At 44.2% G+C, this 286,324-nt stretch overlaps 8 protein-coding genes across 22 annotated transcripts; 4 read left to right on the top strand and 4 right to left on the bottom strand.

The window, feature by feature from the left end:
* Window positions 1–6,626: 6,626 nt before the first annotated feature.
* DIS3L (DIS3 like exosome 3'-5' exoribonuclease) lies at window positions 6,627–42,724 on the top strand. 4 transcript variants are annotated; one of them, XM_079907591.1, is made up of 17 exons: window positions 6,627–7,051; window positions 8,615–8,768; window positions 17,445–17,573; window positions 19,403–19,538; window positions 23,386–23,562; window positions 25,159–25,237; window positions 26,241–26,402; window positions 27,211–27,380; window positions 28,706–28,867; window positions 32,122–32,369; window positions 32,938–33,030; window positions 35,695–36,228; window positions 38,352–38,506; window positions 38,607–38,785; window positions 40,016–40,161; window positions 40,569–40,743; window positions 40,831–42,724. In XM_079907591.1, exons 1-17 carry the CDS (start codon window positions 6,913–6,915, stop codon window positions 41,137–41,139), a joined length of 3,147 nt encoding a protein of 1,048 aa, XP_079763717.1. In that variant the 5' UTR covers window positions 6,627–6,912; the 3' UTR covers window positions 41,140–42,724. The 4 variants fall into 4 exon arrangements, with proteins under 4 accessions (XP_079763717.1, XP_079763720.1, XP_079763718.1 ...); XM_079907594.1 differs by lacking the exon at window positions 6,627–7,051 and adding an exon at window positions 7,513–7,627; XM_079907592.1 differs by lacking the exon at window positions 6,627–7,051 and adding an exon at window positions 7,768–7,840.
* Window positions 42,725–42,746: 22 nt separating this feature from the next.
* Window positions 42,747–56,813, bottom strand: TIPIN (TIMELESS interacting protein). 3 transcript variants are annotated; one of them, XM_079907629.1, is made up of 8 exons: window positions 56,764–56,813; window positions 53,914–54,054; window positions 53,711–53,789; window positions 53,434–53,509; window positions 50,618–50,740; window positions 50,333–50,396; window positions 45,717–45,923; window positions 42,747–42,949 (listed from the first exon to the last, which is right to left on the bottom strand). In XM_079907629.1, exons 2-8 carry the CDS (start codon window positions 54,044–54,046, stop codon window positions 42,759–42,761), a joined length of 873 nt encoding a protein of 290 aa, XP_079763755.1. In that variant the 5' UTR covers window positions 54,047–54,054; window positions 56,764–56,813; the 3' UTR covers window positions 42,747–42,758. The 3 variants fall into 3 exon arrangements, with proteins under 3 accessions (XP_079763755.1, XP_079763754.1, XP_079763753.1); XM_079907628.1 differs by lacking the exon at window positions 56,764–56,813 and adding an exon at window positions 56,571–56,741; XM_079907627.1 differs by lacking the exon at window positions 56,764–56,813 and having other exon boundaries at window positions 53,914–54,135.
* A 1,644-nt stretch (window positions 56,814–58,457) lies between these two features.
* Window positions 58,458–58,799, top strand: LOC307182383 (H/ACA ribonucleoprotein complex subunit 3-like; the record flags this gene model as incomplete). Its single annotated transcript, XM_079913614.1, has 1 exon — window positions 58,458–58,799. The coding sequence occupies one exon, from the start codon at window positions 58,458–58,460 to the stop codon at window positions 58,707–58,709; it is 252 nt and encodes an 83-aa protein (XP_079769740.1). The 3' UTR covers window positions 58,710–58,799.
* Window positions 58,800–76,333: 17,534 nt separating this feature from the next.
* Window positions 76,334–154,501, top strand: MAP2K1 (mitogen-activated protein kinase kinase 1). Of its 2 annotated transcripts, none has more exons than XM_079912487.1 (11): window positions 76,334–76,835; window positions 110,794–110,890; window positions 112,283–112,429; window positions 120,033–120,110; window positions 120,686–120,737; window positions 146,576–146,700; window positions 149,348–149,549; window positions 150,811–150,875; window positions 153,203–153,264; window positions 153,668–153,713; window positions 154,363–154,501. In XM_079912487.1, exons 1-11 carry the CDS (start codon window positions 76,756–76,758, stop codon window positions 154,474–154,476), a joined length of 1,068 nt encoding a protein of 355 aa, XP_079768613.1. In that variant the 5' UTR covers window positions 76,334–76,755; the 3' UTR covers window positions 154,477–154,501. The 2 variants fall into 2 exon arrangements, with proteins under 2 accessions (XP_079768613.1, XP_079768612.1); XM_079912486.1 differs by having other exon boundaries at window positions 110,794–111,004.
* A 3,554-nt stretch (window positions 154,502–158,055) lies between these two features.
* On the bottom strand, window positions 158,056–160,515 carry SNAPC5 (small nuclear RNA activating complex polypeptide 5). Of its 4 annotated transcripts, XM_079912490.1 has the most exons (4): window positions 159,654–159,915; window positions 159,386–159,569; window positions 158,969–159,058; window positions 158,056–158,198 (listed from the first exon to the last, which is right to left on the bottom strand). In XM_079912490.1, the coding sequence occupies exons 3-4, from the start codon at window positions 159,032–159,034 to the stop codon at window positions 158,076–158,078; spliced, it is 189 nt and encodes a 62-aa protein (XP_079768616.1). In that variant the 5' UTR covers window positions 159,035–159,058; window positions 159,386–159,569; window positions 159,654–159,915; the 3' UTR covers window positions 158,056–158,075. The 4 variants fall into 4 exon arrangements, with proteins under 4 accessions (XP_079768616.1, XP_079768615.1, XP_079768617.1 ...); XM_079912489.1 differs by lacking the exons at window positions 159,386–159,569; window positions 159,654–159,915 and adding an exon at window positions 160,342–160,506; XM_079912491.1 differs by lacking the exon at window positions 159,386–159,569 and having other exon boundaries at window positions 159,863–159,925.
* ZWILCH (zwilch kinetochore protein) lies at window positions 160,187–205,838 on the top strand. Of its 5 annotated transcripts, XM_079912481.1 has the most exons (19): window positions 166,733–167,072; window positions 170,239–170,290; window positions 173,463–173,558; window positions 176,376–176,494; window positions 180,070–180,269; window positions 180,791–180,861; window positions 181,522–181,677; window positions 182,963–183,034; window positions 187,382–187,475; window positions 188,015–188,064; window positions 188,722–188,827; window positions 189,358–189,437; window positions 190,629–190,785; window positions 191,294–191,322; window positions 195,695–195,831; window positions 197,109–197,204; window positions 201,234–201,355; window positions 204,476–204,593; window positions 205,699–205,838. In XM_079912481.1, the coding sequence occupies exons 1-18, from the start codon at window positions 167,020–167,022 to the stop codon at window positions 204,562–204,564; spliced, it is 1,779 nt and encodes a 592-aa protein (XP_079768607.1). In that variant the 5' UTR covers window positions 166,733–167,019; the 3' UTR covers window positions 204,565–204,593; window positions 205,699–205,838. The 5 variants fall into 5 exon arrangements, with proteins under 5 accessions (XP_079768610.1, XP_079768607.1, XP_079768608.1 ...); XM_079912484.1 differs by lacking the exons at window positions 166,733–167,072; window positions 205,699–205,838 and adding an exon at window positions 160,187–160,217 and having other exon boundaries at window positions 204,476–204,909; XM_079912482.1 differs by lacking the exon at window positions 205,699–205,838 and having other exon boundaries at window positions 201,234–201,346; window positions 204,476–204,909.
* On the bottom strand, window positions 161,633–166,519 carry RPL4 (ribosomal protein L4). Its single transcript, XM_079912485.1, has 10 exons — window positions 166,472–166,519; window positions 164,915–165,086; window positions 164,618–164,724; window positions 164,115–164,253; window positions 163,524–163,648; window positions 163,120–163,249; window positions 162,707–162,863; window positions 162,333–162,416; window positions 162,103–162,223; window positions 161,633–162,019 (listed from the first exon to the last, which is right to left on the bottom strand). Exons 1-10 carry the CDS (start codon window positions 166,472–166,474, stop codon window positions 161,726–161,728), a joined length of 1,332 nt encoding a protein of 443 aa, XP_079768611.1. The 5' UTR covers window positions 166,475–166,519; the 3' UTR covers window positions 161,633–161,725.
* On the bottom strand, window positions 205,315–224,314 carry LCTL (lactase like). Of its 2 annotated transcripts, XM_079912478.1 has the most exons (14): window positions 223,394–224,314; window positions 222,414–222,469; window positions 217,265–217,428; window positions 216,574–216,661; window positions 216,155–216,264; window positions 215,375–215,503; window positions 215,177–215,272; window positions 213,518–213,572; window positions 213,263–213,424; window positions 209,776–210,050; window positions 208,937–209,063; window positions 208,564–208,763; window positions 207,621–207,684; window positions 205,315–205,976 (listed from the first exon to the last, which is right to left on the bottom strand). In XM_079912478.1, the coding sequence occupies exons 1-14, from the start codon at window positions 223,813–223,815 to the stop codon at window positions 205,861–205,863; spliced, it is 2,064 nt and encodes a 687-aa protein (XP_079768604.1). In that variant the 5' UTR covers window positions 223,816–224,314; the 3' UTR covers window positions 205,315–205,860. The 2 variants fall into 2 exon arrangements, with proteins under 2 accessions (XP_079768604.1, XP_079768605.1); XM_079912479.1 differs by lacking the exon at window positions 222,414–222,469.
* Window positions 224,315–286,324: the final 62,010 nt, after the last annotated feature.

Here is a 286,324-nt window from a genome sequence, read left to right as displayed (position 1 = left end):
AAAATTCATATGTTGCAATCCTAACCCCCAAAGGTGATAGTATTAGTAGGTGGGGCCTTTGGGAGTTGCTTAAGTCATGAGGTGGAACCCTCATGAATGGAATTAGTGCCTTACAAAGGAGGCTCCAGAGAGACTCCTAGCCCTTTCTGCCATATGAGGATTCAATAAGAACTCTGAAACCCAGAAGAGGACCCTCACCCAACTATGTTGCCACTGTGATCTCCAACTTCCAGACTCCAGAACTGTGAGAAATAAATTTCTCTTTTTTATAAACTACCCGGTCTGTAGTATTTTGTTATACCAGCCTGAACAGACTAATAAAGGTAGGCAGGATTCTAAGATGGTCTCAGGATTCCTGTGCCCCAGTGTACACACACCTTCCCCAGGTTACTCAGTTAAACACTGATCTAGGTGCTGCTGTGAAGGGATTCTGCAAATGCAATTAAATTCTCAAATCAGTTGACCTTAAAATGGAAGATTATCCTCAGTGGCCCTTAAAGGAACTGGGTTCTCCAGGTGAAAGAGATTTTGAAGTGTGAAAGGGCCCATGGAGGGGCCACATGGCAAGGAACTGTGGGTGGCCTCCTAACATCCAGCCCATCTTTAGAGCCCTGCCTAATATCCAGCAAGAGAAGAGGGGCCAGGGTCCTACAGCTGCAAGGAACTGAATTCTGCCAACAACTATGTGAGCTTGAAAGAAGACCCCAAGCTTTAGAAGGGAATCAGCCCAGCTGACACATTGATTTCTGTCTTGTGAGACCCTGAGCCAAGAACCTAATGTGGCCATGCCCCGGCTTCTGACTCCAGAAACTGAGGTAATGAATGAGCGTTTGAAGCTGCTAAGTTTATGGTAATTCGTTATGCAGCAAAAGAAACCTAATACGAACAGATATAGGCCTTGCTCTGGCCTAAAATGTAAAGAAAGTTAAGTATAATGTAATTTTAACTTTTGGCCCTCATTCTTCTTCCTTTAGAACAAGATAACAAATATGTAGTTTAACATGCCTTTTGACTATTAAGTAATTAGATTTAAAGTTTAAAATCTAATACTTTGCTTATATTTATCCAAAACCTGGAGGATTTCCTAGAGGTTAGGATTATTACTAAGTACTCCTTATTCTCTTTTCCATTTTTTTCACAACATTTCTACTGTAATTATTAGGTTTTAGAATTCAAAGTTTATCATTGTAAGATATAAAATGGAATTCACTTTCCCAAATTCAAACATACGCAGTAACAAAATAGTAAACTAAACAGGAAAACTCCTTGTAATACATTCATCCAATGAAATAACTCTTCACCATGACTGGTATTTCACTGGTAATAATAATCCTACAAGACGAATGAAAACAATTTCATCAAATAACACCAATACAAAAAAATTAAAATGACAGATAGTAACGTTTCTATATTTGAATTATAAATGGCTATCCACATAACTGAATTTTCTTTTAGTCTGCTTCAAGACTTAACGGATTTTCTTTTTCTTTTCTGTATTAATCATTGAAGCTTAGTTTCTAATTAATTTTGGAGCATCTGGATCTTTGAGCTCCTTGGATGAAGGTATTGTTTAATGTTAAGGTTATTTGCTGGTTTGTTTCTTGTCTCAAATAACTGGTTGCATTTTAATGGCAACATATGAAAGGCCAAATTTCAACAGCTCAGATACCAGCGCAGAAGGTACTTTAGCTGAAGCACCCTCCCCGCAAACAAAAATCAATGAAACAGCGCCCCTTTGTGGTAGAAGGGCAAAATTATCGGTACGTTAACAGTACAGTAAAAATCTTGGCGAGATACAATTGGTAAGCACAAAATAATTTTCTCTTTTAAAAAATTAGAAAGAGTTAAGCAGAACATTTTAGAGTAATCATTGCAAAGTGGATTATGGGGATTCACAGGGTGTTTAGAAAGCCAAAAGGGAGTCATTGTATCTGCTGAGAAAAGTGAAAATCAAGGATTAACAGCCTTTAACAGATAGGAAATTAAATTATCCCTAACACAAGTAGCAGAGCAATCTCAGCAGCAGTTTGTCCTCCAATGACTCTTCCACTGAGATGGAGCACAAATGAAAGTAAGCTGATTCTTCAGCTAAATGGGATAATGTTAGACATTTACATGACCCTTTAGAGTCATTGACGCGTTAATACTGATACTCAGCAACATCTGTTTTGCTAGCTGTATTTTATAATTGAAATCACTAAGGCCCAGGGAAGTTAGGAAAGTAGTAGGGTCAATATTTGAAACCCATTGTTTCCAATTCCCTAAACTAAAATAACTGAGTTTATCCAATGGTCCGCTACGAAGAAAGTACCCCATTCTGTACCTGGCTGTTTAGCAGCTGAAAGGTGCCATGGCTGGGTCATCACTGCCTGGACTCTGTAACCAAACTGCTTGGGTTCCAAGTCTTGCTTGAGTGTGTGGCCTGGGGTAATTATTCAGTCCTCCTGTACTTTGGTCTCCTTGCCTGCAAAATGAAATTGGTAACAGTATTACAGTCCAGGCATTGTTTTGAGGATTAAATGAGAAAACACAGGAAAAGTGCTTAGAGCAGGGCCTGGCACCTAGTAAAAGCTTGAGAAACATTAGCCGGTAAGTAGTTGATGCTGCATAGATTGACAAGCTCTTCAAAAAGTTGCCAACTTTGCCTTATATTTAAAGACTTCTAGGATGCATATCAGATATCAGCAGTGGTAAATTACTTGGGAGAAGTAGACTTTGCATGCAAGCAGAACTTCACCGTTTTTACTTGGCATCCTTCAGAATTGTTGGAATGTGTTGCAACAAGCAGGTTAATAAATAAAGACAGAATATTTCAAAGCCTGCTTCAGTAATCCCCTCTAGCCCTTGGAGCTCACTGTCCAGAATTCCTTTTGTATACTTAACCTCCCTGCCCTCTTAGCTCTTTGTAAAGATGCCCCACCCTCTCTGGGCTAACCATTGGATGAGTCCTTTTGATAATAATCCAGTGGTTGCTGATGTCTGCACTCCCAGGGCGCCTCTGCAAAAAAGGCAGGCAAACACTACAAACTCCTGCAGCATAAGCACGCTCGTGTTCAGCCTGAAGGAGACTGCAGTCAGGCACCAGGTAAACCAGACCACAATCAGAGATTTCTATCAGCAAGAGAGCACTACAAGCTGTCACAGCATTATGCTATCTGGGCACCAGGTTGTCCATCTGCGCTCGGATTGACAAGGAAAGGGAAAACTGCAAAGGAAGCAGGCCACCAAGCATCCTTCCCAGTGTGGCACTGAAATTTAGAACTGCTGGAGGATCCTGAAGCAGTTTCATCAGGACTTTTAATATCCAGTGAGGAGTTTTTAAACAAATGGGCAAGTCTTCGGCAAGTTCCTTAATCTCCTTTGTAAAGTGGGTGTGTATTCCTTAGGGTAACACAGCTGCTATAAGAAAAGTTTATTTCTCCCCTGCAAGAGACCCCTGTGGATGCTCCTGGGTAGGCAAGGCAGGGCTGTGCTCTGCACAGTTCTTCAGGGAACTATAAACAGTTCCCTGAAGAACTGCACTGTTGGTGCGAGGGGTCGGTGTGTGCTGTCTAACATGCAGGCTTCCAAGATCCCCTGGGCTTTGGCATCCATTCAGGAACAGGAAAGAGCAATATCCATGGGAGGTTTTTAAGGGTCAGGCCTGGAAAGGGTGCCATTCCATTCTGTGGCCACACCTATCTACGTGCAAGGGAGGCTGGGAAATGTGTTTCACCTGTGCCCAGAGGAAAAAAGGACATGGATTTGGTTAACAGAGAGCCAGTCTCTGCCACAAGAAATCACATGTAGATCAGCACTGTAAAAAGAGGTGAGACCAGAGTGGGCCGAGCTGGAGTCGTCATAGGTACAAGTGCTGAGGTGATGGTAGAGCCAACTGACTTAGGGCTGAGGGGTCTGAGTTAAGGACAGACAAGGAGTCACCAGTGCCGCTCACCGAAGGGTCTCAGCGCACTGCCTTCAAGCCAGGAGGGAGCATCCGCACTACGCAACACAAGCACCCCACCCCACACTTTTTCGACCTTGGATGTGTTTTCACGTGACTAGCTCTGGCCAATAGGCAGAAGCAACATGTATCACTTCTGGACTGAGCTTTTAATTGCCTTTGTGGGCTGTCTCGAGGGCTCCCTTCCCTCTGCCAATGAACAGCAAACAGTGTTCCAGTGAGGACTGGCTCCATCAGCCTGGGCCCTGGAGAAAGAATACAGAATGGATCCTACAGGTACCCACGCAACATCTTGTTTTAAGTCACTGGTATTTTTGAAGTTGTATATTACTGCAGCATAACCTAGTGTATTCTGACTGATAGAGAAACATATTTGTATCTACAAACGAATCAACAAAAAGGCATTCTTGTCCATTTTAGATCATCAGCTCGAAGAACTAAGGGAGCATGCTTTTGAGAACATACTTTGTACATTATTGCTGCCATGCAAGCAAAAGAAGTGCTTGATGGGCCTTGGATTATTTTAAATACCGATAACATCAACTTTCAACAGGCCCCAGACATACTCTCGACCTTAAAAGATCATTAGTCCCAATTTAGAGAAAGTTTAAAGTTACGAAATGCTAAAGAGAGATGTTAAGGACATATAATCAGAAGTAAAAGAAAAATGAAAATGGGAGAGCTTTGGAGGGAATCATGGGCAACTGTTAGAAGCATTTTTATGTAGGGGTCAAATCCTGTTGCTTGTCTGTCCTCTGGGGTCTCTAGAACTGACCTCCTGCACTGTTGGTTGCCTATGGGCCCTCCTAGTGCTCTGGTCTGTGGACCAGCACTGTAATGTTCACCTAACTTGTGAAATTCTGTCTCAGATCTCACTCATATCGTCCCACACTGCAGATAACTTGACATTAAAATGCAGTGAGGGGAGTTCCCTGGTGGCCCAGTGGTTAAGAATCTGCCTGCCAGTGCAGGGGACACGGGTTCGATCCCTGGACCAGGAAGATCCCACATGCCACATAGCAACTAAGTCTGTGCTCCACAACTACTGAGCCTGCGCTCTACAGCCTGCAAGCCACAACTACTGAACCCATGTGCTGCAATTACTGAAGCCCACGCGCCTAGAGCCCAAGCTCCGCAACGAGAAGCCACCCAATGAGAAGCCCATGCACTGCAACAAAGAGTAGCCCCCTCTCGCCGCAATCAGAGAAAGCCCACACGCAGCAACGAAGACCCAACGCAGCCAAAAATAAATAAATATTTTAAAAAATGCAATGAGTGAGGGAACATGACTTTTTAATATGTTCCCCTAGAGTAAGTGATCAAACAGGATACTCTAGTTCTGCTCACTTTAGCATAACAGGAAGCGTCAATGTTCCCAGCCAGCTGGTTGAGCTTCCTTAACTATTCCTCAACAAGTTGACTAGAAACTCCTTGGATACAAGAGCTATATTTTATTCATCTGTGAATAGCATGGTAATTAGTGAAGAGCCTGTTTTGGATTCAGCCAGATTCTGTCTTGAATATTGATTCCATCATTTAATAATTGTGTAATCTTGGACACTTAACCTCTGTAATTCTGTTTCATCGTCTGTAAAATGGGGATAATAGTGCCTGACTCCACTGACTTGTTGTGGAAATTAAATGTGACACTTCCTTGTAAAGCTCCTGATGCAGCTCAAAAGTCTTTGTCGAGAGCTTGGCGGAACAGTGGCTTCCATCCAGCCAAGAGTATGATCTCAGAAGAGACTGTGTGTTAGTCTCTATAAAATTTAAAGGAAAATTCCTTTGCCAGAGGCTGCAAACGCCATCATGTTGAGGTTGAATAGATAATGTTTACCTCAGAGGAAGAGATTAGTTTCCATTTTATCTGCGCTGTTTGAATTTTTATATGGATTAAAAATACAAGAAATTAAAAATAAATACAGCTTTTTAAGGGGGAAAAAATGTTGGGCTGGCAGGGGTGCTGGCTTATTTGCTGGCTCTTTTAGCTCTTTCAGTGATAGCAAGAGCAACAAACAGAACGTACTAATAATTGTCTATATTAATACAAAACACTAATAATTATCCATATTAATAAGGCAGCCCCATTCCCATATGAACCTGAGGGTAGAAACAAAGTACAATAATCCTTCAGAGTTGCACCAAATCTTCGCAAGACTTTAAACTAGCTTCCATGTACAGACGGTTCCGACTTCCCATGGTTCCACTTACAATTTTTGGACTTTGCCACGGTGTGAAAGTGATACCCACCTGGAATTTTTATCTTTTCCGGTCTAGCGTTACTCTTGCGTGATGCTGAGCAGGCGGGCAAGTCCCAGCTCCCAGACAGCACAGGGTAAACAACCGATACGCTTGCAACCATTCTGTTTTTCACTTTCAGCAGTTTTCAATAAATTACTTGAGATACTCAACACTGTCATAAAATAGGCTTTGTGTTAGATGATTCTGCCCAACTGTAGACCAATGTAAGTGTTCTGAGCAGGTTTAAGGTAGGCTGGGTTAAGCTGTGATGTTGGGTAGGTTAGCTGTGTTAAATAAATTTTCAACTTAGATGGGTTTATCAGGACGTAACCCCATCGTTAAGCGGAGGAAGACCTGTATTATGGTTGTCTCCCTTAAGTCTTTTGCGTGGTTTCCACCCCTCCCAGGCAATTGTAGGAAGGGGAGAAACTGAGGCGGGGTTGGGGGGGAGACTGTGGGCCCAGCTGCAGCGCCCACACCGCCGGCCTCCTGCTGCTCGCAACCCCAGGGCGTGGGCCGTTACGGCGGTTTCGGTGCGGAGCCCGGAGCGGTTAGGCCGCCGCCAGGAGGTCCCACCGGCCGGGAGCTCCGCGGAAACCAGGCCGAGGGGGCGGGCCCGAAGCCTCGGCCTCGCCTCCGCCCGCGCCGCGCTGCGCCCGCCGCTTCCCAGCCGCTTGCTCCGGGCGGCCTCGCGGGGCCCGGAGCTCTGCCCGGGGAGCGCCGCCAGCATGCTGCAGAAGCGGGAGAAGGTGCTGCTCCTGAGGACCTTCCAGGGCCGGACGCTGCGGATCGTGCGGGAGCACTACCTGCGGCCCAGCGTGCCCTGCAACAGCCCGCTCTGCCCGCAGCCCGCCGTCTGCCGCAACGGTCAGGGCAGGGGCTGGAGGCTGGGGAGGGTGGGCAGACGAGGACCGGCGGGAGCGGGTTGGCCCGGGCGGGATCGCCGGGGGCCGAGACCGGGCGGGCGTCAGGGCGGCGGCGCCGGGGTAGAGCGTCGGCCGTGAGGCGGAAGGGCGCGTCCCAGAGGCGGAGCGCGAGGCCGTGGTGTTGACGAGTCCGAGGCCCCCGGGCCTCCGCCGGCCTCCAGGCATCACCTCCGGCCCGGCTGCAGGTCGGGCGCGAGGGGCCGGCGGCTTCCGAGCCGCGCCACGGCTCCGCTGTCGCTCCACAGCGACTCCCGACTGCTCTGCCCGGGAAAACGGAAGGGCCGAGAGGCAGGCGCCCCCGCAGCGCAGAGGGCGCGGTTTGGAGCTTTCCGAGGGGCCTGTGGGCGCTGGAGCGTCCTGCCCCCAGGCTCGCCGCAGTGAAATCCGGTGGACCCGAGCTGTGGGCCCTGCAGTGCGAGCCGGGCACGCGGATCTGCCGCTCCTCGTTGTACATTTCTTTGCTTTGCTCCCTGCCAGCACCTAGGCCTCAGACAAACAGTGGAGAACCCTCTTGACTGTAGGATTTGTGGATCATCTGGGCCCTCATTGTACAGGAAGGTCATGGGGAAATTGGATTTGGGTCGGCTGCCCACTACACCTTCCTCCACTTGATTTCTGGGCTGCTGGGGTGGCCGACTTAACGATGGTTACTGGTTCTCTTCCCTATGGTGGGAGAGGAGCGTGGTGGTCCTTTTCAGCGAATATTTGGGATCCTCAGCTTACGGTTCAGGTGAACATTTCAATTACAGCTTGACTAACCAGCTCCGAGACGCGGGCTAGGTGGAAATGCCACCACCGCCCCTGCTTGCACTGAGCATCTTTTCTAGTCAATTCAGTCTTTTTGGCCCTTGGAGACTTTTGAACACGTTCACAAGCTTGAGACACAACCGACTTAAAATGGCTGGGCATAAACAAGTGGTTAACGTGTATTTGGGGAGCCCCATTGGAATGTGAGTGTAGGTCAGTGGGTTAACAATATATAGTTAAGTTGTGCTGAAGATTTGGTTGTTTTTGTGTGTTTTTTTTTAATCCGTCATCTTTTACATTACTGGCAACACCATAAACCACGTTGAGCTTTTATTATCACAGCTTCAGAAAAATGAAGGTGCTGAATTTACCTGAACGTTGGGCCTCTACCAAAGTAGATTTGTCTTTTAAAAACTACACAGTGGGGCTTCCCTGGTGGCGCAGTGGTTGAGAGTCCGCCTGCCGATGCAGAGGATATGGGCTCGTGCCCCGGTCCGGGAAGATCCCAAATGCCACGGAGCCATGGCCCGTGAGCCGTGGCCGCTGAGCCTGTGCATCCGGAGCCTGTGCTCCGCAACGGGAGAGGCCACAACAGTGAGGGGCCCACGTACCGCAAAAAAACAAAACAAAACAAAAACTACACAATGTAGTTAAGATTGGAAGTTGTTCTGCACACTGGGGCTCCGTGACATTGAAATCATAATAAACTAAGTTTGCAAACGTTGTCTAATCTCTTCTGTTTTGAATTATGCTTCAGATGGGAAACTCTTGTCTAGTGACGTGACTCATTACATGATCCCAGATTGGAAAGTCGTTCAAGATTACCTCGAGATCCTTGAGTTTCCTGAATTGAAGGGAATTATTTTCATGCAAACGGCATGTCAAGCTGTGCAGCATCAAAGAGGCCGGAGGTATCTGTTTTGCATTATTTATTTTTCTATGGTGCGGACTTTTTTTTCCCCCTTTAGAAGAGGTTCCTTGTTGGAGAGAAAGGGGAGGAATTCATTATTTTCGTCAGAAAAGACTTTTTGAACTAATTTGGCATTCTTTTTGCCAGTGAGGAATGCAGTAACATTATTTTATATTTCTGCTTCAACACCTGGCCAAAAGGTCTGACTGCAGATCAATAAACTGCAGTGTGCCCACGATGTGGGTATTTAAGATTCTTGCCTTTTGGTTTGCATTTTTATAGTAGCAGAGCTATTGCCTATATCATGTTGAAGACTGCATGTTATTTAATCTTCTTATTTATAGATATATTGTTTCAGAAGCTTACATTTTTTTTCCCCTTGGGAAAAAGAAAGTATTTTAAAATTTGAGGCTCCTTTATTGTGGAGGCAAGTTGTACTTGTGGTGATTTATTCAATGAAACCAGAACTAACTTGTTTTATTTTTAGATTACTAGTATAACCACCAACCATAGGAATTGTATTTGCGAAACAAAGAATTTCTGATTGAAATCAGTCTAAAATGCTTGCCTTGTACCTAAATGAAGAACAGTTGTTCACCTTTTAAACAAATACTCTATAAATGGTTTTGCTTCCTTTACGTTGGGAGAAGATCTGTGATTTGAACTTGAAGACTGTATGGAAACAGCATATTAGAATTATATACCCAACCTCTTAACACCACAAGTTAAGCAGAAATTATGTGTTTATTCTTTTTCAAATGTTGTGGTTTCTTCAGACCTTGGTAGTAAAAGATGAAGTGTGTTTATTTGTATATGAAAATGATAAGTTGTTCTTATTATATGCTCAGTTCAAAAAAATATGCATTAACTAGGTTGTGTGCAGGTTTTTCAGATAGAATATTTTTATATGAGCTTGAAGTTGATTTTGTTCAGACACAAAGATATAGATGTTTATACACATCCAGGTTTAAATGCTGTTCCAGGTGTCGTATTTCAATTTCTGCTACTAAAATCAATTTGTTGTTATCATGTGGGTTGCTAAGCCTTTTCAACTTCTGTTTTCTAAAATGTTTTTAATATTAAGGATTGTTTTAAAAATCAATTCCTGGGGATATTCAAAAGCAAAGAATTGGAATTTAAATGTCTTTTTTCCTGAACATTTCAAAAGTAGTTAACTTGATGAAAAACGATTGGTTTTCCATTGCTTTACCGTGTCTCTGAATGCACTAAACGTGAAAACAAAAGCTGAGGAGTTATGGAACAGGCCCACAGGATAATACTCTGGTTTTGCCATTGGTGAGCACTTTTCGAGTTCCTAGTTCCAGGCCTTCTGGAGTACAAAAAGAAGTCTTGTTCCCTCTCTCAACAAACTTGTTGTCTTGTTGGGATTAAATGCAAGAAGCAAGAGGGTAATTATGACATACCTTGGACACATGTAAATAATTTAATGGGGACTATGTAAAGTGCAGAAGTAAACATGGGGTGTGGGGATTTAAAAAGCCCTCCGAAGGAAATAGGTTTGAGACTGGTCTTAATGCAGGGAGATGAACATGATTGATGAAGAGGAACAAGAGGCAGGAAAAGGAATCAGCAAGTTGGGGACTTTGTGCTTTCTTTACCTGTTAAGCGACCAGCAGGTGTATTCAGGTTGAAACAGCTAAAGGACCACAATTACCTAAGCCCTGGAAAGTGTCATATATTAAAAGCTAACTTTAAAGTTGATGAGAGCCATTCAATATGTAAGATCCAGGAGATTTGCTTGATTAATTTGGCCTTCATAAGTGTTAAGCATAAGTCATCTGAGTTTTTGTATTTAACCAAAGGTGGCCTAGCAGAGCCTCTCTGGTGCTTTGCTTCATTTAATATTGGAAAACATTTTGTTTTTCAGTTCTTCCTCCGAGATTTTTGAGATGCTGGTAAATAATTCATTCTATTTTATATGCTTTTAGGAATATTATTGCTTAGGAAAGGTTTGTCAGGTGAAAATACCTAGTCTGGTCTAGTGTCTGGTAGAAGGATGCCTTGCTTTCTCCTTTTGACCCCCTCCTGAATGCCTTCTGTATAGCTTGAATCTCAGTTTCTTAGTACATAACATAAGACTGGAATCAAAATATTATAGTTGGAGAGGACCTAAGAGGTCAACGTGATCCCCATCCTACATCAGTGTTACTCAACATGAGTAATGTAGTCGACTTTGTTTCTAAAAGAAAAAAATTCTCATGGATACCCAGTGTTAATTTAAATTAATTCATTATATTGTTACTTAAATATGTTTCAACATAAATCTAGGCATAAATCCTCATACCTAAGTACTTAATGCAACCCTAAACCCAAATCAGACCTTCAAACTAAACAAGGCTACAAATGAACATTAATTTAATGTGACCAGTGACATTATTTTACTGACATGAAATCACCAGAGTTGGGTTTAATACTAGAAAGACACAGCCTCTATGGCTACAGGCATAAGCTCTATATTTAATATGATTTTGTAGTTTGATTTCAATAATATCAATGCAGAAAAATGTCCTCATAAGTATATTATACAAAACAGTATGAAAAATGTCAAGTTTTTGATCAGGATAATCACACATTCTGCTATCTAACAATCCTCAAGTGCTTACTTACTGAGGGCTCGTGTGATCTCCCTGTAAGGGTGACCTGTCCACTGCCTTCAATCATGTGTTCAGCTGTTCATCTGTGTATCTACAGATATTTATTGAGAGGCTCTATGTGCCAGAAACTGTGCTAGCACTGAGCATACAGTGGTGAGCAAAGGCAGACACGCTCTTGAGGGGGAGACCGGCAGTAATCGATAACCAGAGAAACAGATGGAGAAGTGAGCTGTGACAGGCGCGCTGAGGGAGGGGTGCTGGGCTCAGGAGAACCCAGACTAGGCAGGGAGGAAAGGCTTTCCTGAGTGAGATGCGTGTGCTGAGCTCTAAGGGATGAGTGTGAGGAAACCAGGCAAAGAAAGGAGAAAAGCTTTCCAGGCGAGGAAACTGCTGTGCAAGGCCATGGGGAGAGAGAACGTGGAGCATGAGGGAGGAGAGAGCCCTGGATTGGACTAAGGTAGGCCCCCATGGGCCTCAGGGATGTGGTGAAGCGTTTTAAGTAGGGGCATGATCAGATTCCTGTTTTTAAAGGATTACTAGGCTAGTGGAGAAGAGGCTTGGAGAAAAGAAGAGGAGGCTTTAGTTCACATGAGAGATGTTGGTAGCTTAGAGATGGAGAGAGAAATAGACATTTCTAAAAGCTGCTTAGTAGGTAAGATCCATAGAACTTCCTAAGTATATAGCAAAGCGAGTTGAAAATATGTCCACACAAAAAGCTGTGTGTGAATGTTTGTTCATAACAGCTCTATTCATAATAGCCAAAAATGGAAACAACCCAAACGTCCATCAACTGATACTGGTTACACAAAATGTGGTTTAACCATACAATGAAATATTATTCAGCCATGACAAGGAATGAAGTACTGATACATGCTACAACATGGATGAACCTTGAAATTATTATGCTAAGTGAAAGAATCCAGCCCCCCCACACACACACAAAAATCATATATTGTATGATTCTGTGTATATGAAATGCCCAGAATAGGTAAATCCAAGAGACAGGAAGTAGGTTAGTGGTTGCCAGGGGCTAAGGGTCAGAGGGAATGGGGAGTGACTGCTTAATGGGTATAAGTTTCTTTTGGGGGCTGACAAAAGAGGAGTTAGATAGTAGTGATGGTTGCATAATGCTGTGACTACACTAAAAACCATTGAATTCTGCATCTTAAAAGGGTGAATTTTTTGGTATGTGAATCATATCTCAATAAAGCTGGGGGTTTTTTTATGTTTATTTATTTATTTATATTGGCTGCTTGGGGTCTTAGTTGTGGCATGCGAACTCTTAGTTGGGGCATGCATGTGGGATCTAGTTCCCTGACCAGGGATCGAACCCAGGCCCCCTGCAGTGGGAGTGTGGAGTCTTAACCACTGCGCCGCCAGGAAGTCCCCCTGCTTAGGATCTTAGTTGTGGCATTCGAACTCTTAGTTGGGGCATGCCTGTGGGATCTAGTTCCCCGACCAGGGATCAAACCCCGGGCCCCCTGCATTGGGAGTGCAGAGTCTTACCCACTGGACCACCAGGGAATCCCCACTGTTTTTTTTTTGTTTTTTGTTTTTTAATCTATAGGACTTAGTAATGGCTTTAGGTAAGTGAGATAAAGGAGAAGGTGGTGTCAAGGATGACACTAAGGTTTCTGGCTTATGTAACTGGATAAAGAGGGGGAACACTGGAGAAGGTGGGGGGTGGGAGGTCATGAGTTTGAGGTGTCTTGAGGCTTCCAAGAGGGCAGACACTGACACCAAATGGCATTGCAGCCTGAAGCCTGGTCCAAAATATACTCCATTAAAAATGTTTTAAGAATATCACCTCATATAAATGGAAATAGAAACTTCTGAAATTCTTGGAGAAAACTCAAGGACCTCTGAATTTAAGTCTAGGAGACCCTAGCTGGGTTCTGCAAAAACTGAAGAAATGCAACATTGAGTACAGGACTCACTTCCTTGTACCTCTCGCCACTGGTTGTGGGACACCCACTTCTAATCCCCAGAGACTGTAGTCAGCAGGGGGAAGGGATGTTGCATCTGAAGGTAAGATCACCATTGAATAAAAATAGTAAAAAAAAAAAAAAGATCAGTCTAGAGAAGGTAAGTTTTGCTGTCCCCCTAAGAAATTGTCTGAAATGTTTAGATAATGGAGATTTCAAAAACACTTTAGCCAGACCAGGGAAACTAGGGTTTTTCTGTAAGCCTGGAATTTTTTAAACCTCAGATAATTTTATTGTACTTGACTATCTGAAACTGTTGTCCTGTCATTCAGGCCAGACTTGTTCAAGGCACCACGATGTTCTTTGCTGGCTCCATGCAGAATACTCATATATCTAATTCCATCATATGCACCACCAACCCTAACTAGCAAAAACTACGACTGTGTTGTATGGATGCCCTATTAAATTATAGCCGTAAGCCCACTGCCTACAAGACAACCCGACTGTCACACTCAGAGTGATTCACTGTTTGTTTCCTGCTTTCCCCATTAATATTCTTGTGCCATTTGTTCATTTGTTTTATCTGGCTGATAGGTAGCTGACAAATGGAAGCACACACTAAAAGTCTAAGGAAAATACATGGGAGTGAAACTGAAAACTGAGAAAATTCTTTTTGTTAGGTGATATATTTTTCTAAACATTGGCAAGGATTGTCATTACTTTCATGTGGTGGTAAAGCGCCCGGGTCTGGCTTGTGGAGCATCAGTATTCGGAGAGGACAGGATTCGAGAAGCCCCAGGTTTAAAGTACGGGTGTGCTGACCAATGCAGTGATGTATGTGAGGTCTAGCAAAAGAGTAACCGGGCTCTGAAAATATCAGTTTGTCCCAGGACATTTTTATCTCGTATTTGGATCACTGTTGTCACAAAGGGTTGTGAGTTCATGGATTCATTTGGAAAATAGTTATTGAGCGACTGCCATGGGTTAAGTACTAGAGATACAAGGAGGAAGCCTACTGTCTGCTTTCTTGAGCTTTCTGTCCCCTCTCTCTCCTCCTTTGGGCCCTTTGTCTACCTAACTCGTACCCATCCTTCAGGTCCGTTGCCTCCTCCTGGGTGCCTCCCTTATCCCTCCCATGTTCCTGTCACACCTTGCACTTTTCCTTTCATGGCACTCATCCCGCTGAAATGGGTGGTTCTATTTTTTTGTTTGTTTTATTTTGTTATGACAATTAGTATAGCTATTTTTTTAATTGTGGTAAAATATATATAACATAAAATGTACCATGTTAACCATATCTAAGTGTACAATTTGATGGCATTGTGTACATTGACACTGTTGTGCAACCCATCTCCAGAACTTTTTTCATCTTCCCAAACTGAAACTCTACAGCCATTAAACACTCATTCCCCATTTCCCCCTCCCCCAGACCCCTGGCAACCACTGTCCTACTTTCTATCTCCAGGTGTTTAGCTACTCAAAGAAACTCCTATGAGTGGACTCATACAATACTTGTTCTTCTGCGACTGACTAGCTTATTTCACTCAGCATAATGTCTTCAATGTTCATCCGTGTTGAGGATATGTCAGAACCTCCCTTTTAAGGCTGAATAATATTCCACGGTATGTATATACCACATTTTGTTTATCCATCCATCTCCCGACAGACACTTGGACTGCTTCCACCTTTTAGCTAATATGAATAATGTTGCTCTGAACATGGGTGTACAAATATCTCTTTGAGACCCTCCTTTCAGTTCTTCGGGGTCTAAACCCAGAAGTGGATTGCTGGATCATATGGTAGTTCTAGTTTTGCCTTTTTTTGAGGGATGGATGGTTGAGTTGCATTCACCATGAGCAGGACCACGCAGACCCGAAGGGCAGCATCGGGAATGTCTAGGTGTGTCCCCTGAAGGCACTCAGTGGAGCACAGAGGAGGAAGTTTGTAAACAAATACCTGCCCTGGGTTCAGGTGCTTTATTAGGGGCATGGATAAAGGGAGCAAAAAGTGGAAAAGATCAGGAAAAATAGTCAATATTTTTGCAGTGTTTTGTCTGAAATAATAAATTTCAGATGTTTATAAAGCTTCTTCTAGAATCTTTTATTGCTTAACCAAAAAAGTGCTCTTTTAAAAAAATTCATGCATGACAGAAATGCGTAAAGCAGAAACTGAAAGTCCTTGCCTTTCCCTCCTGCAGGGACGACCCTGGTAGCACGGTGATGGAGACCCTTGTATGCATATTCTAAGAGGTTTTGAAAAATGATTTTAAGTGTATCTTTGTGAAAGTGGGAAAATTACAAACTTAACGTGTTCTAGGCACTTCTGCGGGTGGGGAGGCAGCTTTTATTTACACAAGTGGAATTCTGTTAAGGAAAGCTGCCATTCACAGAAATGAAACTGAATCCCTTTGTTTATTAGGACATTTTGTAAGTTGTTGTTACTTGATGATTCTTTTTAAGGTGGCTCAAAATTAGAATTACTAAGAAAGTAAAATCAGTGTTTCTTGTTTTCTGATGAAGTGTTGAGACGACGCAGATACTGGTAGTTGGCATTTATTTAGAGGGGATAAGTTAGAGAGTTCTGCGTTTGCTTTAATGAAAAGACTCATTTTTAAAAATCCGTGGCGGCAGGCTGGAGGTGGGAATGGAAGGGCACAAATGTTATTATGTTAAATGCCAGTTATCTATCTTGGATAATTTATATGTTAATTTAACATCTGGTTTAATATCAATCCATTTTTAAATAAACAATTGACTTCCTTTAAGATAATTGTGAATATTATGTATTTCACATTATCTAGACAATTGAAAAGCACCTTCTTAGAAACTGACCCATATGAGACTTCATATGTTATTTTCTTTGGCCAAGATTATTGGAAAGATCTCCTGATGGGTTCTGAAAAACCTAGGGGCAGGACAGGAATAAAGATGCGGACATAGAGAATGGACTTGAGGACACAGGGACGGGGAAGGGTAAGCTGGGACGAAGTGAGAGAGTGGCATGGACATATACACACTACCAAATGTAAAATAGATAGCTAGTGGGAAGCAGCCGCATAGCACAGGGAGATCAGCTCGGTGCTTTGTGACCATCTAGAGGGGTGGGATAGGGAGGGTGGGAAGGAGACACAAGGGGGAGGAGATATGGGGATATATATATAGCTGATTCACTTTGTTATCAAGCAGAAACTAACACACCATTGAAAAGCAATTATACTCCATTAAAGATGTTAAAAAAAAATTGAACATCTCTCTTCCATTGTACAAGGGATTAGAAAAATTGTATGTCCTAGTTTGATAGAGCTACCTGTTCACACTGTGTGTTAAATATAATTATTTTAAAACATAAAAAAAAAAGTCTCCTGATGGGGAAAAACCTTATAACTTTCTGTTAGTTGTCTGATAGATGAAGCTAGCCTTCATTCATGTAAACCATGCGGCTGCATCAATAAAGTTCACAGATAAATTCCCAAACTTACATGTTCTTTCCTAGGGCTGCCAGCAGAAAGTAAAACATTAATGTCTAATACCATTTACAGAACAAAGTGAGTTACAAAAATAAAGCACTAGGGCTTCCCTGGTGGCACAGTGGTTGAGAGTCCGCCTGCCGGTGCAGGGGACACGGGTTCGTGCCCCGGTCCGGGAAGATCCCACATGCCGCGGAGCGGTTGGGCCCGTGAGCCATGGCCGCTGGGCCTGCGCGTCCGGAGCCTGTGCTCCGCAACAGGAGAGGTCATAACAGTGAGAGGCCCGGGTACCGCAAAAAAATAAAAAAAAAATAAAGCACTAAACTCTGCTTGCCTCATTGTCCTTTGTGAGCCTTTGATGAAGGGGCTGTGTGGGGCAGGGTTGTATAATTACATAATAAATAGCCAGAAAGGGAGAGGGGAGTAGAGGAGTTTAACTGATCCACAAACTAATTAATGAGGCCCTGCTCCAGCACATTCTAGCAGGCAAAATGGAGAAACAGCAGCCCGAGAGCGCAGCACACATTTAGGCCAACGTAAATAAGTGTTTCTCAGGTTTTAAACAATCAATCTTTCGCTCTAAAATACCTCATCTTTTCTGAACCTTAGCAAGAGGTGGCAGGAGATGAGTACCTGCTAGATTAGATTTACTTTTCTCCTCTGTGTCACAGACAGTATAACAAATTGCGAAATCTCCTGAAGGATGCGCGTCATGATTGTGTTCTCTTCGCTAATGAATTCCAGCAGTCCTGCTATCTCCCTCGGGAAAGAGGGGAGTCCATGGAGAAGTGGCAGAGCAGGTATGGCCCTGAATAGCTGGGTTTTCACACGCTCGTCTTCTTTAATTTCTTTAGCATTGGTTATTTGGGAGTTGATCTAAATAGTATGGTGGAACAAACCAACAATTTTTCTGGAACCGTGATTAATACTGAAATGCTTAATGTGTCAATATTCTAGATATGTCATTTGACTACATATATTTTAGAAATTGTAATTAAGGAGCTATAGGTGCCCAGAGTAAGTTTGCCCCAGACCTCTAAAGGCTAGTAGGATCATTCATTCCAGTGATCCAAAAGTCATACATAGCTTTAATGCTGTGTGAGTGCGTGCGTGCGTGCACGCGCGTGTGTGTGTGTGTGTGTGTATGTGAGAGAGAAAGAGAGAGCGGCAGGGACACGTCCTACTTTTAAGCTAAAGTCATCTCACTTTTTCTGGTATAGGTTGCTTTAATATCCCAGCCAGTCTTATTAAACTGAAATGGGTAGGTTAATTCTAGTAAAGCTGTTTTAGGAAGTGCGGTGTCCTAATTGAGATCCACCTAAAAGCAGAACCTGAAGCAAGGATTTTGGAGGTGAGTTGTTTATGTGAGAAGCAATTCCCAGAAGCAGGAGTGGGGAGAGTGACCCAGAGAAGGAGGGAAAGCAGTAAAGGATGTATTACTGCTGAGGGAAACTGAGGCTCAGTCCTCTGGGAGCCAGGTAGAAGCCATGTAGAGTGTGCCTCAGAAGTCAGCTCCAAGGGTGGAGGCGAGGGCATTTAGTTATTTACCCCTTTAGCTGAGGGCCATTCCCCGGGGGTGTTAACTCCAGTCAGTGGGCCATTGATGAGGGATGGAAGTGCCACCCAGATGCAGCTAAAGTCAGAGGTGGGCTTAGGGTACAGGTGCACCCATAGCCTCTGCTTCAGTCTTCTGTAGAAGGCAGAAGAGACCTTAAGCTTTAAAATAGCTTATCCGTACAAAACATTTACATCATCTTCTTCCTTATAATTCTTTATCTGTATAGCCATTAAATATTTAAATTCTCTAAAGCAAAATAAGCACTGATATATACTGAGTCCTTAATAGAACCCAAGTTCCCACCAGCAAGGGAAAGCAAATCTTTCCCTAGATTGGGTCATATGTGAGTACTCACACTTACTAACTACACAGTCTTGCACACAGTCAGTACTCAGTGAATCTTTTTTTAAATTCTAGAACTAAAGGAACCTTACATAGCATCTTAATTTGCAGAAAGGGAAACAGATGCCTACAGAAATTGACTCTCTGAGTTGATCCACTTCACTGGACACATGATCCTTTTTTGAATACATGTCCCCAGACCTAGACTCCATTTTCCAATTCAGCTTCTTTTCAGGAAGATTTTCAGACATTTCATATTGGTGGTGCCACATTGGATTTTGTCTTCATTGGATTATGATCTTCAGCTACTTGCAGCCTAGTTTTTCTCTTAGCCAAAGACTTGTTTCTTCATCTTTTAAGCCTCTCTCAATTTAGCTTATCATCCTTGTGGTGCTGTGTGGCCCCTCCCCCCAGTTAAAATGTGTTAAAAGGTGGCAGAGCCTCACGGTTGCTAGGCCATATCAAGAAATGAAAGCGGTTTCTGTGGTGGTTGGATGTCTTAGAGAAGAAGAGATGTCAAGCATTTTCTGATTCATCTTTGTATCCCCCAGCGTACCCAACCCAGGGCATGTTTATAATGGGTGCTCAGGAAGTATTTGTTGAATGAATGAACGAATGACTGTGTCTATATAAACCAAAGGATAAAAGATTAAAAGCCAGGTGTGAAGTTCTGAACAAGAGCTTGGGTTTGTCTGCCTCGGGAGGGCTCACGTGCCTCTTGCTTTCTAGGAGCATCTACAATGCAGCCACTTGGTACTATCACCACTGCCAAGACAGGATGCCAATCGTTATGGTGACAGAAGATGAAGAGGCAATTCAGCAGTATGGAAGTGAAACGGAAGGAGTGTTTGTGATTTCCTTCAAGGTATTTCCAGCTGGTGTGTCTATATAAGTATGTGTGTGTGCATGAGTGTGTGTGTCTGCGTGTGTTCATTTCCATAGTAGTGCCCGTGAGGCTCTAGATGGCTTTGGCAGTACAGAAAAGGGAAAATAAAGAATGAAGGAAAGGAATAAAGACACAGACCTACTAGAGAATGGACTTGACGATATGGGGAGGGGGAAGGGTAAACTGTGACAAAGCGAGAGAGTGGCATGGACATATATACACTACCAAACGTAAAATAGATAGCTAGTGGGAAGCAGCCGCACAGCACAGGGAGATCAGCTCAGTGCTTTTTGACCACCTAGAGGGATGGGATAGGGAGGGTGGGAGGGAGGAAGACGTGAGAAGGAAGAGATATAGGAACATATGTATATGTATAACTGATTCACTTTGTTATAGAGCAGAAACTAACACACCATTGTAAAGCAAGTATACTCCAATAAAGATGTAAAAAATAAAAATAAAACGTGAAAACTGAAAAAAAAATAATAGTTTAAAATTTAAATTTAAAATAAATAAAAAAAAGAATGAAGGAAGACTTTAAGAAGTTCCATGTCTTCATCACTCTCCAACTAATTAATCTTGAGTTTGCCAAATTTGGGCAAACTCCCTGTGACTGTAAGGCCTCCAGTATCCAAGACTGCAGCCCAATAAACTCCAGTTCATAGTAAATTCATGTTTATAGTTATAATAATAATACTAGTAGTAATGATGATGATGATAGGTTGAATCTGATAAAACTGCCAATATTCTGTTGTTTTTGACTTACAAAATGGCTATTCTACATGGTTCCACCTAAGAATAATACCCAACGTTGATCTATGCCAGGCACTGTTCTGAGCGTATTATTTCATTTAATTCTTGCAACAACACTATTAGGCAGGTGTTGTAATCCCCATTTTATTGGTGAGGAAGCTAAAGCACAGAAAAGCTAAGCAACTTGCCCAGAGTCACAGGGAGAAAGTGCTGGAAGTGTGTTAGAGCCCAGGCAGTCTGACTCCAGCACTCTGAACCACCATGCTGCCTCCCAGACTGTCTTTCTGAATACGCACAAGACATAGGTTTTGTTTTTTAACATCTTTATTGGAGTATAATTGCTCTACAATGGTGTGTTAGTTTCTGCTTTATAACAAAGTGAATCAGCTATACGTATACATATATTCCCATATCTCCTCTCTCTTGGGTCTCCCTCCCACCCCTCTAGGTGGTCACAAAGCACCAAGCTGATCTCCCTGTGCTATGCGGCTGCTTCCCACTAGCTATCTATTTTACATTTGGTAGTGTATATATGTCCATGCCACTCTCTCACTTCGTCCCAGCTTACCCTTACGCCTCCCCGTGTCCTCAAGTCCATTCTCTACGTCTGGGTCTTTATTCCTGTCCTGCCCCTAGGTTCATCAGAACCATTTTTTTTTTAGATTCCATATATATGTGTTAGCATACGGTATTTGTTTTTCTCTTTCTGACTTCACTCTGTATGACAGACTCGAGGTCCATCCACCTCACTACAAATAACTCAATTTCGTTCCTTTTTATGGCTGAGTAATATTCCATTATATATATGTGGCACATCTTCTTTATGCATTCATCTGTTGATGGACACTTAGGTTGCTTCCATGACCTGGCTATTGTAAATAGTGCTGCAGTGAACATTGGGGTGCATGTGTCTTTTTGAATTATGGTTTTCTCAGGGTATATGCCCAGTAGTGGGATTGCTGTGTCGTTTGGTAGTTCTATTTTTAGTTTTTAAGGAACCTCCACACTGTTCTCCATAGTGGCTGTATCAATTTACATTCCCACCAGCAGTGCAAGAGTGTTCCCTTTTCTCCACACCCTCTCCCAAAACATAGTGTTAAAGGCCAGTCTTATTTGTCTACTGTTCCTCACTCTTCTCTACTTGTGACCATGGGTGGAGGTCAGTAGGGATAAAGGAAGGGGTGATATGTGATACTACTTATGTGAAAGCTGTTGGACCAGCTTGGGGTACATGTAACAGATAGAGGCAGCATTATCGGTGACAGTTTTCTGAGCTGTCTTAAGGACACAGCTCTCCTATTTCTTAGGTACCTTTTCAGAGAGTAGGATGCCTGTTAATCTCTAAATAGATTACTGATCTCAAAACAAAAAAACAAAAAATACATTACTGGTCTCTTCTGCCTGCCCAGTTGGTCAGTCAGGTTCCAGTGGTTGATATTGTTTTTTGATTCAGAAACTAGACGAAGGCCCTCCATTACCCCTGTCAGTTTACAGAAAGTCTAGTTGGATTTTGAATTGTAGAGCCTATGAGGGTTCCCATGTGCATGCATTGCTAAAGATTTGCCAATAGAATTTTCTTGCCCTGCTATAAAAAAGTGTCTGGCATGCCAGAGAATTCCAGGGGCGCTGGATATTAATGGCAGTGTCACTTATTTTTTCTGTCGCAATACATCATGTCTTGTTCCTGCAGAGGACAGTTGACTAAGATTATATTTTTCTACTTTGTATGAAAATTACTTTTCTCTGTAGTCTGGCAGCACCGTACAGTTTGATTTTGTAGAGCATTTCCTAAGCAAACTGTGTGACCGAGGGCTTCATAGAGGTGTATGACAGCAGAAAAAAAGAGATGCTGTGAAGTTCAGATGAGCAGGAAGTCCAGAATTTTCTGTGGAGACTTGAAGGTAGATGGGGAAGAGTGAGGACAATAAATCCCTCTTGAAGAGTTGGTTCGTAGTGGCAAACATTTGGTGTTGATGAGTGATTAGTGACCATAGAATTGCAGTGATGTTAGCACAGACAGAACTTCTGGAAGGACTAGAGAAAGAAAGGAAGCAGTTTGAACAAGACCCTGAAATTAGTGGGAGAAGTGCTGGAGTTGACAGTAAAGATAATTAACTTCATTTTAGTTTGAGAAAAGAGAATGTGCCAGCCTGTAATTTAGGCTTAAAGTAGAGTTAAAATCATGCGTAAGTTTGATTTTATTTAGTGAGGGTGCACCACGCGAGGGCATGTATTCTGGACACAGGAAGTAGATGGAGCACGGTCAGCCTCACCACACCAGCCCCCTGTGGGTGGTCGCCTTGGTGTCTTGTCTAGGGCCTCTCTGAAAGTTACACCAAGAAGTGCAATAATATTCAATAATGTTCTCCTTGGAGGGGACCATGACACTTGTTTCAGAATTATGTTTCGTACTGGGTTGTCACATTGACAGAGCATCAGGTGTCCCCACATGAAAAGTGTGACTACATCTGTATAGTCACAAAAGAAGACGCAGTCCTTGGGGAGTTTATGAGGCTGGATAGCCTAACACCAAAGAACAGAAACATCTTTCCCCTTCTCTGCCCCTCCAAGATTGCCAGGGGGTTGGGTAGGGGAGACACTTCCTTATTACACTTTACTCCTTGCCACTTTTTGCCTGCTTGTTTAGGCTTCTTATAATTTTCAGATATTTCAGGGTGAAAAAAAAAGAGACAGTGCACACGTAGGAGCTTTTCCTCTCCATTCACTGTGGGCCGTTATCTGCAGCAGTGAGATACGTGTAAAGACAGGCATCCCGGCCGTGTGCACGTACACGCGTGTGTGTGGAGAGGGAGATTTGAAGGTGCAGAGTAATCAGGGAGGTAGAAGCGTTCCACAGTAGGAATGGCCTCCCTGGGTTCCTTTGGCAAGGGTGCAGGGATTAGTGAGATGGTAGAAATGAACTGGTAGCAGGAGGCTTGGGAGGGTAATGCTCATGTAATACTTCTTCAAAACTGCATGCCAGCAGTTCCTGTTCAGGACTTTTTGTAATGCTGCTATAACAAAGAATCATTATCTTCTGACCATGTTTCTCTTGTGCCTTTATTAAATGCAGAATTACCTGGACAATTTTTGGCCTGATTTAAAGGCCACCCACGAGCTTTGTGAGTCTATCCTTCAGTCTCGACGAGAAAGAGAGAATGAGAGTCAGGAGAGCCACGGGAAGGAGTACCCAGAACATCTACCCCTGGAAGTGTTAGAAGCCGGCATTAAGTCTGGGCGCTACATCCAGGTGAGGGTGGTAATGGGGAATCGGCGCCAGGATCAGCCAGTGTGTTTCCTTCTCTTTACTTGCCTCCTGTCACAGGCCTCTGATTTCAAAGGCTGTCAATGAGACGGGCCTCAGTAGGCCAGGGCTGTCGATGTTCAAGGTGATGTGGGAGTCTCCTCTGTAGACAGTGCCCTCCGGTTTGGACGTACTCTCTACTGTTCTTTCTTTTTTTTAAAAAAATTAATTAATTTTATTTTTGGCTGTGTTGGGTCTTTGTTGCTGTGTGTGGGTTATCTCTAGTTGTGGTGAGTAGGGGGCTACTCTTCATTGCCGTGCGCGGGCTTCTCACTGCGGTGGCTTCTCTTGTTGCAGAGCACAAGCTCTAGGCACATGGGCTTCAGTAGTTGTGGCACGCGGGCTCAGTAGTTGTGGCTCATGGGCTCTAGAGCGTAAGCTCAGTAGCTGTGGCACACAGGCTTAGTTGCTCCGCGGCATGTGGAATCTTACTGGACCAGGGCTCAAACCCATGTGCCCTGCATTGGCAGGCGGATTCTTAACCACTGCGCCACCAGGGAAGTCCCTCTAGTGTTCTTAATTAGGTTACATACCGAGCATTACACAGTACGTTTAAATGCCTCCTGTCACTGGGAAAGAATATATTTTTGAATCAAGGTCTGGAGGTTTGGCAAAATTTTAAAGTTGTTGAAATTTGGCTTCTTCAGGCCTTTGCCATTTTCCTGCCTCTTTCAAGGTCCCCTTTGTGATCCCTCAAAACCCAGGACCCACGTGCTGTCAGGGTCTTGAGAAGGAATCAAATAAAATTGCTGTTCAGATTTCAACAGCTTTATATGCACTCGTGTGTGTGTGTCTGTGTGCACATAACAGTTTTATCACATGCATAGATTTGTGTATTCACCACCACAATCAAGATACAGAACTGTTCTACCACGAATTTTACATTTTCTAACGAGCAACTCAGACGATTTTTATGCAGTCTGAAGGTTGAGCCTACCACTGTAAACTCCTTCCCTAAAATGTGGGTGTTTTAATGAGTATATCTATGGAGAGGCTAATGCTTCCAACTGGTAATGAAGTTTACAGCATTCCTGGGAGGATATTTTGAGGTAGAAGATTTTTTAAAGACCGCTCATCACTTAGGTAAGATAAATCCTGGCACTTGAAGCACTTGGTATAGCTAAGAGTATGTCAAAATCATGGTACAGGGGCTTCCCTGGTGGCGCAGTGGTTGGGAGTCCGCCTGCCGATGCAGGGGACTCGGGTTCGTGCCCCGGTCCGGGAAGGTCCCACATGCTGCGGAGCGGCTGGGCCCATGAGCCATGGCCGCTGGGCCTGCGCGTCCGGAGCCTGTGCTCCGCAACGGGAGAGGCCACGACAGTGAGAGGCCCACGTACAGCAAAAAAAAAAAAAAAAAAATCATGGTACATTCTCTGGAGAAAATAAACTTTGGTAATGAATTATTATTATTCCTAAAGAAAGGGATCACAAACCTTATAAGAATATAATGGGGATATTTTCATTAAAATTTTTAACTGTACTTTTTTGAGGGTAAAGCAAGCAGAAATTTTTCACATTAAATGATTTTTATTTTGATTTTAGGGAACTCTGAACGTCAACAAACACAGAGCACAAATAGAAGCTTTTGTTCGACTTCAAGGAGCCAGCAGTAAAGATTCAGGTTCAGTGTAAACCTTACATAAATTTCCGTACCACTTTTTTATTCTGATATTACACATTGAAGAAAGCAAAGTTGAAATTGTCACATCACGTGTGCCATGTCAAATATCCCTACCTACACTGGCTGTGTGGGATCGTGGGTTGGTTTTTTTTCCTCCCCAGCTTTTTGTCTATAATTCCTGATTTTATGGTAATAACTCTAAAACATGGTAATAGCTAATATTTTACTGAGTGCTTATTATACATCAGATACTGTTGTAAGCACTTCAAGTAGGTATTATTATTGTTTACCACCTTTTACACGTGAAGAAACTAAAATACAGAGAAGCAAAGTGACTTTACGAGGATCACTCACCTGGTACGCGGCGGGGCTACACCTGAGGCTGAGGCAGGCAGGCTGTGACTTTAAGATTTTGCCCTGTACTGCCTCACTGAGCCGTATTGCCTCATTGGAATTGTATAAAAAGTAACATCAATGAAAAAAATGTGTAAATAAGTTTTATCATAATAGAGTGTATTGTTAGTTCTGCAATGACAGGGTGAAAGTAACCCTGATAGATAGTCAGGGGCACCTGGCGAGGTTGAGGCGAATGAGAAGCAGTGGCTTACCCCGGGCTTCTGCTCATCAGACTTCTCCCTGTCAGTTCTGCAGTGTCCATAGTTCAGCAGCCCACTGACCGCTCCCTGGCCGCAATGGCCCCTGAGGTTATGGGAGAGAGTCCCAGTGTGGGCTTACATTGCCTCATGCAGGGAACCTACCTTAAAAGATGGTTGAGAGTGGCCTTATGAAAGTGCATTATACAGCATGGCATAGCAGCAGTGTTTCTTCCTTCCTAACCGGCGGAACAAAAGTTTGACTTCGGTTTAACTTCACCTTTGAAAGGAGGGAGCTTTTATTTGCAGGAATGCTGATTAGATCTCGAACGTATTATGTTTGAAAGACCTCACTGGTGTGGCCTCCCCCTTGACGTTATGGGGTTTCTCTGTACTGCCCCCCAAAACAGGTCTAGTCAGTGACATCCTAATCCACGGGACGAAGGCTCGAAACCGCTCTATTCACGGGGACGTGGTAGTTGTCGAACTGCTCCCTAAAAATGAATGGAAAGGAAGAACCACCGCCCTGGGTGAGAATGACGGCGAGTCCCCGAGTGAGCCCATGCCCACAGGTGAGCCAGCTGTAAAGTTGCCTGGTCGTCCATGTGGAATGTTTATTTTTCCTCTCTTTAGTCCAGAAATATTGCAATTATTAATATATGATATCATCTCTTTTCCTACATTGTCAGTTTCCCCTCTCTGGTTTATTTTATTCTCATCAGCACCCAAATATGCTATATAGTATGTCTCATCTTAAAATAAAAACCCTCTTAGGGGGGCTTCCCTGGTGGCACAGTGGTTAAGAATCCGCCTGCCAGTGCAGGGGACACAGGTTCGAGCCCTGGTCCAGGAAGATACCATATGCCATGAAGCATCTAAGCCTGTGCGCCACAACTACTGAGCCTGCACTCTAGAGACCGCAAGCCACAACTACCGAGCCTGAGTGCCACAACTACTGAAGCCCACGTGCCTAGAGCCTGTGCTCTGCAACAAGAGAAGCCACTGCAGTGAGAAGCCTGTGCACCACAATGAAGAGTAGCCCCCGCTGGCTGCAACTAGAGAAAGCCCGCATGCAGCAACAAACGCAGCCAAAAATAAATAAATTTATTTTAAAAATAAATAAATGTCACACCAGGCCCCACAAAAGAAGGGGCACACTGACAATGTTAATTTAAAAAATTATCTATCTTAAAAAAATGATCCATTTAATAATAAAATAGAAGGAAGGCAAATGTTTAAGCATCTCTCAACTTGTGTGGATGTGCTTAAAAAAAATGGGATGTTGCATTTCCTGTTTTCTTCCTCACTGCTGAACTGGTCAGAGTCCAGATAGGTGACATCTTACCAGTTAAGGCTTTATTTTGTTTTGTTTTCCCAAAGGCAGAGTGGTGGGTATCCTTCAGAAGAACTGGCGGGATTATGTGGTGACATTTCCATCCAAAGAAGAGGTCCAATCGCAGGGCAAAAATGCTCGGAAAATCCTAGTTACACCTTGGGATTACAGAATTCCCAAAATCCGAATTAGCACTCAGCAAGCAGAAGCCCTCCAGGTACCTTTACTCTTTGCCTCTTGTCTTTGCCAGCTTTTGAGCGGTACCAGGAACTGTTAACTCCTTTGCATAGGAAGGGATAAATTAGTGATGGCATCTGGTGTTCTGAGATCCTGTTTTCTAAAACTTCTAAATATATAGAACCATCTGTTAAGTAGTCCTTGGTTAAAAAATGAAGGCCAGAGAGAAACCGTCCTAGAAAGAGCTGTGTAGGACAGCTAGAGAGAACATCCATTATCCAGCCATCCAACACAGAAACTTTTCAATAGATACACTTTGCCAACACTAACAAGCTTTCTTTCAGCAAGCGATATAGAAATACGATGGCTCTGCCCTGTAGGGATGATATAGTGGTACTTCACAGAATCGATTATCCTTAAAGGAATAAGAGCCCTGGAGAGAAGACATAAACAAGAAAGTTAGAAATTAACCTTTACTGTGGCGAAGGGTGTAGGCATCGCCCAATTTGATTTGCCCGATGTTTTGCAGTTTGTAAGTGAGACACTGAAGCAGGATGTCCCCAGCCAGTAATCTGGTCGTTGTGTACCTTTCCATCCCCAAAGCCTCACCCAGGCTCTCTGAGGCCAGTTGTAACAACTGCTTTCCATGTCTATGGTTTGCCGGAATCCGGGAGCATTGGGGTTCAGTTCATACGGATAACCTTCTTCTCCACCAAAAGATGTCTTAAGAAATTAGAAAGTAACTTTAAAGAAATTAGAAAGTAACTCCCCCACACAAAAACATTGAGATTTTTTGTTTTGAAATTTAATTTGGACTATGCATAATTGGGTTTTTCCCTTGTGTCACAAATGTTAACTCGAATGTGTCACAGTTGGCTTTCTGTCTCAGGCTACACTCTCCCTCCCACTTATTTGGTGCGGAGAGGTAATGCCTCCCTTCAAAGCATTGCACTAATCATTTACCTACCATCTGGCAATTTAGTAAAACAGGAAGAACCCAATAAAAGAATAGAAAAGGGGCTTCCCTGGTGGCGCAGTGGTTAAGAGTCCGCCTGCCGATGCAGGGGACACGGGTTTGTGTCCCGGTCCGGGAAGATCCCACATGCCGCGGAGCGGCTGGGCCCGTGAGCCATGGCCGCTGAGCCTGCGCTCCGCAACGGCAGAGGCCACAACAGTGAGAGGCCCGCGTACCGCAAAAAAAAAAAAAAAAAAAAAAAAAAAGAATAGAAAAGAAAGAAAAACCGCTATTTGCAAATTGGCCACTCTCTTTGGAGCTTGATGCTGTTTATCGCTCGTTTGTTTGGTGCTGCTAATTGACCCATTCGACTCCTGGCGCTGGGCTCATGTTTCCCCTTCTTTGTTCAGGACTTCCGGGTGGTTGTGCGCATTGATTCCTGGGAGTCGACATCCATGTATCCAAGTGGACATTTTGTGCGTGTTTTAGGAAGAATCGGAGACCTGGAAGGGGAAATTGCAACCATCTTGGTGGAGAACAGCATTTCAGTTGTCCCCTTCTCAGAAGCTCAGGTCAGACTTCCGCCAGTCCTTTGTTCTGATAAAAGACTTTTTCTACTTTTCTTTTTTTTTTTTGCTTCTGTTGTTGTCCGTTTTGTCATTAAGAAAAATCTTTGTACTATGTAACAACCCACTGTCTAAAACCACAGATAATGGAAAAATCTCACTCTTCTTTATTCTGTGTTTGAGCCAGATTGAAGTCAGCTTCCAGTGCAGAGTTAGTTTCCTGCAGCCTCACAGCTCTCAAATTTTTACGTTTTCCTACTGTGCTTACAAATGGTATGTCAGTGTCTTACAGTCAGTATACGTCCATCCCCCGTGGTACTACACGGGTACCTGGTTACAGACCCAACTGGGCTCTGGTCCCTGTCATAATCATTCAACCAGAGGCCTGCAGAAAGCTGCAGGGAGCAGCTTCTTGGGTTCCATACATCTCTGACCCATGGGTCAAAAAATCATGCTCATTATGAAACTGTTTTTGTAATCTTTACAGAAAACAAAAATTCCGTGAACATAAAACGTCAGCTATTTTCATCACTTTATGATCTTTTAAAATCCTTGTAAATCTTGTTTATTATTCTTGCATAGCTATACTCACAGTGTGCACAGTCTATTTTCTGCTTCTTTCACTTAAGAATCATTTCTCTGTATTGACATAGCCTACTTATTTTTAATAGTGGTGGCAATTACTCTCTAGTGATGTACTCTAGTTTGCTTAAGCATTCCTCAATTGCTGAGCGTTTGGGCTCTTGCATTTTTCAGTATTATAAAAGGTGCCACTTCAAACATTTCATAAATATTACTTTTCTTTTTTGATCATTTTCTTCTGGAATGTAATCTTTAAAGTGAGATCACCAAGTCAAAGGGCATAAAAAATCTAAATAGCTTTTGCTATGAATTGGCAGATTGTTCTTCAGAAAAATTGGGCCAGTTTGCACTGCCATCAAGAGCATATGGGTAGCAAGGACTTCCCTGGTGGCGCAGTGGTTAAGAATTCGCCTGCCAATGCAGGGGACAAGGGTTCGAACCCTGGTCCGGGAAGATCCCACATGGCACGGAGCAACTAAGCCCGTGCACTGCAATTACTGAGCCTGCGCTCTAGAGCCCGTGAGCCACAACTACTGAGCCAGTGTGCCACAACTACTGAAGCCCGTGAGCCTGGAGCCCGTGCTCCGCAGCAAGAGAAGCCACTGCAATGAGAAACATGCACACCGCAACGAAGAGTAGCCCCCACTCACTGCAACTAGAGAAAGCCCATGCACAGCAACGAAGACCCAATGCAGCCAAAAATAAATAAATAAATAAATAAGGTAAATTTATTTTTTAAATAAAAGAGCGTATGGGTAGCAAATGAAGCAACTGACAAAGGATTCATCTCCAAAATATACAAGCAGCTCATGCAGCTCAATATCAAAAAAACAACCCAATCCAAAAATGGGCAGAAGACGTAGACAGTTCTCCAAAGATATACAGATTGCCAACAAACACATGAAAGTATGCTCAACATCACTAGTCATTAGAGAAATGCAAATCAAAACTACAATGAGGTATCACCTCACACCAGTCAGAATGGCCATCATCAAAAACTCTACAAACAATAAATGCTGGAGAGGGTGTGGAGAAAAGGGAACCCTCTTGCACTGTTGGTGGGAATGTAAATTGATACAGCCACTATGGAGAACGGTATGGAGGTTCCTCAAAAAACTAAAAATAGGGGCTTCCCTGGTGGCGCAGTGGTTGAGAGTCCGCCTGCCGGTGCAGGGCATGCGGGTTCGTGCCCCGGTCTGGGAGGATCCCACATGCCGCGGAGCGGCTGGGCCTATGAGCCATGGCCGCTGAGCCTGCGCGTCCGGAGCCTGTGCTTCGCAACGGGAGAGGCCACAACAGTGAGAGGCCCGCGTACCGCAAAAAAAAAAAAAAGAAAGAGTCATGTACCACAATGTTCATTGCAGCTCTATGTACAATAGCCAGGACAGGGAAGCAACCTAAGTGTCCATTGACAGATGAATGGATAAAGAAGATGTGGCACATATCTACAATGGATATTACTCAGCCATAAAAGAAACGAAATTGAGTTATTTGTAGTGAGGTGGATGGACCTAGAGTATGTTATGCAGAGTGAAGTAAGTCAGAAAGAGAAAAACAAATACCGTATGCTAACACATATATGTGTAATCTAAAAAAAAAAAAAAAAAAAAAAATGGTTCTGAAGAACCTAGGGGCAGGACAGGAATAAAGATGCAGACATAGAGAATGGACTTGAGGACACCGGAAGGGGGAAGGGTAAGCTAGAACGAAGTGAGAGAGTGGCATGGACATATATACACTACCAAATGTAAAATAGCTAGTGGGAAGCAGCCGCATAGCACAGGGAGATCAGCTCGGTGCTTTGTGACCACCTGGAGGGGTGGAATAGGGAGGGTGGGAGGGAGGGAGACGCAAGAGGGAAGAGAGATGGGAACATGTGTATGTGTATAACTGATTCACTTTGTTATAAAGCAGAAACTAACACACCATTGCAAAGCAATTATACTCCAATAAAGATGTTTAAAAAAAAGAGCATATGGGTATTCTTATTTTCATTATAATTTTTGATAGTAAAATACTTTAGAATATTTTACATTCTTAAGTTTTTATGTTTACCGTTAGTATCTGGAAATTATTTGTTGACTTGTTTTGACAGCTTAGTGAAAATGTTAGAGCAAAATAAAGCGTGGATTAGACTTCACAGGACTAGAATTCTTCCCTTTTAGCCTACTTAACTGCAAATTGATGGCTTGAACAGGTAATAATGCAGAGAAAATGCTCGAGATTGATCCTGCTTCAAAAAGGAATATGCTTTTAATATGTGGGACATGTTGGTTTTTATCCGGGCTTGACTTGAATTAAAAGCTCAAATGGATCATTTGAAAATGGGGTGGATATTGTACTCTTTATAAGCCACCCATTCATTCTCCAGCCTCCACGACTGAAGAGGCTGTAAACACCCTGGGACATTTCCTGTCCGACTGTAGCGCCTTCAGGGGCATGGGGATTGTGTCTTTCCTATTGACTCCCATATTTCCAGAGCCTAGCACAGCTCCTGACACATTGGAGGCACCTAATAAATAATTATTGCTCAAAAAAAGCAAACATAGGTTAATTGCATAAGGTAATGGGTAATGAATGGGGTTTCCATGAGGTCACATTGAGAATGTTAGAGAGTGGATTTTTATAGGAAATTTCTGATGCATGAATTGCTGAATCTGGGGACTCTCCTTGTACAGATGTGTGAGATGCCAGTAAACACAGCCGAAAATCCCTGGAAGGTGAGTTCCGAAGAGGAACGAGAACGTAAAGACCTTAGGAAAACCCATCTGGTATTCAGCATTGACCCCAGAGGTTGTGAAGATGTGGACGACACCCTCTCAGTCAGAGCCTTGGATAACGGCAACCTAGAGCTCGGGGTCCACATCGCAGACGTGACGCACTTTGTGACATCGCATTCTTATATTGATATTGAAGCTAGAACAAGGTAACGCTGTTTGAAATCAGCACTGCGATTATGTGTGACTGTAATGTATTTTGTAACTGCTAGTTTCAGATTTTTAAAACAAAGATTTCACAGTTGGGAACAATTCTGAAGATCTCTTCCAGGAAAAAAAAAAAAATTGAGGTCCACTTCCCCTTTTCCTTTAGAAAAGTAGTTCCTTGATCAATTTACCTTTCCTTTTTTAACAGAATCTTTTCATGTGTTGTTTCCTTCTGAATTGAAATGGGTTACATTTTTCTTGTAGTAATATCCTATTTTATATAAATACTGGATCATTACACTCTAATTTTTCTTGTACAACTAAGATTCGTACCACTTTTTCTTTCTCTTTTATATCAGTGGAAGAATATTCAGCCCAAAGCGGTATCACTTAGAAAAGTGGGAACATGGGAATAGCTGTATTACCCAGTCTGCTGCACTTGATGAAAAAGCAACAGCCTTGGGCAGTTTGTGCTGAACTTTCGGCCATTTTCCTCACTGCAGCCCGTACCGTCAGCAGTCCTGCTTCTTGCTGCTGAAGGTCATGTGCCTGCATGTGTGTCATTCACAGGGCCACCACTTATTACTTAGCGGACCGTCGCTATGACATGCTGCCCTCCATCCTCAGCGCTGATGTGTGCTCCCTCCTGGGAGGCGTTGACAGGTGAGTTTGTTCATTACTTTTATCATCAGAGCTTGTCTTGCCCCTTCTGTGGTGACTAGTGACTCTCGCTTGTGGCCTCTTCCTCGTCTTCTTTCTGATATACTCTCCTGCCCGCCTCCCCACCCCTGCTTTCCCCCTACATCCTCTACACCCTGCTGCACCATTTATTTGGGGGCAGATTTGTTTCTCTCACCTTCCCTTCCCTTCCGCTCCTCTTTCTCTCTTCTTTCTGTCCAGCTGTGAGGCTGCTTCTCCATCTTGCTGGCTTTTTAAAGTCAAAGTCTAGGAACAAATGTATATACCTTTGTACATATGTGTTCCCTGGTTGAGGCTGTTTTGCAATGAGGATCATGATCTTAGGGAGTTTTTTGTTTTTTTGTTGTAAAGTTTATGTCTGTCTTTGAATAGATAATAAAACCATGTAGCCCAAAATTCATACGTTCGAAAAGATGTTTAGTGAAAGGCTCCCACCTGCCACTTTCCCTCAGTTACCGATTTCTTCTGTATTTTCCTAGACATAATACTGTAACAAAAAAAACCCTCAGTTTTCCACCTTCCTATGTAGGGAAAAATCCAGCTCTTCCCCGCTACGTCTTTCTTTCCTGTGAGTCTCCTTTGCCTTTACAGGGAACACGTCACATCTGACACTTCTGGTCACCAAACGTGTAGAGGTGTTTCTCTACACCAAGCAGTTCTCTGCAACCCCAGCTGGGTGTCTTACAATTTAATTCAGTTCTGATACTGTCTGCCCAGGACGGCATCAAGTTCCACAGGGTAAAGGACTCAGTCCCACAGGACTGTCCCCACCCCTCAACTTCAGACACCATCACAAGCCCAGATTGTCAGCATGCTTCTGAACGACCAGCTGTAGATTAGAGGTTCCCATGACCCCCTCTTTAGACTTCAGATGCCAGTTGCAAGTCCACATTCTTACCTGTACTTCTGACCAACCGACTATAAATCAGAGGTTCCCAGACCCCCTCCTCAAGTTCAATTAATTTGCTAGAGCAGCTCTCAGAACTCAGGAAAACAGTTTACCTACATTTACTGGTTTATTATAAAAGTATATGATAAAGGATACAGATGAACATCCAGATGGAAGAGAGGTGTAGAGCAAGGTATGTGGGAAGGACACAGAGCTTCCAGGCCCAAGGATGCCACTCTCCCCAGCACCTCCATGTGTTCACCAATCCAGAAGCTCTCCGAACCTCACGCTTTGGGGATTTTATGGAGGCTTCATCACGTTGGCACGATCGATCAGTAACTCCATTTTCAGCCCTTCTCCCTTCTCAGGAGAATGAGGGGCAGGGCTGAAAGCTTCTAATCATGGCTTTGGTCTTTCCAGTGACCAGCCCTCATCCAGGAGCCCACCCAGAGTCTCCTCCTTAGAACAAAAGACACTCCTACCTCCCAGGAAATTACAAGGGTTTCAGAAGCACTGTGTCAAGAGCTAGGGACAAAGACCAATATCTATTTTCTATTATTTCAAAAATAAACACACACACACATGCATACCTATGGACATGTGGTCTTTCTTTGTTATACAAATGGTGACCATATGTATGTATGTGTATGTGTGTGTGTGTGTGTGTGTGTGTGTGTGTGTGTATATATATATACACACACTGTTCAGACCTTGCTTTTTTTTTAAATTAACAATGTATCTTGGAGATCATTAATATGGAAATCATTCCATATTAATAAGTTATCTGTGGAAATATAGATTGTTTCCAAACTTTTGCTATTATAAACAAAACTGTACTGAATTACTTGGAATATAACTCATTTCACATTTTTAAAAGTACAGTATCTCTGGAAGATAAAGTCCTAGAAGTGGAATTTCTGTGTCAACGGGTATATGCATTTGTGTTTAAATAGATAATAACCAAATCGCCTTCCACAGAGGTTATACCAATTATATTCTCTCCGTCAATGTATGAGAATGCTAGTTTCCCCACAGCCTTGCCAGCACAAATGTTGTGGTTTTTTGTGCCTTTGCCAATTTGAAAAATAAAAATGGTATCTTAGAGTGGTTTTGATTTGCAGTTTTCTACTATGAGTAAAGTCAAACATTTTTTGTATGCCTAACAGTCATTTGTATATCCTTTTCTGTGAACTATTTCATGTTTCTTGCCCCTTTTTCTTTTGCTTTCTTGATCTATTAATAATTGATATCTAAGAGCTCTTTATACATTAAGAAGTTAGCCCAGTGTTTTTTATGTGAGTTGCAAATATTAGCGTGATTTGGTGGTAAAGTGATTCTTTACTAAGTGAACTTTTTACTAATGAACCTACCATCAAGGCTGATATCCTAGTTCACTGTCATCCTGTAGCATTCGAAAGGCTTTGCTCTTCTTTGCTAGCGAGCCCAGTAGACTTAACTCTATCAGTGCTATGCTGTTCTAAGGAAAATGAAGAACCATAAAGTCAGGTTTGTAACATTCCACGTGAACTTATTTCAGATTTGCTCAGAGCTCCCCAGAACCTAATCTAACCTTGTTTTAATTTTAAGTACCTTTTGATTCAGCAGTGGAGTGTTGGATTGAAACATCAGACCAGAGCCCTGTAGCAATGTCATTTTTTTAAATTACATTTAGGGTCTAGTTCTGTTTATTTCAAAAATGGAAGAATTAAATAATGATGTGAGTGTGACTGGTTTTGTAGGTATGCTGTAAGCATCATGTGGGAATTGGATAAAACCTCCTATGACATTAAGAAAGTATGGTATGGCAGAACCATTATTCGATCAGCATACAAACTATTTTATGAAGCAGCCCAAGAATTACTGGACGGAAACATCGACATTGTTGATGATATTCCAGAATTCAGGGACATGGATGAGAAGAGCCGACAAGCCAAGCTAGAGGAGTTACTGTGGGCAATCGGAAAGTTGACGGACATAGCCCGCCACATCCGAGCCAAACGAGACCGATGCGGAGCCCTGGGGCTGGAAGGGGTAGAGGTTCGCATCCAGCTCGATGAGAAGAAGAACATTCACGACCTCATCCCCAAGCAGCCCCTGGAAGTCCATGAGACGGTGGCTGAATGCATGATCCTGGCCAACCACTGGGTAGCCAAGAAGATCTACGAGAGCTTCCCTCGCCAGGCCTTGCTGCGCCGGCACCCTCCTCCACACCAGGAGTTTTTTTCTGAACTCCGAGAGTGTGCTAAAGCAAAGGGCTTCTTCATAGATACACGGTAATTCCTCTTTTGAGGGGGCAGGGAACTGGAAGGGGATGCTGTGCACTTTTTGATCTTACAGTAGTTCTTAAAATGTGACAGCCACATCTTTGACCAAAAATAGAAAACTTCTTGGCTTTCTTCACTTACTATAATGTAGGTAGAGAGGCTTCAATTTTTTTTTTTTTTTTTTTTTTTTTGCCACACCACGTGGCTTGTGGGATCTTTGTTCCCCAACCAGGGGTAGAACCCATGCCCCCCCTGCAGTGGAAGCTCGGAGTCCTAACCACTGGACTGCCAGGGAATTCCCTAGAGACTTCAAATTAAAACAAGTTTATTTAGGCGTAATTTTGACCCACTACAGTTTGTAATATAAAAGTAAGGAACCTGTTATCCTTGATTTAATTTCATCTGCCCCTTAAGCAAATGCAAAGACTTAATCCTCTATTTCAAAACTTTAAAAATGCAGCCTATCTCTGTGGCAATATCGTAAGACACCACACCGATGGTAAATTTATACCATCCCTCCGTAGAATGAGACGTTTTTACTCCCCACCTCCAGGATAAAATATTTTCCCTGTTAAAAATGATGTATAAAGGGGATTCTTTTTTCAATATTTTGTTGTAACAGGTGCTAACTAATATATCTTTTATTCATTTATGAAAATGGATTTTTTGCCTCTCTCTTTAGGAGATAGTGTCTCTTAACTGGTTTAGTCCGTGGTTGAGCTCTGAGTGCGTGCCAGACGCACATGCTAAGGGCTTTCAGGTGTTAGCTTGGATCATTCATTCATCTTTTACAGATAGGGAAATTAAGTCTGGAGAGGTTAATTTGCTGATAATTTAGCAGCTGGTTAGGGCAGAGCCAGGATTGGAATCCATGTCTGTCAGACTTGAAAGCTCACATTAGTGCCCACTCTGTCACATTGCTTCTCCTTTTATCATCCGCCGTTCTCCTTCCCCATTTCTCTTGGCAGGCTATGGTACAAAACTGAATTATATACTATATTATTAAATTGTTAATATAAGTCTATATTTCCTGGGTTTTAAAAAATTACTTAAAAGTAAATAGAATGCTTCCTCTCGCCCTCTTTAAAAAAAGAAAAAGGTTTTCTTTTTCTGGGTTTCTTCTACTTGTGTACCTCAGGTTTAGTTCTGTTTTGTTTTTTAACTCTCTCTGGCTCAATAATTTTTTTTTTTTTTTTTTTGGCTGTGCTGCCTGGCATGCAGGATCTTAGTTCCCCGACCAGGGATCAAAGTGTGGAGTCTTAACCACTGGACCACCAGGGGAGCCCCTGGCTCAATAATTCTTGATTTAAAAAAAGAAAAAATCCATTCTTTGACCTGTACAGGATGTTTAAGGTTAAGGGTGTTAGGAATTTAATTCAGCAAGTACCTGGCCACCCACTATGTGCTGAGTATAACTTCATCTCATAAGTTCAGCACATTACTCTTCAGTACTTAAGAAACGTATTTGAAGGAATTCCCTGGTGGTCCAGTGGTTAGGACCTGGCGCTTTCACTGCCATGGCGGAGGTTCGATCCCAGGTCGGGGAACCAAGATCCTGCAAGCCACGCAGCATGGCACCAAAAAAAGAAATGTACTTGAATTCTGACACTCTTTGTTTAAACCTCAAAAGCAAACTAGTTTTCTTTTTTTTTGGCTGTGTTGGGTCTTCGTTGCTGCACGGGCTTTTCTCTGGTTGTGGCGAGCAGGGGCTACTCTTCGTTGCAGTGCGCAGGCTTCTCATTGCGGTGGCTTCTCTTGTGGAGCACGGGCTGCAGGCTTCAGTAGTTGTGGCATACGGGCTCAGTAGTTGTGGCCTGTGGACTCTAGAGCACAGGCTCAATATCTGTGGCACACAGGCTTAGTTGTTCCGTGGCATGTGGGATCCTCCCCAACCAGGGCTCGAACCCGTGTCTCCTGCATTGGCAGGCAGATTCTTAACCACTGCACCAGCAGGGAAGCCCCACAAACTAGATTTCTATAGTTGAAAAAAGTTGCTTCTGAAATGTGTCCAAAATAAATTTAACTACTGGCAGATGAACGTATTCAGATGATGAGTGAAGGGTTCCCCTCAGAGTGTTGACTTGTAAATTATTGCTGGGGACTAAATAAAAGTTTTTACATTTTTTTGTCAGGTCCAATAAAGCACTGGCTGATTCTCTGGATAATGCAAATGATCCCAACGATCCCATTGTCAACTGGTTGCTTCGATCAATGGCTACACAAGCCATGTCTAACGCACTGTATTTCTCCACTGGATCATGTGCCGAGGAAGAGTTCCATCACTATGGTGAATGATAAAATTTTATTCTGTGTACCCATAACCTTGAGCAAGTTGTTTAAAAAGTATATCTTTTTGTTTATTTTGATTTTTTGGTTTATTTTTGAAGGTCTAGCATTAGATAAATATACTCACTTTACCTCTCCGATAAGAAGATACTCAGATATTATAGTACACCGACTGTTAATGGCAGCCATTTCAAAAGATAAGAAAATGGAAATTAAGGAAAATTTGTTCAGCAACAAAGATCTGGAGGAATTATGCAGACATATCAACAACAGAAACCGAGTAAGAGGGAATTTTTAATTCTCTTACCCATCATCTCTTTTGCTAACAGAAAAGCTTTATTGTATAGTGGAATGAAGTACCGTATATTCTAGCAAATTAAACTCTAGAATTATTCCAACCAACGAAATAATATGAAAAATCATAAAGTTTGTTGAGTAGCTCTCAATACATTTACAAATGTTCTGAAGTGACTTAATGTGGATTTATGAGATTTACCACGGGTTAGATGTTTTTCCCAAAATGTAGAAATGTGAAAGATTATTATTATCTTACTACCCAAAGATAATAACAATTCTAGACAATTCTTTTTATTTATAAAATTATCCAATCATACCTGCTGTTTGTAATCTGCCTTTTTTCACTTAACATGTTATTGATAGCACACCATGTCAATATAGTTACATCATTATTTTAGAAACTGCTTTGTATTCTATTTTATATTGTTGCTAGTGGCCATAATGTTGTACAGCTTAGAACTAGACCATTTGGTGATACATAAGATTGGAAGCTGCCTAAATGTTTAACATTATTTTCTGTATCCAGGGTTCTAGTTTGATACTGTGCAACATTATAGCCACTAGTCATGTTGGTTTAAATTAAAAATTCAGTTCCTCAGTCACACTAGCCACATTTCACGTGCCCAACAGACATGTGTGGCTTGTGGCTACCTATGGGACAACACAGATACAGAACGTTTCCATCATTGTAGAAAGTTCTGTTAGGCAGCACTGTTCAGGCAATCTAGTTTACAACCATCCTTGTGTATACACTTTTACAGACTTCTCACATTTTGCCTGGATAAATTCCTGGTAATAATGAATTGCTGAGTCAAAGGGGCTGCACAAATAAAACTTTCATACCTATTACTAAATTGCCCTTCAGAATGGTAGTTCTAATTTGCACTTCTACCAGCAGGATTTTGGTAGGACAGACTTGAAAATAAAGGTAAGACATAGACCTGGATACTTTTCCTCTTCCTGTATGAACTATAGACAGTTTTTAAATAACAAGTTGTTTTCTTAAAAGAATTTTCTAAGACATTTTTGAGGGAATGATAAAGGTCCCTCAAATTTGACTTAATTCATAATAGAGAAGAATGTTTGTATTAATAGTTTTCTAGAACCTAGCCTTTTTTAAAAGTCATTGTTTCTGTGGGAATATGAATCCCATGTTTCTTCTGGGGATGTCAGGGAAGTCCATCATCATGCTTTGGGGTTGTGCTTCTTACAGGCAGCACAGCATTCTCAGAAGCAGTCTACAGAGCTCTTCCAGTGCATGTATTTTAAAGACAAAGACCCAGAAACTGAGGAGCGTTGCATAGCTGATGGGGTTATTTATTCAATTAGGACAAACGGTGTGCTTGTGTTTATACCAAGGTATGTTATTTCTAACACAATAGTTATTAAGAAATCATGGTTAACCTTAAAGTATAGACATGGTATATAAATGGTACATTAGATGTAATTTATTAAAGCATTTATTTTAGCAACTGTTTTGTAGTTATCATATGTACAATACATAATTCATTATGTAAGTAGAAATGGATATTAGAATCTAGTACATCTGTATCAGTCTTAGAGTTTTACTTTGTTATTTAGTAAAACATTTTGTTTCCATCTGCTCAGTGAAATAGATATTTGGAGGTAAATCAGATGAAAAGTTCTTTTTTTTTTTGGAAAAGTTGTTTTTAATCTGTAAGAAAAACTAGCATTCTAGATAAGTATACAAAATCTGCATACTAAGAATATATTATCTCTGGACTTTTATTCTGACAATGATTCAGGTTTGGGATTAAAGGTGCTGCTTATCTAAAAAATAAAGATGGTTTGGTGATCTCATGCAACCCAGATGGCCATTCTGAATGGAAACCAGGATCCCTTCAACGATTTCAAAACAAAATCACCTCTACCACGACAGGAGGGGAATCTGTTACGTTCCATTTGTTTGACCACGTAACAGTAAGTCTGTATTTATGTTAAGTATTGCTTTCACTGCAAAGAACAAAGACTGTGATTTAGTAATATGCATTTTCTCCTCTATGACAGGTGAGAATATCTGTACAGGCCTCACGTTGCCATTCTGATACAATAAGGCTTGAAATAATAAGCAACAAACCATACATGATGCCAGATACAGAACTTTTTCAGCAGAGTTCCCTCTTGCTAAAGAGTGATTTAGTGAAAGAAGTAACTAGATCAATGGAGGAAGCTCAGCTTGCTCAAGAAGTCAAAGTAAATGTCATCGAGAAAGATTATCAAAAATATTGCCAGACAAAGGGAAGAAGCCTGTACACACTTCTAGAGGAAATAAGAGACCTGGCTCTCCTGGATGTTTCCAACAGTTATGGAATATGAAACTCTTCTTACTTCATTAAAAGACCTTTGTCTTACGTGAATGTTTTACCTTCTTTTAAACATTAAGATGTAATTTTCTGCATCACCCCATGTCACCCAATCCCTGAGTGGGATTGGGTAGATATTTCAGATATTTGTGAAATGTTTTCTTATCATTAATTTAAGTTGCATGAAATAAAGTACAGTTAGGTCACTAAGGAAAGTGGTTTTTCAGAGATAAGTAGATACTGAATCCTGGCTCTGCAAATCATGTTGCTGGTCTTGCTAATAAACCCAGAATTGACTTTTGGTTAGCTTGTCTCAAATCCATTCTTTTATAGTATTAATTTTTCCAGTAATTGCTACATTTGGGTCATAGGCCCCTCTGACATCTGCCAGATTAACTTTTCAGTCACCTTCAGACAATAAGCTCCGTCCTGTCCACGTATCCACTTTAAAACTCCCTATTTTGTATTTGACTCAGTCACCCCTGCTGTCCCCAGCACCAATTGGGGATAGGGCTTAGGGAGCCGGGTGGGCTGCACAGGGTAAGGTCTGTTCTCTCAAACCTCCATTCCCACCCTCTCCTTGGATGATGAGTTGCATTGGACTTGCCCTTGCTGGAGACTTGTTACTTAGCACCATCACTCTGCCAGTCTTCCCCCAAAAAAGCAACCTTCCCATGTCCTAGTTTGTAAAAACTAGCTTTGCCTTTCCCTCTCCCCCATGGGAATCTCCTGCCGAGAACCAGACCAACCTCTAAACTTGATTCTCAACGTGGTACTTTCTATCTGCAACTACCCTTCCACCAAGTTGATAAACTCAGGCAGGAAAAACTCCAGTTAGGTCCTCCCACCACGTGGCCCTAACACTTCAGCCTCACATTCACCATTCCCAAAGCTCTCATTTCCTAGATTTTCATTTCTATGTTATTGTACATGTTCTTCCCAATCCTTGGCATCTCCACCGAATCCTCCCTACGTGCTCTGTGTTCCCCATTATACTTTGCAAGTTTCTCTCCAACTAACTAGTCAGTAAGGTACCAAGGAGCATGTGAACTACCCCAGCACCTATGCAGGCCAGGCAATGCATCAGCTTTTCACGTGACCCTTTAAGTATTAAAGTGACTCCTCAAAAGACATGTAAACACATAACAACTGTGAACATTTTACCAAAAGTGTAAAGTGTAGAACTAAATAGCAATGAGAAACTTTTATAAAGCCTCTAGGGATAGTTTGTGAGCTTATTATTTAAAAAAAAAAAAAAGAACATTAGCATTTATTACATATTTACATCTTAAAACTCCACCCAATTTAGTAAAAACAGGGCATTCAATGGCACACTAGCAGTTGAAGCTACTTATTAACTACTAATCATTTTTACAAGGTCATACCCATATAAAAATAAACACTAAGGAGAATAAATAGACAACGAAAGTGGATAAGAAACAAGTATAGATAATACCAGATTTTAAACAGGAATCTATAAAAGTTTCACTATATAAGGATTTTCACTCAAAGTAGGCAAAATGCATAGTCATCTCAAATTTGGAAGATAGCAAGTTAATAGATTTTCTCATTTGAGGCCTATCCAACCTCAGTAACATTTCAAGATGAAGCTTTAACTTACTATTATGTATTTTAAAAGGACTGGTCCAGTGGCATTTTCTCTATTTTTAATTCCTCCTCTTCATTTACAGTATTGGCAGCAGCATCATTATGTGGATTGTCTAGAAGGTCTTTGTTAAATCCATTTGATTCTTCCTCCTTTTGCTCCTCACCTGTACTACCCTCTTCAGGTGTCTGTGTACTGGGTGTGTTCATTAACAAGTCTGCAAGAGAAATCATTATTATTCATTACAAGCACCTGATCCAATCTTACCTAATACAAACTTCACGTGTTTAAATCAGTAGAGATGAAATCTATGATCACTTTAGTTAATGTTAATTATGATAACTTTCTTCCAAATAAAGCCATTTTTATACATATATAAAATCCATTCAAAATGCAAGTCTTGAACTCAGACTTTTGAATCAGTCAAATGCAACTGTTCTCATTTAAAAAATCACAACTACTAGATAGAAGTTTTTAAAAATCAAATGTTCTTATGAGATGTATGTCAAAGTAATCTACAGTAAAGAACATTTAAGATACTCATTTCTAGTGAAAAATTTTAAAGTCATATATTATAAATATCTTTTGCTTAATTTTTATTTTTTTTGGCTGCGTTGGGTCTTTGTTGCTCTGCACGGGCTTTCTCTAGTTGCGGTGCGTGGGCTTCTCATTGCGGTGGTCTCTCTTGTTGCGGAGCACGGGCTCTAGGGCGCATGGGCTTCAGTAGATGTGGCACAAGAACTCAGTAGTTGTGGCTCATGGGCTCTAGAACACAGGCTCAGTGGTGTGGCGCACAGGCTTAGCTGCTCCATGGCATGTGGGATCTTCCTGGACCAGAGATTGAACCCATGTCCCCTGCACTGGCAGGCGGATTCTTATCCACTACACCACCAGGGAAGTCCCTTAAAGTCATATATTATAAGTAGAAGATGAGCCTTAAAATGCTTATTGCCACGTAAACTTTGATAATGACAGCAAGGAAGAACTGTCATCAACAATAGTTGTATCTTCATTAAATTTTTCACAAGGTAGTACAAAACATCCATTTGTTAAGTTAAAAGTTAAATTCATCCTGGACTTCCCTGGTGGCACAGTGGTTAAGAATCCTCCTGCCAATATAGGAGACACAGGTTCGATCCCTGGTCCGGGAAGATCCCACATGGCGTGGAGCAACTAAGCCCATGCACCACAACTACTGAGCCTGTGCTCTAGAGACCACGAGCCTCAACTACAGAAGCCCACGCTCTAGGGCCAACGTGCCGCAACTACTGAGCCCACGTGCTGCAACTACTGAAGCCCATGCACCTAGAGCCCATGCTCCACAACAAGAGAAGCCACTGCAATGAGAAGCCTGTGCACTGCAATGAAGAGTAGCCCCTGCTTGCTCCAACTAGAGAAAGCCCACGTGCAGCAACAAAGACCCAATGCAGCCAAACATAAATAATTAAAAATTTTTTGAAACTTAAAAAAAAAAATTAGTGCTTGCTTCAGCAGCACATATACTAAAATTGGAATGATAGAGAAGATTAGCATGGCCACTGTGCAAGTATGACACACAAATTCGTGAAGCATTCCACATTTTTAAAAGAGTCATGTACCACAATATTCATTGCAGCACTATTTACAACAGCCAGGACATGGAAGCAACCTAAGTGTCCATCGACAGATGAATGGATAAAGAAGATGTGGCACATATATACAATGGAATATTACTCAGCCATAAAAAGAAATGAAATTGAGTTATTTGTAGTGAGGTGGATGGACCTAGAGTCTCATACAAAGTGAAGTAAGTCAGGAAGAGAAAAATACCGTACGCTAACACATTTATATAGAATCTAAAAAAAAAATGGTTCTGATGAACATAGGGACAGGACAGGAATAAAGATGCAGACGTAGAGAATAGACTTGAGGACATGGGGAGGTGGAAGGGTAAGCTGGGACGAAGTGAGAGAGTGGCATTGACATATATACACTATCAAATGTAAAACAGCTAGTGGGAAGCAGCCACGTAGCACAGGGAGATCAGCTCGGTACTTTGTGACCACGCAGAGGGGTGGGATAGGGAGACACAAGAGGGAGGAGATATGGGAATATATGTATATGTTTAGCTGATTCACTGTGTTAAACACCAGAAACGAACACAACACTGTAAAGCGATTATACTCCAATAAAGATGTTAAAAAAAAAAATCATTCTAACTGGAAAAAAATCATAATAATACCACTGAATAAGTTTCACTTGAGAATTTCATTATTTTGGGTGAAACTTGTTTTACAACATATAATCTTCACTACTTACTGTAATTCCTATTTTCCCATTTCAAAAGGAAAAAACTGGATTGGAAATTGACAAAGATAAATGTGACTGTGCGTGCTTCATTCAAAACCAATTTGCAATTATTTTTAAATATAGTTTTAACAAAACTTGTCTAGTTTCCAAACCCACAGTCTGTTTAAAAAACAGCAAATTTTAAGGCAGTTTTAAAAGAGCCAAGGGAATCAACAAGAAATCAAACATGATGGCTCACAACAGAAGTGAAACGCTGCAATAAAAAGCATTTTTGGACCTATTCATGTCACAGCAAATGGCTCTAAAGTCCTCAATGGGTACAAAGAATTTTATATGTTTAGGAAAGTACCACAGTAATGTTTTAATTATCATAAAGATAAAATTGTATGTCACATGTTTTAAGGAGTCAGGGAAGAATATGTTTTCGAAAGATCCAGAATCAATTTTAAATGATTAAAACAATTTTTTAAGAGACACTCAGCTACCCAGAAAACCATCCTGGACGCATATATTCTTTGAGGATTCCAGCTAGCTCTCAAGCCCACTCTCTCTCAAATATACATAAGCTTAATATACTATATCACATTTGTCTATTCCTAGAGGTATTTTATTTTGGGGAAGAGTAAAGAAGTTAAAATTTCTAACATGCCCTTGATATATTAATGGTAGCACATAAAATCCAGCATAAAATTTACCATTTCCTAGGGACTGACTACTACTCAGTAGCTTTGCCTGTCTTCTTTCCAAGGCCAGTTGTTTATTTCTCTCAATTCTTTGTTGTTGTTCTTCTGTTAGGCTTCTACTCGACTCAGAAGCAAACTTTGCACTTTCAGATGAGTTTGTCAGAAAGGGATCTAACTCGGTAGCAGTTACATCATGGCCATTATTTTCCCCTACTTCATCTGCAGTAGAAAAGAAAAAATTAGTGCATCTGTAGTGTTAAATTAGTTAGAAAAAGAGCTTATGCAGCTATTAACTGAAAACCAGTTTAAAGCAACAAGGTGCCAGACCTGAAGAAACAATTTGTGAGGTATGAGAATGTTACAAATACATGCTTGATTCAAACAAGTAGAAGGAATATTTATTAATCACTTTAAAGAGGCATTTTAAGTCAAATGGAATACTAGTTTAAAAACATGCATGAACAGAAAGCAAAAGTTCTTAGTTGCTAAAAAAAGAACTTAAAGAATCCAAAGTATATCCTTATTGTGTTTTTCTTTTAATTTATTTATTTATTTTTGGCTGCGCTGGGCCTTTGTTGCTGTGTGCAGGCTTTTTCTCTAGTTGTGGCGAGTGGGGGCTACTCTTCCTTGCGGTGTGCGGGTTTCTCACTGCGGTGGTTTCTCTTTTGTGGAGCACAGGCTCTAGGTGCGCAGGCTTCAGTAGTTGTGGCTTGCGGGCTCTAGAGCACAAGCTCAGTAGCTGTGGAGCACGGGCTTAGTTGCTCCGCAGCATGTGGGATCTTCCCGGACCAGGGCTCAAACCCGTGTCCCTTGCATTGGCAGGCGGATTCTTAACCACTGCGCCACCAGGGAAGCCCTATCCTTGTTTTATATTAAAAACATTTTAGTAGCTTGCTATATTGTCTGTATGATACACAGTAATGATTTTATATAGGCTATTTTTTGTGTACAGTAAAACTGAGACACAAAGTGAAAAAGGGGAAGAAATTTAGATCTGTGGACATATTTCCAAGTTAACTTTTTAAAAAATTCAGTGCTCTCTACATGATTAGTCTTAATAAATTCTTAAAGTTCTGTACACCAGTTATCTCAAAGTAGGATGTTCCTAAAATGATCCACAGGGTATGAAAAGTAAATACTAGATCTTCCATTTATATTTCATTTAAGAATTACGAAAAATTAAGTTTTACTAACTTATATTTAAAAGAACTGGCAGTGACAAACTATCACTTATCTATATGACAGCTCATCATCTGGTCTGTAAGCTACCTTCAAGACAGCAAGCTCATACTGCGGAAGGGTGGAATTGGGTCCTCACTCATTTTTTAATTTCAGCATACAATGATATATAGCTAATTCTGACTACCCAGTTAAGCAACCTGACATACTATCTATTTTAACCAAAACAACCCTAACAAAATGCACAAGTGGTAGCTTTAAAAGATTTCTGCAAAATAACAAAACACCTGTAGGTAGAAGATAACAGAAGTACAAGCAAGAACTAAGAAGATGGCAAAGCTGACACTTCACCTTCTCTCTGTATCATTCACATTATGGTGTTAAAAAAATAATAAATAACCTCATCAGATCTGACAAGTAGGTAAAAAAAAACTTCATTATCACCAAGACCACCATTGGAAATGAGTTTACAATTACTCTCCTTGTCCTATGCACATATTGTACAGTGAGGTATTAGCTAATGCCAGTAAAAACCATCACAACTAGCAAAATATTTAAAACATAAATACAAACCAGTGAGGTTTAAAAATCATGTATTTAATCCAGCATTTTACAATCTAAGCCCCTTTTGAGGTTTCTTCCTTAATAGTGAAAGACAGAAAGCCATACACTTTTCCTTCCTGATATGGAAAAAAATGTGTCAAGAAACTAAAATACATTCCTTTGTCAGGAAATATTGATGGAGTACATTTAGAAAACATTGCTGGAAAAGTTAAGAAACAAGTATTAGAACCAATTATGCAATATACAGGATTTCTAATATGCTTCACCTTATAGGGCTTATAGGATTCTGAATTAATAGTAATGAAATACATAAAAAACTATTCAATACTTTTCTGTGAGCCATGAAAGGAAAGATCTCTTCAACAGTAAATGACCTCTTTAGTACAAACAATATCTTAACAGAAAATCCATGTGAATATAACCCCTTTTGACTAGGATAAAGGTGGCATTAAAAAAAATTAGAACCACACATGAAATTCATTCACTGCCACATTCATAGGCAAGCTATTGTGGCAAAGAAGCTAAAGCCAAGAATAGTCAATGTGCTACAGGATGCCATCACTCTGGTACATATAAACTAACAGATAAACAAACTACATAATAATTAAAGGGAAATAAGAGCTATTTAAAAAAAGCATAGTGAAATCAGGAATGGGGCTGGGGGTCCAATTTTAACAGTGTGGTAGGGGAGACTTCACTGAACTGACATTTGAAAACAGTTTGACGCGGGTGAGAGAGTTAGCCATGCAGATTTAGGGGCAGGAGGGAGGGCAAAGGACAGTGTTCAAGGCAGAGTGCAAAAGCCTTAAGATAGAAATATGCCTGGAAGGCTGAAGGAATAGCTAGGATGCAAGTGTGGCTGAAGCAACGGAATAGTAAAGATACCGTCAGGGAGGCAAGAGGAATGGGATAAGGACACAAAAACAAGATTCTATAGGGCCAAGTAGGACAATATAAAGACTGTGGCTTTTACTTTGATTGAAATAAAGAGCCACTACAGGGCTCTGAGCAGAGGAATGACATGACAACACGTGCTAAAAATATAAAAACTGACTAATTTTAAGTAAAACGAGCGAAAAGGGGCAGATGAAAATTTGCTAGTAAACTTCAACAAAAGTCCTTGCACTGGTGAATGAGACTGGAAGATGAATACCAAGATTTACTAAGTGCAGTTAATGATGCTCTACTTCCATTTGGGTTTACGCAACTTAGAAAGGTTAAAACCAAGATTTGGGAGAAAAAACTGAATCTACAACCAAACCTTCAAACCACTGATCAAAAAGTATTAGCCCAAAATTTTTGGTAAAAATTATTCAGTAGAATATTCAATCATATTGTTCTTACTTTAAAACTGCAATGTTAAGGTCAAAAATGTACGTTATATATCATATCAGTACAGCAGTACATGTATTAGAAAAATAAAATGTTCAAAACATTTTTACTGTTGTAGTGCCTCATGCAAAAGTCTGGAGACTATTCTCTTATGATACAAAGAAAACAGATTCAACAACAAACAAGGCTCTCTGATACAGGCCTCCTCTATGTACCCTATACCGCAACTTGCCTGTAATTCCATGAATGGTGCCATGTTCATTTATGCCTCTGCATAAGTGGCTGCCTCTATCCAAAATCACCTCTGCCTAACTTCTACTGCTTATCATTTAAAGTACTTGTGATACCTCCTCTGTGAAGCTTTCCCCTCTCCTACCAAGCTTTCCCTTCCCCTAGGTAAAAGTAACTGTGTTCTCCTTTGCCCCGTACACTATCCCCTGTTCATCTCCAATTTTAAAAAAATATCAATTAAAAAACAAACAAACAAACAAACAAAAGTTCGATAAATAAACTAACTGACCCAGTAGTATATGCTGTGGGATTTAGACTCTAATAACTAATTCCTTTCCATCTATCAAATCCCATGCCATCAATTCGTACCATACCTTACCAAATAATTAAATCTTGGATTATTTAAATCACAATCCTTCACACTTTCAAAAGCAGTTTATAAATAATTTGGGGGGATTCTATATGGAGCCTGTATTTTCTGCTACATCTATTAAATTTTTTAAAAACAAAAAACAAACATGTATGGAGCCATCGCACAGAAAATCTGATAACTATACAGACTCTGTCGGCAGGAACCATATGTTTTGATGTGTGTGACTGCCTATGGTTGCATTGTACAACTAACAAATGCAATCAATACCAGGAACAGTCACATAGGTCTAACTAAAGTCCTACATACAAGATCTGTACTCTTGTGTGAGATGTGACCTATTTCATCATCAAATTGTTCTGCCTAATTCCTCAGAGCCACTTTTTTTTTTTTTTTTTTTTTGTGGTACGCAGGCCTCTCACTGTTGTGGCCTCTCCCGCTGCGGAGCACAGGCTCCGGATGCACAGGCTCAGCGTCCATGGCTCACAGGCCCAGCCGCTCCGCGGCATGTGGGATCTTCCCGGACCAGGGCACGAACCTGCGTCCCCTGCATGGGCAGGCGGACTCTCAACCACTGCGCCACCAGGGAAGCCCCAGAGCCACTTTTTTATAATGGTGGACATGTATATGAACACTGTATCTTGTCATATATTTTTATTAGCAAGCACTACAAAGGATCAATGGGCCATCATCATGAGTTCTCAAAAGCTCATGTTCTGTGGCTAAATATATTTTACAACATCTCTTAATGGCATACCACCATGTCTTTAAGAAACAAATATCATGTACAACATTCTAGACATACCAAGGCATCTTAACTCACTCCTATTTACTGTACTTTAATTATATACTCAAAATAGACTAAGAACCCAGTCCTGTAACACTGCCTACCCCAACTAGATCCATTTCTAAAAGCAAAATTATTATAAAGTAGATAAACCTATATTCTTACCATTATTGCTAACAAAATCTTCATGTAAAATAGGGAGATCAAGTCGAATTCGTTTTAAACAGGTCTGAAAATAAAAAACATTTTTACATTTTCACTTAGATTTGGGGGAAAACGGTCATTGATTTTACTATTAGTTTCAAAAAAAGTTGTTCAAATAGCTATTATTAGTTCCTTCTCTCTACTAAGACTGAAAATGAAGACCCCCAAAGAACTACTTAGCCTCACTAATCTATCCTTATACAATTTAGCATTGTGAATGATATTCATAATGATCTCAACACCTACCTGAACTTCCTTTTTATTTCCCAGATATTCAACTCTGTCAATAAAATCTTCAAATTGCAGTTTAGGGAATAGCCTATGCGCCCAGTGCTCCATGTGTCTGATTAGTGTCTTCAAGTCCTCAGCCTGGAACATAAAAATAAAAATGCTAAATAGAAGACTCATTCTCACAACTGACCTTGTCAGCAGATTTTAGAACTGAATAATAGTAACAAAGTCACGTGTCCTTTTATATTTATAAGGTTAATAAACTTTTAAAAGAAACTTTAAGAAGAAAAATATTTATCAAGGGCTTAGAGCAGGTGTCCCCAACCCCCGGCCATGGACCGGTCCACGGTGGGTTAGGAACTGGGCCACACAGCAGGAGGTGAGCAATGGGCGAGCAAGAGAGCGAAGCTTCATCTGCCGCTCCCCATCCCCCACACCCCTCACCACCCCTCGTCCCCCGGGAAAAACTGTCTTCCACGAAACCAGTCCCTGGTGCCAAAAAGGTTGGGGACTGCTGGCTTAGAGGACTGCAGTCTAATAGCACTGGATAGATTTTTAAAAATCAGAGGAAAACAGAAACCCAGTATGAAAACTTAATAAAAGTCAAAAGATAATCACATGTGTCTTTTCAGACCTATAAATACTTGAAAATAAACTTCAATAAAATATGGCAAGATATCTTTTTGAAATAACTATACAAACTGACAGGTCTCTAAACAATATACAGAAAGCACTGAGAATCAGCTCTGTGAAAATATGTTCAGAAATCCCAAGGGCAAAGTACCAAAGACTAGCAAGAACAGTGTAAACATTCTCAGATCACAATACCTCTCTATATTTGAAATTTCAATTTAACATTAGAAAAATTTTTTAATGAAAATGAAAAACAAAGTTTAATAAACTAGAGTAATAAATGAAAAAAGTTTCAAATTCCTGATTTTACTGTACAATATTTTTTTATTTTCTTATAGTATTTTAAAATAGGAGACTGGTTAAAAGCTCTGGATCAGACTGCATAGATTCAAATCTAAATTCTACCACTTAATAGCTGTGTGACTTTGAACAAATCACTTTACCTCTGTGTGCCTTTTTCTTCATGAATAAAACGAGAACATACATACCTCATTGGGTTGTTAGGAGGATTAAGTAATACAAGTAAAGTGTCTGACACAAAGCAAGTCCTCAAATGTTGGCAATTATTGTTTGTGGTGGTATGTGATCTTGTCTAAGAAGCTAATGGTTAAAATAATCAACTCTACCAATAACTCAATATGTAATGCTGAGAACATAATGTCATTTCATTCTCATTCTGATAAAAATAAAAGTTCTTTCAAAAGTTCAATCATCGGGCTTCCCTGGTAGCGCAGTGGATAAGAATCTGCCTGCCAACGCAGGGGATACGGGTTCGATCCCTGGTCCAAGAAGATCCCACATGCCGTGGAGCAACTAAGCCCGTGTGCCACAACTACTGAGCCTGCACTCTAGAGCCTGTGAGCCACAACTACTGAAGCCCACACGCCTAGAGCCCGTGTTCCGCAACAAGAGAAGACACTGCAATGAGAAGCCCACGCACCGTAACAAAGAGTTAGCCCCTGCTCGCCGCAACTAGAGAAAGCTCGCGTGCAGCAATGAAGACCCAATACAGTCAAAAATAATAAAATAAAAATTTTTTTAAATTAAAAAAAAAAGTTCAATCACCTATGACCATTTTCCAGTTGTTGGGGTAGCTGATCAGCCACCTCACAATATCACATTACACCCAAGGGACAGAGAAGAGAAATACCTAAATACAGTGTGAAGTCCCAAGTCATACATGGAGAAAAAAGCATCGAGGATTCAACTTTGTTAGAAAATAGTAGAATTTTCAAAGGCAAAGTACAGAAGACTAGACAAACTCAGAGCCCAACCTCACCCAGTGAAGGAACACAAAATATTTATCCTTTGTATAAGTTTAAAGTACTTATTATGAAAATGATGAAGAGGTCATAAATTCAAAGCATCAATTCATCACTACTACCTGAAAATTTCAATAAGAGCAATGAATTAACCGAGCTGGGCATGGTTTTAAAGTATCTTGATTTATGTTTAGTTTTGTGGCAAAATAGGACACAGACTTATATTCTCCCTTCCTGTCCACCGAAACTAAGCAAGTGTACTACAATTTTCAGCCTCCCAGGTTTGAAATCTTGGGATTAATTTTTACTTTTGTACCTCCCAATCACCTCCAAGTATTATATATTGTTCATCCCTCTACTATTACCCTATCCAGGCTATTTCACCTCATTCTGCTGGTAGTGAAATAGCCTCTGAATTGCTATCTGCCTCCAGCTGCTTCCCTCTTTCCAACTATCCTGAATACCACACCAAGATCATGCTCATGCTGTGTTAATGTTACTCTAGCTGGGCCGTGAAATGGAAAGTCGAGGCTCTGCCCTTAACCACTCGCAGTGGAGGCTTAAAACTCTAAAACTCTGCTTCCTTCACTAGATAACGGGACCAACACCTACCCCAGAGATTGATAATGAAAGAATATAATTGAAAATACTTCATAAACTGCAAAGCTCTACAAAGATATCATCTGCAAAAAATTGTATCTACACGCTACACAATTCAAAGAGAATTTTTAAATGTACGTTTGTGCAGAGATTTACAGTTCCTAAATGTCTTCAAATAGTGTCCTTTCTACTACATCATAGTTTCTAAAGAGATATGATGATGAATGATGGTATCTGTGAAACATTCTAAGATTCCTAAGAACATGATAATGGGCCCACAGTCTTATTGATATTTTAAAAAACAAAGGTCTAAAATAAAAATCAGACACTTCTTACCTCATGACCTTTACCTTTGAATTTTGCCTTATCAAACACATGCCTTAATGCTGGAAGCCCTCTCTCTGAAATTAATCTGTGAATAGAAATATGTTTTAAATTTCAAGTTTTCTAAAGCCATCAAGGCCAAACCAAGACCATAAGAAGAAAAAAATATTAACTACTGAACTGAGAAAAATGTCTGATCTCCAAATCATCCCAACCAAAAGCCTGTAACATAAAAGGGAAAAAATGATGGAAAGAAAAGTATAAATATTTAAGGAAATAGTAAATGTACCTCTCAGCATTCAGCTTGGGTATATTCCTTTTAACTGTTCTCTTTGGAGGTACAGGAACAGGTGCTCCTCTCCCTAACTCTGGTGAAATATACCAAGATTTAATATTACTTAAGTAATTTAAGCCTCATTTATAAAATGTATCATTTCTAAGCTGTTAGATGGATAGCTGAACATGGACACCACTTTGGAACCCTATACAGACCTTCTTCAGGTTCAGCTCCTTCACCATCTTCTCTCTCTGGAGAGGCTGGAGGTGGGAATGGAGGAAAAGTTTCATCTTCTGTCTGCTCATAATCTGGTAGGTCAATCAAGCCATTCTCCTGTGGTTCTAGCATCTTTTCCTCTAGGGGGGAAAAAAAGTAAACATGTTTATGCATCCAAGTAGTCTTATTACACAGTTAAGTTCCACTTGCAGCAAAATGCATGTGTTTCAGTCAGTTAAACCATATTTCAAACTCACACATCATGAACTGAAGTGAAGAAGATAAGTTATGGAAAAAAGAACAAAGTTAGAAATTAGAACTGAGTTCTAATGTAGACCCTACCACTAAATAACAATATGATTTTGAGCAAATAATTTTACCTCAACTGTTGAGTTTCCCCATCATAAAATGATGATTTTAACTTTTCAGAGGGTTTCAAACTGTGGTCCAAAGGGGTGTGAAATAGGCAGGGTACAATACTTCACCCCCACTTCAACCAGAGAAGCTTTTTAAAAATACTGTTGGGAATTCCCTGGTAGTCCAGTGGTTAGGGCTCTGCGTTCTCACTGCTGAGGGCCCGGGTTCAATCCCTGCTCCAGGAACTAATATGCCATAAGCTGTGCAGGAGGATCGAAAAAGGAAAAATAAAAATACTGTTTACATATTGGTTTTCTAGTAAGGTTTCCTTTGAAGAAATGGAAATAATCCTTAAGTTGGTAACTTGAAAGAATGTTTTTCAGTACCATCTTACTTGACCTCTCAGAAACATCTGACACTTCTGATCAGTTCCTTTTTCTGGAAAAGTGTTTTTGTTGACTCCTGAAACACAGTACTCAACTGGCTTTCCTCCCTTCCTGGACACTCCTCCTGGATCGTCTTTGCAGATTCATATTCCTCTAACCTGGTCAGTTAGTATCCAAGACTTCATCCTAGGCCCTCTTCACTCAGTTATGCACATGGTTTTAATTTATAGATGACCCATTAATTTTTTATCTCCACCTGAGCATCAAATCTGAGCTCTAAATCCCTACTTCTCATTTTACAGCTCTAAAATTTCTCAAAGGCACCTATAACTCATCATGTATAAAACCAACCTTCTAAATTTTCCCAATTCAATGAATGACACCTATCCAGCTATATATCAGAAACCTGCAAGTCATCCTTAACACTTCATTCCCCCATCCTAAATACCCTGTCCATTTTACTTCCAGATTAACCCTTGAGTCCGTCCATTTCTCCCTATTTCCACAACCACTTCCTAACACTTCTTGTTTGGATTACACCATTACTCCTATCCATTTTGCCCTTTCAATCCATTCTCCATATTACAGTTAAACTGAACCTTTGGAAATGTCAAGCTGATCACATTACTGCTAGGCTTAATTACTTCAATGGCTTCCTACTGCTCTTAGGATAATGATAAAACTCCAAGGCCCTGCAGGGTTTAGCACTTTCCTACTTCTCCAGACTTATTTCACACCATTCTCCATGCTTTTTCTTTCTATCCCTCAGGCCACTGCACAAATCCTTTTTTATGTTACAGTGGCATTTTTACCTTTCTTGAAATAACAAAGCATAATTATGCCCAAAGTGTTGCTTTTTGTCTTCCATCTTCAATATCAAAATGGCTACACAAAAATTCACCAATTTTGATAAGTTTTTTTTTAAATGCACATTGATATCTCATTGTTTCAAATGAAGTTAAAGACAACTAAGAAGCACTACTAGAGCCATCTTGCAGAAAAAACGAACTTTTGGGTCTCCTTCTATCAACAGTTAAGCCTTCTGGGAAGAAATGGGGCTCACACCTTTGAAGCCAACAGGGAGCTATGAACGAGATAACAGGGCACAAACTATATTAAGTGTAACGATGCAATGCAAGGAACCAGACAAGCCTGGGGTAGGACTTGTCAGGAAACTTGTAGTGAATAAGATAACTCTGTCTTAGGCTTCCCTGGTGGCGCAGTGGTTGAGAGTCCGCCTGCCGATGCAGGGGACGCGGGTTCGTGTCCCGGTCCGGAAAGATACTGCGGAGCGGCTAGGCCCGTGAGCCATGGCAGCTGAGCCTGCGCGTCCGGAGCCTGTGCTCCGCAACGGGAGAGGCCACAGCAGTGAGAGGCCCGCGTACCGCAAAAAAAAGATAGCTCTGTCTTTAACTTCTTGACAATGGTTGCCTAGTCTCTTTTTAGACATTGATTAAGGTCTCTTCACTTCCTCCTCTAGTCCTCAGACTCGCAGAAGGGTGAAGGTAACAAAAAAATTTAATATCCAAATTCGTTCCCAGACCCTTAGGTGTCCAATGCCCAACTTTTTCTAAGTCACCAAAACAGAAGTCCCTGTCGCTAGGAAGTCCTACCAAACTGACTCAATGACCTCCTTGCTACCCAGTCCTAAAACCACAAAACTTCCCATCCCATCCCTCTTCTCCGACCTCCCTTCATCCTCACTCCCCTGTCTGTCCTCTCACTTCAACCACATTCATTCATTCATTCAACATTCACAGGACGCCTCCAGTGTTTAGAAGCCCCGGTACAGAAACTGGAGATATAAAGATCTATCTGACACACGTTCCCTTACACTAAAAGGCCTGGTTTAGAGAGAGACAGACCCGAAACGTAAACAAGAAGTAAAAGCGCCGGCCCTGGTCCCCACCGACCTCCTCTCCGCACAGGTCGCAGCCGGTCAGGCCTCCTTCCTCTCCAGTCCCGATCAGCCCAGGTCCGTCTCAGTCATGTCCTCCTGCTTTCTCACTCCCTCCTTGCGACTTCCCGGCATCCCCGCTCCCCAGCCTGACTCCTTCGGCCGGCTCTCCCCTCGGGAACCCCACTCTCCCGCCAGCCAGCTCTCACCTCGAGCCGACTGCTGTAGGCACAGCACAGGGATCCGCGCGGCCGGGAAACGGTGTATCTCGCGAGACTCTCGCGAGAAGAGTCCTTGGCTTTTGGCGCCAAAAGCCTGGGCGGTGCCTACCGGACCCACCTCCCCCAGGTCCCGCCCACCCACGTCTATCCCCACCTTTCCGGCGTCCAACCCATCCCGCACTGCTTTCCCTACCGCTTACGCCCTCACGAATTCTTCCGAGGAGTTTAGTCTCCTTGTCCGCGTGATGTTCGTGTTCGTTATGCTCTATGCACTTCAGACTTTGGAAGCAGATCTCAGGTTTTTAGAAAACTGGGTTGTGGATGGAATATAAATGATGGAGGCAAACAGAATTTGATGAGAAACTACCGATTCTTCGGAGTTACTAACAAAATTCCATGAACATAAGTGTTCTATTAATTGAATAATGAGCCGAGAAAAGAGGCAGTAAAGAGTGTTAGGATTGTGGGCACAAAGAAGAATGTCAAAAATGTGTTACCTTTAATTTTTTTTTATGTGAGTCCAAATATATTCGTGCAATATATATTTGCTTGCACACACATGCACACAAAATAAATATATAAGTAAGTGGAGATGGGAACTGGACATACGGGACAGGGTGGGATGGGGACTTAACACCATACTTTTTTGGAACATATAAATGTGTTAACTATTCAGAAAACTAAAAAAAGTTACCTTTAGCACCTATAGCATCAAGATTTGACAGACCAAGAAGATGAGTAGTGTTTGCTACATTCGTTCTCTACTTTCCTGTAGCTTGAAATATTTCATTAAAATTATAGAATAAATATGTGAAAAGAATAAGAGAAAGTAAATTGCAAGCTCTAAAATTATGTATGCAAATATGTATATGTACCACATTTTCCTTAATTTTATGGTTTTATTTCTATAAATGCAAGATAAAAAATATTAAGCAATTTACAAAATTAACATTAATTTAAATGGGAAATATGTTAACTTCAAGAGTCCGGGTAACTGAGGCAAGAGGCATTCTTCTAATTATCCAGATAACAGTCTATATTCTCTACTTTATGTCTAATAAAATAAATATAAAAGCACTTTGAGGGAACTCTCTGGCAGTCCAGTGGTTAAGACTCAGTGCGTCCACTGCAGGAGGCATGGGTTTGATCCCTGGTGGGGGAACTAAGATCCCACAATCTGCCTGGCCAAAAAAAGAAAAAAAAAAGCACTTTGAGAAATTAAGAAGTTATATGCCACCCCGCCCCCCCAAAAAAGCCCAGAGCTGAAGCTCTGAGGGTTTGAATCTCAGTTTCATCATTTACTACTTGTTGACATTTGTGCTTCAGTTCCTTATTATTAATAATAGTATCTACTTCATAGGGTTATGAGGAGGATTAAATGATAGTACTTAATAAATGTTACCTATTATTATCCATATAATTTGTAAATTGTTTGACCCTTTTAGAACATGTAAAGGCTTTGGTAATTGATCGTAAGTCTGTGTGAATATAACTACCACAGTTGTAAGGCACTGGCATATTAATGTCTAAGACTGTCCTCTTTTTCATATGTGAGGAATACTAGAAATATATTTTCCTTAACAATTGCACCAGAAATATAAAAAATAACTTTCTCATAGACCATGTCATTAAAACTTTTAGAACTGTTTGATGTTTTTAAAAGTGAATAGTGTTGAAAACACATGAGGCTGTCAGTTAGAGGAGCTACAGATGGAATTGGAACCTCCGGCTTCAGTGTGGTCGGGTTTCTCCAGTATTGCCTCAACGAGCTGGGAGACTGGGTCTATATGCTGAAGAAGTTTGACCCTATGGGACAACAGACCTGCTCGGCCCATCCTGTTCGGTTCTCCCTGGATAAATATTCTAGACACCAAATCACCATCAAGAGACACTTCAAGGTGCTCATGACCCAGAAACCGTGCCCCATCCTCTGAGGATCTTCGAAAATTTCATGTCTCTTCTGCCTGCTAGCCTTCGAGAGACTTTCTGAAACCAAGCTCTCCAATCCGTGAGCCTTGAAGCCTTCCTACGACCCTTGCTCTTTGGAATCCAGTCTCATCATTGCCTTTGATCATGCTTGTTGTGAGGCAATGATGGTAGCATTCCCTTTAAAGGGAAAATGTTTGAATCTTTTCATACTTCGAATCACTCCCAGGTTATTAAAATGATTTGAAAGAGCTAAAAAAAGAAAAGAGTGAATAGTGTTAAAGGAAAAATAGACTATCAGAGAACAAGGATTGAGTATGGAGTGTAAAAGTTTTTCTGGAAAGCTGGAAACCCAGTCCAGAGGTGAAGTTTGAAAGAAGAAAAATGGGGTAAATCTTTTAAAACTAAAAGACCATGAACTATTTCTAAACCACATTTGAAAAGCAAAGTCTCTGTGTCTTATCTATTGTCTGGTGTTATTTGGGCTTATCACTTAGGTAAGTACTGGACTGGCTGGTGGTAGTGATTTGCTATGTACTTGAGGACTCCATCTCAAGACTGTGGCATCAACTTGCCCCTGCCTTGTACATAACATGCCCAGGTTGGGATCGTATCACCCAGTTGGGTCTGCGTCAGCATTAGTAATCAAGGTGACGAGCCCAGGGATTTTTTTTTTTTAACAAGCAAATATTTTGGTGTGTCTTTATTTTTATTTTTTATTTTTTTAACATCTTTATTGGAGTATAATTGCTTTACAATGTTGTGTTAGTTTCTGCTATATAACAAAGTGAATCAGCTATATGTATACATATATTCCCATATCCCCTCCCTCTTGCATCTCCCTCCCTCCCACCCTCCCTATCCCACCCCTGTAGGTGGTCACAAAGCATGGAGCTGATCTCCCTATGCTATTCGGCTGCTTCCCACTAGCTATCTAATTTACATTTGATAGTGTATATATGTCAACGCAACTCTCTCACTTCGTCCCATCTTACACTTCCCCCTCTCCATGTCCTCAAGTCCATTCTTTACATCTATGTCTTTATTCCTGTCCTGCCTCTATGTTCATCAGAACCATTTTTTTTTTTAAGATTCCGTTATTTGTTTTTCTCTTTCTGACTTACTTCACTCTGTATGACAGACTCTAGGTCCATCCACCTCACTACAGGTAACTCAATTTCGCTTTTTTATGGCTGGGTAATATTCCATTGTATATATGTGCCACATCTTCTTTATCCATTCATCTGTCAATGTACACTTAGGTTGCTTCCATGTCCTGAGCCCAGGGATTATTAATTAGGATCTGGTCAGCTACAAATAACAGAAAAACTAAAACTAAATACACTAAAATAACAATAAACAAGGTAGAAAGTTTGTCTCTCACGTACAAGAAGTTTGGAGGTAGTAAGTTCATAGTTGGTATGGTGCTCCATGGTGTTAGGAAACTGGTGTCCTGTTTTCTTGCTTTACCACGTGAGCATTCCATTCTCAAGTTCACCTTATTTTCTGAGATGGCTTCTAGAGCTCCAACTGCATTCCAGTCAGCAGGAAGGAGGAAAGAGAGAAGGGCATGACTCAACATTTTAAGAATGTTTCCCAGAAGATGCATACGACAATTCTGGTTACATCCAGAATGTAATCTCATGGCCACACACAGCTGCAAAAGAGGCTGGGAATATAGTCTTTATTCTTGGTGGTCATGACCCAGTAAAAACTCAGGGTTTCTATTACTGTGGAAGAAGGGGTGAAAAGATGTTGGGGGAAAATTAGTAGACTGCCACATACAATAAAATAGAAAAAAATAAACGAATGTTTTTATTTTGCAAATCTAGAACTTTAGAGTGTTTCCAAAAATATTAAGAATGTGAATAACTAGTACTTTCACAATAAGGCACATAAGCAGTTCTCGGCACAAGAAGACTATTACATCACTGTACATTGTATTAGACCTTTGGGAATCTTTCCTGGACTACATCCGCAAACCATAACATCAGCTCTACTAAGAACTAAAAGTCTGACAACAATCAAATCACTTTATTGCTCTGAGTCTGTTTGCTCTTTTCTAAGACAGAAGGTATGGATTAGATCAGTGGTCCTCAACCTTTTTGGCACCAGGGACTGGTTTCCGTGGAAGACAATTTTTCCACAGATGGGGGTGGAGTGGGGGACGATGGTTTCTGGATGATTCAAGCGCATTACATTTATTGTGCACTTTATTTCTATTATTATTACATCGTAATATATAATGAAATAATTATGCAACTCACCATAATGCTGACAGGAGGCGGAGCTCAGGCGGTAATGTGAGCCATGGGGAGCAGCTGTAAATACAAATGAAGCTTTGCTCGCTTGCCGCTCACCTGCTGTGTGCCTGAATCCTAATAGGCCATGGACCGGTACCCATCCATAGCCCCGGGGTTAGAGACCCCTGGATTAGATGATCCCAAAGGTACTGTTTTAATGGAGGATACTGAAGAGTAATAAATCAACAGGTATTTATTGAGTGTTATGTGTTTTAGGTAATAAGCCATATTGGTAAGATAAGATAACCTTTGAAACACCCTTTCTATGTTTGGAAGCTCCTACTTTATGAGTTCATTCCTAAGATAGAAGCAAAAAACTCATCTTCTCAGGGTTGCACACAGCTAGATATATCCTGGGTACCCCAGTTCCACAACAAAATGAGACTGCAGGTCAGAAGAGGGTGAAGTGAAAATGGAGGCACTGCTTGCAATGCATTCTGGCAAAAAAACCACCAGCTTCCAAGGGCAGCAGAGCTAGACATGCTAGGGGTCATGTTCAGTGTCCAGTGTCAGTGGTGAGAATACAAGTGCACTTTTGCCCAGTGGTGGCACCAGGAGAGTCTCCACTAGAGCAACAGAACAGCACAGTTTTGGCATCAGCCTGGCATAGCTGCCAAGCCTCATTTCCTGCCCACTTGGAGATTCTAGGAGCCATCTGTATCCTTTAATAAATTTCTTTTCTGTTTAAACTACTAATGAGACCAGATGCTGTTATTTGCAATGAAGAGCCCTAACACACATTGACCAATTATAAATGATAGAAGACAATATACAGTTACATGCTGATTTGCTTGGAACCCAAAAGTTGTTTAAGTGCTTGAGGAAAGAAAGATGAACAAGAGCTGCAGAAGTCAGGGAAGACTTCTGGAAAGATCTGGAACTTGACCAGAATCTTGGAATTAGGTAGGATTTGGATGGGAAGGTGCCCTAAAATAAGAGAAATAACAGAAGCATAACAAATATTGGGGAAATTGATAAATAAAGTTAAGATAGCTATTTTGAACAGAAGGATCTCATCATAGTTTTTTTTCCATAGCTCCTAAAAGGTTTTAAATATTGTTTTTATATAATATTTGATACCTACAGTATAATATATATAATATTTATGTATGTTATAAAGCACAATAGAATATACATACTTGTGAACATACCATCCAACCTAAGGACAAGCCAACATCTTACATCTAATTATTTGTTTATCCCTTCTCTGATTCCCCTTCCTACTGAGATCACCATTGTCCTGAATTTTCTATTTATCATTTCTTTTAAAAATAGTTTTCGTGTATAGGTATAGGCCTAAACAATATAAGCAATATGCTGTTTACTATTGCTTGTTTTTGAGCTTTATAGAGATGGTATCAAACTGTATGCAATCAGCTTGGGCTTACTTCCTCCCTTCATATTTTGTTCTGTGATTCTTCCATGTTGTTTCACACAGCTGTAGTTTAGAAAATTTTCACTGCTCTGTACAATTCTTTACTGAACGTACCACAATTTATTTAACTATTCTCTTGTTTGATAAACATTTGAAATGGTTTGAGGTTTTCTGCAACTCTGAACAGAACAGTGGTACTATTTAGTATTCTTATACATGTATTTTATATATGCATTCTTAGATATGTATTGTTACATATGTATTTATATATGTGTGTGTGTGTGTGTGTGTGTGTGTGTGTGTGTGTGTGTGTATAGGAACAAAGACCTTGAGAGGACAGGTGGAAGGGATAGCCTTTGATGGCAGCACTTCTCTCCATTCAAATATGAAGGATGAGGTGTTTAGATATAAGTGTGTTATTAGGTTTTTGATAGGAAGTTAAGAATCAGAGAAGATGACTGAGTCACTCCGTGGCTGAAGTTTTCCCAGGTAAGTGCAATGGAAGGAAAAAGGAACAAGGGACTTGAAGTATTTTCAGGAAGTGATGGACCTTGGAATCTGAACTGGATAATCGAGTAATGACAGGAGGAGACTGAGTGAAGATTTAAATGAAGCTGAGCTCTGGATGGGGCCTAAAGTTTGTTTCCAGGAGAGCACTTGAGCAAGTAAGCGCATTATGGTCAAAGGGTAGTGTGTTTAAATTTGTGATATTGTCACTTCCACTTTCTGTGAAAGTTGAGGGCCTTCCCAAGAGTTTTATATATACCCAGTGAGACCTAGGTTCTCAGGGTCATCTGGGCCTCTGAGCTCCTGAATCTCATATGTTATTTCTGTTCTGAACTGTTTCAGATTAGGCCCTTTCTCCAGTTACCACAATAAAAGTCACTCATTCAGTAGATGTACCCTACTTTGTGGGGCTCCTAGAGAAAGGGTTATATCATATCTGGCAAAGCCTTCATCTCCATGCCATTTTCCCTGCTTTTCTCTCTCCTTCCCATCTCCTCTGTTATGGAGACCATTTTTCCATCTTCTTAAGCTTGGAGCCAATTGACACCCTCAGGATAGGGGTAGGAGGCAGTGTAGGTGGGTGCTCACCAACCACAAGCACTTATTAAAATACAGTATTCTTCCCAGCAAGAGCACTTCTCTCCCTAAGAGGACTTCGGTGCCATCCATTAAGGTAATAAAATGCTCTTAACCTCCATTCAAATAGAATTTCATGGAAACAAAGGGTGATAAGAAAATATACTCAAGGTGTGGTGAACTAGAAGCAAGCCATCTGAGGAACTGAGACCAGTACTATTTGACTTTCAGGTCTCATGTTTTTAAATTATTTCTTCTGTGTTCCCAATAGTAAGGTATTTTGCACTTCTGAAAAAATATTTGATAAAAGGAAAAATGCTTTAGATCACTTTTGACGCTTTCATAATTTTAAAATGTTGTAGGTTCAAATGCTTTAAAGCGCACTCTCACCAGATGAGGGAGCCGGGGAGCCGTTCCTTAAGTGTTTTCATGACCAAGGAGCATATTTTGAAGATTCAAAGTTTAAGAGATGTTATTCAAAATATGAAAGAAAATTTCCCTGATGGCATTTGAATGGCAAAATTTCCTAGATAGAATACAAAACACTATGAACTGCAAAAGATCAATAAACTGGACTTCATCAAAATTAAAAACTTTTGTTCTTCAAAGAAAATGAAAAAACAAACCACAGGCAGGAGAAAACAGTTGCAAATCATATATTTAACTAAGGATTTGTATCTAGAGTGTATAAAGAACTCTTAAAAAAAAACAAAACAACTCAAGAATAAGACAAACAACCCAGTTCAAAATGGGGAAAAGAGGGACTTCCCTGGTGGTCCCGTGGTTAAGGCTCCGCCCTTCCACTGCAGGGGGCACGGGTTCGATCCCTGGTGTGGGTACCAGGGTGGGGTGGGGTGGGGAATGGGCAAAAGATTTAAACATTCACGTCACCAAAGAAGATATGCGGATATTAGATAAGCATATAAAAAGATGCTCCATATCATTAGTCAGTAGGGAAGTATAAATTAAAACCACAGGGAGGTACCAGTATGCATCCAATAGAATGACTTACATTTTAAAAGACTGACCATACCAGATACTGGCAAAGATGTAGAACACCTGGAATTCTCCTACACTACTGATGGGAATGTAAAATAGTTTAAACACTTTGGAAAATAGTTTGGAAGTTTCTTTAAAAGTTAAACATACACCTACTGTATGACCCAGCCATTTTACTCTTGGGTATCTCGAGAGAAATGAAAACATATCCATATAAAGACTTGTACACAGATGTTCATACAACTTTATTTGTAATAGCCAAAAAACTAAAAGCAATACAAATGTCCATCAGAAGGTGAATAAACAAATTCTGATATAGCCATAGAATGGCTTGCTACTCAGCAATCAATGGACTATTGACACACACAGTACGGGTGAACCTCAGTAAGTATGCTCAAAGAAGCCAGACCCCCCAAAAAAGCATGTTAAAGAGTACATATCATAAAATTCCATTTATATAAAATTCTAGTTATGTATAGGATGGATAAACAACAAGGTCCTGTGATAGACCATAATGAAAAAAATATTAAAAATATATGTATAACTGAGTCACTTTGCTGTACAGCAGAAATTAAACACAACATAGTAAATCAAATATACTTCAATAAAACTTAAATAAATAAATAAAATTCTAGAAAATGCAAACTATAGTAGGGCAATGGGCAGATGAGGGAGGGATTCTAAAGGGGCACAAGGAAACTGTTGGGAGGTAGTGGATGTGTTTTATTATCTTGATTGTGGTGATGGTTTCTCCACATATGTCAAAACTGTTCAAATGTCCTTTCCACATATGCCATCTATCATATGATTATGTCTCAATAGATCTGTAAAAAAAGGTTCAAAGTATAAGAGATGTTTTTTAAATACAGAAGAAAATTCCCTCAATAGAATTTAAACTAATTTGAATGTATTTATTGAGTTCCCAGTTCTCAAGGGTATATAGCACTGAATTTGGGACCTGTTACCTTACAGAAATTGAATGAGTAATCACTTTTTTTCTTATTATTATTTTTTGTGTTAAAAAAATAAATAAAACCAAAACAAAACCAAACAAGGGACTTCCCTGGTGGTCCAGTGGGTAAGACTCCGCATTCCCAATGCAGGGGGCCTGGGTTTGAGCTCTGGTCCAAGAAGATCCCACATGCCATGGAGCAACTAAGCCCATGCACCACAACTACTAAGACTGTGCTCTAGAGCCTGCAAGCCACAACTACTGAGCCCACATGCCACAACTACTGAGGCCTGCATGCCTAGCGCCCATGCTGCACAAGAGAAGCCACCACAATGAGAAGCCCGTGCACTGCAACAAAGGGTAGCTCCTGCTCACTGCAACTAGAGAAAGCCTGCGCACAGCAACAAAGATGCAATGCAGCCAAAAATAAATAAATAAATAAATATATATTTTAAAAGGGTCATGTGAATTAACTGATTATTTTATTTTATAATCGTTCTCTCCCATAGTCTTAATCCTTCAAGGTGAGAATTTTTTTTTATGTTTACATTGCAAATGGCTAAATGTCTTGAAGTAAAACAAAATAATTTCACGTGAAAAAATTATATATTTTTTATTGCCTATGAGGGCAGAAAAGTTAGGACAAAAAGTTTTGAGTAAAAGCCAAGAAATATTTCTTTTTTATAAGAAGGCACTGCAGTACATTACAGATGTTTTTTTAGAGACTCGCTAAGGATTTTTCCTTTTCTAAAACAGGATGATGCAACAGATAGTTTTACAGAGTATAGAAAAACACCTGAAGAGGAAGGATTCTTTGGGTTCAGGGAGTTCTCAGGCAGTTAACACATTGCTATGGAAAGAGCCTGGGCAGGTGAGACACTAGATCCCACATGCATGCCGCAACTAAGAGTTTGCATGCCACAACTAAGGAGCCCATGTGCCACAACTAAGGAGCCCATGCCACAACTACTTTGCCGCTGGTTTATAGTATAAACCAAACTTTTCTGGTTACCAATATCTTCTAAAAACAGAGATCATACTGGATCATGCTGCTTAACTTATATGCCCTGGGACTTTGTTTACAGGGTCTGGCCAGAAAGAGAAGGTTTATCTATTCAACAAATATTTATTGATCATCTGTATGCCAGGTATGGTTCTCAGAGCTAGTGATGAAATGGCGAGCATGACAGATGAGGTGAACCAACAAGGAACCAAAAACTAAACAAGTAAATAAACAAAGATAACGAAGGGAGAAAACAAAGTGGTATTGTGACAAAGAGTGACTAGAGGGACAATGTACTGAGGATGAGGAAGTGACACCTGGGCACAGTCTACAGAAAGAAGTAGGCAGCCAAGCAAAGGGTGAAGACTGCTCCACACTGAGTAAACAGGAACAAGTAGGTGTGTTCAGAAGGAGGAAATAAGGTCACGGTGGCCAGAGTTTGGTGACTAAGGGGGAAAGTAGGATGAGGTGAGGTCTGGTGCAGGCAGAGCTGGAAAGTTCTTTTTTTTCTTTTTTTAAAAATATTTATTTATTTATTTAGTTGGTTGCACCGGGTCTTAGTTGCAGCAGGCAGACTACTTAGTTGCAGCTCATGGGTTCCTTAGTTGTGGCACGTGGGCTCCTTAGTTGTGGCACGCAAACTCTTAGTTGCGGCATGCATGTGGGACCTAGTTCCCTGACCAGGGATCGAACCCAGGCCCTCTGTATTTGGAGCACAGAGTCTTAACCACTGGGCCACCAAGGAAGTTCCAGAGCTGGTAAGTTCTGATGAAGGTTTTGGAGATGGAGCCACTGCTGGGCCTTAAGTGGGAGACTAATGTTTGTTTTTGAAGATCCTCTAGCTGCTCTATGGAGAATGGACTATTAGGCAGCCAGAGGGAAAGCAGAGGCCCAGTTAGGATTCTTATATTTGGAAGATAGAACTTAAAGGCAGCCCCACTCCTGATGTTTGTGGGACCCAGGGCAAAAGGTCAAATGGAGGCCAAATACCAAATGCTTACCTATGCAAAAGTGATAAATTAAGCTGCAGTTCATGAAATAAAATATGTTTTATCCTCCTATCTTGAAAAATATACTTTCACAACAACATGGAAGTCTAAGATGGAATTGAGATTTCTCAGATTCCCTGGAATGCCATAATGCACCTCGGGGAGAGCTGGTCCCCCAGCCTTCCTCCCTCTGCTCCCTGTTTTCATCTCCCCTCCAAGTCCATCCCACACTGCAAGGGTTTTCACCCACAGGTGCGTGGACTTCCAACCCATGAGCCAAGCTCTGTCCACACCTCTTTCAAATAGTTCCTTGGCCATACTTGGGCCTAGGGGAGTCCATGCCTGGGTGTAGTGTGCCACTTTGTTCTCAGGAGGATGGACCAGGGAAAGAAGCCCTGCAGGCCCTGCACTGTTTAGACAGGGAATTCTGGAGTCTTGGGTGACCAGAGAATGGTCTAGAAGCTGGGGCACAGGCTCTGTGCAGGCATGACACTTTGGCCCTGAGGACTCCTCATGGTGTGGTGAGGGTGTGGCCAAACAAGGGCCAGAGTGGGGGGACTTCCCTGGTGGCACAGTGGATAAGACTCTGTGCTCCCAATGCAGGGGGCCCTGGTTTGATCCCTGGTGAGGGAACTAGATCTCACATGCGTGCTGCAACTAAGGAGCCCATGTGCCACAACTAAGGAACCCGCCTGCTGCAACTAAGACCCGGCACAACCAAATAAATAAATATTTTAAAACAAAAAACAAAACACAGGGCCAGAGTGGAGGCTCTGAAGCCCAGGACCAGAGCAGGACTCTTCAGAGTTTTCTGACAGTTTGGATGTGGGTGGTGCTGGGAAGAGAGAAATCAAGATGATTAGAGTGGGGTGAGGGAGTGGAATCAAGTGCTCCAGTTGAGATATTTTGAGTTTGTGATGCCCACTGAGGCATCCAAGTAGAAATTCCAAGGAGGCAGTTGGCTGTGTGTCTGAAACTCAGGAGGAGAGGTCTAGACCAGCAGTAATAAAATTGGGAGCTCATCAACATATAGATGGTGGAGGTCACGTAAGCAGAGAATGTAGACAACAAAAGGGACTGAGTCTGAGGCACTATCAACTAATAAATGCTCACCAACAAAATCTGGAAAATACTGAGAAGCACAAAATAAAAAAGAAAATAGTCTCACCCATACTTTTACCTCCTAAAAATAAACACTGTTAACATCTTGAGATATTTCCTTTGTCTTCTCTCTCTCAATCTCTCCCTCTCTCTCTCCATCATATACATTTACACTGTATTTTAATAATAAAACGGTGCTCATATGTACATAATTTTTATAAGTGCTTTTGTCATTATTTTTGGAACATTTTCCCATGCCATTACATTACTCTTTTAAAGAGAGATTTTTAAACTGATGCATTAAATTTCATCATGTAGATGTATCATAAAATCCTCTATTTTTGGACATTAATTTTTTAAGATAATATAATTTATTACTTTTTTAACACAGAGAAATTCAAAGAAGGGAAGCAAGAATTGCCCATAATCTTCCTGCCTAGGAAATATCAGTTCATTTATATGAACAGAAAAATCTAACAAAATACCAAAAGGTACAAAATGAAAAGTGAAAGCTTTTCTTTCCACTCAGTAAGCCTTTCTTTCTATAGGTAATTACTGTTAACAAATTCTTGTATTTTCTTCCAAGGGGGAAAAAAACAAAAAACAAAAAGCACTGAATTCAATAAAAGAGAGCAAACAAATTGAGTATAAAAGAAAAATTAATTTGTGTCTACAGCTTGTTATTATGAGGAATGCTGAAATATACATCTCTGTTGTATATGAATCTGTTGTGCACATCTCTGATTATTTCCCTAAAATAAATTTGAACTGTATGCATTATGGACATTATATGAAATTTTTTTTTCAACAGTTTATAAACTAAGTTTGAATGATGTCTAGATTTGTCAGTTTCTAAGTTTGGCCCCAGATTCATAAAATTTAAAAGAAGTGTGGATTATGATCTATTCAAATCTATTGAACTTACGCCAAATATGGTTTGATACCACCTGAAAGTGAAGGTATGTATCAAAATTAGAGAAAGGGCTGGTAGATAAAGGAAAAATAATTATATTATTGTTATTTATGGCATGACCAAGATCTTTAGTGTCATTATAACTGGAGATACTTGAAAATGTCACAGCCAAACAAACTTACCTGACAACTATCAAATAAAACGAATTTTACCTATCTATTATTTGGCAAGGTACCAAGACATTTTAGAAGATCATTAGCCTGGCAATTAGAAGATGTGTCCCTGTTCTACCCCTAACTAGCTATGTAACCATAAGGGACACCACTAAACACACCGAGGCTCAGTTTTGCTATTTATAAGATGGGGTGATTGGATACCCTGAGCCCTATGGTCTAGCTCTAAAATTCTAAAATGAACTCAGTCTCCCATTCTCTTTACACAGAAGCCCCATATCAGATACTAGACTAGGATCTAGTTATAAAGGTCTATCTATTCAGAGAAAGCACATGCAGAAGCAAGAATAAATAGCTGTATGGCTCAGTAGTAATTCTAATGACACAACAGTACTATCATTATAACGACAGTAACAATCCTTTATATTTTATGAGACCGTACAGTTAAAACAATCTGGCACATCGCAGAGAAGAGATTCCTTGCTCCATGGGAGTATATAAAACTCCAAAACACGTTGATGTATCAATCAATATAATTTAAAATATCTTAAAATATACATAAACCCAGATTACATGTCATGCACAGTTCATTGCTGGAGATGACACTTTTTTTTTTTTGGAGATGACACTTTTTAAGGCAAATTCTAAACTCTCTATAAGGTGACCTGACCTCTGAGTAAGAGTGTGAATTATAAAAAGATTGACAGTCAGATGTTATGATGGCTCTACCCATGTAGGCCGTATATGCTCTTATCACAGCTCTCAAATCTCTGTAGATTAAATGGTCACTTTCATTTTAAATTTCCTGCTTGTAATCTTTGCAAAGCACTTGGCAGGAAAAGGATGACTCAGGGGTTTTCCACTGAGTAGAAGAAAGCATGGAAAAAAAAAAAAAGTCCAGTGATGATAAGCATTCAAATAAATGTCCTGGGAAAGATTTGTTTCATCTCAAACCAGATTAGAGATTAAGAATGTCCGGGATCCTGGACTGTGATTCCAAAGGAAGTCAAGACTTCCTTCTCCACAGCTGCCATCTAGGAAGCTAGTATGTCCCAAGTGTATCTTCTTTCACTGTGTTCCCCAAGGGTGAAAAGCAAAGTAACGCATCTCCTCTCTCGGATGCCAAGCCAGGGCGAGTTCCCAACACCCACTCCCCTCCAAAAAAAGGTGCCAGATCTGACATCCTGTCTGGTTGAAGCCACATCCTTAGAGAGCAATTGAAATTGCATCAGCCCTCACCTCGTTGAGGCAACTTTTCCTTTAAATGAAGGGCAAGTGACCTTAACAGTGGCTCCCAAAATAACCCAGTGGTTTCGTTGCATTTGGAGCGTCTGACATCCAGAATCGGGGAAGCGGATGTACCTCCTCTGAAGGAGGAGGGAAGGGCAGTGTTACCCTTCCCACTGTGACCCTTCACTCAGTTACTCAATAGGAACAGCTGCCAAACTCACAGGAGCTTAAAAATCTAGACAATGGTTTATATTCCTTAGCTATTTATTTAAACATTAAATAAAAATCGGCCCCACCCTGAACAGAATGAATTACAGGCAAAGAGAGTTAATGGTAGTAAAAGCCTCTAATAAAGAGTCAGAGTTCTCTCATGACTCGAGAATAGAAAAATGTGGTATTAAAATGAAGAAAAAATGTAAGGTAGAATTGCTTCATATGGATTAACTTCTGTTGACAATAATAACTTTTTTTAATTTTGAATTTCCCAACTGAATTTGTCATAATAAGAGAATAAAAGATCTTAATTTGTAAGAAGAAAATATGGACTTGCCTCTAAAATAAAACTCATAAATTGATAATATCATAAAGTTCACTGATCCTATAATATTAACTGTGTGAGCATGGCTAAGATGAATGAACTCCATAATGAAAAGAGAAATTATCATTGAGTAGTGTATCATGAATGGTTCTTACTATCTTTTTTATACTATTCTAGTTTTTTTCCCCCACATAATAAGCTGATATTAGTTACATAATTTTTTAAAAACCCACAAAATTTGAAATAAAGCCCACAGGGACTTCCCTGGTGGTCCAGTGGGTAAGACTCTGTGCTCCCCATGCAGGGGGCCAGGGTTTGATCCCTGGTTGGGGAACTAGATCCCACATGCATGCTGCAACTAAGAGTCTGCATGCTGCAACTAAGAAGTCCGCATGCTGCAACTAAGAAGTCCCATGCTGCAACTAAAGATCCCACGTGCCGAAACTAAGACCCCGCACAGCCTAAATAAATAAATAACCCACAAAATACTCAGAAGACCTAAATGCTTTAATGTGAGAAAGGCTGATATTTTCTTTCAATCTAAAAAATGAAAGATAAATAAAAATACATTTCAGTCAGTCTGACCTATTTTTTGAGGGAAAAAAAGTTTTCTCATGACTTCTTTTTTCCACCTGCTTTATTGAGATATAATTGACATATAACATTGTGTAAGTTTAAGGTGTACAATATGTTGAATTGACACAGCTATATGTTGCAAAATGATTATCACCATAGCATTAGCTAAGCCTTCCATATTGTCCCCTAATTACCATTTCTGTTTTGTGTGAGAACATTTAAAATCTACTCTTAGCAACGTTCAGTTAAATATATAATACAATATTATCAGCTATAATCAATCACCATACTGTACATTAGATCCCCAGAACTTATTAACTATAACTGGAAGTTTGTACCCTTTGACCAATATCTCCCCATTTCCTCCACCACAGTCCCTGGTAACCTCTCCTCTACTCTCTGTGTCCCTGAGTTTGGCTTTTTAGATCTCACATACAACTGAGATCATACTGTATTTGTTTTTCTCTGTCTGACTCATCTCCCTTAACATAAGGTCCATCCACGTTGTTGCAAATGGCAGGATTTCCTTCTATCTCATGGCTGAATAATATTCCATTTTGTCTATACACCAGGTCTTCTTTGTCTATTAATCTGTTGACCAACACTTAGGCTGTTGCCATATCTTGGCTCTCATGAATAATGCTGCAGTGAACACAAGAGTGCAGATATCTCTACCAGATAGATCTGGTAGACCTTTTTTTTTTTTTTTTTTTTAATTTTTGGCTGTGTGGGGTCTTCCTTGCTGCACGTGGGCTTTCACTAGTTGTGGCGAGCAGGGGCTACTCTTCATTGCAGTGCGCGGGCTTCTCATTGCGGTGGCTTCTCTCGTTGCGGAGCACGGGCTCTAGGCACAGGCTCGGTAGTTGTGGCACACAGGCTTAGTTGCTCCGTGGCATGTGGGATCTTCCCGGACCAGGGATCGAACACTTGTCCAATGCACTGGCAGGCAGATTCTCAACCACTGCGCCACCAGGGAAGCCCTGGTAGATCTATTTTTAATTTTATGTTTTTTTGAGAAACCTCCAAAATTTTGTTTTTTTGATGTATCAATTTGCATTCCCACCAAAAATACCCAAGGGTTCCCTTTTCTCCATGCTCTGCCAACACTTATGGCTTGTTCTTTTGATGATAGCCATTCTAACAGGTGTGAGGTGATAACTCATTGTGGTTTTGATTTCCATTTCCTTGATGATTAGTGATGTTGAGTAAATTTTTTTTCCTCTAGTAATTGTTTTATTGAAGGGTAACATAGATCCAGAACATAGATTGTTTTACTGAAAGATAACATAAATCGTAACTGGAACACTCTTTCCTGTGATCTCCCTCCAGATCAAGAAAGCAAACATTACCAGTACCCTAAAAGCCTACTTCAACTCATCTTCCTGTTACTTTCCTCCTCAAGGATAATGACTATCCCAACTTCTACCACCATAGATTAGATTTGCCAGTTTTGAGCATATATATATATATATATATATATATATATTTCTTGTGTCTTCTACTCAACAGCATGTTAGTGAGATTAATTCATATTGTTGCAAGTAGTTGTAGTCTATTTTCACAATGCTGTATTCCATTGCATGAATTTACCACAATTTATCCATTTACTGTTGATGGACATTTGGGTTGTTTCCCTAATAACTATTATGAATAGTGGTGCTATGAATGGTCTTATACATTTTTTTTTGGTGAACATATATATTGATTTCTGTAGGTATATGTCCAGGATCAGAATCTCTGGGTCATAGGATAGATGTTCAACCTTATAGTACATACTACCAAACAGTTTTTCAAACTGGTTGCTCAAAATTTATACTCCCACTATCAGTGTAAGAGAATCCTGTCCTAGTTGCTCCACATCTTACCAACATTTGATATTATTTGTCCTTTTCAGTTTAGCCAGAATAGTAAGTGTAGTATTATAGTGTTTTTTATTATTATTGTGGTAAAATATACATAAAAATTTTACCATTTTGACCATTATCAAGTGTATACTTTAGTGGCATTAGGTACTCACACTGTGGTTTTAAGTTGCATTTTCCTGATAACTAAAGAAATTCAGCCTCTTTTCATGTCTTTTTCTAGTTAAGGTGTAGGAGTTCTTTAGACATTATACATATGCGTTCTTTTTCCAATATATGTTGCAAATGTCTTCTTTCTTTTTACCCCCACTCCCTTTTTTTTTTTTTTGCAGGATCTTAGATCCCTGACTGAAGATTGAACCTGGGCCACGGCAGTGAAAGCACCGAGTTCTAACCACTGGACCGCCGTCTTTTTACCCTTTTTGAAGGTCAAAATAATTAACTTTAATATAGTCTAATTTATCATATTTTTCCTTTATGATTTGTGTTTGTGTGTGTGCATGTATGCCTTGTTTAAGAAATCTTTGCCTACCCTAATGTCATGAAGATATTCTCCAATATTTTCTTTTAAAAGTTGTGTTTAGTTCTATAATCCATCTAGAGTTGATTTGTTATGTATGATGTGATGTAGTGGTCAAGACTCATTTTTTTTCCCATATGGATGTTCAATTGACCCAGCACTATTTATCCAAAAGGCTACCCTTTCCCCCACTGCATTGTATTGTTATCTTTGTCATAAATCAGGTGATCAAATACAGATGGGTTTGTTTCCAGACTCTATGCTACTCCATTGGTCTATTTGTCTGTTCTTGTGCCAGTGTCTTAAATACTGTCTTAAATACTCAGTCTTAGATGAATCTTGATATATGGTAGTGTAAATCCTCCAGCTTTGTTCTTCAAGACTCTGTTAGCTATTTTATTTTTCCCCTGAATTTCCTTGTTGATGTAGTGGTTGTTTTAATAACAGCTTTATTGAAAGACAATTCACCCATTTAAAGTGTACAATTCAATGGTTTTAATAAATTCACAGAGACGTGAAACTATCACCACTATCAACTTTAGGATATTTGCATCACCTCCTAGAGAAATTCTTTACCCTTTAGCTATCATTCTATTATACTATTCCTTGCTCAACTGTCCCACCAAACTCTAAGCAATCACTAATCTACTTTCTGTCTCTATAGATTTGCCTGTTGTGGACATTTTATATAAAAGAAGTCATAAAATATGTGGGGTTTTGTGACTTGCTTCTTTCACTTAGCATAATGTTTTCAAGGTTCATGCATGCTATAGCATGGATCAGCACTTCATTCCTTTTTATGGTCAAGTTATATTCCATTGTATGGATGTACCACATTTTGTTTATCCGTTCATCAGTTGATGGACATTTGGGTTGTTTCCACTTTTTGGCTGTTATGAAAAATGCTGCCATACATTTGCATAAACATTTGTATACAAGTGTTGTATGGATATATGTTTTTCATTTCTCTTGAGCACATAGGAGTGGAATTGCTGGGTCATATGGTAACTATATTTAACTGTCTGAGGAACTGCCAGATTGTTTTCCAAACTCTCTGCACTGTTTTACATTCTCATGTTAATCTTTAAACAATTTATAAAAAATGTTTTAAATCGAGCACTTTATATACATAATAACAAAACATTCAAACAGTACCAAGGGCTACAAAATGAAAAGGGAAGCTTACTCTCTATATATTGCAAACAGCTGGGTGGCTGATGCCCTGCTCTGGACCACCAGGTGCAGAGGCTTACACTGTTTTACACACCTAATGCCTTTAGGACTGAATACTTTAGGAAGGGAAAAGGGAAAGAGATGGACTGAATGTGTATTCTGAATCACCTGAATCATCTTTTATCTCATTAAGCTCTTTAGTCACATCTTATTTCTCCAAGTTTTATAGAACTGGAATTAGTGGTCGAAAGGGCTTTTTTTCCCAAAGGCTTTAAAAATACATTCCCAATCTGCTCTCAGAAAAGGTTGCCCCAATTTAAAGTCTCATCAGCCCTGAACACCCATCTCCCTGTACCCTCGTCAGTAGACTAGTACTGTGTATTACCGTTTTATATGTATCTTTCTACTTGCCTGTTCCTTAGGCACAAGGAGTCTCTTGACAAGTTGTCTATTCCTCGACGTTGCCTCTAGAAATAAGAAGGGGTCCTTTTCTTTATTCGTTTTATTATTTCATCTCCATCAACGTGACTCGGCCCGTGGGCTACAGTCACCTCAGCGGAGGAGACCGCGTGGCGACCAACTCGGTCCAGGTCACCTCCGTTCCCGGTGGGTCCACCTGGGTGCCTCTGTGCGGCAGAGGGCGCAGTAGAGCCAGCGCCGGACCCCACCCCCAGGGTAGCACGCCGCGCCCCGTGACGTATTTCCGCGTCATCTGCCGCCGAGGCGTGTTCCCATTGGCTGCCGGAGAGGCAAAAGGGGCGGAGCCGAGTGGGAGTGTGGAAAACGCAGCTGCCCGGGGGGGGGGGCGGGGGGCAAGGCTTCCCCCTTCCCTATCCCTCCCCACCCCTCCCCCGCCCTCCAGGCCCTCTGGGACTACTGCGCCGAGTCGCTTGGAACGCGGCAGTGGCGGCGGCGCACTTTCCCGGGCTGTGGCTGGAGCAGCGCTGTGGTGCGCGCGCGGCGGGGCCCCTCAAGCCCTGGGGACCGGTGGACTGAGGGAGAGCGGGAGGGAATCCCGGGGCTGCGGTGCTGCGCCGGTGGGGAAGCCCTTCGGTCCCCTGTGAGCCGAGCAAGTGGGGCGGGGGTCTGACCGCCACTGGCCACTCGGCCCTGACGGGACCGCGCAGAGCGCGTCCCCCGAAGGCAACCCCCGGGCCCGCAGCCCTGATTTGGCCCCGCGCGGCGGGCGCGGGGCAGCTCAGAGGGAGGAAGCAAGAGGGGCCGCCCTCCCCTCGGAGTTGCGAGCGCCTTCCCCGGGTCCAAAATGCCCAAGAAGAAGCCGACGCCCATCCAGCTGAACCCGGCCCCCGACGGCTCCGCGGTTAACGGGACCAGCTCGGCGGAGTAAGTCTGGGGGGAGGCGAGCACCGGGGCCGGGCTGGGGAGGCCGCGGCCCGGGCTCAGGAGCCGAGTCGGCTGTGCGCGGCGCGCGGGGCTCCGCTCGGGTCGTCACGTACGTCTTGGACTGCCAGGCGCGAGGAACTCCCGGCCGCAGAGGTATCGGTGACTAAGCACTGATTGTGCGCCTGACTCAAGACCAGTCAGTGGACCCAACGAATCGCGATGCCCCCATCCCCACCCTTTTCCCGACCCTTTCACCCATCCCTGATCTCTGGTCATTTTCCTTCTCCCTAAAAAGTAAAAACCGGTTCATCGCCCGCCCCTACCCAGCTCTTTCCCCCCAGATCCTCTGCATTTCTGGCCTGTAACCGGGAGAAGGGAGCAGATGTCTTGGAAAAATTAAGATCGCATCTGCGTCTTTGAGACCAACTCGGTATAGAGTGTGGAGTTGGGACCTGTGAGCAGTCCTCACCTTCGTACCTGACACCTGTGGGCTGGGAGTGCCTCGTTGCGGCCGCTGCCTGGCCAGCGGGGGCGTGTGTACACCGACATCACGGTGGATTTTCGCTTGTCGACTTTGGGGGCTCTCATTCCTTGGCCTTCCTGGAAACTCTCTTGTCTCGAAGGGAGCGGTTTTTCTTTTCTTCATCTGACTTTTTAATTCATTCATTCATTAAACAAATCTCATCAGTGTCTCTCCTGGCTGTTCCTTACTTGACCATAAGCCCTAACTTCCGACCTGAGACATGACACCATGGTCTTGGAAATCACACACAAGGTGCTCCATCTCTGCAGCTTACAGTGTTGCTCACAAACCAGTCAGTACTTTGTTTCGTTAAACAATGATGTGGCTGTTTCATGTATGTTTCTGAGTTCCCGCAACTCTTGAGTCCTGGGTAAGGGACAAGACTGCCTGAGGGAGAAAGACCCGGCGAGTTGGAGAAATAACCAGAGAAGATTTAGTTCTTAATCTCTTACCTGCACACTGGAGACTTTAGGAAGCCAGCTGATGAAATGAATAGATTAGGCTTGGATCTTCTACCCTTTGGTGATTTCTGTAACCTTCCTTTGACTCTCTCAATTTTAATCGCCTGGGGACCTGTTGGCTTGGTGGCTCTGTCCATCCCTGTAATGATCACAAGGCCAGTGGTGGACAGACCTGTGATGTGAGCTCAACCACATTCCTCAGACAAACTCCTTTCTTTTTTTTTTTTTAAATTAATTAATTTTTGGCTGCATTGGGTCTTCGTTGCTGCGCAGGGGCTTTCTCTAGTTGCGGTGAGCGGGGGCTACTCTTTGTTGCGGTGTGGGGGCTTCTCTTCATTGCAGAGCACGGGCTCTAGGCGCTCTGGCTTAGTTGCTCCGCGGCATGTGGGATCTTCCCAGACCAGGGCTCGAACCCTTGTCCCCTGCATTGGCAGACGGATTCTTAACCCCTGGGAAGTCCCCAAACTCCTTTCAATACTGTAGTGTCTGTTTTGCATGATATTAACTTGTACAGGTTAGTGGATTACTTTGCAAAGATTGGTTCAGTTTTAGTGTGCAGAATTTTATGCCCTTAAAATAGTATGAAAGCCCCCCAGGGCAGGGAAGGACAGGACAAATTTTGAATGTTGTGGCGTGATCATCGTGCTCCCGTTTGATTTGGAGGAGGGTACTGAGTGGAAGTACGTTCTGTTGTTAATTGTGACACCACTGCTGTGTTCTTGCAAAGGGGAGGAGTTTCGTTATAAGAAAACAATACAGGGAGGAAAAGAAGAAATTCTCCTGGAGTTAGTTGGTGGCAGATACGCTTGGGTGGGACTGGGAGATTCTAAACAGTGGTTAAGAGGTGGGATTCTGGAGTCAGGCTAAGTTTGTGGTTTTGTGACCTGGGACAAATGTCTCTCGGGCTTAGGTTTAGTTTTTTCATCTGTGAAAATGGGTCTAATGATAGAACCTATTTAGAGCAGTTGTGAAGATTAAATGAGCTAATAGTAGGAAACCCTCCATGAATGTTAGCTGCTGGTACCTTTGTTACTGGGTAGAGAAGCCTCAAGGAAGCTAGAAGGTAGTTTCCAGTCGTGGCGGTGGATATGTGTGTTAAGGTGCCTTAGCTTCTGGATAAACGACTCTCCCTTGCTCAGTTTTCTGTGCCATGTGCACCTACCTCCATGACTCATTGCTGTGTTACAATAGGAGGCATCTTTGTGTAGGCTGCCTGAGACAAACAGGGACTGTTCCCCTACAGTTCCTGCCACTAATGGGGGGAAAGCTGTATACATCTACATTCTTTTTTTTTTTTTTTGCGTTACGCTGGCCTCTCACTGTTGTGGCCTTTCCCGTTGCGGAGCACAGGCTCCGGACGCGCAGGCTCAGCGGCCATGGCTCACAGGCCCAGCCGCTCCGCGGCATGTGGGACCTTCCCGGACCGGGGCATGAACCCGTGTCCCCTGCATCGGCAGGCAGCCTCTCAACCACTGCACCACCAGGGAAGCCCACATCTACATCTTTCACCTTTTTCAAGCAAAGCTGATGTACTCATGATTTCTGTGATTAGACTAGGGCACAATTTTGAACATTATCATACAGTGTAAACGAAAGAAAAAAAATCCATTGACATTAAAGAACTCTTGGTACTAAATTGGCAAGGTTGCTTCTCTGTGGCTTTCTGGCACCTTGAGACTGGTCTCTAACATAGCACTTACCCCTTTCAGACAGAGCTGGGTTATGCATAGACCTGATGTCTATGCAAGTTCTGGGGGTCCTTGAAGAAAAAGAATGCAAAAATATTTCTTCTGCAAGTCTGTAAAAATATATGAGCATATTGCAAGGGTGCCAAGTTAGAATGAAATAAATTGGAAATAAGATCATATCATTTCCCTGTTTAAAATGTTTTCATGGTTTCATCGCCTTTAGAATAAAATTCAAACTCCTTATATTGGGCTATGAGCCTGCTGCTATCCCCCTCCTGCCTGCCCCCCACTCCATCTCTTTAACCACATTTCCTGCTGCTCCTTTCTTACATTACCCTGGTCCTCTTTCACTTCCTCCACGGGATGGTCCATACTCCCTCCAGACCCTTGCATATGCTGTTCCCTTTGCCTGGAATGAATCATCCCTTCCTGTTCCCAAGCTAGGAAGGAAGCAATCTTCACCTCTCTGCATAAATGTCATTTCCTCAGAGTTGTTCACAGACCACCTAATCTAAAGTAGGTCTCTCTTTCTCATGTCACCTGATTTTTTAATGACATTTCTTCACTGTCCATAATCTTTTTTAGGGTATTTTAAATATTTCTCTCTTCTGTACACCATAAACTATAAGCATAGGACTGCCCTTTTTGGATTCACTCTTCTGTAAGTAGTACCTAGAATAGTAGTGGCACATAATAAGTGCACAAATGTTTGTGGAGTGAATCAGTGAGTGAATGAAAGTTCTAATATTTGCACGTGTTTAACAAACCTTTTAATACCTTTTCATTTTTTTCTCTTATTTTCACCTTTACTCTCATTCCCCCTTCCCCATTTACCTTTTTTTCACAGGCACCATCTCACCCACTCTAGGTTATTTAATATATGGTCTTATAATTCCACCCGTTTGTTGGCTATACGTGTGCCTTTGGAAGGTATTCAATAGATAGTATCGTTTTGTGTGCTTAGAGTGCTGAATGATACTGTACTATTATTCAGCCTTAAAAGAGAAGGGAATCCTGCCATTTGTGACACCATGGACGGACCTGAAGGACAGTATGCTAAATGAAATAAGCCAGACACAGAAAGAAAAATACTGCATGATCTCAGTTTATATGTGGAACCTAAAAAAGTGGAATACATAGAAGCAGAGAGTAGATAGGTGGTTAACCAGGGGTGGGGAGGTGGGGGAAATGGGGAGATGTTCGTCAGAGGATACAAAGGTGCAGTTAATAGGAAGAATAAGTCTAGAGATCTAATGCTTAGCGTGATTACTACAGTTAATAATACTGTATTGAATACTGGACATTCGCTAAGAGAGTAGATTTCAGGTGCTCTTGTCACGCACACACAAAATAGTAACTTTGTGAGGAGGTGTGTATGTTAATTAGCGTGTCTGAAATAATCATTTCACTGTGTGTGTATATTGAATCATCATGTTGTGTACCTTAATTATATTCAATTTTTATTAAAAATCCTATTGTGCTATAAATCTACATCAGTTGGAATAGACTAGAAAATCTCAGTAGTTTGACATGCTTGCAGGTCAGTGGGAGGCTCTGTTGATTGGATTCCATCAGGGACTCAGGCTGACGGACACACCATGTCTGAAATATGCTTAATGAAAAGGGAATCTTGTGAACCACATTCTGGCTTTTAAAGTTTCTGCCCAGGAGTGACACATGTCACTTTTGCTCCCATTTTTGTAAAGCAAGTCACATGGCCATGTTGACCTTCAAAGGGGGCAGGGGCCTTCTTGGAAGGAGGATAATCAACAATATTTGAACAGAAGCAATGACCACCCTAAACTTTTATTTCAGTTTCTTTTGTTTTAACCAAACACCATGTTTCTGCACTCTGTTCATGCTGTTATACATGTGTCTAGTTCATTATTTCTCTCGGTTGCAGAGCAGTCAGTCTTGTGCACGTACCACATTTTACTTATTATTCCTCTAGAGAAGACAATTGTGTTGTTTCCAACCCCTTGCTGCCTCAAACAGTGCAGCCATCGCCATCCTTGTAGCGACTCCTTTTGGACTCTTGTAAGAGTTCCCTGTGGAATGTACTCAGAAGTGGGATTGCTGAGTCTTAGGGTACCTTGCCTCTCCTTCCATGATAAGGCACATACTTAATCTCTTTGTGTTTTAAAGGAACGCTTTTAATCTCCACAAGGAGAAGTGTGAGCCCTGAGTAGAATTCGTGGTGGCAATGCAGGGTACTTCCCGAGTCCTCACTTTTTCTTTGACCTTAGGCAAGTCCTTTGTACTTTCTCTCTTTTAGTTTCCTTATCTGTAGAGTGAGGATGAGAATGGTCTACCAAATCTTTGCCTTAGTGGCCTACAAGGCCCTGCCTGATCAGGTTCTTCGTTTTCCTCCACTGTCCCCTTCACTTATGTGCTCCAGCCATGCTGTTCTCTGTGCTGTTCCACAGTCGGTTGGGCACATTCCTATCTCAGAGCTTTTGCTATTCCCTCTGCCTAGAATTCTCTTCTGCCAAATACCCACATGACTTGCTCCCTCACTTCCTTCAGACCTCTGCTCAAATGTCTCTTCACAGAGCCCATCCCTGAGCACTCTAATTATAGCACTCTCTGTCATGCTCTACTCCTTTATCTTGCCCTATTTTTCTTCATAGCACTTACCACTAATTAATGTTGCATTGTCCATAAGTATTTACTGCACCTCACCCCGCCCGCACTAAAATGTATGCTTCATGAAGGTGAGGGCTTGATTTGTTCCTTGCTCAGTGAGTAGATCAGTATCTGGCCCATAGAAGGTACTCAGTAGATATCTGTTGATTAAATGATTGAACCATTACCACCTTGAAGGAGTATCATGAAGATTAAACAAGATAACACATACAGAAGTGCTTTGAAGGCCATATGGTGCTGAATAAACAAGAAGGTGCATTGCTTGGCCTTGGCGGCATCCACAGCTTTTGGATTTGGGGCTGAAACCCTCAGACTTAATTATTGCATTCATAGCATCAGCAGTTTCTGCCACGTTTGTAGGGACACACATCTGTTAGTGTGAAGGTCCTTAAGGAAGGGGACAGAAACATTGAGACAGGTTGTTGTGCTTTTGGGGGATCTCTTATGGCCTTACCTGGGATGTACACCGTGATAACTAGAAGCTTTTGAAGTGGTTTTAACTGATTTTGTCGTTCTGAACTTGGATGCTTCTACTGGTTTGTTGCTGCGATAACTAATACTGGCACCGTCTTTTGAGAACAACTTCAGGTGAAAAGTAGGGCCAGCTGAAGCCCGTGTCCTTGGGAAGAATGTCTCTGCTGTTGTTGTAGCAGATACAGAAATGGCAAAAAGGTTCATAAAAATGACTTAGCCCAGAGCAAGGAGATGTGTGGGGTGCTTGTTTGAACATAAACACATACAACATTTTACTTTCACTTACTTATGCATCTTTGAAAGAAAGGGAGAGAATACTTCAGTTAGAGCTACCCATCCAGCTCAGTTTTTCTCTGCCTGATCCCTTTATTGTCCTCCCATTGCCCCAGCACACTGCTTCTTACCTCTGTCCGGTCTTGCTCACATGGTTTCCTTTGTCTGGAATGCCTTCCTCCACTTTCCTGTGTGATTTTATTTTTGTCTTGTATTTGCCACCACACTTTCAGTGAGGGGAGGGACCTTGACTATCTTGTATACTGATATTTCCCCGGCGTCTCGCCCAGTGCCTGGAATGAATGAATGCTGCCCATCTTTCAAGACCTAGCATAGAGTTCATCTCCCATGTAGCCTTTTCTGAGTAACTCCATGCTATTCTAGGACCTGAGTTCCAGATCAGTTATGCCCCTTCTTAATTGTTGACCTTTGGCATGTCATTTAACTTCACTGAGCCTTGGTTTTCCTCATTAGTAAAGGAAGGATGATAATATAACACACCTGTGAGGGAAGGCGGGCAGGTGCGCATCATCCAAAATAATGTGTATGAAAGCACTTTATGATTGTTGGAATGCTATCCAAGTGGGAAGTGTAGTTAGTGGTGCCCGCTTTGGTTTCTTCCTTCTCAGCTGACTATTACCTTTTGTTCTTAATGCCAAATTGTAAATGTTGATAAATCATGTTGATTTGGACATTTTATATGCTGCCTGTTATTTAAAGTTTAACCCAAACCTGCATCTAATCAAGGCTTGAGATCTAACTTCCTGTTTACAGCAAATACACGGATGGAGAAACAAATTAAATGATACCAGGAGGAAACAAGCATGCAAATTCAGGATGTGCAACATTCTCTAAGACAACTGAGCCAGTCTCTTTAAAAAGTCAGTGTCATGGGGGAAAAGTAGGGGAGTGGTGCTGTTAGAGAATTAAGAGACTAAGGAGACATGTCAACCAAATGTAATGCATGAACCTTGGTTGGGTACTGAATCAAAAAATGCGATAGCTGTAAAATGAATTCTTGGGACAATTAGGGAAATTTGAGTAGAGAATTAGGGTTAATTTTTTAGATGTAATAATGATATGATTATGTAGGAGAATGTTGTTGTTCATAGTTGATATGTGAAACTTACTTTGAAATGGTTCAGGGAAAAAATACACATACCCACATGGTAGATAAAGCAAACAGGGCAAAATTGTTCACAGTCGTTTAGTTGGTTAGTGTGTGAGTTTCACTGTTCTATTCTTTCCATATTTCTGTGTTTGAAAAAATTCATAATAAATTTTTTAAGAGTACCCAAGGATTAAAATTCATCCTAAGCCTTAGGCCCCTTTTAATTTTAACTCACGTTTTCTCTCTCCCCTTTTGTATTCTGGCCTATATTGTGTAACAAACATCACATTAAATGCAATATCATTTTGAAGTCTTATGCTTTCTTATTCTCTAAATGTTCCTTATGTGTCTTTTTTTCATTAATTTGATTATATGGGACCATACCTTTTTGAACCCCTGGGTCTACATCACTACACTCTTAATATAGTAAATCATTATTGGTAGATTGGAAAAAAACAAAATAATGTTTAAACAAAACAAACCACCACCAACAAAAAACCCTTCCTTGCGAGCTTCCCTCAGTCTGAATTGGTAGTTATTTCTACCACATCCATAGGAAGTACAGGTCAAGCAATGGTGAATCTTTCTGACATGTTGAGAAAACCTGGAGAACCCACAGACTGGGAAGAAGATGAGGTGAGCCTGAGAAGAAAGCTTAGCGTCCCAGTTTTGTTTCTTTTGTTCCCTTCCAGAAGTTGCCAGTTTTGAAAAAATCATCTTGGTCTCTTTTGGCCACTTGATTGTGTTTTTTCTTCATGTCCTGTTCTTTGCCTGAAAGCCCATGAGAGCTGTTTGAAGGCTCACATACCTGTTTGCTAAGTTAACACCTCCCGGAATGAATTGCATTTTTGTTTTTAAAAGAGGTGTTTTCTGAATCCTGGTGCAGGGCCTACTGCTAAAAATGCTGATCTCTGCCTCTCATTTCTTGGTGAAGCTCCCAGGGGTATCCTACTTTGAGTCAGATTAAGAAGAGGTTACATGGGGGTTGAAGAAAAATCGGACAAAGGTAGAGTGATTTCTTTTCCCCCCAACTCCTTTTTGCATATTTGCCTGCTCAAGTACAACTTCAAAAGAAAATTGAATGTATCAACACCTTTTTAAAGAAACAACCTCAGACATTAAATTTTCCAGTTTAACTTTTGGTTATTCCATTATAGGCATATATAGATAGCTGTGATCAGTTGATGGGTCTCTCCTCCCCCCCATTTCTACACATAGACATAATTCTAATGCTTGTCATTTATTTTTGGCTAAAGAATAGGATTTGGCTTCACAAATGACACTTTGTTGATTATTTAGGTGGCTTTCAAAATTTTATTATTTATTGTTACTCTTATGAATGTTTTAAACCCATTTGTTTTGTTCTTTGAGATTAATTCATACACAGAATCAGAGGCAATGAACCATGTTATGGCTTTTGTTACATATTAACTGAATATGTTCCATACAGAGACAGAACCAATTTACAATGTATGTTTGAACTGGTCCCTCAAGCTTCAGGAAGTTGGCTTTTTTTTTTTGAAGTTTAATGATTTTTTTTTTTTAGAGGGGGAGGACATATTACAAGCAAATGATCCTCATTTCAGTCCCTTCTTTTTTTTCTAAATTTATTTATTTATTTTTGGCTGTGTTGGGTCTTCGTTGCTGTGCGCGGGCTTTCTCTAGTTGTCGTGAGTGGGGGCTACTCTTTGTTGCGGTGCGCGGGCTTCCCATTGTGGCTTCTCTTGTTGCGGAGCACAGGCTCTAGGCGCGCGGGCTTCAGTAGTTGTGGCATGTGGGCTCAGTTGTTGTGGCTCGTGGGCTCCAGAGCTCAGGCTCAGTAGTTGTGACGCACGGGCTTAGTTGCTCCGTGGCATGTGGGATCTTCCTGGGCCAGGGCTTGAACCCGTGTGCCCTGCATTGGCAGGCATATTCTTAACCACTGTGCCACCAGGGAAGCCTTAGTGATTTTTTTTGGATAGTTTAATAGGACTCCTCCTCAGTCTGCTTTACTTTAATTGTTTACTAGTCTGTATTTTTGAAATGGGATTATTTTCTGTATTTCATCGATTCAATCTAAACTAATATTTAATGAATGCTTACCAAATGTAATTTGCTATGCTGGATGCTGTAGGTGGTAAGATTGCCTCCAAGGATCTTAAAATCTCGTATGGGAGGGGAGGGAGAGGTTGCAAAGACACAAGAAGAAGGAAACAGATGGCTGCAGAGTAAGAAAAGTGCCCCAGGAGAAGAGGTACAAAGAAAGTACTGTCAGAGATCATTGAGAGGAGGAAGAACGCACATCCAGTGGGGAAGATTAGGAGAGCCTTCACAGAGGAGATGACATTTGAGCTGGGTCTTGAAGGATGGCTAGGATTTCCATGGGAATGGGGGAGGGGGGGCATGGCAGGAAGAGAGCTCAGGATGAGCAACTTCACACAAGTGGGAAAGCTTGGGATGTGTGGAGGAGCCGGCAAGTAGTTTAGTGTGCTGGGTGCATCACTGCAGGTAGCAGGAGATGAAGCTGGAGAGGTAGGTGGGATGGTTTTGTGGTATCAGCTGAACATTTTGAAAAGTTTCACGCAAACTTTTCTTCTCCTCTGACCCTTCTTTAATAGATACGTCTATATAGCTTTGATGTGCTTTGTATTTTATTTATTTTTTGTTAGTTCATGTCTTTTATTAGCCAGTACACAGTTACTTGTCTTCTGGTTTGTTGAAGCAATAGATCAGTGTGCTTTGTATTTTAAAGTTTTATAAATTATGTGGCTACTACATTGTCCCACTGCAATGTTTTCCTTTTATATTGTATTACTTAGGAAAAAATACTTTTTTATTTTGCAAAGCATGCCTTTTGTATGGTGTAGGCTACTTTTCTTTAGTATTAAGACATCTATCATCATGTCATAACTAATAGGAGTATGGGGCTTCATTTTCTTCTAGACTTTTCTGCCCCTTATATGGTCCCATCTAGGATTAATTAATGTTCTTGGTGTGAGGTATGGGTCTATGTTAATTTTTCTACATAGTGAGTTCTAATATCTTCATGGAGTTTATTAAATAGGATTTTTATCTGTTGTATTTTCAGGTTTACTTTTATTTGGTCTTTATGGTATTTTTATCTCTTTCTAAAATCCCTTTTTAACTCTTATTTAGTTTTGATAGTCTTTTTTTTTCCCTTTTCTTTTTTTTTTTTTGGTACGTGGGCCTCTCACTGTTGTGGCCTCTCCCATTGCGGAGCACAGGCTCCGGACTCGCAGGCTCAGCGGCCATGGCTCACGGGCCCAGCCTCTCCGCAGCATGTGGGATCTTCCCGGACCTGGGCACGAACCCATGTCCCCTGCATCGGCAGGTGGACTCCCAACCACTGTGCCACCAGGGAAGCCCTTCCCTTTTCTTAAATTGGGTAGGGTTAAAGAAAACTTTAAGAGTTGTCATGGTTTATCTTTCCATTTATTAATGTCTCCTCCTCTTTTCCTGTTATGGTTTTATAGTTTCTTTTGAATAACTCTCTTGTGTCCTAAGTTAATATTTTAAATACCTAACGTTTTGATGCTGTTGTGATTGAACATTTTTAAATTTGTGTTTTCTCTTGACTGTGGTTTGATTTGTATGAATTGTTTATATCCTGCAGCTTTTTAAAATTCACTATTATATCTAGTAATTTTTTTTTTTTTTTGGCTGCACTGTGCGGCATGTGGGATCTTAGTTCCCCGACCAGGGATGGAACCGGTGCCCCCTGCAGTGGAAACACAGAGTCTTAACCTCTGGACGGCCAGGGAAGTCCCATATATCTAGTAATTTTTTGACTGAATATCAGTATTTCTAGATTTACTAGTGTCATCTGCAAAACATAACTTAATTCTTCCCTCTCAATACCATTTCTATCTTATAGCCATGTCAGCTTGCATTGCTCTCAGTAGCAGTTCTCATGTCCCAGGGGACCACTTTTAAGTATAATGAGGCTTCCCAGGAACCTTCTGGGCCAGGGGCTTTTCTGCTGTCTCCAAGGGGTCATGAAAATAGGAAGCAGCCGCCCAGTTTTATAGAAGCAGAGCCTGTTAGGGCTGGATGGGACCTTACAGGTCCTCCAGCCCTCTGACTCCTTTTGCAAGATGAGGAAACCAGACTGGGGGGGGTGGGGGGAGCAGTGGGGAGAACTTGCTGGGAGTTCACACAGCTGGAGTGGAAGAAGGTGCTTGAACTTTTATCCCAACTCAGACATATTTTCACTTGGGATACTTACTTGGTTTGAAAATTTTCCAAGTTTACCCGACACTGAATTTTGGTAACTTTACCTAGTACTCTTAAAAATGTTTAAAAACCTCTTTTCAAGTAATAATCTGAGACACTGGAAAAGGCTGTCCCTCTATATCACCACTCTCCTAAGGTGTTTGAGGGAAAAGGGAATGAGGAAATGGGGGAAGGAAAGGGTATTTTATTTTAGTCCAGGATCCTTAGTAGGAAGGCCTATTTTTAAGCTTCATAATGTCAGTTTTTAAAGCAGTGGCTTTCAAAATAACCACAGAGAAAAGTCCCTCTGAAATGATCACCTTTCTAGACTTGACCTGTTTTGAGTTTACCTGTTACCAAGAAAGGTTCAGAATTTCAAATGCTCTTAAGTGCATTTACTTTTCAGAAAAAATGGAACAATTGAGTTGAGTGAATGATCCACATCAGTTCCAGATTCCAGTCAAATCTTGAAATTTGGGGAGTTGTGAGGAGAAGACAAGACTAATCAGCCACATTGTCGTATTTACAGGTTGTCTGGATCCAGGTTCATTACGTTTCTTTATTGAGTTATAACTTACGTATCCAGGTTATTTTTTAAAAATTAGATTAGACCCTCACCGCATTTGAGAGTTCAGAGTCAAAATTATTTGCCCTGTTTGATTTCATATCATCCTTCAGTAAATAATCCTTCAAGAATGTCCTTGTTGGGGGAGGCCTCAGAAGTTAGCAGGAATTCCAAGCTAACTGTAAACCTTTTGTCTAATGGCTTACTCAAATCCAGATCGAAATCCTACCAAAATGCTAGCCTGTATTTCAGCTCTTCTCTCTCTCTCTTTCTCTGAGTCTGAGGAATGCTAGAAAAACAAGAAGAAGAGGGTAGTTTAACATCCCAATAATTATTAACAATAGAAAATATATCCTGCTTATCTTAGGCATCCATTTGTGTCCACTGATAAAACTTGGGCATTGGAGCCACGGAAAAGTTCTATTCACCAAAGGAAGGACCAGCGGAACATTTGGACCAGGTTCATAGCGCATTATATTAGTTTAGATAGACAGTGCAACACTTTTATTATTTTACTGAAACACTCCTTTTAAATATAGTCTTTTGCCTTGTTTTATTTTGGTAACTAAACTAACGCTGGGTTAGCCATAAGTGTAGCTTGCTGCATTTTTATTTCTGAGTATTCTAAATCACTGAGCAATTATTTTAAAAAAGTCTTAAAGCATTTACAAATAAAAAGCTATAAAATATTGACTAGGGGAAGTCAAGGGGAGAGTTAGTGAGGAAAGTACCAGAAACCACTAACAGGTGTTTTGGCTGCACTGAACAAAGTTTCAGCTTGATAGGCAATCAGGGGGAAGGGTTTTGTGAATTCCTGAAATGTGAGGTGGAGGGGACACAGGGTAAATCAGCAGTTCCGGAGGCACAGAGGACTTGGGTACTGGAGGTGCGCCCCAGCTGAGGATCTGGAACAGTTCCTGAGCAAGTGGCTTTCTTGAAAGAGAAGCGCTTTATCTGTAGGACCCAGGCGTGGGGTGATAAAGTATGGGTCCTAGATCAGGAAGGAACAGTAGGACGAAGGCAAAAGACATGAAACTTATCCCTGAAGGACATCATAACTGGAAAAATTACCGTTTATTGAGGGCGTATCTGATCTATTTTCATCCATTGTCTTGAATTTGCACTAAAAATCTGTGAGAAGGTTCATAATATTCTATTGTACAGATAAGGAAGATGAAGTTTAGGGAAGTTAAGTAACTTGCACAAGGTTGCATAACTAGTAAGTGGTGGAACTAAGTTTAGAACCCAGGTCTGTCCTTCTCTAACACCCGTGCTTTTCCCACATAGCCCTCCAAAGATTGCGTAAAATGCTGAAGGTCTTCTTAGAGCTACACTCACCAAAACTATAGCCACTAGCCATATGTAGCTACTTAAATTTTAATGAATTAAAATTAAATAAAGTTAATAATCAGTTCCTCATTTACACTCGCCACACTTTGAGGACTCAATGGCCATGTGTGGCTAGTGTTTACTGTATTGGACAGAGCAGATTACAGCATTTTCATCATTGCAGAAAATTCTATTAGCATCTAGAAGTCATCCAATTTTACTCTTATTATTTTTGCCCCTTTATTTTGCAAAGGAGAATATGAAGGACAAAGGAAGGAAGTAACTTGTTCAGTGTCATACATTTAATTAATCCAGGCCTTTGGACTTATTGCCTGGTGGCTTTTCCTATGTTCCACCCTCTTCCTTAAAAAAAATTAGCAGAATAGAGATGGGCAAAAGGAGTGACTCTTATTCTCTTGAGCTTTGCCTGGCCTTCAAACTAGATTCTTCCTCCCAAAGTACAGTCGTGAGTTTTCCCAAGTTCAAAGGGCATGTTATGATTAGCCCCGCAGGGAAATGAAGGATGTTTGTTGGAAAGGAATTCCATGCTTAATGTATGAAATAGCACTTTGATTCCCCTGGTTCTTTCTCTGCCTTCCTACCAAGAACTTTGTAATTGAATTTGCAGCTGCCAACCATTTGTCTTCCAAAGAAGGCCAACTTCAAAACAGTTCAAATGACAGAGGTATATATACTTTGAATGCCAGCAGCTGCTTGTTATTTGCTGTTTATTCCAATGACATTTGTGTTAGGGTCAAATAGATTTAGATTATGACCAGAATTACAACCATAGATTTCTAACTTGTATGTTTAGAAGATTAAGATGTATTAACATTCATTTAACTGATATTTAGTACATATCTAATATTTACCAGGCACTGGGCTGAGAGATGGACAAAAAGAAGTTTTGCTGAAAATTGGAAAAGATGCCAGTGTTATTATGACTGAGTTGAATGCATTTTAAATATTCTGAGTTTTATTGTCAGTATTTGCTATCCACATATCTACTATTTAGTCCTAAATTTCAGTAAAAGCTCCAGTTTGGATCATAGCTTTGAAGTAAAGGGAAGAATCACATGGGAATGTCCTTTTAGTAGATGCTATTAAAGACATTTAAATTATACATTCCAGTGTTTAAATGATAGTCTAAAGTGTATGTGTGTGTGCTTGGAGGGTGGGCATGTGGGAACAAAACCAAGGCATTGTGCTGGGGTAATATTTTTAGGAAGCCTAAATGTGATGTTTGATTTCAGTCTGACTCATGGTTTAGAAAGTTGTCTTTCAGAAACTGAGAAATGAAAGTTTTGGGCGCATGAGTATGCTCAGAGAGATTAAAAGCAAATCTGAATGTTGGCAAGGTGTCCAGGAGAGTGCCTGTCTTCCCTGAGAGTGCAAAGGTAGGGGCAGCGAGGACTTTAAAGATGGTGGGGACAGCTGGAAGGGATCCCAGGAAGCTTTGACATCTGGTCTTTCTGTCTGAGATCATAGGGGCAGACGGGCGGGGGAGGCAGAGCACCCAGAGGTCTTCCTGTATTGTTTTTTAGAGTAGGGTCTAATTTCTAGAAAGTTTTCATATCCTTGAGTCTGTCTCCACATCTGTAAAATGGGCACAACAACCCCTACCCAGCAGAAAGGATTCATATGTGTGTGTAAACTGCTTTTGATGATTAACTGGGCTCATGATAAGGGCAGGACTAGATTCCCAGCCCAGGGTGCCTTATTTTCTATCAGGCAAGAAGGAGAGAAAATTCCCACCTCCCAAAGAACTTCCAGTGATGAGGCTCTTCAGCTGTTCTTTATCCACACAGACTTAGAATAGAGACAACGCCGGGCATACTTGCAATTTCTGGGGATGTGCAGGAAGCAAAAGAATTATTTTCAGTGAAACAGGAGGCTGCAAAAGGTGCCTAGGAAACAACTGCCTCAGTACAGCCTAATATAGACTCCTCCCAGCTTCTCTAGGCCGCCATCTGCCTGGCAGGCACCACCCAGGAAGCTCAGCTTTCTTCTCCAAGAGTTTAAAGAGGATTTCCTGGACTGCGCGTGCGTGCATCTGTGTGTGTGTGTGTGTGTGTGTGTGTGTGTGTGTGTGTGTGTGTGTGTGTGTGTGTGTGTGTGTGTGTGTAGGAATAGGGAAGGGTAGTCACTGACATAAAGGGAAGGTAACACTCCCTTCCTGTGGCACAAACCAGATGTTGAGGGTCAGTTCCAGGTAGATCTAAGGTTCAACTTCTCCTTCATATTTCTTCCAAACATCTTCCTCAGTGGGCCCTGGCCTCTGCTCAGACTGTGTCTTCTACTGGGGATTCCCTTCTCCACCTTCAGTGCATGTTGAAATCCTAATCTTATTCAATTTCTAGGTCAGCTCTTCTGTAAATCCGTCACAGACTTGTCTTCCACCCCACTCCAGGTAGTAGTCATCTGCTCCACCTTCCAGAGCACTCTGTACATATCCCGTCACGTGTTAGTTGTTTGCATAACTCTGTCCAGTTGGACTGGACTTGAGGAAGCTTGGGACTGGGTCCTATTCATCATTATCTCCAGTGCACATCATGTTCCCTAGCACCTGGTTTGGTAAATTTTTTTTTTTTTTTTTTTTTTTGCGGTACACGGGCCTCTCACTGTTGTGGCCTTTCCCGTTGCGGAGCACAGGCTCCGGACGCGCAGGCTCAGTGGCCATGGCTCACGGGCCCAGCCGCTCCGCGGCATGTGGGATCTTCCCAGACCGGGACACGAACCCGTGTCCCCTGCATCGGCAGGCGGACTCTCAACCAACCACTGCGCCACCAGGGAAGCCCTGGTTTGGTAAAATTTTGTTGAACGACTTAAGCCTTGAGATGACAGAGGGCAGAAGATGCTCCTCTCCCAAGGTCGAGACTCTGCTGATCCCTGCGAAGTCTGACTTTGACTTAATTAGTGGTTGACTATTTTCAGTTTATAATATCTTGGCACAGGAGGGTCACAGTGTTGGTGGTAATCATAGCATTTGTTCTGCGAGGCTCTGTGTACTCTTTATTGTTTTTACATCTATTTATTTCCTCATTCAACCACATGAGGCAGGCGGGATGTGTGTTATCTCTACCCAGTAGATGAGGAAACTGATCCTGGTTAAGGGCTGTGTATGTCACACAGGCAGTTAAGTGCCTGTAATCCTTTGTACTGCCTTTTCAGTCAATAGTCCCTTCCTAGCCCAGTGGGGAAACTGGCGGTGACATTCTGTGGTGTTCCCTCAGCCCCATGCCTGGCACAGAGGAAGGCTCAGGGAATGTTTGGGGCTGGATGGATTGGCAGGCCTCTTTTGCATGCTGAGCTGAACACTTATTCCCAGCAACTGCTGGGCTCTTTGATGGATATGTGACATCGGTGACTGAATATACACGGCACCTGTGGCTTTTCACACTCTCCCCCCACGCCTCTCCAGGGATTGGGATAGGACAGATGGCCACAGACGCAAGATTCTCAGCTCTGCATCCTCTCTGCAAATCATATTTGGGGAAAAGTTAAGTTTGTGCAGTAATACAATTTCAGTAACATGGTTTCATACTGCTGGTAAGTAACACTCTGGATAAATCACACTTCAGCAGAACTCATTTGGGAAAAGAGTTTAATTTCACTGTAGGTGGCTGTGATTCCCACCCACCAGCCCTCCTGCACCCCCACCCCAATAAATCTAGGCTGATAAGGTGAACGCAGCACTAGGCCAGGCCATTTCCAGACCCAGGATAGCATTATGTTATATTAATCATCCTTTTCACCATCAACACCTTTCATTCCCTCTCCCCCAAGCACAGCCACCTGTCTGTCCTTATATGTTAAATGTGGAAAAGATTTTGATAGTTCAGTCTCCTGGATGTGTTGTGAAGAGATTGAGGTCCAGAGAGGCTGGGAAGCTTACTTGGTGTTGTACAGCTGGTGAAGACCTGAATCGAGATCCGAGGCCCCTGACTACTCTTGAGAGTGGGGCTGTTTTCTGCCCTGTCCCAATGCCTGCGCTTCGATCTGTCTTACAAGTAGGGCAGAGTCTGTATGTTCGGTTTAAAATGAATAAAGGTGATCAGTTGCTCATTGTTAAAGGCCCCCAGCACAGAGTGAGTTCATTTCCTGTTGACCCTCACAGCCTCTCTTGACATACCTTTGGTAACGGCAAGTATAGTCTTGACAGATTTCTGTAGAGTCAGTGCAGCCTAGGGGTAACCCTGTGTGGTTTTGACTAATAGGATTTAACTTTCAGGAAAAAAAGAAAAAGAGGGAAGGATGATAAGTATATGTGGAGGGAGAGAAAAAACTGTTGTTAATTTTTCTCTTCATGGTATACCTTTTGGCTCTTTGGATCTAGAAATCATCTGATTTTGATGTTTCAAATATGGCGAATAGATACATAATCCAAAGTCAGTGTTCAGACTGCTGAAGATTAGTAAAATGTAACAGTAGGTCCAAGTCTGGAGCGTGAAAAAAATAATACTCATTTGTCATAGAAGCTTCAGTGTTCTACATCTCCTGCCAGCGGACTCGGGGATGCTTGGGAGCTCAGCAATTGGTGTGCCGTCAACTGGTCTCTCGTCCTCCCTTGTTAGGGGTGGGGCCTATTATCTGAGTCGGTATTTTTGGGAGGGGCACACATACCTGGCCAGCCAGAGGGGCCAGTTGATGATGTGCACTGCGCTGGATGATGTGTCTAGCAGGAAGCCCAGCTGTAACAGCAGAAGATAACAGTTCTCTGCATAGGATTCACTTGTAGTAGGTGGTCAGTGTTTATTGATTTCTTGATTTAAAAATATATCTGTATCTTCCTCTATTTTCTTTACTACGAAGATCTCAAGTCTCTTTAATTTAGGGGAAGAAAGGAGCTACTGATGCCCTGCTCCTCTTTTGATACCATGACGCGCTTCCCCACAGATACAAACTCTGTTCTGGCTCTTAGTGGGTGCTCCTTGCTCTGCAGGAGTGTGAGCTGCAGAGGCAGACAGCTGAGGTTGCAGTCCTGGCTCCACCCCTAAGTTGTTGTGTCGATTGGGCTCATTACTTAACCTCTCTCACCCAATTTTATTGCCAATGTTTGGGAGGCTACCCCTCCTTGAAGGCTGAAGTCAGATATTATTTCGACCGTGAAAGTTTGCGTGGTCTTCCTTGGAAAGGCTCCAGTGGGACTGTCCATGAACTACTCAGGAGACAAACCACTTGGGGGTGTGTGTATGCGTGGTGATCCTCACACATGTCTGTTGTGTTTTACCACCTGCACTGTGAGCTTCTGGAGATCAGGAGTTCAGTCTTGATGCCCCATCTTTAGCCCAGGCCTGGTGCATAGTAGGTAGTCTCTAAACATGGAATGAATGAATGTCGGTGTTAGCTTACAGAGCTCATGTGGGACAGGAGATTGGCTCCACTGGGCTTTCACTGATATCAAACGCAGTGTTACGTGCATTGAATTTCTTGATACCTGTGCTTGAATCATTTCTACTTTTTGTCCTTTTTAACTGATTAAGCAAAGCTGGGCTAGTTGGAGACCCCAGATAGGACCAAGAGATGTGGCCTCTGCCTGACTCTGTTGTAGGTAAAGTGCTTAATTCCATGCCAGCACAAAGAAAGTTGGGAGTATTAATTATGTGATCAAATAGAGTCTAGTTACTAGACTGTAAATGATGATGGTGGGCAGGGATGTCCTAAATGTCCTAGGGTCTGGGGGCCTGAAGGAGTTAAAGCTCCTCTCAGAATAGCCCAGGCAGCTCTTAGGAAGTAGCTTCTGAGGCAGGATGTGGCAAACCAGTGAGTAAATGAGAGCCATTCTCCTTTGGAAGAAAAGAAAGTGGGTGGGGAGAAGTGAAGAGGAAGAGCCTGGTGGACAAATCTTTTTTATCTTCTGCTGTAAGAACATGCTTCTCTTTTGAATGCCAGGCAGAGCCTGCAGAATTTTAACCTAAAGTGACCAAGGTCCAAAGAACACTTAACAAGGCTGTTTTTGCAGTTGTCTTGTTTTTCTCCACAGCTAATAACTCAAGTTTAATGTGCAGTGGAGTACCATCTTAGTAAATTTTGTTTTCTAATCTTAGTCATTGGCGTATTCTTTAATGCTCTTTGAGGATTCGCAATTAATGTGAGGTGTCATCCACAGTCACACTCTTTTTTAACCAAGAATAAGTTAGAAGAAAGGTATTTTTGTTTGTTTGTTTTAGAAAGTGTCTTGTTAGTGTGTTCAGCTATTTGTTTCAGAACACACTCTCACTGTGTGTGTAACAGTCTTTTGTAACACAGGACAAGAGGATGCTTCCATTTAATGCAGGTGAGAGATCTTGTTCAAGGATGGAAGGCTCCAGACCCGGGTTAATTCCACAATCTTGGTGTCTTTTGTTAAGAGCATGGTTATAGATTGGAGGCAAATTATTGACAGAGGGTGCAATTTTGCAAATAAAAATAGCCCTCTGGAATTCAGTAATGTGTATATGAAATGAAATAGGTGAACTGAATTTGTTGAGTTTCAAGCATCACTGGAAAAGCAACCATCATTTATAACTGTATTGCATAGATAGCAATAATGTAAATCAGTGTTGGGTTCAGGAATTGGCTCCAGGACTGTGGTTTGTTATGAGAGAAACACTTCTGTCCTTACAATGAGCTGGTATGCATGATGGACTGGATTTGACTTTACTGTCAAAGCCTTCTATAAGCCAGTCTTTGGACCAGGTAATGAGAGGTTAATTATCTAAAAGAGAACTCCGCAGTGGACTTTCAAGGACCTGGAAAGCTGAACTCAGCAGTTTTTAGACTTCAGGTTTCTACACACTCTTTCTCTCAAGGAAGCCAATATCTCCTGAGTTGTGCAACTCTTGATTCTATTTCTATGAAGGTTCCAAACTGGAATTTTTTTAAATTGAAATATAGTCGATTTACAATAGTGTTAATTTCAGGTGTATAGTGTAGTGATTTGGTTTTTTGACAATTATATTCCATTATAGGTTATTACAAAATATTGAGTATAATTCCCAGTGCTATACAGTAAAGCCCTGTTGCTTATCTGTTTTAGGTATCGTAGTTTGTATCTGTTAATCCCTTATTCCTGATTTGTCCCCTCCCTTCCCTTTGGTCACCATAAATTTGTTTTCTATGTCTGTGAATTTGTTTCTGTTTTGTATATAGATTCATTTGTATTATTTTTTAGATTTCACACATAAGTGATATCATATAGTATTTGTCTTTCTCTGTCTGCCTTATTTCACTAAGCTTTATATTCTCTAGGTCCATCCACGTTGCTGCAAATGGCAATATTTTGTTGTTTTTTATGGCTAATATTCTACTGTTTACACGTACCACATCTTCTTAAGCCAGTCGTTTGTTGGTGGGCAATTGGGTTGTTTCCATGTCTTGGCTATTGTAAAGAGTGCTGCTGTGAACATTGGGGTGCATGTATATTTTCAAATTAGAGTTTTCTTTTTTCTGGATATATACCCAGGAGTGTAATTGCTGGATCATATGGTAGCTCTATTTTTCATTTTTTTAAGGAACCTCCATACTGTTTTCCATAGTGGCTGCACCAATTTACAGTCCCACCAACAGTGGGATGGAGCCTGGATGGAGTGCTTTTCCCTCTGTTGCAACAACTGGTATCTTTCAGGTCTAAACGTGGACATTACATTTTCTCACCTTCACTTTCCCTTCCTCATCTTAGATGGAGTTGTCTTTTTTCTGTTCCCATACCCCACTGTGCCCACCTCACTTTCAGCATTATTGTCTCCCTTACCCCGTAGCTGTTGCTGTACTTGTTAGTACCATTCCCTGTTTTTGGCTTGCACTGTGATATCTCTCTCTGTCTCTCTCTCTATCATCTCTACATCTCTGTCTCCCTGTGTCTTACACACACACACACACACACACACACACACACACACACACACACACACACACACACACACACACACACACACACACACTGCCTGGTGAGGGCAGGGACCTTGTCTTCCTCATCTGTACCTCCCTAGCCTCTAGCGTAGATGGTGCCTGTCACACCATGGATGCTCCATAATGAATCTGCATTGCATTTTCACATCTGTAGACATCACAGCTATAAGCTAGATGTCTGCTCCAGTTCCTTATCCCCTGCACTCCTCTAGATTAGAGCAGTCTTGGAGACTTACATTCTCATGGTCACTTCTGCTTCTTTGGGGCTCACATTTCCCTTCCTGTGATTTTTCTCTTCTTGTTGCTCTGTGTTGAACAAACTTGGAATTTGGCCCCCTTTCTCTGCTTTCCATCAACAACAGTAAGAACAAAATATACACAAAGCTATTTGTGTGCATGGCAGATTGGACTGAAGGTCTGGGGTGGGGAGGATGTATTATAGCAATAAAGACAACTTAAAATCTAGTGGTATTAGGTATCTTTGGGCTTAAATGACCTTTGCCACTCTGCCATGGTGCATCCTTTTCTTCCTTTCTTGCTGCTTCACAGCCACTCCCAAAAGAAGTCTCTCCCATTTTATTCTGCAACGTGATTCAGCTCTCCAGCTCCACCTCTGCATGCTGTTCAGGCCTGCTTCTGCCTATGCCAAGGCTCAGAAGCAGGCCCTTTTAAACTATGGGCCAGCCTTCTGGTCCTCTGGTATCCTCTGCTCCGAGGGTGTTTGTTCGCACAAACACTTATTTCCCCGCCCTCCATCTTCTTTTGTAAGACTTAAGCAAGCACTATCAGTTTTAGTTTTAATTAAATTTCATTCTCTCTGGTGCATGATGTTACTTCTACCAGCTACGTTTTGACCCCACGAGACCAACTGCTCTTAATTGGAGAGCCTGACTAGTAGTTTTCCACACTCTAGTTTAAGAAGTTGAGTGCCTAAGTGAGCACTTGGTTGGACTTCTAGCCCTGATCCTGATCTCAGGATTCCCTGAGAGTTGCTAGAAAGTCACCTAGGGAGTGGGATTTTCCCCAGAGGTGATGGGTGCTCAGAGGAGAGGTTTGCTGACCTCTCTTGTGTGTAACTTTGGGCAAGGAGAAGGGCCTAGCTGTAACAAACATGTTGGTCGTGTATTTAAGGAGGGAAACAGGTCTGGAGAATTGAAAATTTCTCAACATGGACTAGCACTGGAGACGTGTTTTGAGTGCTGTGTTTTTCCTGACTGCATCTTACTGCTCTTAGTTGTGCTTCTGGGCACTAGCTGTTGGTCTTTTTGCCCTGGGGACTCAGCTGTCCTCATGGTTCTGGGTAAGACTGTGGTCACGTTGGGTCCTTTCTCCCTGAAGAGCAAGCTGCACCTCTCCTTCACAGAGCAGCATGGACCATTATTACACAGGGAGTTTCTAAAAGGTCTTTCTCTAGAGCAGGGAGTGGGTAGGGTCAAATACATCATCTTAATAAGGCCACAGTACACCAGCTTGTCCTTTCAGGAGCAGTCAGCCACTCGCATTCTGTGGCCACCACCAGACCCAGCACTGCCTTTGTTTTTCTGATGGTGACCACACGTTTATTGAATTTTCCACCTGGGTTATCCTTGGTGCTTTCTTCCTTTCAGCACTTCCTGCCCCGTCCCTGCCAGCTCTCTTATGCCACCAGACTGTTTACTGCTTGTCCCGTGTGCTTCACCTGGGCAGTGTCCTATTGCTTCCCTTCCCTCCCCAATCAAAATGTATCAGCCAGGCTTCCCCAGTGGTGCAGTGGTTAAGAATCTGCCTGCCAGTGCAGGGTACGCGGGGTCGGGCCCTGGTCCAGGAAGATCCCACATGCTGCGGAGCAGCTGAGCCCGTGCACCACAACTACTGAGCCTGTGCTCTAGAGCCCGCGAGCCACAACTGCTGAAGCCCGCGCACCTGGGTCCATGCTCTGCAACAAGAGAAGCCGCTGCAATGAGAAACCCATGCACTACAAGGAGGAGTAGCCCCCGCTCGCTGCAACTAGATAAAGCCCGAGCGCAGCAACAAAGACCCAACATAGCCAAAAATAAATAAAAGAAAAATAAATAAATTTATTTTAAAAAAAAGTATCAGCCTTGGATGTTCCGCTGAAAGAATTTCCTTTTTGGGTAGATTTAATTTGTTGTCCTCTCAGGGATTTTACCTTTTAGCAGAACACAGGTCTTACCGCAAAGGAGTAGGTCACTAATGGGTAATTATCTGGTGTTAGGGATGAGCTAAGTGGGAGATTTGTTTGAAGGACATGAGCTCTTCAGCTGATGTGGAGAAAAGAAACTTTGGAATTCCAACTCTAGCCTTGGGTAAGTTACTTAACTACACCTGGCCTCCATTTCCATATCTGTAAAATGGGAACAACATGTCTATTTTTTGCTGTTGTTGTTTTTTAAACTATTTATTTATTTATTTGGCTGCATTGGGTCTTAGTTGCAGCACGTGGGATCTTAGTTGCAGCATGCAGGATCTTTCCTTGTGGTGTGCCGGCTTCTTTCTAGTTGTGGCCTGCGGCATGGACTCAGTAGTTGCAGTGCGCGGGCTCTCTAGTTGTGGCACATGAGGGCTTAGTTGCCCTGTGGCATGTGGGATCTTAGTTCCCCGACCAGGGATTGAACCCACGTCCCTTGCATTGGAAGGCAGATTCTTAACCACTGGACCACCAGGGAAATCCCAACATATCTATTTTTAAATGTTGTGAGGAATAAATGAGTTAATGAGTGTACCATGGCTAGCATTTAGGAAGCTCATCTTTTAACTGCATCTAAATTTTCATTCTTTATCAGACTGTTATATCCCTCTTTTCTCCCTATTAAGTAAAGGTGATGCATCACTTTTTGTCCTCTGTCTTATCTTTTTTTCTCTCTCTCCAAACTCCATCACTTTTTCCTTTCCTTTTTGTGCTTCTATGGAAGACTGGTCCTTCAGGAATTAATTCACATGTGGCTAATATGAAACAAATTTTGCCCACTGGGGTGGAAGGAACATAGGCTGTCAGTTCTTTCAAGCAACAGTATGACACCCCCTCTCTGATTCAGGATGTTGTTCAGTATTTGAGAAGAGTCTATGCGAGTGGGTGGTCCTGTCACTCCAGAGGTTCCTTTGTGTGTGTGTGTGTGTGTGTGTGTGTGTGTATGCATGTGTTTTTCAGCGTGTCTGTCTGTGGAAACGTGCAGTGGGAAGGTAATTTATATGATTTCAGAAGGCAGTTTGATTCCAAGGACTAAGTGGGGTTTTTTTTTTGTTTGTTTTCTTAAAGGATAGGAATACAGGATTCTTATCTCTTTTTTTTTTTAAATTAATTTTATTTATTTATTTATGGCTGTGTTGGGTCTCCATTTCTGTGCGAGGGCTTTCTCTAGTTACTGTGGCAAGCGGGGGCCACTCTTCATCGCGGTGCGCGGGCCTCTCGCTATTGCGGCCTCTCTTGGTGCGGAGCACAGGCTCCAGATACGCAGGCTCAGTAATTGTGTCTCACGGGCCCAGTTGCTCCGTGGCATGTGGGATCCTCCCAGACCAGGGCTCAAACCGTTGTCCCCTGCATCGGCAGGCAGATTCTCAACCACTGCGCCGCCAGGGAAGCCCCTTATCTCTTTTTAATTGAACTCATCCTCTCCACTTTTCATTTGTTTATTGGCTTGGAAGCTAGTTGATTTAAAATGAAATTAAAGATAAACATCTGTCCCAACTCTCATTTTCTGATTTTTTTACTTTTTTTTGTTTTTTTAATTTGGCCGCGCTGGCTTGTGGGATCTTAGTTCCCTGGCCAGGGATTGGACCAGCACCGTTGGCAGTGAAAGTGTGGAGTCCTAACCACTGGACCGCCAGGGAATTTCCTGATTTTTTTACTTTTAAGTTTTATTCCTCCAATACTCTTTGCTTCTAATATTCTTACTCCCAGTTCTATACCACTGTCTACGTTGTAGACCCTGTTGGAATGCCCTTTCTCCTTTTTTGCTATCTAAATTTTATATGTCGTTCTAGACCAAATTAGGTCTCAAAATCCTATAAAATTTACCCTGATTGCTCAGCATATCCTGAACTACAGAGCCATCTGTGTCTGAAGCCCTTTGTGAGAATTAGGGGAACTGTGGGACAGTCATTGCTCCAGTCTTTTTTGGGAGTGGTGGTGAAACCAATTAAAGACAATAAAGGTAGTATTTAATTACATTGTGCATTTTTTCTAGATTACTTATTTATTGCATGAAAATGCAGGAATCTCATCAGTAAAGTGGGGCTAACAGTGGGAATTACGTCATGGTGGTATTAGGCATTTAGGAGCTCATCCATATTTAGCAGAATAAGTGGCATACAGCAGGTATACAATAAATCAGTAGTAGGTACTATCAAATCAAATCTTATTCTTATTAACCAATAATTACTTGACAACATAAAATATTAAAGATCACTTTTGGTGATTCCAGCTTTTTTTTTTTTTTTTTTTTTTTTAACATTGCACTCATTTAATCTCTGCAGTCACTTTTTTTTTTTTTTTGCGGTACGCGGGCCTCTCACTGTTGTGGCCTCTCCCGTTGCGGAGCACAGGCTCTGGACGCGCAAGCTCAGCGGCCATGGCTCACGGGCCCAGCCGCTCCACGGCATGTGGGATCTTCCCGGACTGGGGCACGAACCCGTGTCCCCTGCATCGGCAGGTGGACTGTCAACCACTGCGCCACCAGGGAAGCCCCTCTGCAGTCACTTTTATTTACCATCACATCATTGTCTTAAACTGCCCTTAGCTGTCTGTATTCCTTTCACTATTTCACTAAGCGTCTTGTAGTGTCAAAATGCATGCATTCTCACAGAAGACCTGGCAAGATGAAACAATTGATTTAGTATCAAAGGAAAAAGCAACGAGGATGGGATAAGTGTCAGTGGGGTTTATATGTGGACAAGAAGTAATGACTAGGGTCTCTAACCATACAACACGGGAAGCCAACCACTGTGCTTGCAGATGTCTATGGCCTTGGTACTTAGCTGCAGAGTTCTATCCTTGGAATACTACAGGAAGAATCTGATATTAGGATTGGAGAATTTTAACCCTGAAATGGACTTTAAACACCACTTAGCTTAACTCTCCTATTTTACCTATGAGAAAAATTGAGGGAAAGTGACTCACACAAGTTCACAGACCAAGTTACCATCAGAGTTGAACCCAGGTCTTCTGACTCCCAAAGGCTTCACACCTATTTCCCAAGCACAGAGTGTCTGGTAGCCACATGCATGTTTTTTTCCTTTCAAGTAGTTTCATGTGCCATTGTGAAAGACCAGCGCTTTACTGACCCAGAAGCAGCAGATTTCCTGTATATATTTCTGGTCCTAGAAGTGGGTCTGGGGGCTACTTTCAAGAACAGTGACTGTGAAGTTTTTCTCATCTACACATCTGTCAGCAAGCTTAGAAGAGTAGGTGCCCAAGATGTGAGCAGCCAGCATCAAGGAAAAAGAAAAAAATAGTTCTGCTAAATTCAGTGAAGCACATTATAAACAATACAAGAGAATGGCTGCACTGAAGCATTGCTTCCCGTAGCTGCTTTAGAATATAAGCCCAAAGCTATGCTCAGCACCAACAAGCAGAGATCTACAAAGGTCTACTATTGCTGGAGGAGGTATAGAAAACTTTGTTCTACCCGAGAACTGCCACAGACATGTGATAGAGTTTGGCTGCCATGGAGAGGAGGGGAAGTATATGCTCACAGGGCTTGCTTAAGACTAACGCTGGACAAGAGAGAATTTCTTTACCCCTACCATAAGCCTAGCACTAAATTAAAGTAATTGCAGTCTACCCCTGGAAGAGGGCCAAGAGCATGGAGAAAGACCCCATTCTGTGGCCAGGCATTAAGGACAATTCAAAGCTGAGGGAGGAGTAGGAACACAGAAAAAAACCTATGCAGCTCAGGCTTCACTCTAAGCACAAGGTACGACCCATCACTGGAGAAATTTGTAGCCTGTGGTGTTAACATTAACAAGAAAACCCCAACTCAGCTCAACTTTGACTAATAGCCTAACACACACTAACAGTATGACAGAAGAGTATGTCCATTACCAAGTATAAAGATGATTACCTCAGTCTCTGTTCCATCACAATGTCCAGCGTTTAATCAAAAATCAAGAGAGAAAAAAACCAACCTATTATCAAGAGAGAAGGTAATCAGCAGAACCAGACTTAGAGATGACCCAGATGTTGGGTTTATCAGTCAGGGGCTTTAAAATAACCATGATTAATATCTTAAAGTTACACAGCATACATGGACAAATGAGAAATTTCAGAGGAGGTGGAAACTAAAAATAGATTCAAGAAGAAATTATAGAAATTTCAAAGAATATGACATCAAAGGTCCACAGGCTCATCAGCAGACCGGACAGAACTGAGGAAAGAATCAGTGACTTTGAAGATGAGTCAGTAAAAATTATCCAAGGTGAAACACCTAGAGGACAAAAAAGAATAAAAGGAAATCAGAGCACAGCTTCCAAGACTGATAGATTGATCTGACTATTGAGAGATACTGAGATTGAGAGAGAGAAAGGAGACAGACAGACACTGACTGGAACTTTTAAAGGAATTGGCTTATGGGATTGTGGAAGCCTGTTAAGTCTAAAATCTTCAGGTTAGGTTGGCAGGCTGGAGACCCATGGAAGAGTTGCACCTTGAGTCCAAAGGCAAAATCTGCCGGAAGAATTCCTTCTGCTTCAGGGAGGTCAGTCTTTGTTCCATTAAGGCCTTCAACTGACTAGATGAGGCCCACTCATATTATGGAGGGTAATCTGTTTTACTCATAGTCTACCAATTTAAATTTTAATCTCATCCCCCCCCCCGAAAAAAAAAAACCCAAAACCATTTTCATAGAGACATCCAGAAAAATGTTGATGAAATATCTTAGGCGCTGTGGCCCAGCAGTGTTGACACATAAAATTAACCATCGTATGCCCCCTTCTAGTTACTACCCTCCCCCACCAAAGTGTGATCACTTTTTTACTTTATTTTTATTTGTTTTTGTTTTTTTGTTCTTGGATTTTTTAAAATATTGAAGTACAGTTGATTTACAATGTTGTGTTAATTTCTGCTATACAGCAAAGTGATTCAGTTATATACATTGTTTTTCATATTCTTTTCCATTATGGTTTATCACAGGATATTGAATATAGTTCCCTGTGCTATACAGTAGGACCTTGTTGTTTATCCATTCTGTATGTGATAGTTTGCATCACTTTTTAACTTTATAATGGCCTAGATCAGTTTTGAATTTTATATAGAGGAAATGACATCGTATGTATTCTTTTGCATCTGGCCTCTTTCACAGAGGCTGTATACATAATCCTAGAATTTTATTGCCTAGTTAGTTAACCAGCCCTTCGCGGAGTGGCCTGTAGGGTTGAGGTGTGAGAGGGTATAAGCCCCTCTCCACCATGTTGTCTGGGGCTGTCCCTGGTTGGCACACCTACACTCTCTAACACAGATGGGCTAGTTTAGTTGGAGTCTGGAAGTTGGTAAGCTACACCTTTGGCCCCGTTGCCTTCCTCATTCAGGCCCATTCTCCTTTCCTTTCTTATTACTCTTTGTAACGCCTCCCATCTCCTGCTGTCCGTGGTTTGACTGTATAGAGAACCCTGATGCCAGTTCTTATCTTTTCCTCACATTCTCCCCCTCTCCCCTCACCTACCCGGTTGAAGCTCCTCAACCTGAATACACCGTCAGCCTTATTCTGCACCTCCGCAGCTGGCTGTCACATTGACAGACTTCCTTAGAGACATCTAGACAAACTCCCCACCCTACTCCCCATATACTTTTTTTTATGGGTATGGAAACTAAGGACCAGAAAAGGAGGTAACTCCCAAGGTATCTCAGATGGGAATGGTATAGGGTGTAGATCAAAGGGTTGCAGCCTTAGTCTCTGGGTGCTGTTCCCTCTTAGCTTGGGTCTTTCTGCCTTTCCTTCCCTCTTTCTTCCCTGCCCTCTTGCCAAATGCCACAGGGAAGGGAGAACTTCACAACTCCTGGGCTCTCTGGTGAGGAGACCCGCCTGCACTGGGACCCTTTCTCTCCTTCCAGCACAGTGATGTGTTGTCATCCCCTGCTCTTCCCTCTGTGCTTCCTCCCGGTGGAGGTGGGGCCTGCCACCTGTAGCAGCCTTGCTCAGGTTGGTGACAGACAGCTGGCTGGTGTTTGGCATGCATTTGTGGCCCATCTCTGGTGTGTGGCAGTTTGAAGACCCCATTACTTGGTCTGGACATCGCGTCTCTCCCCCTTCAGTCATTCCTTTAGGTCAGCTTCCCGTTGCAGTGACCATCAGAGTTGGAGGTGGCAGTGTGGCACCTTGAAAGGAGCTCTATTTCAGGAGTTGGGAGACCTGCCACCAATAAGCTGTGTGACTTTGTCCTTTCTGGACCTCCGTTTCCTCACTTGTAAAATAGGTTGGATAGGGTGGTCTTTAAGGTCCCTCTCTGTGCTGCATTTTATACTGCTCCTTGATTGGAGCCATTGAGCCACGAATGAAAGATTCCTGCTGTGGTGGTGTAATTAGGCTGAGCAGATGGGTGAGATGAGAGGGAAGGAGAAGCTCTTGCCCAGGATCATCCTTTCCCCACCCGTTTCATTGTGCCTTCCTGGTGTTTTCAGAACACAAATGACAACCTGTGTTTTTCTCCAAGTTCCTTGTTTTTCCTCTGCGTTCCCATTTCAAGCCTATAATCTTGTATCTGGATGAACTTGTGTTTACTGTAAGACAGCCCTGGTGCAGAATTCATGTTACAGCATGTCGTTTCCTTTCTGCTGTGGGGAATGTGATGGGGGTTGGAGCCATCACAGCTGGTCCCTGGAGAGGGCTGTGTGTGTCAGAGATGTATTGTGCTGGGCTCCAGTTTCTTTTCTCAATCCCTAGTTCTGATTTTGCTGATTTCAGTTAAAACCAAAGATTGTGAAGGAAGCCAGTTCTTGTCCTCTGAGTGTTGGAGATTTGTGGTGTGGTTGAGGGGTGAGGGGCCACTCTCTTCCTGTTTCCTTTGCTTGAAGCATTTCACCTTGGGAGGGCACAAGTGAGCCTTGTTGAACACCATCCACTCCCTGGGTGAGAGGAAGCAGTACTGAATACCGATACCTCATTGATTTCTTTTTAATGAGTCATGAAAGTCATTTTGATGCCAGAATTTTCCTTTCACCTTCAGATAAAATCTTTTGTCTTTCATTCCCTGAAAAACTTTTAGGGGATTTTAATAATTATTAAATTACAGGAAAGACAGTAATTTTGAATCCTGCTGTTGCTGCTGTGGCTTCTCCTCATCTTCCAACCCACTCCCACCTGCCTTAACATTTGTGTAGAAATGTGTCAAAATTCCAGGGTTTCGTCCCATTAGTTTTTTATTTTGATCCTCTCCTGGTGAAGTAAGCATCTTGTTACCCCATTTTACAGAAGACAAAACAGATGTCGAGTTAAATGACTTGTTCATGGTCACACAGCTAGTTGTCTTCCAATTTGGGATAAGAATCTGGGATTCCTGATTACTAATGACTTGTTAATTTGGCAACTCCGTCCCCCCACCCCCCCATTAGGAAAGTCTTGCCACCATAAGTGTCTCTTCTCTCCCTGGCTCCACCCTCTGAAAGCACAAATTAGAAGCCAATTCCTTAGCTGATGGGGTAGGCGGTTGGACCATGGAGCATAGGAGAGGGGTGGGGAGGAAGGTGGCACAAAGCCCAGACTTAGGGTTTTTTTCCCCCGAAAGTGGGAGAATTCCTTATTTCTGCAGAGTCAGGAAAATGAGCAGAGTCAGCATCCCTCCCACCTTCCCACCATCCCAACCCCCCACCACCCCCAAATGGGTGTGGTTTCTTGCGGCCAGTGTCACTTGCAAGGCAGTTGTTCAGATTGATGTACAGGGGAGACAGGATTGCATCTGGGGCAAAGGACTCTTCCTGTAGGTACACCATTTTCATGTCTGATTCAGCCCTGGTGTGTTACGTGCTCCACACTAGGATCTTACCCATGTTTGCAAGTTGCCTCCTTTGGACGTATTGAACTTTTTGAAGAGGTAATATAACATCATGGTTAAGGTTAGAGATTCTCTCTGCCCAGGTTTGAATCCTGGCTCTGCCACTTAGATGTGCGACCTTGGACAAGTTATTTCACCTGTCTGTGCTTGAGTTTGCTATGTGTTGTAATTGTAAGGTTGTGGGTTAAATGCATTAATGCACGTAAAACACCTAAAAAAGTACAGTGTTATAAGGAGAGTGATTGTCCTTTCATCTAGCCCTCCTTCCCTCTCGCCCTCGTACACATTCAGTGTGATGTGTGTGTGTGTGTGTGTGTGTGTGTGCGTGTGTGTGTGTGTGTGTCCTTGACAGCAGCTTTTTGGAGTCTGCATTTCCAGTCAGACTGCTGAGCCCTCCAGGCAGCTGTAACCTCATCCAAGTTTTAGCTGTAGGGTCTGTCTCTATTTGACATGTGTTTCTAAATGTTGTCATCAATGGGCTCCTTTGTGGAGAGACCTTAGAGAAGGGAAACCAGAGGGTGTGCACTGTGCACTCCCAGCCACACTGGTTCCAGTCCCCACACCTGAGGGACTGTGGGTAGCAGTGAGACTGAGTTCAACCTTGTAGCAGGATGAGAATATTGACCAGCTGTCTTAGTCTGCTCAGCCTACATAACAAAATACCATAGACTGGGTGGCTTAAACAACAGAAATTAATTTTCTCATAACTCTGGAGGCTTGAAGTCCAAGATGAGGACTCGTTGGGTTGCCAGCATGGTTGGGTTTTGGTGAGGCCTCTCTTCCTGGCTTGCAGGCAGCTGCCTTCTTGCTGTGTCCTCACATGGCCTTTCCTTGGAGTGTGTAGGGGGAAGGCCACCTCTCTTATAAGGCTATCAATCCTGTCTGATTAGGACTCTACCCATATGACCTTATTTAACCTTAATTACCTTCTAAAAATCCTATCTCTAAACATAGTTACATTGGAGGTTAGGGATTCAACTTACAAATTTTGGGGGGGACCAGGCACCAGGCTTCTTCCCCCAAGAGTTACCCAGTGAGGAAGGTTGGGAAAGTCAGCCTTGTGTCCTCTTTGGCCCCATGTACTGTGTTATTTGTAAGGCACTATTGGATCCTCCCATACCCTGGGGAGGCATTGGGTCTCCATCTCCTTGCCTTCTTAAGGTTTGGAGTGTGAATGAAGAGTGGAAGATTATGCTTGCTCCTACCCCCAAGCTCAGAAATGGTGTGTATATTGAGGGAAGGGGGTCACCAACATTCTGATGTGTAATGACTGCCTGTCTTGTCACCTGTGTTGTTTGTTTAGACTAGGGACAAAAGTCAAATGAAACACGGTGGAATCTGTTTACCACCCTTCTCTTAACAAGCTCCCAGGAGTAATGAACACTTCAGTTCTTTATGTAAAGCACACTAGTAGGCTGCTGTCTGCCATACCCACTTACTCCGGCGCCCACTGGTTGAATTATGTGCTTACCAAGAGCCGGTTTGTTCCGAAAGTCATTTGCACAGTTGTAGTTGGTACTGTAATTAAGTAATGTATGTATTTAAATATCAGAGAAACTGATGAAATACGACTGCAAACGAAGTGGTTTTCTTTCTTTTTTTTCCCCCCCACCTATGAATACTAGTTAAAAGTTGTGGAAATACTCAGTGAGTCCAGGTTACTAAAAAAATTACTGTCAGGAACTTCCCTGGTGGCGCAGTGGTTAAGAATCCACCTGCCAGTGCAGGGGACATGGGCTCGATCCCTGGTCCAGGAAGATCCCACATGCTGCGGAGCAGCTAAGCCCGTGCACCACAACTACTGAGCCTGTGCTCTAGAGCCCCTGAGCCACAACTACTGAGTCCGCGTGCCACAACTACTGAAGCCCGTGTGCCTAGAGCCCATGCTCCGCAACGAGAGAAGCCACCGCAGTGAGAAGCCTGTGCACTGCAATGAAGGGTAGCCCCCTCTCGCTGCAACTAGAGAAAGCCCACGCACAGCAACAAAGACCCAATGCAGCCACAAATAAATAAATAAATAAGAAATGGTAATTAAAAAAAAATTACTGTTAAATTAGGTGAGCATTAAAATTGGGGGAAGTCATCATACTCTTAAAGTTTTATTCTGAGATTACTCTGTCTACATTTTTATGCTAAATAATCAGTATTTGGAAATTATAGACATTGTATTCTCTTCTGGTTCATGTCAGAAAGATGATGTGGGGCTCTTAAAGAGAGGGCCTCGCCTTGTGTTAGCAGGTGGGTGAATGAATGCACTTTCATATGTTTTGCAAAAATTAAAATTTAGGTGTACCCTTTTTGCTCTATTTTGATTGACCTTGTTCCTGATCTGATCACATTGGAAGGGAGGGTTTCTACTGTGATTCAGTTTAGAGCCTGTTTTGATAATGTGCTTTGGTTTCAATTTAGTGGTTTTAGGAAATAGATTTTATTTTGTATATGGTGTTGTTAAAACCAACACTAGTGGGTCTTTTGATACTGGGGTTTTAAAACAAATTAAGGTGGCTCACTCTGGATTTTAGTAGATTCTGCAGTTCGTCTCGTAGGCTCATAGCATACTGAGAGAGAACTAATTCCCCTATTTTACAAATGAGAGCAGGCCTTGAGAGGGGAAGTGTGTCTGTGGTGAGTTGTGTGGGGTGGCGGAGTGCAGTGGGTAGAGCCACAGCAGGTGGGACCTTCCCCCAAGCTTCCTCCATCAGTTCTCTCTCTGGCCTCAGAGCTGGAGCTCTCCATAGCAAGGGCGCTCCTCTGGGTGGACTTCTCTGATGACAGTGTTGACCCGTGCTTCCTACTTTGGGACAGGACCAACCTGGAGGCCTTGCAAAAGAAGCTGGAGGAGCTGGAGCTCGATGAACAGCAGCGGAAGCGCCTTGAGGCCTTCCTTACCCAGAAGCAGAAGGTGGGAGAACTGAAGGATGACGACTTTGAGAAGATCAGTGAGCTGGGTGCTGGCAATGGAGGTGTGGTGTTCAAGGTCTCCCACAAGCCGTCCGGTCTGGTTATGGCCAGAAAGGTGAGGCCACTTTAAAAAAAAAAAAAAAAAAGACTGAATCAAGCTTGCCTTGGTGAACAGGTAATTGGATTACCTTTTAGAAGACCTGGGGGCCTGGAGACAAGGGTGGAAAGAAGACTGACTTTTCATTCAGTACCCTTTTGTGCTGTTTGAATTTTGAACTCATGTTATCTATTAGATTATAGATAAACACACTCATGATGTGTTAGGGTATTTATCCTGCTGCCCAGACTGGAAAATAACAGCAAGTGACCATTTGTTAGTTTTCTGTGTGCTCTGGAAAGAAATCTGAGATGCTCGTTTGCCATTTATCAAGAGCAGAAGCTACTTTCATTTACCCAGCCCCAGGGACACAGAAAAAACACTGATTTCATGTTGTTTCTACAAGTTCCACCCCTGCCAGTAGTTCCCCTTCATCTCCCTGCGGTATGACATCTTGGCTTCCCAACATGGCATGTGGTCTTTGAGCTGGACTTCCCTTCCTGGTGTTACCCTGGGTCCTCCTCTTTCTGGACAGCGAGGTTGGACTCTTGCGTGTTTCACAGCACACCATGTTCATTTCTGTCCACATATTTTTGCTCATGCTACTCCTTCCATCTTTTCAAACACTGCCCATCTTTCAGGCCCACCTCCTGTCTAGCCTTCACTAGCTGCTCCCACCCGCGCTGGTAACCACTGCTTCCATGTCCTCTGACACTCATTGTCCGTGGCTCTTTTTAGAAGCTCAGCCTTATCTGGTAACCATTTCATGTATCTGTCACCTGTCTCCCCAGCTGAAACAAGGGACAACATTGGGGGTGGGGTGGCGGGGAACATAAGGTGGCCCCTAAGGCCTTGGCTAAATCTCAACCACATCAGACCCCTAAGTCAAGGGTAAATCTCTAGGGCAGCTTAGATTGGCAGACCCAGTTCCTCATACCTTTCTGGTCCTACAACCCTTGAGTATCAACCAAGTCCTTAAGGCCACTTTCCCTATATCTCGCAGTTTCACAGGTCCTTTTGTTCTTGGGAGGGGTGAGCCCCCTCTTCCTCAGTCTTGGCTCCCAGGAGTAGAGGCACAGCTGGCCACTTCTCCAGTGCCAACACCTGCCTTGGTATGTTGGCACTCAGTGCTCTGGTTGGGCAGAAACTTGTTTGTTAAAACTTGCCTGTTTCCTCTCTTCCTACCTTTAAGAGTTTAAGCATTTAAGAAAGCTCCTATCCATCCATCCATCCACCCATCCACCATCCATCCATATATTTTTAAAGCTTCTCTTCCTTCTACCCTTCTTTTCCCAGCTAATTCACCTGGAGATCAAACCTGCAATCCGGAACCAGATCATACGGGAGCTGCAGGTTCTACATGAGTGCAACTCCCCTTACATTGTGGGCTTCTACGGTGCATTCTACAGTGATGGCGAGATCAGTATCTGCATGGAGCACATGGTATGTGGCAACCTGTCAGCCTCTGAAGCAGCGGCCTGGGAAGTGGGTGGCTCTGGTCTAATCTTTGGTCTGAGATGTGACCGGCTGCTTCCTTGTTCCTCCCTGGATCCAGATCACTGTCTTGGGCATGTGGGAAGCCTGGCTGTAGAAGTTGGAATAGCCAAGAAGATGACAGGCCTCCTTCCTAGGTCCCTGTCTCTTCAAAGAGAGGTGGCAGCAATCAGGTGTCCCTGGTGGTTGTACCAAGAGCACATCTCCCAGCTTTCTTGACCCCAAGATTTTGATGTGGGTAAAATCTGGTTAATATAGTTTAAATCCATTTATTACATGCCATGCTGTGTGCTAGGTACATGTTCTGGGGTTATGAAGATAAGTGAAACAGTCCCTGTTTTCAGAGAGTTTATAACCGGCTTTAAGAGCAGGGTTAGCAAAACTATTACTGATAAGCTAGTATTTATTGGGTGTATATCATATCAAGCACTACCCTAAGCAAATTAATATTTTATTACATTTTTATAACACCTTATTGAATTGGGTACATTATCTACATTTTAAAAATGAGGAAACTGAGGCTCAGAAATGCAATAACTTACCCAAGGTCATACTCAATTCCATAAGTGGAATTGGTAGAATTTAAACCAGTGTCTGACCCCAGTGTACTTTGTTGAATCTACCGGATAGTGACTGGGGCTCTGTTTCCATCCTTGATGGCCAGAATTTCAAAGAGAGAGGCTGGCTTCATGGTTGCTAATGCTTTTCTGTCCCCAGTAGGCAGCATGGCACAGGGGACTTTGGAATCTGAGATGTTTATTCATATCTCCCTTCTCCACAAAAATCCAAGTGGACACCTTGTCTTGTTTGCCATTGTGTCTCCAAAGCCACAGCAGGTGCTCAGTAATTATTTGTTTGCAGATTGTCACCTTCTTGTCATGACCTTGGGCAAGTTTCTTTATCTTCCTGATTCTCAGTTTCCTCATCTATAAAATGGCCATTATTATACCTGCCTCGTTGTAGTGAGGATTGATTAAAATAAGAGTTGTAAGTCTTCCAGCACACTGTGTGACTCAGAGCATGCCTTCTGCAAACTTTAGCTTTTGCTTTATTGTCACTGGGGCTGACAGTTCAGAGACAAGGGCTGACATGATTGAGTCTACATGCTTCGTGGTTGCTCTGCTTTCAGTCCAGCCTAGCGTCCCTCAGCAACTTCTCCACTTCTTTCGTGACTCTCTAGACCTGCCCTCACCTCTGGAATGAGAGCCCCAGGGCCTGGTCTTAATGAACTCCAGGAGACCCCTCCTGAGAGGTTTGTCCCTTGCTGGTGCCCCCATTATTTTGAACATCTCTCCGTTTCAATGATCAAGAAGTACCATACACAGTGTTGCAGTCATGTGCTGACTCTTGTGGCGCCGTATGGAACGTAGGTTCTGAAACTGTCTTCTGTGCGTCTGAAGGTCACTGAGAAAGCTCTCGTTCCTTCTTGCTTCAAGGAGAGTGAAGCAGTCTCTGTGGGAAGCATGTGAATGTTTCTGGCTTGGTCCTAGCCCGGGCCTGGGGTGCTGATTATTTTCCACTTGGGTTTTAACCTCCCTTTGGTGGGGCGGGGGGAGGGGCCTGCTCCTTATCCTTTGGGTTTCTTGCGCTCTTCGTGCTGATGATGGTTGGTTTTCCAGCTTTAGCCCAAGAGTTGGATGAAGATGTGTAAATGGCACTGGAGGTCCTTGAAAACTAGAAGGGGAAGAGGGTGGAGGTGATGGTGGTCAACCAGTGATAAAACAAGAGAGGCCAGAGTAGCCTTTTTTCCTCTTGGGTCTTGCCAAAATAACAGAAGATGGGTGGTGGCATGGCTGGACATAATAGTAACTAGCTTTTCCATCTTCTACCACTTGTTGGGTCCTTTCCATGTTATGTGACTTCTTAATCACATCAGCCCTGTCATATGACATGGAATGACCCCCACCCCCACCCCAAGCTGGTAGATAGAGAGAACAAGGGCCTTGAGAGGTTTAGTAATTAGTCTAAGTTATATAACTTTTAACTTAGTAAGTGTCAGAGCTGAGCTCTAACCAGTGTCTCTAACCAGGTCCGCTTTCTTTAAATTTCATAGTCTCTCCATGACATAATGTAAGTCGTATACTCTCTCAAGATTTTCTCATTTCTGCAGAGAAATGTTTGGACCGGATGTTCTCTAGGGACCCCTCCCCACGCTAACATTCTGTGTTTCTATGGTTTTTGGCACTTGTAGCCAGTCACTTGATTACATTAGTTAATCAACATGGGTTCAGCTTCACAAACACTTATTTTAGTGCCTATTAGGGCAAAGTGCCACACGAGCTGCCGACGGGATGGAACCATTGAGAGCAGCGTCTCTGCCCCCGGAGCTGTTCACAGGCCGCATGGCTGTGTTCTAGGGCCTTCTCAAGTGAGGAGTATCAGTGTGGACGTGAGGGCTTCTGAGCACAAGGTATGCGTCACCTCATACCTGCTGTCTTCTGAACCATCAGAAATTCTTTCTTAAGTAACCTCCAAGTTCTGCTCCTCTCCCTTTAATAGAGGAACCAGGAGGCTGTCTGTAGGTTTGAGCATGGTTGAACTCCAGGGTGCTTGCTTCAGAGGTTAAGATCAGGCCCTAAACGTTGATAGTCAGTGCCCTATTCATTTATTTAGATCCTGCTGGAACCTCTTTTATTGGCCTTATGTGGCCTCTTGCCATGTGGAGTTCAGTCTTTCTGTCTGTGTTAAATTGACCCGTGTTGAGGCTTCCTCATTCGGCGGCATGTGGGATCTTCCCGGACCGGGGCACGAACCCGTGTCCCCTGCATTGGCAGGCAGACTCTCAACCACTGCGCCACCAGGGAAGCCCTGGAATCCTTTCTTCACTCTGTATTCATAGACCTTGATCACAACCTCATGCACAACCTCGTGCTCCTTGCCCTTGTCCAGCCTTTCCCTCCTGGAGGAGGAGATGACACAGGATGTCACAACGGTTGGTTTCCCATTCTCTTGGTCCATTTCTAGTACCTGCAGGTCAGTTGTTTTCCCCCATGGATTTGGCTCTCTGGGGATATTGAGATCCTGCCACGTAAGTCCCTGAAGCAGAAGATATCTCTGGAATTACCCTGGGAGGCCTGAGTGTGGAAAACTGACTGTCGGAGACTGGGAGGGTCAAAACCTTTCTGAGGGCCAAGCAGAGTGTAGGGCACCTATTAGGTGATATGTGTTGAATGACTGGATAAAGGAAGTAGGATGGGAGAGTGCATGGTCAGAGCTCAAGAGAGAGTTAGGGCTCAAGAGAGAGTTAGGGCTTTCTGTTCCTGGGTATACACAGGCTCAGAGGGCAGCTGGAACTGTCTGCTAACCCTAGTAGAGAGGCTCAGAGTTGCCAGGGACGGGACCCTGTAAGGAAGCAGTTGTGGCCTGAAGTTCAAGTAGCCATGCTCCAGAGTAGCTTTCTACTCTAGGCTGGGCCCTCTCACCCCTCCTTGGTCCCTGAGCAAGCCCTCCTGCAGGAGAACTCCTGCGCTGGCTGCTTGTGATAGGAAATTCTCTGACCACTGGCTGCCACTTCTCTTTAGGGATTTCTGCTTTGTCTCAGCTTCCACATTTCAAAGGTGTTGTCATATAGAGCTCTGTTCATTAGCCATATCCCAGCTTCTAAGATTCTTTGGTTCTCTCCGTGTCACAGTCTTTGCATGATATTCCTTGTCATTGGCATTTTCCCCCAGCATTTTACTATGAAAAATTTCAAAAGTACAGAAAGTTGAAGGAATTGTGTAATGTACACTCTAAAGCCACCACCTAGATTCTACCGTTAACGTTTTGCCATATTTGCTTTACCACATACTGTCCACTTACGCACTGCTCAGATTGTTTTGTGGATGCAGTTTAAAGTAAATTTGTCATCAACGTGTATGGAGCCCCATCTTCTTAATGCACCTGGCTAGGGGCTGACCTTTTCTAGACATAAGCTGTGTTTGCACTGCCCAGTCTGAGTTTTGAGACCCAAGGGGTACATGGTTGCTGCCTGATCAGAACAGGAACGTTCTTGTCTTTGGGGAAGTAGATTCCTACTCAGGTGGTAGCTGAGCAACCAGAGAACTGGGGACTCAGGGTTGATGTTTCTTATGCAGGAGTAAAAGCTTTTGAGCTCTTTCTTTCCATAAAGCATTTGTCTCTTCTGTAGAAACCTTCACAGAAGCACCACTGACTTAGTTAATAATTGGCTTCTAAAAATAAGCACAGTTTCAGCAGCTTTAGTCAGCGAAGGCAGGTCCTTGGCAACAGTGCAGTGGAATCGAAAGGTTGTGAGGTGAGTCACAGGCAACACTGGCTGATCCTGATGTGGTTCATGCTTCTTAAATCCTGCTAATCCCGTTGTTCACTCTGTAACTCTGCTTGTAGCACAGAGGAGGTTAAAGGGTGGAGAGCCAGCGTTTCCTCCTTTTTGACAGAAATGTTTACCACAACCCCCAGGGAAAGTGTAAACCAAGACAGTTAGCTGGGCCGCCCTGTCCTGGCTGTGGAACCTGAGAACCACAGGCTAACTCTTCTGCCTCGTTTGCATCTGATTTGGACAGAATTGCTCTGTTACCTAGTTTTAAGTGTATAGTCCTCCCTGATAATTAGGCAAAGTCGTTCAAACAAAGAGTCTGAAACCACATTCAACTGAAAGCAAAACAGAAATGGCTGGAAACTTTCTGCACTGGAGTCCCTGTTCCTGTCAGTAAGGGAAATTGAGAGGCGCTGTGGCATTTCTAGGAGCCTGCTGACTTGGGTGTGGTTACCTGGGCTGTGGCGCTGTCCTGATTTGGCCAACAGGGGCCTGTGTCATTGTGGAGGCAGCCAGGCTCAAAGGATGACTCAAACCCCAGCCTGGCTCACCGCCTGGGTTAGGGCTCTTCCAAGGGCTCTTGGAAAATGTGTGTTTACAGAGGAGTTCTCTTTGACTCTAGAATTATAATTCCATGCTCATACCCGTGTGGAGATTATGGCCCATTTGAATTTTAGGTTGAAGTTTGAAATCCTCTCCTGTGCTCCTTGGTTGTCTGACCCACCATTAGGTAGTTGTGCTAGGGGGTTTATTATGATGAGAAGTTTAACGTATTCAGGGGTGTTAGTGTGCATTTGAGTATACACCTGTACTGTTTTCTTTTTCTATCAGCATCCATGATCCAGAGTTGATCTGTGATAGAAAGTCATTGGTCCAAACTATCCTTTTTATAAGCATAGAACTTTTAAGTTGATAATCTATTTTTAGCATTGTTTTAGGTAACATTTCCTGAAGAGCTCTGTATCCCTGAACGAGTCTTACCTATTTTCTCACCTCCTTTAGGTAGTGTTGTAGCTACCTAATGATGCCTTTGTACAAAATGGACGCTCAGTAAGTATCTGTTAATTGATTTATAGATTTAATTCTCCACTTTCATAAATGAGGTCAGTAATTTTAAAAGGTAAGACATTTATTTATTGTAGAAAATGTATAAGCCATAGAAAAGCACAAAGAAGAAACTATCGCACAACAAAGACCCCTGATAATCTTACTATCTAGACTGGAACATTTTGGTAACATTTTTGACATTCTGGTTTTGTGTGAGTATATGCACACTTTTTTATTTTTATAAAAATGGGATTATTCTCTGTCCTTCTTTTCTTTATTATGTTATGCATTGTTCTGTGACCTTACATTGCATGGCTGCATCTTAAAGGCTGGGTGGTTTTGGAGGCAGGATGTCAGTGGGAACACCTCTCTGCCTCTCCTACCCAGATCTTGCCCACCTCCAAGGCTCAGCTTCCGTGTGTCACTCTTGTCGTGAGCCCTTCCCTTGGCCGCTTTGTCCAGGAATCGCTTCCTCCTCTGGGCACCTGTAGCAGTGTGTGTTCTCTTCATTCAACTGTTTGTTCCCTGCCTTGTTCAGAGGAGGATTTAAGGTGCCTTGCCTCTTTATGAATATGTTCTGTCTCCCCAGGCAGAGGGTATTTTTTCCTGTACTTATAGTTTTTCCCATTCCTAGTCCCTCATGTATCCCTCTGCCTTACACAGAGGTGATTAAGAGATGATAGTTGACGATGGTAGCTGCCCAGTGTAGACAGTGTACTCAGAAAATCAATCTGAGTTTGTAGGAATTATCTCTACTTCTAGGGTAATTTTATATTGTGACTGATAATTGGCTACACCCGAAGCCATAGCGGCAGGAACATATTTCTGTCTCAACACGTGAGGGTTCCTTGAGTGAGCATTTTTTCAAGATCTCAGGTTAAAATGTAGCCTCCACGGATGGGAAGGCCCTTGTATGCGAGCCCTACAGAAGCCAGCTTCACTCCACATGTGTATCCCCTCTTGCGTACTCTCTTTCCACCGCCTCTGCCCTGGGTCCTGCTCACGTCATCTCCGCCTGATCAGCTGCTTGCTAATTGCCCTGTCTCTTTCTCTCAGCTGCTATGGTTTGGGTACCTTTCCTTCTGTCTCCGTAAAGTCAGGTCTTAGTTCCTTGGTGGGGCTCCATGATCTGGCCACAGATGGCCATATCCAGCCTGATCCATCCCTGCATTTCTTCATATGCCTACAGTGAATGAACCGCATGTCATCCCAAGAGTACTAAGCAACTTAATGCTTCTCTGCTTTTGATCTTGTTGAGATGCCCTGTTCTTGGGAATTCCCTGGCACTCCAGTGGTTAGGAGCGTGCTTCTGCTCTGTTCTGTTGTCCCCTTGCCCCTCTCCTTTTCCAGGTATGGAAATCATGCTCATTCTTTGAGTAAGATTTCAGCTCAAATGCTATCTTCTAAGTGAAGGCAGAATTCTCCCTTCTTCTGTGTGTGTGTGTAGCACTTTTACTATACATTTATTCTGTTTTGTTATATTTTATTAAGTCGTATATTTCTCCTACTAGTTTGTAAATTTATTGAGGACAAGAGCTAGGTCTTTTTTGTATCTTTATTCCCCATAGAACCTAACACAGTGCATGGCATTTTGTAGGATTTGTGGAATGAATGATTGCTTTCTATGACATTTTGCTTTGGATTTTATTAAATATAATTTGTTAGGATAATGCCAAATGCAAGTTGTGACTTACACAATGGTGACAAACTGGCAAACATTTATTGAGCACTTACTATGGGCTAGACATTGTTCTAAGGGCTTTATGTATATATGAGCTTGTTTAATACTTATAATAGCCCTATGAATATCATAATAGCCTTATAATTATTATCATCCACATTTTACAAGTGGAGTAACTTGTTCAATGTCCACTAGATAGAAAGAGTTGGGATGCAAATTTAGACAGTTTGCCACTAGAGCCTGCACTCCTAACTGCTTCTCTGTTCTGTCAGTTCAGTAGAATTAGTAATTTGACCATTGAATTAGTAATTTTTGACCACTAAATTAGTAATTTATTTAATGGTTATTCATAGGATTTGAGTTGTTAGTTGTTTGGCAGCTCCCACAATGTTTTGCATTCATGTCTTACTTGATATCTGGAACAAACTGAAGGGTGCCCTTATAGGAAGATATTGTCATGTGTGAGATTTACTTTCCTGCTGAAGTTTAACACTTGAAAGAATAGTTAGAAACATTGTCACTAAATGGGCTGGTATTCTTGTTTTTAGGATGGGGGTTCCTTGGATCAAGTCCTGAAGAAAGCTGGAAGAATTCCTGAACAAATTTTAGGAAAAGTTAGCATTGCTGTGAGTATATTGAGAAGTTTTTCTTCCAGGTTCCCTCACTGATAAGTTGAGTTGGTAGGAAAGGGACAAGGAGGAAGGTAGGAAGTCAACAAAGGGAAGGTTTGTAAGAAATGTTAGGTTTTTCACCAGAATTTTCTCTATCTAGATTCTAGATACAATCTCTCCCCCACCCCCCGCTCTTTCTCGCTAAAACTAGCAAAGTAGATTTCTGTATTTCTGTCTTCAAAAATAGGACAGGGTATCCAAAAGAATTCCCGTTTGTGGCATCAGAAAGCCTCTTTTTTAGATTGCAGATTTGGAAATAAATGAATTTAAGCAAAGTGTTTTTTTTTTTACAGTTGTCTAAACTTGCAATAATCAATTTTGCTTAAAAATCATACTCTATATACCATGTAAAAAGATGGTTTCTTGATAAGACAGGTTAAAAAATCAAAAGAGAGAAGAAAAATAAAGGAAGAAGGCAAATTTGTGATGTTAGATGAAATATTTCCTAGATCATTTTAAAATAGAGAGGTTGAGTATTTTCTAAACACCACTATTTCAGTTTCCATCTTTTTACATTTCCTTTCCCCTAGGTAATAAAAGGCCTGACATACCTGAGGGAGAAGCACAAGATTATGCACAGAGGTAAGAATTTATTTGCTAGTTGTTACGTTTTGGATTTTTGCTGAAGTCTAAAAGTTGTTGCAGCCTCTTCTGTGTTTTGTTTTGGTATAAAGGCCATTTGCTAGTATTTTTGATTTTTACTACCACTCTTTGACTATTTAGTTTGATATCTGGAGCAGCAAGAACCATCCTCTTTTTAGTATGTGGTATACCTCTTACCCGAGGCTGTGACAGACCTAGTCACCCGGTATGCACAGACCAGATGCCCAGCTAGAACTTAGTTACCTAACCCCCAGTGTCCCTGGCTGCCCACTGGACTAGACTGTGCGTAGGCCCAAAGCCATGACTAACTGGTTATGAGTTTGACTCTAAAAGAAACTCTGGGTTCTTTTAATAAAGGTACACATACACTTATCATATAACCATACCACTCTTAGATATTTATTCAAGATAAATGAAAACATATGTCCATACAGACTCATATACACATGCTTAAAGCAGCTATATTCATAGTAGAAATAACTAAAATGTTCTTCAACAGGCAAAGAGATAAACAAATTACAATATATCCATACAAGAGAGTATTATTCAGCAATAAAAATAACAGGCTATTGACACATGTAGTTTTGATGAATATCAAAAACACTTTTGCTGGATGAAAGAAGCCTGACCCAAAACAGTACAAACTGTTTCTATGTATATAAAATTATAGAGAAAACAACACAGACCTATAGGGACAGAAAGTAGATCAGTGGTTACCTGAGGGTTTAGGGAGAGATGAACATCAATGAGGCATGACGGAACATTCTGGGGTGATGAAATGTTATATCTAGATTGTGGTGGTAGATACGTGGGTATATGTGTTTATCAAAAGTCAAACTTTCCGCTAAAGTGGTTGCATTTTACAGTATATAAGTTATACCTCAATAAAGTTTATTTTTAAAAAAAAAATGAAGAAGCCAAAGGAAAGACAGATGGAAAAACACAGTGCTCTCGGCCATGTCCCTTTAGCTACAGTGTGCTAATAGTGACAGCTCTAGGGAGGGATGGTGGAGGAAGAGAGGAGTGGACTGGTGAAATTGACTGGCCAGCTTATGAGCCACTATATATTAGGTAATACATTCTAAATTTTAGAATGGGTATTGTTTTTTTAATTAAATTTTTAAACTTGTAAAATATATATAACATAAAATTTATCATTTTAACCATTTAAAAATGTACAGTTCAAGTAAAATTTAAAAAAAAGAAATAAAATATACAGTTCAGTGGCATTAAGTGCATTCACATTGTTATGCAACCACAACCACCATCAGTATTCTTAAGATGTCAGTTTTGCTTTCTTTGATCTGTAGATTCAAAGCCATCCCACTGAAAATCCCAGTAGTCTTTGTAGAGTTGACAAATTTTGTCTAAAGTTTATAGGGAAATGCAAAGAACCTAGAATAGACCAAACAACTTTAAAAAGGAAAAACGAAGTTGGGGGACTTAGACTACCTGACTTCAAGGTTTATTAGAAAGCTACAGTAATCAATAGAGTGTTGCATTGGTGTGAAGCTAAGCATAATAGATCAAATAGAACATAATGAAGAGTTCAGAAACAGACACATACATAAAGAGTCAATTGAGTTTTGGCAAAAATTCCAAAGTAGTTCAATAGGGGAAGAGAATCTATTCAACAGATGATGCTGAACAATTGGATATCCATATGCACAAAAATGAATCTCTGCCATTACCTCACTCTATATACAAAAATTAACTCTCAGTGGATCAACTTCTAAAACTTCTAAAAGAAAACATAGGAGACTATCTTAGTGACTGTGTTTTAGCAAAGAGTTTTAAAATGGGACATAAAAAGCACAAACTATAGGACTTCCCTGGTGGCGCAGCGGTTAAGAATCCGCCGGCCAGTGCAGGGGACACGGGTTCGAGCCCTGGTCCTGGAAGGTCCCACATGCTGGGGAGCAACTAAGCCCGTGCGCCACAACTACTGAGCCTGCGCTCTGGAGCCGGTGCACCGCAACAAGAGAAGCCACCGCAATGAAGAGTAGCCCCCACTCGCTGCAACTAGAGAAAGCCCGCCTGCAGCAACAAAGACCCAATGCAGCCAAAAATAAATAAAAATAAAATAAATTAATTTTAAAAGAAAACCAATGAAGTTTTAAAAAAAAAAGCACAAACTATAAAGGAAAAACCAATAAACTGAGCTTCATCTAAATTAATAACATTTGCTTTTCCAAAGACACTGTGACAAAAGTGAAAAGGCAAGCCATGGACTAAGAGAAAATATAGGCAAAACATATATCCATCAAAGGACTTTATCTAGAATATATAAAGACCTCTGACAACCTAATAATAAAAAGATAAACAATGCAATTTTTAAAAAATGGGTAAAAATATATATGCTGTCTACAAGAGACCCACTTCAGACCAAGGGACACATACAGACAGAAAGGGAGGGGATGGAAAAAGATATCCCATGCAAATGGAAATCAAAAGAAACCTGGAGAACAGTATGGAGGTTCCTTAAAAAACTAAAAATAGAATTACCATATGACCCAGCAATCCCACTACTGGGCATACACCCTGAGAAAACCATAATTCAAAAAGATACATGCACCCCAATGTTCACTGCAGCACTATTTACAATAGCCAGGTCATGGAAGCAACTTCAATGTCCATCGACAGAGGAATGGATAAAGAAGATGTGGTACATATATATAATGGAATATTACTCAGCCATAAAAAGGAACAAAATTGGGTCATTTGTAGAGATGTGGATGGATCTAGAGACTGTCATACAGAGTGAAGTAAGTCAGAAAGAGAAAAACAAATATCGTATATTAACGCATATATGTGGAACCTAGAAAAATGGTACAGATGAACTAGTTTGCAGGGCAGAAATAGAGACACAGATGTAGAGACACAGAAATAGAGACACCAAGGGGGGAAAGTGGCGGGGGTTGTGGTGGTGTGATGAATTGGGAGATTGGGATTGACATGTATACACTAATAAAATAGATAACAAATAAGAGCCTGCTGTATAAAAAATAAATAAAATTCAAAAAAAAAAAGACAAGAAATAACAAATGTTGGAGAGGATGTTGAGAAAAGGGAACCCTTGTGAAGTGTTGGTGGGAATGGAAATTGGTGTAGTCACTATGGAAAAGAGTATAGCATTTCCTCAGAAAATTAAGAGTGGAACTACCATATGGCCCAGCAATCCCACTTCTGGTATTGGGGTATATCCCACTTCTGAAGAAAAGGAAGACACTAATTTGAAAAGATATTTGCACCCCTATGCTCACAGCAGTACTATTTACAATAGCCAAGATAGGGAAACAGCCCATTGTCCAATGACAGATGACTGGATAAAGAAACTGTGATACAGATACACAATGGAATATTATTCAGCCAAATAAAAAATGAAATCTTGCCATGTGATAACATGAAAGGACCTTGAGGGCATTATGCTAAGTGAAATAACTCAGACAGAGAAAGACAAATACTGCATGATCTCCCTTACATGTGGAATCTTTTTCTTTTTTGCATTACACGGGCCTCTCACCTGTTGCGGCCTCTCCCGTTGCGGAGCACAGGCTCCGGACGCGCAGGCCCAGCGGCCATGGCTCATGGGCCCAGCCACTCCGCGGCATGTGGGATCTTCCCGGACCGGGGCACGAACCTGTGTCCCCTGTGTCGGCAGGCGGACTCTCAACCACTGCGCCACTAGGGAAGCCCCATGTGGAATCTTTTAAAAAAGAAAAATCCCAGCTCATAGAACAGACTGGCGGATGCCAGAGGCAGGAGGTGTTTGGGGTGAAATGCCTGAAGGTGAAAAGGTACAAACTTTCAGCTATAAATAAGTCATGAGATGTCAGAAACAACATGCTGACCATAGATAATAATACTATATCGAATACGTTAAAGTTGGTAAGAGAGTCGACCTTAAAAATTCTCATGAAAGAAAAAAAAATTTACTTATATGTGGTGACAGATCTCATTTAGACTTACTGTGGTGATTATTTCACAATATATACAAATAACGAATCCTTATGTTGCACAGCTCAAACTACCATAATGTTATATGTCAACAATAGCTGAAGAAAAAATAAACTATGATATCCTTGGAACAATAAAGTATCAGAACTAGTTGTGACTTCTGAAAAAAAACGGGTAAAAGATTTGAACAGACACTTTACTAAAAAAAGATATGCGAATGGCAAATAAGCACATGAGAAGATATTCAACGTCATTAGGGAAATGTAAGTTAAAGCCACAATCAGTTACTGCTACACACCCACTAGAATGTCTGTAGAGAGTAACTCTGTTATTGAGGACATGGAACCACAGGAACTCTCAGTCACTGCTGATAGGAATGTGAAATGGTGCAGTTGTGCCGGAAAACAGCTTATCAGTTTCATAAAATGTTAAGCATGTATCTATGATACATTCAACCATTTCACTCCTAGGATTTTCCCTAAAGAAAAGAAGAAAGCATAGGTCCAATCAGGCCCTTGTACCTGAATGTTCATAGTAGTTTTATTTGTAATCGCCGAAAACTAGACACAACCCAAATGTCCATCAACAGTTGAATGCATAAACAAATTGTGGTATATCCATACAATAGCTGCTTAGCAATAAAAAGAATAAACCATTGATAACTTGCAGCAGTATGGATGGATCTTAAAAGAGTGATGCTGCATGAAAGAGACAAAGCTGTGTCAAATACTGTGTGAATCTATTTACATAATTCTAGAAATTGCAGACTAATCTGTAATGACAAAATACAAATCAGTGGTTGCCTGGAGAATGAAGGAAGGGGAGGAAGGGAAGAATTGCAAAGGAGCATGAGGAAACTTTGCGGGGTGATAGATATGTTTATAATCTTGATTGTGGGCATGGTCATATATGTACTCATCAAGTGATACACTTTAAGTATATGGAGTTTATTGTATGAAAATTATACACCAATAAAGCTGTAAAAAAGCAAGAAGCAAAAAAAAAAAAAGAGAGAAGTCAAGTTGTTGAAAATCAGTGATAAAGAGAGATTCTTAAACACAGCCAGGGAAAGGGACAGTCACTTTGGAAAACAGTTTGGTAGTTTCTTCTAAAATTAAACCGTACAACCCACCAACTCCATTTCTCAGTATTGACCTAAGAAAAATGAAAACATTTGTCCGCACGAAGACTTGTGCACAAATGTCATAAGCATCTTTATTCATGATAGCCCCAAACTAGAAACAACCAAAATATTTCACCAGCTGAGCAAGTAAACAAATTTTAATATATTCAAACAGCAGAATACAGCTCAACAATAAAAATGAACAAAGTGTTGATACACACAACTTGGACAAATCTCAAAAACATTATGCTGAGTGAAAGAAGCCTTATGGAAAATAGTCCACACTGCATGATTCTACTAGAACTGTCAGATTTAATCCACAGTAACGCAGTAATAAAGTAGATCAGTGGTTGCCTGGGGATCTGAGGGGCTGGAGTGAGGGTAAACTTCAAAGCGGCATGACAGAACATGGAGTAATCAAAATATTAAATTTTGATTTGGTGGTGGGTTCACAGGTGTATACGTTTTTTCAAAATGCATCAAACTATACACTTAAAATGCAAAACTGTAGAAAGCCTTCTGCTTTCTAACTGCACTGGCTACATTTTGTCTTCTTTCCACTGACAATTAAGAAAGTGTCAGTAGGAGGTATGGTATGGCTTGAGGCGGGGAGCAGTTTTCCAGCAGTTTATGGACCTTAATCTGTGTTTTTTTAAAGACCTCTGTGTTTTATGTTAGAATATTTTAGTGTGTCAATTTCTAGGAAATAGGAGTAGCTGAGAGGAGAGGAGGAATCAACATTTCTTGAGTGTGGGGCTGTGTTCTGGGGCTGCGAATAATATGTGTAATCTCACTTAGAGGGACCCATGAGGTCAGTGTTGTAGAAGGATCTGGTGGAGTAAAGGTGTTCCATTCCATTCCATCTATAAAATGGAATCCTCCTGCCTGCTCCTAGGTTGCTGTGAGGATTAATGAAATTACATATGGAAAGCATCTGGCAAGGTGTTTTGCATATAGAAGGGCCTAACAAATGCTAATTGCCCTTCTTACTCCTTTATATAAATTGCGAGGAAACTGAGATCCAGTGAGATTGAATTCCTTTTTTGAGCTGCACCTTTGCTCCTATTATTGCCTTTCCTGGCAATGCTGATTTTCTAATCCCCACCGCACCCCCTCACACTCATAACTTTGTTAGACTAAGTCTGCTCATCCTTTTTTTTTTAATATATCAATATATCATGTCTATGTTTTTTTAATTGAAGTATAGTTGATTTACAATGTTAATTTCTGCTACACAGCAAAGTGATTCAGTTATACTTATATATGCATTCTTTTTTTTTCAAATTCTTTTCCATTATGGTTTATCACAGGATATTGAATGTAGTTCCCTGTGCTATACAGTAGGACTTTGTTGTTTATCCATTCTATATGCTAATCCTTTTTTAAGTATTATGGCACGGAGGCTTGGGAGTCAGCCAGTTAAAGTTGAAATCCTAACTCCCTTACAGATAGGGTGTATAAACTCTCTGAGTTATTTATTCATCTGTAAAATGAGGATAATTCATGCCAAAGAGCGATAATTGCAAGTTATATACTTATATAGTCGTGAAAATTAGTCAAAGTCGTTAATGAATGATAGCTAATTGTAATAATGTTACTGTTTAGCTCAAACATCTCTTCTTACAAGAAGCTTTCCCATGAACCAGCCCCTTCCCTAAGTGGATTAAGTGTTCTGCCTCTGTATTCCTTTGACACAGTGTCCATCCGTTTCTTGTAAAAAATAATGATCGTTGTTTACTGAGGACCTGGTACGTGCCAAGTGCTGTATTAGGTGCTTTATGCAACTTATCTCACTTATTATTCCAAACAACCTTCTGAAATAGGTGTTTTTCCTGTTTTATAGATGTAGAAACCAAAGCTCAGAGAGTTTATATGTCTCTCTCGCTAGTCTGTGAATTTCTTCAAATCAGGGAACACGTCGAATTCATCTTTGTATCCCTAGTCCCCAACATGATAGCAGACTAGCTCCTCCTGAAAGGTCTGTTAAATGGGTGGGTGTGTGACTGACTTGTGCCAGAACACACAGGAATCAACAGTGAAGCTGGGCTAAGAACCCACGTCTTCTGCTTTTAACCCAGTCATGAATCTAGTCCTGGTTTTTTCTCTACCATGTACCTAGTATGTGCCATGCTCTGCGTTGCTGATGGAGGGCTCACTTTATTTTCGTTGCAAAGAGAGGAAGGTTTCAGCTCATTCCTGGAATAACCGGCTTGCTTTCCCCTTCCGCCTGGTGCTGCTGCTCCCACTCTCCCAGGAATTTCTTTTCTGGCTCCACCAGTTATTGCTGTTTGGCATGCAGAGCTGCTTTGTGAGCCAGACGGGTCTCTGGACAGATGTCTTGGTGGCGGGTTCACTCCCTGCCCAGCCGAGAAGGGGGAGTCGCTAGAAGGACTTCTGCTCCAGTGAGCAGTGTGTGTGCAGGCAGCCTTGGCCTGGCCGCTCAGCTTTTCAGCCTCCTGCTGTTTGTGGGTCTTCTCCAGAAAGAATCCTGAAAGAATTCACTGGAAGGCCTGGCCTGGAAATGGTACTCTTACACAACTCGATTCCTTAGCCAGAAGCACAATGAGTGAACGATTCCTGGAAGCTGAGTTAGGGTGAGAATGAGAGAGAGAGACTCTCTGCCTCTGTCTTTAGGCTTTCTCATTGCCAATAAGTTCCTCCTCTGCTCTAAATATATTCTTTCCTGATGAAATTTAAACTCCGTTTCTTCTCATTCTGTCCTTGAGGAAAAAAGGGGAAGAATAAAGAGGCTTTTTCTCTGCCTCATGTTTTTTAAAATTCTTTACTTGTTGATACTGACTTGGTGGGGATAGCTCAGTGATTATTTCAGTTAGTTTTTGCTGTGTAATAAACCACACCAACACTTAGTAGTTTTAAAACAACAACAGCTTATTACCTTGTACAGTTCTGTGGGATGGCAGGGCCTTCTTCCCCATGTTTTCAGTCATCCTCTGGGAGGCTAAACCCTTGGCTTCTTCCCATGACGGTCTTAGGGTTTCAGTAGCAAGTATTGGTAACCCCAATATTCAAGCACCATTTAAGCATGTGCTTGTGTCAGGGTTTTTTGTAATGTCTTATTGGCTAAAGCAAGTCACGTGGCCAAGCCAAGATTCAGAAAGTAGAGGGATGCACTTTATCTCTTGTTGGGAGGAGCTACAAAATATTGTGGCCAGTTTTTTCACTCTGTCACAGTGATAGAAGTTCAGGGGTCTAATGCTGACTGTGCTACTTACTGTGTAACCTTGGGCAAGTAATTTAACTTCTCCAAACCTCAGAAAAGTGGAGAAAATAGAGCCTACTTAAAGGTTGTGAAGATTGAGATAATGCCTGCAAAGCACTTAGAATAGTACTTGACACATGGTAGACACTTAATGTACGTTAGCTGCTGCTTAGCAGATGAATCAGTAGGTTTTTATGATTGCCAACAACAGAAACCAGCCTAACTTGGTTTAGGCTTCTCAAAACATATTCACTGGAAGGAGCCTGGAAAAGTATAGAGAAGCCTTTGAAAAGCTGAACCCCCAGACTGTGTTGGGATAGGGACCAGGGAGGGCTGCTCTGGTTTGGGTGGCTGGGTCACTCAGGCAGAAAAGCAGCTGCCCGAGTCCACGGCTCCCGCAGGGATGCTGCTGCTGGGCCAGCGGGCCCTTCTTCGCCTCACTGGGGGGGGCTGCAGGCTGAGTCACCTCCCACAGGGGGCCACTGTGACTGCCCCTAAGCGTACGCTCCCACGACAGTCATGCAAGTATCAAGCGACCATCCCTTCCTACTGAGTGTGGGTACGGGTTGGCACGTCCGTGGGCAAAGGTGACAGGATTTTAAATTATTAGGCTGAAAGTGATGTCTAGGTGTGCCCTGTTCTAAGTAAAACTAATGTACAAAAGTAACTTTTAGCACAAGTTGCCCTAGGGGCACTTGTTTGCTTTTTCAAAACATTCACTAGAGGATTTTTCAAATCCAGTTTCTCACAGACTCTTCAAGAAGGCAAGCAAATTATATCAGTTTGATTCAAACTTTTTTTTTAGGGGGTGGGAATATGTCAGTGATGCAAAATTAGGCATACCTGCACTTACAGATTACTTTTTAAGTGAGAGGAAGTACAATAATGGTATTTGGGGGGTGAACAACTGTTTTCAGGTACCGTTTAGGTCCTGTTTTTCCACCTAGGTCGTAGCCTCTTGAAAGTTTTTCAGTTTCCTTTCTCCGACCAGGTGAGCGTGTCCTGGTGCTAGTGAGCTGCACTGCTGTGAGTGTGCCTGTGGCTGCCTTTCCTATGTTTCTGATGTGTCCATGCTGTACGGGAACCCGGAGATCAGGAGGTTCTCACTCTGGTTCCTGAAGTGCTTGGTCTCTGCCATCGTGGAACAGGACTTCTTGGGCAGGACAAGAGAGGCAGTATTCCCCGTGTCTGAAGTTGTGGCCAGCTATTCTGGATTTCATCCACGGTGAAGCGGTCCACTGTGATCTGCCTTGGTGTCGTGCGGACATTGTATTCTGTTTCCTCCGGGTGTACGAAGAGCGCAGCCATCTGTGTGGCTCAGCCTGGTGTGCATGGCTTATGGGCTGTTGGTTGGGAGGTGGGGATTAGATCTGTGGTCCCTCTGGGAGTGTACGTTTTCTCTGAAATCTCTGGGTGACATTCTGGTGGATAGTCGTGGGTAGGTACACACACACGTTCCTCTGTGTTTACTTGCCCTTCTCGTAGACGTTTCCCCCATCAAAGAAAAGTTAATTCGTATTGTAAAATATTCACTGAACACCTACCAAGTGCAAGGTACTGGGTGAATCACTGCAGAGGGCATAAAGATGGCTCATAAATGACTTGTGTCCTCTGGGGGCTTAGAGTCTAACAGGGGAAAAGAGACATATCTGTAAGTGATTCTAATGCGTGGTGGAGCGCAGCCAGTGTCATTGTTCTGTGCATGAGTCGCCATGCTGCCAACTGTCAAATAGAATCTGATGTGATATAATTAGTCAGGATTCTTTGGCTGTGTCAGGCACCTAACTCAAGATTACTTAATCAAAAGAGGGAGTGCATTGGCTTGAGTTACCAGGAGGTCCAAAGGTAGGGATGAATATGGGGTTGAAATGATAGCCTCAGGACTCTGGTCACCTCTTGGCTTTACTCCTCCTTACGTGGGCTTCCTTTTGAGTCAGATTCTCTCCACTGGGGGCAGCACGGACCTCACTAGCCCGATACTTCTAGTCCTTAGTGCTCTGTATCCCAGAGAAAGCTCCTCCCAGCCTCCTCAGCATCTAGGTCAGCGCTTGAATCACTAGTTGGCTCTACTTGGAGACCCTGCCCGGTCCTGGACCATTTGTTGTGTCCAGGGGACTAGAGTAGTGTGGTGGGCCATCCTGAGTTACGAAACCACCTCTGGGGCAGGATTGATGGGGTCCCTTCATTGGCACCCTAGCAGGAACACTCGCTATTGTGGAGGAGCGTATCCCAAATGAAAAAGAGGAGTTCTATAACTAGACGATGGGAGGAACAGATTCTGAAAGCAAGCAAATTAACGGTGAAAAAAGTTGTCCCACTATAGATAATATTAAGCATTGGGTCAGAAAGACAGAAAACTGCTAACACAGGATCAAAACAATAATTAAGCGTTTAAGGCAGGGGTGGGCAAAATGGGCAGCGCACAGCCTGCTGGCTATTTTTGTATGGCCTGCAAGCTAAGATTTGTTTCTCAGAATTTTGTGACACATGATAATTATGTGAAATTCAAATTTCGGTGTCCATCAAGACGTTTTATTGGAACACAGCCAGGCTTATTTTAAGTGTTGTCTGTGGCTGCTTTTGTGCTGTAATGGCAGAGTTGAATAGTTGCTTGTGAAAGAGATTGTGTGGCCCTCAAAGCCTTAAAATATTTGCTCTCTGGTCGTTTTACAGAAAAAGCTTCCTGACCACTGAGTTAAGGGGAAGAAGAATCCCCCAACTGAGAAAGCTTTAGAATTTAAGCACAAAAGTCAGCTGTGAGTTGATTAACCTGAGGTGCTTCATGAAAACGGTGTATGACATGGGTAGGAGAGAGGGTATTTCCCCGATCCTGGAGCTCTGAGAGGGCTTAGCTCCAAAGGTTTCTGTGTAGTCTTTACACTTACTGTGGCAGGAGGTCAGAGGTCTAGTTCAACCAAAGCTGACCTAAGCGGTTAGGCTATGAGTTAAGGTGTGTATGGGGGGGCTCAGATGCAGCTGTGCTTCATGCCGTGTAAAGCAGTGATTTGCATTGCCAGCCCACCATGCTTCTTAGCCCCCTGGCATTATCAAGATCTCGTTTTGGGACTTCCCTCGTGGTCCAGTGGGTAAGACTCCATGCTCCCAATGCAGGGGGCCCGGGTTTGATCCCTGGTCAGGGAACTAGATCCCGCATGCATGCTGCAACTAACAGTTTGCATTGCCGCAACTAACAGTCCTCATGCCCCAACTAAGAAGCCTGCATGTTGCAACTAAGAAGTCCACGTGCCGCAACTAAAAAAGATTCCCTCGTGCCGCAACTGAAAGATCCCAGGTGCCGCAACTAAGACTCGGTGCAGCCAAAATAAATAAATAAACAAACAAACAAAAAATCTTGTTTTGATTAAGACCCTGAAGAAGCATTACGTGATTTAGATCAGTGCAGAGTTCATACAACTTAGCTGGTGAATAATTTCTGCCTTGAAGTTGCTGGCAGATGAAGAGCAGTAAATGCTGAGAACAGTGTTAAATTAAGTCTCAGCTTATTTTTCTCTAACTTTTGTCAGATGAAGCAGTGTGTAATCTCCCTGATCTTTATGCCCAGCACTGAATTAGTGGCCTGGGCTGCAGTGTACCGAGAAAGCTGGCCTGAGGGGACGCCCAGCCAGACTGTGATTGGAGCAAGCTGCGATGGTTCTCTGCAGAGCTAGAGTCGTTTGTACCTTGGGGCCTTCCGGCTCCGAGGACCCTCCAAAAGAGTTCCTAATTGCCCGGGATGAAGAGTTTTGTGCAAACAGGGAGCTCTCAGGTCAGGATGAGATTTAAGCCCTCTGCAGAGACTATGAGAGTGTTTTTGGATCCTAGGCCTGGGGACAGCTGGGAGTCTCCAAGGCACTTCGAGGGACCCCAGCAACAGCCTCCAGAGGAACAGGGTCCTCACAACAGTCAGGATTTCAACCTCTAAAGTCTTCTTCTCCCTTCATTCAGACTTGCCATTGGCACCGATAGGCAAGATTTGAAGTGGCCCAAGTTTGTTTTTGTTTTGTTGTTTTACAAGCTGTTGGTGGCAGATGCGCATGTAATGAGTTTCTGAGTGGCTGCTTCAGTGACCCTTGCAAGGCACTGTCCTCCCTGCCAGAGCTTTCCTGGCGTCCTGCCAGCCAGGCTTCTCTGAGGAGAGTCAGGGTGGCCCCTGAGGCTGTGCACGGGGCTCTGTCCTGAGCACAGTCCCTGCCCGTGTGTGGCAGGGGAGTGTCATCTGAGCCTCAACCCATAGGTTGCCCGTGGTGTCCAGCGGGTGGCCTTGGCTACACGTCTGCTTCCTTTGCCCGCCACTCTCATCCCCCAGCCATGTGGTGACAGCCTCAAGGGGGCAGTGAATTTACAGGGAGAACAGATTTGTTTGGACTCTGTCTAGACTGCCCCACCTTACAGATGGAGAGAAACAGAGAGTGGCTGATTGATAGCTGGAATCCAGTATGTGGTCTCTGGTTAGAAATGTGAGTCATGGGACTTCCCTGGTGGCGCAGTGGTTGAGAGTCCGCCTGCCGATGCAGGAGACACGGGTTCGTGCCCTGGTCCGGGAAGATCCCACATGCCGCGGAGCGGCTGGGCCCGTGAGCCATGGCCGCTGAGCCTGCGCTTCCGGAGCCTGTGCTCCGCAACGGGAGAGGCCACAACAGTGAGAGGCCCGCGTACTGCAAAAAAAAAAAAAAAATGTGAGTCATGTTCTCTAGAATTACCTCAGTGCTAGACCCACAGCAATGGATTATGCCTCCAGACAAGTTTGTTTCTTAGCATCTCAAGTGAGGCAGATGGGACGCTGGAGGAGGGAAAGCGCTTCCTCAGATCCCTTTCGGGAAGCATCGTGGAGGAGGTGGTATTTGGGCTGAGCTCTGAAGCATAGGGAGAAGTTACGCAAGTGACAGTGTCAGTGAAAGGAATTCCAGGTAGAGGGAAACACATGAGTCATGATGACACACAGGCAGGGAAACATAGATATATGTCCTTGCAGGAAATAGCAGGTCGTTTGGGGTGTTTAGAACAAAGGATTCCTGGTGGTAATTGGTGGGAGTTAAGTGAGAATTAGTTGAAGCGATTGAGGAGGGTCTTCCCCGCCATGCGCAGGGACTGGATTTTAGCCTGGACAGTGGGGAGCTGAGGGGAACTTCTGCACAGGGAAGGGAGGCGGGAGGCAAGCTGTCCTTGGAGGGGGAAGCCTCTGGCTGCTGCAGCTAAGGTGAGGCGAGAGGGGAGAGAGGTCAGTTAGGTGGCTATTGACATGGTTCCGGAAGAAAGAACGTGGGTCTGAGTCAGGGTTAGTCACCGAGTGGAGGGTGAAGAGGACACAGGTTGGGAGAGATTATCCTGCAAAGCCCCTGAGAGCAGAGGCCAGGTGCTGGTATGGACGGATGGGGAAGGCAAGGGAAGGAAGCCACAAGGTTTGCCCCGTGGCCCTCCCCAAGGCGGGTGGTGGAAGGGACCCAAGGCCTAAGGCTGTGCCTCTTCGCTCTAGGAAAGACCTGCTACCCTAGGCTGAGAGGTGATCCCGGCAGAGCTGTGTCCTGTTCCTTCTCACATCACAAAGCCTCATTTCTAAGGGAAACTCAGGGCTGGGGGTACTGCCACTCTCCCCAGTTACAGATAACTTCCTGAGGAGGACTGTGGGCCCAGGAGAGCCGGTTTGACTTGGAAGTCTGGTGACCTGGTGACCAAAGAAGGGGCAGATTTTGTTAACCACTGCCCTAGCAAGGCGGAGCCCAGCTCACCATGCCCAATGCTACAGAGTGACAACATAGTCTATTGGAGCGTCTCAGCTTGAGGGTGGGAACCAGCATTAGGCTTAACAGCACCGAGTAATTAGAAACAAACATGGTGGGATTTGCTTTTTCCATTTGGAAACAACATGTTTCAAAATTTATTGTTGGAGGTGCCTGCTGCCTTGTGAAGTGTGTGCGGTGCTGTCATTGGCTGGTAGTGGCAGGCAGTGAGTCCTCAGAAAGCTGCTACCCGCCAAGTGGCCTCAGAGCCACTACTACCCTTTCCCTTTAGCGTCCTGGCTGCGGACAGAACCTCATGGAAGGTTCCCTCAGGCTCGGCCATTGGCTCCCTGAGTGATCCTGTCAGAGTCCCTCATCACTTCTGAGCCTTACCTTCATTCATTTAGTGGTAATCTTGCTTCCTTCTCCATCTCCTGGAACTGTCCTCAGGACCAGATGAAGAGGAAACTCGTGGACCATGTGTGTGTAACAGAGTCAAGTTTGTGGCATTTAAAAGCACATTGAGGGGCTTCCCTGGTGGCGCAGTGGTTGAGAGTCCGCCTGCCAATGCAGGGGACACGGGTTCGTGCCCCGGTCCGGGAAGATCCCACATGCCGCGGAGCGGCTGGGCCCGTGAGCCATGCGCGTCCGGAGCTGAGCCTGCGCGTCCGGAGCCTGTGCTCCGCAACGGGAGAGGTCACAACAGTGAGAGGCCCGCGTACCACAAAAACAAACAAACAAACAAACAAACAAAATTTATGAATGAATTGACATAAGGTCTGGAATTTGCCTTAAAATATTTGTTCCCTCCCATCCCACGAAGGAAAAACTGAGGGTTTTGATTGAAACAAGACTGGCAATGCATAGATAATTGTTGAAGCTGATGTTGGGTACATGGTTACACTCTCTCTACTTTTGTGAATGTTTGGATTTTTTAAGAGGAAAAAATGTGACTAAAAGAAGGTGGCAAACCTACTGACATGATAAGTGACATACATGGTAAGAGCTCCAGGGAGAAGGGAGCCTTGTGGGTGTAGAGGGGTCAGGCGAGGCTTCCCGGAGGAGGTGGAAGCCTCTGGGTGAGGATTCTTTGTTACAAGTAACAGAAACCAACTTGAGTCAGTGTAAACAGAACAGAGGACTTCCTTATAAGGATCTGGGGGCCCTTGGGCAGCCCAAGGGCCAGATGTTGCCAGTGCTCAGGAGGGGACGGGGCAGGGATGGAAGACCACTGGGATCCCAGGCCACCTGTCTCTGTGTTGGGCCGCCTTGTCTTCCATGCTCTGAAGCTTGGCTTTCTCTGCTTTGTCCAGGGGCAGGAGGAAGGGCTCCCACCCCCACCGCAGCTCCCAGCAAGCATCACGTCCATCCCAGACACAGCCCAGGCCCAAGTCCCTGAGTATTCTAGCAAAACGTACCTGGAGCAAATAGTTGGTGGAGCTCCCTCCTGTAGGTGAAGGGAGGTAATTAAGGGGTTACTTTTGAGGTAACCCTTTCTCCCCCCTCCCCTCCAACAAACAAAAAAGACTAGAAGGATGGTAGAATAAATATGCATACAGAAGGCATCTGGATTAGAGACTAGCAAGAGGGAATGATTCAGAGACTATTGGGGAACAGCATGGATCCTCTTGGCACTGACGGGGTGGGGTGGGGGCTTGGGGAGGGCCCACATAGGTAGGAACCCCACCCAGCAGGACCTGATTCTCTCTGTTGCTTGTGTTTTTTCTCAAACAAATGTTAGCTCTTATTTTTCCCCCAAGCTTCAGAGACATTGAACTCTACATGCTGTGTATCTCATATGTAGTTCCTCTTATTTACTGAGCCCTTAGTACCTACCATCAAGTAGGAATTACTGTTCCCACCTGACAGCCAAGGAAACAGGCTTCAGGAGGCTCTGTAATTTGGCCTCCTGCAGGGTCACACAGCTCGTGCTGGTAGAGCTAGGTTTCAAATCCAGATCTGCCTAACCGCAGAGTTGGTGCTACCATTTCCACACCACACTGTGTACCTACTTAATGTAATTTTTGATGCCAGTTGATGGTAAGAATCAGTGGATGTTAGGGTTCTTGGTTGTTGGTGAACACGAATTAGCTCAAACAATAAAAGGGGTTTTTTGTTTTTGTTTTTTGGCTTAGCTCACCAAACCTCAGGAAGAATAAGAATGCAGCCTGGCCTTAGGGAAAACTGGGTCCAAGCACTCAAATGCCATTAGCTGCTATACTTCAATTATGGTGTGCAGTCAGTTCTCTATACCTGCATCCTTGGATTCAACCAACCTGCAGATCGAAAATATTTGGGAAAAAATAATTCCAGAAAGTTCCAAAAGGCAAAACTTCATTTACATAGCATTTACTTTGTATTTATAACTATTTACATTGTATTGGGTATTGTAAGTAATCTAGAGATGATTTAAAGCATTCAAGAGGACGTGCATAGGTTATGTGCAAATACTGCATCATTTTATATAAGGAATTTGAGCATCTGCAGATTTCGGCATCCCCGGGGGTGGGCAGGGGTGGGGGGTGGGGGGGAATGTCCTGAAACCTGCTAATTCTCTCTCATTTGTTTCTCTCTGATGTTGGCTTTATTCTCTCAGGCCAGCCGTCTCTACCACATGGGAACCACTGCCTCTGGCTTTAGTCTCATTATCAGGGAGGCAAGATCTTTTCCCAGCTTCTGTTAGAAAATCCTAAGGAAGGGCTCTAATTGGACTAATACTGGTCACATACCCAGACCCGCCAGATCACCATGCCAGGGGATGGGGGAATTGGGAGTGGCCCAGCCTGCGTCAGGGGACAGGGTTCCGATTGTCACGCTCCACCTGGAGCAGCTGGTTGGAGTCAGGGAGGAGCACTTCTCCCAGTTAGTGTATGTGGTGGGGAGGGTCCTTCTCAGTAGGTTACACAGGATGTTCCCGCTCCACTTAGCTTACATTTGTCCTTACCTGGCAAGAGCAAATGACTTCCTAGGCATTTCCTTTAGGGCCTGTCTCAAGCTAAGCTAGGAACGACTGGTGAGTGACCTTGACTTCACGGGTGAATCATGCTGACCCTGACCCAGGCACAAATGGCAATGCCTTACTTTGGTGCAGCTTGGGTCACCATAACTATGGTGATATTATTAGAAATTCTCTCCCACTTTTCCATTTAAAAATGAACAGATCTCCGACCTACCTCTACCGTTCCTTTTTCCATCTTTTTTTAAAATTTCCTCTCCTCCTGCTGAGCAAAATTAGCTTTCAGCAGGTCAAAGCAGGTTTTTAGCTAATTTCTCTTTCTTGAAGTACAGATGACAAGCATCCAAGTTAGCCAGTGTTGTTTTTCTGCCCACAGGTGGTTGATTGGCTTTGTGATAGACTGAATATCTGCTTGTCTCCTGAAGTCGCCCACATAGTCTAGAAGGGGAAGTGTACTGCTCTAAGGCATGTTCTTTTAATGGGAAGGTTACTCTGTGGTCTTTGGCAAGTGGCTTCTACTTGAGCCTTAATTTCCATATCTATAATATAGGGCTGCTCTGCCATGCATTAGTATGGGTTCATTAGAAATGAGAGATCAGGGAATCCAGGATCCATAAACTCTTGCCTTTACTGCCCCCTTTTCCCTTTTCTTTTTCTTTTTCTTTTTTTTTTTTGCGGTAAGCGGGCCTCTCACCGCTGCAGCCCCTCCCGTTGCAGAGCGCAGGCCCAGGGGCCACGGCCCACGGGTCCAGCCGCTCCGCGGCACGTGGGATCCTCCCAGACCGGGGCACGAACCTGTGTCCCCTGCATCGGCAGGCAGACTCCCAACCACTGTGCCACCAGGGAAGCCCCCCTTTTCTTTTTCTCTCTCCCTTCTCTCCCTCTCCCTTTATTGTAACCCCTATACCTTTTGCTGTAGCTGTTGTTACTACCTGATTTCAAATTTGTGCTGATGAAAACCAAATCCTGAACTCTTGCAACATCATCTCTTGTTTAATGGTCAGCATTTGTGTGCCTTTTGGGTCAGGGATGAGCACTGCATTTGCAGACAGGGGTGCACAAAGGTAGAAAATGAAAGCATTTCAAAACTAATGAATCAGGGACTTCCCTGGTGGCACAGTGGTTAAGAATCCGCCTGCCAATGCAGGGGACACGGGTTCGATCCCTGGTCCGGGAAGATCCCACATGTCTCGGAGCAGCTAAGCCTGTGCACCACAACTACTGAGCCTGTGCTCTAGAGCCCGTGAGTCACAACTACTGAGCCCACATGCCACAACTACTGAAGCCTGTGCACCCTAGAGCCCACGCACCGCAACAAGAGAAGCCACCGCAATGAGAAGCCCACGCACCGCAACACAGACCAGCCCCCACTCGCCACAACTAGAGAAAGCCCACACGCAGCAACAAAGACCCAACGCAGCCAAAAATAAAAAGTTAAAAAGAAAGAACAAAAAAAACCTACTGAATCTTGGGAGGGAAGCAGAAATTGAAATGCAGTTGCTGGACGTGGTTGCAAAACTCTTGAAAGTGGAGAGATAAAAATAGCTGCTTGTTAGGACCTGGCACACGTGCTCCGAAGGCTCACTGTTTGAACTCACTTGTTAATCAGGAGGTGGGAAACAGCCTCTAGTTCCTGCTGTCAGCACGTCTCTTGCAGTTAAACTTGTCAAGGAGGAGGATAATGAGCTGGAGCTGAGAAGGAAGCGCTTTGCTCACTAAACTGGAGCTCAGAATTATTTTCTCTCACAACCAGATTTTAAGGATTTCAGCCTACCCCAAGTCAGCTCCTATTCCCAGATAAAGCTTGTTTCATTGGTAATGTGAGTGACCCCCCCGCCTGCTTCCCAGCCACAACTTTTTAAAAAATTGAGATACAGTTGACATATAACGTTGTCGTAGTTTCAGATATAGAACATAATGGTTTGATATATGTGTATATTGTGAAGTGATTGGCCACAAGAAGTCTAGTTAACATCCATCACCTTACATAGTTACAATTTTTTTCTTGTGATGAGAACTTTTAAGATATACTCTCTTAGCAACTTTCAAATATACAATACAGTATTGTTAACTGTAGTCACCATGCTGTGCATTGCATCTCTAGGGCTTATTCATCTTATAACTGGAGGTTTGTGCCTTCTGACCACCTTCACCCACAACTTAGTAATGGCTTTTCTGAAACTTCGGAGTACAACCCACTGTGGTTTGCCATTTGCTCTGTTGTTTAGACCCAGATTAGCTAGCCTCTGGATAAACAATCTATGGCTTCTACTCTGGCCTCTGCCATTACCTTACTTTGTAACTTTGACAGATAACTCCCAGACTCTGGGCCTCAGTGTTTCTCGTCTGTGCACAGGGGTTAATAATGCTTACTTCACACCATTGTTGTGAGGATTAAAGAAGACAGTATATTTAAAAGTCCTGGCGTAGTAGGTGCTCAGTGAACCAGAGCTGTTGTGGTATGTTCCGAGGTTGGCTGGCTTCTAATTTGTTGAGTTCTGTCTCCCCTGGTGGTGGCAGCCTGGACAGGGGCAGGGACCTGTCCTTTTTACTCATAGCTCAGTGCAGGCACTTTACTAGTGTTTATAGAATAAACAGGTGACCCCGCTGAGTTCTTTAATCCAAACAGGAGTAGAAAATGCTTAGAAGTCGGGGCTTCCCTGGTGGCTCAGTGGTTAAGAATCCGCCTGCCAGTGCAGAGGACACGGGTTCGAGCCCTGGTCCGGGAAGATCCCACATGCCGCAGAGCAACTAAGCCCGTGTGCCACTACTGAGCCTGCGCTCTAGAGCCCGTGAGCCACAACTACTGAAGCCCACGCGCCTGGAGCCCGTGCTCCGCAACAAGAGAAGCCACCGCAATGAGAAGCCCGTGCACTGCGACAAAGAGCAGTCCCCACTCGCCCCAACTAGAGAAAGCCCATGCGCAGCAACAAAGACCCAACGCAGCCAAAAATAAATAAATAAATAAATTTAAAAAAGAAAGAAAATGCTCAGACGTCAAGTTAATATCATGTGCTCATGGGGGAAATATCAGGAGGCTTTGAATAGTGGTTATTTCTGGTGTAGAAAATAGAAGAAAATACTTTCTTCCACTTAGTTTTTTCATAACACCTCCTTAATCATTTTTGAAGAAGGAGGGTTTATCTGTCTTCATTGCTGCAGAGCCGGGGCAGGATCTGGGTCTCAGACCTTAGCATCTTGTAGGTTTCCTAGGGAAGCTTGTCAGCCTGGGAGCTCAGAGAGCGGTGGGTGCTTGCTGCGGAATACAAAGTGTCCCACCACACGCTGGGGCTCCTCCCAGCCTCACTCTCCTAGTATTGGAGGGTCAGAAAGAGGACCCAAGACCTGAAGAGGCCTCGGGGAGTAGAGAGGGCTTGCGCCTGTGATGTGAACAATGTTTGAGGTTGCTGCTAGGGAAGATGTGGCAGGAAAAGTCCGATTAAACCTCCCAGGGCTCCAAAGCAGGGCAGTATTCCATGCTGGGAAGGGCACTCAAAAGAACCAGGCGCCTGGATGTAGAGGTGAACGGGTGGGTGGGAAAGGAGGAGGTTTTAGGGGTGGGGACCAGCACAGAGAGGCAGGCGAGCCCCAGCCTGGGGAAGGTGGAGACGTGCTGCAGCAAGAAGTTGCAGAAGTGAGCAGGACAGCGGGCTTGGAAGGGCAGGCTGAGGGGCCTGGACTGTACTGCGAGGCAGGCTCTGTGCGGGGGGCTGTCCCACGGGAGGAGTGCCGGTCACTGTGCAAGACAGGCTGCGGGAGGAGTTGCTGGGCATGGGAGCAGAGGAAGGAGAGGCGGTGACTGTGGGAAGCAAATGCAGGAGGCTGACAGTTGGAGGAAACAATCTCTCTGGCCTCATCTGACCTCTTTTCTGCCCGTAGAGAAGAGCCCGACTTGGCCGGGGCTGCCGGGAAGGAGCATGTCCTGGCCTGGCTGCTCTGGCCACACGCTCTGGAGTGGAGTGGAGTGCCCAGGTCTCCAAGCAACTTCTTGTCAGGCCTTCAGGGTCACCAGGAGGGGCCCTGTGTGTGCATCTGCCTTCCAGGATGGATGTGGTCCAAGCAGGGAGACCCCCCCTGAGGGTTTCCCTCTGCTCCACTCTGGCCCCCACCCGCATGGATCTCTGCAGCCTCCCAGGCAGCGAAGTTCCCTGGGGCAGGTGGCGGAAGCAGGAGCCACAGCCAGGGAGGGAGGAAAGTGGCGTTATATAAGTCTGCAAAAAAGGAGGCTGGCTTGCCATGTGACTAGAAATCAGATACAAGGACAGTCACAGAGGCAGTGCAGCCGCTCCGGAGCAGCAGTTGTGGCCTGGAGAGTGGTGTCTGAGCAGCAGTGGGGAGTGAGGGAGTGGGTGTCTGGTGCTGTGAACTGCCTGTCTTAGAGGGCAACCCGTGAAAGAATCATTTTTTGTGATACTGTAACGTGTGTGCTATTTAAATGCCCACAGTTCATTCGATTGATCCTGGTCTCCATCTGGTGAGGTTGCGAGAGCTGGGATTGTTATCACTGCTTTACTGATACGCAGACCACAGACTACAGAAGTGAAGGGACTTGCTGAAGGCTGCACGTAGAGCAGGCGGCAGGGCCAGGATTTGAATACAGGTCCCCTGTCTCTGTAGCCAGTGCCACTCTTTTGCTTTATAACAAGGCCTAGCAGGTCAATTCTAAACCAGCCATGGGAACATTGGAAGGTGAGGGAGCTCAGGGCTTCGTGGTCCAGTTGCAGGAAGGAAAGGCTGGGACGTTCTTCGGTGGAGGGAGGGACTCATGTTGGGGCGCCTCCCTGTGCCCAGCTCTCCCGGCTCCGGCCTGTTACTCAGCCTCACTTTGCACACACTGAACACCGGCCCCCAGGGTCAGGCATCTGTCCTCTGTTGGAGAAGGGTCTCGGTGCTGTGGAGACGAGGACCAGGGGCTCCTCGGCGGGAAGTGTTTGTCGGGGCCGGTCCTAATCCCAGGCTTGGGAAGAAACAAAGGAAAAGTTCGTTCCTGAGCCCCTGAAGTTTATAACCTCCCTGTGTGTTTGAAATAATTCTCCAGGAGGCCGAACGGTTCACCGCGTGACTTCCCCCAGGTCAGTGCTCCAGGGCCGTCCCTGCACACAGGCCTTCCCTCATCTCCCTGTCGCAGCCACAGCTCCCTCACTGTCTGGGCTCTTACCAGGTTTTGTTACTATTTTCTTCATGGACTTGAGACCACCTGACGCTGCACATTGGTTTGTTGGTTTGCTTAGTCTGTCTCCTCACACTAAAGTGTAAGCTTTGTGACAGTGGGAACTGGGTTAGTTTGCTGGCTGTTGTGTCCCAGGTACGTGCGTGGTGCCGGCATGTGGCAGGAGCTCAGTGGACACGGGAATGAGTGATGTGGCAGCAGGGAGGGTGGGGAGTGGACAGGTCCAGGCATCACAAGGTCTGAGTTCTGGTTCTTGTTCTATCCAGTTTTTGCTGTGTGACCTCAGACGAGTTCCTGGATCCCTTTGGGCTGTAGGCTTTTCGTCTCCACCATGAAGGGGAGGAACCAGATGCCCTGTAAGGCTCTTTCTGACGCCTGTGTTCTGAGAGTCTCTATATGAGAGACACGGGAGGTTGCCAAGGGCTTTGGAAAGATCTCGCATCCTGTGCTGTCGTGTCTTGTGACACGTTGAGGGCTGGGTCTTAGAAAGACAGTACCCATGGTGCTGAGTGTGTGCATGTGTACATGGTGAGTTTATCTCCATTCATTCACAGGCATTTTGGAGCACCTCCTATGTACCAGGTATCGTCCTAGCTCTGCAGTTACAGGGGCGAGGCAGATAGCCAACATCCCTGCCCTGGTGGAGCCTGTGGTGGGTGGAGAGAGGCTAGAGCTGGCTGGGGCCTGTGGTTAGGACCTGACCCAGGCTGGGGATGATGAGGGGCTGGGTGGAGGTAGGCAGGTGAAGGACTTACTGGGATATGAGAGGGTGATTTTTTTTTTTTTTTAGTTTACGCTTGGAAAGATACTTAAATGGATCTGTTAGAATCTGTTTAAGGATAAATAAACACATTCATATGCGTATTGAAGGGGAAAATAATAAAATGTTAATAGTGGCTCTGGTAGGTTGGAATTATGGGGGTTTCATTTTTTTCCTCTGGTTCTCCAGATGTCCTATATAGTGTCTGTATTACTTCTGTCAAAGATTCCCCGGCAGGGTTTACGATTTTGCTCCTGGGTTTGGCCTGCTCTTGAGCCGGCCTCATTGTTTGCTTTGCTGATGTCTGTCCACAAAGCCCTGGGGACCTTTACCAAGTCTCAGTAAGTGAGAATCCTTGGCTCTGCTCTGCCTGCTTCACGGGGCAGTTGTTTGAATCAGAGGAGATGGTAGAAGAAAAACATTTGGAAATTCACCTCTTGGCAAAGGGAAGAGCCAGTGGACTAATATTGGTGATGGGAGCCAGGGCGGGCCGCGGGGCTGGTCCGAGTGCAGGGAAGGGGAATGGGGCTGGTGCTGGGGGCACTGCCTTCACCCTGAGGAGCGGCTTTCAGGCCTCCCTAGTTCTCTGGCCTTGGTAGCAAGAGACTCTCCCTGACTAACAGGTAGGTGCAGTTGAGCAGGCTGTTAGGGATGTGACTTCAGTGAAAGAGAATCAAAAGCTGGCTCCCAGGCCCTGGCACACACATTTATAAAACCCACATGCTCTGTGCATGAGGTCGATAATAGGAGTTCCGCCACCACAGCAACACACAGCTCTAACCACCACCAGCCCCTCCCATCAGGAAGCTTGCACAGGCCTCTTGGATAGCCTCATCCACCAGAGGGCAGACAGAAGAGGCAAGAAGGTCTACAATCCTGCAGCCTGTGGAATGAAAACCACATTCACAGAAAGATAAACAAAAAGAAAATGCGGAGGAGTATGTACCGGATGAAGTCACAAGATGGAACCCCAGAGGGACAACTGAATGAAGTGGAGATAGGCAACCTTCCAAGAAAGAATTCAGAATAATGATGGTGAAGATGATCCGGGACCTCGGAAAGAAATGGAGGCGGGGATCCAGAAGATGCAAGAAATGATTGGCGAGGACCTGGGGGAATTAAAGAACAAACAGACAGAGATGAACAATGCAGTGACTGGAATGAAAAATACACTGGAGGGAATCAATAGCAGAATAACTGAGTCAGAAAAATGGATGGGTGACCTGGAAGACAGAATGGTGGAATTCACTGCCATGGAACAGAATAAAGAAAAAGGAAAGGAGAGAAGTGAAGACAGCCTAAGAGACATCTGGGACAACATTAAGCGCACCAACATTTGCATTATAGGGGTCCCAGAAGGAGAAGAGAGAGAGAGAGGGGACCCGAGAAAACATTTGAAGAGATTATAGTTGAAAATTTCCCTCACATGGGAAAGGAAATAGCCACCCAAGTCCAGGAAGTGCAGAGAGTCCCAGGCAGGATAATCCCAAGGAGAAACACACAGAGACACATAGTAATCAAACGGACAAAAATTTAAGACAAAGAGATTATTGAAAGCAGCGAGGGAAAAGCGACAAATGGCATACAAGGGAACTCACATAAGGTTAACAGCTGATTTCTCAGCAGAAACTCTACAAGCCAGAAGGGAGTGGCACAATACATTTAAATTGAAGAAAGGGAAAAACCTACAGCCAAGGTTACTCTACCCAGCAAGGATCTCATTCAGGTTCGACAGAAAAATCAAAAGCTTTACAGACAAGCAAAAGCTAAGAGAATTCAGCACCACCAAATCATCTCTACAGCAAATGCTAAAGGAACTTCTCTACGTGGGAAACACAAGAGAATAAAAGGACCTGCAAAAACAAACTCAAAACAATTAAGAAAGTGGTAACATGAACATACATAATGATAATTACCTTAAATATGAATGGATTAAATGCTCCAACGCAGAGACACAGGCTCGCTGAATGGAAACAACAAAAAAAAGACCCATATATATGCTGTCTACAAGAGACCCACTTCAGACCTAGGGACACATACAGACTGAAAGTGAGGGGATGGAAGAAGATATTCCATGCAAATGGAAATCAAAAGAAATCTAGAGTAGCAATACTCATATCAGATAAAATAGAATCTAAAATAAAGAATGTTACAAGAGACAAGGAAGAACACTACATAATGATCAAGGGATCAATCCAAGAAGAAGATATAACAATTATAAATATATATGCACCCAACATAGGAGCACCTCAATACATAAGGCAACTGCTAACAGCTATAAAAGAGGAAATCGACAATAACACAATAATAGTGGGGGACTTTAACACCTCACTTACACAAATGGACAGATCATCCAAACAGAAAATTAATAAGGAAACACAAGCTTTAAATGACACAATTGACCAGATAGATTTAAGTGATATTTATAGGACATTCCGCAAAAAAATAAATAATAGGAGTTCCTGCCTCCATCCCATCCTCCTTTAGCCTCAGCAAGCATCCAGGTCTTATTATGTCTTCCTACCTTATGATCCGGCGGCAGATATTGTGTCTTGCCAACAGGGGCAGTTGAAACAACAGAGCTTGAAATCTTGATTATTCATGGTAACTGACTCCTTCCTGTGGGTCATCTGCCCCGGTCTGGATTCTCAAAGAGTGGAAAACACTGGCTTTTTGTCCCGCTTCTACAGCAGCTTGTCATTCCTCTGCTGACAGCCCTTCCTCGAACCCTGAACGAAGGGCAGTAAGGGGCCTTGGTGTCCAGTGCTCCTAAGCCAGGGGCTGGCTCTGTGATGGGGGCTGGGGTGTGTCGTGGTGTTCGTGGTCAGGGCTGGTCTGTCTGGGGAGCGCTGACCTTCCCCTTCCCAACCTACCTGTGTCAATTCTCTACTTGTCTGTTTTCTTTTCCCTACAGATGTCAAGCCTTCCAACATCCTAGTGAACTCCCGTGGGGAGATCAAGCTCTGTGACTTTGGGGTCAGCGGGCAGCTCATCGACTCCATGGCCAACTCCTTCGTGGGCACAAGGTCCTACATGTCGGTATGAGCACCTCGTTCCATTTTTCCAGCTTCTTATCTGATCAGGAATAGAAGCCAAGTGGGTGCCTTCCCTTACGGAGCCAGACCCTTGTGCTTGGGTAATGGGGGTGGGTGAGAAAGAACGAGGGATGAGGCATTGTGGTCCCCTCCCAGAGGAGATCAAAGTCTGATGGGGAGATGGTCTTGGCCTTTCACAGGCCTTGGAGCATGGTTGGGGCCCTGGGGCCCTGACTCAGTGGAAGAGATAGTAGGATCACAGCTTCAGCTCTCACTGGCACTTGGATGTTTCCCAGAGCTTGGCTTCCATTCTGAAGACATTGAGCTCCAGCTACCCTCAGGACCTCTGCCTGATCGTCTTCAGACGCTCAGACTGACATGCCCAGACATGCCCCCACCCCACATTGCCCCACCATTTCCATTAGCAGTAAATGGCATCACTGTTTCCTTAGTTTTTCAAGGTAGAAACCTGAGCATCAGCCTTTAACCCCTCTTCCCAGCTCCCCATCCTTTTAGCATCTAGCAACCCCCAACTCCTGTGAGTCTATTCAGAATTGTCTCCCCAGTCCAGCCTCTTCTCTCCCTCCTCACTGCATGTCTCCCAGTTACCTGCCCATCTCTCACCACAGCACACCTACCTGGTGTTCCCTGCTTCTAGCCCTGCTGGCTTCCACCGAGCCCAGGAGTGACATTGGCATGTTCTTTTGCTTCCCCCATACAACCAGCTCCCTGGGGGGCAGGGATAGGGCTGGAGGTGTCTCTGTTGTCCCAAGGGTCTGGTTTGGCTCCTGGCACGCTGTAGATGTTCAGGGAATTCTTGGCAAGTGAGTGAATGTTTGGTTGACTGAATGGGTGAGTAAATGGCTAACACGCTCGTGAGTACGATTCAGAAAGGGGAAATGTGGCTCTGGGTGAGTGCTGGCCAGGGCAGAGTAGAGGAGCATTAGTTGGAGTGAGTGGGAGGCCTTCGCGGAGGTGGAAGGAGGGGCCGACACGGGGGCTCAGGGCATCTTAGCGCGTTGTGTTTTCTGTACACTCTTCAAGGACTTTCACATCCTGGAGTGGTGATCCTCTTTGATCTATATGGTTGTCCCATGAAGTAAAGATTAGTGTACCCATTTTAGAGACGAGGAAATGTAGACTCAGGGAGGTGAAGTGACCTGCCCACTTCAACTTGCAGAGCCGGCGTTGAAAGCCACTTCCTTGCCAGTCAGTCCCCCTTTGCACTGCAGGCTCTCACTTGCCTCTTAGGTAAGATTCGGCAGCTGCTCCTGGCCACCCTGTGTGGAAGGTCCTGCTCACACCCTCATTCCTTCTTGTCTGTCCCCTGCCCACACTGGCTCCAGCCACTGGTAATATGACTTACCTGGCGCTGACCCACATCGCCACCCCCTCCATTCCAGTGGCTAAAGGCATGAAGCCCATCAGCTCTTCAACTTCTTCCATAAATGTCTAAAAACTGAGCAGCTAGCACGCTGGGCTACTCAGCTGCAACTATCAAGTTCAAAATCGATGAACAGGCCCTGGAACTTATATTGATCCAGGGTTTAGTGGTTTGGGTTTTTGTGGTTACATGGTCAGTTCCAAAATAGTTCAGTGTTGGGGTTAGTGAAAAATCCTATGGGTGAAATGAATTTGATGTCTAAATAAGTGCACGACGGTCAGAATAAAGATTTTTTTTTTTTGGTAGGGTTCTTGAAATACATGTACTATTTCAATTAATGCTCAGTAAAAATAATGCTTTGAATAGCACTATATATAATATTTCTTTCTCTTTGACTATTCTCACCAATAACAACTCATATTTGCATAACATTTTGCAACATCTAACATACATTTTCATTTGATTTGACCTTTCCAGTGCCCTAGTTAGTAGAGCAGGTATTTTGTTATGTTGTTACTATCATCATTAGCCCCATTTTGTTATGTTGTTAGTCCCATTTCATTAGCCCCAGGAAACTGAGGCTCAGGATCACCTAGCTTGTAAGTCCCAGACTTGGGACTTGAACCCAGATCCTTTGCCTTTTCTACTCTTCGATGTTGCCCAAGAACAGTGAGTTAGTGGCAAAGCTGGTCTTAGAACTCAGCTTTCCTTACTCTCAAGGCCAGTGTTCTTTCTACCCACTGATACCTCATTCATGACCCATGTTCCAGAAGCTTCATGTTTTTGGACTCAGGACTCAAGATGAGCCTCTCATGCTGGGCTTTGGATAAGCTGTCCTGCACATGCAAGACAGTGACGAGGATGAGCAAAGCTGGAGCCACAGCTGAAGCTTAGCCAGGGCCCAGCTGGGTAGGATGCTGTTAGTTCAGGGCAGGTTATAGGGGAGACAGGAGTTAGGGGTCAGACCCACGGGAGCCAGGTAGGATTTGGTAGATACAGTATTTGGGGGCAGGTGGGAAGCCAAATTAAAGAGGTTAGTGGAGGTCCTGAAACAGGATGTGAGCTCTGGAGAGGAAGGGGCAGAAGAAGATAAAATGCATCAGTGGACCCAGGGCTGGGACCAAGCAGGGCAGCCCTGCACTCTCTTGCAGTGCAAGCAAGCCTCAAAGGGGCAGGAAGCCCCAGGTATTCATGAGGACTCACCCATCCCTCTTCTGCGTGGGCCAAGCTAGCTCACAGGTGATAAATGTGTCTGTCTCTCCTGCAGCCAGAAAGACTCCAGGGGACTCATTACTCGGTGCAGTCGGACATCTGGAGCATGGGGCTCTCTCTGGTTGAGATGGCGGTCGGGAGGTATCCCATCCCTCCTCCAGATGCCAAGGAGCTGGAGCTGGTGTTTGGGTGCCAGGTGGAGGGAGATGCGGCTGAGACACCGCCCCGGCCAAGGACTCCCGGAAGGCCCCTCAGCTGTGAGTGGCCTGGTGTGGCCCCAGCTTGGCCTGTGGGTGGTCTTTTGCTGTCAGGGGTTTCTGGAGGGCTGATTCTCTGTCTCTGGAGCCAGGCTGGGGCATGGGTCTCCAGGTGTAGGAAATTATTATTACCAACAACTTCCTACCATTTGTTGAGTGCCCACTGTGTTCCTGGTACTGCGCCTAGTATTTTTTATGTATTGTCTAATTTTAAAAATCATGACTTTGTTTTAGGTAGATTTTTCTTAAAAATTGAGATAAAATTAACATAACATAAAACGCACATTTTAAAATGTACAGTTGAGTGGTTTTTAGTGTATTCCTCCATGTTGTACAACCATCACCACTGTGTAATTCAAGAACATTTCCATCATCCCAGAAAGAAACCATCTCCATTAGCAATCACTCCCAGCTGCCCCACCCAGACCCCCGGGCAACCACAAGTCTACTTTCTATCTCCATAGATTTGCCTGGCGTTGTCTAATTTTAATAGCAGTCGTGTGTGAGCACTACTCTAATTTCTATTTTAGATGTGAGGAAACTGAGGCACAGAGTGCTTGACTCGCCACATGCATTTATTTGTAAGTGGCCAAGTCTGACTCTGAGGTGGTAAGCACTGTGTAGCACTGCCTGCCTTTCTGAACTGTGAAGGAAACCTGGTATTGGAAGATCCTGGCCCAGCTATCATCTTCTGATGTAGCTCCTGCTAGGACATTCCTGTCCGACCAGGGAGACCTGGTCTTTACCTCCATGAGGCCCCCATGGGAGAGGGCATGTATGAAAGGAAAAACAGGAGGGCGCAGGGGTAGCCGATGGCGGGTTGTTGCAGGGGCTGGTGGCTGTGGCCCCGGAGAACCAAGAGGAAGAGACCCAAGTTCAGGGAAAATGAAAACTAAATAACTCTAAAGGATTTAGTTATTATCTCATTTGCTCCTCTTTCAGTGTAGGGAAGGGGAGAAAGGCGGACATAATTTTTACCCATCTCTACAAAACTCAAAACGAGGCTCAGTGGTCAGCTGATTTACCTAAGGTCACAAAGCTTGGATGCGGCAGAGCCCAGACTCCAACCCTGGTCAGCTGACTCCGTGGCTTTGGCTGGTCCCCTCTGCGTTCAGGCCTTATCTGTGGCTCTTCTGTCTCTCTTTATCGTCCACGACTCTGTTCTAGTCACTAGGGTCCATGCCCACCCCTAGCCTCATATTGGCAAATAACCTTCTGTTTCTGAGAAGTGTTTTCTTTTCTCTTTTTATAAAATCTGTAGCTTATGGAATGGACAGCCGACCTCCCATGGCAATTTTTGAGTTGTTGGATTACATAGTCAATGAGGTAAGGTACTGCATGGCTTTTGGAATTTATTTGCTCCTCCTAAGAAAAAAACTCACAGTTGATTTGTCTGGGAAACCTCTGAACTGTTCCCACAGTGTGGGCTGCCTGGGCTTCAAGATTTGTGTGTCCTGGTTTGTGCATCATGATCCTGGAATTGAGTGGCTGGTTTAGAGGCTGCAGAAGTCCCTTCCCCAGGAACATCTTCATGCGGCTCTGAGTCCCTCCTCCTCTCTCAGATTCAGGAGCCTCCCCCTGCCCATTTACATTCTCATCCTTCGTTCACCAGGCATTTCCTTCTTTTCACCTAGCATTTCTTGTGCACTTGCTATGTGCTAAGCACTGTGGGGTGGCGGTAGGAGTGACATGGGGATCCACAAATGGAAAAACAGTCTCAGGTCTTAAAGACTGTTAGATTGTGTAGGGGAGGCAGGGTAAATGCATGTGTAACTGCAATATAGGGTTTTCTCCATATAAAGCAATGAACATAAAAAGTGACAGTGCAGAAAGAGATATGGAAAATATCCACTATTAGTTGTGTGAAAAAAGCAGATTATAAAATAGTATGTATACCATGATTGGTTCTTCAAAGAAATCTATGTACACATGCATGTGCACATAAAGCCTGGAAAGTAATATGATATAGTGATTATCTTGAAGTGATGGAATAACAGGTGATTCAAGTGCTGTTGGCTAACTTTAATACAAAGAAGATATATTATTTGTGAAATATGTACACCAGTATGTCTAAAACCAGACCCCCAAAGGCTCAGATAGGTCCCCTTGTTCATTACAAACTCAGCGGGGAAAATCCTGGCTCACCCCAGCAGTTAAAAAATCACTGTCACTGGTTCACAGTCTACTGGAGAGCTTAGTTCAGCCCTCTTTACTGCCTGGCTGCACAGCTTTATGCTAAGCACTGTGGGACACAGCAAGTTCGGGATCTGATCCAGGCTGCTTAAGGACTCAAGGAAGGCAGAACGTGTTGCATTTGTGTTAGGAAAGCCATCCTCTCCTGCTGGGACCTAAACTGGGTCGTGCTGGGTGGGAGCCACATTAAGGGAAGGGATGGCTGAGGTCAAATCGTTGCCAGTCACCTAGTGTGCACCGATTTCTTAGATATTTTCACATTCATTTTCCTACTGAGTGCTCCAAGCACTGCTCAGGTGGGCCAGGTTGGTTTTGTTATCCTTTTCATACAGCTAAGGAAACAGGCTCCAAGATGAAAAGCAGCTCAGGCCCGTCCCCCCTAGCGCTCTTCCTTCCTTCCCACCTTCTCCTCTTAGCCCCCATCCTACCTCCCAGGAGGCTGGGCTGCACAGTGGTGACAGGTGGCCTGCACCTCACACTCTGCTGGCACACAGCCCCTCCCTTGCCTGGCCTCTCCCTTGAATAGTCCCTTCATCCCCCCTCAGCACCGTGGGCCCCAAAAGCTGGGCTTTAGGCCATGACCTGGGATCAGGCTTATTCACCTGCTGTTCTGATAAGGCGTTCAGGGGAAGAGGACTAGGCTGGACTCCTCTGGTAATGTTAGTGTTTGATTTTTAGTCTCCAATCACCTGGTGACTTGGGTTACACATCAGAGCAGTGTCTGGGAGTCAGCTCACAAGGAAGCTGCACAGAACTCCAGTACGGGTTACAAGAAGGGTGGGGGGCTGTGTGGTGCATGAGCAGGGTGCCCCAGGGCCTTGCCCTGTGTGATCTCCACCATACACCCTGGAAAGACGAGGGCTACTGCCAGTGTGCTTGCTCTGATACCTGCAAACACCCTCATTCCTGCAGTGAGTGTGTAGGTAACATTCTTCCAGACCCAGCTCTCTGCCAGTTAATGTTTTTTTAACCTTTGTGTGCTCCTTCAGAGCTCAGGAGGGGTAAACATTTTATTATTTAGCCAGCCTTACAGGTGCTGTCCGGGCTGGGCTATGCCTAGTGGTTTGCACACCCCCTAGCTGCTGTTCCTGGTAATTGATGGTTCTGTTTCCCTGCCACACTCCAAGATGTAGTGGTAGAGCCTCCGAGCTAAAAAGGGCCCCAGGGATTGTTAAGCCCAACCTCCTCGTTTCACAGAAGGGTCGTCTGAGGCTCAGAGAGGAACAGTGATTTATTCAGTCACTAGACAAGTGAGTGCTCAGAACACTGACCTGGCCCCAGTTCTGACTGGTTTGAGATTGATGGTTCCAACAGGGTAACCCGGTAGCAGCCATTGGCCTCTCACCCGTGCCTTTCCTTGACTGGATAAGGGCAGCACTGCCCAGAGGTGGGAGTGGGGAAGGGAGAGATGGGTGGAGCAGGACACCGGGCATTTCTTATGTCTTCACATGTACCTGCAGCCTCCTCCAAAATTGCCCAGTGGAGTATTCAGTCTGGAATTTCAAGATTTTGTGAATAAATGGTAAGTCACCTCCTGTTCTCTGAAAGTACTTTGGTTTTGTCAGGCTCCGCATCCATCTTGGAGAGCACAGCTTTGCCTTTTACCCTTCAGCTGCTGCCCTTCATCCAGAGTGCTAGGACGGTGGTGACCTATCTGACTCTAGCAGTGGGCAAAACAGCTGCTGCGCTCAGCACTTACTGTAAAGGGACTGGCATATTGCCTTTTGGCCTTAGTTTAATTCAACAAGCGTTTATTAACCTGCTGTGGGTGTGACACTCTGCTAAGAACAGGAAGGTGGGTAAGGCTTAGGCACTCTTCCTCAGAGCCTATGGGGTGTGGGGAGGACGGGCATGCATGCACATGTAAGTAATCTGAATTAGAACCAGTGCCAAGCAAGAGCTCTCACATTCTTTCTTCCTTTAAGCTTAATAAAAAACCCTGCAGAGAGAGCAGATTTGAAGCAACTCATGGTAAGTCATTTATTTCAGATTCTTACACTGCCACCTGCTTACTCATTTGTTCTCCTCTGTCAGTCATCTATCCAGTACTTCCAGAGCCCTTACCCTGCTCTGCCTTGACCACTGTAGTCCAGCTGATCAGGGGCCTGCAGGATACCCAACATATCTCCCCTGTCCTCCTATCAGTTTAATGGAAAAGCCGGGATGACCCTGCAGCCAGCGGGAGTCCAGGGAAAAGGGCCAGCCCACCCCTGCAAGGGGACAGGACCTTTTTGTAGTACTATCTTTGATTCAGTCCCCTCACCAAGTAACTTTGTCTCCTACATGGTAGTGGTGGTGGTAGGAGGAGGAGTGGGATACTGAATGTCTGAACTCACATGCCATGTAGAGCCTGGTCAGCGTAACATGCGCTTTCAAGTTCATCAGTTCCTTTGCTCCTTTAACAACGCTGCGAGGCACTGCAGGCAGAGCTGCTGTCTCCATTTGAGAGAGAGCGGGCTTGGGGAAGGGTAAGACCAGCAGAGCCAGGGGGTTGGGCCTGCAACTGGCCAAGGGCAGGCTCCCAGAGCACCTTCCAAATGTAGCACAACCTCCAGACCCAGGATTCTTGAATTGTCCTCCTTGGTTTTTAAATACTTTCTGTCCATCTCCTCACACACAGGTTCATGCTTTTATCAAGAGATCTGATGCTGAAGAAGTGGATTTTGCAGGTTGGCTCTGCTCCACCATCGGCCTTAACCAGCCCAGCACACCCACCCACGTGGCTGGCATCTAAGCATTGGGGAAGAGCCGAGTCCCCTGCCCAGCAGCATGCCATGTTGCTTCTGGGCCTCCTTCCCATGCCTGTCTCTGTTCAGATGTGCATTTTACCTATGACAAAGGATGAAGAACACAGCATGTGCCAAAATTCTACTCGTGTCATTTTCAATATTTTCATCTTTATTCTTATTACTATCGTTATTCCCGAGTGGACTGGCTTTGTGCTTGGGGCTATTTTTGTGTATGCTGATGATCAAAACGTGCAATGTTGAACTACAGTGAAACTTTGGTGACTGTGGGTCGTCCTTCTTACTGAAAACTGCACTGCTCTCCCACACCGTGACTGGCTGGCTGCCTGTGTTTTCGGGATTCTTTGACACTTGGTGGTACTTCATTCTTGCCAGGCTTACCTTCTTTCCAATTGAGTAGGAAGGGGCCTTGTAAGATCCTTCACAGGCAGTGCATGTGAAGCATGCTTTGCTGCTATGAAAATGAGCATCAGAGAGAGTATATCATGTTATTTCATTATGTTTTTGCTTTTGGTGTAGAATTCAGCAGTTTCCATCAAAATCTAGCCAGAGCCCTTCACTGCCATGATAGCTGGGGCTTCACCAGTCTGTCTACTGTGATGATCTGTAGACTTCTGGTTGTATTTCTGTATTTATTTTTAAATATACCCTGTGGGATATTTAGTGCTATGTCTCTTTAAGTTTGGATTAGTGTTTCTAAAATGGTGGAGTTACTCTGAATGCTACGAATGGATCAAGGCATTAACATGTATGAGATTTATCTTTCCCCGAATCCAAGTACTGATGCTATTGTAAACAACAGTGTGTATAGTGCCTAAAAACTGTATGGAAATCCTTTTACCATTTTAATCCAGACGTTTAACAAATCTAATCTCTTATTCTAATAAATATACTATCAATTCAAAGGGTGAAAGATATTTCTGCTTTTGTGGAGGGATTTTCAATATCTGTAGTGCATAAGAAATCAAGGCATTTAGCAGCCACACATTACTGAGAGGGAAAAGGCAAAGACAGGAAGGAGGCTGGAAGGCGGAAATACCACACTGAGGACAAGTTCAGTGCTTTGGACTAATGCGGCTTCCTGTAATTCTAATCTTTGGACTTTGTCCAGTTCTTCTCAGCAAGCACCCTTATCTTTCAACCACTTTTCCTGTGGACCTGTGAAAAGATGCCACTGATTCCTTCCGTCTTTTTATACAAGGGAAAAACAGTAGGTGGGGGTAGGATTGGGGGGCGGCCGGTGCCTGACTGGCACTGGAGCCTCCACCCGGGACTGTGCCGTGCTGCTATGCTCCACTGAGCAATGGCTTCCCTTCTCTCTCCAGTTACACCTGAGACACTTTCCTGGAGAGGAAACAAGTGCCTGGCCCTGGGTTTGTCCTGACTGGGGGGCGGCAGTGAAGCCACAGAAAATGAAGCTGTGTCTCAATTGGCTACCTTTCTTTCTTTGAACAGTAACTTCTGAGATTTAGGTTATATGTGAGGCTGCCTTCCCTCATTTTCTTCGAGAGCAGGTGACAGAAAACCAAAATAAATATATATTTAACAATAAAAGGCCTATTTCGTTTTCAAATTAAAAAACAGAACTTAGGTAAATCTCCTGAGTAGGTAGTTCCACTCTAGATCTACCAGAGCCTGAGATACAACCAGGATTTTAAAAACTGGTCAGTGCTATATATACACAGCTGCCTCAGCCAGTCATTTATTTTTTCTCACTGCGAGGCTAACATCCGTTCTAGGTCAACAGCCTAACTTACATGTTTTCAATACACAAACATTCAGACGAGGTTTAAGACCCACACCCTACTCACACCCAGGGTCTTTTCCTAACAGAGAGGATGTCACCACCACTGAGAATGTCTCAAAGTGTGCCAGCTAATGAATGGGGCAACCTGGTGTCTAAAACCTGGATCTGAACACTTCCAAGGTCAATTTCTTTTGAGGGGTGTTTTAAATCCTCTATTCACATCCAAAGGTATTTCATTTTGAGAGTCAAAAAGATTTCTTCCTAGTACTTTTCACCAAGAATGATCTAATTCTCAAGAATGATGTTCCCTACATCACTCTTGCTGTGTTTTTTGAGTTCCTCAGGCCAAATTCCTTACTCAAACTTCCTTACTGAGATGCCAATAATAGTCAGATTTTTTTCCCCAGCCGCCGCAAGGCTTGCAGGATCTTAGTTCCCCCACCAGGGATTGAACCCGGGCCCTCGGCAGTGAAAGCGCGGAGTCCTAACCACTGGACCACCAGGAAATTGCCAATAGTTGGATTTTTAAAGGATGCCTGTGAGTGTCTCACAAGGACCTGTAAAACTGCTAGAGCAGATACGAGTACTCTCATTTTACAGATGGGAAAGTGAGCTGCAAAGGTGAAAAGCAAGCAACCAGTTGGTGGTCAAGCTAGAATTCATACCCAACTTTTCTAGCTCTTAAAAACCCATGCTCATGTTTTAAGTTAGTCCCCAAGATGTGTACCTTGATGCTTTTTGTTGCAAAATAATTTTCACACTGTGTTTTCCAAGAAACATGCTCATTTAAACTTCTGGCTACTTCCTGTAAGAGTAGCTCAAAATAACTTTAATGAAATATTAACAAATATGTCAGTGCTCTCTTCTGTAACAGTTTTGTAAGGAGCTGTGCTTGAGGAGGTTGTTTGTGTTTTGTTTGGCTTTTCTGGGCAGGGCCAATTACTTTCATAAAATTAAGCAACTACTTGTCTGTACATTCAGTGGAAAAGGGACAGTATGCAGAAATGAGTCTCAACTTCAAATACGAAGTTTAACAACTCTTACTCTGTAACTGTCATCTCTTTATTACAAAATCCAACCTCCCAAGCCCAGTGATCCTTCAATGGCACATTTCCTAAGTCCAGAAATGGGTTTTCAACCATCCTACTATATTGTTTGCCCCAGGGGAACTGACCCTTTTCTGTTTCTGTCTGGAAAGCAGCAAGCTGCATGACAACTATTTATCTTTATTTCTAAGCACATTTTACCATAGTGATGTCTCAACCTAGATGTGGTAACAGCCATACAAAGCATGTTAGTAGGCCGTTTTACGATGTCACTGAGAGGTGGCAACAGCTTGTGCTCTCAAGTGGCCCTCTGTCCTCCTGTTTGTCATCTTTCTCTCCCATACTGTGGCCTTGCTCTGCTCACAAGGGTTCAATGGCATGCAAACAGTGTTTATAATTGGTTTTCTTAAAAGAGGCCTTGTTGATTGTAAAGGCTGGCTTGTATTTAAACTCTGCCCTTTTTGCAAATGCCAGACCTTCTCAGTAGCATTTCAGAGGAAGTTTTTGGTTTTGAACACAATTACTGAATCTGACCAGAATATAAACACAGCACCACCCATATTGCTCAATACTGAAACACTGCATCTCAGCTTTTCTGTATGTCACTAATTTTGGTTAAAGCACTCTGAAACTTGAGTTATTGATGGAACCATTTCTACAACTACACATCCTCCTAAAGTTCTTGCTTCCTTTTAAAGGAGGCTACAGGGCCCATGGCAAGAATTCTTTGAAGAGAGAAAGTTCCTGCGGCTTAGAACTTAACTCCTGTGACTAACCCTGGCTCTTCTCCCCTTCAGGAATCTGATTCTTCCTCCTCCTCCTCCTCCTCCTCCTCCTCTTCTGGCACATGGCTCCTTGTGCTCAACTCCAGTGCGGTCTGGTTGATTGATGCTTCATTGTCTACATGCACCAACATCTGCTTTAGTCAAGGACACATTACGGATTAGTAAGAAGAACACTGGCCTCAAAACAAATTAGTGTTTTCAAATAAAATCTCAATTGCGTATTCATCTGCAATATTTATCACTAAGAACTGTAGCCAGTTTCCTATTTCTCCAAATTCTACCCTGACCCCCCAACCCCCATTGCCAAAATGGGAGCAGAGTAAATGCCCTAGATTTGATAGAATATTACCTGATATACAAACATGGTTTTTACATAAGAATTATGCTGGCTTAGATGTGCTGCTTTCCAATAGTTTTACATGCTTAACACACATCTGGGAGAACTGTTCAAATATGGTATATTTAGAAGATGATTTTCCTGAGGGCATTTGGTGAGAGGAGGATATGATGAGGGCAAGAACTCATTTTTTAGCACTAGGCTTTGTAGCTGAAGCTACACTCTATTTTTAAATCCCAAGCTTGCTTATTCACAGAACAGCAAGAGTTTTGACATCTTCCTGCAAAGATCTTCACACTCTCCCCGGTTCACTGGAGTGACTAGAGAAAGTGGATGAATAGGAAGGTCGAGGCAATATAAAAGTACAGTCAACCACAGTGTAGCTAGCTGGTAGATGTTCCCTGTTTAAAACAGTAATACAGACAATCCAGTTTATTAAACTGGAAAGTTCTTAACACCACTTCCCAGAGTCCTTTGGGCTTGATAACGTAATTTACAATTTTTGATGGCTAAGCAGCGTAAGAGCAGAATGGACTCCCCAGGCCCACACTTGATTAAGCTTACATCATGTGACTGTTCAGGCGCAGGTTGAGAAGACAGCATCTCATCTTCTCTCCCAGAACTAATCATTGACTGGAGAGCCAGTTCTTCAACCTGGAAAAGAAGAGTCAAGGACACTTTCCTTACTATGTCATTGGGCTACTGATGTAGGTGAGATGTACTGAGCACGCTGTAAGCTGTGGGCATCATGAGAGGAAGTGAAAACAGTGTAAGCTCTGTGAAGCTCCAGAGGGAAGGGTGGGCTCCTCGAGCTTTCCCCACCTCTTAAGGAAACAGCACAGAAAGCTTCCAGCCCCTTTCTCCTAGGGTGAACAGGTGGTCCAGCTGAGCCGAGGCTTCCACTCCCCCAGACCTAGCAGCCCAGGGGAGAAAACACAAGCATGCGCTAAATAAAGCCAGGTGTCTTCTGATTCCACACACCTGAAGCTTGTCTACTCCATAATGAGAAATCGAAGGCAGGAAGACTGGAAAATGGGAGCGTTCCCCGGAGCACAAAGGAATCTAGGCTCTGGCCGCGGCCATCGTCAGCACGCTCACGTTAGGCACTGGTACAGGCACTGCGGCGATGTGAGAACATAAAGAAGTGCAGGCCATTACATGTACCCTAAGGGAAAGCGCACTGTTTTCATAGGTCGCAAGTGGACAATACTACTCAGTTTACAAACAGCCTTCATAACACTCATCTCACTTGGATTTAGAAAGCCTGGAAGTGCCGAACAGGAATTAGCAGGAGCGTGTCACTGAGGCTGAAAGGGGTGACTTCCGCAGAGGCCTGGGAACTGCCGCTGATGGGTGTCAATCTCAACTCCTCGTCAAGGCCGTGGAGTCGGTAACAGCTCCGGGGGTAAGAGCTACCGGGAACAACTATGTGGCTGGTCTCTTCTCGCAGGGCCTCACCGTTTTCCTTCGCAGAGTGGGCGCATCCGCCAGCCGGTCGTCTTTGCGAGACTAGAGCTGTATCGAGCGACCATACTAGGTAGTAAAGAGAATAGGGGCTCGGGAGGGGAGGCCGATGGGGGGCAGGGGCAGCCTAGGCGAGCCTGCGGGAGGTCTCCCTTCCTCAGCGCGTGGTGCGGCCGTCCGCGTTTCCGGGGCTGCAGGGGTCCGGTGTGGGGGAGGGTGTACTAGCCAAACTGATGGCTGAGTCTCAGCCCAGACCTGCGTGATCAAGATTCTTAGAGGGGTGGACCCACAATCTCAAATCCAGCCCCTCAGGCACCGGTAAGCCACCAGGTCCAGCCGCGAAGGCCGGGTGAGTAAGGGCTAACCGGCGGCAGCAGGCGGGCGCCGCAGACGCCTGGGCTCCGCGGAGAGCCGGGCGGCCCGGGGCGCCGAGGGGACGGAAGGGAGGAGCGGAGTGGGGGGCGCAGGGTCACCTTGAGCCGGTTCAGCTGGTCGTGCAAGGCCGCTTTCAACCGGAGCAGTGTCTCCTCCTCCTTGCGCAGCTCCTGAAGCCGGCTCAACATCGCGCGTCTTCGCGCTAGCGGCCGGCCGGCCACTCGCAGATGACGCCACCTCCGCGCCGCGCTACCGGAAACGGAAGAGCGGGTCGGGCGGGGCTGGCGGCACTTTGGGGCGGGGCGGCCGCTTCCTGCTGGCGGCTGGGGTAGCCGCTCCTCCGCGGACGAGCTCGGCCCACGGACGAAGTGGGGGTTTTAAACCAAAAACCTAGACTCCAATGATGATTCCTAAGGCGAAATGCGTTGGAGTTGTAAAGGACCTAGAGATAAAAATGGTCAGATAGCATGTGTCAGGTGCTTCAGCTGAACAGCACTGTTAGCACCCTTCCACTGGTGTTGCGTCAGGCGGCTGCTTTCGCTCCCGCAAACCTGCAGCCGCGTTTGAAGGCAGGGACTACTGCCAGCGTATGTGCATGGTACAGGAGCCCTGTGAAGGTCCAGGCAGGCGAGGATTCCCAGTCACATGAAAGGGGTTTCCCAGGAGGCCTGCGCAAATTAAAGCGCGTAAGACAGAGCGGTGTTTCAACAAATTGGACGGTGTTTTTTCACGCTAAGGAACTGGGATTTCTTGATCTATGAATGCAAGGATAGACTGCCAACGGGAACAAAGCCAGATGCAAAACAAGACCCTGACATGACAAAGTAGGGAAGGACGAACGTTTGGGTACATTCTCTGCACTAGCATGCTCGGTCAACATATTCATGCCTACTAAAAACGCACAAATGGTTGTGAAAAAAGCTCCTAGCACTTTTCATACCAAGGGTCCAAATATCAAAAAGGTGGCAAGCATTCCCTCCATCAACTGTATTCTAACACCAGGTTATAACACCTCTGAAGGAAGCGTCAGTTTCTTACTGCTATACTTTAAAAAATGTATTGATTCTGCCCTCTTGTGGTTACTGAAAATGTCAGATCTTTACCGAACTTCACCCATTTTCCAAGGTGTTTTTCTTATGGGAGAGGGGAGCTAAAGAGTTTCTGTGTATTTCTGGGATAAGTCTTTTAACCATCTGTTTCTCAAAACACTGTTACTTACAAAGTGGATTTTATATCTGGATTTATGGAACATCCCACTTCTCATTCAACTTCATGGATTTTATACTAAATCCAAGGCTCCATTTTATACCAGACTTAAAAGGCTTGAATTATGAAGAACAAAGTGTCAGTAAAAAAAATTCTAACCAAGATTCACACAACACATCCAAGTCATGTTTCTCACTGCCTCTTTGATCATAAGGTCTTTATTCAAAATTAGCTGTCCAAAATGATTTGACCTTCACCAAATAAACAAATTTAACTTTATGCAGCAGCCTTCTTTTCCTCTGTGGTGGGTTTCTTTTCTGTGGGCTTCTTTTCTGCAGGCTTCTTTTCTGCGGGCTTCTTTTTAGCAGGCTTCTTTTTAGCTGCTGGTTTCTTGGTCACTGCAGCCTTTTTTCCCACCAAAGGCTTCTTTGGCTTCTTCGGCTTCTTCAGCTTCTTAACGCAAATGGCCTCCTTTCCCTTCTTTCCCATCACAGGCTTCTTGCCTGGAATCCCCTTCTCATCTGATTTGGCTTCTAGTGCTGCTGCTACCCTATCCATCCGGATTTTGTGCTGCAACAAATTAGAAGAAAATCTAAGAATCAAATCTTTCTAAAAACTCAACATATATTAGCAAAACCCAAATTATTGCTTACGTTCCTGGCCTGGCGAAGAATGGTGTTCCGGCGCATGGTCTTTGCATATGGGTTTAGCTTCAACATGATTCTCAGGTTTTTCAGTGGATTCTTCTTCAAGACTCTGCGATGAATCTTCTTGCTATAAAAAGGTAGAGACTATATTTATAGTTTATTTACATTACCCATATTTCTGAAATACCCAATAGTGTGAGGCTAGGCAAGAATTACAGTGAATATCACAACTTTACCGTGGTGCTCGGAGGGCTCTTTGGATCTCTGGGCTTTTCAAGATTCTGCTAAGGTCTGTATTGAGCATCTTGTGCATGGGGAGGCTAAATGAAAACAGAAAACGCTGACTATAGAGGCTCAACTCCTATTTCTCATGTAACTGACTAAAGAACATGAACCTCAACAAAAGATTACTTTTAATCATTTAAGCTCGACAGAATACAATCAGAATTTCCACTATACTATCACTTCTCAGAATCTCACCATTTCCACATATTGCATCTGTTTACAAGGAGGAAATGGCAACACAATCCGTTATTTAGAAAATATGCAAACCAATTTTGAACACTATCCACAGCATAAACACTATGTTCAATATATGAATTACACTCACTTGTAGTTACTCTTGAGGGAGGCAGATTTACGCCAAGTGCCATACAGCTCATCTAACTTGCGGAAAGCACTTTCAGTCCAAATGCAGAAACGTCCCACGTGCCCACCAGGAGCAAGTTTCAAAATGTTCAGTTTGCTTACATTAAGCAGAGTAATTCCTTTTAAAGGGAAAACAAGAATTAGGGAGCCTGTATTTCAACAGAAGAAACACAAATCATCTTTATAGCACCCAAGAAGTATTTTAATCATGAATTTCAACCATCAATGGCTCACTCATTCAGCCAAGAATCAGAACTTCCACAAAATCATGAAGTTTCAGAAACACAGACCATAAAGTGGAATCTCATCATAATAAAAGCTGAGTAAGCTTGCATAGCATGGGTAATTAAAACATGTAAGCAGTACAAGATTTACCAGGGATGTTTCTGAAGGCCTTGATGATACCATTGTCCTCATTATAAATGATGCAGGGTCCCCTGCGCTGGATACGGCGACGGTTTCTCATTTTGCCTTTGCCAGCTCTCATTCGCTGCGAGGCGTAGACCTAACAAAGTGAGGTTTGGTATTTTGATTGAGATATGATCCCTGCAATAGATCTTCATAGTTTAAAAAACTTCATTTTACAGATGATCAAACTAGAGGCAAAAATGACTTGCCTAAATTTAACACAGCAATGATTTCAGATTTCAAACTCAAGTAATTTGGTTCCAGAGTCCTTGCTCTCACATCCACTGCGGTTTAGTTATACTGTCCCCTTCAGTAATCTTTTGAAATTTAAAATCTGGCAACAAATTTGTGTGAAGGACCACAAAATCTACCTTTTTGATATCATTCCAAGCCTTAAGTTTCTTCAGGAGCAAAACAGCCTCCTTGGTCTTCTTGTAGCCTTCAACTTTATCTTCAATCACCAAAGGAAGTTCAGGAACTTCCTCTATACGATGACCTGACAAAGCCAATTAACAGTGACCTGGTTACCCTGCACCCTTTGAAAAACTGAATCGAACCCACAAAATAAAAATGGTGTATACAATTTGCCAAATCAGAATCTCCACAAATATCATGTGTTTCAGAAACACGGACCAATGAAGTGGAATCTCATCATTTTGACAGTTAAATAAAAAGAGGAAGCAACATGACAAGATGGAAAAGTTTTCTAACAATATACGACATCACTTTATTTGAATTAGTTCTCCCAGTTACATAGTATTCACTGATGACTGAGCTGGATACACAGTATTCACTGATGATTAAGACTGAAATGATCATAACTAGTATTTAGCAGACGGAAACTTAGCCAGACACTCTAGGATGAGGTGAATGTACACAGGCTGTTAACACCAATGAAAAGGGTCAGGTAGAGGAAGAAAGGGGTATTTTATACGACTCCTAGAATATAAAATATCACAAACCTTTAGACATGACCAGCGCTGGTAAAGCCGAGGCAGCCAACGCAGAGCAGATGGCATATCGCTTCTGCGTTGTATTCACTCTGCGGTGCCAACGTCGCCAGGTCTTGGTTGGTGCAAACATGCGGCCCCCACGACACATCTGTTTTCCCAGTTAAGAATCACATTTCTCAAATTTTAGGAATTAAAAACAGGTTATGCCTTGCTCAGTAAGAATTTTCGTCACCCTTCTGAACCAGCTTACTGACAGCAGGCAACTGTCGCTGAGAACAGAGTAAGGCGCAAATTACGACATCACTGCAAGCAAAACCTCCTACTGTCAAACCTGTTGGCTTTAAAAATTATGACGGAAAAATCTTCCAGATTTCGAATCTGTCTAGAGAAATGTTTAATCTGGACACTAGCATCTTCAGCATAAATTATTTTGCAACTACTAACAAGAAAAAGACAAGTCCAGCCTTTTAAATGCCACAGCTGACTAGTCTAGGTGGTTAAACGAAGGATACATTTCCAAAAGCACCCTGGCCAGAACGGTGAGTGCCGCCACCTCGAACCCTGGGAATTCGAGCCACAGCTCTGCCAGTACCCCAAGACTCAGCACTGGTTTGATGACCTGAAATTGTGAAGAAACCCAAGTTTTAGCTACCCAACCACACCATTCTGACTACATGCACGGTAGCAAACAGCATCAGAACATCCAGGAAAATCATGTGGTTCAGAAACACGGACCAATGGAGTGAAATTTCATCACTGCTGTTAAGTACCTCTTAAAAAGTCAACCCAGGAAAGATCTAAATCCATACCTGCTAACTCACTGACAGCATAGGGCTGTCTGTTGTTTTTGCGTAAGTTGGTGTGAACAAAGTTCACAATATCTGGTCGAATGGGAGCCTTGAACACAGCAGGCAAAGTGACATTTTTGCCAGATGACTCCCCCTTTTCAGAGTACACTGATATCAGTGGACGAGCACACGCCTGGGAAAACAAAAAAAATATTTATATTGACAAGCAATGTCAGAGGCACTCTTCTCACGTGCCAACAAAAGCATTAACGGTTCAGTTCCAGAAGAGACTAGAGTTTGATGAGGTAGATAAAACTTAAACCAAAAACAAAGGCTAAGTTACCAACACACCATCAGGTCTATTAACATCAGTAAATACTTGAAGGACACATGATTCTCAAGTTCTGCCACAGAATTTTCATCATTTTCAAAGAGAACGCTTTATAATTAAACTTTTAAATGAGGCCTTAGAAAGCAAAATAATCAAAACCATACTGTAAGGTTTGAAAATGCAATTTAATGCCATCATCCAAACTCTTTCATCCCAAATGTCAGCAAATCTACCAGGGCTCCACTCCTCCAAACATCCATCCTTGCCCCCTTCATCCCATTCCAAACACAGGTTCCAAAAATTACTAGTAAAAACAACAGCCCTGTTACTTCTTGCTCAATCTTCTCCAAACACTTACCACCTCAAAGGAAAACATCCCAAGCAGGATGTACACAACATGCTCAACCTCGCTTTCCATACTCTTCCAGATGTTCAGGCCTACACTCACGGCCATTCCTGAGCTGCCTCAGATGCAACCAGTCTCCTACCTAAAGATACCCTTCCTCACCTCCTTCAGGTTTCTCTGATCACTGTTTATAAAGCCCAATTACTGCTTTCTCTCCAACTTCCTGTGTCTACAGCACTTACTACCATCGAACATTACGATGCATTTTGACCAGCTCAATTACGATCGAAGCTTCATAAGAATAGTGCTTTTTCCCTATTTTGTTCACTCAACTCCCCAAGGCACATATACAAACGTTATTTATGCAGTACATACACAACAATTAAATTTTAAAGAGGACCAGAATGCTTTCAGAGGCAATTCTTAAGATGAACACACAATAATTCAGGAAAAAAGTGGAAATACAAGTTTTTTCTTTAACGAAATCTCTCAAGAGACGAAGTATTCCTTACTAAGCCGGGCACGGAGATACAAGACCCCAAACTGACTCCCACCCAGACTCAGTCTTAGGCCCTGCAAATTTCCAAGTCTTCAGTAGAACCCATTCTTTCAAGATCCAAGGGAAGCCAGAATTCCAAAGGTCCTTCTGCGCCCGAGAACGATCTGGGGGGTTCTCCTGTGTCGCTTCCAAACGCGCCCTGCGCCGGCTCGCACACGTTGCCTCTAAGATGGCTGCCGGAGAGCCTCACTTCCCAGATCCCAGCCACAGATCCCAGCCCTTTGGTCCCCATCTCCTTCTCCTCGCTTCCCCTCATGAAGGTTTTATGCCCTGAACCTCCAAGCCCATTCCTGCCAGGCCCCAAGAGCAGAGAAAGGTCCAACGGAGAGAACTTTCACTCACCATGGCGGGGAGAGGAGAAGGCCACGCTCCCCTCAACCCGGCGGCTCCCACAGGAAAAGGAAGTGCTTAGCACTCCCACTCTGTATGTAACCTTCAACTCGTCCCCCACCCTGCCCCGTCTCAAAACCAATACAGGGACACAAAATATATCTATACCACTCTACAAAAATAAAAATAGCGTATTATTTCTTCATATATGTCAAATTACGGTATCTATTGACTTCCAAAGCCAAAAAGAGCACTTAGAAACAAGGGACTCCTTTTCGCGGAGTAATCCATATGGGGGCGAGGCCAACTCTCGCGAGACGAGTGTCTTTTCCCCCTCAACCGTTACAACTTATTTTAACTTTTTCTTACGGGAATGGAAAACTATTGGGACAGGAAAAACAGCTGTATGCTATAAAAGTTTAATCTTGTGGACAAACGGGACCTGTTGAGGGGGTGGTGGTGGTAAAAGTAGTCCCGGCGGGGGGTCATAACCCCGGAAGTCAGCGTCTGGCGCGCATTTCAGTTTGGCGGTTTCGGATCTGCAGTCAAACTGGGGCGGGATGTGGGCGCGAACCAACCGAGCTGCTGAGGAGTTTTACGCTCATCTCCTTCAGTGAGTAGTAGCCCCTGCTTTTGTCTTGGCTGTGAGGACAGCACTTCTCCCTCGGGGTATCCCTCTTTCCACAGCCTTCGGGATTAGCGCCTTGCCAGTTTCCAGCGGCGCGAATGTTGTAGACGAAGTCCGCTTTCCCGGGAGCTGGGGAGACGCCGGTTACCTGCTCCAGTGTGGGGTTGGCGCTGTAGGCCCTGCTGCTTGTAGTCTCGTTTAGGAGAAAACATGTGTACATTGTCACCCGAGGTGGAAGGTGCCAAGTTTTCCAAGAGGCACATTATTCACTCTTACAATGCACACAACTTGTGATATGTTAGGGGCACCTACCAGGATAGAGAAAACTAGATGTTGACATCCTTCACCTGTTTAAAGCCTGGCTGGCGTGAAACGTGTTGTTATAGTCTATTCAAGATAGTTATATGAGCAACAGTTATAATGATAACGTGATGGTGTGTCGGCTCTTTAAAGCACCTTTGTTTCACAGTGCTCTTAAGACTTCGTTTTATTCATATAGTGAACACTAGTACTAAAGGGGATTCCATCCAGTTCTGTATCCAACATAAAAATCGAATCCAGTAGTTCTGAAATTTGAGCATGAAGCACTATCACCTGGCAGGTTGCCAAAACATATTGCTGGGCCCCCTTCCAGGGTTTCTCATTTAGTAGGTCTGGGGTGGGGCTAAAGAATTTCCCTTTTGTAACCAGTTTCAGGTGAAACAGATGCTGCGGGCGTGACACTTTGATAACTGTTGTAATCTATCCCCTTCTTTTCTAAATGACATACTTTTTCATTATTTGTCTTCATTGCTTTTATTTCCTGCCTACAAAAGTGGTAATGCTAGTCAGGTTTTTCAACATTATAGAAAGATCACTAGCTTTTTCTTTCTTTTTTTTCTTAAACAATGTCTTGGATAGCTTTCAGTATGAGAGCCTATACGTCTCATTGTTTTTAACAGCTATATAATATTTCATTGTATGGCTATTTTATGTTTATTTAACCAGTCCCTTGTTGATACAACTTTATTTAGACCTTTTGCATTTTCTAATTATTTCATAGGTGTTAGTTTTTCTTTCCACCTGTATCCCTCACACTGCCTTTGTAGCTACCTGCCTACTGGAAATTTCCAAATGAGACCTCAAACTCAACGTCTGTGAAACTGAATTCATCTATTCCCTACAACCTGACAGTCTCCTGAATTCTGTCTATGAGTTAAGAGTTACAAGTCCAAGACTGTAACTTGGTTCTCTTTTACACTGCCACCCACCCCTGTCCCATCTAGTCAGTCACCATGTGCCCTTGTTCTCCCTCCATCCCTACTGCTTTTGTTCACCATCATCACTTTTTTGAAGTACTACAAGTTATTCACAGCTATTTTCCTGGCCTCCAAGTTTATAGCCTCCACATCAGGAGGTCAGGGAGATCTTTCTCATTTAAAATCTTGTAGTGAGCTCCTCTTGGCTTTCAGCATACAGTTCAAGCCCTCTAGCAAAACCTCTTCCTTTGTGCCACAACAGTACCCCACACTCCCCTCTGTTGGGACTCATCACCCTGTATTGCAATTGTTGGTTTGCTAGTTGGACTACAGTCAAGACTATGAACCAGAGGCTATGCATTTGTTTTATATCTTGGACATTTAGTAAGAATTGTTGACTAAATGTTATGACATAGTATGTGCTTCGTGTTTGGTAATTGCAATCATGGTTGCTTTTGCTGTGGTCATCCATTTACAGTGCTTGGTGTCAGTCTATTTATCTCTTGTAAAAATAAAATACAGTGCGTGTGTGTGTCTGTGTGTGTGTTTGTGTGTGTGTGGAAAAAAAAAAAAAGAATTGTTGACAAAAAAAACACCAAAACCCAAAAGTTATGTTATTTGGGGACCTTACTGAGGACTATAGCCTGGGAATCAGCTTCTCAGATAGCTCTGAAGAACTGATCCAAAGAGGTAAGGGAGTTGTCAGAATATATAGGAGTTTTTGCTAGGGGAATAAACCAACAAAAACAAAGCAAAACAAAACAAAAAAGTAGTTGAACATCAAAAGTTTACTACTAATCACAAGAACAGACATCTCAAGTTAATGATTTTAGTGCTTTTCCATGTATGGGAAGATGTAAGAGTCTGGACTCATTGAAATTATTCCTTTGATACGCATCTTAACTGTCTAGGGCCAGTATCCTGTTTTTCTGCATCCTGAATTCCCCTCAGGGTGCACCAGGGTGGCTGCCGTGGCTGATGGTTTTATGGTGGGCAGCATTCGGTGTTTACCAGAATGGCAGGCAACTTTTTTGTCCACAGAGTGCCTGCCCATAATACACATACTGGTGACATGATTCTTGAATGATTGATTGAATAACATCCCTGAGTTATGCATACATAGAAGTTAAACTTCTTTAAGAATAAGTCACAATCTTGTCCAAAATGTGGGTCATAGTTTTTATTTCAGTGAGTTATAGAGTGGATCAAACAATAAATGGTATCCTGAAACCATTCTGTTGGGTTCCTTTAGGACTCTAAGGATTCTTTTCTTTCAGAGTGTAGATCAGGCTGATGTGCATTTTGGTATGTTAATGGCTAATAGTTTACATGCTTTGGGATCAACTTTCTTGAATAAAATGATAATTATGAAGTATCTTAGAGTTTTGTGCTTACATTTTAAAAAGGAAATGCTTTAGCATTATCAAATTTACTAATGTTTTAGTGACAGCTCATGAAAACGGAGGATAGATGCTTCCATTTTAGCAATAGAAATCCAAGGCCTGGGACCCTTAAATAACTTCTCCATGGTTACCTGCTGATTCAGTGGCAGGTCAGAATCCAGTCATTTTTACTTCCCAAAAATCATGTAGTAACTTACACTTTAATAGTAATTGGTACTGTGTTTTAAAAGTTACAAGAGTAGAGGTAGGCAACCTAATTTCCTGCGGCCTCTGAGAAGCAGTAGTACCCACTTTGGGGCAGCTGTCTATTAATCTCTATCACATCTCTTTTTTTTTTCCTTGTTAACCTAATACTCTTTTTCTGCTTTTTTCTTCCTTCTCAACCATGCCTTAGGACTGCCATGAATACTTTGCATTTTGCTTTTCTCTTGGAGAAAGTAATGGCTAACTCCTGAGTTTAAATGACAGAATACTATAGCTCTATTTCTCACATGTGGTTCTGCATTTCAGGGAATTTGATGAAGAAAAGAAAGGAATCTGTAAAGATCCATTTATCTATGAGGTATGAACATTTTATTTGGTTTTTAAACAACTCAATCATCCTAAAATTTTGAGTTTTTAAAAGTTGAGTTTACTGAAGTTAATTTACGTAGACTAAATGTCACCCTTTTAGCGTACAGTTCTATGAATTTTTACAAATGCATTTAGTCATATAACTACCCCCAAAATCAAGAACATTGCTATCACCTCCAAAAAATCCCCTCATGTCCCTTTATAGTCAACCGTTTCCCCTGTTCCCTGGCAGCTACTAATCTGTTTTATATCTCTGTTTTCTGTCTTCTGTATTGCCTTTTCCAGAATGTCATATAAATAAAACCATATAGTTTGTAGCCTTTTGGGTCAGGTTTCTCTCAATGAGTATGTAATGCATTTGAGATTCAACTGTGTTGTGTGTATCAGTAGTTCATTCCTTTTTATTGTTGAGTAGTATTCCACTGTTTCGCCAGTTGATACACACTTGGATTGTTTCCAGTTTTCGATAATTATGAATAAAGCTGCTATAAACATTCATGAATTTATTAAGTTTAAGCATCTAATATATGCCAAGTGTTCCATAGGTAAACTCCCCATAGAACTTAATCCCTTAAAACAATTAGCAAACTAAAATTTATATTCTAAAAGACGAGCTGAGGAGAAATAGTCATAAATGGGCTAATATCCATGTGTGTAAAATATATAAAAAGCTCTTAAAATCAATCAGGAAAACAGACAATCATTAATAGAATAGGCAAAGGATACAAATAAGTAACCACAGAAAGAAAAATACAAATACTGTTGACCCTTGAACAACAAAGGGGTTAAGGGTGCTGGCCCTCTACAGTCAAAAATCTGATTATAACTTTATAGTGGACTCTCCCTATATGTGGTTCCTCCATATCCGAGGTTCTACATCTGTGGATTCAGCCGACATTGGGTCATGTAGTACTATAGCGTTTACTGTTGAAAAACATTTGTTTATAAGTGGACCCATACAGTTAAAACCTGTGTTCTTCAATGGCCAACTGTATAGTTATCTCTTACTATCTGAATTCTCACTAACCAAACTCAAAAATCAAATATATCCAAGTAAATGTATTATTAATCCCTCCCTATCTGAATTATTACCAGTTGGTACCTATATTAGTTTCCTACGGCTGCTGTAACAATGTACTACACATTAGTTTTCTTAAAACATGAGAAATGTATTCTCTCACAGTTCTGGGGACTAGGAGTCTGAAATCAAGGTGTCAGCAGGGCTGTGTTCCAGCTGAAGTCTCTATGAAAGGATCCTTCCTTGCCTCTTCCTAGCTTCTGGTAGTTTCCAACAATCCTTGGTGTTTCCTGGCTTGTTGAAATACCTGCCTTTGTCAGCACATAACATTCTCCCTGTGTGTCTATGTCTCTAAATCTCTCTCTCCTTGTAAATATACCAGTCATTGGGTTTAGGGCCACGCCCCCCCCAACCTAGTTAATCTTCATCTTAATTTGATTACATTTGCAAAGATCCTATTTCCAAATAAGGTCACATTCAGAGGAATCAGAGGTTAGGACTTCAGCTTATCTTTTGGGAGGACTTAATTCTACCCACAACTGTACTTGATCAAGAACTTAGTAGATCAGAATAACAAAGCATCCTTTGCTCTCTGAACTTAGTATCTAAATGCTTCAATATCCAAACTAAGAAATAGGTTCAAATAGTGAGAGGTATTTATCAGTAATAATATTAGACGCTGTTCACTCTCATTAGTGATCAAATAAATGAAAATTAAAACAATAACAGAGATAAAAGTAAACAATGAAAATAATGTGTTGACCTAAGTGATGGGAATGCAAATATGTGGGTATGACATATTTGAAAGGCAATTTGACAATATCAATGTGATTTTAGATATTCATCTTAAAGTACTTAAAGGATGTCCATTATCAATTGTTTGTTATAGCATATAACTTGAAAATACCCAAATGTTGAATAATATGGAATTATGTGATAGTAGATCCATGGTACTAGACAGCCTAAGAACATTTAATGGCATGGAAAGAAGTTCATGGTATGAAACCATTAGAATGTTCTATTTATTTTTTAAGCAAAATCCTATTGAGTTATCAAAATAACAGATATATTTCTATTATTTTATTTTATTTATTTATTATTTATTTATTTTGGCTGAGTTGGGTCTTTGTTGCTGCGCGCAGGCTTTCTCTAATTGCGGCGAGCGTGGGCTACTCTTCGTTGCAGAAGGGTAGCTTCTGCAGGGCTACTCTGCACAGGCTTCTCACTATGGTGGCTTCTCTTGTTGCGGAGCACAGGCTCTAGGCAGGCAGGCTTCAGTAGTTGTGGCATGCGGGCTCAGTAGTTGTGGTTCGCAGGCTTAGGTGCTCTGCGGCCTGTGGGATCTTCCCCGACCAGGGATCGAACCTGTGTCCCCTACATTGGCAGGCAGATTCTTAACCACTGCACCACCAGGGAAGTCCCGATATGTTTCTCTTTAAATAGATTTATTTATATGTCTGGAAAAACATCAGGCAAAATATACACCAAAAAGACTAATAATAGTAGTGACTACTCTGGCTAGTAGAATTATAGATGAGTTTTAAAAAATCTCTTTTAGCTACCTGTTTCCAAACTTTTATACAATAAATGTTTATTGCAATTGGAATGAAGAAATATGCAGTTCCTATAAACTGATAAAGTTCTAAATTCCATAGTACAATCAGAAAAAAAGATAATGTTTAGTAAAGAGCTAATTTTATGGTTCATAACAGTAAATCCAATATGATTGGGGAAGAGGATGTCAGCGTGATCCTAATCAAAAGGTCTTACAAGGCAGGGTGCTCTTTAGGTGGGCCTTGAAGCACATAGATAACAGATATAAGAGCTAGAATTTTTTTTTTTTTGTCCATGCCACAGCTTGCAGGGATCTTAGTTCTCCGACCAGGGATTGAACCCACGCCCTCAGCAGTGAAAGTGCAGAGTCCTAACCACTCAACCGCCAGAGAATTCCCCAGCTAGATTTTCTCAACACGAAAAACAACATGGGCAAAGAATAAATGAAATTATATTTTGAAAACATTACATCTTGTTCAAATTCTCTTTTCCAGTTACTTGCATAGAACTGGTCTTTATGTGTTTAAATATTTGTACATATATATGTGTGTATCTATAACATTGCTGGACCTTAATCCATTTTTAATAGGCTGATGTTCAAGTGCAGTTGATCAGCAAAGGCCAACCAAACCCTTTGAAAAATATTCTAAATGAAAATGACACAGTATTCATCGTGGAAAAAGTGGTAAGTAGTGCTTGGGCTTTGTGGTTAATTCTTAACAGCCAAATTTGGTGTCTTGTGGATAATCTCAAATGTACACATTTTCTTATCAGCATGTTAGTGATAGTGGATTCTAATATCTTTTAGTAGTAAGTACAGTGCTGTCCAACAGAGAGATAATGTGAACCACATACGTAATTAAAAATTTTCTGGTAGCCTCATTGCAAAAAAAAAGGTAATTAATTTTCATACTGTAATATTGACTTTTTCATTTGTTCAGTTGTGTGAATTTTAACACATGTCTACAATCTAGTAATCACCATCATAATCAGAACACAAAACAGTTCCATCACCCCAAAAAACTCCCTCGTGCTATCCCTTTAAAATCATTCCCTCTATAAAATGGATAACTAATAAGAACCTGCTGTATAAAAAAATAAAGTAAAGTTCAAAAGAAAAATCATTCCCTCTTCTCCCTCACTGTAGCTTTATCTTCTTAAGAATGTCATGAATGGAATCATACAAAAGTGTGTAACCTTTTGAGTCTGGCTTCTTTCACTCAGTGTTATAATGCCTTTGAGATTCATTCAAGTTGTGTATTAATGGTTCATTTCTTTTAACTGCTGAGTAGTATTCTGTGGTATGGATGTACCACAGTTTCTTTACCCATTCATCCTTTGAAGGACATTTGGGTTGTTTTCAGTCTTCAACGATCACTAATAGAGCTACTATAATTTTTATACAGAATTTTATGTGAGCACAGTTTTCTTTACTGTAAATGGCTAGGAGTGGGATTGCTGGGTCTGAAATTATGTTTAATAATGCTTTTATTTAATCTAATTTATCTAATGTTATCATTTCAATACCTAATTCATTTAAAAATCATTAATGAGATTTTAAGTTCTTTTTTCCATACTGCATCTTCAAAATCTGGTATGTATTTTACATTTAAATCTCAATTTGATCTGGCCACATTTCAGGTGCTCAAAAGCCACATGTGGCTGGTGGGTGGCTACTGTTTTGAACAGCACAGCATAAGTAGCTATGACTTATAAATTTCTACTTTAATTTTTGCTTGTTAAATGTAACAAGAGGGGACTTCTTATATTTTGCATCACTTTATAATTACAGCCTTACACCTTTGTGGGGTTTTTTTTCTTTTTTTTTCAATTTTTGAATTTTATTTTACTTATTGTTCTTATTAGTTATCTATTTTATACATATTAGTGTATACATGTCAATCCCAATCTCCCAATTCATCCACTCCCCCAACCCCCGCCGCTTTCCCCGCTTGGTGTCCATACGTTTGTTCTCTACATGTGCATCTCTAGTTCTGCCCTGCACACGGCACCTTTGTGTTTGAAGTTCGGGAACTGTTTTGGCAGAGCAGTAACAGTGATGTTAACTGAGTGCTGATAATGCTGTCACATTACACAGTTGCTTTGGGGCCAGGACCCATTCTTGGGTATATTGTTTCCCGAAGTAGATAGGAGCAGGATCTAATAGGGGAAAGTGGATGTTCCTTTAGAAGGAATATCTTTGTCTGCTTTAGGGCCCACATGCTGTCTGGACCGGGATTGAGATGAATGAACAGAGAGCTCTTTATTTTAAATACACACAGAAACTTCTTTCTGAGGAGGGGACATATTTATTTTTCTTTTGTATTAATGATGCTTATCAGTGGTGGACAGATGCTTGGAAAATAATTATAGGTGAATTATGTGGTTGAATTTAGACTTTTCCCATAGAAGGGAAAATGTTTGTTGAGCAAAAGCTGAAAAAATGAAGTTGGTCGGGTGAAGATGAGTTACCTGGGAAAGGTAAAGATGAGCAGAGGAATTTGTGGAAATTGGTTGGGCTACTAGTGAGGATGCAGCTTGGAGTTGTGAGGAGTTACCTGGCATTTTTAGTTGGGGAACAATTAAAATGGGCTTTATTTCTACAAAGATCAGTAGAGCTTAAAGCATGAGTTTTAGGTAGATGGATATTGACAAGTAGAACGGAAGGAAAAATGACATTTCTTGGATACTTCTAGGAACTATTTGGAAACCCAGGCCTGGAAGGGAATAAAATCTGGAATCTGGCAGAAGAAATTCAAAGTTGAGGAAACATCTAGGTCAGATACCTATTAAGTATTTACTGCTAGAAGAGCTTAGTGGATAAGAACTTGAGTTTTGAAGTCAGACTACCTAGATTCAAATGTTACTTTTGCCGCTCAGCAGCTGTGTTATTCTAGGCAAGCTATTCAACCGTTCACTAGCTCAGTTTTCCGGTCAATAAAACAGGGTTAATGATAGTATCTATCTCGGGGTTTTTATGAAAAATGAAAGAAAGCTTGCAACAGTACTGGTACATAGTACATGCTCAGGAAATGTTAATTCGTAAAATTATTGTTATTATTGGCAGAACTGAACTTTTTAACTACTTAAACACATGGATATCAGAAACACAAATGAGAGCTGATAGCCCTAAGAGGAATAGACTTAAGGAGTAAGGTGAACCTTCAAGTTTGTGGAGTGACAAAATCAGGGAGTCTTCCATGGATTTCCCTTGCTGTTTGTACATCATCTTGTACGTGGTAGAGCACTTCCTTTTCTGATGGTATCAGATACTCCCTTTATCAGTAGCAACTTAGATCAATATCTTTATAGGACAGTGGAAATGCTTCTGACGGTGAGATTTATTACCACCAAATTAGTTTGTAGCTGTGATTCTTGTCATAACCCAATCATTTTGTGCTTAAGCGTTTAGAAATCAGTACGTTATATTCTAGCATAGTGAAGAGTTGACTGTTACCTTAAGTGTTCTTTTACCTGGTTAAATAATTAAACATTTTTAAAGCCTTTAGAAAAGGAAGAAACAAGTCATGTTGAAGAACTACAATCTGAAGAAACTGCTATTTCTGATTTCTCTACTGGTGAAAATGTTGGACCACCTGCTTTACCAGTTGGGAGAGCCAGGTAAGTTTTTTCTTAGTATAGGGGTGGAGGGTAGGATTTAAATAGAAGTGTTCTTATAAACATTGGGGAAAAAATATGTATCTAGCTAGATCCCTCCCTCTCTCCTTTCGCCTCCCCCTTGATGTGTATACTCAATTCTCTAAGGATAGCTCTACTTGACTGTCCCTTGACTGTACCATAGGCATCCCAAGCCTAACTAAGACGACTGCGGTGATCTTCCCTTTCTCCATTCCCCTATACTGTTTACTGTTGTTGCTTCGTAATTGTTTTCCTTATTTCTAATCTGGTTCCTCGCCAATCTTTTTTCCTCACTGCTGCCAGAGTGATCTTTATAAAATGAAAGCCTGATTGTATTGCTTCCCTGATTAAAAATCCTTCAGTGGTTCTTTTGCCCCATGATAAAATCCAAATTCCTTATGAGTGACACATATGAGCCTTCAGCATCCAATCCAGTGGTCCTCCATGAGGGGTGCCATACTCAGCAGGCAATTGGAAATGTGTAGGGATACTTTTTGATTGCCACAGTGATTCAGGGGAGCTTTTGGCCTGGGCCATGGATGGTAAATGTCCTGCAATGCATGGGGCTCTCCTGTCCAACGAGGAATTATCCCACCCAGATGCCAGTAGTGCCCCTGTTAGAAACCCTACCGCCTCTGTCTGCTTTGCCAGTTTCACTACCCACCCCCCAACATATGACTTTCTGTCTGCCCGGCCTCCCTCAACTCCAAAACCAAGAAGTCTTTGCTGTCAAGGAGTCCTGGAGGATCTGGCTTTATATGTATAACAATATTAGAGAATAAGGACCATAATAACAATATTCACAAAGTGACTTTCTTTCATGGTGGGGTTTTTTTTTAATTTATTTATTTATTTTTGGCTGTTTTGGGTCTTCGTTGCTGCGCGCGGGCTTTCTCTAGTTGCAGAGAGCGCGGGCTACTCTTAGTTGTGGTGCGCGGGCTTCTCAATGTGGTGGCTTCCCTTGTTGTGGAGCACGGGATCTAGGCACAAGGGCTTCAGTAGTTGTGGCACGCGGGCTCAGTAGTTGTGGCTCACGGGCTTAGCTGCTCCGTGGCATGTGGGATCTTCCTGGACCAGGGCTTGAACCCGTGTCCCCTGCATTGTCAGGCGGATTCTTAACCATTGCACCACCAGGGAAGCCCCCATGGTGGGGTATTTTTGTTTTGTTTTGCTGTGTAGAAGCTTTTAAAATCTTTTGTAGTTAATCAGTCTTTTCTTTCTTGGCTTCTTGATTTTAAGTCATGTTTGGCCTTTTTTGCTTTTCTGTCCCATAACTTGAACATTATTTATTTGCGTTGTTTTCTCCAGCCAGTGTTTGTTTGGATTTATCCATAGGCTTATCATTTCTTTGCTCTCCATTTCTTCTTGCATTTCAGACCTTCCTTCTGGGATTATTGTATTTCTTTATTGAAGTACAATCCCTTAGAAATGCCTTTTCTGAACATCTGTTGGTAATAAATTTAGCTTTCATCTCTTTGAAAAAAAATTTTAAGCTGTATTTTTGGTAACTTTTAATTCTGATACACTCAAATTTACAGAAAAATTAAAAGAATAGTTCAGGAACTTCTGTGTACCCTTAACCAGATTGACCATTACATTTTGCTGTCTTTGCTTTGTGATTCTGTCACTTGTTCCTCCTCCTCTACTCCTGCCCACTCCCCCATCTGTATAACAAACACGTGTCACACACACAGTTTTTTATTTATTTTATTTATTTATTTATTTTTTTTTTGCGGTACGCGGGCCTCTCATTGTGCGGCCTTTCCCATTGCGGAGCACAGGCTCCGGACGCGCAGGCTCAGCGGCCATGGCTCACGGGCCCAGCCGCTCCGCGGCATGCGGGATCCTCCTGGACCGGGGCACGAACCCCTGTCCCCTGCATCGGCAGGCGGACTCTCAACCACTGCGCCACCAGGGAAGCCACACACACAGTTTTTTAAATGAAATATTAACAGTATGTTGGAGACATCATGCTCCTTCACCCCTAAATACTTCACTATGTATTTCCTAGAATCTAGTACATGCTCTTATATAACCACAGAACAGTCATCAAAATCTGGAAATTTAACATTGTTACAATATTACCATCTAATCCACAGACTATATTCAAATTTCCTTAAGTGTTCCATGACTAATGACCTCAAGCATCTTTTCATATATTTATTGGCTTCTACTTTCTCCCACCCCCCAGGTTTACTGAGATATAATTGACATATTCTGTTATTTCTTTTGCTTAATATCACAGCCTACTTCCACTCCCAATGACCCTCTATCACATATTGAACTCCCTGCTTGTAGTAGCTACACTTTGTCATTTTTTTTTTTTTTTTTTTTTTTGCGGTACGCGGGCCTCTCACTGTTGTGGCCTCTCCCGTTGCAGAGCACGGGCTCCAGACGCGCAGGCTCAGCGGCCATGGCTCACGGGCCCAGCCGCTCCGGGGCACAAACCCACGTCCCCTGAATCGGCAGGCGGACTCTCCACCACTGCGCCACCAGGGAAACCCACTTTGTCATATTTTTTTTTTTGTCACTTCTTGATCTGCCTCATGTACCCTGCTCCCACTTCTTCACTTGGTGAAACTTTTATGTATTTTGCCACTTAGTTTCCAGATTTTTGTTTCTGGGATTCTGTGATATTGTGATGTATAATAAGAAACATATTTGGTCTTTGTCTGCTGTTCCTGGCACCCAGCTCCTGAAACCTTTGGAATTTTCTAGGTGTGGAGAACTATAAAGGTGTCTTTTGTTAAGTTAGTGAGGTGACTTTTGAACCCCACACCAGGTAACCTAAGAATGGGGGCTGCTTGCCAGGGGAACCAAGCATGTGACTGGAGGGTTGGAACTTTGAGTCCCACCCAACCTCTTGTGGGGGAGAGGGGCTGGAGGTTAAGTTCAGTCACCAGTGGCCAGTGATTTAATCAATTGTGACTATGTAATGAAACCTCTGTAAAAACCTAAAAGGAGAGGGTTTGGAGAGCTTCTGGGTTGGTGAACACAGGGAGGTGCTGGGAGAGTGGCTTGCTAGGAGAGGCTGTGGAAGCTCTGTGCCCTTTTCCTCATATTTTTCCCTTTGCATCTCTTCCATCTGGCTGTTTCTGAGTTCTACGCTTTTATAATAAACTGGTAATCTAGCAAGTAAAATGTTTCTCTGAGTTCTGTGAGCAGCTCTAGCATGTTAATTTAACCCAAGGAGGGGGTTGTTGGGACCTGCGATCTATAGACACACAGATGACAACCTTGACTTGGAATGTGGCAATTGGAAGTTGGGGGGAGGCAGTCGTGTAGGACTGAGGCTTTAACCTGTGGGAGCTGATGCTATCTTTGGGTAGATAGTGTCAGAACTGAGTTGAATTGTAGGATACCCAGCTGGTGTCAGAATTGCTTGGTGTAAGGAAAAACCACACACATTGGAATTGGGTATAAAATCTTAGATGGTGATCAGAAGTGGGATCAGAGTCAGAATTGTAGCTACTGTTCATGATATCTTTGGAAAAGAAAACTTTTGACTGATTGACAGCCTCTACGTCTAATTTATTCTTCCTACTGTTGTTTCCAAGGCAGTTAATTGGACTTTACACCATGGCTCACAATCCTAATATGACCCATTTGAAGATTAATCGGCCAGTTACTGCCCTTCCTCCCCTTTGGGTAAGGTGTGATGGTTCAGATCCTGAAGGTACCTGTTGGCTGGGAGCTGAGCTTATCATAACCAATAACATCATCACAGGAATTGTCTTGGGCATGGTCACCTGTAAAGGTGAGAACTCACTTCTCTTACTTTTGTGGGTGTGTGTGTATATATTTATTTGTATAGTTATTGCTTTGTGGTTTTTACTGAAACTTGATATTGTTAAGAGGGAAGTGCATGGAACTTGTGTTAGCCACCATGAATCTACTGCAATGTGTAACTTGCAGCATGTAAGAGATAGTCCAGAAACAGATTTCCAGAAGTCCGAACAGAATTTTATGGCTGTTTTATTTGGGTTTCATTTCATTTATATGTGTGTATTTTTGGAAGTTTTCATTGGAGGATAAAAAAGTTGAATATAATTTCAATTTCATAGTGGGCCTTTAATTATACTTTTGGTAGTATTATTGACCTCTGTTCCACTTTCCTTCTTTTAAAAACGTTTCATCTGTGATTTAAAATTTAATTTCAACAATCATTAGTGTTAAGTTGTGATACCCTCAGAATTTGAGGGATTATAATTTTCTAGCTCTAATGATGTAATTTTGAATTGTACCTGTAAAGTATTTTCTTTCTTTCATGTCCTATAGCTGATAAAAATTATTCTGTAAATCTTGAAGACCTCAAAAATTCACACAAGAAAAGACATCACTTGTCTACTGTAAGTATTTCTCTTCTATTCATATTATTTTCTTCAAACTGCTAACGATCTGCCTTCCTAGTGTAAAGGTTTTTTCACTCCTAATATGACTAGATATTTTTCTGTAGTATCAAAATGTTTATTTTCATATCAACTAATGACTGAAAATATATGCCTTGCCTTTTAGCTAATCTTTGTGATGAAAAAGAGTTGTCTTATTTTTCCATTTGGAATAAAAGCATGGCACTTTGTTTTAAAAACAAATTTTATTTATTTTATAAATTTATTTATTTTTGGCTGCGTTGGGTCTTTGTTGCTGTGCGTGGGCTTTCTCTACTTGTGGCGAGCAAGGGGTTACTCTTCGTTATGGTGTGCAGCCTTCTCATTGCGGCGGCTTCTCTTGTTGTGGAGCATGGGCTCTAGGGCTCACGGGCTTCAGTAGTTGTGGTATATGGGCTCAGTAGTTGTGGCTCATGGGCTTAGTTGCTCCGCGGCATATGGGATCTTCCCGGACTAGGGCTTGATCCCGTGTCCCCTGCATTGGCAGGTGGATTCTTAACCACTGTACCACCAGGGAAGACCTCGATACTTTTTCTTTTGGGAAAAGAGTCAGTCATTTTGATAATGGGCCTTTGGCCTTGTGAAAGCACAGCTAATGGTTTGCTGGATGCACTCTTTCAGTTAACAGCCAGCGGCTTTGCCCAGTATGAGCTCTTTAAGTCCACTGCCTTGGATGATACAGTTGCTGCCTCACAAACTACGATCACTTTGGATATTTCCTGGAGTCCTGTGGATGAGATTCTTCAAATCCCTCCACTCTCTTCAACTGCAACTCTGGTAGGAGCAAACCCTTCTTTCTGTTGCGTTTACTCAGTGTGGATTTACTTTGAACTTGCCTGTTGCTAGTGCTCCATGCTTCCAGCCCAGCCCCAGGCTTAGCTCTCCCTGGGCAGCTTTGAAAGGCTCAGCTTGCCCCTGAAGTCTCACCAGAGCAGCCAGTGGAGGTTTTGCCAGGTGATCTGATCTATCAGTTATCCACAGTGCTGCGATTATGATTAATAAAGTCTCTTGAGTGGGAACTCAAATGGAATCATCACAGTGACTTATAGTCTCTGCTGTTCTTAAAAGAGTGCAGATATTGGCAACACATCAAGAGTCATTATTCTATTCAGACCTTTCACCCTATATTTACATTTCTAGAATCTCTCTTAAGAAATTAATCAGAATTGGTAACAAAAATATATGGACAAAGATATTCAATGCAGTCACATAGCTGTGTTTAGAAAATATTAAAAACAAAACCTGAATAGTCAGTAGGAAAATGATTTAAATAGGTTTTCATGATGAAATAGTGTATATATATTTTTAAAATCATGATTTAAAGTATCTTTAATAATGAGAGAAAATGCTTATTATTAAGGGGAAAAAAAAAAGACCCAAAAAGTACAAAATTATATGTACAGTAGGATCTCAACTATGGTTTTTAAAAATGTGTACACAAAGGCCTGTATAGTGTTACAAGTGGTTTCCTCAGGGTGGTGACTCATGGATAATTATATTTTTAGCGCTTTTCTTTTCCTGCAATAGGAATTTACATACTGGCATTTACTATTTTCTTCTCTTTCAAACCATCCCCCCTGCGTTTTTTTTTAAGAATTTAGGTTTATAAAACTTTGGCCTCTGGCGAAGACAGCACATTGTAGATTTAACACTTAGAAGTCTAATGAGCGTATTTATTGGGGGAGAGAGGGTGTTGTTTTTGGTGTGTGGTAATGCTAAGTTTGTCACCGAGTCTTGAGATGTATTTATTTATATTTCTACTCCTTGTCCTTTTGGAAATTCAGTGGGACGGAGTAGGAGAGCGTGTGTTCCACATAGCTGCAGTTGTGGTATAGAGAGGGGTTCTGGTGGCCTGAATTTAGGGTACTGTATTGGGATGGGCGGGGTCTATGGTATCCCTGGGGAAGGTGTTCTAAATGCAGTATTGACCTACTTTTTCAATTCACTAGTGCTTCATGAAATATATTTTTAAATGTGTGGGTAGTTTGAAATGCAAATAACTGTGACCCTGATGCAGAGAAGATGGGATTACCAGTGAAAACTGACTCTGGGAACTTTTTAGAATATTAAGGTGGAATTGGGAGAGCCCAGAGGTCCTCTGAATCATCTTCACAGACAACTGAAATTTCTCCTTGTGAGTATCCTTCTAGAATTTGTAACGTATTAAATCTCATGTTTTCATTAAAATGTTTGCTAGTGTCATTGTTATTTAGTTTTGTGTTCTTCAAAACTTGTTCCAAATGTTATGTGCTTGGCAATTGGGACAGCGTTACTGTGTGGTAATTGTCCTTGCAGTTAAAGGGAACATTCATCAGTTAGTAGTTAATGGGTAGCAGTTCTTTTGCCTTTTCTACGAAGTATTTGAGTTTTATTCATATGATGGATTCCCCTCTTTCCAGGTGAGTCAGTTGCCAGTTAATTCCAAATGTGTGTATAATCTGCTTGTTACTAACTGGGATTTTGATTGATGCTGAAGATTAATGAGCATGTGTTTTTATGTTTCAGTAGTTTAAGCTCCACTCTACAAATTCCATCTCAGAGGTGTGGGGGGGGGGCGCTCATTTTGTTTATTTATGTGTTTATTTATTTACTTTTGGCTGCATCGGATCTTAGTTGCGGCATGCGGGATCTTTCCTTATGGCTCCTCTCGAGTTGAGGTGGGCGGGCTTAGTTGCCCCGCGGCATGTGGGATCTTAGTTCATTGGAAGGCGGATTCTTTTTTTTTTTTTTTTTTTTTTTTGCGGTACATGGGCCTCTCACTGCCATGGCCTCTCCCACCGCGGAGCACAGGGTCCGGACGCACAGGCCCAGCGGCCACGGCTCACGGGCCCAGCCACTTCATGGCATGTGGGATCCTCCCGGACCGGGGCACGAACCCACGTCCCCTGCATCGGCAGGCAGACTCTCAACCACTGGGAAGGCGGATTCTTAACCACTGGACCACCAGGGAAGTCCTGGTGGGGCGTTGGGGGGAGTCATTTTAATGCAGTAGAAATTCCAAATATCTTAGCTTGGCATACAAAGCCAGTTATATCCAGTCACTGCCCTACTTACTTCTTTTTTCTTTTCTTTTTTTTAACAGCTTTATTGAGATAGAAATTACATTCCATAAAATTCACTCGTTTTAAGTATACAATTCAATAGTTTTTAGTATACTGACAGAGTTGTACAACCATGACCATATTTAATTTTAGGGTATTTTCATCACCCAAAAAAGAAACCCCATACCCATTAGCAGAAACCTCCCACCCCTGCCAGCCCCTGGCAGCCACTAATCTACTTTCTGTAATACTTTGTTCCTTTTTATTACTGAATAACATTCCAATGTGCATATGTACTACATTTTTGTTTATCCGTTCATCAGTTGATATATGTTTTGCTTGTTTCTACTTTTTGGCTATTTATGAATAATGCTGCCATGAATAGTCGTGTATAAGTTTTTATGTGACATATGTTTACACATCTCTTGGGTGGAGTTGCTGGGTCATATGGTAACTCTATGTTTAACCTTTTGAGGAACTGCCAAACTATCTTTTCCAAAGTGGCTGAATCATTTTACATTCCCACCAGCAGTGTATAAGGGTTCCATTTTCTCCATATCTTTGCCAGTGCTTGATACTGTCTTTTTTATTGTTGTTACAGCCATCCTAGTGGGGGTGAAGTGGTATCTCATTATGGTTTGTTTATGGGTTTTTTTTGTTTTGTTTCTTGGGGCCGTGCCACTAGGCATGCGGGATCTTAGTTCCCCAACTAGGGATTGAACTGGTGCCCCCTGCAGTAGAAGCATGGAGTCTTAACTACTGGACCGCCAGGGAAGTCCCTCATTATGGTTTTGATTTGCATTTCCATGATGGCTAATAACATTGAGCATCTTTTCATGTTCTTATTGGCTCCTACTTATTTCTTTAGCTTAATGTCACTCCCTACTTTGCCATACTGAGCTCCCTGCTTGTAGCAGCTCCAGTCCCATCACACTGTCACTTTCTGGGTGTGTGTGTGTGTGTGTGTGTGTGTGTGTGTGTGTGTGTGTGTGTGTGTGTGTGTGTGTGTGTGTGTGTGTGTGCGTGTGCGTGCGCGTGTGCGTGTGTGTGTGTGTTGTTCTGCCTAGTGTGCCCTTCTTCCACCTCTTTGCTGGGTTAGCTGTCCGTGACATCGTCACCTCAGATGATTGCCCTGATCCCCTAGAATAGCTTATGCTGCCTGTGCTTCGTGCTGCCGTAGAACCTTACGCAGCCCCCTTGTCAGACGGTTTATCAAACAGTAATTTATTTGCTTCTCTGTCTCCCCTACTAGGCTTGAGTGCCAAGTACCCCATTGTGCCTTCAGCTTCTAGCACAGTACCAGGTGTTTTTCATACTTTTACCTCCTCTCATTATTTCCCCATTTGTAAAAAACTTGGTACCTTTTCTACCTTTCTTACCTTTCTTCTTTCTTGAGAGCTCCTCTTTCAGGGCCCTTCCTGTGGGCTTCCATCATACTTCTACCTTCGTGTCTCTGCCCTCCTTTCTCCACCCCGGCAGAGGGCTTGTCCATTTAGTGATTTGACTAATGCCTTTACGAGGGAACTCCAGACTCCCATCTTTAAGCTGCTACCACTTCTGGTCTTTCCCACTTCCATCAAATTAGTTCCCACATGAGTAGAGGGCTCTTCCCTCCAATTCAGTATGTCCAAAATGAAACTTGAAATCTCCAGACTAGATCCCCTTAATAAGCCCCCCATTTATTTCTGTGATTTCATCACTCCTTCAGTTTCACAGGCTAGAAGCCCTGTCTTACTTTAGTAAGAACTATCTCTAGTTACTGCCACAGCTAGAAGCTGCCACTCTACTGTGTGCCCAGCATGTGGTGCTAGATGGTTCGGTTATTTTGCCTGAGGTGTCAGCAACTGGTAAGTGGAAGGGCTGGTTTAAAACTCATTCGAATACATGTCTGTCTGTCGGACTTGAAAGTCCATACTTTGTTATAATCTCTCTTAGAAATTCACAGACTCTTAGATGTGCACGTGGCCATCGTCTCTCCAAGTTCAATCCCCTGTATTTTTATAAACAGATAGGATTTTTTTCTTTTCTTCTATTCCTTATATATTTCTGTCTGTCTCTCTCTCTCTTTCTGTCGAATGTACTGTTTGTTTTTTGTTTTTTTCGCTTTGAGGTATCTCACTGTGCCCATCTTAGTTAAAGCCCTTATTACCTCCCTTCTGGACTACTCTAATGATCCTTCATTGTTCTCAACAGGGACACACACTCTGGGCATCTTGGGCAGGATCATTCTTTGTGGTTTGGGACCATTGTACACATTGCAAGATGTGTAGCATCCTTGGCCCCCACCAAACTAAATGCTCAAAGTGCTCCTGTACACACAGTCACTGTGACGCCAAAATTTATCTTCGTGTTTTTCCAAAGACTTCCTGGGTTGGAGGATGATCTCACTCTTATTGAGAAACACTGTACTTTCTTTTTTCCTTAGACTCTATCCTGACTATTTCTGACGGGAGATTTCTTAGCTGCTTGATCATGTCATTTTCCTGTCAAAAAATCAACAATGGCTGTTGTCTTCCAAATGAAATAAAAAATCTTTTTAAGTTTTAAGACCACTATTTCTGTCTAATCCCTATTCCTTGTACTCTTATTTGCTGCTGTTTCCTGGGTGTTTTCGCCACCCTTGGCGGAATCATCCCACCTTCTTCATCTTATCCCCTGCTCTGTAGCCAATGGTTCCTGCATTTGAGTTGAGCTAATGTTTCACATCGTTCCTCTGGCCATTCCAGCCTATCTTGACCTCAACCTCTTTCCTTATTTCAGTTTAGATATTGTAGGTAGAGGCATACACATTCATGGTATTTTTATGTAAACTTCCACTCAGTCTCACATTTTTGTTCCCCAGTTATTTCGTCTGTATTATCGGTCCTTCTTAACCAAAATTAGAAGTGTCTTCAAGGCAGGCTCATAGGTCTTGAATCCTTTATAGCACCTATGCACACATAATGAGAGTTCAGAATACCATCTTTAGCATAAGACTGCTGGATATATGTACTGGCACTGTCAGTTACTGTGTGACCTTAAGCAAGTTAATTAACCTCTTAGTCTCAGTAAAATGGGAGTGCTAGTAGTATCTGCCTCATAGGGTTTTTGTGAGGATTAAATAACATACTGCATATGAAACATTTAGAACAGTTCCTGGCATCTCATTAAACATTGAAGAATTCAAGATACTAGGAATTCCCTGGCAGTCCAGTGATTAGGACTGCACACTCTCACTGCTGAGGGCCTGGGTTTGATCCCTGGTCAGAGAATTAAAATCCCACAAGCCACGTGGTATGGCCAAGTAAAAAAGAAAAAAAAAGTGTGTATATATATATATATATATATATATATATATATATATATACACACTAATATTATTACTAAATACATTTTACTGATTAAACTATGTTTTTTGCTAACAAGTTTTTTGGGTTTGTTTTTTTTTTAATCTCTCACAGGTTTTAGCTGATGGTTTGAGGACTGGTGTAACTGAATGGCCTGAGTCTCTGGAAGCAAAATCTGCTGTTGAACTTGTGCAGGAATTTCTGAATGGTGTTTGTTTTCCTAACTCATGCTTGTTTTTTGTTTATTTTTCTTAACTGGGAATTTAAGCTTGCTATATTTAAATGTAAATTGTCTTTTTATGCTTGATATTCTTTTTGGTTGGGATATATCTAAAGCTATGAGGTCTGTCATGGTGAGAGGGGCAGCTTCCATTCTGAATTCCTAACTGTAGAGGTCTCAGTGATTTTAAGAATTAATAATACTTATTTAATTTACATTTTATATACTGCAATCGTATTTGAGATTGTAACCTTTGAGCACCTACCATGTGCTTGACATTGTGTGTTAGGGTCTTTCATTGTATCTTAGTTCATCTTTACACCCCTACCTAGTGGGTATCTATTTTGACCTCCATTGGAGAGTTAAGTAATTTGCTAAAATACCTGGTTATACTTCTGCTATCCTCTTTGCTTTCCTTTGCTTCTATACTTCTACAATCCATTTGAAAACAGAATTAGGATGGAAATAATTTGGAATGAAGGAAAATAAATAAAATCCAGAGTTAATAAGCTTTTGCCACTTTCTAGACTTAAATAAGCTGGATGAATTTGGTGATTCTACGAAAAAAACCACAGAGGTAAGTGATTATTATTGGAAATGCACACTGAAAGAGCTTGTAAAATTTGGTTGTACTGTTGTCTTTCACGTCATACAATCTCAGATGGATCTGCTACAGCCAAGGTAGCATTTTGAGAGTAGTTTTTTGTTGGTCTTTAATGTCAGCACTAGTGATTATTTTCCTTGACAACCGATGAATATTTTTAAAGAGAACTAGTACATATTTATTATTAATCACTTAACTGCAGAGAAATGGAAACAAATATGTTACTATACTGTGGGGTGATATTATTATAGTATATTAATGTTATGAGATGGCATGTTAATATGCCACAGGTGGTACTATTAAATTGCACTTAATATGTTGTCATTTGACAAATAGGAAAATTGAGACAAAGGTAATTTAATTAAATATTTTTCCATGGGAGGAAAGTTGAATGCTTGTTTTTAGGCATCAGAGTTTAAAAACAATTTTAGAGGTCCCGTTTTTCACTGTCTATTTATTTGTATCTCCTCATTAGTGGATGAAATTGTAGAAGATGCATTCACGTCTCTCTTTGCATGTGTTCATGACCCCACCTTTTCTCAGAGTAGCATTTGAAAGCTTATTGGCCTTCAACTGTTGCACTTTTTAACAAATAAACTGAGTATTCTCTGACACTCACTTCTTTTCCAGACAGTGAAACATGACTCTGCTGCAGTTGATCGGTCCATGGAGTGTCTTCTCACAGTACGGGGTGATCTCGATTTTGCTGAGCAGCTGTGGTGCAAAATGAGTAGTAGTAGGTGTCCATCAGGATTGTGAAATAAAAATTTTCCTGTTATTTCTTAGATTTACTTTTAAGTCTTTTGAAAATAATACAGTGTGTACTGCTAGTCTTGTGTGGACATCTGGTTCCTGTTTTATCAAACTCATTTCTAATAATGCATTGGCACATTTTACTCAAGAATTTTCCTAAGACAAGGCAATTCGTAGAACCTGTTCTTTTCTCTTGCCAGAAGTATAAGACCTAGGTGGTTTTTATGCTGTATTTATATGAGCCAAAACATATACCTTAGTGAAATTATAATTATTAGGAAAAGATATTCCATAATATTGTATTAAGTATGTTATTTTATGGCAATGGGTTTAATTTCTTTCTTTAAAAATGCTTTTTTTGGGGGGAGGGGGCCTTTAATTTCTTTCCCCCTTCCCCATCCATAAAGTTCAGATACTTGTCTTCCACTTCATTTGTGTATCCTTAAAATGAATGACATATTTGATCTGCAGAAATAACCATGAAAGTAATGTTAGACTGACTTGCTTTCCAAGGTGTGGTTTCTTACCAAGACTTGGTGAAGTGTTTCACGTTGATCATCCAGAGTCTACAGCGTGGTGATATACAGCCATGGGTAGGTTTAGTAGTGTGTGTGAGAACCTTTTCTCAGCAGCATAGCAAACTGGTTAAGGACATAAGCTCTGGAGCAGACTGCCTGAGTTTGAATTCTATCTCTGCCACTTTCTAGCTGTGTAAACTTGGACAGGTTCCTTAATTCATGTGAAGCACTTAGCACCTAGTTCATAGTTAATGCACAGTATTTGTAAGCTACTAATATTGTCGTTACTGTTGCTATGAATGATTGCTCTCATAGACTACTTGTGAGAGTACAAATTGGAACACTCTCTAAAAAGCAATTATGATAATGTATTGAGATACTCGAAATGTAGCCATCCTAAGGCCATACACAGGAATATGTATCAAGATTTTATGTATCATGATAGTCATTACAGCCTCATTTACAGTAGCAAAAATTGTAAATGACCTGAATTTTCACTATTAATGGAATGCCTAAGTAAATAATGATATAGCCACATAATGGCACATGTAATAGTTGCTACAGATGATGTGGAGAAATGCTTACAGTGTTCAGTAAAAAGAAAGGATTATACACTATTGTATAAAAAATATAAATTTTGGAGAGAAAAACCCAGAAACAAATACACTAAAATATGATAGTCACCTCTGGTGGTAGGGTTACAAATGAGTTTCTCAAACTGCATTATACATTTCTGTACTTCATGGATTTTCCATAATGAATTTGTGGTTTTATAATGAAGAAAAATCTAAGGTAAAAGCTAGAAACAAAAAGATTCTTCATCTAATAGGAATTATTTTAAATAACACAACTGCCAATTCATGACAATGACAGAAACTTTCCGAGGTGTGAACGGAGATACACTCCAGAGCAGAAGCATGCAAACCCTACTCCTATGTGGATTTAGTCATTCTATGCATTTTAGTGTTGCCCATCGAATTTTTCTCTTGAGAGTTTCTGTGTTTGTGAGATATTTACAAGTATATCGCTACCATGTACAAGTGCAAAGTGAAAATAGTATTAAAAAAAAGAAAATGCAGAAGATTGTGTTGGAAATTAGAGATAACAGAAGGACAGTAATGAGAAAATGTCAAATATTTTAGGTGATGAAAAACGTAAGGTTATAATATAAGTTTTAGCTTTTAGCTAATGCAGTTTGTTTGTCTTTTGCTTACTGGACTTTTTATATTTATATTTGTGGCTTTATAAACTTCTCCCAATTTCTAGCTTCATAGTGGGAGTAACAGTTTACTAAGTAAGCTCATTCATCAGTCTTACTATGGAACCATGGACACGGTTTCTCTCAGTGGGATTGTTCCAGTTCAGATGCTTTTGGAAATTGGTTTGGATAAACTGAAGAAAGATTATATCTGTTTTTTCATAGGTAAGGCCATTTCCCAGCTCAAAAAATTAAAAGCTGCCTCACAAAAAAGTAAAGGCTACATAGGTATTCTCAGATTTTATCTTTGTACTTGTCCCTAATTGTTTGTAGTCCTGGCTTTGCCCCTGGTTCACTGTGAGACAAGCACTCCCATTTTTTGAGCCTTAGTTTCCTGCTCAATAAAGATATTATATTAAAGGTAGCTATAGTTTTTGTCTTTAATTCAAATGTTTTGAGATTCTTTGAGGTTAATGTAGTAAATAAAAAACGCTTTTTATTTTAATACCCATTACTTGCTTGTTTTTATTAGGGGCAAACTGTGATCATTTTTAGAATAAGTATTAATTTATATTTATGGTGTAATGTACCAGAAAATTTGGCTTTTTGTGATAAACTGTTTAGCTTGAGCATTTCTTTTATATATGAACTATGAAATTTTTTGCTTAGGTTGCTTAATTTGTAATAGATAATACCTAAGGCTTAATTGCATATATGTGTTTTTTCTTCATAGGCCAAGAACTTGCATCTTTGAATCATTTGGTGAGTTTTTATTCTAAAGTTGGTTTTTCTTTATTCGGTCATTCTGCATACAGTTATTAAGTGTCTATTCTGTGCCAGCCTCTGTTCTAGGAAACAGGTAAATTAAGACAGGCAATTACACTGTCTAATATGACAGACAAAAAGGTAGCCCATTCAATGTCACTTCTCATTCTTTATAAATGTATGATACTGACATAAAGTTGTATCCTGCTTATTAAACCAATGTACTCCCACAACTCTCATTTATCTAAAACGGTTAAGGAATGCCTTTCTTTGATAGGCCTTATAAGGGAATATTTGCTTTATATTCTCTTGACCCATTTCTTTTACACGTGAAGGATTACTTTCCAAAGAATTTGTTATGTTCCTTAACATATTGATTCAAAAGATGCTTCTGATATATGTGGAACCTAGAAAAATGGTACAGATGAACCGGTTTGCAGGGCAGAAATTGAGACACAGATATAGAGAACAAACGTATGGACACCAAGGGGGGAAAGCGGCGGGGGGTGGTGGTGTGATGAATTGGGAGATTGGGATTGACATGTATACACTGATGTGTATAAAATGGGTGACTAATAAGAACCTGCTGTATAAAAAATAAATTAAATTTAAAAAAAATGCTTCTGGGTTTCAGGGTCATGATTATGAACTTTTTTATTTTCCTAGTGTCTTGATTTAGAAAGTTAAGGAGATTAAAGAGCATCCATAAGGACCCTTGACATTTGTTGTAAGATTCTTTTAGAAAATGGATCTTCAAATGACATCTGGTCTCTTATAAAAATGCCAAGATAGGAAAACTCTAGCTTTATCTATTATGCAAAGTAAGACTCAGCTGGATTCTTTTGAGGTTAATTTTTGCTATTCAGAGTTTAAACATTTTTTAAGGGTGTATATTTTTAATGGAAACTTTTAATACTTTTTTTTATACTTAGAAAAGTAATAACATTTTGAAAATTAGAATATAATGCAAATACACCCTTAATCTCAGCATTCAAATATGAGTACCCTCATTTTTATGAATTCCCCTCAAGTCATTTAATATGCCTGTTTTTTAAAATATGGTTTGACTTTTTTTTTTTTTTTTTTGGCTGCATTGGGTCTTTGTTGCTGCATGCGGGCTTTCTCTAGTTGTGGCGAGCAGGAGCTACAGTTAGTTGCAGTGCGCGGGCTTCTCATTGCGGCGGCTTCTCTTGTTGTGGAGCACGGGCTCTAGGCGCGTGGGCTTCAGTAGTTGTGGCTCACGGGCTTAGTTGCTCCCCAGCATGTAGGATCTTCCTGGACCAGGGCTCGAACCCGTGTCCCCTGCATTGGCAGGCGGATTCTTAACCACTGTGCCACCAGGGAAGCCCCCGACTCCAGACTTTTGACACAATAGTTCTTAAACTTTGAGAATCTCCTAGAAGGCTTGTTAAAATGCTAATTCCTGGGCCCCAGTGACTCAGTAGGTCTAGGGGCTCTGGAATATGTCTTTTTTTTTTTGGCCGCACTGCACAGCTTGTGGGATCTCAGTTCCCTGTCCAGGGATTGAACCCGGGCCGCGGCAGTGAAAGCCCAGAATCCTAACCACTAGGCCACCAGGGAACTCCCTGGAATATGTCATTTTAAACAAACCATCTCCATCTCCAGATGATTCTGATGCAGGTGGTTTGCAGATATATTAGTTTTTTATTGCTGCTGTAACAAATTACCACACACTTAGCGTCTTAAAGCAACACACACAAATGTATTACTCTGTAGTTCTCTAGTTCGGAAGTCTAGTCTGGGTCTCACTAGGCTAAAATTAGGGTGTTGGCAGGCTGTGTTCCTGTCTGGAGCCTGCCTGTAGGGGAGGATCCATTTCCTGCTCATTTGAGTTATTAGCAGAATTCAATTCCTCATAATTATAGGACAGAGGCACCTTTTTCTTGCTGGCTATAAACTGAGGACTGTTCCCAGCTTCCAAGGTCCAACCCATACCTTGGCTCCTGGCCCCCTTCTTCCATCTCCAAAGGCAGCTATAGTGGGTCAAGTCCTTCTCGTGCTGTGTCTCTGCCTCCCTCATCCAGTTTTAAGGGTTCATATGATTCGATTGGGCTCACCTGCATAATCTAGGATACTTTCCCAATTTTAAGGTCAAATGACCGTATACATCTGCAACCTTAATTCCTTTTGCCATAAATGTAACATATTCACAGGTTCTGGGATTAGGACATGAACATCTTTTGAGGGTGGTTTTCTGCCTGTCACAGCAGGCCACACCTTGAGAAGCCCTCACTAGGCTGTACTGCCTCCAAGTAATCAGTAACATCAGGCTCTGTCACCTCTTCTCTGTGCAGGGTCTTGGGGACAGACCGAGGTAGACCAGGCGGGGTTGTAGCACGGGCAGAGAGAAAGGGGAAAGGCAATCTGGATCTGTTCCTTTGTGAAAAAGACCTGGGTGGGCCACTTCCAGAGCTCTCAGGGGACCACAGGGAATATGGGTGGCAGGTGTGGAGAACGTTGTAATCTGTAGCCTGTGGTGAGTGGGGTGCTTTGGTGTACTTCTCTGCCTGGGACCATGCCTATTTTCCTACTTGTGTTATTTTCACATTTTGGAATAACCTGTGTAAGGCAATTAATATGTCCCTATATTTTGGATTTAATTATAAATGATTTTGCATTAAATTAGTTTTTCACATTTTGCGTAGCTTCCTTTCAATTGTAATTTAGGATTACCCATGGATCTCTCCTACTCCCTTGCCATTACCTCCACTCAATTAAAAGATGACCATAGGGCTTCCCTGGTGGCGCAGTGGTTGAGGGTCCGCCTGCTGATGCAGGGGACGCGGGTTCGTGCCCCGGTCTGGGAAGATCCCACATGCCGCGGAGTGGCTGGGCCCGTGAGCCATGACCGCTGAGCCTGCGCGTCCGGAGCCTATGCTCCGCAACAGGAGAGGCCGCAGCAGTGAGAGGCCCACGTACTGCAAAAAAAAAAATAAAAGATGACCATAACTTTTCACTTACTGTATTAGTTTTCAGTCGCCACCTAACAAAATTTAGAAGCTTAAATGAACACAAATGGATTATCTCACAGTTTCCAGGAGTTGGAAGTTGGGCACATTTTACCTGCGTCCTCTGCTCAGGGTTTCACAAGGCTGAAATCAAGGTGTCATCTGGAGGCTTGATGAGGGAAAGATCCACTTTCAAGTTCCCTCGCTTATTGTTGGCAGAATTCATTTACTTGTGGCCCTTTGATGAAGGTCCCCATTTTCTTGCTAGCTGTTGGCCCAGTACTGGCCTCAGGTCCTAGAGGTTACTTGTGGGTTCTTACCACGTGGCCTTCTCCACAACGTGGCAGTTTGTTTCTTCAAAGCCAGCAGGAGAGCATCTCTAATGCTTCAAGAGCTCACTGACTAGGTCATAGTAATGACCAGGCGATGCTCTCCCTTTTGATTAATTCAAAGTCAAGAGCTTCCCTGGTGGCGCAATGGTTGAGAGTCTGCCTGCCGATGCAGGGGACACAGGTTCGTGCCCCGGTCCGGGAAGATCCCACATGCCGCAGAGTGGCTGGGCCCGTGAGCCATGGCCGCTGAGCTTGCGCATCCGGAGCCTGTGCTCCACAATGGGAAAGGCCACAACAGTGAGAGGCCCGCATACCGCAAAAATAAATAAATAGATAGATAGATAGATAGATAAACAAACAAAGTCAATCAGTAACCTAATCATGGGAGTAACAACCCACCATATTTATAGATTCTGGCCTCGCTCAGGGAGAATGGATTATACAAGACATGTATTCCAGGGGGTGAGAATCTTGGGGGTCATTGTAGAATTCCACCCACTGTATTTACCATGGATTATTTCCTTAGGATTGGGTCTCAGAAATAGATCTGAGCATATTATGATGGCTTGACGTAACATTGCCAACTTTCTTTTCCAAAACCTCATACCAGGTTACTAGTAATATATGTTAGTGGAAGCTTATCACTACACTTGCTTAATTTCTTGCTACTTCAGGTTTACTATCTATTTTTATACGTGAGTACTCCCATCAACCTAGCAAGTTTGTTGAAGTTAAGAATTATCTTGATTTGCCATTCTTTCCATCTGGAGGGTTTGATGGGGGGTACTAGCTACCTACTTGGACCTCCTTGGTGAAGCAGTTCTGTGATTTGCCTTTACCAGAGAATATGTATAATGGTTTGCTTAGAACATTCTCAGTGGAGACTTGGAGTTTAGTTTGAGGAATAGTATTGAAAGGAGGAAGGCTATCTAGCTGCCTCCTGTCTTCTTTTTTCCCTCCCTATTAATCAGGCATCCACACTGAGGTTTAGTAGACACGGTTAATTCTTTCCAGAGATTCCTCTTGTTCTTTGACTCCCTATTTTCCTTGTCCTTTTTTTCATTCCAGGAATATTTCATTTCTGCATCAGTAGATACACAAGAGCAGGTTCATCGTGTTCAAAAACTCCACCATATTCTCGAAATAGTAGTCAGTTGCATGCTTTTCATTAAACCTCAACATGAACTCCTCTTTTCTTTAACACAGTAAGTGTTTCTGTTGTTTACTTACATAAAAATGTACTCTCTTCTGAAATAGTTGCATCCAAAGTAACTGCCTTTTTTTACTATCAGTTAGGATAGAATCTGTGTACCCTGTCTTCACAGTAACAGAAAGGTTCTATCTAAGTCACTGCCATGAGAAGGAAAGGCTTTGGATTCAGGAGGAATCAGGTTGGACACTTGGATCTAGTACTTCCTTTTTTTTTTTTTATTTTTTTTTTTATTTTTATTTTTTTGCGGTACGCGGGCCTCTCACTGTTGTGGCCTCTCCCGTTGCGGAACACAGGCTCCGGACGCACAGGCTCAGCGGCCATGGCTCACGGGCCCAGCCGCTCCGCGGCATGTGGGATCCTCCCGGACCGGGGCACGAACCCGTGTCCCCTGCATCGGCAGGCGGACTCTCAACCACTGCGCCACCAGGGAAGCCCTAGTACTTCCTTTCTAAGGAAGTTTCCGTTCACTACGTCTTGTTTTTCATCTGTAAAAATGGTGTAATGTATATAAAGTACTTGACCCTTGAGGTGCTTAATAAATATTAGTTCCTTCTCTTTTCTTTATATCCTTATAAATTTGGGTCAAGCTTATCATTGCCAACCATCTATATGGTAACTGAATGGAATCGAATTTTATTATCAGACCTCTGTCAATAGTGTTGCTGAAATTTTAGAGAGTTTGTCAATCAGTTTGACTAAAAACAGTTTGGAATAATCCTTACACATGGATCGCTGGTGTCTTACATGTATTTTTTGAGGCTTCAAACTGGAAATAAGTGAACCATCCAGTGGAAGAACTGGGTTTATTTTTCCCTGTGGAAGGAAATGTACCATTTCCTTTTCCAAAATTAGAATTTGACTTACTTGTAAAGGGAAAAGTTTGAAATTGTTACTGGATTTTTTTGGTTTTTGGTTTTTTCCCATTAAAGATCAGTAGTATATGTGAGTTAACTGTTTAATTCTCCATACTTGGAAAACAATGGAGACTATATCTTTGTCTCTCTTTTGCCTTTTTGTTTTTCTGATATCTCTTTCTTCCCAGTTACACCTCTACTTGAGCTCAACATAAATATATTTTATATTTATGAGAAATATGTCCACTATTAATTTTTTTAAAGTGAAATTTTCTTTCAAAAAAAAATTAATAACCTAAGTGTTGTTGGGATGGGGGTTTAATGTTTCCTTTATGAGCTTTAGACTAACAGAAAGCCTTTATCTCCAAGTGGCATTTTTTTCCAAAAGCAATTCTATTTTCTTTTTTTTTCTTAGATCCTGCATAAAGTTTTATGAACAAAATCCTCTCGATGAGCAACACATTTTTCAGCTGCCAGTCAGACCAACTGCTATAAAAGACTTATATCAAAAGTAAGCAATTTAATAATTAAATTATACTTCAAGTCCAGCCATGATTCTAGGCAATTTCAGTGTCTGCTCCATGGGGACCTCATGTTGCTTCACCTCTGAAACCATAATCATCTGATTCCCATCCCCTGAACATAGTCTGATAGAGTCCTCCCTCTTCCTTCTCCCAGACCTGTGGTCTGTTCTCTTTAGACTGTTGGTCCTCTACTTTCATTTTTCTCTCAATTTGTAATTTCTTCACAGAACAGGGCAGAAACTTTAGCCAGAAGGGAAGTGACAGGTTGGGAAGAACATGATCGGGGTAATGACAGCGAAGTCAGAGGTATGGCTGTGGGAGTGAGAGAAGGATCTGGGATTGGGGATTGCGGAGGTATGGAGCTGAGGCTAAGACGATAGATCGGCCATCCATGCGGGACACCGAGGTTGCCTCAAATCATGGTCTCCACTGACTCTTCTCTCAGCATATAATAGACTTGAAATTTCTCTCACACTGAAGCCACTCCATTTATACCCTCCCTCTATATAGTTCCCTCTTAGCCAAACCTCATCACTCCCCTGAAATTGTTTAGCAGAAGTTGCCAGTGGCCTTCTAATTGGCAAATCCAGAGGACACTTTCCAGGAGAAGAGTGTTTTGGCTCCTTGTGTAATTAGCTAGCCCACTAATTCTTTCTCCTTCCGTAAGCACTTGTAAGGCTCTGTGGCATTTAATACTATTGCTTTCTTGAACCCATTCCCTTCCTTTGTTTTCATGGCATAACATTCTGTCTTAATTTTAACTCTACCTCTCTGGCCCACCTCCAAGACTGAGAATGGACCTCTTTTCAAATTCTTCTCCCTCTGCCTCATTCATATGTGAGTTTCCACCAGAACTCTACCCTCTGCCCTCTTTTCTTACTTCCTGTCTTCCCTGGGTGATTTCATTCACACCCCAATCTTCAATTCCTCTGGGCTAATGATAATTCATAACCCATATCTGCAGCTTCTCCTGAGCTTCACACCCATGTTTCTAGGTGTCTGTTAGACATGAATTCTCAACTTTAACGTCCTGTAGGTAGTTCAGACTCTAAATCCCAACTCTTCACTCCCCTTCCTAACACGTTTCCTCTTCACATATGACCTCTCAAGTGGCCATCATTAATCTCCACCTAATGCCCAAAACAGAAACCTAGGACTTATCTTCCACTTATTGCTGTCACTTCCTTCCTCCTTGAAATGGTTTCCAAGTCCTGACCTCCTTGGAAGCTCTTGAATCTGTTCCTTTCTCTATATCTTCGCCATCTATTTCATATCTGCTCATCTCATACCTGGGCTGAGTGCAGTAAAATCGTTTTTCCTAGCTGCTCTATCTGCCTCCATTAACTTCCTTCTCTGTGACCGCCAAAGGGATCTTTCTAAAATCTGATCCCATCATGACTTCCTTCTGTTTAAATGGCTCCCTTACCTTTAGGACAGTGTTCCATCACCTCAGTGTGGTCTGTGAGACCTTCTGTTCCCGGCCGCTGTGCCTTTCTGGTTCACGTGCCACCACGCCTTCCCACTCTCCTTTTGAGTCAGAGACCCTATGTAACTGCATTTCCTCAGACACCACACACGCTTACCTGACAGTGCCTACGCCTGTGTCCTTCTTTCATCCTGGATTTTGTCCGCTTAACTAACTCCTTCTAATTTCATTATAAGCTCAGCTCAAAGACCACAATATCTGAGGATTCTTTTCCAACTCTACAATCCCAATCTGAGTTAAATTACCCCTCGTGTATTGTCCCCTCCCATGTCTGATATTTCTCTATTACAACATTTTTCAAAATTGAGTTGTTATTGTTTATTTAATTTTTATTGAAATAAAGTTGATTTACCATATTGTATTAGTTTCAGGTATACAACAAAGTAATTCAGTTATACATACTATTTTTTTTTTCAGGTTCTTTTTCATTATAGGTTATTAACAAGATATTGAATATAGTTCCCTGTGCTATATAGTAAATCCTTGTTGTTTATCTCTTTTATATATAATGGTGTGTATCTGTTAATCCCATACACCTAATTTATCCCTCCACACCCCTTTCTCCTTTGGTAACCATATAAGTTTGTTTTCTATGTCTGTGACTCTGTTTCGTAAATAAATTCATTTGTATTATTTTTTATATTCCACATTTAAGTGATATCATATAATATTTGCCTTTCTCTGTCTGACTTAATTCACTCAGTATGATAATCTCTAGGTCCATCCATGTTGCTGCAAATGGCATTATTTCATTCTTTTTTTTTGCACACGGAATCAATATTTTATTACTAGATTATAAAAATAAAATACAATAATTTTAAAACAGAACTTAAAACACTGTACAAAGCTTTAATGTGACACAAATGGGAAAATTAAATAAATTAATTACACATTTATGTACAGATGGCCTGTACAAAAGCACTCCATGTTTCTGCCAATACTCTATGTCCTTGTTTGCCTGAGCAAAAATGCATAAAGAGGGCTGCTTGGAGGGGAAAGAGGTACAATACAATACCTTTAGAGGTATTTGAAAGAGCCGTTTCTCATCACTCTTGATTTCATGAGGAGGAGAAGAAAGGGAGAAAACTATGGAATTGTTAAATTATTCTATTCTAACTTACTGGTCTTGCTCAACAGGAGAGAATACTTATGGTTTGTGGTTCCATCTGATTTAAGAGCTGACAATACTTCAAAACTTTCAAGATTTATATCTAATTCAAAAAAGTAGGTGTTTCCCAGCTCCCTGTTTTTTCCTAAAAGCTGTGAACTTGTAAGTAAATGACCCAATGACATCAGCACTTGGTTATTTTAGGAAAGGAGTCACGAGGGAGACCAGGAACTGTGCATGAGAAATGAGGGATCTCAAGCCTAGGTCATCTGTTGTTTTCTTTACTCAGTTCATCCAATCCAATTTCAGAGCCCCAAGTGGCACAGTGTTATATTTACTTTAGCTTCCTATCTTTGTATCTCTGAATGCTTTTTACCTTAGTGAACTAATTTACCTAACTGGTGAATAGTTTAAAAAGAAAAAAATCCCAAGGGCTTTCCCTTCCCTGGGTTGATCCCTAAAATAAGTCACATTCAAGCTCTGGTAGGTTTGTTTAGCCCTTGTGGATGAGAGAAGAACAGACAGACAGACCCCAGGTATGTCAAAGTACTATGCATGAATTTTTAAGGATTTAAACTGTATATTTTAAGGGGGAGAAAAGCAACATATGGCAAGGGTAGTCTATATAAAAATTTGGTTTACCCAGTGTTTTTAACTGGGTGAGTGAACACTTATGTACACAGTATGAAACAATGTTAAACTACTGAAAAGAGAGATAAAATTTCCTACTCTTATTGTGTAAAATTATGTCATCAGCAAATTCTGTAGTCACATGGGCTCAAAGTTCTGCCTCGCTGAATCCTATTCTCTAGGTCAAGGAATCCAGAACCCTGGCCCAGGGTATCTGAGAGATATGTCAGTATCATCTATCATCAGTGATACATACTGTGCCCATACTGTTATGGCTGAGTAGTATTCCATTGTGTGTGTGTGTGTGTGTGTGTGTGTGTGTGTGTATGTGTATATATACACATATATATGTATATGTATGTATATGTATGCATATATATATAGGCACACCACATCTTTATCCATTACCTGTCAATGGACATTTAGGTTGCTTCCATGTCTTGGCTATTGTAAATAGTGCTGCTGTGAACATTGGGGTGCATGTATCTTTTTGAATTAGAGTTTTCTTCTTTTCTTTAAATATGCCCAGGAGTGGGATTGCTGGATCATATGGTAGTTCTATTTTTAGTATTTTTTAAGGAACCTCCATATTGTTTTCCATAGTGGCTGCACCAATTTGTTATCATTTACATTCTTGTTTCTCTCCCTCTTTTGACTGTGCTTCTTGAGGGTAGGAATGTGACCTCTCCACCTCTTCTTCCTCAGTGCTTACCACAGAAGGACTTCACTATGTGACTATAGAAAGAAGGAATTGGATTGGTTTTTTCTCTTTGCTTTTTTTTCTTTCCTTAGTGAGAAGCCACAGAAATGGAGAGTGGAAATAAACAGTGGTCAAAAGAAGGTGAAGACAGTTTGGCAACTGAGTGACAGCCCACCTGTAGATCATCTGAATTTTCACAGACCTGGTAGAGATGGTTTGTAGTCTATTCACGTAAATTATTCCAAAAGAAAATAAACTAAGTTTACTAGTAGAGATTATTATTAGAGCTCTTGCGCCTAGTTTTAAATAATTTTCCTGAACTCTAGGTATAAACCTATTTATTCTGGGGGAAAAAAAAACATGAAAGAGTGCTTTTTCTCATTATCCTAGCTAGAGGAAATTTTATTAAAAGACACCAAGCAATAGGGATGTAGGTGTGAAAATAGGTTATAAAATGGAAATGCCAGCTCATACTTCACACTTTTCTGCACCATTTAAAACAGTGATATTTCTGCTCTAGTACCTTCTCTGTGGTAGGAATAAGGGTTGAGATTTCTAGTATTGTATCAAAGATTATGTGTGTCAAAGAATGTCTTTTTGCCCCTGGTATAATTAGCTGACCCACCAGTTAATTATACCTCCTTCCGTAAGTACCTATAAGACTGTTATCTTTATGCACATGGATTGTGTGGGGCTGTCATCTCTTATTTGTATAAGTCTTAAATGGCTGACTCAAATATTGCAAGGATTATCCAAAATAAAATCTGATAGTTTTAAGACAGAATTCAAGGGTATTTGAAAGCTGGGAATACAGATAGTCCTATTGTAGTGATTGATATTTTGCAAAATTATTTCCAGAAATTGTTTATTCTCCCCCCCGAGTATATTTTGATTCAGGCATAATGGGAACTTCTCTATTCATATGGCTGAACTGTAAAAGTCCTAAAGAAATCAAATGTTCCTGAGAACCATCAGTTAAGATCATGCTATCTTTTCTAAGTGTGATATAAAAGCTGGAGCCTATAAAAGATTGAAAATGAACTGTATAAAAATAAAAAATTTTCTGCGTGGCAAAAAATACCAGAGGTGAAGCAACAAACAAATAATAAACTAGGAAAAGAAATTTGCAGCTCATGTTCAGAAAAGGGGCTACATTCTCTAGTATATAAAGAACTTTCAGATCTGTAAGAAAAGTATTAATAACTCAGTAGAAAAAAATGGGCAAGTAATATGAACCGTTTACCAAAAAGGAAATTTAAATGTCATCTTAAAAGCAAAAGGTGATCAACCCCACCTATAATAAGAGGAATGCAAATTTATATTCTGTAGATACCATCTTTCACCTGTCAGATTAGCAGAAATCAACATGTTTGGTGTCACAGTGCTGGCCGGGATTTGGGGGAAACTCACGCACTGCTGGATGGAGTGTAAAGTTGTATGGCTTTTGTGGAGGGTGATATTCACCAGAATTTTAAAGAATACATTCTTTGGACCACCAGTTCCATTAATAGGAATCTATTCCACATATATAACCAGACATGTGCAAAAAGGCCTGTGGACCAGATCACTAATTGCAGTATTGTTTACAGTAGCAAAACCATGGGCCTGGGCATAGAAAAACCTCTGAAAGGAGACAACTAAAGCTCAACCCTGAGGTGTGGAATGATGAGGGCAGGGGTGGGTCTCAGCTTTGATCATTAGAAGCATCTGGGGAGCCTTTAAAGTCCTAATACCCAGACCAAGTGAATCAGAATCGCTGGAGGTAGAGCCTGGACATCAGAATTTTTAAAGTTCTCCAAGTGATTTCATTGTGCAACGAAGGTTGAAGACCACCAGTTTAAACATTTTATTTTATCTATATTTGTTGTTTCAGGCTTTTTTTCTTAAAGACGTGTGTTATGATTTTAAAAGTTTAAAAGACATGAATAAATGTGATACATTTTTCAAAAATGCCATTTTAAAATAAATTTTATTACATTAAGATTAAACCTGTTAGGAGATTAATACAAGATTAAACACCTTTTCCAATGATGCTGAATAAGTGAAGTATACGGAACTATCTTCTAGAGACTTTTTTGTTTTTTTAGAGTCTTTTTAATGCAGGTTGCTTCAAAAAAGAATGAAAGTTATTTTGAATGTTAGAGTTAAAACTATTTGCTAATGTATTGGTCCAGTGACTCTTTTTATGAAAATAAGGAATTTTTATGAAATCATATATTTACGTGCTTGGAAACACACTCACACTCCATTTTGACTTGAACTTCATAACCTCTTCTACCCATTATGTATTCTTGATGTGTTTGTCTAGAAATTATTCAGTGACCTTTGGCCCAAACCAAGACCCACTGTTAAAGGAGGACTTCATTTGTAAAAGTCATAGATTATTCAAACAAAGCCTCAGTTGTAGATATTAAAGTCCAATAATCATTTATTTTTGGCCAAAGATCATAGGCATTTACAAAATTAGACTTTCTATTTCATTGGACTGAGCACTTAGGTCAAATACTAGCTTTTCAAGATACCTAACGGTATGATGCTCTTGAGTAAAACAGTTGACATCAAAAGCAGGAAGACTGAAGAGAGAAAAGTGTACTTTTAGCTGCCCTGGGAAAAGAGAATAATGACTTGGAGTTAATGGGGGAGAAAAACAGTGTCCAGTAGAGTGCTGCTCACCCAGTGGGTGCTCGGCAAATGATTGCTGGTAATGGTGGGAATATGGAAACCAAAATGTTGACCCACAAGGAAGTGGACATGATCTCATCTAAATGTTAATTGTATCATTTGATTTTGAAATACAACAATCTTCAGGAGAAAAAAATGGATGTGTCTAGCCCTAAGACTATAAATCCTAAGTAGAAAATGTTTTCTGAAATATATATTACAATTGGAAGAAGACAGTTATATTTAACTGTAGTGGAGGAGGCATTAAAAAATAAAGCAGTAGCTTACCAAATTAAAAATATATAATTTTTGTGGGGGGGGTGCTGCACTGTGCAGCCTGTGGGATTTTAGTTCCCTGGACCAGGGATCCAACCTGGGCCCCCAGCAGTGGAAGTGTGGAGTCCTAACCCCTGGACTGCTGGGGAATTCCCCCCGAATATATAATTTTTAAAAATCTACTTTAGTTTGTTTAGTCATATTTTCAATGCATCAAGAGGGTTGACTATTAAAAGGAATTGTCTTTGCTGATTTTTGTCTAACAAGTTCTTTTAAAGTAGAAGACACATCATTCAGACTACCTCTTGATTGTTGTAAAATTCAGCAGTAACTTAGCAGAAAAACAGTTCAATGAATTGTTGATGAATTCAATTCTGATCTCTCTCTCTGGTTATAGATTTTTCTGAATTAACATTAAACGGTAGCCTGGAAGAAAGGATATCCTTTACTAACATGGTTACCTGCAGCCAGGTGCATTTCAAGTGAAGTGTGCTGATGGGGCCCTCTGTAAGGTGGTATGTTCACTTTTTGTTCTCTGCAAATACTTTATAATGTCTTAAATACCTTACTTTTTTCTTTTTTTCTTTCTACAACATAAATGCTGATTTAATACATTTGGGATATGGATTATTAGTAATCACATAAAAGGCTTACCAGCTGTTACTGAGCAGTGCAAATCTTTAATTTCCTTTCTACCTTCTGTAGTCAACTGACAATTTAATCCTAAAACCGGAGAAATGGAAAAAAAAATTTTTGAGTGGTAATGTCTTTGCATTTGAAATCTGTATATATAGTAGAAGGAGAGTTTGGTCTCAAAACCATTGATGGAAGAGAAAAACCTTAAACGGGCATGCCAATTTGACATTGAAAGCAAAGTTTTGTTAAAAACAGTTGTAACCAGCCCAACTGTAGGACTAAGTCCCAGATGTAAATACCCTTTTTAAAATGTTTAACTTGAGGTAGTGTTAACCAAAAGAATTAATGGAATAGCCTTTTCTACGATCTTACTGTTTTTGTGTTTCACAAACAACATTAAGTAGAATCAGATAATGGATAAAATGCCTAACATCATTCTTTCTCTTAAGCCGTGTTTTGTACCCAAATAGATGGATATTAATTTTAGCATTTTAGCATAGTTAAGAATAAAATGGACTTAGAAAAAACAGAATATTTAGTTACATAGAAGATATATAAATTAAATAATCAATATATAATATTTCTTTGAGGTATTTCATTGAGTAAAGGATATTTAGCATAAGAAAATTTCTTTTAGAAAAATATATATGCTCATTTACTTGGTACCCACCTAATGCTTTTTCATGGTTGCCTGATAGGATTTACAGTCTGAAAGGACTGTTATGTCTAAAGGATTGATTTTGTCCGTCATGTGTAGGGCAGTGCTAATGTGGCAATCATTTCTACATTAAAATAATATTTCCAGACAGATTTTAAAATGAGATAAGTTACAAAACAGTTTGTGCACTGTGATCCCTTTTTGCAAAATGAAAATCAATGCATAATATACAGCAAAATATTAACATTGACTTTGAGAGGGGTGAGATTACAGGTGATTTTTATTTCATTTACGCGTATTTTTATTTTCTAATTCTTCATTCCCAGCTCAAGCCAAAAAAAGAGAGAGAGAGGTGGTGGGAAGGTAATTATCACAGAACCTGAAAACAGATGTATGTAAACCTTCGAAAGAGCAAAAGGAGGAAGATCCTGAAGAAGATCCTGAAGGTTCTCTGTGAAAGATGCAGCTACAAAATGGATGACCCTGTCTCAGCTCAGGCTCCTCAGCAGAAGCATCAGGAGAACTGCAGCGATTAGTATACAGAGGGTGCAGACTGTAGGTACCATGATCTCCGTCATGATCTGCATGTAACTTAGAAAAGGCTCTGCGGAGGGGGAGAGAGCAACATGGCAGATGAGAATGTGGTCATTTTGGCGAATGCAGCTTCATCCTGAAAGCTTCAGTTGTCTGGATAAACTTGGAAAATGGCATCATCACACTGCTAATTATTCTCATTTGCTATAAAAGAGAACCTGGTAAATTAAATGTTATAAAAAAATTATGTGAGGGCTTTGTAAGATATTTCAGAAAATATGGATTAAGAATGCTTAAATTTGGTTCTTCCATAGGTACTGTAATAAAGTCTAAATGTATGTCAGTGCTAGTGCTTACTCAGAATATTAGCAGCCATATTCCTCAGTTTCTATAATTCTCTTTGGGGGGATTTAGGAAAGAAAATTCCTTGGAAAACATTTGCATCCTTTCAAAAATGTTTATTGTATATCTTAAGAGGTATAGGAATTTCTGAATTGAAAATTTTCATGGTCATTCTTAACACAGCTAAACAGTCTTTAAGAGTTAAATGATAAGCATATTTCAAGTGCATTAACGTTGTAGTGGACATTTACGAAATACCTGCTTTTAAGTTTTGTGCCAGGCACCCTTGGTTACCGAGATAAATAAGGCACAGGCCCAATTCTCATGGAGCTCATGGGCTCAACAGTAAATTCTACATCATGTCTCTACATTAAGTTTATTTTAGTTTAATGGAATATACATCTTTAATATTTGCCTGATTATTTAGATGAGGTGGGAGGGGACAGTGGTATATTGGCCTGTAAAAATAGTTGAATTGGTAGGATTTGGTCTAGCATTTTCCACCTCTGATACCACATGGAAGATGAATTCATTAAAACAGGAAGTGTATTTCTCTGGTTGCCCTTATATAGAGAGAAAGACAAAATTCAAAGAAACAAATGATATGCGTTGGCATTTCTTGATGCTGGCATTTCTTGATGCACGGTTACATCCTGGTTATTCTACATCTCTGATCCTTTTAGATCCTGTTGCATTAGAAATGCCTTCTGTGAGAGCAGGGACCTTGTTGTTTATTGCTATGTCCCCAGGGCTTAAAACACCCTTGAGTCAATAGTGACTGCTTCATAATTACTTGCTGAATGAGTGAATATAATATCTAGAGTGTTTGATTTTTCTTCATTCCATTTGGTATAATGGTTGAATTTCTCCCTCCTTCCAACAAAGCCCACTATAACACAATAGTAGATTTATAAATTTACAGTATGATTCAGAATCAAACTAGAGTAGATATTTCTTTTTCATGGTAGATTTTTTTTTTTTTTTTTTTTTTTTTTTGGTACATGGGCCTCTCTCACTGTTGTGGCCTCTCCCGTTGCGGAACACAGGCTCTGGACGCGCAGGCTCAGCAGCCATGGTTCACGGGTGCAGCCACTCCGCGGCATGTGGGATCTTCCTGGACCGGGGCACCAACCCGTGTCCCCTGCATCGGCAGGCGGACTCTCAACCACTGCGCCACCAGGGAAGCCCATGGTAGATTTTTAAAACATTTTAAGTGCTGATAGAAATTTGACATTGCTTCAAAGTAAAGGAAAGTCCATTTCTAATCATGTGATTTTGGAAGATTGACTTAAGGTGGGTCCACATTTTGAGATTTTGGTAATACCATTGCATACGTAATTACATGGTTTAATTATCAAAGAATTAAACTCACCTGCAGCAAGCATCTGGTTGTTGATAGAGCAAGTTTCCAAGGCTTTGAGGTACCAACTTTCCACCTAATAAAAACCCACTTGATAAGTTGTCTTAAACTAGTTTTTTGCTGTTTGAAATCATGTTTGGAATAATATGGGGTAAGAAATATATTTTTTTAATCTGCTCGTAGTTTAAATCAGTTAATAGTTATTGAATGCCTATGTGCATCATTGTGAGGGAGCCAAAGAACAGTTTTTATTCTTAAGCTTATAATCTAGCTATCTTTTTCTAATAATGCAATTACTGTCTTTTCTAGTAATGCAAAACTAGTGAATACCTGATAGTTATCAGTCACTGCTTCTATTTATAGTCCCACTAGGCTCACTCTAAAGAATGTGGATAAACAAATGAGTTTTTTTTTTTAATTAAGACACTCTAAATTACAACTTATATTCCCTGCCATTAGGTGCAGCAGCATACAGAATAGAGAGCTGACAGAAAAATTTGTAGGTTATTGAAAATGGGAGGTTTTAAAGGATTTTTTAAATTATTACTTTTAATCTCATTTTGGAACCAGTGCATTTGCATCACTGTACAATTTGGTGGGAAAAGAAGTGAAGATTATACGGTCATTATATATTCAATTTACTTAACTTTTCATGTATGTTGAAGAATAGGTAGTATTTGTTTGCATTAAGATACAACATTTAGGATAACATTTAAATCACAGTTTCTGTTGACTGTCATAACCTAAAGTAAACAGGACTCCTGCATAACCCTAGTCTGCCCTTAATGCTCTGTGTGCTAGGATTGCATTTTACAGTGTCCTTACCCCATTCTAAGCAAACAAGCAGAGAGGTGGTGAAAGGGAAAGAAACAATGGGCCCACTTGCCAAACTCTACACCCCAGCTACCTAGCTCTTCTAAAATCCAGAATGAGTAACACTGATAATTATTCCTACCTCTTGAGGATTGGGAAACCCATTGGCAGTGATAATCTTCTTGTAATATTCAACTGAAGCCTTTGGATAGCGCGGCCTATTTTTCTTGTTGAAATCGACATAGTAGAATCCATATCTATCTGAGTATCCTCTCTCCCATTCAAACTTATCCAACAGAGACCAGGAAGTATACCCTTTTATATTAGCACCATCTTTGATAGCTGCAAAGACATTCCATTTTTAATATATTTCATTTTCTTGGAAAAATAGTATTGCGAAGATAATCTTAAATGTTTTCATCTATGAGATTTAGAAACACGTTTTAGTCAATCGTGTATTATCAGATTTTGCCCAAGTTAAATAGAAAGATATGTGAAGACCGTTTGTATCTCACCTTTTAGCATTTCATTTGTGTATCCTTTAAGGTATTGAATTCTCCACTCATCACATAATTGGGTACAGTGTAGTTTTTGAGATGCTCCATTTTCTGTCACATATATGGGTGGATTGCCGTATTGAGTCTGAAACGAATCATGGGAACACATATTGAAAGCTGCCATATTCTAATTGGGTGTGTTTAGCGTTTAGTAGATGCCACTTAACATGTTTATTTAGAGATGAGTGTAGGCAGGAGGCAAGTTCATATAGAAGAATATATTTCTTGACAAAGCATCATTTTAGAGAAAATATGCTTCAGGTCTTGTTCTTTCCCACATATTCTAGTACAGGTGAGAAGAGCAGCAAAATAACTAAATATGAGATAAGAATTTTAAAGTTTTATATATAAATATGTATATTATATATATACATATATAGTCATATGAAATATGTGCATATTATATTACATGAATATAATTTATATAATGTATAACAACAATGTATATGATCTATATATATGATTATTCATAGTAGGCATTCATCATTTTTTTTTTTTTTGGCCATGCTGTGCGGCATGCAGGATCTTACTTCCCTAACCAGGGATCAAACCCGTGCCCCTTGCGATGGAAGCACCGAGTCTTAACCACTGGACCACTAGAGAAGTCCACATTAGTCTTTCTTGTTGTTTTCTTTCTTTCTTTCTTTTCTAGTCTTTCTTTAAGGCCTATATCGAGTAGCTTCTGAAGTATAAGTAACTGGGTTTTTTAATTAACTTTAAAATGTAGGCACCTGAGCTCATACTATAAGAACATGAATTCAGGTAAAAAATGTCCTTTAGCTTAATGTAATAATCACCTGAGCAAAGTTGAGAAGCCTCCTAAATCCCCATGGCACGGAATGTAGCCATTTAGACCCCAGATCAGGCCAGTTTGGGTCAACCAGTTCAACTAGGTCACGATCGTTCTGGTAGCTGGGCCCCTGGCGAGAGGGGTAGTTCCTTTCTGTGATGTACCGAGTCGTAAAATGACCTAATCCCAAGAAATCAGATGTGCCTTTAATGTAGCTCTTTTCCTGGAGTGAGAACACCGGTAACCTCGACATATCCAGGCCTTGCTCTGCACTCTTTCTTCCTAATGAGAGAAGAAAATAGAATTTAACCAAGTTTTATTTTCTCACAATCATTCTCTTGTCATGTACCATGATGATACTGGCATGTTGACATGAAAGCTGTTATCCAGATCCTGGGCTTTGGAATTCATCTGTGTGGAAATTATGACCTTAGCCTTTCAAACTGGAATTTTGACATTTGAAAGCTAGCCAAAAATTTTTAAGTTTATGTTGCTTAAAAGTAATATTTTTACAGATTACTCAGTAACGTGTGTGGACAATTGTGTAGCTATCTGGAAAAAAGAACTAGGTTATTCCTTACATCAAAAATTGGTAATTTTGCTTGCCTCTGGGAAGGGAACTGGAGGAGGCCAGTGGTAGCGTGCGGAGAGACACGGTCACGTTCAGGCCTTGTTGTAGTGTAAGCTAACATCACCTCTGTGTTGGGCAATGTCCTATCTTTCAAAATTGTAAAAGTGTGTGTCCTTTCACCGACCAATTCTAAATCTGCTTATCCTACACTTTACTCATGTAAAAGGATGTATGTACAAGGATCTTCATTACAGATTGAGTAGCAAAAGATTAGAAGCACCCTGAAGGTCTGTCAGGAGAGACTGGTTAAAAACATGATGGGATATCCATCAGTACCACATTATGCAGCCATGAGAATGAATAAGGCAGTGCTTCATACACGACAAGGACGAGCGCCAAGACGGATGCTCAAGTGAAACAAAGATGCAGAGTGTTGCATACATACAGTACATGCAAGTATATACACATACCGAGCAGCAGTGTTCTTGCGCACACGTGCACAATGCATCTCTGGAAGTGTACTTCCTTCTGGGGAGGATAGGAGCAGTGGGTGGGGGAGGGAAGGAAGCTTAACTTTTTTCACTTTTTTGTACTTCAAAACATGTGAAACATGTCCTTGTATAATCTATGCAAAAAAAGTTTTAAATCAATGTATAAAGAGAAGTAACATTTTTATGAGTTGATCTAAAATGTAGCCATAAAAATGTTTCCAAAGAGACTGCTGGCTTAGATTAAATGAGTGAAAAGATTGCATTATTAAATTCCTTTAAATTATTAGCATGTTATTACTTTCAGTTACATGTAGTAATTTGAGAAAAACCACAGGAATTGTCACTGTAGTGTCTACTACAATAGCCACTCAGCATATGTGGCTACTGGAATATGGCTAATGTGACTGCAGCTTCAACTCAGGCACACTGAAGGATTGAATTTTTAATTTTGTTTAATTTGAATTTGAATAGACACAAATGGCTACAGACTGTCATATTGAACAGCACAGATAGGGGACATGGAGAACATTTCCATGATCACCAAAAGTTCTATTGGACAGCACTCGTCTAGAATTACCTTTCTTCATATATTTATTGTGAATGAAGGGCTGCTTCTGAGATGCCTGGAAGTAATTTGTGAATGAGATTTCAGGCAGAATGCTTTCACTACTAAAGAAAATACTAATTGTCTTATTTGTCAGTTATACTTAATAATGCTGAAACAAAAGAAAAAGAAAAGAAAAAGAAAAAACTACTTAAAGGATCCTTCTTTCCACATTGTATAAGGGAAAAATTGAGCCCTGTTCCCACTTGAATTATCATAGAGTTGGAGTTGGTGGGGTCTGGGATTATTGGCTTTAAGCCCAAGAATTGTTCTATGATAGGTAATCAATTTGGCTTTTTAGTACAATCTTGTAGCGCCTGCAGTGGCCTCGAGGGTCCCAAGAGAGCAAACAGCATGTGAATGATGGGGTGTGTCTGCAGGAATGTTCCATTTGGGCATTGTCCCATTGTGAGGGCTTTTTCCTTAGGCATCTTGAGGAAATCATTCTCAAGATTTTGAGTGTATGTGTACAGAACATATCACAGAACTGGTTATCGTCAAAAGATTTTTAGAGATTATTTTGTCTAATCCCTTCATTTTTAGGTGATAAGACTGAGACAGGACGAGGTGAAGCACCTTGCTCAGAATCACTCACTGGTTAGTGGCAGAGTTGGAATTAGAACTTGCTGCCTCCTATTCCAGACAAGTCTTGATAAATGGTGCTTTAGAAAGGGAAATTTTTGAAATGTTGAAATGTTGAAACGTTCTTAGTCAAACATCTAAAATAGCCTTGATGTATGAGATATAGCCTGTTTCACTGTCATCCTTGTCTTTTTTAGGGAGGAGTGGGCTGATACCTCTGAATCACAGTTATATGTTTAGATTCCTAGAGCCAGACACTGCTGGTTGCCTACCCAATAGACCCCTGCCTGTCTTCTTCCATGCCCTCTTGTCTCATCCCCTTTCAAAGGGCCACATCCTTTCTGGGAGCCTTGACCCCTCCCCAGGCTCTGAGGCTCTCTAGCCCTGGTGGTCTAGGGCACCTTGGGGCATTTGACAATTCTGTCCCTTGAGGCACAGCGGGAAGTCAGCTGGGAGTAGATGCTGTTTCCTGGGAAGATTTTCCTTGTTCTTAAAAACAGATATGATAGTACTGTTCCCTTTTCTTCTGCCTCAGGGTGTTGATGTGTAAAGGTGATGCCTGGAGCTGCTACAGCCATCTTGTGGCCTTGGGGAGTGGCTGATGAGCTAGCTAAAAGTGCCAGAGTGGAAAGATGGACTGAGTCTGGGTTCTCAAAGACAACCCTGAGGGCTGGATTAATTAGCTGGGGATTATCCTTTTCTGGATTTCAGGTGAGATGATAAATCTCCTACTTTTCAAGCCATTTTATTTGGAGTTTTCTGTTATGTGGCAGTTAAAAGCATCGAAATTAATACAGCCTTGTGAGCTCTGTCTTTATTCTCTGACACTGTGGAAACTAGAGCTTGGAAAGTATTTCTCAAGTGGCAGAAAGAACCAGCAATAGGACTGACTCCACCCATGACTGTGTCTTTGACTTCTCACTCCTACTTCACTACAGTTGGATGGAGTGGAGTGGGGAGGAGACAGGAGAACAGAACACAAAAGAGAGCAGCCTAGAGAATTGCTAAGTTTTTTCCCCTGGATTCTGAAATTCTCAATTTCCGGGTCTAGGAATTTGTTTGGATGTCCCCCACCCTCCCAGTTTGAATAATCAGTTCTAAACTCTTTGGGAGCTGGCTTATCCCTCGAGTGCCTCGCCCAAACCAACCCAGTGTGTTCTTCTATCCCCCTGCCTTTTGGTCATTTCACTTGAGCTCAATACCGTTGCTGTGGTATCTGGAGTCCTAAAAACGTGACGTGGCTCACCGATATGGTCCTTCATGACTTGTGGGTAGTCACCGGCGTAAATGGGGTTGGCAAACCAGCCCAGGCAGAACTGTAGGTATCTCTCGGCAGCCTCTATGTCCTTGGGGTTACTAATGTCCACAGGTTCCCCCCAGTCGCAGTTTAATGAAATCCCCACCAGACCTTATAAGAAGAGAGAGAAAAGGGGGTGGCACGCAGTGACATTGCTCCTCTGGTCACCCGTCTGTTCTCAGCGCACATGGTGGCGGGGCTCACCTTGCTGCTTGCTGCGCCATGTGTTGTTGTAGGAGTGCCAGGCTTGGGCATGGGCCTGGAAGAGAAAGGAGCCCATCGGAGATGCCTGCCTCATTCATTTCTCTCCTCCCTTTCAACCCAGGGTGGCCTTTCTCTCCTTCCTAACTCTAGAGATCATTTTTTTTTTCTTTTTTTTTTTTTTGCGGTACGCGGGCCTCTCCCTGTTGTGACCTCTCCCATTGCGGAGCACAGGCTCCGGACGCGCAGGCTCAGCGGCCACGGCTCACGGGCCCAGCCGCTCTGCGGCACGTGGGATCCTCCCGGACCAGGGCACGAACCCGTGTCCCCTGCATCGGCAGGCGGACTCTCAACCACTGCGCCACCAGGGAAGCCCTAGAGATCATTTTAAGTCCTATGCTTTTCATGAGTCCAGCCTTGATTAGCCTAATCCATAGTCTCCCTTCCTCTGACCTCCATTTTCTTTGTGCTGTGGCGGAAACTTGCTCTAAATCTGGCATAAACACATAAGCCACCACACTGTGTTATTTATTGTTTCTAAGATTTTTGCTAATGTGTCTTGTTTCGTTCCTGGTTGTCCTCTGTAGTAACTAGGCAGTGCTTTCAGCATAGGTGCTCAGGAAGTTAGGAAAATATAATACCAAGCATCTGGAACAGTCTTGAGAAACAGAATCCAAAATGTGCCAACCTGCCTTCTCTCCATGTTCTCTCCCAGGAACCCACTGATATATTCAGAGCCCTGCCCTTTAAATAGTCACAGTTTAAGAAACCCTAAGCCAAATAGGGAAAGATGAGAAAGTTCTCTTGCTGACATGAATTTGAGGGTCTGGTATGTCCCCAGTGATCCCCTGCCTGCCCGCCTGATCAGATTGTCCACCTTCTGTTGAGAGTCCATTGGGGCCATCATGCCTCACACCCCTGTTCCCCAGTCATCATCACCTGGACCCTCATATATGTCCTGGAATGTGACCAACCCCCCCCGCTGCTTCTCAAGCCTTTCCAATAGCCTTGTAATTCGCCCGTCGTTATCTCCTCTCAATGTCCCCCTCAATTTCTGCCCTAACTGAGCCTGACTGCCCCTAAAGACCGCAGCCACGGCAGCTCTTTCCAGCAGACGCCATTTTTTCCCCTCACACCCCACACACCTTAGGAGAGTGCCTGTCTTGCTCTTTGTTGCTGCTTCCAAACTACTTCTCTTTCCTCCTTCAAAAACTCCAGGTCCTTTGAAGTCCATGCTATCAGACAAGCACTCCTAACCCCTTCCTGCTGCTGTCATTCACCAACCTCCAGTTACTTCTGCTCGGTCACTGAAGATGCTAGCCCCTAGCTCACTGTCATCCCCCCACTTCCTCCTGTCACCATTCCTCACAAAAGAGTTCAGCCCTGTAGGTGACAGTTTTCACATGCATGTGCTCCAGCCCCTTGGCTAGATTGCAAGCGCTATAGGGAGCAGTCACGCTGTCATCTGGGCTGCAGTGTCCAGCAGAGTCCTGGATGGCAGGACACTACCTCATAGATCCTCATGGAAGGGAAGGGTACCATGTTAAGGTGAGGTGGCAGACGACTGGGCTCAGACTCGGGCCCTGGGGTGGGCTCAGCTGTCACTGGGACTCACCCTTCCACCTTGAACCCAGCCTTCACTCCCAGAAGGACCCACTTCACCTTAATGACGTGATGTGCCGCCTTGTATAGGCCCGTGCCATGGAGCTTCAGTCCAGGTGCGTGGTGGCCCGTCTCGTAGCCTTTTTCTGCCATTGTCTGCAGGGATGGCAAGTGGGGACCACAGGACCCGTGAGAAATGACAGGGTACACTCCTGCCTGGAAAGTGGGTTTTCCCACCTGGAGGGGGGCCTTGCTTACCCGAGGGTCACTGAAAGTGACCCAGTGCTTCACCCGGTCCCCAAAGGCCTCGAAGCATAGGCTGGCGTAATCACTGAAGTAGTTGGCTGTGCTCACGTTCTGCCACCCGCCATAGTTGACCTGGAGCAGCTGCAAACAGAGGGGTGGAGAGAGAAGCAGGTGCCCCACCCTCTAAAGCATGGATAGTACTCCATCTTCTCCCCATCACCTCCCTGAAGCCAATGTCTTGTCCTCTGACCTCCCACCACCCTGTGTCACAGAGAGGTACATAAGCGGCTCCTCTGCCAGCTGGGCCGTGATACCACAGAGCCTTGTTGAACGAATGAAAAAAACTGCTTGAATAGTGATGTCTAACTGTGGGGTTCTTAAGCATGTTGAGGCTTTATGGAAATCACTTGGGAGGGGGCGCTCGTATATGAGCACATACAGTTCTAACAACCTGGGGGAGAAAAGGCTAAACAAACTTGCTCATTATTCCATCAACTCTTACTCAAAAGATGCTTCTTTCTTTATAGTCTGAGTTGTCGTTTCCAGGCCAAATGTTTTGGAAAACATCAAAATCTGCGCTTACCACTTATTACAAACATCAGTTAAACCAGTGGGACCTCTCCGCCGTGGGTAAGTTGGGAGATTTCTTCTTCACTCCCTGCCATCTTCCTGTCCCGAGCCAGAGCCCAGACCCCAGCCTTTACCTCCACCTTGGCAACCCCAAGTGCCCAGATCAGGCTCCCTCCTGCTGAGCTGAGCTCCCCTTGGGCCTCTGAGCCTGCGCAGCCTCACCTGTGGGAGATCCCAGTGGTGCAGGGTCACGATGGGGGTGATGTTGCTGTTCAGAAGGGCGTCAATGAAGTCACTGTAGAATTGGATTCCCTTCTTGTTCACCCCGTCAGCTGAAGGCAAAATAAAAGGGGGGACTTGATGAGAAAGGACCTTGGCCTTGACCTTCTGAAGTGCACTATTCCTGGGCCCTGGAGCTTTCTGTAGCCCTGAAGGCGCCCTCAGCCCACCAGCACTCGGGTCTCAGATGGTGGAATAGCTACTGCTGGGAGCCCAGCTACCTGCAGAACCCGTGAGAGCTGCTGCTGGGGAAACTGTGCTCATGGGCTGTTCTCGCCGCCCAGGACTCTCTGGTGTCCCCACAAAGCCAGCGCGGCCAAAAGGGGCCACTCCTGGGCTGGGGCAGTGAGGCCTTAGCTCACCTCGCACACCCGTGGGCAGGAGCCGGGGCCAGGACAGGGAGAACCGGTAGTGGCTGACGTGCAGCTCCCTCAGCAGAGCGACGTCCTCCTGTGCAGACAGAGGTGGTGGGTGCGGGGCAGGGTCAGCCGGACCCCACTAAGGCCCCTCCTGTACGTACTCTTCATCTACGCAACAGGTGTGACGCCACCTGCCCCCGCTTACGCCTGGGGCTATGCCAGGAGTCAAGTAAAATGCAGGATATGAGGATGCTTTGAGAAATCCATCAGGGTGATGGATCCCCAATCCAGAGAGGAAAGTGGGTGCTGAGCAAAGGGACAGAGGATGAGCTGGTCCCGCTCTTCCCACAGGGGGCCCATTCCCATGCAGGGACCAGGGGTTCAGGCTACTGTGGCCTGTAGGCCCTGGGGTCATGGCCTCAGCCCTTCAGCTGCCCATCGCTTAGACTAAGGCACTGGCTCAGGTGGGGCCCAACTTTCCTTTCCTCCTTCATCCACCTTCCCACATCCTGGCACTCCCTCCCCAAGCCCCAGTCACCACCGACCCCTTCCCGCTTGGCTGCACTGGGACTGGGGATGTTTAGCAGAGCACTTGGTTGACATTGTCACTCGGGTTCCCCCAATATGTCTGTCACCTCCCAACTCTCCCTAGGTGATGCTCAATCATACACACACATGCACACCCATCACTCACCTGGACCTTGTAGTAGCCGTTACAGGCCACGTCTGCAGTCTCCTCCCCAAGCACATTCCCTTTCCTACTGTGCGTGAAGGTGTCCCAGATGCTGGGCCCTTTCCCGTCCTGGTCCCAGGCACCCTCAGTCTGGAAGGCGGAACTGCCCACGCCCCAGGTGAAGCCTGCAAATGGAGACCCCAAGCTGGGCTCTGAGTCCCCTCCCACTCCCCACCCAGTACTGGGACCCTGGGCTGTGCCTCCCTGGCCACAAGGCAAGCCCCCTCCCCAGCAGCCTGCCCTGTCTCCCTAGGAGTGGGAGCATGTGTGGTAGGGCGGGGAGAGGGGGGGAGACACAATACGTTAAAAGCATTCATCTGTACCATTTTAGCTCTGATTTGCATTTACTATCTATACAGTAACTTTAAAAAAATTCTGTTAGGAACTTCTTTTATTTCAGAACAACTACATGGAGTTATTTTCCCCATCCTACCTGTAAGGAAGCTGAAACACCAAACTCCTTGACAAGTCAGCCAAGGTAGGCAATCTGACAGACAAATGGACAGACGGACAGACCAACGGAGGAGTGGACATACCAAGTGGGAAGGTTCCATAGTAGAAGGAGCCCTCTTCTAGGGATTCCTTCCTGGTGGCCCCCAGCCTGGACACCAGCAGTAGCACCCACCAAAGAGTGACAGCCCTCACTGGCTTCATGGCTCCCGGCTCTCCCCCATACCTGAAAAAGCACATCTGACAGGTGTAGGCCCATGCAGCCAGGGCTTGGGGGGGAAGATCCTGGCTTTGGGGAAAAAGGAGGGGAGGAGGTGGGACGGGGTGGAGGCGCTTTATCTAGAGAAGCGTTGGTTCTTCTGGGGTCAGCTAGTCCCTGGCTTTGCTGGGACCCACCAGCACAGGCTGAGGCTGTTCTCCAGATAGGATTCCCAAGTTAAACACTAAGGAGGACAAAGACCGGGCATGGGGAACTCTGGGTCTGATAGGCAACGCTTCAAACCACCCCTGTCCCTATCTTATGGGGGAGACCCAGCCTATACCCTGTGATGGCCTCAGTCTGATGGGGAAACCACTCTGCCTTAGGGACGCTCCAGTCTGATGGGGCTGGCAGGACAACCCACAGAGCCCCTGCAGCACCCCACCTACACACTGTGGCCTATGCAAAGAGACAGACCCCTCCCCAAGCCGGGGGTCATGAGCAGGGTCACCATCCCAGGGTCTTCTGTCCTAAGGGTCAGGGCAATTCCCTTTCCCTGGGCTCCCCTCTCTGATGCCAGCCTAGCCAGCTTACCCAGGATTGTCCTCGGTCCCAGACACCCCCAGAGTAGCAGCTGGTGGCCAGAGCACTGTCAGACTGACCCCCTCAGGGCCTGTGCGCCCCCCCCCCAAGAGCAGAGCCTCAGCCCAGCGAAGGCTCTGGTTGGGGGCGTGACCAGTGGCCTAACCCCCCTACAAAGAGCTTCAATAGCCCCAATTCAGTGGGGAGGGCAGGAATGCTGAGCTGGCCAGCGGGGCCTGAGTCAGCAGCCAGGAAGCTTGGCCCTGGGCCCGGGGCATCCAGTCAGCCCCCTCCCAGGGTAGAGGAGCAGTGACCCAGTCCCCTGGTCCCTTCTGGGCCCAGTGTGCTGCCTTCAGCCCATCTCAGCCTATGAAACTCCAGGTGGTGGCTGGGTGGGGAGTAGTGTGTGTGGGCATCTGTCTCTGTGTCCACCCCTTCCTGCTGCCAGAGAAAGTTCACTGTAGAAGGTAAATTTGGTTCTCCCACATCACCCTCCTCTCTTTGGATCCCTCATTCATTCCTTTACTGACTCACTCATTGAATCACGACTGTCTGGGGAATTCCCTGGCGGTCCAGTGGTTAGGACTCGGTGCTTTCACTGCTGTGGGCCTGGGTCGATAGAGCCCTGGTCCGGGAGCCAATATCCCACAAGCCTCCCCGTATGGCCAAAAAAAAAAAGAAGATATATTAAAAAAAAAAAAAAAGCACAAGTGGCAGCTAGATCACACCCTCCCTGGAAGCTCAGCACCTCCTGCTCTCCACCCAGGCTGCCAAGGAGGCCCCCACTGTGCTTCCTTCACTACGGTGCCCTCACCTCTCCATAGCCCTTCCCTCCCTCCCCCCACTTGCGGCTCCCTGCATCTCACTCAGCCTTCAGCCTCCCTACCTTCAGCTAAGCCCCACCGTAGATCCTTAACGGGACAGGTCTTATGACCCCTTTGTGGTGGATTCATTTCTTTCTGCCAGAGTGAGGTGGGACCTGGTCTGAGTCCTCCAGGGGTTGGGGATCTTGCCGGACAGGGAGGCCAGAGGGAGTGTGAAAGCAAGGTGGTTTTAAGCGCTGTGCAAAAATCAAATCAAATCAATCAATCAATAAAAATAAACACTGTGCCAGGGATCAGGGCTCTAATGGAAGGATGGACAGAACACTGTAGAGGTGCAGGGAGGGAGGGGACATTGGACAAGATACTTGAAGGATATGGAAGCACTCGCCAGATGGCGTGGAGCACGTAGGGCGTGGGAACTGACAGAGGGGACGGCATGAGCAAAGGCTCTGAGGTGTGTTTGGGGACCTGGCAGCTTGGTATCTTCTCTCCTCTTGCATCTGTCCTACAGTGACCAGGCAGGGCTGTGTCCTCAGGTGAGCAGACCACTGGACGTCACCCTCGCGGCCTGTGGGTGGACTGCCGTGAGAGTCCAAGGCCAGTGGTGCGCTATCTGCACCGGCGCTGCTACCTGCCCCGCCAGGCCTGTGGGCCCTGGGGACTCTGCTCTCCAGGCTGAGGTTGGCAGGAAACATAAAACTTTAAGACCTGATGTCATCTCTGAAAAATGCCCCCTTCTCTCAGAGCCAGGGGCCTAGTGTTTGTGATGCGGGAGGGGCTAGTCAGCCTGGCCTGGCCAGGGGCTGCTTGGGGTCTGACTGCAGACCCAGTCTCCACCGTCTGATCCCCATTCTCCTCCACAGGCTCCAAGCTGGAAGGATGTGGGCCTCACAGCTGGGTGACCACCACCACCCCCCCTCGCTCCTCCCAACCCCATCCCACTCCAGGGCTGCTTGGGCCCTGCCGGAGGCTTGGAGCAACCAGGGTAGAACCCTTCCCTTGGGTGGGTGGGGTGTTCTAAAGTCCCTGGAGGCCAGGCCTGGCTGAAGAGCAGGCGTGTTGGGGGATGGGTGGGCCTCTTTGTCTTCCCCCTCTTCTCTCCCTGCAAGGGGCTGCAGAGTGGGGGTCCCTCTGCCAGCAGCCTCTGTAGGGCCCAGGCCAGAGTCTAAGCTCTATGACTTTTAGGAAGGGACTTGGTAAAAGCAAAATGTCTGGTCTTCCGTCCTGGGAGCACTGATGGGTCCAAGGCACAGGGGCGCAGTGGGTGTGGGCATGGGAGAGGCTCAGCTCAGCCCGCTCTGTACCTCTGGATCCTTCCGAGGGAATTGAGGGGCTGGCGTGGGAAGGACATTGGGGATCCATGTCGCCAGGAACTGGCCGTGGGCTCCAGCGACAGGCACTTCCTCTCTCCCTATCTAGAATGAGAGCTACTATCCCTGCTGGCACTGCAGGGCCCAGCCATTCTATTCCCTGGTCCTAGGAGCTAACCTTTCTCTCTCTGGAGAGGAAGGGGCCTCTAGGCCCCATCCAACCCTCACTTCTTCCCACCAGCTCTGCAGCCCAACTCAGCCCTGCCCAGCCGGGAGCTAAGGGGACAAGTCCCAGGAGACAAAGTTTAGTGCCGTGTGACATTGGGCCAGCCACTGCCCCTCTCTGGGCCTTCATTTCCTCCTCTAAGGAGGCTGGCTACCAGCTGTCTGGAGTCTTCCTCAGCTCTGGGTTCATTAAAGAGGTGACAGGCTGTTGTCAGGTTGTCTTGTCTCTGCAGGAGCTGGGCTGGGATGGAGGCAGGGGATTTGCAGGGATCAGACTGGGGCTGGTTGAGCCCATCCGGGTGTTGGTTGGTGTTTTGTGTGTGTGTGTGTGTGTCTCCTTTCTCTTGGGGAAGGAAGCCCATCCTGGGGTGCAGAGCTGTCCTGGGAAGCAGGAGTACAGGGCCAGGCGTGGGGTGCTTGGTTTATAAGGAGCACTATGGGCCTGAGTCAGACTTTCTCCTGAGTTTTCTTCTGAGGATGGAGCAGACAAGTCCTCTGTGACAAACCACTGGGAGAAGAGTGGGGGAAAGGTGGGAGGGATGAGGAGAGTGGCCTGTGGAGCGGAAGAGGGCGGTGGTTAGGATCAGAGTCTCTGGAGTCAAGTACATCTTTGAATCCCAGCTCAGCATCTGCCAGCTGAGTGTTCCATACAAGTTACTGAATTTCTCTGAGCCATTTTTCATATATAAAAGGGGATGACAGGGACCTCCCTGGTGGCACAGTGGTTAAGAATCCACCTGCCAACGCAGGGGACACGAGTTTGATCCCTGGTCCAGGAAGATCCCACGTGCCGCGGAGCAACTAAGCCCGTGCGCCACAACTACTGAGCCTGCGCTCTAGAGCCTGTGAGCTACAACTACTGAGCCTGCGTGCTACAACCACTGAAGCCCGCGCGCCTAGAGCCCGTGCTCTGCAACAAGAGAAGCCACCACAGTGAGAAACCCGCGCACCGCAATGAAGAGTAGCCCCCGCTCGCCGCATTTAAGCATTAAATGACGTGATAGATGTAAATGCTTCTTGCAGGGCCTGGCAGAGAGAAAAGCCCCAAAACTATCTCTGTGAGAGTTCCCTGGTGGTCTAGTGGTTAGGATTTGGCGCTTTCACTGCCGTGGCCCAGTTTCAATCCCTGGTCCCGGGACTGAGATCCTGCAAGCCACGTGGTGAGGCCAAAAAACAAAAACAAAAAACTATCTCCATCATCAATGCCATCATATTGTGAAGGCTGAAATCCAGCTCTGCCACTCACAAGGGCTCTCTGGGCGAGGCACAGAGCCTCAGAGGGTAGACGCTCCCTGATGTTCTGACAAGGGGTTTCCATGATCGGAGAGCTTTGTCTGGGAGATGCCAAAATCCCTCTGTGCTGTGGGCTCTGCAGGAGCCAGGCCTCTCTGTCCGTTGAGGCCAAAGCTCCGCTCCCCAGAACGCCCGTCACTGCCTGAGGGCAAGGTGCCTAGGGTGTCAGCAGATTTTGAGGGCTGCTGCTAGTTCTGGCTCTGTGAACAAAACCCAGGGCCTTTTACCTTCCGAGTGTTGATGGTAACTTCCAAGGTCCACTTCATTTCTCTGAGCCCCTACCCTGTATTATAAAAATGTGCAAACACAGAAAAATGGAAAGTTTATACTGCCCACACTCTGTGCCCACCACTGAGACTATACTTGCTTCATCATACGTCCATCCCTCTTTTCCTCTCTCCACCCAGCAATTCATCTTACTTTTTGGATGCATTTCAAAAGTAAGCTGCGAGTGTCAGTTCACTTCACCCCTAAACCCTTTGGTAGGCATATCATTAACTATATTATGGTTCTTTTGTTTTCGAGGTAAAATTTGCTTGCAGTGAAACTCACAAACCTTAAATGCACTCTTCTGTGAGTTTTGACAAATTCAGTCACGTGTAACCAAACCACTGTTAAGATATGGAACATGAAAAAAAAAAAAGATATGGAACATGAATTTGTTTCTTTCAAACTGAGTCATGCTGCATCTTTCTGAGGACTTTGGGGGAAATTCCCATGGGTCTCAGAAGCAGGAATCCATGTCATCTTCTTTCCCTCTGATTTCTGGCTGCTTGGAAATTCTGAGATACGTTTGTGGCCTGCTTCCAGCATGTGTACAGGACATGTTATGCATTTCTGTGTCATCTTACTCTCCCTTCTCTGCGATTTCCTTGTCTGTTATTTTTAAATCCTGCTGAGGTATATACAACTCTACAAGCTGGTTCTCAAATCCTTTTTTTGGAACAAGACTGAAGGAGTTCTGCATAATCATAGTGGAATTTTCAAGATATTTCAATGGTTTGTGGTGGCCAAATATGTGAAATTGAGGCTGTTCCAGTAAATCTGGAATGAATTGATACCCTATCCACAGAGTATGAACCTGTGTGTAGAGTATGCATGTGTACACACAGTGTTGGAGGGCACACATACGAAGAATTCTTTTCTTGGTCCAGACACTGGCATTGGTAGTGAAACCATTAATTCTCAACCCAAAGAGCCCACTCACCAGTGGCCTTGCTGCCTGGGACCCCTGCAGGCGGAAGCTTGGGAGGGAATGGCGGTCTGAATACTGGTCTTGGAGGGCTGGAACAAGCCATGATGATGGTGACGTGTCCGGCACCAAGCTGCCCAGCCAGCCAGCGCTTCCCCACCGGAGCTCTTTGGTCTGGGCTTATCTGCTGGTGATTTCCCAGGTCCCGCCTCGCATTTTCTCCCCTCATTTTCGCTCGTGGGGAGCCCCTGGGCCAGCTGCCGAAGACCTCCCACACAAGCCTTTAAGTTCCAGGTCATGGAGGGCGGCAAGGGTGAGGATGTGGGGTGTGGAGAGGGGAGGAGTCTCAGTAAAAATGGAGGAGAAACCTCCGCAGCTTTTCTCTCCTCAGAACATTCTCTGAGTCTGTCTTCCAGAGCATCTGTGGCAGACCTCATTTCACTCCTATTTAGGAGACTGACTGGAGTCTGTCTCTTCACTAGACTCTTTATCTTTTCTGTTTTTATCCAGCATTGAATACTAGTTGTTTAAGGAATGAAGGTTTTTTTTTGGTTCGGTTTTGTTTTCCCTCATCCTTGCACAGAAGGTGTGAGAGCAAGCACAAGGGATCATCCCTGGGCAGGGAGCAGGCTTGGTGGGGGAGGTCTGGGGTCCTGGTCTGACAGGTCTGACAGAGCTACACAGAGCACTTCACCTGGGATGAGGCGCCATCTTGGAAGAGGGGAGCCTCGGTCCATCTACAGAGAGCGTCTTACGGAGCCCTGCTGGCGACTCCCTCCTAAGGAGGAAGTACCCACAAATTCCAAACATGGGCTCAGAAGTTTTCTGAAACAATCGCCAGGGATCCAAAATTTCAAAGACAGTGGAAGATTCTAAGGCTTTTATATATTACATATATAAATAGAAATATATATTTATTTAAGTTTAAAAAACCATACAGAAGACATATGAATATATTCACATTGCAAAGAAATGGCAACCAGCTCTGAAATATATGGAGTAAAAAAGGGTAAGGCCCCTTTCCTTGTTCCCTTCTCCCACCATCCCTCCCCCAGGTGGCCACTTCTGACAACTGGCCACCGTCCCTCCCTGCATTTTCTCTGTATTTTCATGGAAATTGGGTACATAGGAGAGGTTTTGTTTGATGCTCTACATTAGCAGAGCCAGATTGGTAATATTGTTTGGCAACATGCTTTTTTTTTCATTTTATAATATATGTTGGAGATCTTTCTGGATCAGTGCACCCAGCACTGCCTCATTCATTTTAATGCCTTCACAGCATTCCATTGTATAGATGTTCCATAACTGATCTATCCAGTCGCCTGTGGATGGACATTTTTTTTTTTCTTTACAGTGCTTTGCTCTCACAAAGAATGCTGCAATGAATATGCCTGTTCATGTAATTTCATACCCGTGTATGTATTCCTAAACGTGGAATTGCTGAGTCAATTGATCTTTCGATGGATGTTGCCAAGTCGTCTTTCTCTAGAGGTAACCTCGTTCTTTTTAACTGAAGGATATTCAACACCAATATTTAACCAACATAACCAGTTAGAGATGAGATGGAACCGTAGCTCAGAATGTGGGAGCCAACACTGCCTTCTGCCCATGGTTGGGGAAGGACTTGACTCCTGCTGGGAGCTCAGTGGCAAGAGGGGGGTATGTTTGCTCTAGATAATCCCTGAGGAAACCATCACTGGTCAAGAGCTTTAGTTTACAGAGTAGATTTCTGTGCATAATCAATCTCACTTAACCCTACTGAATGAGGAAGGGCCATGTTACTCATTTTCATCCCATTCTACAGATGAGAAAACTGAGGCTCGAAGGAGTCACACTCAAGTGACTGGCATGACCAGGGTCTGAGACTCCAACTTTCAGGTGGTTTTCCACTGTGTCAACAGCTTTCCCCTTTTTCTCTGGGTCCCTTCCTCTGCCTCTCCAATCCTTACCACCCCCTATACACCAAATCCTCCCCAGACAATGCTGCCCTCAGGATCACCCCCAAACGCAACTCCTCAGGTTCCAATAAACCCAGGAATATGCAATGAGATTAGAAATGGTTCCAATTCGCCTGGAACACATCCCTGAGGCTGTCTCAGTGGGAGAATTTATACCTTCTTATTGCTCAGACAGGCTCAAGGACAGATGTGAGGCCTGGACTCCTTCCTACCCAGCCCCTCAGCCCTCAGGGGCAGAAAATTAGTTACTTACGTTTAGAGGATAAATAACTGGGAGGAAAAAGATGCATAAATGAATTCATGTGTAGAAAAGCAAAAGACCTAGCTTATAAAGGTGCCCACTCTTCATCAAACCCAACGTAAAAACACTCAGGACTTTTTTCAGGTCTTCATTTCCTTATGCAGGCTCCTGTGTCATGTAAAACTTAAATACATTTGCATGCTCTTCTCCTGTTCATCTGCCTTTGTCAGTTTAATTTTCAGATCCATCCAGGGACCTTAAGAGGGTCAGGAGAATTCTTCCCTCCCCTACAGTCCCCTGGTATTCACACACTTGTGTAATTTTTGTTTCCCCTTGAACCGGGGCTAGACCTAGTGACTCACTTCTAAAGAAGAGAATACAGCAGAAATGAGGGGAGGTCACTTCCGGGGTCAGGTCACAGGAGGACTGAGTGCTTCCCAGGTCACTCACTTGCTCTGAGGAAAGGCAGCTGCCATATTGTGAGCCGTGCCACAGGGGGGCCCACAAGCTACGGAACCGATGTCTCCCTCAAGAGCCAGCAAGGACCTGAGATTGCCAACAGCCATGTGAGTGAATTTGGAAGTGGATCTTCTCCCAGCCGAGTTTTGGGATGACTGCAGCCCCAGGCAACTCCTAGATTGCAGCCTCCTCAGAGACCCTGACCCAGAGGCCTGGATGCCTGAGCCACAGAAACTCTGAGGTAATAAATTCTTGTTAATTAAGGCACTAAGTTTGAGGGTAACTTGCTACTCAAAAATACGTACCTAATACACATTCTACGGCCTATAGTTTCCTATTGCTGGATGTCTGGGCTGTGTTTAACTTCTCATTAATACAAAATCCACTTTAGTGAATATCTTCCTTTCCAACATGCCTTTTCTGAATTTAGGATTACTTCCGAAGGGTGATCCCAGCAGGGAGATAGTTGAGGCCAAGATTCCAATATGTATGGTTTTTCATAAGCATCCCCAAATTGCTGTCATGTAAGGAAGGGAGTGACCAAGTTGGGCCACCAGGAGCATCCAGGTCCCCGTTCCCACACGCCCTTGGCCACATCTTTCTTGGTCTTCCTAGTCATCTATGACTCCAATAGCCATCAGGTAATGATAGCACTTTCCCCTCCTACCTCTCAAGGTAGGCGACTTGAAATCAAAATCACGTCCACGAAAAGTCCCCCAGAGCCTGCACAGTGCTCTGAAGGCTGAGAGAGGTTAGGGTTTTTCTTAGACTCTGGGGATCTCTCAGAGCTCAGCCCCTTTCCATTTCATAGAAGAGGAAGCAGGGACTCAGAATGGCCAGGGCTGTGCTCAGGGTCCCACGGTAATTCACGGCAGGGCAGGGACAGGACAACCCAGGTCCTTTGCCTCCCTGTGTAGAGCTCCTCCTGACCTACTCAGTCTCCCAGCTTGCCTGAACCAAACATCCAGACAGAAGCGGAGGTCTCTCCTTCAACCCCTAAGGACTCAGAAAATCTACACATTTTAAGAAAAGCTGGCCCCCAATCCTCCTTCTTTTGCTGACCTGGCCACCCAGCCAACCACATCTCCACCCCATGTGGCTCTGCCCGGCTTGCTCCCACATCTCACGGCAGGGGGCCCTCAGCTCCCACCTCCTCCTCTCTCCAGGACCCCTCTCTTAGGCCATGAACCCTGCCTGGGCTGTCTCCATCCCCTTGTCATTGTAGCCAAGAAAACAGGAAGTGTCTGAGTCACCCGCTCTCCCCTGGGCTTTAGCTGTCTGGGCCCGAGTTCTGGAGTCAAAGAAGGACAAGGAGGAAGCATGTTGGCCTCACAGAAGCCAAGACTGTCTGTGGAGCCCACACATCCAGCACTGCCTTGCAGCTCGTGGGACCCCAAAGAGCCAGTGGTCGAGGGACTCCCCAGTTCTTGGGATGAAAGAAAGCACTCCCTTAAGACATGGAATTCTTGTGTTGGCTCCGCTTCCCACCAGCTGTGGGCCATGGGCTTGTCTGATGGTTCTTAAGCTTGGTTATATCTTACAATCACCTGAGCTCCACCCCCAGAGATTCAGACAAAAAAAAAAAATAAATTACTTGAGGACTAAAAGGATGTCATTGTCCTTCAGTTAGGATTTTAGTGAGCTTCTGCCAGGCATCCAGGATCACCTCAGTCCAGTTTCAAGGCTGAAGAGCTCATGACTTACCCAGATAATCAAAGCCAGAATATAGAACTTGTGAAGGTCAGTTTGTTTCTGGTTCACTCTTATCCTTTCTTTTTTTTTCTTCTTCCTCTTCGCGCCACGCGCAGCTTGTGGGATCTTAGTTCCCCAACCAGGGATTGAACCCTGGCCCTTGACAGTGAAGGTGCCGAGTCCTAACCACTGGACCGCCAGGGAATTCCCACCCTTACTCTTTTTCGTTTGTTTGTTTGTTTTTTTGGGTTTTTTTTTTGCTGTACGCGGGCCTCTCATCGCTGTGGCCTCTCCCCCTGCGGAGCACAGGCTCCGGACGCGCAGGCCCAGTGGCCATGCCCCACAGGCCCAGCCGTTCCACGGCATACGGGATCTTCCCAGACCGGGGCACGAACCCGTGTCCCCTGCATCGGCAGGCGGACTCTCAACCACTGCACCACCAGGGAGGCCCCTTACTCTTTTTTAAAAACAAAATTTTATTTATTTTTGGCTGTTCTTCGTTGCTGCCGGCGGGCTACTCTTCTTTCCAGTGCACGGGCTTCTCATTGCGGTGGCTTCTCTTGTTGTGGAGCACGGGCTCTAGGCGCACAGGCTTCAGGAGTTGTGGCTCATGGGCTCAGTAGTTGTGGCACATGGGCTCAGCTGCTCTGCTGCATGAGGGATATTCCTGGACCAGGGCTCGAACCCGTGTCCCCTGCACTAGCAGGCGGATTCTTAGCTACTGCGTCACCAGGGAGGGAAGGGCCATGGCCAGTTTTTTTAAGTTGCCTTCATTAGCAAGGTGGGTCTGAGTCACCTAAATCTGCCTTTACGGAAAGTAAAGTTCCTCTCCAATTCAATTCTAACATGATAGTGTTCCTACTAAATTTTTTGATCCTATAACTGTACCCCATTTTTTTAAAACTGAAAAGATGAAAAAAATGTACATAAAAATGTATTTATTTGCTTTTTCTGAAATTAAAAAAAAATTCAAAACAATACCAATATGAATTAAAAAAAAAAATGCAGCCAGAGACATCCATCCAGTATTGCCTGACGTGACGGCCCAAGTCTATGCAGTTCTTTGGGACCTCACTATAGTCTTTCCTCAGGCTCTTGTGGCTGGCCCAGTGCAACACCTCTCCCCTCTAGCTAAAGGGCAAGTGAAACTAGAGGTTTCCTTCTAGACTTTAAGTTCAGCTTGCAAATCTTGATATTCTCTTTATGTGCAGCAAATTTTAACAACCTCCTTTTAGAGGTCTTGCAATAATGTTTGGTCCAGTGTATAAACTCAATCAAATATCTTAAAGTATTTTAAACTTTGTTTAAAAATGAGACTTCCGGGCTTCCCTGGTGGCACAGTGGTTGAGAGTCTGCCTGCTGATACAGGGGACATGGGTTCGTGCCCTGGTCCGGGAAGATCCCACATGCTGCAGAGCGGCTAGGCCCGTGAGCCATGGCCGCTGAGCCTGCGCGTCCAGAGCCTGTACTCTGCGACGGGAGAGGCCACAACAGTGAGAGGCTCGCGTACCACAAAAAAAAAAAAAAAAAAAAATGAGACTTCCTATTTCAGTACTCCATTTCTAACTTAACCAAGAAGAGCTTCCTTCCTGAGTACTAAGTAATCCTTACAAAACCAATTAAGTTAAACTCATAAAAAAAAATCTAAATTAAATAATAGTAAAAGTTAAAATATGGTGAATTTAAAGTTCTCTCATAGGTTCTAGTATTGTATATAAACTCGTTAAGCGTTCAACTTAAAACCCTCAGTTTAAATTACTCAGTTTTACACTTTCAATGGTTAAAGGCCGTCACTCTAAAAGGCCAAATTATCTCATACATTACAAGCATTATAAGTGCCGAACATATACAGATTACTTCTTAATATCAATGTCATGGTCAAGTAGCTCATATCCTTTTTTTTTTTTTTTAATATTTAGTTATTTATTTTATTTTTGGCTGCATCAGGTCTTAGTTGCGGCATGCAGGATCTTTCATTGTGGCGCTCGGGCTTCTCTCTAGCTGTGGCGGTTGGGCTCTGTAGTTGCCAGAGCACAGGTTTAGTTGGCCGGCGGCGTGTGCAATCCGGGTTGCCCAGCCAGGGATCGAACCTGCGTCCCCTGCACTGGAAGGCGGACTGCCAACCCCTGGACCACCAGGGAAGTCCCAGGTAGCCCGTATCCTTGGTGCCAAATTGTACACACACTTCCCAGTTCTGGTGCAGCTCCCCTCTCAGGCTGATACCCTGATTGCATTTTGACTCTTAAAATGGGTGTGATGGGCGGAATAATACCACTGCCCCAAAGTTGTCCATATCCTAACCATATTCGCCCAGAACCTGTGAATATATAACTTACATGGCAAAAGGGACTTTACAGACATGATTGTTAAGGATCTTGAGATGGGAGATTAGCCTGCGTTATCCAGGTGGATCCAATGTAATCACGGGTCCTTATAAGAGAAACAGGGAGGCGGGAGAGTCAGGGGGAGGGTGGTGATAACAGAAGCAGAGGTTGGAGTGATGTGATTGCTGGCTGGCAGGGAGCCATGAGCCAGCATGGCTCTAGAAGCTGGAGGACGTAAGGAAGCAGATTCTACCCTAGAGCCTCCAGCAGGAATGCAGCTCTGCAACACCTTGATTTTAGCCCTGTGAGACCCATTTGGGATTTGTGTTATCTGGGACTGTAAGTTAAGAAATTGGTTTTGTTGTAAGCCGCTAAGTTTGTGATAATTTGTTACAGCAGCAATAGGAAACTAATAACTCTATACAAATAGAATTTTTCATTTAGCCCTAAGGCCTCTGAATTCTATGTGACCCTAAGATGTTTAAATATCCATTCCATTGAACTTTAAGGACTTGGCCTCGTTCAGTGTGGCCACGTAAGCGCGTACTGACGTGTGATTGTTTTGGTTCATTTCTAATCGGAAGGCGTTCGCATCCTACAGCTGATAGTTCTAGGTTCCTGGAAGATGGTGTCTGACACTACTGGGCTTATTGATATTCAGGCACCTGAGGACAGTGTGAGAAGTTGGTTCTGGTGGCCATTTGATGAGACCAGTTCCCCCCATTCATTCCTCAAACACTCCTGGAACACCGTGCCGAGGGACACGGTGGTGCGGGGGACCGGGTCTGGACCCTTAAAGCACTCAGCTGTAGAGGGAGCCGCAGACAGTCATCCTGACATGGTGTGGTCAGAGCAGGGACAGCCAGTGTGCAGAACATTACTTAGCACAGAGGAGCAGGAGAGGAGGAGGTGGTCAGGGGCTTGGAACACATGGGCTGAGAAGGGACAGCACACAGGCTGTTTGAAATGGGGCCTGGCCGGGCTGGGAAACACAGAACCAATGGCGGTCATTTCCTTGGTGGGGAGGGGAGGGGGGTGAGGAGACCCAGGCTGGGGCTGGTGGACATCACGCTGAGCCTGGTCCTTCCATCAGCTTGCACTCAGGTAAGCTGGGTTCCAGTCCTGGCCCTATCTTGTGACCTCAGTTTCTTCATCAGAACAGTGTCATTCATGCTAGAATCTTCCTCTCCACAGGGAGGCAGGAGACCACCAGGAGGATGGAGGATGGCCTTTGTCCAGGAGGCTGGACTGCCAACTTCAGAAGATAAGCCGGGCCCCAGCCAGTGCAGCCACTGGGGGTCTGAACCCACCACTCACCTTTGAGGAAGTCCCCTGCCTGCTTCCTACTCCTCAAGGCCCAGGCCTTAACTGGCATTGATGACAAAACTGGCGACTCAGTGAATGGTATGTAAGAAATAGGAGCCAGCTGCCAGCCCTGGCTGAATGAGCCAGAATCTGGGAGTGGGGTGTGCCTGTGTGTGGAGGGGTAGTTCTGGGAACCTGAACCCTAGAGGACCCTGGAGCCCCACTAAGGTTGAGAATCTCTGGGTTACAGGCCCAGGATTCGAGGCTGGGTCCACATGGGCTGACCCACCCCCGTTCACTGACAGGCACGCGCCTCACGCCTGGCCTTCACTGTGGTAGCATTTTCCATGTGTGCCTTCCCACGGTGACTTTGGGGTTTGTGCACGGCCCCTACACACTCACACAGTCACACTAACAATGTTGTGTCACACAGACACATGGACTTGTTTTCTAAGGAGGGCTGCCAGAATTAGCAAATAAAAATGTAGAACACCCAGTTAAATTTCGATTTCAGATGAGCAACTTATACTTTTTTAGCATAAGTATGTTCCAAGGATTGCATAGGACATATTTATACTAAAAATATAATTTTCTGTTTATCTGAAATAGAAATGAACTGGGCATCCTGTATTTTACTCGTAGCCCTACTCCTTAGCCCTGAGGCACCTTCCTGGTTTTTCAGACACACTCATGCCCCCTGTAGACACACACTGATGCTGTAAGCTCAGTTAGGTGGTGGGTGCATCTCTCTGTCTCTGCCCTGGGAGACGCCCAGCCTGAGCCCAGCATCACTGGCTGAAGTACCCAGGGAGGCGTTGCAAAAATCTTCGGCCTTGAAATGGCCTTGAAGAGTGGGAATTAAGCCTGGAAGCTGTCCCCATGAAGCGGGCCAGGCTGGGAGGGGCCTGCCTCTGGGCACCAAACTCCATTAAGCTCCCATGGAAGGGCGAGGGGTCTAGCTCCACCTCTCCCCTCCCCCGTCACCCCTCTGCACCTCCACCTAGGTCCCTAGTATGGTAGGAGGGCTCAGGATCGATGACGGTGAATCTGGAGGGTGTTTTGGAAACAGACATGGCGAGATAAGGATCACTCCAGTTGGCTCTGTCCCAGATTGAATCATCAAATCCAGGGCTTCCTTTGGCCCTGTTTTCCAGAAAGAAAGGCTGACAGCCTGCAGAGGGCACCCTCCCCCCACTGGTCCTAAAGCCCACCTCTCCATGGTGGCGGTGGTGGCAGTGGTGGGGGGTGATGGGGTGAGTTTGGGAGATAGGTCAGGCCCAAGAGGAGGACACACACCCAGGTCTGAGGATGGGTGAGACCCATCACCCTCCTTCTAACATAAAGTATTGTGGACGCCCCTTTTATCATCTTGAAAAGAAAGTCACAGATATTACAACCAATCCAGACACATAATTAAAAAACAAATATACTGCCTTAATTGGAAAGTAAAGGAGAAATTAAAAGAAAGTCATTGACAATAAAATAAAATTTTTTTCAGCCTGTAATGTTTAAGCATCACTACACTAGGAAGACCTTGGCATGTTTAATGACCCCTGGCTTTAGCTATAAATAGAAGCATTAAGAACGTAACAGGTGAAACGCAGGTGAATTCAGGGGTGTTGTTTTGGTGAGTCAAATACCTGACAAAATTTTCTGAAAGAGGATATTTCTTGATAAAATTCCAAACTAAGCCAAGTACGCATCTCCCCTTGATTTATGTAGTAGCTGCATTCCTAGAAAATTAGGTGTATGCTTTTAAAGCCGTACAACAAAACACTTTGCGTTTATATGTAGAACAGAGTTAAGTTCTCAACTTGGAGATTTAGAAAGGTTTTTCAACAGCTGGGGACCAGGGACAGTTTTTTGTTGCAGGACAATTCCCCTGCCCACTAATTGTGCCCCATGCCCCATCAGTGTGACAACCAACACACAAACCCACAGCTCTATAAAACCTGTCCTGGGAGCAGTATTTGCTCTCTGAGGACCAGCATCAGGAGGCCACACAGGGAACCCAGAACCCCAGCTTCCAGCTAGACCCCCCTGCACCCCAGCCTGGGCTTACCCCACCCCCAGTTTACAGACACCCTCTGAACTCAGCTAGCCCTGGGGTCTGTTCTGAAGATGGTGGCTTTGGAGGTTGTTTGGGGTGGGAGAAGGGAGGCAAAGGTACAGCACTGACTCAGCCTCTAGGTTCGCTTGCCTCCAGGGATTGTGCCTGGAGTGGGTGGGGGAGGTGACAGCCATGTGTCAAATTGTGGTGGACAGGGAGATGCGCCCAGATCCTCCTTCTAGGAAGGACTTGCTGCCCCAGCGGTTGGGAGTACTGTCAGGCCTTCTGGGATGGCTCCAGCTGCCAAGAGCTGCTTCACTAAGGTTACAGCCCTTCCCAGGTGGCCCACATCGCCTGACTCACTGAGGCAGGAATATAAAGGCCTGTCCATCTCAGCCCCACTCAGGACACCCCTCAAGGGCACATGTTCTCCAGAGCGCCCACGGGGTTGGATCTGCACCACAGCTCAACTTCTCCCTCTGCCCACACCTGGATCGTCCCCTCCCTTCCACAGGTGTTGATCCAAGGGCCTCCTTAATAAACACTCTGCACCTAAAGCTCCATCATTTTTTAACTTTTTTTTGCAGTACGCGGGCCTCTCACTGTTTTGGCCTCTCCCGTTGCAGAGCACAGGCTCCGGATGCGCAGGCTCAGCGGCCATGGCTCACGGGCCCAGCCGCTCCGCGGCACGTGGGATCTTCCCGGACCGGGGCACAAACCCGTGTCCCCCGCATCGTCAGACGGACTCTCAACCACTGCGCCACCAGGGAAGCCCTAAAGCTCCATCTTAAAGTCTTCTCAGAGAACCCAACCTGTGACACCTGGTAATGAGCCATGTTGTTGAATTGTGTGACCCAAGTCCTAGAAGGGAGCAGAGGAAAGGGGGGCTCGTGCCTGCTGGGAGCATCTGGGAGGGCCTTGTATTAGTCAGGGTTCTCCAGAGAAACAGAACCAATAGGATGTACAGGTAGATATATAGAAAGATTTATTATGAGGGATTGGCTTATGCAGTTACGGAGGCTGAGAGGTCCCACAACCTGCCGCCTGCAAGTTGAAGGCGCAGGAGATCCAGTGGTGAAGTTCCAGTCCAAACCCCGAGGCTTGAGAACAAGGGGAGCAAGTGGTGTAAGTCCCAATTTGAGTGCAAAGGCCCTAGAACCAGAAGCACCAATATCCAAGGGCAGGAGGAGATGGCTGTCCCAGCTTAAGCAGAGAGCAAATTCACCATCCTCTGCGTGTTTTTTCTATTCTGACCCTTAATAGATTAGATGACGCCCACTGCATTGGTGAGGGCATCTTCTCCACTCAGTCTCCGATTCAAATGCTAACCTCTTCTGGAAACACCCTGAAATAATGTTTTACCAGTGATCTGGGCATCCTTTAGCCTAACCAAATTGACACATAAAGTTAACCCTCACAGGCCCCCAGAGGAGGTGGGATTTGGGCCATCTGGAAGGACTTAGATTAGGAGGAGAGGTTGTTTCAGCTGATCACGATTGTCATCATTGCTAATAATGTGCCTTTGTGGTAGGTGCTTTATTTACACATTTCACCTGAGCAGGGAGGCCTGTGGGGGAATTGTGAGGTGTGGAACACCACTGAGGCCCTGAGGGGCTCTGATGGAAGACAAGGCTGGACTGAGTGGGCTTTATTTGGAAGGCAAATGGGGAGCCACTGAAGGCTGTAGAGCAGGGAGAGGTGTTACAGGATTGGCATTTTCAGAAAGGTCTCCGAGGTACAAATGCATGGTGTGTTAGAAAAGTGTGAGGCTATTGCTGACTTCCAAGTGAGATCCTATGAGGCCTGCCCAGAGCAGTGGCCGTGCGGATGCACACGGGAGATGACTGGGTGTGGAGGTGAGAGAGAAGCAAGGGTCAGAGGTGACCCCAAGCCCGGCCCCAACCCAGAACTGAGCATGTGGAGGATGCCACTGGGCAAATGTGGACAGCTACAGGGACCTCCATGGTTTTCCTTAGTCAGGGGAGGAGGGGAGCTTACCCTGTCCAGGAGACCCATCAGACCTGAGGCCCCCCAGCCTCCCTCTATGGTTGACCTGAGAGGAGGGACCAGGAGAACAAGGGCTGGTATAACAAGGTAACACGAGCTAATGTAACAAAGAGCACCCTCCAACACCCCGTACCCCATTTAAGTGGCTTAACCCAATAACAATATTCATCCTCATAACTGTCCAATGCAGGTGTTCCTGGTTGGCAGGTGGTTCTTCTCCACGGTGACCAAGGCTCCTTCCAGCTTGTGGCTCTAGGAGCCTCTAAGGGCCTTAGTGTTCCATGCACTCAGTGGATGGATGGGGAAACAGAGGGACACACCCTCTTCTTAACAACCTTGACTGGGACATGGCACACCACTTCTGCTCACATTCCACTGGTGAGAACCAAGCATGGGGCCATACTAGATGAAAGGAGAGCTGGGAAATGTAGTTCGGGCCAAGGCAGCCATGTCCCAGGGAAAACTGTGCCCTGAAGAGAGAGAGCATGAGTGTTTGGTTGACAGGTAGCCACCTTTGGCCCAGTTGGGAGCGGACCTGGCAGCAGGAAACGCCCTCAGTCTCCAGCAGGCTTCTCGGAACACTTTACACAGTGAGTGTGGAGGGCACTTTGAGGCACCTCTGGGTGGGATGGGCCTGCAATGGACTGGGGGGTCGTGGTGTGCGCGGATCGTGAGCCCTGTATGCTCCAAGGGTGATGTGGCGCTTGGGGGCTGGCACTTGTGGGCTCTGTGTGTTGTGTATGAGGGCTGTATTAGTTTTCCGTGGCTGTGTAGCAAATGATCACAAACTTAGCAGCTAAATCCACATGTATTGATCAGCTCACAGTTCTGCAAGTCAGAAATCCAGGTAGGGATGGTTGAGTTCTCTGCTTAGGGTCTTGCAAGGCCAAAATGAAGGCGTGGCTGGGCCCTTATCTGGTGGCTCTGGGGAAGAATGCACTTCCAGCCTCATTCAGGTTGTTGGCAGTTTTCAGTTCCTTGCCGTTATAGGACTAAGATCCCATTTCCTTGCTGTCTGTCATCTGGGGTCACTCTCAGCTCCTAGAAGCCACTCTTTGGTCCTTGTATGTGACCCCTCCATCTTCAAAGCCAGTGATGGTGAACTGAATCCTTCTGGTGCTTCAAACCTGTTTGATTTCCCCTTCTGCCACCAGCTGGCGAAAATTCTGCTTTTAAAAGGCTTGAATGATTAGATTAGGCCCACCTAATAATCTCCCTTTTGTCATATAACATAACATAATCATGAGAATGATATCTCATCATATTCACAGGTACCACCCACACTCAAAGGTTGGGGGAATCCTACAAGGTCAGGGTCATTGGGATTCATTCTTAGAATTCTGCTTCCCACAAGGGCTGGGTCTGAATGCCTTTTTTTTTTTTTTTTTCTGGTACACGGGCCTCTCACTGTTGTGGCCTCTCCCGTTGTGGAGCACAGGCTCCGGATGCGCAGGCCCAGCGGCCATGGCTCACGGGGCCCAGCCACTCCGCGGCATGTGGGATCCTCCTGGACCGGGGCTCGAACCCGTGTCCCCTGCATCCGCAGGCGGACTCTCAACCACTGAGCCACCAGGGAAGCCCTGAATGCCTTTTGATCCTAGCTTCCTCCTTTGCAAAGTAGATATTATGAGGATTAAATGTATTCATATACTTAGGTATTTGTCAAGCACCTACTCTGTACCAGGTGCAGTTCTGCACACTGGAAATACAGCTGCAGACATGACAGGCAAAGATGGCATGTGCACGAAAGACCCCAGCAGCATATCTGACATCCTCATCTGCGCTCGGGCAGCGGTCACAGAGTCTCTGGCTTTACACTGACATTTAAGGCCCTCATGCTGAGACCATTTCTCTCCCCTGGTCTCCATGCCTTCACCATCTCTCTTAATCCTGCCACCTGGCACAGATAGCCTCCTGTGCCTTCCCCCAGGCCCAGGAGCAGACCTCTCCCTGTCACCGGGAGGACATAGTTGCCTCCCCTGAGCTCAGGCACACGAAGTGATGGCAGTAGCAGTGTCTCTACCATCAGCTCCAGCCAGGGATTCAGAGAATTCATCCACAGATGTCTCCTGGGACATTTAAAGCAATTATGAAATATATGTATCGACTGACTACTATGTACTGGGTCCACTTCCTTCAGGTAGCCTTCCCAGACTGCCTGTAGCAGGCCATGATCCCTCTGGGCAACCACAGTCTGACCTGCCTCTTTCTGGCAGCACTTTAATCCCTCTGCCCCACCCCACTGGGGGTCCATATCTTATCTTCATTCCTGTTCCCTGGCTGGGAAGGCTGCTAGGGAAAGTTGCCTTTGGAGGCCACTGATTGGAGTCCTGCAAATTCTAGCCTTGGTCCCTGTGCCTCCCAGCACTGGAGAAAATGGAGTCCAAGAGAGAGACATCTGCTTTGGAGCTGTAGTTCTAAGGTCCTAAACTCTTCCCTTTCTCCCTGCTAATCCAATTGAAATGGCTCCTTAATCCACATCTACCTCCCTCCCCTTGTATCCCCTTCTCTTCTGAATCTTCAGTCTTAGTCCTATTCCACTGCCTGCTATCACACAAACTCAAAGATCTTCTTCATTTCCTCAGTCCTAAAAAAAAATCCTGCCTCCATCCCGCCTCACAGATATCTGACTGAATAACTGACGGTGGTTGATGAGCACTATGGGGAGAGGGCCAGTTTGAATCCTGGCTTTGGCACTGCCTGGCTGTGTGACTGTGCGGGCATCACTCAGTTGCTCTGAGCCTGTTTCCTCATGGTTAAAATGGGGGAAGGTTATGTTCATTGTTGTGCGGGCCCTAGAGTGAGCTGGTGCTGCCCTGAGATGCAGATGTGTTTGGGTGCAGAGCTGTGGAATGGGCACTGGGTCAGAGAAGGCTCCTGGACAGGAGTCGGGCCGAGGGACATAGTCCAGGACAAAGCTTGGCTCTCAGAGAGGAGGGGTCACCTGGGCACAACGAGAATCCTTAGATTGTCATTGGATCAGAGGGCTTCTTAATTCTGGCCAATGGAAGCCATGGAAGAATGGTACACTCTTAAAAGGGTAGAAAACCCCTTTTAAAAGGAAGGCCTGTGGTAGATATCCAGTAGCCACTTCAGGAAAGGAGCAAAGCCCTGCCCCAGATGCTTCCACCCTTTCTCTACCACCAAACAAAAGGTGCTTAGGGAACAAAGGGCAGTGTTCAGGGCACAGGGAAAGATCTATTGCAACTAGGAGGAAGGGAATAGAAAAAGCCTCCTGAATCCATGGAGGAGAGACAGAAAAAGGAGTGGATCCAGATCATTACAGATTTCTTACTGCTGAGGGAGGGACAGGATCACTGAGAATAAAAAATGTGAACACCTCCACTCCTCATCACCAAGCTAGCAAGCAGTAAATAACCAATGTCAGCAGTAAATTGCTGGAGGAGAGACATTCTGAGATGAAGGACAAAGGGAAGACCTAAAACAAAGATACCCATTCTTGCTGTTCTCTTCAACATTACAGTGGTTGTTTCAGGCAATGCAATAAGGCAAGAAAAAATAAAGACTCACAGATCAATCACTATTCACATATAAGATTGTCTACATAGAAAATTCCCCCCATCTCTACAGAAAAGCTACTAGTACTAATAAGTTTCGTATGATCACAGGATACAGGGTCACTGTACAAAAAAAAATTTATCCTATTGCTGTATACTAGCAATAACAATTGGAAATTGAAATAAATTTTTAAAAAGCACCATCTACAACAGCACCAAAACCCATGAAATGTAATACTAGGTGCCAGATATGTATGCTGAAAACTACAAAATGATGAAAGAAATCAAAGAGAACCTAAACAAATGGAGAGATATACTATTTTCATGGATTGGAGGACTCAAGATTGGTAAGGTGTCCAATTTTCCCAAACTGATCTATAGATTAAATACAATTCCAATTAAAGTTCCATCAGGATGTTTTCAGTAGAAATTAAAAAGTTGATTCTAAAATTTATATAGAAAAGCAAAGAACTAGAAAAGCCAAAACAATTTGGAAAAGAACAAAGTTGGAAGATTTATACTACCTGTTTTCAAAACTTACTATAAAGCTACAGTAGGAAACAAAAGAGAGGGTAAAAAACTGATGTTTATTAGCTTTTCTTTCCTGTGAGAGCATATGAAATAACTTTGGAAAACTAAGACACAGGAGAACTTGCCGAGGGATTGGACAGGTGGCCTTGGCAGGTGGGGAAGATAGCTTGTGAAACATGTATGGATTATACACAGATCTGAGCTCTGAATGACATGAGGTCACCAATACTGGCCTCCTTTCCTGACAGCAGGGGCTGCTGCTTCTCCCTGTTTGTGGGTCCTGTAAGACCCAGCTAAGTGCTCAGCCCATAGTGGACACTCATGGTTATAGATAAAGGGGATATGTGTACATATGTACTTTGTGTGCTGATCACATTTGGGGGGACTGTGTCTCTGCTGCTTTTCCTTCAGCCCAGATAGTAGAGAGCTCACCCAGTAGAATGGATCATTGAGTATGTGTAGTTTCTCTGTAACTGGCCAGGACAAGAGGCTGCTGACTTCAGGGAGGAGGAATGCAGGCTGTCTGAAAAGCAAGTGATGATGGACGGAAGGGAAAAGGCTGCATTCTTTCCTAGCAGAGAGCTGCCAGGAGTGAGCACACACGTGTGTGTGTGTGTGTGTGTGTTGTAGTAGTAGTAGTAGTAGTAGTAGTAGTAGTAGTAGTAGTAGCAGCAGCAGCAGGAATCCAGTAGAATGACATTTCAGTGGCTGAGCTCCAAGTCAACTCTCAAGAAATTTTTAAATTCAGAGACACTTGGTCTTGCTTCCTGCTGTATTCCCACTCTCTGGCTGGCTGGCTCTCAGGTATTGAGACAGGGTGGGCAGTGCTGTCAGGACTCCTGTTTAGAGTGTCCCTGACAGGTACCCTGCCCTTTGCCCAGAGGCCTCCTGAGGCTCCTCCTAGTTTGTGGTTCTGTCATTCTCAGTGCCCAGTCTCCATCTCGAAGTTGACTGTTCGTCATGTCCCAGCAGTGGGAAGGGTTAGAGGGGGGTAGAAGTTGTGCCCTTCCCTGTTAAGGGCAGATGGAAGCCACGCCTATCACAAGTGCTCACACCTGTGAAGCCAGATCTCAGTCCCGTGGTCCCACGTGGCTACAAGGCAGGCTGGGAAAGGTGCCCAGACAAAATGCAAAGGTTGGGAATGGATATTGGAAGAACGGTTAACAGTTTTGTCCACAAAGCACGAGATATGGAGAGGGGATTGGATGGCAGGTAAGAGGCCATTGTAATGGCAGGTAAGAGGCCATTGTAATAAACCGAGTGGGAGATCATAGTGGCTTGGACTAGGAGGTGGCAGCTGGGATGAGACAAGTGGGAGGATTCAAGAAGTACCAAGGTAGTACCAATTTAGTAATACCAAATCTTGTTGGAGGTAGAACCAACAGGATTTGTTATCAGTTCAATCTTGAGGGTGAAGGGGAAGGAGAAATCAGGGACAACATCTATGTATCTGGCCTGAAAACTGGGCACATTTATTCAGCAAACGTTTATTGAGTTGGTCCCACATGGCAGGTACCATCTCTGTCCTCAAAGGGACATTGGAGGGGGAAGAGTAACCCACAGGAAACACGGAGAGAGCTGTTAGATGCTTGGAAACGGGGTAGGACCAACAGTGGGTGGACAGGGTTTTAAGGGAAGCGTAGTTCACCTTCGTCCATGGGGCATTTGGCAGGGCTGAGGTCTCCTGGAAGAGGAGGCAGGCCTTCCAGGCGAGTGAGCGGGAGGACCCAAGATGCGGAGGTGGCCTTTCTCGAGGTGGCAGTGATGGTCATGGTGTAGCAGAACAAGCCCTGGCATTGGAGCCAGATGGACCTGAATTCAAATCCTGGCTCTCTGCTCACATGTTACAGGTGGAATTGTAACCTGGATCAATCTCTATCATAGACTTTGGCATTATCTTTCAAAACTACAAACACAGCAATTCTACTTGTAGGAACTTATCCTACAGATATACTTACATATGTGTGAAGCAACAAATATATCAATACAAGGCTATTCATTACAGATATATTTTTTAATATTTATTTATTTATTTAGCTGTGCTTGCTCTTAGTTGTGGCACATGGGTCTTTAGTTGTGGCATGCAAACTCTTAGTTGTGGCATGTGGGATCTAGTTCCCCAACCAGGGATGGAACCCGGGCCCCCTGCACTGGGAGCGCAGAGCCCTAGCCACTGGACCACCAGGGAAGTTCCATGTAGCATTATTTTTTTAACGGCAAAAGACTGGAAACAGCCCAAATGTCCATTAATATAGGCTTGGGTAAATAAATCATGATATATTTATGCAGTGGAATACCATGTGAAAAAGAATGACGTTACTCTCTATGTATTCATATGGAAAGATCTCTAAACTATATTGTAAGTGATAAAAGCAAGACACAGATCAGTGTATACGGTTTACTACCATTTGGGTAAAGAACAAAAACAGGGAGGGAAGGATGGCTACCTATATCTATCTAAATATGTGTATATGTATTTTTTCATATTTGCTTGAATATGCACAGAATATCTTTGGAAGGACAAACAAGGCCAGTTGCTTCCAGGACAGAGAACTAGGTGGCTGGGAGTCAGGGTTGGGAGGCTGACTTTTTACTGCACTCTTTTATACATTTGGAATTTCAAATTATGTGAAATGTATTATATATACCTCCCATTCCTGCCATTTTGTAGCTGTGTGACTTTAGGCAAGTTATTTGGCTTCTCTGAGCCTTAGTTTCCTCTTCTGTGAAATGGCAATAACACCGTTGGCCTCATAAGGATCATCAAGGTTGCCTGGCACAAGGGCAATGCCACACACATCGCCCCCATCTCTTCTTTCACTGTCCGGCTGCTAAGTCTTGCCTGGTTCACCTGCTTACATTTGTGAGCTGCCACCCCAGACTCACTGGTGTTTGGAAGTTATGGTGAGGGGCACTTACCAACTGTCCCCACAACTCCCTAACATCACCGGTCAAGATGGGGGGCTCAAGAGGAAGAGCAGGTTTGGGAGCGCAGAGCGTTGAGGCCAGTTCTGGTCAGGCCAAATATTGGCATATCTGCAGGCGCTCAACGTCTGGGCTGGTGATGGAGATCTGAGGGTCTCCAGACTCTTCCACTTACAAGGCATAATAATTGTAAGGATAATTGCTAACATTTGTCAAGCATGTACATACATTATCTCACCCTCAGCCACCCTTCAAGGTTGATCCTATTATTATCTCCAAAGCTACCCAGTTAAGAAACGGTGGACTGGATTCCCACCCAGGTCTGTCTGACCAGAACATGGGACCCAGATTTAGAGTAGCTCCTCAAAATCAGTAACTTTTGGGTTGGCAAATGTTTTTATAAATAATATTTTAGAGTTTGTGGGCCACATGGCATCTGTCCTAACTTCTTAACTCTGTGCTAAAAGTAGACACAGACAATCCATAAATGAATGAGCATGGCTGTGTCTCAATAAAACTTTATTTAGGGAAACTGAAATTTGAATTTGATAGAATTCTCATGTGTCATAAACTTATTCATCTTTTGATTTTATTCCCCCAACCATTTAAAAACGTAAAATTATTCTTAGCTCATGGGCTGTACAAACAGGCCGTGTGAGCCTTCAGCTGTAGTTTACTGACACTCCCCCCACCCCACCTCTCTAAATCCTCTGATAACCAAAAAGAAACCCCCTTGGCACCAATGCCTTCTTTGGTCTGAGTCTTGCCTCATGGAGGCCAGTAGCCATGATGCTAAGAACCGCCCCTCTCTGTCTGGATGCTTGTCACTAGAATAGAGGAGGGAGAGATAGGACCTGGGTCCTGTTCCCTGATAAGTCCAAGCCCTTTGAAGATCCAGCTCCTTCTTAAATGAGAAACAGGCCTTCTCAAGGGCCTGACCCTACCAAGTCCAGCATCTGTCTTGGGGCAGGAAGCAGGGGCAAATGTTGGCCCCCAAGGCTGCCCCTCTTCTGCCCTGTTCTCCACCAGTTCCAAGACTGCCTCTGGGCCAGTGCAGACAGGACCAGCTCAGGTGGTGTCAGGGGCTCTGGCTCAGGGAGGGGTAGGGGGGGAGACTGGGCTGCTGGGGGAGGCCAGCAGTGTCACCTGGGGCCTCCCTTCCTCTGGGAGGAAGAAGGCTGGGAGATTTTCTCCAGAGTGTGTGTGTGTGTGTGTGTGTGTGTGTGTGTGTGTGTGTGTGTGGCTTAAATGAGCAGGATTCCTTCCCCCAAAGTAACTTCCTTCAAAGACAGCTACTCTTCTCACTGTTCTCTGTTTCTGGCTGGTCTCCTCTTCCTAACCCTTTTTCCTTCCCCTCCTCTCCTGGCCTTCTCTCTGGTCCCCTCCCAAACAAGGCCTGACTCTGCTGCTCCTGAGTCTTTGCTCAGACAGCTGCCTCCACCTGGATGTCCTGTCCCCCTTTTCCCACCTGAACAACACTCTCCTTTCAGATACCACCTCACCCTCTCCCTCGTGGGGCCAGGGTTGGCTCTGGGAGTGCATCTTCCTAGGTGGCACATGTATGGAGCTGACTTTATAAGAACCGCTTCCCAGATTCAGTGCTGCCCAGAGGCCACTCCAGACCCCTCGGCCTGGCGTTCAAGACCTTTCATGATCTGTCTCAGGCTTTGTTCTCACCCAAGCTGCCCTTGCTGCTCTCAGAGAGCTTATAACCTAGTAGGGGAGGGAATGCTTGAACCCAATGCTGTCCAATAGAAATACAATTTAAGCTACAAGTGTCATTTTAATTGCTTTATAGCCACATTATAAAAGTAAAATGAAATAGGTAGAGTTAATTTTAAAAATATATTTTCTTTAACCCATTATATCCAAAATGTTATAATTTCAATATATAATCAATATAAAAATGATTAATCAGATACCTTATATACTTTTTTATCTACCACATCTTTCGCATCTCATGGGCATTTTACACAAACAGCACATCTCAGTTCAGACTGGACACATTTCACATTCTCCAAAGCCACACATGGCAGGTGGTCCCCATGGTAGATAGCTCAGGCCTAACCTAACCCTCACCCCTAACACTTAACCCGAAAAACTGCATGAGTAGGGACTTCCCTGGTGGCGCAGTGGTTAAGAATCCGCCTACCAATGCAGGGGATGTGGGTTCAAGCCCTGGTCCAGGAAGATCCCACATGCCACGGGGCAACTAAGCCTGTGTGCCACAGCTACTGAGCCTGCGCTCTAGAGCCCGTGAACTACAACTACTTAGCCCACGTACCACAACTACTGAAGCCCGTGTGCCTAGAGCCTGTGCTCCACCAAGAGAAGCCACTACAATGAGAAGCCCGTGCACCACAATGAAGAGTAGCTCCCGGTCGCCACAACTAGAGAAAGCCCGCGCACAGCAATGAAGACCCAACGCAGCCATAAAGAAATAAAGAGGGCTTCCCTGGTGTCGCAGGGGTTGAGAGTCCGCCTGCTGATGCAGGGGACACGGGTTCGTGCCCCGGTCTGGGAAGATTGCACATGCCGCGGAGTGGCTGAGCCCGTGAGCCATGGCCTCTGAGCCTGCGCGTCCGGAGCCTGTGCTCCACAACGGGAGAGGCCACAACAGTGAGAGGCCCGCGTACCGCAAAAAAAAAAAAAAAAAAAAAGGAGAAACCAGGTGGCTTCACGGGGGAAGGGGTTGCTGTGGGCTATTCATGACCCAGGAGGACAGGGCCGTGCGCTCGTGGCAGGACGCAGCTTTGAACCAAGCTCTGCATCCCTGTGGAGTGCCAGCTGAGGGCAGCGACTTCCTGTGATGGGCAGCAGGGAATGTTTCTAGAAGAGTGCCTGAGCTGGGTCTCTTTCCTGCTCCTGTCAGCACCTCTGTCCATCCTTTTCTCTCTCATGTACCCTCCCTGTCCTGGCCCCAGAGCGAAGGTGAGTGCCCCAGTGAAAAAGCCTGTTTCTCCCTGGATACCCAGGCTCTGGTCGGCTCTGGAGGAGCATCCTGCAAGAAGTGCTGGCAGATGCTAGATTCCCTCCACCTGGAGGCCTGGCTGCACCTGAGGGCGGCCCCACCCCCATCCGTGCCTTGTGACTGGGCAGGCGGCCCAACCCACCTCTCTGTGGCTTCAAACACTCAGGGTCACTCAAAATGTGTGTGAGTGTGTGAAGGGGGACTTCCAGACTGAGGGTGGCACTGGGGGCTGTCTGGGGTGCAGGGCTGACGGCTGGGGTCTCCAGGACGGGTCTGGTATAAAGGGTCATTCATTCCTGACAGGTGTGTGCAGGGCATGGGGCCTGGCCAGGGCCAGCCAGAGCTTTCAGCAGGATTTAATCAGGGCTGAGTGGGCCCTCCTGAAAGCTGGAGTTGTGTTCTATCAGAGGTTGCTGTTTCATGAGCCCCGTGTGGGTACGGATAGCCAGCCTGACCGTAGAGCCAGAGGTCGCCTGGGTGACCAGCTGGTGCAGCCTGCTCGGGTACCGAGGGCCCTGGTGGAAGGAGGCAATGGCTCCGGGTTAAGGTCAGTGTATGGGAGTGAGCACATTTGTACCTCAGAAGCTTCATGAGCCTGGCGCAGGCTCTTGGCGGGTCAGTGGCAGAGTCGGTGTTCCAGCCCCAAGACAGTGATGCTGATGTGCCTTCTCGGCTTCTCTATCCTTCCTTCAGAGCTTTGTTTGATGGCATTTGGGGACCGGAAGGGAGGATTTCAGGGAGTGAGTCGGGCAATGTGTCTGGAGTAAGTCTCAGGCTAGTGGTTCAGTTGGGCAAGAGATAGAAATTTGTTTTTCTGTGATTCCACTTGCTCTCTGTTGGAAGCCCTCCTTGCGGAGGGGAAGCAGCAGAGGGGAGTGGTACAAATATGATCTCAGGTGGTTTGAGTTCTTCCTTCTTTCCTCACGGGGTGGGGGGTCTCACTTCCATCAAGCAACAATCTCCTGACTTCAGTGACTCTGTCGGGGGCCTGAGAATCATTTTGCTGATTCTGAGGCCTTGCTGGGGCCCAGAAACTTCTGTGAGGTGCTCACGGCTCTGTCTAGATGTGCTCCCCCAGAAATTCCCCTGTTGGGGGGCTCCCCTTGGTGCCTGCATGCTTAGCAGCTTTCCCGGGACATCTTGGATTTCATCATTGGTTTCCATTGTCTTTCTTCCCTGTGGCCCAGGGGCTGGGGGCTGGGTGGGCAGCAAGGGATGCTGTCCTCTGGAATCCTGGGGACTGACCACCAGTGTGGGCCCCTCTGCTGACAGGGTAAGGCAGCAGTGATCTGAGGGTCCTCGAGGGTCAATGTGGCCTTCCATTCTCTTTCTTGGGGAGCAGGTCACATACTGCTCTGATATCATTAGTCAACTGTGTGTCCCCAGGGCCATGGGGGTTGGTGGCCCAGCTCTGCTCGGGAAGACCTGATCAAGCCCAGGGAGGTGGGGCTGGCTGGCTTCCCTTGTTTGCCCAGACTGGAGAGGGGTGTTTCCTGGGATGAAGGCCTCTCGATTCTAAAGCTTGGCCAGTCCTGGGTAAACCAGGATGAACTGTTACCCTGTCTTTTTCCCTCCCTCTTTCCCTCCCTCCCTTCCCCTCCCTCAGCCTGGTATTACTGGTGGGTGAGGTGGGGGGACAGGATCAAAGGCCCTCCATTTCTGTGCTCTATATTCGGGATGGGGTACCAGGCAGACCAGGCCTTGGAAGTTGATTTGTGGGGATAAGACTCCTAGGTGAGGCCAGCTCCAGCCCTCCCCACCCCCAGTAAGAGTAAGGTTTGTTTTGGGCACTTCCTACCCCCCAGCTGGCAGCCTGCCAAGACTGGCCTTCATTGAAGGTGGTAGGTAGTCCTAGGGGCTTATGGATCAACAGAGCCAGGAGGCAGAGCCCCTGGGCCCATCCTGTCTCTGTGGCCTTAGGCAGGTCCCTTCCCTTCCCTCTTGCCCCAGTCACCTTGCCGTGAAATAGAGGGCTGGCTTTAGAGGGACTGTCGAGCTCCTTCCAATTCTCAAAACTGCTGTTTGCACCCACACGGGTGAGAATGCCTGCTGCTGCCCATATGAGCCCTGGAAAGTCTGGAGGGGACAAAGTCTTGAGCTCTTAGACTTTGGAAAGGACACTGCCTGTGGGTCTGGACAAAGGAAATATGTTGGTCCTGTACCAAGAGGGCAGCAGTTAGAGCCAGGGCCCCTGAGGACTTGGACTCAACCAATGAGACCCGCCGCCTCACTGCCAGAGGAAAACTGAGGCCCAGAGAGGGAAAGTAGATTGTCCAAGGTAACACAGCAAGAAGTGAGCCAGCGGGCGTTAGACGCCTGGTCTCCTGGCTCCTCGCCAGGGTGTCTCGTCCCTTCTCAGGGTCACTTATGTGACTAAGTGCTCTTCATGGGGATTGCCTCCCCCTCCCCGCCACCTCTTACCCAGCACATCTCACTCTTTGGCGTTCTGATCCAGCAGCACTGAGCCCCTCAGACCTGGCAGGACCCCGCAAACACGGAGGGGGAGTGTTCGGCTGTGGCTCACCTCTGAGCTGCTAGAGGCACTTGTGGGCCCTGGTGCCCCCATAGAGTGGGGGAGCTGGGGAGTGACTGGGGGACTTGAGTGTGTGTGTGTAGAGCCTGGGTTCCTGATGGGTGTGGGGCTTGAACCCAGGTCCTTTGGTTTAGTGGAGGCTTGGCACCAGCAGAGGTTCTCAGATGGTAACACCTAAGGCCTTCAATAATAATAATGACAGTAGTAATAATAACAAAAGATTCCATTCGTTGGGCGCTGACTCTGTTCTGGACTCTGTTCTGAGTGCTTTACATGTATTTAACCCTAACAACAGTCCTATGTGGGAGGAAGTAGTATTATGACCATGTTATAGCCGAGAAAACCTGGCAGAGAGAGGTCAATACTATTACATGGTCACTCCCCTGAAGTCAGGGTAAACACACCCCTGTTGTCAGGAGACTGAAGTAGCTTGAAAGGTTTTGTCCTAAAATTTAGAGCAGAGTAACAGCCATTTTAGAACATTGTAACACCCACCTTTGACAATTTTAATTTAAAAACAGTATGTTAAATGACAGCTCTTCACTAAATTTTGGCATCAAATTAAATGCCAGTGAAGGGGGTGGCTCTATATTTTCTGGGACTCTTGGATGAGCTGCCCCCAGGGGGCACTCGCGTGCCATCTGGGCAGTACGGTCTGGCCAGAGATGCCTCCCAGGATGGTCTGCAGGCCCCTCAACTAGAGATTCTCTGGAGGGGCAGGAGGTACCCTGGGGGGGTACTGAACTTTCAACTCCATAGTGTGATTCCTCGCCTTTTAAAGGAGGCTCCTTGGGAGGGTCTACCACTGCCCAGCATGGTGAAGGATGGGCTTCAAGGAATTTGTGTGCAAAATGATGTGATGGGGACAAATAGGGTACAGTAAGTCCCCTATATATGAACGAGTTCTATTCCAAGAGCACGTTTGTAAGTCCAATCTGTTCATAAGTCCAACAAAGTTAGCCTAGATACTCAACTGACACATTCGGCTATATAGTACTGTTCTGTAATAGGTTTATAATACTTTTCACACAAATAATACGTACATTAAAAAAAACACAAAAAATAAAGAAAACATTTTTAATCTGGCAGTACAGTACCTTGAAAAGTACAGTAGTACGGTACAACAGCTGGCATACAGGGACTTGCACACATGTTCGCACCTTTGAAAGTTTGCGACTTGAAAGTTCGTACGTAGGGGACTTACTATATTCTTAGAGGGTCCATGGTTTCCATTCAGTATCACAAAAAAGCCTGGTACCCCTTCATGGTTATGAACTCTGCTCTGGGTACCAGAGTCCCACGACAGGAGTGCTACCACCTGAATCAGGGCTGGTCCTTTTGGCATTCCCCAGACAGGGCAGGCAACATGAATTTCTCTGAGCACCCTGAGAAAAAGTCAGGGGAGCCCCCTCTCTCCTCTCCAAATGTGGGAGCCTGCAGAAAGTGCACCCTGTTCCCGTTGCCCCGCCCAGCCTGTCCCTGCCTGCATGGTGTCCAGGACCCTGGCCTGAGGGCAGGAGAAAGCCCAGTCCTGATGCTTACTTGCCTGGTGTCTTCACCTTCTGGGTCTCAGTTTCCTTACTTGTAAAATGAGTATATGAGTATCTGCTCAGTGGGGTGGTTCTGAGAATCAAAGGAGAGGATTCTCATGGGTGGGGGGCTGTTACCCCTGCAGAACTGGGCACTCAGGAGCCTTTTGGGCCATTCTAGACTGATGCTCCTTTTCCTCCAGGGGCAAGGCCCTCTGGCATGCAGAGCACAGACATGGGCAGAGCATTTTTTGCTGACCAGGCCTTCTGGGCTGCAGCAGGACTGCATGTCTCTCCCCCTCAAATATAACAGGTAGGTAGTGGGATTAAGGTAGAACGTCAGCTCCACGGGAGTAGGAGTTTTGTCTGTTTTGCACACTGCTGTGTCCTCAGGGCCTAGAACATTATCTGGCAAATAGCAAGTATTCAGTAAGTATTTGTTGAATGACAGACGGGGCCGTGGGGAGGGGGCAGCCAGGCATAATCCAGAAAAGTGTGGGGAGAGGCTGTGACATTGTCTCACTCAAAGGCCCAGCTTCAGCTCTGCCACCAACTTTCTGGGTGACCCTGGGCAAATCCCTTCTCCTCTCTGGACCTGTTTTCCCATCTATAAAATGAGGGGATTGGCCCAGGGGGTCTCCAGGTTCCATCCAGCTCTGATGCCCTGTGCATTGGTGGGAAGAATAACCCACTGTGTCTTGAAGACAGGATGTGTCTAGAGAGCAGAGAGGGACCAGGAGGGGCTGCTATGTCATGGGGGCGTGGCAGCAGGCACTCGTCCTATGGCAAAACCAGATCCAGGGCTCGGCAGCTGGGGACTGTGGGCAACTTTCTGCCGCTACCCACAGGAGCAAGTGCCCCTGCTCCTGTCCCCAGCCCTTCCTCCTGAGGGGCCTTTCACCTGCTCAGCAAAAGGAGGCGCTACAGGCACTCCTTTCTCAGTTTGCAAATTAAGGCCAAGACTTCCTGCTGCCCTGCTTGAATCTCTGGGGAGAAGAGGTCCTGTCTCTAGCTGGGACCCTCCTCCACCCCTTGGGCCCTTCACAGCCCCTGGACCCTGGGAAGATAGCAGGTGGACACGGTAGAGCTTTCATACAGCTCCGTGCTATCATAAGCCATTAATACCAAACCTGCTGCCACTTCCCTTTTGTCTTCTCTCCCTGAATTTCTTCTGGGAGTGAGCTGATGATTACTTTTAGCCTATAGCCTGATATAAAGACATATCTACCAATATAATTAGATGTGTTTTATTGTCTAATTTAAACAATGGATTTCATAGGCAATAGAGCATGTATTTTGTCGTACTGGTGGCCGATGACTATTAAAATGAGCCTTCCCTGCGTCCTTCTAAGAAGTTCCAGTGTGTTGCTCCCCCGCCCCCAGAACTGCACGGTCTCCAGCAACCACTGAATTCATAGGAAGCACAGCCCAATTGCATGAAAAATTACTTGTAACAAACGTAGTATGTGCTTTTGAGTGAATATTGCAGAATTACATGAGTTTTGTAAAAAATGAAATCCGTCCCCCTCCATCTCATTGTCTAATACTAGCAGTGTTTAAGTCCAGACATTCCTGTGCATATATGAGCTACACACATGAGCGTTTGTGTAAGTTTTATACAAATAACATCGTAATCTACGTACTGTTGTGCAGCACGTAGACCCTTCCAAGTGGGAACACGTGAGGCTTTGTCATTGTTTGCATGACCACATTAATAGACATTTGGGTCCTTTCCAGTTTTCCATTATTGCAAACAGTGCTGATATGACACTTTGTACCTAATCTTTGTGCACTTGTATGAATTTATCTGCAAGGTAACTTTCTAGAAGTGGAATTTACTGAGTCAAAGAATATACAAAGTGAAATTTTTGTACATTTACATGTTCACACACTGTGTGGGCAATTGCTTATTTCCCCACATTATGGCCAGGCCGTCTTTTCAATCTTTATTTATCTGATAGGTGAGTGCTGTATCCCAGTGTTTTAAATTTGCGGTTTTTTTCAACCGCCAGTGAAGTTGAACACCTCCTCTTACATTTATGGGCCTTTTATACTTTTCCTGATATCCACTGCCCACTTTTTATACTTTTCCTGATATCCACTGTTTCTACTAATTGTAAAAGTGCTTTACATATGAAGGACATCGTCAAATGAATCTTTGGCATGTCATAATTACTGGCAAATATTTTTTCTTAATTTATTTATGTTTTATCAGTTTAGGGTTCATTTCCAGCATCTATATAGTAACAGTTATCAGTATCCCCTTCATGGAGTTCTGGTTTCTTGCCGAGCTGCATTTTTAATACTATAACCCCAGTAACTGAGAAGGTCTTCAATCCACATTGTGAAATTTAGGGGAGAAAGAGTTTTGCCATTTGCAGCTGAAAAGTGAGCAGTGCAGAGGGCTTGTCCTTTGCTAGGTCTGAATCTGACGTTTGGAGGGAGACGAGGGCAGCCGAGAGACAGCTTGCTGTGATGGAGACAAATCCTAGACTTTAGTGCCCCTCCCAGCTGTCCTGTCCTCCCTCAGCCTCAGTTTTTCTCAATGCAAAATGAGGGGGTTGAACTGGTTGAACTCCAAGATCACTTCCTGTTGGGAATTCCCTGGCAGTGCAGTGGTTAGGACTCCACCCTTTCACTGCCAAGAGCCCGGGTTCAATTCCTGGTTGGGGAACAAAGATCCCATGGCTCAGCCAAAAAAAAAAAAAAAAGATCACTTCCTGTTTGAATAATTGATGGTCTGTTCATACATGATGTGCCCTCAGATAGGTGGCTGTCCGTTTTGGGAACTATTTCTGGTCTTCCATAAAAGGTGGCCGTCGAACAGGGTAATGAGTCAGGTCTTCCCGGCACTAAGGAGTCATGACTCCATGGGTGTTCACTTGTGGAGCTCCAACCTTCACTGTGCCTCAGAGGCACCTGCAGAGCAGTCAAGAGCACGGGTGCCCAGGCCCCACCCCCAGGACAATTAAATTAGAACCCCTGGAGGTGGGCTCTTGATAGCTTTTAAGAGCCCAGCTGACGAATGCTCCATATGCCTGGGGTCGACCTGACATTCTGAATTTCCACTGAGCTCTAGAGGATGCCGGTGCTGGGAGTTCAGGAGCACACTTGCAATAGGAGGCTGGCAGCACCAGCAACCCCAGGGAGCTGCTTAGAAATGCAGAGTCTTGCACTGATTCCCTCAGTCTGGCTTCCCCAAGTGCTTCTGTGCTGCTTAGGTGAACGTACTTATTTTCAAAAGCAGGGTTTTGGAGGTTATACTCTTGTATTTGCTTTTTGGTAATTCATCCAACCTATACACTTATGATCTCGCTAAGGAGAAAGGGACGGGACCAGGTCATCCTAGACCCCAGAAAGGATCAGGAGCCCTGATGCAGCTGATCCGTTCATTCGGCCTCCCCTTTTGCACATACCTGCAGCTGCTCCGTGCCCACTCCGGAATCATCAGGCATCCTCCCTTGTCTCACTTTTTGTTGTTCCACCTCACTCTGCTTATTCTCTCCTTACCCAGGATCCTTCCTTTCGGCCATGATGTAGCCTTCCCCACCTCTCTCCTTTTGTGTGGGTGTACTTCATTCCACATTAAAAACATAAAACACCTGAAGTATTCACTAATACTCGGTTTGCCCTTATAAATGTCTTTAATATATCAAGAGCACATATGAGGCCAGTGAACCCTTGCAGAGCCCTTTGAGATATGAACCAGCTAGCCATCTTCTTCATTACTTGATTTTTATTGGTCAAAGTTATGCTGAATATTGGGGAGAGAGAGGAGTACAGGCGTGAAACAAAACACAGTTGCTACCATAATGAAATGAAAAGTAGAGTCACTATTGCAAGTGAAAGTCTAATCAAGTATTATTCAAATTGCAATTACTTATACACTACACAAATCCCAAAATTTAATCTACTGGAAATCAACAGACCAAAATAAAAAGTGGGTTCTAAAATATCAAATATCCAAAATTTTCACAACATGCTCAGTTACCCTAAATTACTTACTGTCCACATTTTGACAGGTTCCAATCCAACTGGCTACGGATAGGTAAGATAGCAGTATAGGCAGCACACATAGGGGCATCATTTGGGAGTCGAGAGGATGCCATCGGCTTTTGCTCTCTTTCTTTTTCTTTTTGAATTGAAGTATAGTTGTACAATATTATATAAGTTATGGGTGTATAATATAGTGATTCACAATTTTTAAAGGTTATATGCCATTTAGAGTTATTATAAAATATTGGCTATATTGCCCATGCTGTACAGTACATCCCTGAGAGGGCCCTGCTCAGCTACTAAAGAGTACCCTGGGCCTGTGGGTATTTAAAGTGGATCTTGGGTGAGCCTCAGTTTCCTCATCTGTACAATGGGGCTAGTGATGCCTCCTTCTCTGAGTTATTCAGTTTTAGGTCAAATGACATTCAAAAAGCAGCTGGCCTGGCACATAGTAGGTACTCAAGTCAATCCAGTCCAGCTCTCAGTGGGGGCTTACCGTGAAACAGATAATGGCCGGATCTTGGTGCTGGAGTCATGCGTTGCCCTTAGTGCGGTTAGACAGACCTGGTTTGCCCCTCACTAGTTGTAGGACCTTAGATGAGTCATTTCATCTCCCTGCACCTCAGTTTGCTTGTTCAGTGCAGACTGTCGAACCACTCTGGCAGGGTTAAAGTGTGGAGGCCTGTGCCAGGCCCGGAGCCAGCCTGAGTTCAGGCTGTGGGTAGCCACCTCCCTCCCACCCTGAGGGAGCCCTGGCTTCAGAGAACAGTGTCCCCTTTGACTCTGCCAGCCACCGCAGTCACTATACCACAATCCCTGAGCGCTGGAGAGCAAATAACCCCTGTCAGCCCGGCCTTTTTCTTGGCCGCTGCCACTCTGGCCAGCCAGGTTTGGGTTGGCGGGCAAGGTGAGTGGCTCGGCTTTGATGTGAGCTGCGCTGAAGCTGGGAGATGGGGGTGTGGGGATCCCAGCCTGCCTTGGCGGCTCAGGGCCAGCTCCTAGCCTTTACCCCAGAGCTTGGCAGAGCCCTGCTGCCTGGGGCTGGTGGAGGGAGGTGACTGGACACCAGTGGGTCCTCACAGCATCCCTAAGACATGGGTATCCATTTTATAGATGGGGAAACTGAGGGAATTACTCCCCAGCTCTGGTGGCCACTAGGGTGCATGGGTGGGTACCCCCATGTGCCCTGATTTGCTGTGGGTCTGAAGGTCCAGCCCATTCCCTGAGAGGGGCTTGGTCTCCAGAAGACCCCCCGCGCCCGCTGTTTAAATGCGCATGTCAGACCCCACACAGGTTTACTAGGCATCTGATTCATACCTGGCCCTGTGGCTGGCCAAGGGAGCAAGGAGGATGCATAAGACACAGCCCCTCAGAAGCACAGGTTCAAATCCCAGCTCTGCCACTGGCCAGCTCGAGGGACAGCCCCTCTGGGCCTCAGTTTCCCCATCTGTAAAACGGGGTGTAGGGAAAATTAAAGTATTGTGTGTGAAAAGCGACTTTTAAAACTGTACTGTTTATGCAAGTGAGGGATGATTAGCACTCCTGAGCTAAAACCCCAGTCTCTGACGCTGAAATAAAGCACAGGAGAGAATGGATGGGGGTCTTCGGTGAGTCACACAAGAGGGCATGTACTCCTAGTCAGAAGGCTGGAAGGGGCAGAAGGCTGCTCATTTTTCAGAGGAGGAAAAAGGGGCCCAGAAGAGTGTTTTGCCCAAAGACTGGAGAAGTAGGACTGATCCTAGCTCTTGGTGGGAGTCCCCAGTCTGTACAGCTGTGCAACCCTGGGAAACTGCTGTAACCTCTCCGGGCCTCAGTTTCCCCCTGTGCCGTTCACACAGGGGAACTGCTGGGAGTGTTTTTCTTCTGAAGCGTGTGTGCATCACTTGGCTCCTCTGACTCTGCTCTGGACAAGGTGGTCCTGGGTCCTTAGGAGGTGAGGAGGGCAGTGAGAATCCCAGCCGACCATCCCAGGGTGGAAACCAAGGCAAGGAGGGAAGCCCAGGTTGCAGGCATGCAGGTCCGAGGTGGGGAGGAAGAGGAGGCAGGAGACTGTTGCCAGCCAGGAAGTGTCTGCTGGCTGGCATCAGGCATGCTTGAGCTAGTGTGCTTCCTGTAAGCAGTGCACACGAGCCTGGGGACCTCACCCCTCAGACATTCCGGGACAGCCCCCCCAGTCCTCAGAGCCTGTCCCATTGTCCCCTGGAACAGCAAACGGGCGGCAGCGCCAAACTCCCAGCATCCAATCAACATCCATTCATTCAACAATGTTTACCGAGCAGGCACCGTGCCAGACACCAGCACACAGAGAGAGACTTCGGAGCTCAGGGCCAGTGGGTTCACATTTTCCAGCTGGGCCCCCTGTACCTGAAGCGGGAGGTCATCATGGATGAGGAAGACTCCCTAGAGTGCGTGAACCTTGGGGGCAGCGGGGAGATGACCCCTGAACGTTGATTTGGCTCCACTCATGCCAAGCACCACATGGAGGCGGGGTATGCATCCATTGTCTCCTTTAGGTTTCCCAGCAACGAATAGGTGTCATTATCCTCATTTATAGAGACATAGCCTCAGGTGAGCGACCTTGCTCCAGGTCACACAGTTCATGCGGGTTTGAGCCAGGATTCAGACCTGGGTCTTTCCTGGGCACCAAGCCCTCAGATACTGAAACTAGTATCTCTGAGCCCCTGGTTTCAGTTTGGATCCTCTTTTGGAAACCACCCACTAGTCTAGTGGCTTTGGGCAAGTCACTTGGCCTCTCTGAGCCTTGGTTTTCTTATCTGTCAAATGGGGTTCAAGGGGTCTAATTTGTAGGATGGCTGTGAAGTTTAATTGGGACGGTGGATGTGAAACAACCTGCTCACTGGCTGAGGCAAGAGGCTGTGGGAGACCTCGTTCAGGGGGTTTCGTCTCCCAGAATTCTCCGGCCACGGAGGACTTGGAGAAATCCCAAGCCCCTTCCTCTGCTTCCAGGTCTAATCACTCTGAGCCATCAGCCGGAATTGACGGAGTACATCCCAGTTTGCTAGGTGTAGTGCGCAGGGACAGATGCGGAGGAATAAGAGGAGAAGATGGTACAGATGAAGAACAGGACGCAGTGGCTCTGTCCCCTTCCTCTCCTCCCTCAGGGACCTGAGGATCTCGGGGGTGAGGAAGGACTGTTCTGTGAAATAATGAGACCAGTACAAGCCACCATAATGACCGTCTCTCTGCTCCCATTTCGCTCTATGAAGATATTTCATGTCTTAAGTCATTTTAGCCCAAAGACAGCTCTGTGAATTGCTAATATTATCCCCCTTTTGCACGAGCAGACGAGGAAACTGACTCTTGGACAGATTTACCTGAGCCCCTGAGTTAGTAGGCCAGTGGGATTTTAGCCTCTGCTGGTAACTCTGACTCCTCTGCTGAGGCTTCCAGAGCCAGGCAGTGGAGGGGAAGTTTCTCAATAGAGAAAAGGAGAAGGCCTTGCTTTTTACAGCTGTGCAGAAGTCTTGTAAAAGTCTTGAGACAGGTGAGATAGAAGCCACTGGAATAAAAAACCCTCAGGGGACTTCCCTGGTGTCCGGTGGGTAAGACTCCCCACTCCCAATGCAGAGGGCCTGGGTTCGATCCCTGGTTGGGGAGCTAGATCCTGCATGCATGTCACAACTAACAGATCCCTCATGCTACAATGAAAGATCCCGCGTGCTGCAACTAAGACCCGGTGCAGCCAAAATAAATAAACAAATATTAAAAAAAAACCTTCAGATGTTTGTCCCTCTCCTGTGCCTTTCATTATAAGAAAGGCCTCTGGCTGCAGTTCTCACAGCCATGCCTGGGCTGACAGCCTGGCTGTTCTGTGGAATTACACCAACCCCAGGCTGTCTAGATAGTGCTGGGGGTCTGACAAGGGTCCTGGCTGCCACCATTAGCTTGATGACCTTGAGCCCATCACAACCTCTCCAAGCCTCAATTTTTCCATCTGTTAAATGGGGATTTTAATGAATGTTGTGATAGGCAGATTGCACTGGGCACGGCCTGGAACTTCTGGCACAGCAAGCTTCTGAAGTTGACTTCCATCTTCCCTCCCATTTTCTTCTTCTGGGAGATGGCATCAGATAAAGGGGAGTTAGTACAACTCTGTGTGAAGAATCCTAGGCATTAGTTGCAGATGTCTGAGTTCAAAACCCATCTCTTGGGAATTCCCTGGTGGTCCAGTGATTAAGACTCCGTGCTTCCATTGCAGCAACTAAGCTCCCACAAACCATGTGGCTTGGCACAGCCAAAAAAAAAAGAAAACAAAAAATCAAAACCTGTCTCTCCTTTGTACCAGCACTGATCAAGTGTGTCGCTTCTCTGAGCTGCAGTTTTCTCATCTGTAAAATGGGGATATAATGTCAACCCTCCAGAGGGAACTCCCTTCGTTCACCTGGAGGTAGAGAGGGCAATGCTTAACCGAGGAGAATGCCTCAAAGTTGGTGACCTCTCAGAGGAGTGGGGAAGATGTTTCGGGATGAGGTTTGGAGGAGGGTTTCTAGCACCTCCTGAAATCAAATCACCTACATTATTAGTTACTCAGATAGAAAACCTGGTTCAGATATTCATAAAGGAAAACCAAGTTGCTCCAAGAAGGAACATGGCTCCCAGGTCACAGAATGCCAATGCAGATGGGGACAGAGGCCCTGAAAGGGGAGTGGGCTGAACCCCAGGCTCCTTGTAGTTTTCCTGCCCTAGTTTAATCCAGGTCAATGCAACAGAAACTTTGAGTTTCTACTATGTGCAAGAGCAAGCTAGGCACTTTGTAAGATCAGGTGGATCATGAATCAGACATTAACTCTGTCTGCCTGTAAGAATCTTATAGTTGAGTCAAAAGAATTAATGATGATATGAATAAGCTATCTCCCTGCACCCCTGTCTCACAGGCACCTTGCACAGAACCTGGTACATAGTAGGTGCTGCGTACATGTTAATTGAATGTAACAAAACTACAAACTACAATGGGGGGCAGACTCTGAGGAGGGGTCATTTATATTGGGCTTTGACGGCTGCCTAAGAGTCTTCTGCTCCTCCGTTTGTCCATTGATCCTCCATCAAGGCTGATGAAGACCGCAGCAGAGCAAAACCCCAGCTTCTCCTCGCTCCTGACCACCAGCCCTCATCTGAACTCTGAGGAGTCTCCAGATGTGAGGAGGAAGTGGCCAGGCTGCGGAAGGCAGGCTCGTTTCCAGTGCGGGGCCGGGCCGCCAGGTCCAGGTCCTGTTTACACAGCAAGGCGGACAGGCCGACAAGATTTGGCGGCCAATGCACCTCTGCCTCTGAGAACAGAAGGGGCTGGCAGAGCCTGGCCAGGCACGGGGTGGCCTGTGCCAGAGGGGAAAGTCAAATGTAAAGAGCGTTTCCTCCCGGCCAGCCGGCCCCAGACTTTTGTCTCCAGTCTGCAGGCAGTTCCTCCAGTGATTCATAATCAGCGGGAACTTATAAATAAACCCCACCTCGGCCTCGCACCACAGCCTGGCTGGGACCTGGGCGGGAGCGAGGTGGGGGGTTGGGAAACAGGGAAGCTGAGGAGAGGCCCTGAGGAGGCTCGGGGGACCGGGGTGATGCTGGCTGCTGGGCAGGGGCACTTCTGGCTTCCTATGGAGGGACTGCAGGTCTGTTGCCAGCAGTCACATCCCACTGAGGACTCAAGCATGGGGCCACTGGTCGGGAGCAAAGAATGCTGAGAGGCCGGGATTTTCATCTGTTCCCCAGGAGTGTAGTAGATGAGACTAGGTAGAATTTTGAAATAGCTGGCCTTTAAAACATTTTTTTGGATATAATTTCAAATTCATGGAAAAGTTGCAAAAAAATAGGACAGAGGGGACTTCCCTGGTGGTGCAGTGGTTAAGAATCCGCCTGTCAATGCAGGGGACATGGGTTCGAGCCCTGGTTCGGGAAGATCCCACATGCCACGGAGCAACTATGTCCATGCACCACAACTACTGAGCCTGCGCTCTAGAGCCCACAAGCCACAACTACTGAGCCCGTGAGCCACAACTACTGAGCCCATGTACCACAACTACTGAAGCCTGTGCGCCTAGAGCCTGTGCTCTGCAAAAAGAGAAGCCACTGCAGTGAGAAGCCTGCGCACCAAAACAAAGAGTAGCCCCCACTCACCACAGCTAGAGAAAGTCCGCGCACAGCAACGAAGACCCAGTGCAGCCAAAAATAAATTAATTAATTAATAATAAAAAACATAGAACAGAGAACTCCTGTATAACCTGTAGCCAGATTCATCAATTGTTTACATTCTGTCCCATTTTGCTTCATCATTCTCTGTCTCCCATATTTCCTGTTTTCGGAACCATCTAAAAGTAGGCTTCCAATTGTGGAAAACAGTATGGAGGTTTCTCAAAAAACTAAAAATAGCACTACCATATGACCCAGCAATTTCACTCCTGGGTATATATTCGAAAAAAACAAAACCACTAATTCGAAAAGATACATGCACCCCAATGTTCATAGCAACATTACTTACAATAGCCAAGATATGGAAAAAACCTAAGTTGTCCATCAACAGATGAATGGATAAAGAAGAGGTGGTATATATATATATAAACACAGTGGAGTACTACTCAGCCATAAAAAAGAATGAAATTTTGCTATTTGCAGCAACATGAATGGACTTGGAGGGCATTATGCTAAATGAAATAAGTCAGACAGAGAAAGACAAATACTATATGATATCACTTATATGTGGAATCTAAAAAATATAACAAATAAGTGAATATAACAAAAAAGAAGCAGACTCACAAATATAGAGAACAAACTAATGGTTACCAGTGGCAGAGGGGGACAATATAGGGGTGGGGGAGGGTACAAGCTATTGGGTATAAGATAGGCTCAAGGATGTATTGTACAACATGGCAAATATAGCCAGTATTTTGTAATAACTGTAAATGGAGCATAACCTTTAAAAATTGTATAAAAATAGTAAAAGTAGGCTTCTGGCATCACACCTCTGTGCCCCTTTTGCCTTCAGTGTGCATTTTCTGAAATAGCCAGTGTTTGAATTCCTGACCAACCACTTACTAAACGTATTCCAGGGCAAGTTTTTCAGGTCCTGCATCCTCCTCTGTGAAGCGGGGCTATGAGGACCCCTTACCACGGAGAAGATCAGGAGACGTAACAATGGAAACATCTGCCAGAACAGTAATGATAAGCACAGCTCATTATTATATGCAAAGCAGCTTGCATACATTATGTCATTTGACCAGCATAGAAGAAACAGGCTCAGAGATGGTGTGTAATTTGTCCAAAGTCACACAGCAAGTTAGGCTTTGATGTACACAGTAAGCACTGAAATAATCCTGGAGCCTGCCCTCATCCTTATTTGCTGTATGATTGTAATCAAGGGCTGGCTTCCTAGGCCTTGGTCTCCCCTCGTGCTGTGGGCACAGGGATCTCAGGGCAGGGGATGTCGGCAGGGGAGGGGTGGGGGTGAGGCAGGGGAGAATGCAAGATGCTTCTGCAAGCGGCCCAGCTCCCCAGGTCCCTGGAAGAAGCACTTCTCTTGTCAGGGCCAGAGTGGAAGCTGCTCCAGCAGACAAACCAGCTTCCCTGAATTCTTCAGGTCGCCTTATGATCCAGGCTCAAACCTCTCTTGCAGATTGTCTCTGGAAACTGGGAAATTGGACCAGAAGGCCCTGAGCCTCCCCGCCTCTGAAGCTTCTGCAGTGATGAGGCCTGGCCACCAGATGGCAGCACACAGACCACTGCGCTCTCAGGGAAGAGGAGGTGTGTCTCCATCAAGGGGCCGTTTCAGCGTGGCTGCTCCTGAGTGAGAGCATCCACACCACCATCCCTTTAGTTTCGGGTCGCAGGGAAACAGTCCAGGAAGGGCAGCAACTCACCACGGTCGCTCAGCCTGCACTTTGTGCTTCCAGGGGTTCTTACCCTGGTTGAGCAAGGCCCTGGGACTGTGACAGTTGCTGGATTTCTCTAGACCTCAGTTTCCACATTTGCAGAAAGGTGCAAGTCCCTTCTGCCTAGCTTTCTTCACGGGGTCTGTATGGCAGGTCAAACACGGAACCTCCGTTTCCACATCTGTGAAATTGGTATAACAGTAGAGGCTGTTTTGTGCCGTCATGAGGATGAAGAGCTGCCCACATCTGAAGTGATTTGAGGGTTAAGCCTGCAGGCCAAAGTCCAGCCACCTACACTGAGCTCTGGGTCTGCCTACAGCTCCCAGAACAGCCTTGTTTATAAAGTGCAGTGAGTGCAGGACTTCAGAGTGGGAGGAGACCTCACGGCTCATTTCACCGGTACCTTCCATTCCTCAGACAGAGGAAAGTCCAGAGAGGGCCAGTGACTTGCCTAAGGTCTCATAGCCCCACCTGACCACACTGGAACCCAGATCCACTAACCCTGGGGACAGCCGTCATTAACTCTTCTCTCCCCTCTGCCCAGAGACCCACGTTGGGAAGGGCTGGTACAGCTGGGGGAGGAATGGGCACAGAGGGGGCCACCATGAGCTGGCGGCCACGCTGCAAAAGAGTCTAGCTCAGAGTCCAAGGAAACTCCCTTCTCCTGAGGGACAGCCAGTGCCCCTGCCCCCAGGGGAAAGCCCTCAGGGTTCACCTGCCCAGACCCTGGGGGGGATATTTTTAAAAGTTTAAACACTCTTCAGGGAGCATTCTCCATTTCTATTCCTACAGTGTATCTATGCTTTTATTTAAGAAACAAGGCTTCTGTTCTCTGTTAATTAGTGGGCTCCTATAAACTCTCTCCCCCAGCTCAGGATGTGGAGGGCAGGGGGGAAAAAACCAATAAAAATATAAAAATATGGAACTCCAGATGCACTGGGCAGGACCAGCCTTCCTGCCTGCGGAGAGGGAGAGACGTATTACCCCAAATTAGTAACCGTCCAGAATCCCAGGCTGATAACATGCATATTTTGGGAAGAACATGCTACTAACTTGACCTCATTCATATTCAACTGTAAGAGACTGATGGAGTGGCTTTTTCTTCAGCAAGTTTGAATGAGAGAGGAGAGATGGGTCATGAGAGCCTGGGAGTGGGATGAGGAGGAACGGGGCAGAAGGTCAGGGGCATGCGCAGAGAGGCTTCGGCCCGGAGACTGACAGTATTGCCCAGGCGCCAGAGGGAAATGGAACACTGACTTTCAGGAGAGGCCCACCTGGGTGGGGGTGGGGCACAGATAATTCAGTTTCCATGAGGCGGTGCTTTCTCCTGGGGGAGAAAGGGGGGATACCCGTAACCTGCAGTTTCCCCTGGAGGGGGGGCTGGCCTGCAGGTCCAGCCTCATGTCCATCTCTCTGCAGAGTCCCTCAACTGCCCTGAGAAGCAGGAGCTGTCATCTCCATTGTAATCCAGTAGACTGAGGCCCAGAAAAAGAGAGGGGCTTGCCCAAGCGCTGAGTTAGTGACAAAACGCCTAGAAGAACCAAGGTCTCCTAGTCAGTTGCTTTTTACTCACGTTCTGCCTGAATCTGGAGTGAGGCCAAACCAGTTCCTGGCTCTGTGACCTCTTGGACCACTGCAAGCTCAGTTTTCCTCATCTGTAAAATGGGAGCGATATCTCTTATCTTCTGGGGTTGTTGACAGCATTTGATACTGTATGAAACGGCCTGGCACACAGTGGGCATGCAATCAGCGGCGGCTGTCTTACAGAGGAGTCAAATCTTACTCGGGGCACGGTTCTGAAGGTCATTTAATGCAAAGCACAAAACGAAACAAAAAATAAAAACCAAACCCTTGAAAATCCTGTAGGAAGGCACCATGAAGAGTTAAATCCTTGCTGGGGGTGAGTGGGGGAGGAAGAGGAAGGCTTTAGGATTGCCAAGGAGCCAAGAGGGTGAGTGAGACATTGAGGCAGGCAAACTGCATACAGTGGAAAGTGTGCCGTGGAGGGCTGGCAGGTACAGGAGGGTCCGTGCCAGGATGGGCAGGGCTTTGAATGCCAGGGGGAGAAGTCAGCGCCGGCTTGCTGCTGTCAGGAGATGTTTAATTTTGGCAGTGGGGTGATTAAAGGGAGGTTCCCTGTGTGTGTGTGAATTTCCACCCACTCCCAAAGTTGTTTCTCTGCTGGAGAGCTGGGGCCAGTTTATGGCTCCTGGCTGCCCCTGTGAGGCCTCTCCCAGCCCTCCTCCTCCCTGGCTGTCTGGCAGCCAACTGAATTTTATGTGGGGAATCTGAGGAATTTGAAAAGGCAGAATGCAAATGCCACTGTTGGAGATTTCCTTGTCAGCCTCGGAGCAGGGGGGAAGGCCCCTCTTTGTGGGGTAAGGAAGTGTGGAGCTCTGGGTCCTGGACCCCGTTAGGATGCTCAGGGGCCAGGTGGCCAGGGCCAGTTCCTTAACCCCCATCTGTGAGAAGCAGGCAGTGTCACCAGAACTCTCCTCTGGAGCTGTTGGAGAGCCAAGCTCGGTAACAGAGAGTGGCCCTTGTACACTGTAAAGAGCCTGTCACACGCCCTGTGTTGAGAGGTTATTAACGATTCCCCAATGCCCTCGTTTTACAGAGGAGGGAACCGAAGTCCAAGGGGAGACTTTTGTCTGGGGTCACGGGGCCGATCTGGGCCGAGGCCAGGGTCCCAGCGCTGATGGGGGCCCGCTGGGGGCCCGGCGCTGCGGGCGCGCTGAGGTCGCGGGGCGGTCCCGGACCTTGCGCGGCCCTAAACCCTCCGGGCCGTGGGCGCGCCCGCCGTCCCCGGACCTGCCCGCTGTGGGCGCCGGGGGGCCGGGAGCCGGGAGCCGCGCCCGAGCCCGGGCGCCTCTATCTCCCGCGGCCGCGGCGTCTCCGAGTCTCGGCGGCCCGAGAGCCGGGCGTTATCTGCTCTCGCCCGGCCGGGCCCCTTCCCGCCTTCCCGCCCGGCCGTGGCCGCCGTGGCGACGGGCCGCTCCCGCCTTATCATCGGCCGCCCGGCCGGCTAGCTGTGGCCCGCGTCTCACCCCCGCCCCTCCCCGGGCGGCCCCCTCCCCGACACGCTCACTCCCCAAGATGCCTCCTCCCAGGGTAGCCCCCTCCCCTGATGCCCCTCTCAGAGTTGCCCCCTCAGGGGCCAAGCTGCAGGGAGCGCTTTCCCCAAGGGGGACTGCGTCAGAAAAGGGTGTCAGATTTGTCCTCTTCTTAAAAGACAAGCCTAACTATGCTTAATCCCATTTTAGTCACGTTTTAAAGGATTTCATAAGAGAGGCAAAGTTATGCAAAACAAAACAAAAAACAAAACCCACTATACATCAGGGCTGGGCGGGGGGCGGGGTGGGACAGAGTACTTATCCATCAGATCGCTCTAAAATTCTTCTCCTCAGGGCTTACTGTGTTAGGTGTGACACCCCTTGGAAGCGAAGTTTCCCCACCTGAGTATGGGAATCTGTAAGCCATGAAGCTCCCTACAGTGCTGGTGGCAGAAAACGTGGGTGCAGCCCTTTGTAATAACAATTTGGCAGTATAGATGGAAAGCCATAAAAGTATTTATACCCTTTGACTCAGTAATCTCACTCTGGGAATGTATCCCAAGGAAATAGTTCAACAGCAGCGAAAGAAAAAGACAAAAACAGAAAAGTATGGGTTCATCAATGTGTTATTTGTAAAGCTAGTGAGCACAGCTTTCTGAGTGAAAAGTTGGAATACATGAGTTGCATGGTACTGGGTTCGAACTCACCATGGTCCCGCCATGAACCCGCCTACAAACCTTGAATAAGTGTCTTAACCTTGCCGAATTTCCCTTTTCGTTTCTGGGAAATGGATAACCCCACCACTCAGAGGACTTTTGTAAGAATTCCAGGAGACAGCTTGTGAAAGCATCTAGTAAAGGGTTTGAGGGTAGAGGAAGAACATAAGAAATGTTTATTTCCCCCCTTTCTTCATCCTTACAGAAATGAAAATATGGAGTATTTCAAGTGACATTTGTAAATACTAGAGAAAGTGCATATGGTGGTTAAGAGCTTGGGACTTTTGAGTCCTTCAAACTTGGATTGGGTCAGAATCCTAGCACCACTTATTTCCTAGCTGTGCAATCTTGACAAGATGTATCTCCTCACTTATTAAAAAATGATAATAGAATTTACCCTGTAACTGTGGTGAGGATTAAATGAGGTACTATGTGGAATGTGTTCAGGTCCGTGCCTGGCAGGTAATAAGCACTCAATAACTGGTAGCTATTATTATTATTAAATAGCATTTAAAAGTAGAAGTAACTTCAATACCCCAAAGTACTCCAAGTTAAATAAGTTAGGGTATCTTTTGTGGAATAGAATGCGGCATTTAAAAAGAGTGAGATAATCAATATAAACTAATGAGGAAGGATGAACATGATAAGTGAAAAAAGACAGTTGCCTCCATCTGGATAAGTGACCTAAATATGAAAAATTAGAAGTAAAAATATAAGTTTAAGGAAAGTCTTATATAATCTTGGGGGGGGGGGGCGCAGTAATGAGGATCTTCTCAAGCAAGCCAGGAACCGTAAGGAAAAGACAGACCATAAAGGAAAAGACAGATTAGACCATATCAGATATTTAAATGTCTACATGGTAGGAGACCCCATAAACAAGTCTAGAGACAATTGTAGAGAGGAGAAATATTTGTTACATACAGATAAAAGCTTCATGTCCTGCATACCCCTCAAGACCTCTCATATGGAATTCCTACAAACTAATTGGAAAAGTCAAACAATAGAAAAATGGACAAAACCACTTCACAGAAGAGGAAATGCAATCATGAGAAAGGCAGACCACCTCCCCATTTGTTGGGGAAATGCAGATAAAAGCATAAACAAAATACCGTTTTCCACCAAGCATTAACAATTAAAATAGAAATAGGCATGCCCTTTGCCCCACCAATCCCATTTTCAGAACTATCCATAAAAAATACATTTTGTTTTTTTTGCTGTAGTGTTCTTCATGCTTCATAGTGACGATTCCAGTGTTCACGTCTAGGGCATGGGTGGATGAATTTGGTTACAGCCATGCTAATGGATACTGTAGACTGCTAAGAAGGAGCTTCTTGAATCTGTATGCAGTGACTTGCAGGGTTGTCTGTGATATTCTGTCAGGCCAAAAAAGGCAATTGTGCAGCAGTGTGTAAAGTATGATCCCATTTTGTGTTTAAAAAAAAGTGTGTGTGTCTGTGTGTGTGAGAGAGAGAGCGAGACAGAGAGAAGCTTTCAAGCCTTCACCAGGGTAAATATGTTGGTTCTGTTTGCATAAACCTATAGAAAAGTGGGTGTATATATTGAAAGAAAGGGGCAAGTGGTTTTCACTAGTTTTCTTTTTTCCAGTTTTATTGAGATATAATTGATATATAACATTATACACGTTTAAGGGGCACAACATAGTGATTATATATATATATATACTTTATATATATACACACACATATATATATATGATCACCACAATAAATTTAGTTAACATCCATCACCTCACAGAATGACAAATTTTTTTCTTGTGATGAGAACTTTTAAGATCTCCTCTCTAAGCACTTTCAAGTATACAACACAGCATTGTTAACTATAGTCACCATGCTGTACATTCCCAGAACTTAGAACTGTAAGTTTGTACCTTTTGACCACCCTCACCCATTCTGCCCACCCTCCGCCTCTGGCAACCACCATTCTGTTTGCCCATTTGTCTAGACTGACATTTTCCTTTACGTTTGTAGGAATTCTGGACATGAGGGATATGAACCCTTCCTTCCCTGCACGTGAGCCTGTGGAGAGGCTCCTGCCAGCCTGTTCTGCATTTCCTGGTAGTGGGAGGAGAGAGGGGCGTTGTCCTCAGGTCCCCATCTCTCTGTGACCTTTGGCCTGCTGCAGCAGCCTATGTTGTTGTAGTCTGGAAAAATGGCAATTAAATAGATTTGATCACATACAACAAACGAAGAGAGTTTGCAAAGCAATATGTACCCCCGGTTCAGTTTCTGTGAGAAGGAACAGCCTGTGTTTGTAAATATGTAGAGGAAGGGCTGAGAGAGGGTCTGGCTGACTGTTGGAGGTCACTTCTGAGCAGTGGGCTGTGCTGAAGGGGGTTTTATTTTTGCACGTCTCTTGTTTGCATTTTTTACAATGAGCATTATTGCTTTTGCAAGGATAAAACAATGGAGTATTTTTTCCCCTCAAGTGGACAGTGGTATTTGTGTACTGTGACTGCAGGGAGGAAATGTGAACAAGCACCAGAAATTGGGTTAGGATGGTGGGACCCCCCCCCGCCAACCCCCGCCAGAATTTTTTCTTTTAGATTTGTACCTTTTATTTTTTTATTGTGGTAAGAAACTTATAATATAAAATTACCATCTTAACCATTTTTAAGTGTACAGTGCAGTATTGTTAACTATGTTACTCCAGATCTCCAGAACTTTTTCGTCTTGCATAACTGAGGCTCTATACTAATTGAACATCTCCCCATCTCCCCCGGCCCTCGGCCCCTGGAAACCACATTCTACTTTCTGTTTCTATGAATTTGACTACTTTAGTAACCTCATAAAAGTGGAATCATGCAATATTTGTCTTTTTGTGACTGACCTATTTCACTTAGCATAGTGTCCTCAGGGTTCGTCTATGTTGTAACGTATGACAAGATTTTCTTAGTTGTGTATTGGGTTGGCCAAAAAGTTCCTTCGGTTTTTAAGTAAAGATAAAAGACTCATTTTCACCAAGAACTTTATTGAACAGCATATTCATCGTTTTGTTCCACTACCTTCTGCCATTTTTCAGGCAACTTCATAATTCTATCTTCCCAAAACTTTTTATCTTTTTGAGCAAAGAATTGTTACAGGTGTCTTTTACAGTCTTCCAGGGAATTGAAATTCTTTCCATTAAGAGAATTTTGTAAAGACCGAAATAAATGGAAATCCAAAGGTGCAATGTCTAGTGAATATGATGGATGAGTCAGAACTTCCCAGCTAAGCTGTAACAATTTTTGCCTGGTCATCAAAGAAACATGCGGTCTTGTGGTATCCTGATGGAAGATTATGCGTCTTCTGTTGACTCATTCCTGACGCTTTTCTTTGAGTGCTGCTTTCAGTTGGTCTAATTGGGAGCAGTACTTGTCGGAATTAATCTTTTGGTTTTCCAGAAGGAGCTCATAATAGAGGACTCCCTTCCAATCCCACCATATACACAACATCACCTTCTTTGGATGAAGACCAGACTTTGGTGTGGTTGGTGGTGGTTCATTTTGCTTGCCCCATGACCTCTTCCGTTCCACATTGTTGTACAGTATCCACTTTTCATCGCCCGTCACAATTTGTTTTAAAAACGAAACGTTTTCATTACGTTTAAGTAGAGAATAGCGTGCGGAAATACGGTCAAGAAGGTTTTTTTTCGCTTAACTTACGTGGAACCCAAACATCAAAACCTTTAATGTAACCAAGCTGGTGCGAATGATTTTCAAGACTTGATTTGGATATTTTGAGTATGTTGGCTATCTTCCACATGGTATAACGTTAATTGTTCTCAATTAATGTCTCGATTTGATCACTGTCAACTTCAACTGGTCTACCTGACCATGGAGCAACGTTCAGTGATAAATCTCTAGCACGAGACTTCGCAAACCACTTTTGATACATTTGATCAGTCACAGCACCTTCTCCACACACTGCAAAAATCTTTTTTTGCATTTCAGTTGTGTTTTTACCTTTCTTGAAATAATAAAGCATAATATGCCGAAAATGTTGCTTTTTTCTTCCATCTTCAATATTAAAATGGCTACACAAAAATTCACCAATTTTGATAAGTTTTTTCTTAAATGCACCCTGATATGACAGCTGCCACGATACAATCCAACAAAATTGTCTCGAATGAAGTTAAAGACAGCTAAGCGCTACTAGAGCCATCTTACAGAAAAAACCGAATGAACTTTTTGGTCAACCCAATATATATAACTACATTTTGTTTTGTCCTTCAAAGGAAACTTAGGCTGCTTCCACATCGTCACTATTGTGAATAATGCTACTATCAACATGGACATGCAAATATCTCTTCAAAATCCTGTTTTCAATTCTTTTGGATACATACTGTTATGGGCTGAATGTTTGTGTCCTTCCAAATTCATATGTTGAAACTCTAATCCTAATGTGATGGTATTTGGAGATGGGGCCTTTGGGTGGTAATTAGGCCATGAGGGTGGAGCCCTCATGAATAGCATTAGTGCCCTTACAGAAAGAGGCCAGGGAGCTAACTAGCTCCCTGCTCTCTGCCACGTGAGGACACAATGAGAAATCAGCAATCTGCAACCCAGAAGAGGGCTCTCACCAGAACCTGACCATGCTGACAGCTTGATCTTGGACCCTCCAGTGTGAGAAATAATTTTCTGTGGTTTATGAGCCACCCAGTTTATGATATTTTGTTATAGAAGCCTGAGTGGACTAAGACATATACTAAGAAGTGGAATTGCTTAATCATATGGTAATTCTATTTTTAATTTTTTCAGAAATTGCCATACTGTTTTTCACAGCAGCTGCACCATTTTACATTCCCCCCAACAGTGTGCCAGAGTTCCAATTTCTCCACATCTTTGCCAGCACTTGTTATGTTCTGCTTGTTTGTTTTTTGATAGTGACCATCCTAACGGGTCTGAGATGATATTCATTGTGTTTTGATTTGCATTTCTCTCATGGTTAGTGATACTGAGCATCTTTTCATATCCTTATCGGCCATTTGTATATCTTATTTGGAGAAATGTCTATTCCAGTCCTTTGCCCATTTTTTAACTGGGTTATTTATTTATTTATTTGCCATTGATTTGTTATGGATATTAACCCCTTATCAGATATATGATTTGCAAATATTTTCTGCCATTCTGTACATTGCCTTTTCACTCTGTTGATTGTTTCCACTCTGTTTCCTTTGCTGTGTGGAAGTTTTAAAGTTTGGTGCCATTCCACATGTCTATTTTTGCTTAGGTTGCCTGTGCTTTTGGTGTCATAGCCAAGAAATTGTTGCCAAATCCAATGTTATAAAGCTTCTTCCCTGTTTTCTACTAGTAGTTTTATAGTTTCAGGTCTTACATTTAGGTTTTTGATCTATTTTGACTTCTGTATATAGTGTAAGATAAGGATTTAACTTCATTCTTTTGCAGCCAGATACCCAGTTTTCCCAACACCAGTTGTTGAGGAGACTATCCTTTCCCCATTATGTAATCGTGGCATCTTTGTTGAAGATCATTTGACCATGTACACAAGGGTTTATTTCTGGGCTCTCTATTCTGTTCCATTGGTCTATACACCTGTCTGTATGCCCCATTACCATATTGTTTTTGTTACTGTAGCTTGGTAATATGTTTTGAAATCAGGAAGTATGAGGCCTCCAGCTTTGTCCTTCTTTGCCCCTGTATTTTAATGTGGCAGATTTCCATCAAGTAAATTTTGAACTATTATCCCTGGGTGGCAGGCTGGGAAGATCCAGGGGAGGACATGGGATTGGATTCTCATCTGAGGAAGCTCCTGTAAGCACAGACAGAGTAGATGACCACTGATTGTTTGCCCACTCAGCCATCCGCCACTATCTCTCTTGGTCTGCTTAGCCTGCGCCAGCCCACATTGATTGGCTGGTGGGGGGAATGTTACTTTCTTTTTCTTCTTTTATTTCCTCCTGTTCTTCCTGTCTCCCTTCCCCTCTTCCTTCCTTCCTTCTCTCGTTCCTCTTCCTCACTTCCTTATTTCTTTCCCTCTCCTTCCTTCCTTTTCTTAGCCCAGCTGCATTGGGTGACTTGCTTAAGGCAACTCAGGAGTACACAAGGCCCAATGCTTCTGGCCTTTGTCGCTCTCCTCAGGGAAGAGAGGAAGGGAAGTACCGTGTCTGTAACACCTACCATTGTCTGGGCTTCATGCTAGATACTTTGCTCTAAAGCACAGTGTGAGGTAGGTTTATTGGGTCCATTTCTTCATCTGTAGATCTGCAGATGAGGAAACTGATGCTTAGCTGGCTAGTACTCTGCCTGCGGTTTCACAGCTATAGTTTCATTGCCCTTCATGTGGATCACCTAAATATGTCTTCCTAACAGCACTCTGAGGACAGTGCTTGTTTCCCTATTTTCCAGATGAGGAACAGGTGGCTCTGAGCCCAGGGTCACCCAGGAAGTTCACAAAGTTCACAAACCCAGAGTCAGACCCCTGACCCCATTCTTCTCATCACCACACACTGCTCCGGACTCTGCTCAGGTGCACCCTCCCTCCACCTCCTGACAGAAGCCACTCAGCCAGGTCTCCACAATCATCGTCATTGTGTTCCCAACAGCCATTTTATTGTAACTGATTAGGTTAAGGGTTGATTGTGTTCTCGTTGTCCTTTTACTATGAATGATAGTTGAGGCTACAGCTTCTAAGGTGCAGAGTATCCCCTAATCTCAGACACATAGGGGCGGGTGTGAGTCGCAGGGGCAGGAAAGCCCTGAAGAGTGTTTCACCAAGTTGTGGGCAAGGGCATTTTAGGAAGATAGAAGAACATGAACATGAAATAATACCATCAGTCAACACCTACCCAGCATTTACTCTGTATATATACTCTGTACCCACGACTATTCTAAGTGCTCTGTATATATTAATTCATTTAATCCACAAACCATTCTATGACGTAGGTACTATTATTAGTCTTACTTTACAGATAAGGAAAGAGGCTCAGAGAGGCTTAGGAACCTGACCAAGGATACACAGCTAGAGTGAGGAGGGCACTGAGCCAGGGCTGAGGCCCCAGGACTCCACGTTAGAGAAGAGGCTGTGTGTGTAGGAAAGGCTTTTTTTCTTTTTTTTTCCTTCTTTAAAGAAAGAGGGGGTCCTTTGTTGAAGGGGCAGCTGTGCAGAGCTCTTAGGCCTTCGCTAACCCTCTATAAACCGTCCTGTAAAACGGGGACAATGATTATTGCTCCCCTAATTTCCCTTTCCAAGCCTCTCCCTTTTCTGACAACAGAGAGAATTCTCAACTTTGCAGCAAAGCTCTGGGGCATGAGGGGTACTGTTCCCAGGAGGACCCCCACTCCAGCAACACAGGCCTAAAATGAGTCCTCCCCTTAGGCCCTGCTAGCCTGTATCTCTGGCAATGCTGCCCACTGCAGCTCTCCCTCTGCAAGAGCCTGTGCAGGTCAGACTGGGAGACCCAAGAATAGCCATATACCCAGAGCAGCCGAGGTAAAGACCCTTGAATCCCTGGCTCCACTCCTCGCTCGCCATGTGACCTTGGGCAAGTGTCTTAACCTCCTGGAACCTTTGTTGGCTTCACTGGGTTGTTTTGAGATTAAATGAGTTTATATGTGTAGGGTGCTCAGAACGGTGCCCGGCACAGAGTAATTGCTACATAAGTGGGCTATTATTTTTATTTTTTTTAAATAAATGTATTTATTTATTTATTTTTGGCTGCGTTGGGTCTGCGTTGCTGCACGGGCTTTCTCTAGTTGCGGTGAGCAGGGGCTACTCTTCGTTGCGGTGCGCGGGCTTCTCGTTGCGGTGGCTTCTCCTGTTGCGGAGCACGGGCTCTAGGTGCATGGGCTTCAGTAATTGTGGCACATGGACTCTAGAGCTCAGGCTCAGTAGTTGTGGCGCACAGACTTAGTTGCTCCGCGGCATGCGGGATCTTCCTGGACCAGGGCTCAAACCCGTGTCCCCTGCACTGGCCGTCAGATTATTAACCACTGTGCCACCAGGGAAGTCCCTGGGCTATCATTCTTATAATGCCACAAACACTGTGGAGCCTCTGGGTGTTGGGGAGACTGGGGTGGACAAGGCTGAGCTCTCCCTGGCCCTCATGGAGCTCAGCGTCTACTAGGGTGACCAGCTGTCCTGTTTGCTTGAGGCCTTTCCTGGCATGTGGGATTATTAGTGCCCAAACTGGGAAAGTCAGTGGTAAGCTGGACTGGTTGGGCACCCTACTGTTTAGTGGGGCACAAATAATTAACAGGCCATCCAGGTTGGCCTGGCAGAGAATTTCAGGTGTCACGGAAGCACTGAGACAGGGAGAAGTGAAGCCTGGGATCAGGGAGAGCTTCCGAAGGGAGGGCATTTAAGCTGGGACCTGGAGGGTGAGAAAGAATGAGCTGAGCGAAGAAGGAAAGGAGGGGTGCGGGAGTGGGCTGGAGTGGGCAGTGGAGGAGAGTGTGCCAGGGAGAGGAATGCGTGCGGGCAGAGCTGGAGGCCAGTGAGATTGTGGCTCGTGTGGACCGAGATGTGCCCAGAGACATGGGCACAGGCCCTCAGGACAACACTGCGTGGGAGCTGGGGGAGGCTGCGAGGGGCGAGGGGCGGTGTGGCAGAGGTATACGCACATATGTTTGCTTGTATACGTGGTCGCCTCTAGGGAGAGCACTGGGGGAGGGGGCGCTGGAGATAAGGGTTAGAAGCCCTCTGGAGCTTTTTGAACTGCGAGAATGTAATACCTACACCAAAAGATAAAGTAATCTAAACCAACACATGCGTGCCTGTGCTCACCCCTACCCCCAGGCCCAGCTCATCCCAGCCACCGTGGCTGCAGGACCCCCTGACAAGGGCTGTCCCAGTCCCAGGGGCACCAAGCCGGCCCAGGAAGGGGAAGCGGCCACAGCCACGCTGTCTGCCGCCCGGGCCTCCCCCAGGCCCGCCGCAGACGGACAGCTTATCAGTTGTTGCCACTGTGTCCCACCCGGTTGAGCTGGGCTCATTGCTGGGAAAGTGGCCCCCAGCCCTTTGCCAGGGACGGCACTGGCCCAGTGTGGGGAGCCAGCAGGGATGTTTTCCCAGGGGTTGGTCTGTGGTGGGGCCATCTGGTGAGTGTGCAGAGCCAGGCCTGGTGCCCAGGAGTCGGTCTGCTGCAGACTCGCTCTGGGGTGTTAAAGAATTAAGTTTTGGTGTTTTCTTAAAATTATACAAGTCATCCAGAAAAATGCATTCTCCTTATAAAATAATCACATAGTTCTTCAGTGTATGAAGTACAAGTTCCCCCTCTCTGGAAATGGACCTGTTGGGTACCGGGTCTGGGCTGTACCTGTAAGGTCCACACCCTCATTCAGTCCCCATGGCCTTTGGGGAGGTGGGCACCTCGTGCTCATTTTACAGATGAGCAAACTGAGGCCCAGCTGGTGAAGGTTTGTCCTTGAATCCAGGGCAGGGGAGTGGCGGAGTTGGCTCTAAGACTCCATGTCATATCAGGTGGGCTGGGACAGAGGGCCTGTCCTGGGGTCAGGAGAGCTGGGGACCCACATGGCCCTGAAAGGTATGTGACCTTGGCCTCCCTTGGCCTCTCTGGCTTCCAGGTGAGGAAGGGTCTGGGTGTCAGCTCTGCTCCCATGTACTCTGTTCCAGCTACTGAGCCCAGTCCTGGGTCACCAGCCTCTGCCTCTTTCCCACGGTCCCATCCGTCCCATTTGCAGGAGGCTGACCTTGAACTCTGGACCGTTGCCCCCTAGAAGGGGTTTTTGTATGATTTGGGAAGGACAAAGAACGCCTTTTGTCAATAGGGCAGAAATTACATGGTGGGTATTCCTGGCAGGCACAGGGGAGCGTGATGCTAGTCCTAGGTGTGGTGCGGCCACCACCGAGCCATGGAAGTGTGTTTCTAATTACAGGATGAATGTGGCCAGCTGGACCCAAATATTTCACAGGATCCTAGTGAAAGGATGCTAACCAGTTCCTCCCATGGTGGCTGGTCGGGGGGCGGGGGAGATGGATCCACAATTGGAAGGGAAGTCGGGGAGGAGGGGCAAGACCTTCTCAAAGAGCAGTGAGGGGTGACGTGATATGGAGGAGAAGAGGGACAGAGCCCTGCTTTGGGAGGCAGACAGGCCTGAGTTTGAATCTAGGCTGGTGACCTCCCAGCTGTGTGACCTTGGGCAAGTCACTTAACTTTGTCGCCTCCCAGAGTTTCAGCTCCTGAACTCCAAAAGGGAGACAATAGTCTCTTTCTTGCAAGGATATCATGAAGACTATAGATAATGTGTATAGTGTTTAGCATGGAGCCTGTACACGGGAGGTGTAAAGAAAGAAACTCTTTATGTCCCAGGGTAAGAATGAAAGCTTGGACTTCTGTGAATTTTATAATTTTGAAAAACTATTTTTCTTACTATAAAACAATATATGATCATTGTCAAAATATTAGTATATAGTGATAAGAAAAAAAAGCCACCGGTAATCCCTTCACCAATTATTATTTATAATTGTTACTTATTGCTATTAAGTGTTAATGGTGGGATTTAAGGTATCCGAGGTGGGCTGATGGCCTAACTAATCTCAGCATGTCTCACATCATTCTGCTTAGGCTGAATGTACAAGCTGCCACCCTCCCCCAAAGGAAGGTAGCCGGGGGTGGCTGACCCTTGCTTTGGTGATGTCGGAAGCTGACTCTGCCCTGGGAGGACACCAGCCTCAGCCTGAAGGAGTGGCCCACCCAGGCCACCTCCCAGCAGCATGTCAGTGATGTGTGACTGAAAAGGGCAAAGAATTAAGGGTTTGGAGCCCCACAGACCTGGGTTCCAACCTGGCTTTGGCCCTAAGATGCTTTATAAAAAAATTTTTTTTAAACTTTCTTTCTGTTGAGATGCTTGCAGATTTCTTTCTTTTTTTTTTTTAATATATATTTATTTTCATTTGGTTGCACTGGGTCTTAGTTGTGGCAGGCGGGCTCCTTAGTTGTGGCATGTGAATTCTTAGTTGCAGCAGGCATGTGGGAGGGATCTAGTTCCCTGACCAGTGATCGAACCCAGGCCCCCTGCATCAGGAGCGCAGAGTCCTAACCACTGTGCCACCAGGGAAGTCCCTATAAAAATTTTTTTAGAAAACATTTTGAAGAAATGGTACAAGTGATTGTAAAAAGAAATTATTGTTAGTTTTTTTTGCGGTACGCGGGGCTCTCACTGTTGTGGCCTCTCCCGTTGTGGAGCACAGGCTCCGGACGCGCAGGCTCAGCAGCCATGGCTCACGGGCCCAGCCGCTCCGCGGCATGTGGGATCCTCCCTGATCGGGTCACGAACCTGCGTCCCCTGCATCGGCAGGCGGACTCTCAACCACTGCGCCACCAGGGAAGCCCCCCCAAAATTTTTTTTTAAGTACAGAAAAGTCTAAGGAGAAAACTACAAACTCTACCACCCAGAGGTAGCCACAGTTAACTCCCTGGGGAGCATCCTTCCTGTCCTGTCTCTATGTAGATAGTTGTATGCATTTATTCGATATCCCATAAGCAGGGTCAAATGATGGATGCTGTTTGCACGGTGTGTCGTGGCAACTGCCTAATTCAGCCACCCGTAGAGGGGTAGAGGGGAGACAGACGGCACCGCTGCATCATGGGGCCTGATGTGGGGCTTAACAACGGGATACTGACCTTGTATTCCTTTTTTTATTTTTTTCCTGGCCACGCTGCATGGCTTGTGGGATCTTAGTTCCCGGACCAGGGATTGAACCCAGGCCACGGCAGTGAGAGCGTGGAGTCCTCACCACTGGACCTCCAGGGAATTCCCTGACCTTGTATTTTTAATGTGTTCCCTGATCTGTTGTGTCCCAGTCAGGGGCTGGGAAGTGCTTCGTAGGTACAGGGAGAGGAGCAGCAGGAAGGCTTGCCAGCCAGGACAGGGATCAAGGGTCTCATGTATCCTAGACCATTCTCTAGGGATCCAGTACAGCACAGTGGTTAAAGAGTTAATGCTGCCACCAGGTTGCCTGGGTTCACATCCCAGCTTTGCCGTTGCTGGCTGCCTGAACTTGGGCATGTTCCTTGACCTCCCTGTGCCTCAGTTTCCTCATTTGCAAACCAGGGGATCATAACAGAACCTCCCTTATCGGGTTGCCTGAAGTTTAAATGAGTTAATTCAAATAAAGCCCTTAACATTGCTGGCACAAGGTGAATGCTTCATAAGTGGTGCTTGTTATTATTGTCGCCCTTATTATTCTATGGCCACATTTCTCAGTCTGTGGAGCCAGCAGGCAGCTCCAGCCCTCCCGGGGGCCACACTGGCCTCGGGCCAGTTGCTCTAGGCTCCCAAATGGCCCTGCCCTCCCTCCTTGAAACTTGCCCTCTCTGGATCTCATTCACCAAGAGCACCCAGCCTTTAGCAAGGTTTGGGGGGGCAGCGATCACATTGGGTATTTGGGCCCACGTAAGCCCACTGCTGTTCTTGGCTACCTCTGACTTTCCATCCCCTAGGCCAGAAGCAGAGCCAGAGAAACTGTTGTTCTTGTGGTGGTTTTTATAAAAACTGGCCATCTGGGGCCCTCTCAGTGACCTCCCATTTCACATAGAGGAAACCCGAGGTCCAGAGAAGTGAAGTACTGTCACCCGCTGTTCAGTGGCGAGCGAGCCTCCAGGTGCAGACTAGGAGCTCTTTTCCAGGCCCTGGGTGGTAATCTGTCGAGACTCCTCTCTGTGTCCACGAGGCAGTCATGACGCTGTCGGAACTTAGCTTGAATCTCTGTTAAAGCAGCTCTGTGCTCAGCTAATACTTGCTCTGCAGGACTGTGGAGGTGCATCTCTCACCATCTTGTGCTACAGAGGAGGAAACTGAGGCTCAGAGAGGGAGATTGGTTGGCGGCTCTGGATCACACAGTGAGCCGGGACGGGGGACCACCAGAGCCCAAGGCTCCCAGAGCCTGGGCCAGAGCTGTGCCTGCTTCCCAGCCCCACTCTTCCGTCCAGTCAGTGCACTGGTTAAGCGTGTCCACAAAGAAGCCAGGGCCCTGTGGGGAGTGTGTGGGCACCAAGAAGGGGGGCCAGGCCTGAAGCAAGGACGGAGAACAGGACATGGCTCAGGCCCAGACCATATTCCGGGAGCCAGGAGCCTGGAAGGGTCCCTCCTTCCACCTTAGGATGAAGGGGTGGAGGATGGTGGAGAAGGCCAGGCTTGTGCTTCTGCAGTTGAGAACTCCTTGTTCTTTTGCAGTCAGGGAAACTGAGGCAGAGAGCTTCAGAGCAAGATAGAGATTCATCAGGTCCAGAAGAGTCCACAGCTGTGCCTTCTGCTCTCAGCCCCCTGACTTCCAAAGCTCCGGCCCAGGCACCCAGGTACCCTAGGGCACCCCCAGACCAGAGGGATCTAGAAGAAGGGGGTGAAGCCCACTCTACCTCTCACTTGCAGGGTGACTTTGGAAAAAGCCACAGCCCTTCTCTGGGCCTCAGTTTCCTCATCTGCACAATGTATTAGTGGTCATCATTGGCCTCACCCATCCCATGAGGACCAACATAACGGGTGTGACTTTTCTTTGAAAATTATAAAGCGAAGGGCATGTGTGAGGTTCATGAAGAGAACTCAAAAAAACTAGAGGGTGGAGGGTGGTTACAGAATCTCAACCACTGCGCCACCAGGGAGGCCCAAACTCTGTATATTTTTAACATTACTCTATTGTTCATATTTTCTTATAAAATTAATTTATCTTTTTATTGCCCCCCCGACTTTACCACAAGTGTAAGGAAATAGAAGCAGAAAAAGAAAAGGAAGAAAGAAAGAGAGAGTGAGAAGGAGCGAGAGAAGAAGGAAGGAAGGAAGGAAGGAAGGGAGGGAGGGAGGGAGGGAGGGAGGGAGGGAGGGAGGAAGGGAAGGAGGGAAGGAGGGAAGGAATTCATAGTTAACATTTTGGTGGAGCTCCTTTTTTCTATGCATGTGTATCAAAATATCTACATGTATACGTGTGCTGAAGACTATAGAATAATATTTTATATATATATATATTTTTTGTATTTATTTATTTATTTTTGGCTGTGTTGGGTCTTCATTGCTGCACGCAGGCTTTCTCTAGTTGCGGTGAGCGGGGGCTACGCTTTGTTGCGGTGCATGAGCTTCTCATTGCTGTGGCTTCTCTTGCTACAGAGCACGGGCTCTAGGCGCGTGGGCTTCAGTAGTTGTGGCACGTGGGCTCAGTAGTTGTGGCACGTGGGCTCTAGAGCGCAGGCTCAGTAGTTGTGGCGCACGGGCTTAGTTGCTCCGTGGCATGTGGGGTCTTCCTGCGCCAGGGCTCGAACCCGTGTCCCCTGCATTGGCAGGCAGATTCTTAACCACTGCGCCACCAGGGAAGCCTGTACATATTGTTTTATACAGTTTTCTCTTTTCTTCACTTGCCAATATTTCAGTAACATTTCACCTTGTCACCAAAGGTTTATGTGCAGCACCCTTTCACCCCTCACGGCTGTGGAGAATCTGGAGGATACTGTGGTTTAGTGAGGCAGCCGCTATGAGTCCGAGCAGTTTAGGTGACAGACAGTGTAACACCCCGAGGTTCCTACCTCCAGGCTTCTTTCCCGAGTGGGAGGCTGGGAATAGAGCCAGACGCATAGGAGGCCTTCCGGAGGTGAGGTCTGTCCCCTGAAAATGCCAGCTAGGGGGCGACCTGGGCGGAGTCTTGGGGGAGAAGCTGCACCCAAGCCCTCCTCTGCCAGCTCATGAGGCCTCCTGCCCCGTGATCTGGGGATGGCTTTCCCCAAAAAAGACTACCACTTTGCTGCGTCTGTAGAGTGCTGCCCCTCCTGCCGGGGCCACCTCAGTGTGGGCCATGCAGTGGTGGAGGGTGCACAGTGGCACCTGTGGCTAGGGCTGGCCACATTCCTTGCTCTGCCCTCTAGACCCCGAGTCCCCAAGAGGCAACTTTGTTCCATGGCAGTGCGGCTCAGGACTACTCTTCTGGACCTGAGGAAGGCCTCAAAGGGGCAGGGAAGAGGGAAGGGGGTAGTTTGCCTTGGACACAAGGCATCTGATCTTACCTGTCCTATGACGGGTGGGGTCACTGAGGCCCAAGGGCCCCCAGCAAGTGATGGAAGTGCCAGGCCAGATGACCAGCCTAGGGGTTGTCCCATGCCACCTCCCCCGCCGTAAAACTTTGCCACCGAGATCGCAATCCCTGGAGGCAGACTGCTTGGGCTTGAGTCCACGCACACTCACTGTCAGCCTGTGTGACAATGGGCCAGTTACTTAACTTCTCTGGGCCTCAGTTTTCCCTTCCTGCAAATGCTTATAAGACTTGTCACATACTCCACAGGACTGCTGTGAGACTTCAACACGTCAACCCACGTGAAGCACTTTGAGAAGCGTCTGCACGCAGGAGGCGCACGTCAACACGAGCTGCTTGCTTTCTGGCTCCACAGAGAAGGGGTAGGCTGACGTATGTCCCCTCCCTGCCCTCACCAAAGTCTTCCATCCCACAGTTTTCTGAGCTGGCAGAACACAGCAATATGACAGCTTCAACTGTGGGTGCCCTCAGCTGAGGGACTGGAGACTGTCCTCTTTCAATCGCCTTCTCTCTGGATGTGCCCTCCTCTGGGGACCTGGATGTTTTCCTTTGCTGTGTCACCTGGGATAATCACTTACCCTCTCTGGAGAAAGAGGAGTTGGACTTCAGGACGGTTACAGCCCCATCCAGTGCCAGGGCGGAGGGCTCTGGGATGGACCCCAGAGAAGAGTGGGGTGGTAGGGCAGATGGGAAGTTGGTGGGTGTTATGGGCTGAATTGTGTCCCCTCCGCCCCCATTCATATGTTGAAGTCCTAACACCTAGTGCCTCTGAATGAGACTGTATTTGGGGAGAGGGTCTCTAAAGAGGTAACTGGGTTAAAAGGAGGTCATTAGGGTGAGCCCTAATCCAATATGACTGGTGTCCTTATGAGAAGAGATTCGGTAGGACAGACACACATTGAAGGCCACAAGAAAACAGAGGGAGAAGACAGCCACCTACAAGGCAAGGAGGGAGGTCTCAGAAGAAATCAACCCTGTTGACACCTTGATCTTGGACTTCTAGCCTCCAGAACTGTGAGATGCTTAAACAAATTTTTGTTGTTTAAGCCACCCAGTCTTTCGTTCTTTATTATGGTAGTTCTAGCAAACGAATAGGTTAGAGGTTGTCTGTCTGGCCCCATAAGGACTGTCTTTGATTCACCAGGCTGCCAGGACCCATACAGGGCAAGGACCTGCGAGCTTTGTTGCTTCCCAAAGAGGAGAGAGTACTTCATTGTTGGGCCAGTGGGCCCTGGGATGTCTGCAATGATTAAAAAATAGCCCTACTGTGTGGCCAGCCCTGGCCATTCCTGTCTCCCTTAGTCTATGTCATCAGGGTATGTATTCTTAGTCACACTGTCCAAAAGGAGAAACAGAGGCTCAGAAAGTCACCTGCCCAAGGATTCCTGTCTTGGTCTGGCTGGCCAACAATCCCATGTTCTTTCCTGCATACCCTAGCACTTCTCCAAGAAGGCCTCCCACAGTGCTCTCGGTGGGCCTGTGCCCCTGTCACTGTGTGGCAGCTGGGACCCCAGCATTCCTGCACCCTGGGGCCAAGGGAGAGCTGGGAAGGTCCCAGGCTCCAGGCAGGAATTCCCTCCCCCAGCTTTGCTCAGTCTTTTTCTGTTGTTTCTTTGCTCAGCCGGGCCCTGTTATCTTCCTCTGAGTCTGACGCCTAGTTCTTCCTGTTTAAAATTCAGACCCTGGACTTTTCCTTTGGGGGTGGTTGTGTGTTTGTTCTGTGTTTTGGATTCTCCCCCGGCCCCTATCTCTGGCACTTTAGGTCACCAACCCCGTTTTCAGTATCCCAGGGTCCCAGTGAGTGAGGGTCTTCTACCCAGTGCCCTGTCTGGGGGCATTTGGGTGGCAGGGGAGGAGGGAGGAACCTGTCACTTTTTCCCCATCTGTAGTATGCAGGGTCCGACAGCCCGGCCTTGCTGCCCTCTTCTCACCCACGGCCCCTCCTGTACCCCAAACCACACTGAGGGTCTCTGGGCTCCCTGCAACGTTCTGCTTTGAGTCCAGTGCACTCCAGGAAGGAGATTCAGCCATAGAACAAGAAAAAAATGTACAGATGTGAGGTGCCCTGATGAGCTCTACTCCTGAGAGTGGAGACAGGGCCCTGGGGAACCTGGCCCATGCTAGCTGTGTGGGACAGAGCACCGAACCGGGAGTCAGGAGCCCTGGGCTCCTACCCTTGCTTTCCACCTCATGCTGTGTGAGCTTGGGCACTCAAGTTCCTCTCTGGACCTCAGCTTTGTCACAGGAAGGTGGCTGACGACTTGAGTCAGCTGCCCCTGAGGGTCTTCCAGCCTGATGAGCTGTGATTTTAGGGCTTCATGAGATGCTCCTAGGGACTCCACGTGGCGTGACTGTGGGAAGACATGGGGCACAGAGAGCAGTCGGGGGTGAGGTGTGCATGGCCTCCAAGGAGCAGACCCAGTACCACCTCCTCCAGGCAGCCTCCCTTCTCTAAGGCTCTCCAGTACTTCCTGCCCCACCAGAAACCTTGGGAAGGCTTCAGGCTTAGAGTGAGACTGCGGGAAGGTTCATAACCTCCCTGAGCCTCAGTGTGCCCCTACATCAAATGGAGATGATGTCTGTCTTCTAGGGCTGCTGATGGCTCCCAGCACACAGGAGATGCTGTGTGAATGATGGGTCTGAGGAGAATGTAGGTGAGGAACTATGAGTTCCTAGAGGGGAGGCGTCAAGTCTGACCCGTCCTTGGGTCCCCCTGGCCCAGGGACCACTGATTGAGAAAGGGGGTGCCTCAGGGTACATGGTGTCAGGCACCTCTCGAGCCCAACCTCACATCCCCTCGGCTTACCTCTGTATTCCAGCTCCTGCCAGGGAAACTAGCTCTGCACAGGTGTCAAGTGACGGCCCCTTGCCTTGCAGCCCACTGAGCGCTTGCCTTTGTCCCCAGGTGATGAGAATAAACGGATAATATTCCCCTTCCAACCTGAGCTACCTTCTTCCCTGTGAGGGCCCCAGCAGGGTAGAGCCCAGTTGCCAAACACTTGACTAGCTTGTTCATGCCCCTTAGGTTGACTCTCCTTCCTCCCCTCTTTCACTCATCCCAGTGCCTCATTTCTGACTTTGGGAGGCATCTGAGAGAGGTCAGAGGCCTTGAGGAAGGTCCCCAGGGATCTAGGTTGGTGGGTGTGTGAGCTGCAGCCGGCATAGCCTCTGGCTGAAACTTCACACTGAACCCAGCTCGAGACCAGTCCTGCCCAGAGCCTCTGGCCAGGCGAGCTCGGGTGTGCTGCCCTGCCTTGTGGATGGAGCAGCTGGATGTAAGTGGCAGAGGGGGGCGCCGTGCCCCTACCTGCAGATTCCCAGTCCATCCATGTGTCATTCATCCCCCTGGGTCCCTGAGGAAGGGCCAGAGCCAGGCCAGGCTGCACTCCTTTTCTCCTACTGTTGGCGGGTTTTAGGATATCTTTTTTGGTTACTGATTTTAGAAAAAAAGGCTAGCTGTTTTTCTCCACCTCTCAGCCCTTCCCCTTTGAACCCTCAGGGAAGGCTGCCTAGCTCAGGGGCAGGGGCCTCCACCTCTCAGCCCTGGAGCCCGTGGACAAGGGGACAGCAGGCTCCCTAGAGGACCTTGTAGAGGCCCAGCTGTTAGGAGCATGGACTTGTTACTTAACCTCCCTAGGTTTCAGTTTCCTCATTGGTAAAGGAGGAATGATAACCCAGTCAACCTCAGAGGGCCCTGCAAAGATGCTCAGATAACAGAGAAAATGCCTGGTACTTCGTGAGCTGGGTCTATTGGATTTCTGTGTTCTGAGTGGTTCCCTCCCTCCTCAGAAAACAGCATCAGGTTTTGGCAGACTTGGGTGAGGAATGGGGTGGAAGAGGCCTGGAGCTCAGAGCCAGAGAACCAGATCCCAGCCTGGCTCTCCACTGACTGGCTGTGGGACTTTGGCCCCTGTCAGAGGCTTCAAGATACCACTTGTGCATGGGGATAATTGTGGGGAGGCTCCAGCGGGACGGAAGGGCCAGTGTGCTGGGGCCTCTCCCCACCCCAGCCAGCTTGGACACTAGGACAGGCAGGCACAGTGATCACCGGGCAGCCGGCTCCCAGCATCCTGCCGCCAGCTCCCCAGGCCCCCTGTCTGCACGTCCTGCCCTGCCCAGCCCGCCAGGGTGGCTGAGGGTTTGGAGCCGATGGAATCAGCGTGCCCTTCCCTCCTTTGTCTGCTGGTGCTTCCTTCCCTTCACAGCATGCTTTCTTTTTTCTGGTTTATCAGGCCCTGGGGAAAGCTGGGGCCAGCCAGGCTCCCAGCCGAGCACCCCCTGGGAAGCCGCCAGCCGGGAGCACAGCAGACGGCTCCGTCTCTGGGGCCGGCAGCTCAGCCATCCCCTCCCTCCGCCTGACCCCAGCAGCTCCCACCTGGTGGATAGGACCTCTCCCAGCATGCAGGAGGCCACCCAGTGTCCCTGGCTTCCAAAGCCTCCCTTTCAGAGGCTTGAAGCCTCAGGGGTGCTTAGGATACACTGAGGCCCCCCTCCTTACTTTAGAAGGAGGAAACTGAGGCCCAGAAGCAGGAAGTGCCTGGGGGGTCTGACTCCCAGCTTAGGGCTCTGACCAGCAAGCAGCTGCCTGTCATCTCCCTCAAGGCAACAGGCAAGTCAAGGAATCTGTGTCCTGAAAGTCCTGGCTGTGCATCCCAGCCCCCCCACTCACAACTAACACCTGTGCCTCAGTTTACAAGTCTGTACAATGGGGATAGTGGTGCCGGCCCCACAGGCTGTTTTGAAGGCTAGAGGTGATAATATAGATGACTGCCCACCCTAGAGCAGGCATTCCCACAGGGGCCATATTGCCCTCCAGGGGGCAAAAACTGGCTCAGGGAGAACATATGAAAAAATCTTGAATTATAGATATATGTGCAGTACTTAAACAGACATACAGTATATCTGGGGTATTACAATGTTTTCGTGGGAAGGGATTGGGAAAAACTGTCTGTAAAGGATCCTGGGGCTTCCCTGGTGGCGCAGTGGTTGAGAGTCCGCCTGCCGATGCAGGGGACACGGGTCTGTGCCCCGGTCTGGGAAGATCCCACATGCTGCGGAATGGCTGGGCCCGTGAGCCATGGCCGCTGAGCCTGCGTGTCCGGAGCCTGTTGCTCTGCAACGGGAGAGGCCACACCAGTGAGAGGCCCGCGTACCGCAAAAAAAAAAAAAAAAAAAAAAGGATCCTGGAGGGTGGGAGCGATAATGAAATAAAGGTTCAGAAGCACTGCCACTGCCAGTTAGAATTGACTTAGTTAGTTTGTCCCTCTGCTCAGCCTCTTCCTCTCTTCTTTCGCTGGTGCTGCCCAGCACAGGCTTTACAGTAAGATAAGAAATCAGGTTATGCTCATCTTCTCAAAAACTCCTGAGAATGAGCAGTGGGATCACCCAAGTTTTGACATTGGAAACTTACTCATTTGCCCATTCATTCATCCATTTGACATTTGCCCAAGGTCACAAAGCTGCACCTCAGAGCAGGGTGCAAGGTGGCAATGACCCTGGTTTCGGCTCTCAACAAACAGGGCAAATGGCAGGGCAATGTATAGCCTGGACTGAAGGGAGACCAAAGCCCTGTGGGCAGGCTAGCTATGGTGGCAAACTTGTCCAACTAAGAGAAGAGGGGGCATTTGGGGTGGGCTTTGATGGATGTGTAGGAGTTTCTCAAGTGGAAAAGAGCAGAAGGAAGTGCCAGGTAGAGGAAACAACCTGAACAAAGATACAGAAGTGAGAGTGAGGGCTGTGCGTGGGACAGGAGCCATCACAAAGAGGTGTCAGGGGTTGAGGAACCACCACACCTAGTGTGGCTTCATGGGCAACCTTATTCATAATTCCTCTTCGGTTCTTCCTCTCCCCTGCAATATCCTTTCTATATACAAGTAACTTGTGTTCTTTGTAGAAAGGTTGGAAAGCCTTGAAGAGTGAACAGAAGCCTCGGTCTTCCACTTTGGAGGGAATTTTTGCAGGTGTTTCTTCTTTCTTTATGTCTCTTGCTATCTCTGAAGAGCCTGCCCTTCAGTAGGGAGGGGAGGACACACACAGGCACCCTCTGCCTCTCTGTGTCCAGTGCTTTCCATGCATTAATCAATTTCCTGCCACACACTGTGGGGAAGGTGATCTTACCTCCCCTTTTCACAATGGGGAAACTGAGGCCCAGAGCTGTCAAGTGACTCAAAGTCACACAGCTGGTGAGTGGTGGGGCCCCTTGTTGGAACTCAGGCCTCTGAGCTTCCTCCCTCTGCACGGGGGTCCACAGACAGGTCTCAGGGCTCCAGGA

The sequence above is a fragment of the Stenella coeruleoalba genome, assembly GCF_951394435.1.
Source record: "Stenella coeruleoalba genome assembly, chromosome: 2".
NCBI lineage: Eukaryota > Metazoa > Chordata > Mammalia > Artiodactyla > Delphinidae > Stenella > Stenella coeruleoalba.
The sequence above is the reverse complement of the archived record's forward strand: the minus strand, read 5'-3'. Positions and strand labels throughout refer to the sequence as shown.

Coding starts and splice junctions, on each gene's coding strand:
- RPL4 (XM_079912485.1), bottom strand. Junction 163,649..164,114: donor AGCGCTGGTCATGTCTAAAG/GTTTGTGATATT, acceptor TGGCTTTGTCAG/GTCATCGTATAGAGGAAGTT. Junction 162,417..162,706: donor TCCCTCAAGAGTAACTACAA/GTGAGTGTAATT, acceptor GTTTTCATTTAG/CCTCCCCATGCACAAGATGC.
- DIS3L (XM_079907591.1), top strand. CDS start 6,913: ATGCTGCAGAAGCGGGAGAAGGTGCTGCTCCTGAGGACCTTCCAGGGC. Junction 26,403..27,210: donor GAGTGAGCCCATGCCCACAG/GTGAGCCAGCTG, acceptor GTTTTCCCAAAG/GCAGAGTGGTGGGTATCCTT. Junction 38,507..38,606: donor GGAAGAGTTCCATCACTATG/GTGAATGATAAA, acceptor TTATTTTTGAAG/GTCTAGCATTAGATAAATAT.
- ZWILCH (XM_079912481.1), top strand. CDS start 167,020: ATGTGGGCGCGAACCAACCGAGCTGCTGAGGAGTTTTACGCTCATCTC. Junction 170,291..173,462: donor AAGATCCATTTATCTATGAG/GTATGAACATTT, acceptor CATTTTTAATAG/GCTGATGTTCAAGTGCAGTT. Junction 190,786..191,293: donor TTATATCTGTTTTTTCATAG/GTAAGGCCATTT, acceptor TTTTCTTCATAG/GCCAAGAACTTGCATCTTTG.
- SNAPC5 (XM_079912488.1), bottom strand. CDS start 160,431: ATGTTGAGCCGGCTTCAGGAGCTGCGCAAGGAGGAGGAGACACTGCTC. Junction 159,059..160,341: donor ACCAGCTGAACCGGCTCAAG/GTGACCCTGCGC, acceptor CTTCTTTTCCAG/GTTGAAGAACTGGCTCTCCA. Junction 158,202..158,968: donor CGCCTGAACAGTCACATGAT/GTAAGCTTAATC, acceptor CCTTGACTAAAG/CAGATGTTGGTGCATGTAGA.
- LCTL (XM_079912478.1), bottom strand. CDS start 223,815: ATGAGGTCTGCCACAGATGCTCTGGAAGACAGACTCAGAGAATGTTCT. Junction 215,273..215,374: donor TCACTTTCAGTGACCCTCGG/GTAAGCAAGGCC, acceptor CCATCCCTGCAG/ACAATGGCAGAAAAAGGCTA. Junction 208,764..208,936: donor CACAAATGAAATGCTAAAAG/GTGAGATACAAA, acceptor ATGTCTTTGCAG/CTATCAAAGATGGTGCTAAT.
- MAP2K1 (XM_079912486.1), top strand. CDS start 76,756: ATGCCCAAGAAGAAGCCGACGCCCATCCAGCTGAACCCGGCCCCCGAC. Junction 76,836..110,793: donor AACGGGACCAGCTCGGCGGA/GTAAGTCTGGGG, acceptor ACTTTGGGACAG/GACCAACCTGGAGGCCTTGC. Junction 149,550..150,810: donor TCCCGGAAGGCCCCTCAGCT/GTGAGTGGCCTG, acceptor TAAAATCTGTAG/CTTATGGAATGGACAGCCGA.
- TIPIN (XM_079907627.1), bottom strand. CDS start 54,088: ATGCATAAACATGTTTACTTTTTTTCCCCCCTAGAGGAAAAGATGCTA. Junction 50,741..53,433: donor TCAAAGGTAAAGGTCATGAG/GTAAGAAGTGTC, acceptor TTTATGTTCCAG/GCTGAGGACTTGAAGACACT. Junction 42,950..45,716: donor TAGTCAGTCCCTAGGAAATG/GTAAATTTTATG, acceptor TTTCTCTTGCAG/ACTTGTTAATGAACACACCC.